Genomic DNA, 280,120 nt, shown 5'->3' with positions numbered 1-280,120 from the left:
GCAGGACACCATACTGCTCCACAGCCCCCCCAGAAATGGATCATCGGACCTACCCAATGCCAGAAGACCTGCATCAGGTCAGATAAATGGAACAAAAACAAAACATCATTAATTCCCCTCAAACAACATGTTTTTTAAGTATCTAAGATGAACCAGAAAGCAAGGTAGTTACTAAGAAAGATACAAGTTTAATCCTGTTCCCTGCCCTTAGGGTACTCACAATCTAGTTGGGGAAGCAAAACATTAACAAAATGATACATAATGAGTCCAGAGGCAACAGTTTGATAGAATAATGCAGGCGAGCTTTTAAAAACCATAGGGAGGGCCAGGCACGGTGGCTCACGCCTGTAATCCCAGCACTTTGGGAGGCCGAGGCAGGCGGATCACGAGGTCAGGAGAACGAGACCGTCTTTGCTAACACGGTGAAACCCCGTCTCTACTAAAAAATACAAAACATTAGCCGGGCATGGTGGTGGGCGCCTGTAGTCCCAGCTACTCAGGAGGCTGAGGCAGGAGAATGGCATGAACCCGGGAGGCGGAGCTTGCAGTGAGCCAAGATCACACCACTGCACTCCAGCCTGGGCGATGGTTGAGCAAGGCTCCATCTAAAAAAATAAAACCATACAGAGTTATTGAAGGTGGTTCTGGTGAAAGCACTCTGGTAGCTCAGAGGTAACACAGCTCTTTATGGGCAGGAAAACGTTAACTAGAAAGGGAATGAATGTCTTTTCTCCTCTCTCCAGGGCATTATTTACCTGGAGTTCTGTAACATGTCCCTGTGTTTGTTTTTTGTTTTCATTGGCTTGTCTTGATTCTAGGATAAGGTCAGAGGCACAGGACGTCCCCAAGAGCTGAGTTCTGTTTCAGGGAGACTGACAGACACCAGTGAGTGCTTTCTGCAAGGGTTGGGGCTGACCTAAGAAAGAGCTCCCAGGTCACAGCATTCTGCAATACATTGTCCAGTAACGTGTAGGGAAGATCTAGGAACACGCAAAAGGCAGTTTGAAAAAGGACCTGGTTGCCAAAATAGCATATTACCCATCAATGTCCTCTCCTACCCATTTCCCTTCTTCACACCCTCTAAATCTCTATAAGCAAATGAGGGGAATGCAAACTAAGCTTTGAACAGAATCAGATGAGTCCTTCTGGGACACTTGCAGAGGACTTATTTCTTCCGAAGGATGTGGCAGCAGCTTCTCCCAATAGTGGTAATGTTTGTTTCACTGTTAGACTGGAGCACAAGGAGCATGCAACATGTGGCTCTGTCCACACCACTGTGAGATTGTTGGTTCTGAGAAATTACTGGGGGAAGTGTTAAAACAAGATTGGCCTTATTTCTGGGGAGTCACCTGTTTAACCTGACAAGAATCCTACTCATTAACTCAATGTGTGAGACGCTAGGATGTGCCACATGGGTTCCCCTTCAGGAGTGAAATTTAATTCCCTAGGTGCAGGGAATGCTGACAGTAAGTGGCCCTCAGATAAAACCCCTTATAGGAATTGCCTTCACTGAAAGAAAATCAGCTTGGACAGCTCATATATTAATACAAAGACTGGGCATGGTGGCTCACACCTGTAATCCCAGCACTTTGGGAGACTCAGGCAGGCGGATTGCTTGAGGTCAAGAGTTCGAGACCAGCCTGGTCAACATGGTGAAACCCCATCTCTATTTCTATTAAAAATACGAAGAAAAAAAAAAAAGCCAGGTGTCATGGCACACACTTACAATCCCAGCTACTTGGGAGGCTGAAGCAGGGGAATCGCCTGAACCCAGGAGGTAGAGGTTGCAGTGAGCCAAGATTGTGCCACTGCACTCCAGCCTGGGCGACAGCAAAACTCTGTCTCAAAAAACGAACCAAAAAACAAATTCAAAGACTAATTGATGTAAAGTCTATACTGACCCTCTTGTCCCAAATTAGGAGAACTCCGAAGGTTCATCTTAGCTTCAAAACCACCTGAAGAGTTGCCTAAGACCTTTATTGAGACTATATTGCAGATTATCTTCTCCCTCTGCCCAATCCTGCTTCCATTCCCTAGGTGTGGATCCCGAGGGCATTCCCAAGTAAGCCGCCTCCATCATAATCTCCATCTCAGTCTACTCTGTTCCTTTGGTCATGATGAAGTCCTCTAAAGAAGGGAGGACACATTTTCTGAGTATTTATATAGTGCCAAGCTCTCAATCAGATATTTTACACGTTACTTCATTTAATCAACAACTACTAAAAGAGGCAGATAATCCCTATTTCACAGGTGTGATCATTAACCCCTACTGAGACACAGTAAATTGCCCAAGGTCCTACAGCAAAGCAGAGCTGAGATTCAGTGTTAGCTGGGATTCCAATCGTTGAAACCCTATTTGGCTTTCAAGTCCACTCTCTTTCTGCTGGCCACACTATAGTATCAAAACAGTAATGATACATTTGGGGAGTTTTGAATATTAGCTTTTTGTCAGTCAAATACCCAAGTATAAGCACACTGATCAGCTAGCTTTCTTTGAGACCTTCAGCTAGAAACAAGATACTGAAGGAACTGGGTTTTGGTGCAGAGAAAGGAAAAGGATGATTTCCCTACACACATGGAGTCATGAGATGTTAGAGCTAGAGGTAATCTTAGAGACCCTTAATTCTAGCTCCCTCATAATCTAGATGAGGAAAATGAGCCCTAGAAAGGCCAGGGGACAGGCCCAATTGTACATGTCTAGTTCACAGCAAGGCCCGGCCTGTAGAGAAAGTCTGGCTCCCTCATCCTGCCTCAGCCAACTGCTCCTCCCTGAGCTGACCTGAAACCAGCAGTTCCTAGCCCAGCCCTGGCTGCTCCCTGGAGCACTCCTTCCCTCTCACCTGCTCTACCATGTCTGGCTTTGATCTTGTTCACCTGGGCTGCCCCTTGTTCCAGGCCTAGCCCTCTGCCTAGGGCTGTCTGCCTGCCACACTTGTTGCCACAAAAATCCTGTCCCCGTGTCTCTGAACAGGTTTGACGGCTGGGGCAAGGGTAGGAGCAGGGAGGGTGGTGGGGCTTCTCCTCCCACGCTGTGCCTCCATCTGTCTAGAACCAGCTCTGGGAAGCACTCATCAGGCATGTCTTGCTCCTCAGGTCAGGCATGGACAAGATGCCACCAAAGTCCTGAGCATCTAGCCCCTCCCTGCTCGGGAGTCTGACTTGCCACACCTGCCTGCAGAGGAGGGAACAACTGAGTGCTTGAGGGGAAACTCCTCCTCCTCCTCCTCCTCCTCCTCTTCCTCTGAGGCCTTCCGCACCTGAACTCAAACATACAGCTCTGCTGGGAAGGAGCTTTTGTCTTTTGTGTCTTCAAAGGACTTATCCATTTCCCTTCTCTGTAGTGCCTACCCTCCTACTCCCCCTCTCCCTCAGCCCACCCAACCCAAATCAAAGCCTTCTAGGGCGGTTTGTGCCTCTGAGCAGACAGGGTGTCCTCAAGAAGACCCTGATCCAAAGGGATTCAGGGTGGTGGGGCAGTTTAGGGGTGGCGACCAAAGCACACAGGCCCCTTCTTCATCTCTAGCGTGTTTTCCTTCTCCTGAGTCTTGGTGAGTCAGAGCCACAGGGCCATGCACAAGGCTCCTATTCAGGGCTCGTTTTCCTTTCCCTCTACTCAGATCTTGGCATCTCTCACTCCTTCATTCTCTGTGTGGGCCTTATTCTCACCATGGGAAAGCTCTGCTCCCTGCCCTGTGCCGCCTCACTTTCCCCCAGCAACCCCCCCCAACCACACACACACACACACACACACACGCACACCCCTCATCCTTGCCTTTTGAGAGTTTGCAGGCCCAACTGGATACAAATATATAGGAGGTAGAACAAAATAGAAATGTTACGCTAATAAATCCTTATTCACATATTCACCCGGTTTTATTGCTTCTGGCTCCGTGCGGACCTCACCCAGGTTGAAAAGGGGATTCACACCACACACTCGCTGTGCTTGCCCTTCATCTATTCAGTATATCGTTATCAAGCACTGACTCTGTGTCAAGCAAGCATCATGCTAAGGGCTGGCATTTACACTCTGGTGGAGGAACATGTCTCAAAGAGGTGACTCTCAGGGTTGTGCAGGGCGGGATATTACAAGTGCTCCAAATGAGGGCTGGGGCCCCTAAGATTCAGGAGAACTGGAAATCCCTGGGTCTAGAGACTTAAGAAGCACCTGCTCTAAATAAAAGAGAGAAGGAGATCAGTTTGCATTGATAGGGTTCTGGGTACACTACAGCAAGGAGTCTGAGCAAGAAAAGCAGTTCAGAACAGGAGGTCTGTCGCTCTGTGCGCAACTTTGGACAAGTGATTGAACCTCTGCCAGCCTCCATCTCAGCATCAGTAAAATAAAGATGAGAACCTCCCTCTCAGGGTTTTGTGAGAATTCCGTGAGATAAAGCAGGCACGTGCCCAGCACACAGTAAGAATTGCGTGGGTTTGCTGCTCCCTTTGCGGAGCGGCACTACGGGTGAAGGCGCGGCGATAGAAGTTGCTTGTCTAGATTGGAAGCCATGTGGTTCTGACGCCAAGGCCCTGCTGCAACGTGCCCGACGGGCTACTCCGGGCTGGCAGCCCCGCCCTTCTTCGGAAAGCTGACTTACTCGCGCCCCCTGGTGTTCCGCATGCTGTGACTCTCGCGACCGAGGTCTGGGCGCGCGCTACCTCTCTGAGGAAAGGACGGGGTCAGCCGCCAGGAAGGGGCCCACTTCAGACGCCGGTGCAAACAAGGATGTGCCTCCTCTCGTCCGCGTGCTCAGCCGCCTCTCTGGTGTCTAAGTTCGGAGCACAGCAGCTTACCCTGCCTGAAAAGCGGAACGAAGCCTAGACTGCGTAAAAAAACAGAGGAGAACAGAAACCACCACCTCACAGGATTGTTGTGAGCCTTAAATGAGCAAATTTAAGACTTAAAACAGGTCATTGACATAAGAAAACCTTCAAAAAGTGATAGCTATTAGTATCATGTAGCTTCTAGAACAGTGGCTGACTTATAGTAGACGCGCATAACTGTTAAAAAGGGGCCAGGAGGACTCTATTTATGCATTCATCCATTTAATTATGCTTCGGAAATGTCTTGCTCTTTTCATACTGTCGATGCTGTAAACTACAAAACCCATAATAAGCCAAGTAAGTAAGCAAGAGCCAGCACTCTGGGAGGAAAACAAAGAGATTTCCTTTATTGAAATATCCATGCCACAGTTCCTACTAGGTGCCAGGCACTGGGAGAGGCACTAGGATAGAGAAATAAATAAGTTACAGGCCTTTAGGGATTTTAGGTGCTGGTGGGAGAGACAAACACGAAACGCAGTGTTATGTGGATCATAATAAATAGAGGAACAAGCTGTGGCTGCACGGTTAACCCCCAGTGGAGTCAGGAAAGGTCTCACAGAGGAAGGAACAATTGTCTTGGTCTTGAAGGAGAGGTAGATGCTCCCAGGTGAAGAAGAGAACGAAGGACATTCCAAGGAATGAGGATAGCATATACAATGCACCAAGTTGCCAGCAGGCACCATGTTTCTGGTGAGAAGCCTGGGATGGAAGTCTAGATCAGGAGAAGTAAGCAGGAACTCGACAGGAAAGGGCGTGGTCTGCCCCGGCAAAGAAGTTAGGCCGTTATTTGGTGGGCCGCTGGAAGCCTGAATTGAGGAGCACCATGAGCACAGGCACATTTACCAAGAAGCTAATGAGGTTTAAGCTTCGAGGCCCATCACTGGCATGGCCTCTTCCAAACCCTGAAGAGCCCAAGCAATGTGGTTGTAAAATTTGCAAAATAAGATAAATCTTAACTGCAATCAGTTAACACTGCTGTCTCTTTTCACTCTTTCTCCTGTATCACATTTTCCCCCATGTTGGATGGCCTTGGAGTGGTAGCCATAAGCATTTTTGGAATTCACCTAAAAGTAAGTTGAGTGAAACACTACTTTGTTTAATACTTGTACTTAATTTTCCCCTTTTCTTCTTGATACATAATATTTTACATATTTATGGGGTATATATCATATACATACTATGTGTAATGATCAAGTTTGTTATATATGTGGTATGTATAATGGTCAAGTCTGTTATATACGTGGTATGTATAATGATCAAGTTTGTTATATACGTAGTATGTATAATGGTCAAGTCAGGATATTTGGGATATCCATCACCTTGAGTATTTATCACTTCCATGTGTTGGTATCATTTCAAGTCCTCTCTTCCAGTTACTTTGAAACATACAAAGTATTGTTGCCAAGTATAGTCACCGTATTCTGTTATCAAACATTAGAACTTACTTCTTCTATCTAACTGTATGTTTGTACCCATTAATCAACTTATCTTGGTTCCCCTCCCACCAACCACCCTTCCCAGACTCTGGTTTCTATCTTTCTCTTCTCTACGGCCGTGAGGTCAACTTTTTTAGCTCCCACATATGAGTAAGAACATGCAGCATTTGTCTTTCTGTGCCTGGCTAATTTCATTTAACATAATGACTTCCAGCACCATCCTTATGGCTGCAAATGAGTTGATTTCATTCTTTTTATAACCGATAATATTCCATTGTGTATCTATACCAAGTTTTCCCTATTCATTTATCTGTTGATGGACACTTAGGTTTATATCTTTGCTATTGTGAATCATGCTGTAACACACATCTGAATGCAGGCATCCCTTTGATATACTATTTATTTTCCTTTAGCTAGATACCTAGTAGTAGGATTCCTGGATTATAGTAGTTCTATTTTTAGTTTTTAATAAATCTTCGTATTATTTTCCATAGTGGTACTAATTTACATTCCCATCAATGGTGTATAAGAGTTCCCTTTTCTCTGCGCCCTCATCAGCCTCTGTTATTTTTTTCTTCTTTATAATAGTCATTCTAACTGGGGTAAGATGATATATCATTTTGGTTTTGTTTTGCACGTCCCTAATGATTCATGACATTGAGCATTTTTTCATGTGTCCATCGGCCATTTGTCGGTCTTCTTTTGAGAAATATCTATTCATGCCCTTCTCCCATTTTTAATGGGGTTATTATTATTATTATTTACTGTTTAGTTGTTTGAGTTCCTTGTATATTCTGGAATTAGTCACCTGTTGCATGAGTAGTTAGCAAATATTTTCTCCCATTCAAGAGGCTGTCTCTTTACTCTGTTGATTGTTTCTTCTGCTGCATAGACGTTTTTCAGTTTAATACAGTCCTATTTGTCTATTTTTTGTTTTGTTTTGTTGCCTGTGCTTTTGAGGTCTTGGCCATAAAATCTTTGCCTAGACCAATGCCTTGAAGAATTTTCCCTGTGTTTTATTTTACTAGTTTTATAGTTTTGCGTCTTACATTGAAGTTCTTAATCCATCTTGAGTTGTCTGTATCTAGTGAAAGATAGGAATCCAGTTGCATTCTTCTGCATATGATTATTCAGTTTTCCCAGCACCATTTATTGAAGAGGGTGTTCTTTCCCCATTGTATGTCCTTGGTGATTTGTTGAAGATGAGTTGGCTGTAAATATGTGGATTTATTTCTGAGTTTTCAATTCTGTTCCATCAGTCTATGTGTCTGCTTTTATACCAATACCATCGTATTTTTGTTACTAAAGCCATGTAATCCATTTTGAAGTGAGTCAAGAAGTGACTCTGAAGTCACATCTGAAGATAGTGTGATATCTCCAGCTTTATTGTTTTTGCTCAGGATTACATTGGCTATTCTGGCTCTTTTTTGGTTCCATACAAATTTTAGTATTTTTTTTTCTATTCTGCGGAAAATGGCATTGGTATTTTGATGGGGATTGCATTGAATATGTAGATTGCGGCAAGCAGTATGGTCATTTTAATAATATTAATTATTCCAGTCCAAGAGCATGGAATGCCTTTCCATTTGTTTATGTCATCCTGAATTTTGTTCATCAGTTTTTTGTAGTATACCTTGTAGAGCCCTTTCACCTACTTGGTTAAATTTATTCCTAGGTTTTTGTTTGTTTGTTTGTTTTTGTAGCTATTGTAAATCAGATTTCTTTCCTTTTTTGTTTTGTTTTTGTTTTTTGTTTTTTGTTTTGAGAGGGAGCTCTGTCACCCAGGCTGGAGTGCAGTGGTGTCATCTCGGCTCACTGCAACCTCTGCCTCCCAGGTTCCAGCAATTCTCCTGCCTCAGCCTCCCGAGTAGCTGGGATGACAGGCACATGCCACCACGCCTGGCTAATTCTTGTATTTTTAGTAGAGGTGGGTTTTCACCATGTTAGCCAGGCTGGTCTCAAACTCCCAACCTCAGGTGATTACTATTTCGGTCTCCCAGAGTACTGGGATTACAGGTGTGAGTCACCGTGCCTGGCCTATTTCTATCTTCTTGTACTACATCTTCCAAAATTGTTGTGATTATTATTTCTGATTGGCTTATCTTTTAGTCATTCTACTCCAGATATGAGTAGTTTACACACCACAATTACAGTGCTGAGATATTCTGTGTTTTGCTGTGTACTTCCTATTACCAGTGAGTTTTGTACCTTCAGATAATTTTTGATTGCTCATTAATGACCTTTTCTTTCAGATTGAAGAACTCTTTTTAGCATTTCTTGTAGGACAGGTCTGGTGTTGATGAAATTCCTCAGCTTTTGTTTTCCTGGGAAAGTCTTTATTTCTCCTTCATGTTTGAAGGATGTTTTCACCAGATATAATTTTCTAGGGTATAAGTTTTTTCTTTCAGCACTTTAAATATATCATGCCACTCTCAGCAGGGCGCAGTGGCTCACACTTGTAATTCCAGCACTTTGGGAGGCTGAGGTGGGTGGGTCACCTCAGGACAGGAGTTTGAGACCAGCCTGTGGCTTCTTACAGGGTCTGGCCAATACGGTGAAAGCCCATTTTTGCTGAAAATACAAAAATTAGCCAGGTGTGGTGGTGCACACTTGTAGTCCCAGCTACTTGGCAGGCTGAGGTGTGAGGATCACTTGAGCCCAGGAGGCAGAGGTTGCAGTGAGTCAAGATCACTCCATTGCACTCCAGCATGGGTGACAGAGTGAGACTCTGTCTCTAAATAAATAAATAATAAATCGTGCTGCTGTGGTGTACACATGGGGGAAAGGCATCCGCTCTCTATGCACGAACCTAAGCACTGAGGCTGCTCCACCAGTGGGGTTAGGGTCACTGCCCCAGGCCCCAGACAGTCAGCTCTCAGGCTCGCCCACTTGGACTCCTGGTGGCAACAACCGCTGCATTTGTGTGGGTGGTGGGGAGGAAGGGGAGGCGGTGGGATGGGTGGAAGGAATTCCACTCTCCGATTATGAGCCCCAGAATAGAGTCTGTGCCTCTGCTGGGGGCAAGGTCGCTTCTCACAGGGTCTGGAAAGTGTGTGCTCTGGTTTACTGTGACTGTGTCCCGGGGGTTGCCTCCTTGGTGTGCGGCACCATCCTTTCCCTGAGGAGTAGCAGTTAATGTGGGCCAGGTACTGGGGACCCTGTAGCACCTTTGGGTCCAGCCAGTGCTGTGCCACTGTAACCCTCTGAGTGGACACTAAAGGATATCAGTGGGGGATCCGGAAATGCGGACATAGGAGGGTGCTTTCACAATGGTGCTGTGCTGCAGTCAAGTATGTCTTGCAGAAGCATGTGACCCTGGTTCGATGCCCTGACAGGGCCTCCAGACCACCACCCACACTAGTCTCAGAGTTTGTAGGGTAGAGGAGCTCTCTCACGGTTAGGACTGCAGCAGTCTGCAGCAGGGATGTGTATAGCAGAGGGATTCTCACGGCCAACCTCGACTGAGTTGGCCACTCACTTCCTGTTCCATCTGTGCCTCAGGTATTTCCCATAACTTCTCTGTTGAACTCCAGTGTTCTCTCCTAGATGTTCTATTGGAGGTATAATTATCTATTCACAATTATTGATTCCTTCTGTAAAGAGTGAGTGTCCAATGTCTCTAGTCAGCCATTTCGAACCCCATCTCAGTTTTTTGAGAGAAATGTATTTCTGTGGTTTGCCGTCACTTCCATGAGTTTATGCTATCCATGCCAATAGGAATAGCTTCTAGGAATACTACCATCAATTAATGTGCTGCCTGACCTGACATAATGACATGAAGCAGCAGTGCCAAAGGTTGTGTTCAAGGAATATACCCTTTAGTATCTGGCACTAAAAGTAAAGTGGGAAGCGAAGGAGAAACCAGTTTGGAATATGTGGAGCCAGGACACATCTATAGAAAATTCATCTAGTTCTCAGCTGTGTAAAATTGTAAGTGGGCAATTAATTTTTCATTAATGCCCAGCCAAAACAAAATTTATCTCTTGCCAAGGAAACTGCTCAGTGATGCAGTGTATGTAATTATAAATACATCATACATATGAAGATGTAATCAAGGAGTATGAAGTCAAAAGATATATATATGTATTTTTTTATTTTCAAGAATTCTGCTTCTGACTTCAAATAGAGTAACAGGAATTGGATTTATTCTCACACCTAAAAAAAAAAAAAACTAAACATTAAACCAAATATATATTAAAGACATTGACTATCAGACAACAAAGGACAAAGATGGGAAAAAAAGTGAGTCTTATAATTGCCCCCCAACAGGAAGGAGAAATCCAGGCATGGCCACGTGATCTCCTTAAGTTGAGGAGGTAAAGCTGGGAGTCTTGGGAGGGAAGAGTATTAGAGGTAAGACAGCTTCAATAAGAGAGATCGTCAAAGGATGTCAGACGCCTCCCCTGGAGTCTTTGACTAAGTGCTAATCAGCAAATGTATGAGGAAACTACCCAAGGCCAATGAGAGAACCACCCAAAAGGATTAGAAGAAACTACTCAGAGATCTCATGGGACTGGGAGTAGTTTCTGTTCTCATTAGCGAACAATGAAAAATCTCATAATTTGCAGCACATTCATAGAGTCATCAGAGTTTTGTCTCTATAGTGGGCCAAAATAAGCCCTAGAATAAATGATGCTCTGTTCCCACCATCCCCAACCCCTGACAAAAAAAAAAAGAAAAAAATTCAAAAGGATAAAACTGTTTATAAATACCTATGTCTCAGAACAAAGCTCAAGAATATGTATAGGAAAGCAAAAATATCCAGCAGTCAAAAGGTAAAAATCACAATGTCTGGCATCCAATAAAAAATTACAAAGCATACAGAAAAGTAGAAAAATATGGCAAATAGTTAGAAGAAAACTCAATCCTTGAAAATTACTCCAGCCTGGGCAACATAGAGAAACCTTATCTCTACAAAAAATACAAACTTTAGCTGGGTGTGGTAGTGTATGCCAGGAATCCTAGATACTCAGGAGGCTGAGGTGGGAGGATCACTTGAGCTTGGGAGATTGAGGCTGCAGTGAGCTGTGATCATGCCACTGCACTCTAGCCTGGGCAACAAAGCAATACTAAAAAAGAAAAGAAGGAGAGAAAGAGAGAGGGAGAGAGAGAGGAAAGAAAGAAAGAAAGAAAGAAAAAGAAAGAGAGAGAAAGAAAGAAAGAAAGAAAGAAAGAAAGAAAGAAAGAAAGAAAGAAAGAAAGAAAGAAAGAAAGAAAGAAAGAAAGAAAGAAAGAAAGAAAAGGAAGGAAGGAAGGAAGGAAGAAAGGAAGGAAGGAAGGAAGGAAGGAAGGAAGGAAGGAAGAAAGAGAAAGAAAGAAAGAGAAAGGAAGTAAGGAAGGAGAAAGAAGAGAGAGAGGGAGGGAGGAAGGGAAAAGAGAAAGAGAGAAGGAGCAAGAGAGGGCAGGAGGGACAGAAGGAGAGGAGGAAGGAGGGAGGGAGAGGGAAGGAAGGAAGGAAGGAAGGAAGGGAGGGAGGGAGGGAGGGAAGGGAAGGGAAGGGAAGGGAAGGAAGCAAAGGAAGGAAGGAAGGAAGGAAGGAAGGGAAGGAAAAGAGGGAGGGAGAGAGGGAAGGCAGGCTGCCCAAAATAACACAATGACAGAAATAGCAATTACATTAAAACAGCTATTATAACTGTACTGTATATTCAAGGAGATAGGGAAAGGATTGAGTTTGTTAACTAGAGACATGAAAGATGCAGAAAAACTAAAACCAAAATTCTAGAGATGAAAATCACAATATCTGAGATTAAAAAAAAAATTGGATGGGATTAACAACAGATTACACATTGTGGAAGAAATGAGTATTAAATATGAAGAAATATTAATAAAAGCAATCCATAATAAAACACAGAACATAAGAAAATATTTTTTTAATGACCAAAGTATTAGTGAGCTTTGGGTTACATTCAAGTGACCTAATATAAGTTTAATCGGCATCCCCAAAGAAAAATATTTGAACAAACAATAGCCAAGATTTCCAAATTTGATGAAAACAATAAATTCACAGACACAAAAAAGCCAATAAATATAAGCATAAGAAACATGAAGGAAACTGCAACAAGAAACATCATAATCAGCTGGGCGTGGTGGCTCACACTTGTAATCCCAGCACTTTGAGAGGCTGAGGCAGGCAGACCACGAGGTCAGGAGACTGAGACCATCCTGGCTAACATGGTGAAACCCCGTCTCTACTAAAAATACAAAAAAAAAAAAGAAAAAAAATTAGCGAGGCATGGTGGCGGGCGCCTGTAGTCCCAGCTACTCGGGAGGCTGAGGCAGGAGAATGGCATGAACCTGGAAGGCAGAGGTTACAGTGAGTGAGCTGAGATCAGGCTGCTGCACTCCAGCCTGGGCGACAGAGCGAGACTCTGTCTCAAAAAAAAAAAAAAAAAAAAAAAAGAACGCTTTTTTTTTTTGAGACAGAGTCTTGCTCTGTCGCCCAGCTTGGAGTGCGGTAGCACAATCTTGGATCACTGCAACTTCCGCCTCCCAGGTTCAAGCGATTCTCCTGCCTCAGCCTCCCGAGTAGCTGGGACTACAAGTGTATGCCACCACACCTGGCTAATTTTTTTTTTGTATTTTTAGTAGAGATGGGGTTTCACCGCGTTAGCGAGGATGGTCTCAATCTCCTGACCTAGTGATCTGCCTGCCTCCGCCTCCCAAAGTGCTGGGATTACAGGCATGAGCCACCATGCCTGGCCAAGAGAACACTTTTAAAACAACCAGAGGGAAAAAAGTTATTACATACAGATGAACAAACATAAAAGAACAGGAGATTTATCATTAATAATGACACAACCCTGAAGACAGTGGAGCAGTAGTGGTAGACTACTGAGGAAAGAAACTGTCAACCTAGAATTCTAAACCCAGTGAAAATACCTTTCAAAAACAATGGCAATAGTCACCTTTTAAAATATGAAACACTGTTCAGAAAAATGAGGATTGTGATATGGTTTCAATCTATATCCCCACCGAAATCTCATGTCGAATTGTGATCTCCAGTGTTGGAGATGGGGTCTGGTGGGAGGTGATCAGATCATGAGCATGGATCCTTCATGAATAGTTTAGCACCCTTGGTGCTGTTCTCATGATAATGAGTAAGTTCTTGAGAGATCTGGTTGTTTAAAAGTGTGTAGCAATCCCCCCAACACACACCCCCAGCTCTCTCTCTCTTGCTCCTGCTTTGGCCATGTGATGTGCCTGCTACCCCTTCACTTGCCACCATGGTTGTAAGTTTCCTGAGGCCTCCCCAGAAATGAAGCAGATGCCAGCATCATGCTTCCTGTACAGCCAACAGAACCATAAGACAATTAAACCTCTTTTCATTATAAATTACCCAGTCTCAGGTACTGCTGTATAGCAATACAAGAATGGACCAATACAGATTGCTTTCCTTGATGTGTGAGAGTCATCAATTCTCCTGTTGGTTCATTATTGAGTGTGCTGTAAATGAAATCATTTGCAATTAAAGTGAGATTTGCTTCCCCAGACAAAAAGCAAAATAAACATATTTCTCAAACATGCACATGATGAAAGAATTCCTCATCAGCAGAACTGCAGTACAAGAAATACTAAAGGAAGTAGTTCAGGCAAAATAAAAATAATAATAAATCCGCATCTTTGCAAAGGAATGATGAGCATCAAAAAATGGTAGGCATATGGGTAAATGTGAAAGACCCATTTTAAAGAGATTTAAAAAACAAGAACTTTTCTTTAAATCTTTAAATCTCTTTAAAGAGTTATTACAGTGTATTGTGGGGTTTTTCACATATGTAGAAATAAAATGTATGACAACAATAGCACAAAGGCTGAGGGAAGAGAAGTGGAAATATACTGTAGTAAGATTCTTATTCTGTAAATGCATCAATATAATATCACATGAAGCTAGACCACAATAAGTTAAAGATGTACACAATGAGCCATAAAGCAACCATTAAACAAAGCAAAACAAATTAATAAGGCAACAAAGAAGATAAAAGTAGAATCATAAAAATAATCTATGAGAAGGAAAGAAGAACAAAGAACAGATGACAGAAAAATAATAAGATTATTGATTTAAGCTAACTATATGAATAATCACTTACAATTTAAATAGTCTAAACAACTCCATTAAAGGCAGAGATTGTCCGATTGTATTTTAAAGAAAAACACACAAATATATGCTGCCCACAAGAAATCCACTCTAAATATAAAGACATATGTAGGGTAAATTATTATTGACTACCCTACCCAAATGCAAAAGAACACATACTATTTTTTAATGCACACACAGAACATTCACAATGATAGATAATATTTTTGGCTACTGAAAAGCCTCAATAAATTTTAAAAGTTCTAAATCTTACAAATTATGTTCTCTGGCCACAGTGGAATTGTGGAATAAATAAAATGTAGAGTAAATAAAATGCAGGTCTCTGGGATATCCCTAAATGTCTGGAAAATAACACACTTCCAAATAACCCATGGGTCAAAGGAAATTAAAGGCGAAATTAGAAAATAATTTCAACTGAATGAAAAGGAAAATGTAACATATCAAAATTTATGGGACACAGATTGAGTACTTAAAAAGAAATTTATAACACTAAATGCCTATATTAAAAAAGAAGAAAGATATAAAATCAGTTAAGAAAATAGAAGTCCAAATGACATCACCAAGATGGTGGATGAGAAGGTAATGCTCATCCCCCACTGAGAAAAATAATGAATAAACAACTACATACCAACCAAAATAGCTCTGGGAGAGCTTCAGAGTACAATGAAAAACTTACAGCAACCCAGAGGAGCACACAAACCAAGATAGCCATATTAAAAAATACAGAAAGTATCTTACCTACTCCACCCCATCCCACAGTCCATCACAACTTTGCACCAAGAGGCATCTCCTTGACACAACCCACAACCTCCACCTGTGGGAGAAAAGGAGCTGGAGCTGATGCTGTGGCTTCCCAGAGCTAGAACCACCACACCCAACTCAAATAGCATCTTCACACTCACTTATAAATGGTGTTTCCCTATTGAAGTGAGTCCATAAAATCTGGAAGAGGTGGCTATTACTTCCAACATGCAGGCATCACTACAAGGCTAAAGAAACATAAAAAATCAAGGAAATATTACACCACCAAGGGAACACAATAATTTTTCAGTAATTGACCCCAAAGAAATAGAGATCTATGAACTACTAAAGAATAATTCAAAATAATTGTTTAAGGAACCTTGGTGGCTACAAGAAAACACTGGCTATTCAGTGAAACCAGAAAAACAGTACAAGAACAGATTAAAAGTTCAAGAAAGAGATAGAAATCGTTTAAAAATAACCAAACAAATTCTGGAGCTGAAGAATATAATAAATGAAATTGAAAATGCAATAGGGAATTTCAACAGCAGACTTGATCAAGCAAAATAATAATAAAAAATCTGTGAACCTGAAGACACATCATTTGAAATTATCCAGTCAGCAGACAAAAGAGAAAAAAGAATGAAGAACAGTAAAGAAAGCCTATGGGATTTATGGAATACCATAACTGAAATCAATATATGTATTTGGGAATTCCAAAACCAGAAGAGTGGCTGAGCACTGTAGCTCATGCCTATAATCCTAGCACATTGGGAGGCCAAGGCAGGAGGATCACTTGAGCCCAGGAGTTCAAGACCAGTCTGGGCAACATAGTGAGACCTGTTCTCTATAAAAAATGTAAAAATTAGCTGGGTGTGATGGTGCATGCCTGTGGTCTCCACAACTCAGGAGGCTGAGTTAAGAGGATCACTTGCACCCAGGAGGCCAAGGCTGCAGTGAGCTGTGATTGCACCACTGCACTCCAGCCTGGGCAACAAAGCAAGACGCTGTCTCAAAAAGAGAGAGAGAAAAGAAAAAAGAAAAGTAGGAGAGAGGACAGAAAGCTTTTTAAAAAATAATAGTAATAAAGGCTGAAATTTCCCAAATCTTGACAGAGATATAGACATCCAGATTCATGATACCAAACAGTCCCCAAATAGAATCAACCCAAAGAAGGCTACATCAAGGCATATTATACTCAAATTACCAAAAGTTAAGGACAAAGAGAATTTTGAAAGCAGCAAGAGAAAAGTAACTGATCACATATAAGGGAGACTTCATGGGACTATTGGAAGATTTCTCAGAAGAAAACTTGCTGACCAGGAGGAAATAGGATGATATAACCCAAGTACTGAAGAAGAAAAAAAAAATGCCATTTAAGAATACTATTCTTAGAAAAATTTTCCTTTAAAAATGAAGGAGAGGTAGGGCATGGTGGCTCACACCTGTAACCCCAGCACTTTGGAAGGCTGAGATGAAGGATCACTTAAGCCTAGGAGTTTGAGACCAGCCTGGGCAACATGGCAAAACCTCATCTCCACAAAAAATAAAAATAAAAATTAACCAGGTGTGGTGACACACTCCTGTAGTCCCAGATACCAGGGAGGCTGAGACAGGAGGCTTGCTTGAGCACAGGTGTTTGAAGTTGCAGTGAGGCATGATCACACCACAGCACTCTAGCTTGGGCAATGGAACAAGACTCTGTCTATAACAATAAAATTAAAGAGCTGAGTGTAGTGGCTCATGCCTGTAATCCCAGTACTTTGGGAGGCTGAGGTGGGCAGATCCCCTCAGGTCAGAAGTTTGAGACCAGCCAGACCAACATGATGAAACCCCATCTCTACTAAAAACACAAAAATTACTTGGGTGTAGTGGTACATGCCTGTAATCCCAGCTACTCAGGAGGCTGAGGCAGGAGAATCACTTGAACAGAGGAGGTAGAGGTTGTAACGAGCTGAAATTGCACCATTGCACTCCAGCCTAGGTGACAAGAGTGAAACTCTGTCTCAAAAAAATAAAAAATAATATAATAAAAATTAAACTACAAATAAGATAAAATAAAACATAAGACAAAAATTTGTAGGGGCTGGGCGTGGTGGCTCACGCCTGTAATCTCAGCATTTTGGGAGACCAAGACGGGTGGATCACCTGAGGTCAGGAGTTCGAGACCAGCCTGGCCAACATGGTGAAACCCCATCTCTACTACAAATACAAAAATGAGCTAGGCATGGTGGCAGGCACCTGTAATCCCAGCTACTTGGGAGGCTGAGGCAGGAGAATCACTGGAACCCAGGAGGCAGAAGTTGCAGTGAGCCAAGATCACAGCACTGCACTCTGGCGTGGGAGACAGAGTGAGACTCTGTTTCACACACACACACACACACACACACACACACACACACACACACACAATTGCTAATGGATATACAATATAAAAACAAGCCAACAGCCAACAAGATCACAAAGTGTGCAGGGGTACAGTGATGGAGAGTAAAAGTCTAGTGTTTTTGTAAGCAATTGAAGTTGTTATGAACTAAAAATGAGTTATAACTCCAAGCTAACCATAAACAAAAGACATATGGCTGGGCACAGTGGCTCATGCCTGTAATCCCAGCACTTCAGGAGGCCAAGATGGGCAGATCACTTGAGGTCTGAGGTCAGGAGTTCAAGACCAGCCTTGCCAACATGGTGAAATCCTGTCTCTACTAAAATACAAAAATTAGCCAGGGGTGGTGGCAGGCACCTATAATCCTAGTTACTTGGGAAACTGAGGCAGGTGAACTTGAGAGGTGGAAGTTGCAGCATGCCGATATCACACCACTGAACTCAGCCTGGATGACAGAGTAAGACTCCATCTCGGAAAAAAAAAAAAAAAGAGAAGACAGTACAACTGATATCACAGAAACAAAAAGATTTATAAGGGACTATTATGAACAATTATATGCCAACAAACAGGATAACCTAGAAGAAATGGATAAATTTCTAGAAACATACAACTTACCAAAACTGAAGCAAAACATAGAAAGCCTGAACAGACCAATAACAAATAAGGCAATTGAATCAGTACTCAAAAAATCTCCCAAAAAAGAAAGCCCAGAACCAGATGGCTTCATAGGTGAATTCTACAAGCATTTTGAAAAGAATGAACACCTAATCCTTCTTAAACTCTTCTGAAAAATACAAGAAAAGATAACACTTCAGAAGTTATTCTGTGAGGCCAAAATTACCCTGATACCAAAACCAGACAAAGATACTCCAAGAAAAGAAAACCTCAGGCCAATATCCCTGATGAACTTAGATGTAAAAACCCTCAATGAAATACTAGCAAAACTAATTCAACAGCACATTATAAAAATTATACACCATGGGCCAGGCATGGTAGCTCACACCTGCAATCCCAGCACTTTGGGAGGCTGAGGTGGGTGGATCACCTGAGGTCAGGAGATCGAGATCAGCCTGACCAACATGGAGAAACCCTGTCTCTACTAAAAATACAAAATTTAGCTGGGCATGTTGGCAGGTGCCTGTAATCGAAGCTACTCGAGGCTGAGGCAGGAGAATTGCTTGAACCTGGGAGGCAGAGGTTGTGGTGAGCCGAGATCCCGCCACTGCACTCCAGCCTGGGCAACAAGAGCAAAACTTCGTCTCAAAAAAAAAAAAAAAAAAAAAAAAAATTATACACCCTGAGCAAGTGCAATTTGCTTATTTATTTGTTCATTTGTTTTATTATCACTGGAATGCAAGTATGGTTCAACATATGAAAATCAATCAATGTGATACAACATATTAGCTAAAGAAAAAATGTGATTATCTCAATAGATGCAGAAAAGAGTTTGGCAAAGTTCAATATCTATTCATGACTAAAACTCGCAGCAAAAGAGGTACAGAAGAAACTTACCCTAATATAATAAAGGCCATTATGAAAAGTTCACAGCTGATATCATAACCAATGGGGAAAAACTACAAGCTTTCCTTCTAAGATCTGGTACAAGGCAAGGATGCCCACTTTCACCACTTCTTTTCAACATAGTCCTAGCCAGAGCAATGAGACAAGAAAAAGCCATCCAAACAAAAAAGAAGTAAACTTATCCTTGTTTACTTGCAGATGGTGTGATCATATACATAGAAAACACAAAAGACTCAATGAAAAAACTGTTAGAACTCATAAATGAATTCAGTAAATTTGCAGGGTATGAAAATCAACATAAAAAAAATAATCAGGCCAGGCATGGTGGCTCATGCCCATAAGCCTAGCACTTTGGGAGACCAGGTCAAAAGAATTGCTTGAGTCCAGGAGTTCAAGACCAGCCTGGGCAACATAAGGAGACCCCCATATCTACAAAACATTTTTAAAATTGATTGGGCATGGTGGCTCATGCCTGTAATCCCAGTACTTTGGGAGGCAGAGGCAGGCAGATCACTTGAGGTCAGGAGTTAGAAACCAGCCTGACTAACATGGTGAAACCCCATCTCTACTAAATACAAAAGATTAACCAGGTATGGTGATGCATGTCCTGTAATCCCAGTTACTTGGGAGTCTGAGGCAGGAGAATCGCTTGAACCTGGGAGGCAGAAGTTGCAGTGAGCTGAGATGTGCCATTGCACTCCAGCCTGGGCAATGAGAGTGAAAACTCCATCTAAAAAAAAAAAAAAAAAAAAAAAAAAATTAAATTAGCCAGGCATGGTGGTGTATGCCTGTGGTTCCAGCTATTTGGGAGGCTGATGTGGGAGAATAGTTTGAACCCAAGAGGTCAAGGCTGCAGTGAGTCGTGATTGTGCTACTACACTCCAACCTGGATGACAGAACAAGACCCTGTGTCAAAAAAAATAATAATAATCACAAAAAAATATTTTGAGACAGAACTTTGCTCTGTCATCCAAGCTGGAGTGCAGTGGTGTTATCATAGCTCACTGTAGTCTTAAACTTCTGGACTCAAGCAATCGTCCCACCTCAGCCTACTGATAATCTGGGACTACAGGCACATGCCACCAGCCCCACTAATTTTTTATTTTTTATTTTGTAGAGACAGGGTCTTGCTATGTTGCCTAGGCTAGTCTCAAACTCCTGGCCTCAAGCAATCCTCCTGCCTCAGCCCCCCAAAGCACTGGAATTACAGGCATAAGCCGTCATGCCCACCCCTAGTCACATTTCTAGACACAAACAGCAAACTATTCAGAAAGAAAATTAAGAAAACAATCCCATTCCCATTAGCAACAAAAAGAATAAAATATTTAGGAATAAACTTAGCCAAAAAGACTTGTACACTAAAATTATAAAACATTGAAGGAAATTAAATACATTATATATAAATGAAAAGACATCCCATGTTCATAGATTGAAAGAATATTGGTAAAATGTTCATACTACCCAAAGTGATCTACAGATTTAACACCCTCCCTATCAAAATCCCAATGGTATTCTTTACAGAAATAGACAAAGAATCCTAAAATTCACATGGGATGACAAAAGACCTAGAATATCCAAAGCAATCTTAAGCGAGAACAAAGCTGGAGGAATCACACTTCCCAATTTTGAAATATATTATAGCCAGATATGGGGTAGTCCCAGCTACTTGGGAGTGGAGTCTGAGGCAGGAGGATGTCAGCCCAGGAGTTTGAGGCTGCAGTGTACTATGATTGCACTGTGAATAGCCACTGCACTCCAGCCTGGGCAACATAGATACATACACACACACACACACACACACACACACACACACACACACACATAAATTATAGTAATCAAAACAGTATGGTACTGGCATAAAAACAATATATAGAACAAAGGAACAGAATAGAGCTCCCAGAAACAAATCCATGCATCTATAGTCAACTGATCTTCAACAAGGGTGCCAAGAACACACAATTGGAAAAGGATCATCTCCTCAGTAAATAGTATTGGGAAAACTGGATATACAAATGCAGAAGGATGAAATTGGATCCATGTCTCACACCATATACAAAAATCAACTCAAAAAGGATTAAAGATCTAAGCTTAAAAGCTAAAACCATAAAACTCCTAGAAAAAAACATAGGGGAACATTTTCTTGATATTGGTCTGGGAAATGATTTTTTTGATATGACACCAAAAGCACAAGCAACAGAAGCAAAAATAGACAAATGGGACTGCATCAAACTAAAAAGCTTCTGCACAGCAAAGGAAACAGAGAAAAACGGCAGTCTGAAGAACAGGAGAAAATATTTTGAAACCATGTATCTGATAAGGGGTTAACATTTAAATTGTATAAGGAACTCATACAACTGAATAGCAAGAAAGAAAAGAAAAGAAAAGAAAGAAGGAAGGAAGGAAGGAAGGAAGGAAGGAAAAAATAAATAAATAAATAAATAAATAAATAAATAACCCTATTTTAAAATGAGCAAAGGACCTGAATAGACATTTCTCAAAAGAAGGCATACAGATGGTCAACAAGTATACGAAAAGGTGTTCAACTTCACTAATCATCAGAGAAATGCAAATCAAATGAAATGTTACCTCACACCAGTTAGAATTAGTATTACCAAAAAGACAAAAGCCAGGTATGGTGGCTTGCACTTATAATTTCAGCTATTCAGGAGACTGAGGTGGGAGGATCACTTGAGCCCTGGAGTTCAAGACCAACCTGGGCAACATAGTGAGACTTTGTCTCCAAAAATTATATATATATATATAGAGAGAGAGAGAGAGAGAGAGTGCAAGAGAGAGAGAGAGAGAGAAGAGGGTCTCACTCTGTTACCCAGGCTGGAGTTTGGTGGTACAATCTCAGCTCACTGCAACCTCTGCTTCCCAGGGTCAAATGATCCTCCTGCCTCAGCCTCCTGAGTCGCTAATTTTGTTTTTGTTTTTGTAGAGACAGGGTTTCACTACATTGCCTAGGCTGGTCTCAAACTCCTGGACTCAAGTGATTCACCTATCTCAGCCTCCCAAAGTGCTGGGATTACAGGTGTGAGCCCCTGTGCCTGGCTGCCAAAATTTTTAAAATTTAAATTTAAATTTTTTAAATCACCAAACTCTGTGCCTGGCATGTGCCTGTAGTCCCAGCTACTCAGAAGACTGAGGTGGCAGGATTGCTTCAGACCAAGAGTTCCAGGCTGCAGCAGTGAGCTTTGGTCGTGCCACTGCACTCCAGCCTGGGTGATAGAGTGAGATCCCATTCCCAGTCTTAAAAAAAAAAAAAAGACATGATAACAAATGTTGGTGAGGACATAGGAGAAGAAAGAACTCTTATACACTGTTGGTGGGAACATAAATTGGTACAATCATTATAGAAAACAGTATGGAGGTTCCTCAAAAAAATAAAAATAGAATACTTTATGATCCAGCAATTCCATTTCTGGGCATACATCCAGAGGAAAGAAATCAAGACCTTAAAGAGATACCTGCATTCCCATGTTCATTTCAAGCATTATTTGCAATAGTCAAGATATGGAAACAACCTGAATATTCATTAATGGATGAATGAATAAAGAAAATGTGATACACACACATATACAATGGAATATTACTCAGCTTTAAAAAAGAAGGGAATTATGCCGTTTGTACAACAAGGATGAACCTGGAGGACATTTTGCTAAGTGAAATAAGCCAGATGCAGAAAGACAAATACTGTATGAACTCCCTTATATGTGAAATTGAAAATCATCAAACTTTTAGAAACAGAAAGTAGAATGATTGTTACCAGGGGCCAAGGGGAGGAGGAAATGGGGAGATGTTGGTCAAGGGGTACAAAGTTTCAGTTATGCATGATGAATAAGTTCCAGAGACCTAATGTACAACACTGTGAGTATAGTTAACAATACTGTAATACTCAAACTTTGCTAAGAGGGTAGATCTTAAGTGTTTTTCACACACACACACACACACAGAAAATAGAAACGATATGAGGTGATGAATGTGTTAATTAGCTTGTAAATATTTCACAATGTATATGGATATCAAATCATCAAGTTATCCACCTTAAATATATACAATTTTTAATTATCAACTACACCTCAATAAAGCTGTGGAGTGGTGGAGAAAATAGAAAAAGAATAGCAAATTAAACCCAAAGTAAACAGAAGAAATAACACAATAAAGATCAGATCAGAAATATAGGAAATGGAAAACAGAAAAACAATAGGGAAAAATCAGTGAAACTAAAAGCTAGTTCTTTGAGATCAATAAGACTGATAAACCTCCAGCTAGACTGATTAGGAATAAAAGATAAAATGATCAATGTCAGGAAAGAGATGTGTCATCACTACAGATTGTGCAGATATTAAAGAAAAATAAGGAAATATGAAAAATTTTATGCCGGTAAATTCAACAACTTATATCAAATGAAAAAAAATCCTGTGAAAGACACAAAACACCAAAACTCAGCCAAGAAGAAACAGGTAATCTGACTAGTCCTGTACCTATTAAAGAAATTGACTTCTTAGTTTAAAATGTTCCCACAAAGGAACCTCTCACCCAGATGGTTTCATTGGTGAATCCTGCAAACTCTTTTTTTTTTTTTTTTTTTTTTATGGAACTTCTCTCTGTCACCCAAGCAGGAGTGCAGTGGCACAATCTTGGCTCACTGCAACCTCCACCTTCTGGGTTCAAGCAATTCTGCTGCCTCAGCCTCCCAAATAGCTGGGATTACAGGCACCCACTACCACACCTGGCTAATTTTTAGATGTTTAATAGTGAGCCACTGTGCCCAGCTGACCCGTATGTTTTTTTAAACATTCTACAAAAAGTCTTCCAGAATTTTGAAGAGTTGGAAAACTTCCAAACTCATTGTTGGGAACAAGTCACCCAAAATCTGGCCATAAACTGGCCCCAAAACTGGCCATAAGCAAAATCTCTGCAGCACTGTGACATGTTCATGATGGCCATAATGCCCACGCTGGAAGGTTGTGGGTTTACGGGAATAAGGGCAAGGAACACCTGGCCTGCCCAAGGTGGAAAACTGCTTAAAGGCATTCTTAAGCCACAAACAATAGCATGAGCGATCTGTGCCTTAAGGACATGCTCCTGCTGCAGTTAACTAGCCCAACCTATTCTTTTAATTCAGCCCATCCCTTCATTTCCCATAAGGTATACTTTTAGTTAATCAAATATCTATAGAAACAATTCTAATGACTGACTTGCTGTTAATAAATATGTGGGTAAATCTGTCTTCAGGGTTCTCAGCTCTGAAGGCTGTGAGACCCCTGATTTCCCACTTTACACCTCTGTATTTCTGTGTGTGTGTCTTTAATTCCTCTAGCACCGCTGGGTTAGGGTCTCCCCAACCGAGCTGGTCTCTGCAAGTGGCGCCCATTCATGGAGGCTCAAATCCAGGTCAAAGGGTCACCAGAGCAACGGTTGGAGAATGTGGAACTAGCTGGAGGACACCTGAGTACTCTTAAAGCAAGCCCCGTGGTGAGTAAGAAGGGGAGCTCAGAAGCGTCAGGGTAACAATGGGACAAGTGTGGGGTCTGGTTCGTTCCACCTTGGAACTTTTTCACACTGATGAGGAGGAGGAAGGAGAGTATAATGAAGTAACAGAAGAGGTTACAAAGCAGGTTTATTTGCCAGCTAAAGCTAAAGCAGCAAAGGAGGGAGAGGTTGATCCCTACCCTTCTGCACTACCTCATTATTATTTTGAAGAAAAAGACCCTCCAGATCTTTCCTTTCCGGAGGACACTGGGCGAAAAGTAGTTGCCCCAGTGACTGTTTGAGCAGCACCTCGAGCGACTGCTCTTAGTTCTATTCAGGCAGGAATTCAGCAAGCCAGACGAGGGTGATTTAGAGGCTTGGCAGTTCCCTGTTAGAATACACCTCCCAGATCAACAGGGAAATATTATAGCTACATTTGAGCCTTTTCCTTTTAAATTACTCAAAGAATTTAAACAAGCTATAAATCAGTATGGACTAGGTTCCCCTTTTATAATGGAACTGTTAAAGAATGTTGCTAGTTCCAGTCGGATGATTCCTACTGACTGGGGCACTCTTACTCGAGCTTGTCTAACTCCTGCTTAGTTCTTACAATTTAAAACTTGGTGGGCAGATGAAGCTTCCATTCAGGCTGCTTGCAATGCCCAGGCCCAACCTCAAATTAATATAACTGCAGACCAACTTTTGGGGGTTGGCAGCTGGGCTGGTTTAAATGCATAACTGGTCATGCAGGATGATGCTATAGAACAGCTTAGAGGAGTGTGCATTAGAGCTTGGGAAAAAATCACTTCAAGTGGAGAACAATACCCTTCCTTTAGTGCTATAAAACAGGGACCCAAAGAACCACACATTGATTTTATAGCTTGGTTATAGGAGTCTCTTGAAAAGATGATTGCAGATTTGGCTGCTCAGGATATAGTGTTGCAGTTATTAGCTTTTGATAATGCTAATCCCGATTGCCAGGCTGCTCTGTGACCTATCAGAGGGAAAGCACATTTAACTGATTATATCAAGGCCTGTGATGGTATCGGAGGTAATCTGCATAAAGCTACTTTGTTGGCACAGGCAATGGCAGGACTGAGAGTGAATAAAGGAAATACTCCATTTCCTGGAGCTTGTTTTAACTGTGGGAAGTATGGTCATACTAAAAAAGAATGTAGAAAAAAATCAGCAAGTCAGGCCGCCAGATAGGGGAAAAAAGAAAACTGCTGAGCCTGAAATATATCCAAAATGTAAAAAAGGAAAACATTGGGCTAATCAGTGTCACTCTAAGTTTGATAAAGAAGGGAACCCGATTTTGTGAAATGCCATGAGGGGCCGTCCCAGGCCCTGTTCTAAACCAGGCATTTCCAGTTCAGGCCATTCCCTCACCCCTATACAATGTCTGTCCCCCGCCACAGCCGGTAGTGCCACAGTAGATTTATGCTGCACAAAAGCTGTGAGCCTTCTGCCTGGGGAACCCCTGCCAAAGGTCCCAACAGGAGTCTGTGGACCCTTGTCAGCAGGGACAATAGGATTACTTTTAGGAAGGTCTAGTTTAAGTTCAAAAGAGGTACAAATACATACAGGAGTCATTGATTCAGATTACAATGGGGAAGTTCAAATTGTTATATGTACTTCTGTTCTCTGGAAAGCAGAGCCAGGAGAGCGTGTAGCGTAGCTCCTGATTGTGCCGTATGTGGAAATGGGAAAAAGTGAAATTAAACGAACAGGAGGAATTGGAAGCACAAATAAACAAGGCAAAGCAGCTTATTGGGTAAATCAAATTACTGATAAACGTCCTACCTGTGAAATAACTATTCAGGGAAAGAAATTTAAAGGTTTGGTAGATACAGGAGCAGACATTTCAATCATTTCTCTACAGCACTGGCTGCCCGCACAGTCAACTCAACCTGCTCAATTTAACACAGTTGGAGTTGGTAAAGCCCCTGAAGTATATCGAAGTAGTTATATTTTGCATTGTGAAGGGCCCAATGGACAACCTGGGACTATTCAACCAATTATAACTTCTGTACCTATATATTTATGGGGAAGAGATTTATTATAACAATGGGGAGCACAAATTCTAAATCCAGAACAATTATAAAGCCCTCAAAGTCAACATATGATGCATGAAATAGGGTTTGTCCTTGGTATGGGACTAGAAAAAAATTTGCAAGGTTTGAAAGAACCGCTTCAAACGGAAAGACAGAATTCCCGCCAAAGATTAGGATATCATTTTTGATGGCAGCCATTGTTAAGCCTCCAGAACCTATACCTTTAAAATGGTTAACAGATAAGCCATTTGGATAGAACAATGGCCGTTAAGTAAAGAGAAACTGGGGGCTTTAGAGAAATTAGTTACTGAGCAATTAGAAAATGGGCACATAGCTCCAACATTTTTCCCTTGGAATTCTCCAGTTTTCCTAATTAAGAAAAAAATCAGGTAAATGGAGAATGTCAACTGACTTATGAGCCATCAATTCAGTTATACAACCTATGGGAGCATTACAGCCAGGATTGCCTTCTCCTGCTATAATTCCAAAACATTGGCCTTTAATAGTCAAAGATTTATAAGACTGTTTCTTTACTATCCCTTTAGCTGAGCAAGACTGTGAATGGTTTGCATTTACAATTCCTGCAGTAAACAACCTGCAGCCTGCTAAGCATTTTCATTTTTTTATAGATGGGTCTAGTAATGGTAAAGCTTCTTACTCTGGATCAAAAAGTGACGTTTTCCAGACGTCCTATACTTCAGCTCAAAAAGTGGAGCTTGCCGGGCGCGGTGGCTCACGCCTGTAATCCCAGCACTTTGGGAGGCCGAGGCGGGCGGATCACAAGGTCAGGAGATCGAGACCACGGTGAAACCCCGTCTCTACTAAAAATACAAAAAATTAGCCGGGCGCGGTTGTGGGCGCCTGTAGTCCCAGCTACTCGGGAGGCTGAGGCAGGAGAATGGCGTGAACCTGGGAGGCGGAGCTTGCAGTGAGCCGAGATCGCGCCACTGCACTCCAGCCTGGGCGACAGAGCGAGACTCCGTCTCAAAAAAAAAAAAAAAAAAAGTGGAGCTTGTAGCTGTAATTGAGGGATTGACTGCTTTTGATATGCCTATTACTGTGATTTCTGATTCTTCATACGTGGTTCATTCCACACAGTTAATTGAAAATGCTCAGTTATGAATTCACACAGATGAACAACTGATGACTTTATTTACTCAATTGCCAACAGCATTTAGAAGTACAATGCACCGTTTTTACATTACTCACATTAGGGCTCATACAACTCTTCCAGGACCTTTGACTGAAGGGAATCAAATGGCCGATCGCCCAGTTGCTAATGCAATACCTAATGCTAGGCACTTTCACAATTTAACCCATGTTAATGCCTCTGGTCTCAAATGCAGATACAACATTACCTGGAAAGAAGCTAAAAATATTATCCAATGATTCCTAACTTGCCAAATGGTACATTCCTCATCTTTTACAGGAGGAGTTAATGCTCGAGGATTGGAACCTAACTCTCTTTGGCAAATGGATGTCACACATATTCCCTCGTTTGGGAGACTATGTACATGTATGTGTGGACACCTTTTCTCACTTTGTCTGGGCTACATGCCAATCAAGAGAGTCTTCTGCCTGTGTTAAACATCACCTTTTGCAGTGTTTTGCGGTGATGGGCATTCCTGCTTCTATTAAAACAGATAATGCCCCAAGCTATACTAGCCAAGCTCTAGCTATATTTTTCTCTAAGTGGAGTATTAAAACACATTACTGGTATCCCATACAATTCTCAAAGACAAGCCATAGTGGAAAGAATGAATCGCTCCCTAAAACAGCAGTTGCAGAAGCAGAAAGGGGGAGACAGAGAATATGGAACACCATAGATACAAATGAATCTAGCATCATTAACTTTAAATTTTTTGAGCCTGCCCAAAGGCCAGATGTTATCAGCACCTGAATAGCATCTACAGAAACCAGCTGCAAAGACAGAAGCAGAACAATTGGTTTTGTGGAGAGATCCAATAACAAAAAGTTGGGAAATAGGTAAAATAATAACTTGGGGTAGAGGTTATGCTTGTGTTTATCCAGGCCAAAATCAACAGCCGATCTGGATACCATCAAGACATGTGAAACCTTATCATGAGCCAGATGCTGAGGAAGAGATTCTGGGAGGATCCCAAGGACCCCCCAGTTGCAACCATGTCGAGGCTGACACTGAGGAGGACCCCAACTGTCACAAGCAACACCTGTCAAACACAGCCACCCAGCTGGGGACAGATCAAGAAGCTGTCACAGATGGTGGAAGAAAACCTGAGGAAAGTGGGACAACCAGTCACAACGAGTAATTTAATTGTAGCTATGATAGCGGTGATCACGACTGTCATGAGTGTTCCTTCAATAAGGGCTGACACAGAGAACAATTTATACTTATTGGGCATATTTATCAATCCTGGCTGGTAATAATGCCTGGATATAATCACTCTATGGCACAGTTACACATACTTTCTGATCTTGGTATTTACCATAATAAATCTGCTCCTATAATTGAGGCATACTGCCCTCAAAAACCTATTTGTGAACAAAATTGAACCTGGCCAGAAAAAATGAACATACTTGTTTGGGAAGATTGCATTGCAGAACAGGCAGAGGTGCTGCACAATGATTCCTATGGAATCACTATTGATTGGTCCCCTAAGGGATGTTTAGCTTAAATTGCACCTCTCAGTCTGCATGCCATGGTCACACTATGTTCAGCTGGTCTGAACAAAACAGTCAGATGGTAGAAATGGCAAGAAGCATGGCAAGAGTTCCTATTATCTGGAACCATGGTGGTATAGTGGCACCTCCACCTCAAATGATATGGCCCACTCTAGGAGCTTAATATAAGGATTTGTGGAAACTATTAAATGCTCTTAATAAGATCAAAATTGGGGAAAGAATAAAAAAGTATCTAGAAGGACACTCTACAAACTTCTTTTTGTATATAGCAAAATTAAAAGAACAAATATTTAAAGCATCCCAGGCACAACTGACCTTAATGCCAGGAACTGGAGTGCTTAAAGGAGGTGCAGACAAATTAGCAGATAGTAACCCATTAAAATGGATAAAAACACTTGGAAGCTCTGTAATTTCAATGATGATTATGCTTTTAATCTGTGTTGTTTGTCTTTGTACAGTCTGCAGATGTGGATCCTGACTCCTGCGAGAAGTAGCTCACTGTGACAAAGCTGCCTTTGCTTTTATCGATTTGCAAATCAAAGAAGGGGGACATGTTGGGAACAAGCCCCCCCCCAAAATCTGGCCCTAAACTGGCCCCAAAACTGGCCATAAACAACATCTCTGCAGCACTGTGACATGTTCATGATGGCCATAACGCCCACACTGAAAGGTTGTGGGTTTACGGGAATGAGGGCAAGGAACACTTGGCCTGCCCAGGGCGGAAAACCACTTAAAGGCATTCTTAAGCCACAAATAATAGAATGAGTGATCTGTGCCTTAAGGACATGCTCCTGCTGCAGTTAACTAGCCCAACCTATTCCTTTAAATTGGCCCATCCCTTCGTTTTCCATAAGGGATACTTTTAGTTAACTGAATATCTATAGAAACAATGGTAATGACTGGCTTACTGTTAATAAAAACGTGGGTAAATCTCTGGGGCTGTCAGCTCTGAAGACTGTGAGACCCCCTGATTTCCCACTCTACACCTCTGTATTTCTATGTGTGTGTCTTTAATTCCTCTAGCGCTGCTGGGTTAGGGTCTTCCCGACCTAGCTGGTCTCAGCACTCATTAAATGAGTCCAAGCAATAATAATATGGCAAGAAAACTACAAATCAAAATCCATCATGCAAAAAATCTTAACAAAATTTTATCAAATCAAACCCAACAATATAAAAAGATAATACATAAATGACTAACTTGGGCTTATGTCAGGAATGCAAGGTCGGTTTAAAATTTGAAAATCAATTGATGTATTTTGCCATATTAACAATTCAAAAAAGAAAAACTATATGATCATGTCAATAAATTCATCAAAAGCATTTGGCAAAATCCTACATTCATTTCAGATAAAAACTCAGCAAGCCAGAAATAGAAAGGAACTTCCTCAATCTGATAATGGACATCAGGGAAAAACCTACAGCTTACATCAAATCTAATAATGAAAGATTAAGTGCTTTCTCCAAGATTAGAAATAAAATAAGAATATTCACTTTCAGGCCAGGCGTGGTGGCTCACGTCTGTAATCCCAGCACTTTGGGAGGCCGAGGCAGGTGGATCACCTGAGGTCAGGAGTTCAAGACCAGCCTGGCCAACATGGTGAAACTCCGTCTCTACTAAAAATACAAAAGTTAGCAGATGTGGTGGCAGGCGCCTGTAATCCCAGTTACTGGGAGACTGAGGCAGGAGAACTGCTTGAACCTGGGAGGTGGAGGTTGCAGTGAGCCGAGATCATGCCACTGCACTCCAGCCTGGGCGACAGGGCAAGACTCCCTCTCAAAAAAAAAAAAAAGAATATTCACTTTCACTACTTTTATTACTGTGGAAGTACTAGCCAATGCAATGCAGTAAAACAAGGAAAAGAAATAAGAGGCATCCATATTGGAAAGGGAGAAGTAAAACTGTCTTTATTTGCAGACAACATATTTAAGTAGAAAATCTGGTGGGTTCTATTTTTTAAAAAGCTACTAAACTAAAAAGTGAGTTTAGCAAGGTTATAGAACAGAATATAAATGTATAAAAATTGGTTGCAGTGAGCCGAGATCGCACCACTGCACTCCAGCCTGGGTGACAGAGCAAGATTCCCTCTCAAAACCTCTCAAAAAAATAATGTTTTATTTCTTTATATTAGCAATGGAAGTACAAATTAATAAACAATACTGTTTATAATAGCATAAAAAGTACTAAATGTAAAGATATCTGACAAGAGATGTGCAAGACATACACAAAAACTACAAGTCATTACTAAGACAAATTGAAGATCTAAACAAATGGAGAGATATACTGTGTTTATAAATCAGAAGACAATATGGTTATGATGTCAGTTCTCCCCAAATAATTCATATATAGATTTAATGCAATCCCAGTGAAAATTCCAACAGGTTTTTTGTAGAAATTGACAAGTTAACTCTAAAATTTTTATGGAAATGCAAAGGACCTAACATAACCAGAACAACTTTGAATAATAGAAACAAATTAGAAAATGTCACTATCTAACTTCAAAGCTTTTTATAAAGTTATAGTCATCAAGCTGGGGAGCATGGTGGCTCATGCCTGTAATCCCAGCACTTTGGGAGGCCAAGGCTGGCAGATCACCTGAAGTCAGGAATTTGAGACCAGCCTGCCCAACATGGCAAAACCCCATGTCTACTAAAAATACAAAAATTAGCTGGGCATGGTGCAGGTGCCTGTAATCCCAGGTACTCAGGAGGCTGAGGCACGAGAATTGCTTGAACCCAGGAAGCAGAGGTTGCAATGAGCTGAGATTGTGCCACTGCACTCCAGCCTGGGTGACAAAGTGAGACTCTGTCTCAAAAAAAAAAAAAAAAGTTATAGTCATCAAGACTGTGTTTTATTGGCATAGAAATAAAGAACTATATCACCATATCAATCAAACAGAATAGAGAGTCCAGAAACAGTCTCTCAAATATGTGCTTAGTTTATTTTTTGACAAAGGTGCAAAAGCAATTGAATGAAGAAAGCATAATCTTTTCAATAAATGGTGCTGAAACAACTGGATATCTATATGCAAAAACTAAGCTTTGATCCATACATCACACCATACACAAAAATTAACTAAAGATATATTTTCGAACAAAATGTAAAACCTAAAAAACTGTAAAACTTCTAGAAGAAAATGTAACAGAAAATCTTTGTAACCTTGGGTTAGGTAAAGATTTCTCTTAATATACCTAAAGCAGCCAGGCCCAGTGGCATATGCCTGTGATCCCAGCTACTTTTTCTGAATTCATTGATACGATCATATGAGATTTTTTGACTTGTTAATATGGTGAAATGTATTGATTGATTTTCAAATATTAAACCAATTATGCATTCCTGCCATAAACCCAGTTGATCATTTATATATTATCTTTTTATATATTGTTGGGTGTTATGATAAAACCCCAGCCTACTGGGAGGCTGGGAGGATGGCTTCAGCCCAGGAGTTCAAGACCAGCCTAGGCAACATAATGAGTTTTTTTTTTGTTTTTTTTTGTTTTTTTTTTTTTTGAGACGGAGTCTCACGCTGTTGCCCAGGCTGGAGTGCAGTGGCGCAATCTCGGCTCACTGCAGGCTCCGCCTCCTGGGTTCACGCCATTCTCCTGCCTCAGCCTCCTGAGTAGCTAGGACTACAGGCGCCCGCCACCGCGCCCGGCTAATTATTTGTATTTTTAGTAGAGATGGGGTTTCACTGTGGTCTCGATCTCCTGACCTTGTGATCCGCCCGCCTCGGCCTCCCAAAGTGCTGGGATTACAGGCTTGAGCCACCGCGCCCGGCCCATAATGAGTTTTTAACACACATACACACACACACACACACACACACACACACACACACACACCAGGCTGGGCGCTGTGGCTCATGCCTATAATCCTAGCACTTTGGGAGGCCAAGGCACGTGGATCCCTTGAGCTCAGGAGTTCAAGACCAGCGTGGGCAATATAGCAAGACCCCATCCTACAAAAAAAATTTTAATTAGTTAGACATGGCGGTAAGTGCCTGTAGTCCCAGTTATTCAGGAGGCTGATGTGGGAGGTTGGCTTGAGCTTCAGAGGCAGTGGTTGCAATGAGCCAAGGTCACACCACTGCACTCCATCCTGGGCAACAGAGCCAGACCCTGTCTCAAAAACAAAACAAAACAAAACAAAAAGAACACACCCAAAAGCACTACCATAAAGAACCAATTGATAAATTGGACTTTACCAAAATTTAAAACTTATGCTGTTCAAAAAAAATTATTAAAAGAATGAAAAGACAAGCCATTAACTAGGAGAATATACTTTCAAATCACACATTTAATAAAAGACTTATGTCCCAAACATATAAAGAGCTTTCTAAAGTTAATAAGAAAAAAAAACAATAAAAATAGAGGAAATATTTTACTAGAAACTTCAAAAAAGACATACAGTAGGCAAATGAAAAGATCATTAGTCATTAGGGAAATGCAAATTAAAACTACAATGAGATAGCAATAGATACATACTAGAATGCCTAAAATTAAAAGAACTTTTTACATTATGTGTTGACTAGACTGTAGAGCAACTAGAACTGCAAATGGGAGTATAAATGATACAACGAGTTTGGAACATATTTCAATAGTTTCTTTAGAAAACATACATTAACCTGCCACATGATTCAGTTATCTCATGCCTAGGTATTTACTCAAAAGAAATGAAGGTATATTCCATGCAAAGTTTGTAAAATAATGTTCATAACAGTTTTACATGTCACAGCCAAAAACTTGCAATTACCCAAATAGCCATCAACAAGTGAATAGATCAATAAACTGTGATATATCCATAAATGGAATGCTATTCAACAATAAAAAGAATGTAGCTACATGAATGAATCTCAATTATGCTAGTGAAAGAAGACATTTAAAATCAGTACACACTATATGATTCTATTTGTTTAAAATTCTATAAATGCAAGATAAGATACAGTAAATAAAAGATTTGTGGTTGCCTGGGGATTGGGGGAGGGAGCAAAGAGAATAGAAACGGGATTACAAAGATGTGATATAATAAGAAATATATACAGATGTTTCTCAATTTATGATAGGGTTACCTCCTAATCAACCTATCATAAATTTAAAATAACCAGATCAAAAATGTATTTAAGACACCTAATCTACTGAACATCTCATTGCTTAGTGTAGCCTACCTTAAATGTGCTCAGAACACATTAGCCTACAGTTGGACAAAATCATCTAACACAATCCCTGTTTTTTGTTGTTGTTGTTGTTGTTTTTTTTTTTGAGATGGAGTCTCGCTCTGTCGCCCAGGCTAGAATGCAGTGGCCGGATCTCAGCTCACTGCAAGCTCTGCCTCCCGGGTTCACGCCATTCTCCTGCCTCAGCCTACCGAGTAGCTGGGACTACAGGCGCCCGCCACCATGCCCGGCTAATTTTTTGTATTTTTAGTAGAGACGGGGTTTCACTGTGTTAGCCAGGATGGTCTCGATCTCCTGACCTCGTGATCCGCCCGTCTCGGCCTCCCAAAGTGCTGGGATTACAGGCTTGAGCCACCGCGCCCAGCCTACACAATCCCTATTTTATAAAAAAGTGTTGAATATTCCATGTAATTTATTGAATACTGAAGTGAAAAACAATGTAAGTATTGAAGCAGTTTGTGGAAATAAGTAATTCAAAATCTAAACTGGGCTGGGCGTGGTGGCTCACGCCTATAATCGCAGCACTTTGAGAGGCTGAGGCGGGTGGATTGCTTGAGGCCAGGAGTTCAAGACCAGCCTGGCCAACATGGTGAAACCCTGTCTCTACTAAAATTACAAAAATTAGCCGGGTATGGTGGCACATGCCTGTAATCCCAGCTGTGTCAGGAGGCTGAGGCACAAGAATTTCTTGAACCCAGGAGACAGAGGTTGCAATGAGCCGAGATTGTGCCACTGCACTCCAGCCTGGGTGACACAGAGAGACTCTGTCTCAACAACAACAACAAAAAAAATCTAAGCTGTTGGTAGACGACTCATACACAAACTTTTTTAAAGAAACAAAATCTGGCCAGGCGCGGTAGTTCACGCCCATAATCCCACCCATTTGGGAGGCCGAGGCGGGCAAATCTCTTGAGCTCAGAAGTTCGAGGCCAGCCTGGCCAACATGGTGGAACTCCATCTCTATCAAAAATTTAAAAATTAGCTGGGCAGGGTGGTGCACGCCTGTAATCCCAGCTACTTGGGAGGCCCAGGCTGGAGAATCATTTGAACTAGGGAGGTAGAGGTTGTAGTGAGCCGAGATCACACCACTGCATTCCAGCCTTGTCGACAGAGCGACTGTCTCAAAAAAACAAACAAAACAAACAAACAACAACAACAAAAAAAAACCACACACAAAAAAACCTCTAAAATACTTTGAGCCTTAAGGGAACACAATTATGGCACCTGAGTCACATGACAGGCAGCTATAACCTTTGTTTCTCTGATTAGACGGGCCTTCTTCCTTATCTGCCTTGTTTCGTAAATGTTGTAAATAACTAAAGAGTGTTTAGTGACATTGCACTATGGAAAGGAAGACTCCTTCCTTCTTTATTTACTTACTGTATTTTTTATTATTTATTTATTTATTTATTTATTTATTTATTTAAGACAGAGTCTCGCTCTGTCGCCCAGGCTGGAGTGCAGTGGTGCAATCTTGGCTCACTGCCAGCTCTGCCTCTCAGGTTCACACCATTCTCCTGGCTCAGCCTCCCGAATAGCTGGGACTACAGGCGCCCGCCACCACGCCCAGCTAATTTTTTTTGTATTTTTAGTAAAGACGGGGTTTCACCATGTTAGCCAGGATGGTCTGATGGTCTCAATCTCCTGACCTCGTGATCCGCCTGCCTCGGCCTCCCAAAGTGCTGGGATTACAAGCGTGAGCCACCGTGCCCACCCTTTATTTACCTTTTTTTTTTTTTTAGAGACAGGGTTTTCCTGTGTCACCCAGGCTGGTCTCCAACTTCTGGGCTCAAGCAATCCTCCCACCTCGGCCTCCCAAATGGGAATTCTCATTCACTGTTGTGAAAGTGTAAATTGCGGTGAAATTAAGCATCTGTGCCTCCTAAAACCAAGCAGTCCCAGATAAATTTGCACTCTTAAAGGTCAGGTATGAAGATGTGTGCGGAGGCATTTTTTGATAGCATGGGTTCAAGGTACTTAGTGTTCATCACTGGAAGAACAGGTCAGTAAATTGTGGAGGCCATCACTACAGAATACAGTGCAACACTTTGAAGGAATGAACTATGCATATCTATATAGTAACAAGGACAGATTTTTTTTTTTTTTAACATGAGAGTGTAAAAAAAAAAAAAGAAAAGAAAAGAAAAAGAAAAAAAAGGCCAGGCGCGTTGGCTCACTCCTATAATCCCAGTACTTTGGGAGGCTGAGGCGGGCAGATTACAAGAGGTCAGGAGTTCAAGACCAGCATGGCCAACATGGTGAAAGCCCATCTCTACTAAAAATACAAAAAAAAATTAGCCGGGCGTGGTGGCAGGCACCTGTAATCCCAGCTACTGAGGAGACTGAGGCAGGAGAATCACTTGAACCCAGGAGGTGGAGGCTGCAGTGAGCCAAGATCACACCATTGCACTCCAGGCTTGGCAACAGAGGAAGACTGTCTCAAAAACAAACAAACAAACAAAAAACCCAAAGAGGTCTAAAGTCCATTGTATTATTCTCAGCAATTTACTCCCTTCTATCTGTTGCCATAAAACTTGCAATGCCAATACTGCCAATGGATATATTTCCTCATCCCATTGTTGGGTTTAGATAGCATTTGTGGGAGCAGATGTGACACATGCCAATTCAAGTTGAAGTTTTAAGAAGCATCACGAATACTGCCAATTTTTTTTTTTTACTCTTCTTTTTGCAAGAAAATATAGCATGTCCCTCATGAGTATGCTCCTTCAGCCCAGATCCTAAAGTGAGAAGATGGCGGAAGAGAACTTCAATCTCCAACCACAATTACTGGTTTTTAGGATTTTATATTTTAGGATTTTTTTCTTACAGATGGAAATCTAACACAAGCTTTATATCAGAATATCATTTATAAAACTTAAAAATGAGAAATTCACATGCAAAGAACATAAAAGAATACATATATATCCAGGGGCATATTTTAGTTACATTAGAGTGGATGCCTATTACCAGGGGCAGGAATAAGAGTGGGAAATGGGATACAGGAAATAAAGAAACAAACAAGAGAGACACCTCACACAGGTTGATGATGATCCTGTGTTAAGAACTAAGCAGTAGCATTAACTCAACTCTCTGCATGTGATGTCCAAAGACAACAAAAACCTCTGGAGTGACAAGTAACTGTTGGAGGAAGGTCCTGGGGGACTTGGAAGAGGAGGGAATTCACTATCCACGTAGAGAAAATCAGCCTTGGGATCACCTCCTTATTCTGAGAGAGAAGCTGAGAGGAAGGATTCTTAGAGATTCTATTTTCAATGTAACCTGTACCAAAGGTGTTCTTCCAAGTGTGAGTGAGAAAGGGGCTCAAAGAGAGAGAGGTAACAGAATAATAAATTACTTTTTTCTCAAATAACTCATATTCTTAATGAAAAAACTAAAATGCCCATTTTTGTATTTCAAATCCTACTCATCTATCAAGGTCTAGGCCAAAATCTACCTCATCCAGAAAGATCTCCCCCGGATTCCCAATAGCTCTCCCCTAAATAAATCTACAAATCACTCCTCTTTCTGCTGAAAATCCATAGCATTTATTATGTTAAGTTGTACCTGTGTTTTCTTTTCTGACCAGACTGAAGGATCCTTGAGGATGGCAGTACCTGGCATACCTACACACAGTCGGCCTTCGACAAGTGTTTGCAAAGGTACATGATAATTAAAATGTCAGACAACCAATTATAAAAAATAAATTGGCCAACACGATGGCTCACACCTATAATCCCAGCACTTTGGGAGGCCGAGGCAGGCAGATCATGAGGTCAGGAGTTCGAGACCAGCCTGGCCAACATGGTGAAACTCTGTCTCTGCTAAAAATACAAATATTAGCTGTGTGTGGTGGCGGGCACCTGTAATCCCAGCTACTTGGGAGGCTGAGGCAGAAGAATCACTTGAACCTGAGAGGCAGTGGTTGCAGTGAGCCAGCCAAGATTGCACCACTGCACTCCAGCCTGGGCAACAGAGCAAGACTCCATCTCAATAAATAAATAAATAAATAAATAAATAAATAAATAATTCAAATAACAGATCAGATAGCATTTCAGAAGAGGCTAAGAACATGTTGAGCTGTTCAGGAAAGACTACATGGAAAAGGCCTTTAAAGAAGGGCAGGAATCAGCTAATTAGAGATAGGAAGAGCATTTCAGGCCAAGGGAAAATACTAAATAAACATGAAGAGTTAGAAGGATTGGAGGGAGGGCTGGGCGTAGTGGCTCATACCTGTAATCCTAGCACTTTGGGAGGCCAAGGCGGGTAGATCACCTGAACTCAGGGGTTCAAGACCAGCCTGCGCAACATAGACCACATCTCTATAGAAAATTTTTAAAATAAAAAAATCAGCTGGGTATGGAGGCCCACACCTGTGGTCCTAACTACTCAGGAGGCTAAGGTGGGAGGATCACTTGAGCCTGGGAATTTGAGGCTACAGTGAGCCATGATTGTGCCACTGTACTCCTGCCTGGGTGACAGAGCAAGATCCTGTCTCAAAAAAACAAATTCCAATAAACTAATTTTATTTATGTTCATAAATGTATTAGGGAAAATTGAGGATATGAGTTTCATAAACATGGGAGTGAGAACAACTTCCTAAGTAAGATAGTAACCTGGAAGCCATAAACATATATGTACGACAAGTCACATAAATAAAATAAAAAGAAAAAGTAACAGAATGGGAAAAGACATTTTAAAAATATATACAAAGGACTTATTTTCCACAAGATATAAAGAAACTATTACAAATCAATATAAAAAAGACACTCAAGATTTAACAGTTTCCTATCTGGCATGTAAAAAGCTTGGAAGTCATCACTCCATCCTAACAATAAGTAAAAACCTGAACAAACTGAAAAATCAACACTCTTCTTACATCCACCAGAGTAGTGAGGCCACAGGACAAATCACTGCCTCCTAAATTGCAGAGACAGGCAGGCAAATGCAGGGAATCACAACTTACCAGAGCAGAAACCCATGAGCAGGAACCAGTACCAGGACACCGAAACCTGAGCTGTAATTGATGAATTGCTGGAGACTCAGTATGGATAACTCTGAGAATTAAAAACTCCAGGGGGAAGCCAGTCATGGGAGGACCCCACATATTGTGAGTTTTACCTCCTAAAGCTCACCAGGTTCTCACAGTAAATATCAGAAAAATATCCCCTGTGCTCCTGGCTGGGGGAAGGAAAAGTAACCATTTCTTTCTTTCTTTTTTTTTTTTTTTGAAACGGAGTCTCCCTCTGTCGCCCAGGCTGGAGTGCAGTGGTGCGATATCTGCTCTCTGCAAGCTCCGCCTCCCGGGTTCACGCCATTCTCCTGCCTCAGCCTCCGGAGTAGCTGGGACTACAGGCGCCCGCCACCTCGCCCGGCTAGTTTTTTGTATTTTTTGGTAGAGACGGGGTTTCACCGTGTTAGCCAGGATGGTCTCGATCTCCTGACCTCGCGATCCACCCGTCTCAGCCTCCCAAAGTGCTGGGATTACAGGCTTGAGCCACCGCACCCGGCCTGGTTCTAAATACACTTAAGCATTCTGTTCTTCTTAACAAGTCCTGTTCTCTTAAGAGAAACTATTTTGCCAGAACCTAAGCTTTTTTTTTTTTTTTTTTTTTTCCCCCCAGAGTCTATTCAAACTATGGGAAGGAAAATATCCAATTTCAGCTCCCTGTGGCCTTTACATTGGGGAAGGGAATACTAAATTCCAGCCCACTCTAACCATCTTATCCTACCTAAGGGGTAGAAGGATTGAGAAGCTTTTGTAAGGTGCACAGTCCAGAGGCACAGTCTCAGTAAATGACAGAGACCTAGCATAGAACTACAGAATGCTGCCTCACGTCTTAACACCTTAACATATTACTAAACGCCTATTCACAGCATTTCTTTTTGTCCAATACATCGTGCCTGGCTATCAAAAAAAAACCTACAAGGCACACCAAAATGCAAAGAAGACAGTTTGAAAAGCCAAAACAGGTACCAGAACCAGACTCAGATATGGCAGGGATATTGGAATTATCAGATTGGGAATTTTTAAAAACTATGATTAATATGTTAAGAGCTCTCTCTAATGGGTAGACAGCATGCAAAAACAAACTGGCAATGTTAACAAAGAGATGGAAATTCAAAGAAAGGAGAAACAAGAAATGCTAGAGATCCTGCTCCATCAATAGCACTGTGACAAAAGGAAGAATGCCTTTGATGGGTTCGTTAGTGGACTGGGTCCAGCTGAGGAAAGAGGCTCTGCGCATAAGGCTACCTCAATAGAAACTTCCAAAACTGAAAAGCAGCCAGACATGATGGCTCACACCTGTAATCCCAGCACTTTGGGAGGCTTGCTTGAGCCCAGGAGTTCAAGACCAGCCTGGGCAACATAGTGAGACCCTGCCTTTACAAAAAAATGCATTTTAAATCAGCCAGGCATGGTGGCACATGCTTGTGGTCCCAGCTACTCAAGAGGCTGAGATGGGAGGTTCACTTGAGCCTAGAAGACTGAGGCTGCAATGAGCTGTGATCACACCCCTACACTCCAGTCTGGGCAATGGAGCAAGACCCTATCTCAAAAATAAAATGAAACCAAAACTGAAAAGCAAAGAGAAAAAAGACTAGAAAGAAGAAAAAGAATAACCAAGAATGGTGGGACAACTATAAAAGGTATAACATGTGTAATGAGAATACCATAAAGAGGAAAAAATAGAGAAAGGAACAGAAATATTTGAAGCAATGAGTGTGAATTTTCCCCAAATTAATGTTGGCCACCAAACCACAGGTCCAAGAAGTTCAATGAACACCAAGCAGGATAAACAACAAAAATGAAACCAACAACAACAAAAACACTACACCTAGGTATATCATATTTAAAACTGCAAAAAATCTAAGGCAAAAAAAGAAAAGATATTGAAAGAAGCCAGAGATGAGAAAAAAAACTCTTACTTATAGAGAAGCAAAGATAAAAATTATATCTACCAGCTGGGTGCGATGGCTTATGCCTGTAATCCCAGTACTTTGGGAGGCTGAGGCAGGTGGATTACTTGAGGTCAGGAGTTCTAGACCATCCTGACCAATATGGTGAAACCCCGTCTCTACTAAAAATACAAAAATTAGCCAGGCATGGTGGCGTGCACCTGTAGTCCCAGCTACTTGGGAGACTGAGGCAGTAGAATCATTTGAACCCAAGAAGCAGACGTTGCAGTGAACAGAGATGGTGCCACTGTACTCTAGCCTGGGCAACAGAGAGACACTCCGTCTCAAAAAAAAAAAAAAAAAAAAAGATATCTACCTTCTCCTTAGGAACCAGGCAAGCAAGAAGAGAGTGGAATAAAATATATATATTTTAAGACAGGGTATTGCTCTATCGCCCAGGCTAGAGTACACTGGCACAATAATGGCTCACTGCAACCATGACCTCCTGGGCTCCAGCAATCATCCTGCCTCAGCCTTCTGAGTAGCTAGAACCACAGGCACACACCACCACACCTGGCTAATTATTTTATCTTATTTTTGTAGAGACAAAGTCTTTCTTTTGTAGAGAAGGGCCCAGGCTGGAGTAAAATATTTAAAGTGTTGAGAGATAAAAACCACTACTTTAGAAATCTGTGCCATGTGAAATTATCCTTTAAAAATGAAGGTGAAGTAAAGACTGTCTCAGACAAACAAAAAATAAGAGAATTTGTTGCCATTGGACTGGCCTTGCCAGAAATGTTAAAATAAATTCTTTAGAGAGAAGCAAAATAATAGGTCAGAAACTTGGATCTACTTAAAAGAAGAAAGAACATCAGAGAAGGAACAAGTAAAGGTGAAACAAAAACTTTTCTTTTCATACTCTTAATTGTTCTAACAGATAACAGTTTCTTCAAAATAAAAATAGCAACAGTATATTTGATTATGTATACTTATATATATTCATATGCTTATGTACAAGTGAAATAAATGACAGAAATAATACAAGGGGTTAGAGGGAAGAGCTGGTATTATTTTGTTATTACAGGTACTCACCCTACTGATGAAGCAGTATAGTATTATTTGAAAGTGGATTTGGGTTAGTTATAAATGTTTATTCTGACCACTAAGCAATGTAAAAAAATAAGTATAACTAATATGCTAAGAAAGGAGGGAAAATTGAATCATATGAAATGTTTATTTAAAACCACAAAAGGCAGATAAAAGAGCAGAAGACAAAAATAGGTACAAAGAACAAAAACAACAACAGAAAACAGTAACAAATATGTTAGATATAAATCCAGCTGTATCAATAATCACTTTAAACCACAATGGTCTGAATACACCAATTTGATGACAGAGATTGTCAGAGTGATCAAATAACAAGACCCAACAATACTTGTTGTCTATAAGAAATCAAATATAAACAAAAACACTATCTTCATCTGTTTTGCTTCCATAATAAAATAGCACAGATTGGGCAGTTTATAAAGAACAGAAATTTATGTCTCACAGTTCTGCAGGTTGGGAAGTCCAAGATCAAGGTGCTGGTAGGTTCCCTGTCTGGTGAGGGCCAGGTGCCTTGAACGCCGAATCCTCCAGAGTGGAGGACTGCTGGATCTTCACATGGCAGAAGGGCAAAAAGGATAAACTCCCTCTGTCAAGCCCTTATATAAGGGCATCTAATCTGTTTCATGAGGACTCCACCCTCATAACTTAATGACTTCCCGAAGGCCCCACCTTTCATGGTGTCATACTAATAGTGCCATTAAGTTTCAACATGAATTCCATGGAGGATGGGGGGTGTTTGTTTTTGTGTTTTAGAGACAGGGTCCCCCTCTGTCGTCCAGGCTAGAGTACGGGGGTGTAATCATAGCTCACTGCAAGCCTCGTCCTCCTGGGCTCGAGGAATCATCCTGCTTTAGCCTCCCGAGTAGCTAGGACTACAGACATTTGCCAGCACTCCTGGCTAAGTTTCAACATGACTTTTAGAAGGTACACATTCAAATTTTAGAAGGGACGCATTCTGCCTCTGGCCCCCACAAAGTCATGTCCTTCCCATGTGCAAAACATTCATTCCATTCCAACAACCCCCAAAGTCTTAACTCATTCCAGCATCAACTCAAAAGTCTAAGGTCCACGGTCTCATCTAAATCACATATGAGTGAGACTCAATGCATTATCCATCCTGAGGCAAATTTCCCTCCAGCTGTGACCCTACGAAACCAAACAACTTACGTGTTTCCAAAATACAACAGTGGGACAGGTGTAGGACAGACATTCCTTATTTTTTTTTCTTTTTTTAAAACAGAGTTTCATTCTTGTTGCCCAGGCTGGAGTGCAATGGTGCGATCTCAGATCACCACAACCTCTTCCTCCTGGGTTCAAGCAATTCTCTTGCCTCAGCCTCCCAAGTAACTGGGATTACAGGCGTGTACCACTACGCCCAGCTACTTTTGTAATTTTAGTAGAGACAGGGCTTCTCCATGTTGGTCAGGCTGGTCTCCAACTCCCGATCTCAGGTGATCTACCTGCCTCGGCCTCCCAAAGTGCTGGATTACAGGCGTAAGACACTGTGCTCAGCCCAGGACTGACATTTCTAGTCCAAACTGGAGCAATAAGAAAGAAGGAGTAACAGGTCCCAAGTAAGTCTAAAACCCAAGGCAAACAACATTAAATCCTAAGACTGGAGAATAATCTTTGACTCCATGTCCTCCCTTCCAGACACACTTCCCACAGGAGTTGGGCTCCCGAGCCCCTGAGCAGCCCCACTCCCACAGTTTTGCTGGGCCCAGCCTACACAGCAGCTCCTATGGGTTGGAATAGGGTACCTGTGGCTTTCCCAAGGCTGGCATTGCAAGTCCATGACTCAATGGGTCTGAGGTCTCAGGGGTGGTCCTGCCCCCACAATTCCACTAGGTATTGCCTTCGTGCGGGATCTCTGTGGCAGCCCTGTTCCTGCAGCAAGTCTTTGCCCGGGCCCTGGGTTGTCTGAGGCATCCTTTCAAATCTAGATGGAGGTAGCCATGCCTCCACAGCTCTTGCACTGTGCACCCTGCAGAATTAGCACTACGTGGACGCTGCCAAGGTTTATGGCTTGTGTCTTCCAGCTGCACCCAGGCTCGCATAGCAAAGATTTTAAATGGCCCTGGGCAGGAAATCCTGAGGTCCCACAGGTGCCCTAGGCACTCCCCCAATACCATTCTGCTTCTAAGGCCCTACCACTCAAAGCCTGTGATGGGCACAGCAGCCACAAAGACCTCCAAAATGCCTTTGGGTCATTCGCCCATTGTCTTGATGAATACCACCTGACTTCCTTCTATCCTTATTAATCTTATCAAACAGTCACTTGGCCACACCTTTGGTTTTCTCTCTAAACATGCTTTTTTATTCTTTACATGGCGAGGCTGAGAATTTTCCAAATCTCTACATTTTGCTTCTCTTTTTTATTAAGAAATTCCATCTTAAAATCGTTTCTCGGTTTGCATTTTACTATAAGCAGGTAGCACCCTGAGCACTTTGCTGCTTAGAGATTCCTTCCACCAAATATCCTAGTTCACCACTCTTTTTTTTGTTTGTTTGTTTGTTTTAAGTTCTGGGATACATGTGCAGAATGTGCAGGTTTGTTATATAGGTATACATGTGCCATGGTGGTTTGCTGCACCTGTCAACCCATCATCTAGATTTTAAGCCCCTCATGCGTTAGATATTTGTCCTAATGCTCTCCTTCCCCTTTCCCTCCCAGCCCCCAATAGGCCCCGGTGTGTGTTGTTCCCCTCCTTGTGTCCAACTCCCACTTATGAGTGAGAACACGCAGTGTTTATTTTTCTGTTCCTGTGTTAGTTTGCAGAGAATGGTGGCTTCCAGCTCCATCCCATGTCCCTGTAAAGGACATGATCTTGTTCCTTTTTTTTGTTTTTGTTTTTGTTTTTGAGGCAGAGTCTCACTCTGTCACCCAGGCTGGAGTGCAGTGGTGCCATCTCGGCTCACTGCAACCTCCACCTCCTGGGCTCAAGTGATTCTCCTGCCTCAGCCTCCTGAGTAGCTGGGATTACAGGCTAATTTTTGTATTTTTAGTAGAGACAGGGTTTCACCATGTTGGCCAGGCTGGTCTCAAACTCCTGACCTCAGGTGATCCACCCACCTCCGCCTCCCAAAGTGCTGGGATTACAGACCTGAGCCACCACACCCGGCCAATCTCATTTTTTTATGGCTGCACTAGTTCACCGCTCTTAAGTTTTGCCTTCCACTGAGTTCTAGGACACGGACATAACACCGCCAAGTTCTTTGCCACTTTGTAACAAAAATGGCCTTTCCTCCAGTTTCCAATTGGAAATTGGCAAATGTTTCTCATTTCCATCTGAGGCCTCATCAGAATAGTCTTCACTGTCCATATTTGCACCAGCATTCTGATCATGATCACTTAGGTAATCATTAAGAGAGAAGCTTTCCCTACATAGCTCTTCTTTTCTGAGCCTTTAGTGTAATAGAATCACCCTTAATCCTCCATTCACACCAATGTAAGTTTTTCCATCATTCACGTCAAAACCATTCCAGCCTCTATCCATTACCCAGTTTCAAAGCTGCTTTCCAGCTGGGCGCGGTGGCTCACACCTGTAATCCCAGCACTTTGGGAGGCCGAGGCAGGTGGATCACGAGGTCAGGAGTTTGAGACCAGCCTGACCAATATGGTGAAACCCCGTCTCTACTAAAAATACAAAAATTAGCCAGGCATGGTGGCGCACGCCTGTAATCCCAGTTACTAAGGAGGCTGAGGCAGGAGAATGGCTTGAACCCGGGAGGTGGAGGTTGCAGTGAGCCGAGATCGCGCCACTGCACTCCAGCCTGGACGACAGAGCAAGACTCTGTCTCAAAAAAAAAAAAAAAAAAAAAAAAAAGCCACTTCCACTAAGACCAAAACAATGCACCTCTCCACAATCTCTTCCAGAAGACAGAAGCAGAGGAAATACTTCCTAACTTATTCTATAAGTCCAGCATTACTGTAATACCAAAACCAGACAATGACATTATAAGAAAACTACAGACTGGCCCGGAACCCGGCGATATGGCTGCAGCTGTGTCCCGCGCCGCGTCTCTCTCCCCGCTGCTTCCCCTTCTCCTGGGCTTCCTGCTCCTCTCCGCTCCGCATGGCGGCAGCGGCCTGCACACTAAGGGCGCCCTTCCCCTGGATACGGTCACTTTCTACAAGGTCATTACCAAAAGCAAGTTCGTCTTGGTGAAGTTCGACACCCAGTACCCCTACGGTGAGAAGCAGGATGAGTTCAAGCGTCTTGCTGAAAATTCGGCTTCCAGCGATGATCTCTTGGTGGCAGAGGTGGGGATCTCAGATTATGGTGACAAACTGAACATGGAACTGAGTGAGAAATACAAGCTGGACAAAGAGAGCTACCCAGTCTTCTACCTCTTCCGGGATGGGGACTTTGAGAACCCAGTCCCATACACTGGGGCAGTTAAGGTTGGAGCCATCCAGCGCTGGCTGAAGGGGCAAGGGGTCTACCTAGGTATGCCTGGTTGCCTGCCTGTATATGACGCTCTCGCCGGGGAGTTCATCAGGGCCTCTGGTGTGGAGGGCCGCCAGGCCCTCTTGAAGCGGGGGCAGGACAACCTCTCAAGTGTGAAGGAGACTGAGAAGAAGTGGGCCGAGCAATACCTGAAGATCATGGGGAAGATCTTAGACCAAGGGGAGGACTTCCCAGCATCAGAGATGACTCGGATTGCCAGGCTGATTGAGAAGAACAAGATGAGTGATGGGAAGAAGGAGGAGCTCCAGAAGAGCTTAAACATCCTGACTGCCTTCCAGAAGAAGGGGGCCGAGAAAGAGGAGCTTTAAAAGGCCGTCTGTGGTTTTCCAGGGTTTGGTGGGGATAGGGAGGGGAGAGTTAACCTGCTGGCTGTGAGTCCCTTGTGGAATATAAGGGGGTAGTGGGAAAAGTGGTACTAACCCACGATTCTGAGCCCTGAGTATGCCTGGACATTGATGCTGATGTGACCATGCTTGGGATGTCTCTAGCTGGTCTGGGGATAGCTGGAGCACTTACTCAGGTGGCTGGTGAAATGACCCCTCAGAAGGAATTAGTGCTATAGAGGAGAGAGGAGTATACGGCCCAGGTCTTTGACAGGTATAATTCTCATTCAATTAAAGTTTCAGTGTTTTGGTTAAGTGGAAAAAAAAAAAGAAAACTACAGACTAATATCTCTCATGAACACAGATGCAAAAATCCACAAAATATAAGCAAATCAAGTCCAATAATGTATGAAAAGAATTCACCAACTGGGATTTATCCCAGATATGCAAGGCTGATTCAACATTTGAAAATCAATTAATATACCCTATCACATTAACAGTCTAAAAAGGAAAAATCACATGTTCATATCAATAAACGCAAAAAAAAATTCAGCAAAACCCAACACCCATTCATGATACTCTCATCAACTAGGAATAGTGGTAAACTTCCTCAACTTGATTAAAAAAACATGTACAAAAACCCTATAGCTAACATATTTAATGTCAAACGTACTTACTAAATCAGAGTGTTATCATTGCATAGTGGAAACTCAGGTTGCTATGCAGGGGTGAAGATATTTCATCAGAAGGAAAAATAACACAGACTCCAGAATCGTTTCTAGTCATCCAACAATCATTTATTGTTCACTATTCTAGGAGTTGTAACACTTCTCAATATGTTCCGGAGAAATAAGAGGAGTAACTGTCTCATTACTAAATAATTGTGCACAGTGGGAGTAGAATGTCTTGACCATTAACTGCACAAAGCTGCTATGAGCAGAGGCACGATGGTCATGTTGACATGAACCAGGAAGTCTTAAAAGGGTAGATGGTTGGGGAAAAAGTGAGTGTATGACGACAGGCATAATCAGAGAACTCACAAGAGATGTCAAATTTAGGAACTTTGAATTGAGGATCTCAAATCACAGTAATGGATAAGATTGCTAAGGTAGTGGCTCTCAAAGAGGTTCATAGTAATATTAAGCTGTTATTTGTTCTTGCTTCCCTCATTCTCTCATGGGTGTACAATGGAGTTTTCCAGAGGGTACATTATCACACCAGACTGAATGTAGAAGCACATAAGAGAATTCTGCTATTAAGCCAGACATTAAAGATAGAGTATTTGCAAAAATGTTAAATAATGCCACTCTTTTCACTCTTTTTGTTTTGGAAATTATAGGTATTTTCCCATAAAAATATGGTATTAATATTAACAAGTATTAGGGTTATTATTGCTAATAAACAAATTAAAATTAAAATAAATATTTTTAAATGTTTCCATTTTGATATTATAAAATACATTTAAAGCCAGGTGCAGTGGCTCATGCCTATAATCCCAGAACGTTGGGAGGTTGAAGCAGGAGGATTGCTTTAGCCCAGGAGTTCAAGACCAGCCTGGGCAACATAGTGAGACCTCGTCTCTAAAAAAAAAAAAATTTTTTTAATTAGTTAGGCATGGTGGTGCATACCTGTAGTCCCTGCTAATCAGGAGACTAAGGAGGGAGGGTGGCTTGAGCCCAGGAGTTCAGGGCAAGCCATGATCGTGCCACTACACTCCAGCTTGGGCGAGAGAGCAAGGCCCTGTCTCAAAAAATAAAAATAAAATAAAATCTTATATTTTAGTCTTTAGATTTACAGAAAAATTGCAAGGATAGTACAAAGTGCCCTTATATCCCAGTTTTCCTGATTATAAACATCTTTCTTACACTACAAATGTATGGCACAGTTGTCACAATCCTGGACCAATACTAATACATTATTATTAACTAAAGTCCATACTTTGTTCAGAACTCCTCAGTTTTTCCCCAATGTCCTTTGCCTTTTGCAGGATCCTATCCAAGATATAATATTACATTTACTTGTCATGTCTCCTTAGGCGCCTCTTGGCTGTGTAAGTTTCTCAGACTTTCCTTGTTTTTGATGACCTTGACAATTTTGGGGAGTGCTAGTCAGGTATTTTATAGAATGTCCTCCTGGTGGAATTTACCAGGTGTTTTTCTCATGATTAGACCGGGGTTATGGGGAGGAGGACCACAGAGGGAAAGTGTTGTTTTATAGTATCATTTCAAGGGTACATACTACCAACCTGACACTGGTATGTTGACCTTGATCACGCAGTGAGGTTGTATTTGTCAGCTTTCTCCACTGTGAAGTTGCTTTTCCCCTCCACACTCCCCGTCTGTACTATACGCTTGGAAAGAGGTCACAATGCATAGCCCGCACTTAAGTGGTAGGGAGTTGTATTTCACCTCCTTCAGGGCAGAATACCCACATACATTATTTGGAAGTCTGTATGGGAAATTTGTCTCTTCTCTTCCATTTGTTTATTCATTCAATCATTTATTTGTATCAGCATGGACTTATGTATATTTAATGTTATGCTTTGGGTTACAATCGAAAACTATTTTATTTTGTTGCCCAAATTGTCCAGTTTTGGCCACTGGGAACTTTTCAGTTGGCTCTTCCTTATGTTAATTTTTAACATGGATAGCTATTACCCACATAAACAAAAGCTCTTTGGGGTCCTCGATAATGTGTGAGTGTAAAGAGCTCCTAAGACCAAAATGTTTGAGAACCACCGCTCTAGGGATCCTCTGGCTGACCCAAATCCCCGGTGTGTGTGCGCGCCTCGTCTGCAGGCGGGAGCTGTGGTCTGGTAGAAGCAAAGTAGGCCACACTCGCCTGCCCTTGGGAACCCCCACTTCTCCATGCCACGCCCGCTCCTAAGGTTTTCTCCCGGTCTGAAACGCTGGGGTCCCCAAGAAGACGAAGCTCAGGCTGCCATGCCTTTCCCGCGAACGCCACGGCGCGGCGCCCGGCTCACAGGGCGAGTCGCCCACCCGCGAGTCGGGAAGGGCCCGGCATCTTGGCTAAAGCTCAGCGTTCTCCTCTGGGGCTGGGGCCCTGGCCAGGCCTGGCCTGAGCGGTCTCCGCTCACTCTGCGGCTCGCTCTCCTGGGCTACTCCGGCGCGCAGGTGCTGCGCCCGCGGGAGAGAGCGATCCTGCGGCCGTCGCGGACACCAGGAGGAGCCGCCCAGCTCTCCTCTCGGGAGCGCGTCTCGGTGCCCTCCAGCTGCCGGTCCCTGCTGAAAGCATCCGGACAGCTCCCCGGGCCGCGGCCCTGGGGCCCGCCAGAGCCCTGCCCTGCACCCCACTCTTCCCTCTCTGGCCCGGAGGGCTGCGCCGGGCAGACCCTTTCCTCTGCAAGACAGAGACGAGCAGCGATAAACGGCTAAAGCTGGAGACCCGGCTAATTGATACAATAAGTTCTCTAATTGCCTCGAAAATAAGGTAATGATTTGACAGAGGGAATGCTTTGATCTTATCAGGCAAGAGAGACCTCTCCAAAGGAAACCTCAGAGAAGGGCTGGAGGCCTCGGACTTGGGGGTGTAAAGCCCAGTGCTTTCCCCACCCTCCCCCAACCCTGCGTGTCCACGGTCCCCAGCCTCACCCTCCGGCTTTTCACAGAAAGACCCTTCTCCTGTGATGACTGGAGGAGAGTATACACACATAACACATGGGTTAGGAGAGGAGGAGGGGGTGGGTTCTGGGTTTTTCAGGAACAGGAGGACGGCTGAAATGATTGGTCCAGTTTTAGAGAGGCTATAGAGAAGGAAATTGGGGGAGAGGGGATTACAGACAGGGACTATGGAAAACCTGACTTGGCTCAAGTCTGATGATGTTTCTTACACAGTGAGGGCTGCTGATTTGAGCTTTTCAGGCAGGAGGGAGTAACAAAGGGAGGAGAACTTTGAGTGTCCTGCCTTCTCCAAGAATCTGCACACACACTCACACACACACCATTGCTCTGCGCTGTGGGTGTCCCTGCCTGGCAGAGGCCCCAGCACAAAGAGGATTAGAGAGATGAGCTAATCTGGTTTGTATCCCAGACATGGCCCCAGAAAGGGACCTTGTCCACCCTGATATGTAAGGATGTGAAGGAGTGAGGAGTCTTTCTATGGGGGCCTGCTGGCTGACAGTACCAGAGACCCCACTCCACTGGAGTCCCTAGGATACTGCAGTCCTGACTTCAGGGTCACATTTAGGAAGCAGAAAGACGGTCCCACAGACGGAACTAGATCTCTACCCTACTTGTTTCACCAGTGGGGAAACTGAGGCCTGAACCGGGAAAGTGATTTACAGAGTCATGCCAATAGTGCATGGCTGAGTTGGGTGAAAAAACCCTCAGGTTTATCTGACTTTTTCTGGTCCAGTGCTCCCTGTACCATGTTGCAGGAGCTGCAAGGGGGAGGTATGAGACAGAGAGAGGGCAAGAGAAAGAAAGAGACAAAGACAAAAGCAAAGATTCACACCAAGGAAAATAAGGGGCGCGCACCCACACACACATTCACAGAGAGACGGAGAAAGACACAGAGAGTCAGAAAAGACATGGAGAGACAGGTGGAGAGAATGAAGAAAGAGCAAGACAAACGGTCATACAGATTCATACAGAGAGATACACACGGAGAGACAGGGAGTGACACAATCTGACAGGGAGACAGGCAAGAGACAGGGATTCAGAAAGAGAAGGACAGAGACATTCAGACAGGGAGGGGGAGGCAGGCCAACTGAGACACAGAGAGACAAATGAAGACAGGGAGATAAACACAAGAGACAGATGCAAATAGAAGCAGAATGACAGAAACATGAGCCAGAGAGAGACCCAGTGAGATGGAGACTCAGAGAAGAGACACGGGGAGAGTATGAGAACAAGAGGCAGAGTGAACTGAGGAAGGCAGAGTGGGAGGGAGGCAGGCCATGCCCTCTGCAGATATTTGTCCAATAGAAACAACTCTCACTTCCAGATCATTCTAGGGCCCGGAACAGGTGGTAGGGAGAGAAAGAGAGCTCAGTGCTTAGCCTGTGTGATACAGGCAGATTGGGAACCCTCCCTTGGGGAGAGGCTGGTCAGTGACCACCCAGGATCCCAGCAGCACACCCACTGGCCTCACACAGAACCTGGGCCACCCGCCCAGAATGGCCGTCAGCCCGCCCACCGCCTGGCTCCAGTCTGATTACAGCCAAAGTGCCAAAAGGCTCCAGACACCCCCATTCCCTGCCCCCATCATCTCACCTCCCCAAGCCTCCTCTCTTCCTTCCCCTTTAGATCCCTCTCTTCCTTTCTTCCTGGTCCCCAGGGGAGCAGTTTGTGCCCCTGTTTAGCCACTAGCTGTGAGGAAAGGGGTCCTCGTCCATCAAGCCCCCTTTCCTGGTTTGGGGCTGGATGCTCCTTCCCTCCAAAGCCCTCTTGGTCTGGCCTCTTTGAGACACGTTCCACGCCTCACCTAAGAGCTCATAAATACCAAGGAGAGGCCAGCCAGGCTGTGTACAAAGCGTGGATCCCCACTCTCCCCCCGCCCCCCCCCCCCCCAGCCCTTTAACAGCTCCTGGGTTCCTCCCAAGCTTCCTTTACTTCCCCAGACACCTGCATGGGGTGGCAGGGCAAGAGGTGAGGCATTAGTTACCTGTGTGAACCTGGCCCTATTTCAAATAAGACCTGCCTCGGTTTGCAAAGAAATCTCAGGAAAGGCGTCTCAGAGCCCCTTGTGCAAGCAGCAGGCTCAGGAATTCCTTGACTCCCATCCAAACCTCCCCCCAGCCCCTTCTTGGCCTTTCTCTCTGCTCATTACCATCCACACCACCTCCCACCCACCGGGAAAAAGAGAAGGTCATCGCCAAAGGGGCCCAGGGAAGGGGAGCCTTCTGGAGGATAGAGCAGGGCGGGGTAAGAGCTGTTTACCCACACCCCAGCTCCCCTTAGCTCATCTCCCCTCCCATCCAAGGGCCAGCAAAAATTCAAAATCATTCAGCCACGCATAGCTGAGAACAGAGTGAAGAGAAATCTTAACTCTGCCCCACGAGAGAGCAGAGCATAAGGTGATATCAAAGGTGAGAGTGGACCCTTCTTCTTTGGTCACCCACTTTCGAAAGGACAGAAGGAGGCTCTAGTGCCACTATGAGGAAGAGGGTGGACCCGACTCTGCTGGCTGGGTAGACCTGGCAGCCTTGAGGGGACCTGGGATTCTTCCTCAGGTCTCTGCTGATACAGTTCACCGTGTCTGCAGCACGACCCTTGAACCTCAGCAGAGCCTAGTGTGCCACCAGCAGACAGTTTTATTATATTTCCATGAAAATGCCTTGGGCGTAATGCCTTTTGCTCCTTGTTATTTAGGATACCCTGGCCAGTGTTGGGCACACAGCAGGTGCTCAGTAAGTGCTGACTTGACTCCATGCAGGGTTCTACAGACCAGAACTTAACTCTCAGACCAGTGACTCCTCCCTCTGGCTCCCAGAACTGAGAATGACAGTGTGGAATAAAATGAAGATGCAGGTCAGGAGCTAGCTTGAGCCTCTGGCCTTGACCCTCTGCCTGGCAGCCCCACAACAGGCCTTTGCGTGAGGAGCTGAGCTCTCCAGTAGTGTCTAGGACCTTGAGACTGGAAGTTTATTTTGAGATTTGAAGCTCCAAAGAGGCAGATCCCAGAAAACCTCTTCTCTGGCTCCATATTTGTTCTCTAGTTAAGTGGTTGAGTGCAGCTCTTGCAGTCAGCTGGCTCCTGCAGCCTGGAATTCCTCCTGGGGAGCGGGGGACTCAGAGGAGAGGGGACGAAGCAGCAGCAGGAGCCAAGCCCCAGCCTAGGTTGTCCACTCTGGGGGCAGAGGTGACTTGTAAACCTTAGAGAGAAATCTAGTCCCCTCACCCACTTCCTTCCCTCTCAGAGCTGCTGATGTTTCTGGCCACCCCCTGCCCCTGGCCCCCACCGCCCTTCAGCTCAGAAACATGCTTTTAATTTTTTTTAAATTTCTATTTATTTATTTTGAGACAGGGTCTCACTCTGTTGCCCAGGATGGAGTGCAGTGGTGCATTCATGCCTCACTGCAGCCTTGACCTCCTGGGCGTAAACTATCCTGTTGCCTCAGTCTCTCAAGTAGCTGGGACCACAGGTGTGCGTGACCACACCTGAGTAATTTAAAAATTTTGGGGGGGTCTCACCGTATTGAATAGGCTAGTCTCTAACTCCTGTGCTCCAGCCATCCTCCCACCTCGGCCTCCCAATGTGCTGGGATTATAGGCGTAAGTCACCAAGCCTGGGCCTCAAAAACATGCTTTAATACTTGAGCATCTGTGTTGTGCCAAGACACAGTCCCACTTGACTATAAAGACAGCTCAGGCCAAAGAAGGGGCCTCTGAAGTGATTTGGGGGCTCATGTGGGCGAGTCCACTCTAGGTTAGGGCTGATGTGATCATATTCAGCCAACTTTCTCTCTCCCCGCTCTTCCCACCAACCCCAGGCCCATATGTAGAAATAAACACAGGGCCAGAGTCACACCCAGGTTTAAACACACAGGGGAGTCTGGGAGAGGCTGCTGGAGCTCCAAGACTGCCCTGTGTCGGGATGGGGCCGGGCTGGGAGGAGGTGAAAGAGTGGTCCAAGGAAAGGGGCCCAGCCAAGAATGAGCCTGGGCTCATTCCTCTCCCACCTGCCCCTCTCAGGAAAACTAGGCACAGCGTCTGTGCCTTTCTAAGGAAATAGACGGGCCAACTGGAGCCCGCCTGACAAAAAGAAAGGGAGAGAAGGGGAAGAAAACAAGTTAGCTGGTTGGTCACAAAGGATATAGTCCCAGTTTCTGTGCCAGGAAGTCGGCCCTGAGAGGTCTCTGTATTCAGTCCACTCCAGCTCCCATCCAACTCCAGCCCAGCCCCCACTTTCCACCCAAGTGGGGAGCACTGCCTCCCATTCATGACTTGGAGCACCTCAGGGACTCATCTGAATTCTCTTCCTCCGTGGCACACTCCGCTCCAGCTGGGTGGCCTTTTCGATAGCCCTCATACACCAGCCCACTCCTGCCTTTGGGTCCCTGTACCGGCTCTGCACTCGGCTTGGGATGCTCTTCACCAGGAAGCTGCCTGGCTCATTTCCTCACCTCCTTCAAATCTCTGCTTGAATGTCACCTTAATGAGGCCTACCCTGATCATCCTAGTTGCAACTGTAACCATCCCCTTGATTGTGCTCTCTTTACCACTGCACTTACTACTTTCTAACATGCTCTGTTTTACTTCTGATGTTTATTGTTTACGGTCTATCCTCCTGCAATAGAATGCAAACTCCATGAGGGCATAGATTGTTCACCAATGTGCCCCTAATGCCTAGCACAGTCCCAGCATGTGATAGGAAATAAGTATTTGTTGAATCAATGAATGCACTCAGCACCTTACCACAGAAAGTGGGGGTAAAGGAGTGTCACTGTAGGTTGGGGACAGGAGAGAAGTGCTTGCAGCTCCTTCCCGCTCTGCCCGCCTGGCCATCACCCACAGAAGATGGGGCTGCAGAGTGAGGGGCGCTAGGACTAGGAGGCGGTGGGAGATAGGATAAAAGTTCCTCTGAAACCATCTCCACTATCTCTGTCTCTGAGATGTCTGCCCTGTGTCGGGAGGGGGCCGGGCAGGAAGGAGGTGAAAGAGTGGTCCAAGGAAAGGGGCCCAACCAATAATGAGCCTGGGCTCATTCCTCTCCCACCTGCCCCTCTCGAGAAAACTTTAGGTTCCTCTGAACCTAAGCCAGCTGCACCCCATCTGCTTACACTCGGGAGGCACCTCTAAGGCCACCACCGCCCCCAACCCCCAGCCAAGGACTGACAGTGAATTTGGGGTTGGGGAGCGTCGGCAGTAACTAGTTGTTTACACCAGGACTTTAAAATCACATGAGGAGGCAGGAAAGACACCTGCGAGGTGGGAGAAACTGAGGCTGAAGAAGGGACTGGAGCGGGACCCCAGGTGAACTCGGAACTCTCGAAGTTGGAAGGCCAAGGATTTTAAAAAGAATTTTAGTTCCAAGGGCCACTGTGCCCGCAGGGGCTGTACCTGCTATCCTGGGAGGTTTGAGGGTTGGGGTAGTGGGGAGAGGAGAGTCACTTACGGCAGACTGCACCTCCCCACCCCTTCCCGATTTACCACGCCCCCAGGCGATCTGCGGGCGGAGGGAGGGTGAGAGAGCAGTGGGGAGGAGGCACGATGGGAAGGCGAAGGAGGGAAAAAGCTCCAGGGCTTCCACCCTCTCAGCAGGACCCCCACCCTGGCCTCTGGTGCGGGAAAACCTCCCAGCTGTTTCTGATTCTTTCATACTCTCAGCCCCGCCCGAGAGGGTGGAGGACCGAGGCACAGAGGGGGAGCGGGGAGAGACTGAGCTCCGCCGAGCCCGGGCGTAAGGGGCGGGGAGTCCGCAGGTGCCCCCTTAACGTCGGCAGTCGATTCCCGGTCCGTAAAGAAAAGCACCCGGGCCGCGCAGGCCGGGCAGGCAGGAGCCAGGTCTAAACGTGATGCGTTGGGGGTGGGGGGTGCAGTGGGTTGGAGGAAGCAGGGCGATGAGCTCTAGCTGAAAGCATCCCCTGCCCGAAGCCGACTGCCCACGGCGCCCCTGTAGGCAGTGTTGAAAAGGTAGTCAAGACCCCCAACTCCCGGTGGCGGGGACTCCACCCATTTCACAGAAGCGCACGGATGGAGGAAATGAGTGCATCCTTCGTGCTCAGCGCCAGTGTCACTGTAGGTTGGGGACAGGAGGGAAGTGCCCGCATCCCCTTGTTCCGCCAGCCTGGCCGTCACCCACAGAAGTGGGGCTGCCGATTGAAGGGCGCTAGGACCCGGTGGCGCGGTGTCGGCAGGGACTGGGCGCTCCGGGCGCAGGAGGGAGCCGCGGCGCCCCGTCGCAGCGCGCGGGAGCAGGTGGGGGAGCGGTGCGGTGGCGCGCTGGAGCCCCGAGGGGCGGAGGCGGCCGCTACACCTAGGGCGCCGCGGAGCGCCCCGGGCTTGGCGCGGGCGGAGCCGCCCTAAGGGCCGCGCGTGTCCCCGGCCTCGGCCCCGCCCCGCCCCGTCCAATGAGAGCCCGCGGCCGAAGGGGCTGTCCGCACACTAGGCCCGCAGCTCCCTTCTGCGCCGCAGACCCCCTGACATCGCACCCGGTGCTCAGGCAGCGGGCCCCAGATCCCGGGTTCGGCGCGCCGTCGTCGGCTTCCGGACACTACAACTTGCGCCCCTCTCTGGGACCCTGCTCCCGGGCTCTGGACCCCAGGTGACCCTAGGTCCCCAGCCGCCGGCGAACCCCATGGCCCCCCAGGGGGGTGAGGTAGGAGCAGCGTGAGTACCCCTAGAAGGTGCCCCGTCCACGCCCCTCCGGGCTGCGCGGCGGGAGTCTTCGGGGAGCTATGCTGAGACCGGGTGGTGCGGAGGAAGCTGCGCAGCTCCCGCTTCGGCGCGCCCGCGCCCCGGTCCCTGTGCCCTCGCCTGCGGCCCCCGACGGCTCCCGGGCTTCGGCCCGCCTAGGTCTTGCCTGCCTTCTGCTCCTGCTGCTGCTGACGCTGCCGGCCCGCGTAGACACGTCCTGGTGGTAAGTGGGGCTCTTAGGCTGGGCGGGTGAGGCGCTTGGTAGGAGAGGCCCGGAGGCGCCTGGAGGGATTGGCTGCTCACTGGACCAGGCTGTCGCTTCGACAGAGTTGGAGAACATTCGGGCAGGACTGTCACTGAAATCTGAAGTCCCGGGGTGGCGGGAGGGTGAGGCGCCGCGTCTTACACGCCTGGTGAGAAAGGCGCGGGGCATTTGGAGCCAGGACGCCCGGTGGTCGCGGCTCCTTAGGCCTCCGTGTGCTGTACCCCCTCTATTTCAGCTCAAGCTCCTTAGGGCAGAAGCTACCTTCCGAGTTTCCCTCAGGGTGAGTTCAAGGAACCAATGACCTTCCAGGGGCCGCAGTAGCTTCGCCGGGTCCCCAAACGTCTAAGGTCGCCCTCTGAGAGGTGGAGAAAGGGGCAGCTCGCTAGTCTAGCCCACCCATACCACAGGAAGGCTTTGGTGAGGCAGCAGCACCCAGCCGAGGCTTAGAAATGGAATCGAGGCAAAATTTACCCCATTAGCTCCCACAATTAAAACAAAATGCATGGGTTTGCATTATCTAGGCGTTTGTCTTTGGCCACCGTTTTGAGGCTGTCACTTGGAAAATTTGTCTCCCTCCCTTCTTCCTATTCTTTCCTATCTCCCATTTCTCCCCTCCAAGAGCCAGAGGGCTGCGGAGTCCAAAGGTACTAAGAGAACCCCTCCCCAGATTTCTTGCAGGCCCTAGACTCCAGACACTTCACAAGAGGGCAGATGAGGCAAAAAGGCGTTACAGATCCACTGGATGTCTGGTGTCTGTTCTTTTTAGAATCCTCCCTGCCCACTATTCCTTGGATGGCACTCATCACCTTCCCGTAGGAGAAGGAGCTGCTTTCTCTTCTTCCCCACCCTGGGGAGAGGGCAAGGCAGGGAGAGTTGAACCTAGAAAAGACTCAGTCTTTCCTCTTCACCCCGCAATCAAACTGGCCTGTTGGAGTGGGCTATTGCCCCTCTCCACCATGCAGTGCCCCCCTTCCTTTCCTAACTCCGTTCTTTTTCCCGTGTAAGCCCCCCTCCCCCAAGTGTAGTCTCTTCTCCCCTTGCACCCTGTGGCTTTTCTTCTCTTGACTTGGAATCTTGGCTGAAGGGTGAGGGGTAGCCGGCCGAGGGGCCGCCAGCTTGGGCTGCAGATTCCTATCATTTCAAGATGCGTCTCTCCTCATCCCAACCCCCACTCCCTGTTTTCCTGTTTCAGAAAAATCGCTCTTTTGGATTTTTTTTTTTTTTAATCTCTGTAGTGTTGGGGAAGGCTGGGAGGGGGGGTTCTGGATGGGGGAACAGAGAGGCCTATATCTTACATCTGGCTTGAAACATTCTTTTAGAAAGGGAAAGGGGAGAAGGGGGATGAGAAAAACCTTTCAAAGTTTTGAGTGAGATCAAAGCCACCTTTTGCCTTTATGAGCTTGGTCTGGCTGGGGACTTGGCATCTTTAGGGTCTTTGTTGAGATAACGTGAAGTGACCACTGCCCATCTTTATCTGGCCCAGATGGCAGTTTGCTTTTTGGGACTCTTGATCGCTTCTTACCAGTTTGGGATGTAGTCTGGGGGACCAATTGGTGTTTGGGTGAGGAAGTGTCACTCTGGTAATTTCAGCATCCTGGCAGCGGTTCCTAAAGACCCAAATGGGGGTCTTCCCAGTCCCCATTTTGTACCCTTGACTACTCCTTCTCCCTTTTCCTTTCTCCCTCTACTACCGTCCCCTGATGTGGTTCACATTAAAGATTCTGGAAAAAATTCCTGGGTGAAAGAGCTAGGGAGGGAGGGAGGTGACACACAGAGTGACTTAGCAGCCCTTGTGAAAAGGAGGAAGGCTGCAACAGGGCCAGGTTGGGAAGTGCGTACAGAGGTTGTTTCAGCCTCCTTGCTCTACACCTGTCATACTTACAGGCCCAGATGCCTGCCTCAGTGATCACCACTTGTGGGATAAGGTGAAAAGCTACCTTCTAAAGGCAGGCTAAGCCCCCAAGCTTTTCTCTTAGGAAAAAACCAGCAAGACTGATGTTCGTACAACCCGTGGAAGAGAAATGCGTGTTGACTCTGGTGCGTCCATGTTCCACTCTGGAGCAGAAGGCCATCATTTTCACCAGTTAATAGTTGGATTTTTCTTATAGCTTGAGATTCTTCCCGTTACTCTCTAACCACTGCCCTCCCTCTATCTATCCTAAACAGACCAAGAAATAGGGGGGTCCGGCATGGGCTTTCCTGTTCCATTTTGCATTCTGTAGGGTGTTGGATGTAGGGAATCACGAGAACAGGATTGTGTTCATAAGCTCACAAAGGGAGAGAAACACAAAGTGGTGTCATATTGTTAGCATTACTGTTAGCAACAGCAGTTGCTTTTAATAAGCCCTTACTGAGCTTCAGGTACTATGGCCAAACACCTTATGAGCATGATCTTTGTCAATCTGAAATAATCCAGTGAGATAAGTTCTATAATTATCATCCTTATTTCACAAATGAAAGTGACGCATTAAGAGCAGATTCATGGAGGCTAACAGTGTTATCCCTTTGCTCAAAGTCCTATATGTGTTGGGCTGAACCATGTACACTAGGGGCTGTACACAAAAGGAGGAAAGAAAAAAGAAGTGGATCCTTGGCCCATTTGTGTCTTTAATATACAAACATAAAACATGTGCAGATAGGCTGGCAACTGTTGACAAGTAAAGCTGTGATGGAAATGGGAGTTGATGGCTGACTAGAGGGAGAAGGGAGTTGGGGATAAATCACAACAGTTAGGTGTTTATTATAGTGATTGCATACCTACTATGTGTCAGGCACTGTTCTCAGTACTGGGGATACTGAAGTGAACAAAACTGACAAAAAGCCCTGCCTTTGTGGAGCAGTGCATCCAAACCATGTGGGGATCTTGGTGAAATGCAGATTCTGATATGGTAGGATTCTGATACTGTATAGATACAGTATCTGTATCTATAATACAGATACTGCTGTTCTGGGGACCACGCTTTGAGTAGCAAGGGGCTAGAGTAGTGTATGCTTCACTTTGTCAAATGAAGGGATGTGAATTGTCCAAAAGCAGGTGAAGAGAAGCATTCTGGGGCAGGAAGCTGGGAAGGAAGTGAAGAACTTCCAGAAGGAAAAAACAAAGCTAGAGTCGGGGCATCTAACACTCTACCAGACCATGAGGTGGGAGATGCCTTAAATATCTTTGTATCCCTAACATCTGAGCTCAGTGCTTGGCACATGGTAGGCATTTTGCAGTCTGGTGTTGAACTGAGAGGAAGATGGGGTTAGCCTCAGGCTCAGCTTTATTGGAGGCCTCCTACACTAACTACAAGGGGCTGACTGCTGGAGAGCAAGCAAGCGCCTTGCTCTGTGGCGTCTTGAGGCCATTACATAGTGGAGTAAGGGTGGTAATAGAGACACTTAATTATCTTCCCATCTTAGATACTGAACAGATGTTCCCACACTCAGTGAGGATGTAATAAAAAGGACCTATGTGGGCTGCAGCAGAATGGACTTAAGTCAGACCACAAGAAGGACTTTTTGCCCGAGTTTGGCCTGCCCCACTCCAGACTGTCTCACGAGGGCTGGGTTATTGGTCTATCATTCCCATCCAACCCTCCTCACCCAAGCCCCAGTAGGAAAAAAAAAAAAACAAAACAACAAACACCCATTGCCTAGAGCAGTACTTGGGCTGAATTAGGGAAGCTGAACAGTGGTGAGACAGGGACAAGCTCCAACTCCAACGGTCTTGATTCTCCAAACAAAGCACCACAGCAGTGGGTGTAACTCTGGGCTGTGCGTCAGGCAGCCCTTTCCGGCCTGGCCCTGTCTGGGGTGTTTATTTTGTTTGTTCCTGGAAGCTGTTGCCCTGATGGACAGTGCTGGGGATGCTGATTCCATGGGATTTGTTAGGGGAGGGCCAGCCCTCTCACCCCTTCCCCGGGACAGATGGGCCCCATCAGCCCTGCTGAGTTCCCGAAGAGGCAAGTATCAGCCCTCCTTGTGTTTGTTTGAGTTGGTGTCACCAGTGGTGATCCAGTCTGTGGGTGAGGGCCGGCTGTGGGAATGCGGGGGGGCAGTAGGGGGGGACACAGAGCCCAGGGCAGTCTAGCTTTTCCCCTCCCCACACCAGCTGCCCTCCCTTCTCCTCACCCACTTCTAGGCCCATTTTGGGGCTGTTCCCAAACCACAGGCTCATTCATAGCTCAAACCAAGTCTTTTCTGTCTGCAGTAGCAGTTGCTCTCCATGGCCCCCACCTGTTCAAAAAAGGGAGGGAGGACAGCCCTTTGATGCGTTCTGGACAGGAGAATAGAAAGTTCCCAGCAAATCAAGGAAGGTGCTATGGGGTTAAAGGGAGAGAAAGAGAATGAGAATGGAGCTGGGCTGTTGAGCTGAAGGAAGTGGGCGAATGGGTCAGATCTCATTTGGTGGCCTTTTGGGGAAAATGGGTGATATACTCCTGTTTTCTCTCTGAAATATTCTTCCTGAGGCTTGTGGTGGGATCCAGGGTTAAAACTTAGTGAAGAGAAAATATTGCCTTGAGAAACAATAATAACTCTGGCAACCCACCTATTCTTTAGTAGCCCATCTGAATTGACCTTCTTTTAATTGTTCATATTGGACAGACTGGAGACTGGAGTGTGGGGAGAGTCACCCTCTTACTTATCTTGGCCTTTGGCTTCCCACTGCAAACAGCCTGTGCAGTTCCATCCAGGTTGGGGAAGATGGTTTTAAAGGTTCATTAGTTAAGAAAGGTCCTAGCCGGGCGCGGTGGCTCAAGCCTGTAATCCCAGCACGTTGGGAGGCTGAGACGGGCGGATCACAAGGTCAGGAGATCGAGACCATCCTGGCTAACACGGTGAAACCCCGTCTCTACTAAAAAATACAAAAAACTAGCCGGGCGAGGTGGCGGGCGCCTGTGGTCCCAGCTACTCCGGAGGCTGAGGCAGGAGAATGGCGTAAACACGGGAGGCGGAGCTTGCAGTGAGCTGAGATCCGGCCACTGCACTCCAGCCTGGGCGACAGAGCCAGACTCAGTCTCAAAAAAAAAAAAAAAAAAAAAAAAAAAAGAAAGGTCCTGGGGCCTGGAAATAAAGGGTTTGAGGAGGAGAGTAGAGGGTGGGATCTTCCTCCCCAGACCTCACAATTGGGAATGAGGATTTTTTTTAGCTCCACGGGTCTGACTAGAGCTGTAAACATTACTCAGATTGCTCACTATGTCTCTTCCCACGAGCCCCTCCCTGTCACCGTTCCCCTGCTGTCAAACCATATCTTCGTGGACCAGCCATGCAGGACACCCCTGTTAATGGGAGCATAAGAGTGTTGTCTCAGATCCTTATTTTGTTAGTTTATGTTTCCATGAAGCTCTTAATGTTTATTAAATAAACAATGAGTTTGTGTGACATGCCCACAGCTTCTGTGTATGTGACACATGCCTAGCCTGTGTGCTGGGAGTGTGTGTCACTTTGGCCTTTGGCTGGGGAACTGGTGATGGTGGGAGGCCACTCAATTACTCTCTCTGCAACTGTATAACTGTACTTCTTCCGAACTGTGGGAAATGGTTCTACTCATCAGCTTTATGGAATGTGGGTTAGGGAGAGGGGACAGAATCTCTTCAAGGTCTGGATGCTAAACGTACCCCTTCCTTATTCCCTTCCAATGCAGAAAAAGGGCTGGGATGTTCTGACAGGGCCATCTCCGCCTTGCAGGTACATTGGGGCACTGGGGGCACGAGTGATCTGTGACAATATCCCTGGTTTGGTGAGCCGGCAGCGGCAGCTGTGCCAGCGTTACCCAGACATCATGCGTTCAGTGGGCGAGGGTGCCCGAGAGTGGATCCGAGAGTGTCAGCACCAATTCCGCCACCACCGCTGGAACTGTACCACCCTGGACCGGGACCACACCGTCTTTGGCCGTGTCATGCTCAGAAGTAGGGGCCTCTTCCATTCTGTGTCAACTCCTTCCCTTTCTGTGCTGGGGGTGGTGAGTGGAAAGGGTAGGAAAGATCTCCCCTCTCCTCTCCCACACACTGTTTCATAATCAGAGGAAGAATTGTGGGCACAGCCCAGGATATAATTGGGAACAGACTCTTAGCACCTTAGATTTGTAGACAGGGGCTCCTCTAAATCCTAGTGCTCTGGGACAAGACCAAGGTAAAGCATTCCCTAGAACCTCCATCTTTCTCCCTCATTTTCCTTGTCCTCTCCAATCCCCAGCTTGGGAGGCTACCATGTACTGTAAGGCTGAGGTCTACCATAGGCCCTCTGTTCTTAACACCACCATCACTATCATCACCCCAACACTCCCAGCACTACAGTAATGGGAACAAGAGATAAACAGAAAGGTGATATGTAAATATTTGGAGTCAGTGGCTTGGCCTCAGCTCAGCAAAAAAGATAAATAGAGCTAGACAGTAAACTAGGAGAAAGGGAACAAAATGGGAATCTGGAGGTGTCAGGCATACAGGGGCGATCATTCATCAGTCTCCAAGAGCAGGGAGGGAGAGCAAGCAGGCAAGGGAAGGTAGCATGGATCTCTAAACAGGCTGACCCCTGGGCTGGGGTCTCCATTGTGGGGGAACTGTCCAGCAGAGTGGGCCTGAAAAGGCCTGGAATGTGGACTAAGGCAGGCTTAGCTGAGCCAGGGCTAGCACTCAGTGGGAGGGGATGATTCACCAGGAGACTTTTCAATGGATGGACACAGGGAATTTGGCAGGAAACAAGAGTATAGGTCAGCTCAGAAGGTCAGATACACAAAGAAGTGGATGGAGAGTAGTGAAGGCTGAGGGGAAGAGGTCAGATACTCTGGGGAATGCTCTTGGAAATGAAAGGCACCTTGAATAAAGGGGGTGTAGGGGTGACTCTGGGAAAGAAAAGGAGGGAAGAGGTTTCAGAGTCAGAGGTTGTATGGGCTGAAGAAGGGGACAGACATGGGCCTCCTTCCTGAAGCACACCTCTACAATTCTCTCTCTAGGTAGCCGAGAAGCAGCTTTTGTATATGCCATCTCATCGGCAGGGGTAGTCCATGCTATTACTCGTGCCTGTAGCCAGGGTGAACTGAGTGTGTGCAGCTGTGACCCCTACACCCGTGGCCGACACCATGACCAGCGTGGGGACTTTGACTGGGGTGGCTGCAGTGACAACATCCACTATGGTGTCCGTTTTGCCAAGGCCTTCGTGGATGCCAAGGAGAAGAGGCTTAAGGATGCCCGGGCCCTCATGAACTTACATAATAACCGCTGTGGTCGCACGGTCAGTACTCATGTCTGTGTAAGTACACTCATATTTGCTGGGGGTGACCAGTATGTGTGACCATGGACTAAATAAATGTGAAAGTGGAAGAGCTGAAGGCTTTTGGGTCACTTCCAAAAGCCCCAACATCCTGGGACAGGAGCACTAAATGCAAGGGAGATTGGGAATGCCTAGGGTCAACCAGGTGCCTGAAGAGTCTTCACACATGTGGAAAGTAGGAAAAGGTGGAGAAAAGAAGTAACTTTTTAAGAAGGGAAAGAACTGCTTTCATAAAGACTGAGAGGATAAGAGGTTGTTCTAGTCAGTTCCCTGCTATTTGAATGCCTTCTATGTGCCTAGTACTATGCTGGAAAATGGCATACTACTAAAGTAGAAGGCATGGTACCTGGCATTCTAAAACGTGAAAAGTAGAGGATATGCAAGCAAACTGTTATCGTGAACAGAATCCTGTGGCTCTAAAGTTCAGTGGGCTGTCTGTCATGAAAAGGAAAGCACTGTTGGTCCAGGAAGATTTACTGGAAAAAGAGTTTCTTGAACTTGATCAGGAAGAATGGGTGGGATCTGATGTGGGAGAGAACAACCAAGAGCTCAATCAGCCAGCCAGGGCCAGCCTATCTCAGAGCACTCATCCTTTTGGCCCTAGAGATGACTAAAATGTGCCCTGACCAGCTACCTCTCCCTTAACTGCCTTCCCCCTCCTCCAGGCTGTGCGGCGGTTTCTGAAGCTGGAGTGTAAGTGCCATGGCGTGAGTGGTTCCTGTACTCTGCGCACCTGCTGGCGTGCGCTCTCAGATTTCCGCCGCACAGGTGATTACCTGCGGCGGCGCTATGATGGGGCTGTGCAGGTGATGGCCACGCAGGATGGTGCCAACTTCACTGCAGCCCGCCAAGGCTATCGCCGTGCCACCCGGACTGATCTTGTCTACTTTGACAACTCCCCAGATTACTGTGTCTTGGACAAGGCTGCAGGTGAGTAAGGAAGGCAGGCAGGGACATGGAGTCCCAGTTCTTAGTGCAGGCACCCCTGGTTAATCATGGTCTGTTCAGTCTCAGGAGTTAGGGAAGGGGGTGCTGTGGGAGGAGGCAGTTTCCTCCCCACATGAACACCTGGTCATGAGATTGTTGACTTATGCCTCAGTCTACCAGGCCCAGTGCTGCCCAAGTAGAGAGGAGGTCACTCAGCTCCTTGGGGCCTGAGGTCATGCATCACTCCTTTGTATCCCAGCATCTGGGATACAGTAGGCATTATTCAGGGAATGTTTAATTTAGTTACCTGTTTTCAGTTTTAAGCAATGTGTGGGCTACACAGAAACATAAGATGCAGCCCTAACCCTTTGGCTCTTTGCAATCTACTTAAAGAAATGAGACATAATGGGTAGACAAATGCAAAGAGAGTTGATTGGAGAAATCAATAAAAGTTTATTTGAGGCCGGGCGCGGTGGCTCAAGCCTGTAATCCCAGCACTTTGGGAGGCCGAGACGGGCGGATCACGAGGTCAGGAGATCGAGACCATCCTGGCTAACACGGTGAAACCCCGTCTCTACTAAAAAATACAAAAAACTAGCCGGGCGAGGTGACGGGCGCCTGTAGTCCCAGCTACTCGGGAGGCTGAGGCAGGAGAATGGCGTGAACCCGGGAGGCGGAGCTTGCAGTAAGCTGAGATCCGGCCATTGCACTCCAGCCTGGGCGGCAGAGCGAGACTCTGTCTCAAAAAAAAAAAAAAAAAAAAAAAAAAAAAAAAGTTTATTTGAAAATGTAGGGAAAAAAAAAGAAACTGTAGAATTTAAGCTGCTCCTTGAAGCATAGGGAGTATCTGGATAGCTTGAGAGAAGAGTGGGCAATTTCTTATCAGAGTAGTAGGTGGGAAAGCACATGACCTGTTCCAGGGACAGCGAACAGACCAATCTGCTGGGTAAAAGTTCCCTGTAAGGGAGATTAAAGCTAGAAAGATGTCCTTGAAAGGTTTTATCCAGTGTCCTGCCATTGAAGATTCTGAAACAGAGCTGAAAAAGAAACGAAGGAGAGATCCCTACCAAAGGCAGGTAAAGCTGCAAATGGTTGTTTTTCAGTCTGTTCGAGGTATTTGTGGTGGGATTCTTGGAGGTGCTGGAAGGTGATATGGTTTTTCCCCAAGGGAATGAAAGTTACCATCCTGGCTCACATTTCGGGTTCAGATAGGTTAAACTAGGAATATGCAATGCAGCAGAACTCTTCTCCTCTGGTTATTGTCATGGGGCTCCCAGGCTCTTTTCTACAGGCTCAGCAGTCAGGACTTGGGTGAAGTGGAGCCAAAAAACCTCAGTTATCTTCGGTACTGTTTGTTTTCACCCATCACTGTCATTCCTGGAAGAGTCAAGTGGCTTGGAGTAAAATTGGGCATAGAAACAGGAAGGGGCTCTACGCAATTAATGAAGAAAGTAGTCTGTATACCTTGTAGGGTGCTAGAAGAAAAAAAGTCGGAATCCTCCTGATTTTCCCAGTGATTTCCTGCCACTAAGTATACTTTCCTCCCAGTTGGTCTAATTCAGAGGGTTACTCTCTGGATACCTAGAAATAATTCCATAATATCTGAGGTGTAAGCCTACCCTGCCATACTGAAAATACACCTTTAGGGAAGGAACTTTGGAGTCAGGAGGGAGGATAAGTCAAATGTGTGTTGGTTTTTCTCACAGGCATAAAATTAGGCCTCCTAAAACCCAAAGCGGGGCCTGGAATTCAAAGAATATAAGTCATCCCAGAAAGAATATGGAGCCAGGAATTCCCTCCAAAGCAGTAGAGTCCAGTTGAAGTTTCTGTGGTGATAGAAATGTTTTCCTATCTGTGTTGTCCAATACAGTAGCAACTAGCCACATGTGATTACTGAGAACTTGGAATATAGCTAGTGTGACTGAGGAGCTACATTTTTTAGTTTACTTAATTTTCATTAATTTAGATGTAAAAGACCATATGTGACTAGTGGCTGCTACCCTGGACAGCACAGCTCCACAGTGTAGAAGGGGCTTTTGGTGCCCAAGAGGACTTAAGACCCAGCCCTTGGAGTTAGGAGACTAACATACATAGTAGACCTAGTCAGCCCACATTCCAGAGCAGTGGTCTCCTGACATTCTGCATCCTTTACTCCTATCATTAAAACAATTTGAGCATATATCTCCATTATATGTATATTTATTTATATCTGTGTTCCCCTATATGAATATGTATGTTAGAAAACATACATCAATATTTTAAATTGATGAGATAAAAAAACATAGAAGTTCTAACATTTTCCTCCCCTATCCCAGTGGCATGTGGAGACTAATGCTGTAGAAATCAGTTAATCTATTCTCCGTTTTGAACCTAGGCTAGTTACTTTCCTATCTCTGGATCCTTATTAACCATGGAAAAGGTTGGAGTAGATGCTCTGATGGGCCCAACTCATCCAAAAGTCTATTGATTTTATGATCTGTTGGCAGGATCTCTTTTGCTAAAATCAGTCAGAATGAGGTTCTAAGCATTCCCTATGCATGGGGAAAACATGATCCCTATCCTAGAGTTTCCACTGTAAGGGGAAGGGATAATGCTTAGGGATAATAATAATAATAATAATAATAATAATAATACAAGGGATATTACTTAGGAATATGCCTGCAGCCAGTCATGGTAATCAGTTCACCTCTTCAGATGAACAGAGATTATATCTAACAATCTATTATTGTGCTTATTTTCATATGAGAAACTAAGTTAATGTTTCATTTTGACTAAATCACACAACTAAGAGTGGTAGAACTGGGATTTGAATCCAGACAATATGATGTCAGAGCCCATGCTTTTTTTTTTTTTTTTTTTGGAGACAGAGTTTCACTGTCACCTGGGCTAGAGTGCAGTGGTGCAATCTCGGCTCACTGCAGCCTCGACCTCCCAGCCTCAAGTGTTACTCCCACCTCAGCCTCCTAAGTAGCTGGGACTACAGGCTCATGCCCACGGCACCTGGCTAATTTTTTAAGTTTTTGTAGAGGCAGGGCTTGCTATGTTTCCCAGGCTGGTCTTGAACTCCTGGACTCAAGCATTCCTCCTGCCTCAGCCTTCCAAAGTGCTGGGATTACAGGCATGAGTGAGCCACTGTGCTCAGCCCAAAAAAGCGATTCTTTATGTCTTCCTTCTGAGAATGTGGGTAAGGGTATCCAGGGCAGCTGAAGAGATAACTTTGTTCTCACTCCCTCTCTTTCCCAACCCAGGTTCCCTAGGCACTGCAGGCCGTGTCTGCAGCAAGACATCAAAAGGAACAGACGGTTGTGAAATCATGTGCTGTGGCCGAGGGTATGACACAACTCGAGTCACCCGTGTTACCCAGTGTGAGTGCAAATTCCACTGGTGCTGTGCTGTACGGTGCAAGGAATGCAGAAATACTGTGGACGTCCATACTTGCAAGGCCCCCAAGAAGGCAGAGTGGCTGGACCAGACCTGAACACAGATACCTCACGCATCCCTCCAATTCAAGCCTCTCAACTCAAAAGCACAAGATCCTTGCATGCACACCTTCCTCCACCCTCCACCCTGGGCTGCTACAGCTTCTGTTTAAGGATGTAGAGAGTAATCCATAGGGACCATGGTGTCCTGGCTGGTTCCTTAGCCCTGGGAAGGAGTTGTCAGGGGATATAAGAAACTGAGCAAGCTCCCTGATTTCCCACTCTGGAGATTTGAAGGGAGAGTAGAAGAGATAGAGGGTCTTTAGAGTGAAATGAGTTGCACTAAAGTATGTAGTTGAGGCTCCTTTTTTCTTTCCTTTGCACCAGCTTCCTGATACTTCCTTGGTGTGCAAGAGGAAGGGTACCTGTAGAGAGCTTCTTTTTGTTTCTACCTGGCCAAAGTTAGATGGGACAAAGATGAATGACATGCCTGTTCTCTGAAGTCAGTTTGAGCAGAACTACCTGGTACCCCAAAAGAAAATCTTAGGCTACCACATTCTATTATTGAGAGCCTGAGATGTTAGCCATAGTGGACAAGGTTCCATTCACATGCTCATATGTTTATAAACTGCTGTGTTTTGTAGAAGAAAAAGAATCATAACTATACAAACACATATTCATTCTGTCTTTTTCTCTCTACCATTCTCAACCTATATTGGACAGCACTGCCTCTTTTGCTTACTTGCTGCCTGTTCAAACTGAGGTGGAATGCAGTGGTTCCCATGCTTAACAGATCATTAGAACACCCGAGAACACTCCTAGGATAGAGTAATATAGTAAGTCTGGCCAGGCCTTGTGTTTGTTTGTTTGTTTGTTTTTCCATGCATTACTCTGTAGGTTAGCCAGATTTGGGGAAACACGGAGTAAAAGATAGGCAACTCATGGATGGTGGGAGAGCAGGAAAGCAGGTCTGATCTCAAGGGCCCACATGAGGCAAAAGTACATATTAGGAAGGTAGGGATCTCTGGCTTTGGTAATTCTTTATGAGAGGATCCTAGCCTTTGAAGCTGGGAGCAGGAGTCAGTGGCTACAGTGGGAAGGAGTGCTACGGGTTGGGGCCAAAATGATACACAGAAGGCAGCCTTCCTCCATTTACTCAACAAATCTTTATTTAGTGACTCTCCAAGTCCTGATGATTATTATTGTTCAGTCCACATTCAGCTTAAATAGAGGAGGGTTTCTTCTATGCTATTACCCATTGCCTAACTAGGTTTGCAAGAGTGGAATCTCCAGAGATAGCAGGCTTAGTAAGCTGGAGGGTAGGACATGAAGTCCCCAAAACCTTGAAGTCCTTTTTTTATGTGATTTGGGCAGTGGTTATCTTTTGCCTGTTGATATCTTAAAGCAGCAGAGTGGTATAGAAATTTGCAGTTATGACAGACCTGGGTTAAAAATCACAGCTGTGGCCGGGCGCGGTGGCTCAAGCCTGTAATCCCAGCACTTTGGGAGGCCGAGACGGGCGGATCACGAGGTCAGGAGATCGAGACCAGCCTGGATAACACGGTGAAACCCCGTCTCTACTAAAAATACAAAAAACTAGCCGGGCGAGGTGGCGGGCGCCTGTAGTCCCAGCTGCTCGGGAGGCTGAGACAGGAGAATGGCGGGAACCCGGGAGGCGGAGCTTGCAGTGAGCTGAGATCCGGCCACTGCACTCCAGCCTGGGTGACAGAGCGAGACTCTGTCTCAAAAAAAAAAAAAAAAAAAATCACAGCTGTGCCACTTGCTTTTGATATTTTGAGCAAGGTAGCTAAATTTTCTGAGCTTCTATTTTCTCGTCTGTAAAATGAGGATACGTACCTGTTCTTTTTTTTCTTTTTATTTATTTATTTCTTTTTTTTTTTCTTTTAGAGATAGGGTTTTGCTTTGTTGCCCAGGCTGGAGTGCACTAGCATGATCATGGCTCACTGCAGCCTCAAATTCCCAAGCTCAAGCAATCCTCTCACCTCAGCCTCCCCATTAGCTGGGACTACAGGGACATGCCATCATGCCCAGCTAGTTTAAACAGTTATCAGAGATGGAGCTATGTTGCCTAGGCTGGTCTTGAATTCTTGGTCTCAAGCAATCCTCCCACTGCAGCCTTCCAAAGTGCTGAGCATATAAGCGCAAACCACTGTGCCCAGCTGTCAGATACTGAGTTTTAATTATGCCCCAAACTCCAGCCCACAGATCCTCTTCACCAAAGCTCCTGGCTGGTCTAGCCCATCATGACTTCTCTAGGAACAGTCCTTCTTTAGGACTATAAAGTATTAATAAAAGTCTGTAGATTAAGGGGCCTGCATAAAGAATTCTGGATATAGGCCCCTGTCTTTCCCAAGTTCCTCTCCAACATCCCTTGGGGTCCTCATATGTTTTTGAAGCAGCTTTACTCTGCACAGGCAGCAGGAGGCTGGGGGAGCCATGGCTCTGGGCCACAGGGGCAGATTTATTTGGATGATAGGACTAATATTTGTGTAACCTGCTGAGACCTGTGTGGGAGAGTTTAGGGTGGTTTTTCTTTTGGTGAGGGGATTTGCTCCGGTTTCACATCCATTAACACAAAACATGAGCTAGTTAGGGCCCTTGTGGTCTGCGGTAAGGGGATGCCTGTGGAGAAATGGGCCTGAGTGAGTCAGGCCAAGAGAATGTCTTCCTTCAGAGTGGAGTCAACTGGATAACTGATGAGCCAATGGTAGGATTAAGGAGGGGGAAATGGGAGGGGAAGAGAAGAGCTGACATCTTGAGGAAAGCTTTGGGGTAGTGGAGAGGTAAGGGGGTCATGGTTAGTCTGAACTCAACGATAGGGCTGAATGAATTTACCACAGGAGGCTGCCTTATATTATATGCCAAGCTGCTGGGGAAAGACTCAGGTCCTAGCCAGCCCCTGTTCTCACAAGAACATGCAGGTTACCACATAAACAATGGCATAGGCCTTCCATGGGAAGTCAACGTGACTTAAATCTACCTATGCCCTATTATCTATTTTTTGGTTTTTGGTTCTCTTTCCTGTGGAAGGAAATGGGCCTCTTCTGGCATCTCATGCTACTCTGTGCTTTTCCTTGGGCTCCAGATTCTAGCTCATAAAGATGCAAGTTTTGCAATTTCCTATAAATGGTTAAGAAAAGAGCAAGCTGTCCAGAGAGTGAGAAGTTTGAAAAGCGAAGTGGATAAGTGAGAGAAATGGTGTCCATTTGAGCCCCACTACAGAGGTTATGTGGCCCAAAAAGGAATGATGGCCAAGCAATTAATTTTTCCTCCTAGTTCTTAGCTTGCTTCTGCATTCTGATTGGCTTTAGACAACTGGCATTTAGTCTGCATTACACAAACAGACACTGATTTATTTGGAACAAGCAGCAAAATGAGAACTTTATTTGGTGCAGTCAGGGCTCCATTTAGTTCCCTCACTCTGCTTCTAATCACTACTTCTCCCAGCCCTCTATTTGATAGAGGTCTGTCCCTCAGATCAGCAATGTCTTAGCCCGTCTCCTCTCTTCCATTCCTTCCTGTTGGTACTCATTTCTTCTAACTTTTAATAAACGTTTAGGTATAATACATTACAGTAAGTGCTATTTAGATACAAACTTAAAAAGATACTATATATTTTAAGGATCTAAGAATCCTTTAGAGAAGGCACATGACTGAAGTACCTCAGCTGCACAGCCTGTAGCCAGTTTTTTTATGTAAAAGTAAGAATGCCAGCCTTAACCTAGCCCTGCAGATAAAAGCTAACTTTTATTATTACCAGCCCTGAATAATGGCAGTAATCCACACTCTTCCTTAGAGTGATGCTGTAAAAATAAAATCAAGGGCTTCAGATTAAAAAAAAAAAAACAAAAACAAACATTGCCTGGCCCTGAGGGTCTGTCTGCAAAACTTCTTGTAGATCTAACTTCTGAACACTCACTGCTTCATTTCTATTCCTCCCTGTTGCAGGGAGTAATTTCTTCTCCTTTCTCTCACTTCCCTTATCAAGAACACCAACCACTAAGTCTTTGCCAAATTCTCAGACCCACTCAGGACACGAGTCTCTACATGGCTTAATAGAAGAGAGATAATTAGGATTTTTTTTCCTCAGTCTTTCTGAGGTTTTTATTTAAACGCACTCAGTGGTCACAGGGCAGAAGCTCAAGCTAGCTGGGGCGAAGGGAGGACGCCAGGGAGAGTATGTTTCTCATCCCTGGGAGGCATTCAGCCTAGCTCCTGCAGCCAAATTACAGCACCAGAGAACAATGTGATGCATTCCTGGGCAGGTCGGTGGGACCCTGGGCGCCTGGGCCTTGCGGAGAGAGGTGCCAGACACAGAGCTCTCCGTAAGCAATCCTGCAGAGCCGCCCCCTGGGTGCAGAAATGAAATACGGGAAAGCTTCACATTACACAGAGACCTGTAGCTCACACCTGGTTATTGATGGCCTTGGTGGAGGCCTCTGCCCCGACCCTCCACTTGGGAACTGCCTGCTACTACGGGGGTTGGGCATCTTTGAAGCAATGTTGGAAAACAAGAAAGAGATGGTTCCTTTTCACTCTTTGCCCTCCCTGTCAGCCTGAGCACAACCATGAGGTTACACACACACACACGTGTACATAGACAGACACATACAGAACTTCTCTCAGGCTGCATAGGAGTTCTGCTCATCCTCCTCTCCTCAACAATTAAAAAAAAAAAACAATTAGATTTCGATCCAGTAATTCAAAAAGGATACCAATAGGGTTTAGCTGTAATCAAGGAATATCTACAAAGTTACATTACCAACCTGCAGGCAACTCTTTGGTTTGGGGACCAGAACTCCGCTGGTGGGTGGTTGGGGGAAGGATGCAGAAAGGGCATGGCGAGGAGAGATCAGTAGTGAAGAATTATCACCAAAGGAGAGTGGCTGAGACTGTACACATTCACAAGGCTGGTTCATGCTGGAGAGAGTGAGATGTGCACCCTATGTGCTGAGAATGATGAGACAGTCTCCTATGACTGCATAAGGTATAACTGCCAAGCCTACTGCTTATGACCTGTGGTTGTTTTAAACTCTTAACTGGGTTAGAAAACTGGATAGCTTTGGATTCCAGGGATGACCTCCGTAAGAGAGAAGCACTGGAAAAGACCAAGTGGTGGCTTTATTAGGGTAAATATATCACAGTTGCTACAGTGAATTGAGCTTTCTCAGAAGCTATTATTTTCTTTGGGTGATTGGTAGGTATAGGGCAATAGCCAGTGGGCTGTATGCCTGTCCCTGACCTCAAAGGTAAAGGGATAGAAAAGAGAGGAGTTTACAAACTCATTTTCCCACTTCCCACTCATGGCTTATATTATCTCTGAGCATCTTTGTGGCTATTCCTCATTTACTTAAGATGTTTTAGTCATTCTGGATTTGCAAATGCAAGGCAAGCATTCTCCCATTGGCCCCCTAACTGTTAACTATCCTGGCTTAAAATTTTCCTTTACTCACTTCCATTCTATGGGTATATGGATGGAGCAGCTGGACATTAGAGTTCTTTCTCTTTGACCAAAGGAGCCAAAATGTGGTGGCTTTACTTCAACCCTAACAGCTCCTGTAAGCAGCCCTGGCCAAACAGAAAGGCTAAGCTGAATGAAGAAAAAAGGAAGACAACTTCATCTACAGTTGTCCTTTTTGACAGCTTCCAAGGTGGGGTTTCCCCAGGAATAACAATAATGTTCATAAGAAGCTTTTTCATATACAGAATGCTTTAGCATATACGTAATCCTCACAACAACCCTGTGAGGTAGGGGTTACTGTCACTTTACAGATGCTGTTCAGAAGAATTTGGTGATTGGTCCAAGGTCAAATGAACTGTGCGTGGCTCAGCCAGAACTCAAACCTAGGTCTTCTGACTTCAAATCTTGTGTATTCTCCTCAAATCCTGAGGATGCCCAGGGTTGGGGGCGCCAGAGTCCCAGCACCTTCAAAACAGAAATTGATACAAAATGTTCAAGCCTTATAGGAGTCCCAGGACTGCCAGGAGAGTATATCTGAGCACGGTTTACAAAGGAACAGCCTAGGCCCTCCTGAACCTTATCAACCAATGGCTCTTTTGCCATTTCTGCCACTATTACCACCGGTACCATGTGACCACTATACAAAGTATTCCACATTTAAACAACTCTGGCTCCTAATTCTATTCCTTTTTTCCCCTTCAGATTAACATTAAAATTTTGTTTTATCTAGTCCTTTGGAAATTATGCTAAGTGTATAGACACAGTAGAAGCAGTCATGACAGAAAATTATTAAGGCTTTGGGCTTTGAAAGTATGTGTTAGAGGCTGGGAGCGGCAGCTCACGCTTGTAATCCCAGCACTTCGGGAGGCCGAGTGGGCAGATCACGAGGTCAGGAAATCAAGACCGTCCTGGCTAACATGGTGAAACCCCGTCTGTATTAAAAATACAAAAAAATTAGCCGGGCGTGGTGGCGGGCGCCTGTAGTCCCAGCTTCTCAGGAGGCTGAGGCAGGAGAATGGTGTGAACCCGGGAAGTGGAGCTTGCAGTGAGCTGAGATCGCGCCACTGCACTCCAGCCTGGGTGACAGAGCAAGACTCCGTCTCAAAAAAAAAAAAGTATGTATTAGAATTTTCTTTGAGATTTCACTCCTTTTAAAAATGCTGTCAACTCCTGGGTTAGGAAAGCAAGATCAGGGAATAAGTATCCTAAGAAACTCCCATGCCAAGCCAGATAGATGCCTACCCATGGCCTGGTAAAGGTCCTGGGATCTCAAGCTGATGCAAACAACTTGTGTACACCAAGGCAAGGGGTCTCAATCCTGCAGAGAAACCCCTGTGAGATGAGGCAGACAGCAGATTTTCACTTGATCAAACACTTGCTGCTCTCAACCCCTCTTTGTTCTCCCATCCAAAATTTGGACCTCTGTTTAGGCGCAAGACAGTGAGTAAGAGCAGCTCCAAAAGATGATGTACGCAAGGGGAACTCTTCTGTTCAATTCTGGAATGTTTTCTGTTAGAGACAGCGTAGGCTACCTATCCCACTCCTGCACCCCAACTGTTAAGACAGAAGGGAAAAGTACAATGTTCATCAATCATACACCTGGGATGCTGCAGCTCCCTCACCTGGGCCCCTGCTTGAGCTAGGGGAAGAACACCTCATGAAAACAGTCTACCTATAGTCAGGACTTCCCCAAAACAGACTTTACTTTTTGGTCCATCGATCTTGGCTCTCACTGTTCTCCCTGCTTCCCACCCCCAACTGCCTCTGCATGTGGGCTCAGAAGTCATCATCTAAAGAATTCCATTGCTCACCTCCTGCATAGCAGCACAGCCCCATGAGGCCACACACCAGATGGAGGGGATAAAAGTACGAGGTCATGGCTTCTAGCAAGAGGCTTTTTCTTAAACTAACCCTGACTCCTGGAAAAGAGGCAGAGCAGGAGAGTGTTGAATGAGCTGCTGATGACAGCAGCTTCATAGGTCTTGTGTATAAAGGAAGGAAAAAGCCAACTTGGCTTTCTGTGGAAATTTACCTACTCCCATTTTCAGGTCTACTCCTGGCCTCACATCTACTTCTTGAAGGTGTCCAAGTAGAATGCAGAGATTGTCAAACTAGAGGGTTAACTCCTTCCCAATTGTAGGGATCTATTCAGCAGGCTGCCACACACATGCTGAGGTGGAGGCCAACCCTGAACACATGCGCTGCTTCTTTAGGAATGTAACCATGAAGTAAAAGGAAACAGTAAGGAAGGTGAACTGGAACTCTGGGGAAACTGAAAAGGTCATCGATAGGCCTTCAAAATATTTGTGTGTAATAAGTAGACACAAGAGGCTGGAGGAAGATGATCATTCCTAGAATAATTATGCTTATTGGGTGACAATATACAGAAGCAACAATTACAAGAAAATGAAACAGTTTAATGGACTAGGAAGCAGAAGTCTGAGAATAAAGGAATTAGGTTAATGAGATTAATCAGAGATGGCATTCCACAGGAGGTGACTTTTGAGTTGAATTTTTAAAAGATAGCTTTATGTGTTTTATGAACTGATTGAAGGCAGTCAGAAGAAGGCATTCTAAATCGAAGAAACTGGTATGTGCTGAAACTTAGAAGCAGGAATGTACAAGCAATATATAAGGAATTTCAAGCAAGTACACATTATATACACTGGGGAATACAGAGAAATTAGAATGCTGAGATCAGGGCTTAAATAATGTGAGGTGACTGTGTGCACCTAGACTGTCAAATGGTTCAGCATCCCCTATAGAGCCACATAGTATCTTGATTTATGTCAGTAAACATCAGGGCACCTATGGAAAAGCACAAGGATGAGTCCATTTGTTACAGACACGGGGACTAAATGAGAACTACACTGTAAAGTTCAACAAAATGCTACATATCATTAACTACAGCTCCTTATCATTTGAGATTCTGGGCTAAGTAAGAGATATCAAATATCCTATCCAGTACTGTGATGCATTAATGTAGGCTTACAGGCCCAGAACCTGGCATAAATCAAGCCAAACCCTTAAGAAATTAGAATGTGAAAAGAAAATAATTTAAAATAGAAAATACATGCTGCTTTTCCTCACTCCCAAACTTAAAACTTGACTGGTCCTATATATTCTACTTGGTATATTGAATTTTTGCAGCTAGCAGATTTATCGTATCTGAGGCCATAGTGAATAGAAGAGCTGCAAAAGAGCTTTAGAGACTGCAAAACCAACTCACTAATAAATGACGAACTTTATTCTAATTTACTACCGGGTGCTGAAGTAGCAGCCAAAGGAGGAGACAAATTCTAACTTCATGATCTCTAGTTAGGTGTCTAGCTTCCCGTATTTGCTACAGGTAAAAATGGCTACTTATGGGGCTTTTGTCATACTTCTTAACCAAATTTCCCTAACTTCTGAGGACAAAAACCATAAGGGCAATCTTGTTCTTCCAAAGCAGTTGCCTGGTGCCACTTTCAGAAACAGAGTATTGAACTGTGGGTCTGACCCAGTGTGGCACTGAGTGTGTGTGTGCACATTGAATAAGCCAAAATGTGTGCCATATTCTAGGTTTCTGCTTTACTTAACTGGCAAAATTTGGTGCTGGAAGGGAGGCAGCCACAAAACAGTGATAGCATTTGTTAGTATCATCTTAGTTCTCTTCCCTCCCCTAGGTAGTTTAGAAAGGGTGATTTCTGAAACCCTTCACAAAAGCTCAAGGGTTTACATTCAACTGTGACAGCACTATGAATTCATTAAGAAGCATGTTTCAGGTTGCACTATAATTTCCCTATGTAACATAAACCCATGGAATCTGACATAAGCTGATTGCTCATGCTGGTTGTTTTATTTACATTTCTGAATGGAAAGGATTTCAATACTCATAAAATATCTAACTGGCTTATTTTTCATCTCTTCTCCCAGAGAAGCTATTATAAAATAGGCATAGAGACAGAAGTCTCAACTTGTATAACTGGTTAAGCAAACCAGGGAAATGTTATTGCTCAAAATGCAATTTTAAAAAATTCAATATGGAACTTGAGGCCAAAAAAACAGATGGTTACTCTCAATGCCATCTGAAAGATAAAAGTTCAAAAAAAAAAAAAAAAAAAAGGTAACTATGCTCATTATCTTCAACCAAGTCCTATGGTAGGTAGTAGGTGGTACCTTCATAGGAGCTCAGTGGAACTGGGGTTTACTCACATCTTTTTTCTGGCAACCTAATGTTAGCAGACACACTTGCTAGTTTGAACAGGAATGCAGATGAATGGATGAAAGTGGGCTCCCTACCACCCAGAAATATGAATGTGCCTCCTTACCAATATGTTACATATTAGACCTCTGAATTAGAAGATGCCAACATGCAACTAACTTACTATCTGGAGATATATATTTTGTTAACCTAGGCAAAGAATAATAATTTCTACTTTTTCCAGTAGGTGTGACAAGCTCAGAGAAGTGAGTGACAAGCTAGAGAAGTAACAGTCACCAATAAAGTAAATTCCAAAGCTGGATCCCCAGTTTTCTGCCTCCAAGTTGTTCAAATAGTTTTTCTTCCTTTCTTCTACTGCAACACTGAGTTAAATCAGTATAATCTACAACTCTCTAGTATTATTATAATGTTTACATGAGTAGTTTAGAATTTAGCCTTGGGCCTGCTCTTCTACTGTGTATACTTTCATCATTTTACCATATTTACTGATTACATGCCTAATTTGTATAAATTGAAGGAGAGGTTCTGTGCCTGTTTATTTTTTGAGATGGAGTCTTGCTCTGTCACTAGGGCTGGAGTGCAGTGGCATGATCTCGAATCACTGCAGACTTCGCCTCCCGGGTTCAAGCAATTCTCCTGCCTCAGCCTCCTGAGTAGCTGGGATTACAGGTACCTGCCACCACACCAGGCTAATTTTTGTATGTTTAGTAGAGATGGGGTTTCACCATGTTGGCCAGGCTGGTCTCAAACTCCTGACCTCAGATGATCCATCCACCTAGGCCTCCCAAAGTATTGAGATTACAGGCATCAGCCACTGCACTCAGCCTCTGTGCCTATTTTAAAACATATATCCCAAAGTCATATCCCCAGTGATCCAGCTAGTCTGTTACTGTAATGAGACAGCTCAATAAACATAAGAAATATTTTTTCAGTTACTTAAAGAGAAAATAATACTGGTGGTTCTCCCTGTAAAGAGGGAGAATTGTCAAAAATGCAGAATTGATCAGCAAAACCCAGCTATAAAGAAAGGGCAAAGGCCGGGCGCGGTGGCTCAAGCCTGTAATCCCAGCACTTTGGGAGGCCGAGACGGGTGGATCACGAGATCAGGAGATTGAGACCATCCTGGCTAACACGGTGAAACCCCGTCTCTAGTAAGAAATACAAAAAACTAGCCGGGCGAGGTGACGGGCGCCTGTAGTCCCGGCTACACGGGAGGCTGAGGCCGGAGAATGGCATGAACCCGGGAGGCGGAGCTTGCAGTGAGCTGAGATCGTGCCACTGCACTCCAGCCTGGGCGACAGAGCGAAACTCCGTCTCACAAAAAAAAAAAAAAAAAAAAAAAAAAAAAGAAAGAAAGGGCAAAAAGAACCTTATTTTAGTGCCTTATCCCAATATCCTTTTATTTAATTTTTTAATTAACATGATGTGTGCCTATTTTCAGAATCAGTGACTGCCAGCTGCAGCTCTTGACATTATCAAGTGAGCTCTGGAAAATTCGGGGTAGCTCTTTCCTATTCTCTCACATGCCCAAAGAACTAAGTAATTTTGGTCCTAATTCTTACTATTCTATTCTGCTTCACGTGAAATCACATTGTTTCATATTGAAAACCATGATGGCTATTAGTTCTTATTAATCTGTCATTATTAGGAATGAGAGGATATAAAAGAGGAATATAAAATGTATGAGTGTAAAGCTTTACACTCATACACTCATACATTCATAATGCCATAAGACATTATGGCAATTACTCTGTGAATCTGAGGTGAGACATTTCTTAAAGTTTGAATTGTGGAGCTCTCCAGTTTTTGATAAATTCTATTTTATAAACATTATAATAAATACCGCTGCTTATAAAAAGATGAATTCCAGCTGCTGGGTATAAAGATGAAAGTACTCCACATCACATATTTGAAAAAGAATAAAGAGATCTCTTTCTATATGTTCTTGCTTGACCTAACCAAATAAATTCTTCTGAAAGGAAGCACATACTCTATTAGTCTAGATTGACCTTTTGGGTCACTATATCTTATGGGAGGCATGTGAAAATAACTCACCAGTCCCTTCCACTCAAATAAATGAATATTCAAGAATGAACTAATCTATTGTGGCAACAGCTTCTACCTTATACTAACACATCTTCATGCCCATCTCAAACCCCCTACCACTAGACTATGAGTTACTTATGAACAGGGATTATATTTTTTACTTCATAGGTACCCAATGAATTTGAAACGCAAAGACCTGTTATATGTTATAAAACAATCATTACCATATTTTAGCATGTTACAGAACAATGAAAACCATGTTTTAAAATGCTGAGGCTCTTTAAAAATCTAAACTTTGAAAACAAATCAAGACAGGCCCTATTGGAGTCCTTCCATTCAATAAGCCAACATTCAAAGAAGACTCTTTTCAGGTTATCCAGGACTCTCTGAACTGCATGTTCTACTGCAGTTTTTGTTTTTTGTTTTTTAAAGGTGGTATTACAAGAGCTAAAATTCACCAAGGGCAAATTAGAAAAGTCTTCACAGCTAGGGCTTAGCCGAATTAGAATCCCTGGCCTCCCAATAAGGGTTAAACCCCTAAAGGGATCAGAGTCTAATAAATAAAAAACATCCAGCTGAATTTTATCAGAGGGCAAAGTTTCAACTTTGCCCCAGCAACCAAGGATGAATTATGCATAAGATTAGTAAAGTGCTTTCGTCCACACCCTAGACAGAGAACATTTTTCTATCTCACTGTGACTGAAGGAAAACCAGCAATGTATTTGCCTGCCAAGAACAGCTGTGGCTGTACTCTTGATAGGAGTCTAACAACACTGTCGGATTAAAATTTAATTGTAAAGCTGCTGCTACCTGAGAGTAAAAGCATGAACTCTGGCTTCAGAAAGAAGCTGGGACTCCAGCATATTGAATAAATGAAGACAAGAGCTGGCATGTTCCTAACAAAAAGTGTGAGAATGTGCTCCTTTCTCCAATTGTCCCCTAAGCTGCATCTTTCTCTCTATGTCACATTGGTAATCTGCACGGGTGCCTAAAGGAAGCACAGCCCTTTTCTACACTTTGAACAGTACATACACGTTTTATTTCAAGAATGCTTGAAATTACAGAGTGAGGTCAGAAGGTGATTATGTGCTCTGCATTCTCTGAATATCCTACTCTTAATTTTGTTGAGTATTATCGAATCCCAAATAATTTCTCTCCTTGAAGCTGGCTACTGTCAAGAAGGACCTAAGACAATCTTAATGTTATTACAGAAGAAAGATAATTTTATGATTTCATCAAATTCAGATAGAACACCCAATTAAAACCCAATATTTTATTGAGGCCTCATGAGCATTAAGGAACACACCCAAGTTTCCTACCTATTGATACAATTACTAGAAGTACCTGGGCTACCCAAAATTCCTACTTTAGCGAAAAAACTTATAGGTTATGGTATTTTAGACCAAAAGTTTATTATGTTCAGTTTATCTTTCCCCTATAATCCTTCACAAACTTGCCTTTTGATTTTGAAAGAAGACTGATATTGAAACATAAGGTATACATTTATACTTCATATTAAAACTTTAAAAAAGTAACTTAAGATCAAATTCCCTCTGAATCATTACAAACCAGGGCTTACTGTTTCTTTAGTATTATCGTACATTTTAAGCACTTAGAGAGGCTGAAGTCCTTTATGCAGTAACGTGAGTATGCAATGTAAATGACCAAGCAGCATTCTTTCTTAAGTAGCTAACTAGTAAGAGGAATGACATTGGAATGAACCAGTTTGAAAGAAAAGCATATGTGTGTTCTTTATTTTATTTTATTTTTTGAGATGGAGTCTTGCTCTGTGGCCAGGCTGGAGTGCAGTGGCGTGATCTTGGCTCACGGCAACCTCCACCTCCCGGGTTCAAGCGATTCTCCTGCCTCAGCCTCCCGAGTAGCTGGGACTACAGGCGTGTGCCACCACGCCCGGCTAATTTTTGTATTTTTAGTAGAGATGAGGTTTCACCATGTTGGCCAGGATGGTCTCGATCTCTTAACTCATGATCCGCTTGCCTCGGCCTCCCAACGTGCTGGGATTACAGGCGTGAACCACCGGCTGTGTTATTTTTAAGTAATTAATTAATGTATATATGTATGTATGTACCTATTTATTTAAGACAAGGTCTTGCTCTGTGTCCCAGGCTGGAATATGGTGTTGCTATCATGGCTTACCGTAACCTCCAACTCCTGGGCTCAGACGATTCTCCTGAATAAACCTTCCAAGTAGCTGAAACTACAGGGGTGCACCATCATGCCTGGCTAATTTGTTTTTATTTTTACTTTTCATTTTTAAGAGCTCTTGCTGTGTTGCTCAGGCTGGTCTCGAACTCCTGGGTTCAAGCAATCCTCCCACATCAGTCTCCCAAACTGCTGGGATTACAGGTGTCAGCCACCATGCACAGCTTTCATTCTTTAAAGCATTGGAGTTCATCAAACAGACTTAAACTGTGAAGAGCTGTGAAGTGATATATTATTGAAATCAAAAGTATGTATCATGACTAAAAGTAATAAGCTATCTTATCAATTGTGTAATTTTAGGCACATCACTTAACTTTGATGACTCAAACTTTACATCTATAATGTTCCCATGGTTTCAGTAAGTCTATGTTCCAATGGCTCCAGTAAGAATAAATGAGAATATAAGTATAATCTCTTTAAAAAAATAAATAACTAACTGAAGTCTGAGTTACTCTTGGTTTAGAATTGTAATATATTATGTAGTCTTACTAATTCAGTTCATTTGATTGGTAGGGGAAGGGAGCCAAACTCTACCAAGAAAAAAGCCAAAAACTATTCTTCGATATTATAATTTTCTTCTGTACGCCATGATTCTCCCTATTTAGAGGACTATGCTGGGTCTGCAAGACAGAGATGTTTTCTAAAACAAAGATCGGTGTTTCCTATTGTGAATTATAATACCACTAGGAGAATGGGTTTCAAATGAGTGATTTATATCAATATCTAAGCACAGCTCTTCTAAAAGCTGCTAAGCACTCCACGTGTCCCAAGTGCTAATGATTAAGCAATAAATATATCAGTAGCAGTTAGTGACAAGATGTCCTAAACTTTAGCAATGAGATTTTCTTTTTCTTTTTTTTTTTTTTTTGAGACTGAGTCTGGCTCTGTCGCTCAGGCTGGAGTGCAGTGGCCGGATCTCAGCTCACTGCAAGCTCCGCCTCCCGGGTTTACGCCATTCTCCTGCCTCAGCCTCCCGAGTAGCTGGGACCACAGGCGCCCGCCACTTCGCCCGGCTAGTTTTTTTTTGTATTTTTTAGTAGAGATGGGGTTTCACCGTGTTAGCCAGGATGGTCTCGATCTCCTGACCTCGTGATCCGCCCGTCTCGGCCTCCCAAAGTGCTGGGATTACAGGCTTGAGCCACCGCGCCCGGCCAGCAATGAGATTTTCACTTTGAGGGGGAGAAAGATGATTAAACATATGTGAACCTCATACTTGACACATGTTAATGGGAACAAAAGGATGCTTTCTACAAACTTTAAAACTGAATTCAACTGTGGGGAAAGGATATACACATGCGTTAAAAAGTATATTGTCAGCCAGGCACAGTGGCTCACACCTGTAATCCCAGCACTTTGGGAGGCCCAGGTGGGTGGATCACTTGAGTTCAGGAGTTGGAGACTAGCCTGGGCAACATGGTGAAATCCTGTCTCTACCAAAAATACAAAAATTAGTCAGGCATGGTGGTACATATTGTAGTCCCAACTACCTGGGAGGCTGAGGTGGGCATATGGTTTGAGCCAGGAAAGTGGAGATTGCAGTGAGCCCAGATCGTGCCACTGCACTCCATCCTGGGCAACAGAGGCAGACTCTGTCTCAATAATCATCATCATCATCATCATCATCATAAAATAAAAAGTACATTGACATGGCTGGGCACGGTGGCTCAAACCTGTAATCCCAGCATTTTGGTAGGCTGATGTGGACAGATTGCTTGAGCTCAGGAGTTGGAGACCAGCCTGGGCAACAAAGTGAGACCCCATCTCTATAAAAAAATTTTAAAAATTGGCCTAGCATAGAGGCACACACCTGTAGTTCCAGCTACTTGGGAGGCTGAGATGGGAGGATCACTTGAGCCTAGGTTGCAGTGAGCCAAGATGGAATACTGCACTCCTGCCTGGGTGAGAGAGTGAGACCCTGTCCTAAAAAAAAAAAAAAAAAAAAAAAAAAAAAAAAAAAGAAAGTACATTGTCCTAACTTTTATTATTTTCTTTCTTTCCCTCTTAGAAGAGTTCAGTGCTTAGAAAATCTGGATGAATAACAATACCAGCGATTTCACAAATTTCTTAGTTTGGTTCTTTTTGAAGGAGAAAAACAAGGATGAAACATGAGAAATACCCTTCTAGGAGGTAGAGAACATCTTTTCTCTTGATCCAAAATCCCAGTTAGTAAAGAAAATTAAAATTGAATATGCCAGACTGCCCAAATAGTTTAGAGGCACCAACAATGGAACAAATATGTAAACATTTAAAAATTTTGACCTGTCACACAATAAATTTATTTTATTATCTGTATTATCTCTGGGAAACAACTCAGATTTATAACTGTGGAAATAGCATGGTTATAGAATATTTTACAGAAATATAAGTTTAGTTATATTTCAAAATGTTTTTAAAACTGTATCAGTTCTTTTGAACTAAAAAAGTCTCATAGCTTTGAAAATAATCCACTTTCAAACAAAGTGAAGAAATTTATTTCAATCATTAATTTAATTTCTGAATGTGGCCCTAGGTATTTAATAAAGAAGTATACAACTATCATGTCACAGGTTATAATAACAGAAAACTCAGAACCTTTAAAAAAATCATATATTTTTCAATTGGTATACATTAATATCTAGTTATAATTGTTTATTAACTCCCCCAGTTCTGAAGATCAATCTTTCTTTTCCCTGAAAAAAATGGTAAGAATAGTGGACAAATCTTCCCAAAAGTTTTGTTCACTTTTCAGTGAAAGCCACTTGGCATTTTTATCTGCTTATTCTTTTAAAAATGTAATTTGGGAAGAAAAATTTTAATTATTTTTGAGAAGGGGCTGAAGAAACCCCAGTGAGACATTCTGTAGAGAGGTTCTTTGTTAGTGTAACATCTGACCTTCTATATCTTTGGAAATCATGCAACTTGGCTAATGTAGTCCTTAAAGAATTAATCAAGCAGATTGTAAGGCCCTAGTTACAGTGGAGCCAGCCAATTATGAGTTGCTCAGAAATTCATCATTGGCATGTCCAACCACATTTTCCCACATAAAGATTAGTAGAAGTATGTGGAAACAAAGCCCATTCCCACTGCAGCACAGCTACAATATGCGTTCAGTAAAACAGACTTCAACAAAGTTTTGCTGTACTAAAACAGATAATTTATTTGCGAATCTCTGATTCCTACCTTTACCTGTAACACCCTTTTTTGCCAAAACTGCAAAGACTACCCTGTTTAGTTAAAACCAAACTAGGGACTTCTTTTTTTTTTTGAGATGGAGTCTCGCTCTGTTACCCAGAATGGAGCACAGTGATGCGATCTTGGCTCACTGCAACCTCTGCCTCCCAGGTTCAAGCAATTCTCCTGCCTCAGCCTCCAAAGTAGCTGGGATTACAGGCAAGCGCCACCAGGCCCAGCTAATTTTTTTTGTATTTTATTTTATTTTATTTTTTCTGAGACAGAGTCTCGCTCTGTTGCCCAGGCTGGAGTGCAGTGGTGTGATCTCGGCTCACCGCAAGCTTCTCCCAGGTTCACGCCATTCTCCTGCCTCAGCCTCCCGAGTAGCTGGGACTACAGGCGCCTGCCACCTCACCCGGCTAGTTTTTTTTTTTTTTTTTTTTTTTTGTATTTCTTAGTAGAGACAGGGTTTCACCGTGTTAGCCAGGATGGTCTCGATCTCCCGACCTCGTGATCTGCCCGTCTAGGCCTCCCAAAGTGCTGGGATTACAGGCTTGAGCCACCGCGCCCGGCCTTTTTTTTTTGTATTTTTAATAGAGACGGGGTTTCACCATGTTGGCCAGGCTGGTCTCTAACTCCTGACCTCAAGTGATCCCCAGGCCTCGGTCTCCCAAAGTGCTGAGATTACAGGCGTGAGCCACCATGCCTGGCCCCAACTAGGGACTTTTATATTTAAACACACTTCTGAATTCAAAACACTAAAGTCACATACCACAAGCCTGAGTTTATCAATAAGTTAGTGAAACCCCCAAGACCATCTTTAAGTCTTTTCACGGTTGTGATAACACCCTCCCAAGCCTTGCTAAGAAGAACACTTTTCTTGCAAGAGAGAAATGAAAGGGGCCAGAGTAGAAGATTGGTTCTCTAAGGAGAGGGCAGTGCTGTTCTTAAATAAAGAAGCTCCTTTCAGATAAGCAGAATCAGATTCCAGTTCAGTTGGTTTGCTGGCTACCCTTACTTTGAACTCTCATATTTAATCCAGCAGGCTTCAAAGCAGGTGAGAAAATGACCTACCACTTAAAAGCAATTTTTCCTTTTTCAGGAATTCTGGCCTTAGAGAATATCAGCTCTGATATAAGCACATTCCACATCTCCAGGGATTTATGCAACACTTTTTCATTGCTCTGTGTCTAATGTCAGACTAGGTTTTCATCTCAGCCAGGAGAAAAATCAGGGGGAAAAAATCCTAACTTGCTAAAAATGAAGTCTTATTCCACATAGCCTTATACCATGCAAAAGAAGAGGCATTAAAACCATTAGCCATTCTAGTTAATTCCCTTTCATTTCTCTAAATCTGATGTACAGTGAGAATTATTTAAATTCAGTCTCCACTGCCTGGCCTCACAATAACGCAATTTTTGTAACAAATGCATTTTAAGAAATTCAAATTCAATTTGCTCTGGCATGTGAGCTATTACGAAAAGATATTAGATAAGAAAGAGACAATGGTAACAATAAAGAAATTTAGGAAAATTTTTAAAAGTCTGTCTTCTGAAATACAGCAAGTATGTCTCAAAGATACTTCATCAATTTCTACTTTATTTGGCCATCAAATATCTGAGTTAACTGGAAATGCTAACACAGACAGTTTGTAACTTACCAACAGGTTCTGTTCTACAAGGTAGTTGCTTAGAACCTGAAACATTTCTTCACTTTCTACATTCATATACACATAATGTGCCAAAAGCATAGTAGTAACTATATATATATATATTTTTGAGACAGGGTCTTGCTCTGTTGCCCAGGCTGTAGTGCAGTAGTGAAATCTTGGCTCACTGCAGCCTCCACCTCCCAGGCTCAAGCGATCCTCCCATTTCAGCCTCCTGAATAGCTGGGACCACAGGTACACACCACCACACCTGGCAAACTTTTCTGTATATTTGATAGAGATGGGGTTTCACCATGTTACCCAGGCTAGTCATGATCTCCTGAGCTCAAGCAATCCACCTGCCTTGGCCTCCCAAAGTGCTGGGATTACAGGCAGGAGAGCCATTGCACCTGGCCTACTAATAGTGTTTTTAAAATTATACCCAACCACCATTTATACTACAGTTTCTATGGAAAAATGCATTTTGAGCTGACTGTTAGGACATGTCTCCTTTAAACAAGAAGGAGGTAGGGTTTCCCACTATTGTTGCACTTTGGTGATGATGATGACAATGAAGGTAGCAACAACAGCTAACATTCACCTAGTTTTCACTGTGGGTAGACATAGTCCTTCCTAACACTTGAATCTTTTAAAGTCATTTAACGCTCACCAAAACCCATGAGAGGTAGTATTATTCTCCTTTTACAACTAAGGCTAGAAAAGGTTAAGTAACTTACCTGACGTTGTACAGCAGTGTTTCAGGGCTAGAATTCAAAGCGCCTCCAGAGTCTATTTCATAACCACTCTGCAATGCTGCCTCTTTTCCACCTTGACAAGGCAGCACTATTGAGCTGTTCTAAATTCCTCTTATTAGGCGTAGAGTACAGCAAGTTTCCCCAAGTTTTAAATGTATATATAGGATCACCTGGGGATCTTGTTAAAATGCAGATTCTGATTCAGAAGGTCTGGAGTGGTGCCTGAAGTTATGCATTTTTAATGAGCTCCTGGGTGATGGTGATGCTCCTACTGCAGAGAGCACACTCTATGAAGTGGCGAAGAAGTGTAATTTAAGCCTCTAGTTCCCTTGCTGTTTGTCTGTCTATAAAGGTATAAACACATTGTGTTTATAAGCTGGAAACTGGCCGGGCATGGTGGCTCACGCCTGTAGTCCCAGCACTTTGGGAGGCCAAGGTGGGTTGATCACCTGAGGTCAGAAGTTCGAGACCAGCCTGGCCAACATGGCAAAACCCCATCTCTACTAAAAATAAAAAAGTTAGCCAGGTGTTGTGGCACGTGCCTATAGTCCCAGCTACGCAGGAGGCTGAGGCAGGAGAACTGCTTGAACCCAGAAGGCGGAGGTTGCAGTGAGCTGAGATCACATGGTTGCACTCCAGCCTGGGTGACAGAGCGAGACTCTGTCTCAAAAAGAAAAAGAAAAAAAAAGCTGGAAACTGCCCATACCACAGTCATTTCCCATTAACTCTTAATGGAACCTGACTTTGGAAATCCTGCACAAATACTGGTTTGCAGGAACTTTCAGTAAATACTTAGCCTTTAGGGTTTTAAAATGTACATGTAAGGGCCACAGGGATAAAAATGGGGCTCTAAAAGTTTTACCATTAGGCACATTCTTAACACTATATACCATCACCTATACAGACACCAAAATAAATGCTTGTTCATTATCCATCAACTGGAAAAGCAGTATATCAATAACTTTTGGTCTGCAAAAGAAGCTTCCACTTTAAAACATGTAATTATTCATTCTCAGTCTCTGCTAGAGGAGTGCTAAGGAACTTACGCTATGTAATCATAAAGGTTCTTCTGGTGCCATTAGTGACTGCCTAGGTAAAGGCAGACACTATATACATTAATTGTAGCTAGTACCCCATGGAAATATACTACTAACAGTTGGTATAGATCTATTTCAGATTCTAGATCTCCCTCCTTGCTCTATTTCACTTCCTTCCCACTCCACTTGCCTGAGACAAATCCAAGAATCATCTCTCCCATTGCTTGCCTGTGATCTCACATACACAGTTGCACATTTTCTTTCCAGCTATTAAATGGATGGAATTCTCTTTCTAGGCCATTTTTATTCCATGCCAGATTACATAGTAAGGTTATTTAAGTTTGAGATGCACTCACTCAACTATTAGCACTATTGCAAACAACAGTTACGAGTGTGATCACTGAGTGTTCATTTTACACTAAAAAGAAATAGAATAGTCAGTTTCCAAACCAAATAGCTATACTCCCTGAACAACAGTGGAAAGTCATTCTTCTTGAAGTTTGACCCAGAATCAAGTGCAGACTCAGACTCCTAGGCCTACAGCCAGTGGCAACTTAACACATTATATGGCTGACCTTCAGGGAAAAAGGGAAACCACTGCTCTTACCACTGGTGCCAGAAAAAAAGCCAACTAATCTTTAAGGCACAAAATAAACTATTCTTAAGGCAGAAAAAGAAACTGTGAGGAAACAAGTTAGAATGGAGGCATATAGAGAAAAATACAGAAAATATATTACCAAGTAAGGACTAGTTTTTCCATGGTTCTCAGTGTTTTTATTTTGGGGAATATAATTAATCAGCATTTTCTTTTTGGGTTTTAACTCTTATTACCTGGTAGAAATGCAAAGATGTACAAGAAAGATGCATTTTTTAAAAGGCTTGGAGGCTGGGCATGGTGACTCACGCCTGTAACCCCAGCACTTTGGGAAGCCGAGGCGGGTGGATCATAAGGTCAGGAGACTGAGACCATCCTGGCTAACATGGTGGAACCCTGTCTCTACTAAAAATACAAAAAAATTAGCTGGGCATGGTGGCAGGCGCCTGTAGTCCCAGCTACTCGGGAGGCTGAGGCAGGAGAATGGCGTGAAGCCGGGAGGTGGAGCTTGCAGTGAGCCGAGATCATGCCACTGCACTCCAGCCTGGGCAACTGGGTAAGACTCTATCTCAAAAAAAAAAGAAGAAGGCTTGGAGACTTAAAGGCAATTATCTTTGCTAATTTTACTTTGAGCCAGTGACATTAATTAACAAGTTTATATAGAAGAGTAAATAGTTGCTGGGCATGGCGGCTCATGCCTGTAATCCCAGCACGTTGGGAGGCCGAGGCGGGCAGATCACTTGAGCCCAGGAGTTCAAGACCAGCCTGGGCAACGTGGCAAAACCCTGCCTCTACAAAAAATACAAACATTAGCTGGGCATGGTGGCATATGCCTATAGTCCTAGGTACTCGGGGGGCTGAAGCAGGACGACTGTTGAACGCAGGAGGCAGAGGCGGCAGTGAGCTGAGATCGTACCACTACACTCCAGCCTGGGTGACAGAGTGAGACCTTATCTCAAAAAAAAAAAAAAGAGTCAATAGTGATGGGATACCCACTCTAATATCAGTCCTCAAGTATTAACTGGTTCAGGAATTGGGGAAGCAGTTCAAAACTAAAGGGTAAAAATGAAAATAAAGATCTACACATGGTTCTATATCCAAGCCTGGAGAAGGTCAGTAAGAACAAGCAGACACAATAACTTGGAGAATCTTTGAGACATAGGCACATTCTGTACCTAGGGACCAATGTCTCATCTGTCCCCCTGCCTTATGTACTTATTATCCATCCTAGTTGTGCTCTTGAGTTTAAAGTTCAACAAATCCTGAGAACGAATGATTCCATTTAAATGAAAAAAATCAAAGGGTTTGTTTACAAAATAGGGTATTTTTTAAAATACCAAAGATAGTAACAAATGCTATGTTTATCATCAAAAGTGATCCATAAGAGCAAACTTTATAATGTTATACTGTTATAATCTTACATTGTATTCTTTAAACTTTTAAGCAACAGAAGTAGCTCAGATCACCAAAAATTTATGTTTGACATATTTATGGCAGCAGCTATACAAATCAATTCCTTTAATTTACAACAAATATCTTCCACTGTTCAGCTGAGTTAGCACAGGCAGATCAGAGATGGTTTCTTGTGTGTTTTACAAATAATCCACACAAGTCCTTGAGATCATACTTACAGCTTTAGCAAAAATACCCATGATTTCAGGAAACTGGTGTGTGAGAATGGCTATCATTGCTGTAGAAGAGCAAAATCCTGCTGTGAAATGGATGAACAAAGGAAGCTCCTTCTTTGGGTAAACAGAAACATGATGAAAGGCTGCAAGGGAGAATAGGTAAGAATCAATTTTATTTCAGAATAACATGTAAGTAAGTCTTAATCTTTTCAAATGAAATCTGCTTTTAAAAACAAAAAAGAAAAAAAAATTTAAAAACCAAGTCTCTGGCTAAGCAAGGTAGAAGACAGTTATCCATTACTTATCCCAGCATCAACAGCATATCTAAATAGACAGACAACTGTGCTGGGCGTGGGAACAGGATGGCATCATGGGAAAGAACATTGATTACAAAGTCATGCTGAGGTGACTTTGAAAAAAAAAGCTTTGTCACTTATTAGCTATGTGATCTTGAATAAGTTGCTAAACCCTCTAGAAGCTGCTATGGAGAGTTGTAATGATGAACATTTTAAGTGCTTAATAAATGTGAGTTGCAGCCACTGGTGGCGGCTCATGTCTGTAATCCCAGCACTTTGGTGGTGCTGAAGAGGAGGATTGCTTAAAGCCAGGCATTTGACACTAGTCTAAGCAAAATAGTGAGACCCCCATCTCTTAAAAATTTTTAAAAATTAGCCCAGCATGGTGGTGTGTGCCTGTAGTCCCAGCTACGCAGGAGGATGAGGTGGGAAAATCACTGGAGCTCAGGAGTTTGAGGTTGCAGTGAGCTATGATCATTCTACTGCACTCCAGCCTGGGTGACAGATCTGTCTCCAAATAAATACATAAATCTGAGTTGCTACTTTTTTTTTTTTTTGAAGAAGAGTCTCGCTCTGTTGCCCAGGCTAAAGTGCAGTGACACGATCTTGGCTCACTGCAACCTCTGCCGCCCAGGTTTAAGTGACTCTTGTGCCTTAGCCTCCCAAGTAGCTGGGATTACAGGCACAGGCCACCACGCCCAGTTACTTTTTTGTATTTTTAGTAGAGAGGGGTTTTGCCACGTTGGCCAGGCAGGTCTCAAACTCCTGGCCAAAAGTGATCTGTCCACCTTGGCCTCCCAAAGTGCTGGGATTACAGGTGTGAGCCACCACACCTGGCCTTGAGTTGTTATTAATTATTGTTCTTTGGGAGCTCAAAAACTAGTATGGAGAAAGAGGCAGACATGTCATTGGTGATTTCCTAGAACTATCAGTTAATAATTTTATCCAGTTATTAATGTGTTTATATATGTGGCATTTCATTAGGCACTGTAAAAACTAAAGTAGGTAAGCTGGGAGCAGTGGCTCACGCCTGTAATCCCAGCAATCCCAGCACTTTGGGAGGTCAAGGCAGGAGAATCACAAGCTTAAGAGATCGAGACCATCCTGGCCAACATGGTGAAACCCCGTCTCTGCTAAAAATATAAAAATTAGGTGGGCGTGGTGGCATGCACCTGTAGTCCTAGCTACTCAGGAAGGCGGAGGCAGGAGAATCACCTAAACCCGGGAGGCAGAGGCTGCAGTGAGCCAAGATCACGCCACTGCACTCCAGCCTGGCAACAGAGCAAGACTCTGTCTCAAAAATAAATAAATAGATAAATAAATAAATAAAGTAGGTAGGCCAGGCATGGTTGTTCATGTCTGTAATTCCAGCACTTTGGGAGGCCAAGGCGGGTGAATCACTTGAGGTCAGGGGTTTGAGACCAGGTTGGCCAACATAGTGAAACCCCATCTCTACTAAAAATAGAAAGATTAGCCAGGCATGGTGATGTGCACCTGTAGTCACAGCTACTTGGGAGGCTGAGGCAGGAGGATGGCTAGAACCTGAGAGGCGGAGGTTGCAGTGAGCCAAGATCATGCCACTGTACTCTAGCCTGGGCAACAGAGCAAGACGCTATCTCAAAACAAAACAAAACAAAACAAAACCTAAACTAGCAAACCAAAGGCCTAGGATTCTGACCATAAATAAAGTCCCTTATCTTATTTTACCATATTTACACATTTACTCAGCTATTATTATTCTAGTGATTGGATATTTCATTATCAATTATACTCAAGTATTTATATTTTATTTGAAATTTGAAAATACTTGAATAATAATACTGAGATGAGCCTATTAGAGTACTTAACATGCAGTAGGTGCTCAATAAATGTCTGCTAAACTGAGAGCTATTCTGGGACTTCATTAGGCCAGGAAGTTGACCGCTTAGGGCTGGATACTAACCCAGGAATTTCTGATGTAATATCCTGCATTAGTAAGGGATGACTAATTTTGTGCTGAACCAAGGTCAGCTATAAATTTCACTTTTAAAACATAATGATTCACAGAGATTACACCTAAGCTTCCTTCAACAGCTATATTTTAATTTTTATTTTACTATATTCAGAAAGTATATACCAAAACACAAACTCATTAAAAATCCAGAAAATTTCCAGAACCTTGAGCCTTGTTTAAAGTAAAAGCACATCAAAATGGAAGTTTTAAAAGGTAGAAACATTAGAAACTGTAGAGAACATTGTGTTTTCAGCACCCAGAGAATCAGTCAGCAATCCCCTTTGCCCTGTCCCTCAGCTGTGAGAGGCCAACTTCTTCTTCTTCCCAACTTCAAATCAAGAGAAACAAACCCTGGTATTCAAGAAGGTGGGAAACACATACAATACAGCAAAGTTAATAATATTAGCTAACCTATATAGCATTTTATGGTTTATAAAGAACTTTAATTTATATTAACTCATTTAATTCTTTTCAGTAACCGTAAGAGATAGTAGTATTATTCTCAGTTTATAAGGTAGAAAACCGCATAGCTTTAGTAAGGAAATTTCCTGAAATATGAGATTTTTATACTGTAGGAGAGACCTAATTATTTCTTTCTGGATTGCTTTCTGTAGATTCATTTGTCAGTCAATGTTTGGCTAACACATCAAAATAATAGATGACTGACTATTACAGAAACACTCCCTTGGAACGAAAGTTCAAATTTCATCACTGGCTTGTAGAGAAAAATTTATCAGAAGGCATAAAAGACGACTAAATAGCTATGTGAACTAGGGGAATAGTTCAACTCTGAACTTATGAGGTCCATAAGCAAATTCCAGAATGCGGTAAGTCATATCAAGGTTGAAGGAAAATTAAAAACAAAAAACATTAAGTACTCCTGGGTATTAAAACTCCATATTGTTAACAATTTGTTCATTCTACCATAGCCACAGACAGAAAAAATACTCTAAGAACATAAAATATAATCAAACAAAACCCCCCAGCATATTACCCCTCTCCTACCTTCTGGAGTTTGCACCCTATATGGAGTTGGAATTTATAAAGTCTTGCCAAAAATAAACTGGTCTTATAGCTTATGGCTTTGACAACATGATAATAACCCTGATTTTATTCATATTACTATGTAAAATTGGCCTTATATTAGACAACCTTTGTAATAATTTACAAAGGAGGGCATTATTTTAGGCTAAATGTATTAGCTTAATATAATACACTCTTGCATACATCATGACGTTCCATAATTTAAGGTCCATTCTTTTGCCTTAAATATACTTGTTCCCGTTAAAATGGAAAGACAATAAGAACAACTACCACTACCACCACTTCAGGAAGAAAAATAAAATTTCTCTCATTAATGACATCTTAATTGCTAGAGTCAATGAATTCTTCTTAGTATTTACTTTACCTATTATCTCAGATATTCCTCCTCACTTGGAAATTTCTTCTTCCTTTTAGTTCTAGGATATCTAGTTTTAGTTATTGTCCTGTCTCTCCGACAACCTCTTCACTGAATCTTCAACTCTTTCTGCCACTCATTCCTTAGACATTTTTAAGGAATGCACCCATGGTTCCACCTTCAGTTCAATTGTCACTGCATACAGTTTTCCTTAGTGATTTCATTTATGCCTAGGACTTCTTTTGCTACTTAGAAAATGATGACTCCCAAGTCTGTTTTTTGAGATGTACAGAGGAAGATATATGAGGACCACTGGCAATTTTATTTACACAACCTAATCTTGTCTTAGGCCACAGCTGACTGGACAAGGAGTAAACACCTGGATAAATTTCATTCTCTCTCTCCCAGAAGTTTTAGAAGTGGGATTGAGGCTGGTTGCAGTGGCTTACACCTGTAATCCCAACACTTGTTGAGGCAGGCAGATCACTTGAGCTCAGGAGTTCAAGACCAGGCTGGGCAACATGGTGAAACCTCATCTCTACCAAAAATACAAAAATTAGCCAGGCATGGTGGCACATGCCTGTGGTCCCAACTACTTAGGAGGCAGAGTGGGGAGGATCTTTTGAGCCTGAGAAGTCGAGGCTGCAGTGAGCCGTGAATGTGCCACTGCATTCCAGCCTGACAGTGAAATCCTGTCTCAAAAAAAAAAAAAAAAGGAAAAAAAAAAGAAAAGAAAAGAAAAAGTGAGATTGAGATACTATTCATTCTGTATTGTTTGCCTGAACTCATGACATGTAAACAGAGGGCTGTAGGGGCCTCAAGTTTGGCCACATGGTCTATGAAGAAAGCCAAACTGTAAAGAGAAAAGATGTAAGAATGAAGTGGATACACTGAGAGAAACAGCAATGACAGATCACAGAAAGAGAAAATGGGGCTGGGGAGGGAGGAAAGGAAAGTAAGAATAGGAAAGACTGAAAAAAGCATCTAGGGACAGAGATATTCAAATAATTGATTCCTGGAAATCCTAATGACTTTCTAGTCCCCAGTTCTAGTCCCTTACGAAGTTCAAATATAATTGTTGATTTTGAGTTCTCTGATAACCCGGTGTTCTTCCAACAAATCACTATGTATGTTTAAGCTAGTTCAAAGTTGCTCTCTATTACTTACGCCTATAACATTCACTAATTATAAATATTATATGTTTACTTTATAATCTATATTATATATATAACTTAAAAATACATCTATACCTATATATTACTTAGAGAGATAAAATATAGACTTGTATGTATATGTGTTAAGTAGATTATACAAGAAAATATTTAAGCATATAAATTTCTGTGGCCGGGCGCGGTGGCTCAAGCCTGTAATCCCAGCACTTTGGGAGGCCGAGACGGGCGGATCGCGAGGTCAGGAGATCGAGACCATCCTGGCTAACACGGTGAAACCCCGTCTCTACTGAAAAATACGAAAAACTAGCCGGGCGAGGTGGCGGGCGCCTGTAGTCCCAGCTACTCGGGAGGCTGAGGCAGGAGAATGGCGTGAACCCGGAGGCGGAGCTTGCAGTGAGCTGAGATCCAGTCACTGCACTCCAGCCTGGGCGGCAGAGCGAGACTCCATCTCAAAAAAAAAAAAAAAAAATTTCTATATATGTACATATATATATACACATATACAGGTATGCATGTATATATGGATGAGATGTTACACAGGAAACACAGTCAAAGCTTGAACTTATTTATTTCCCCAACCCCTATTCCCAAACTGGCTCCTCCTTCTATAGGATAGATTTACCATTCTCCAAGTCACCCAAGTCAGAAAATTGAGAATCATTCTTGACCTCCTAGAGAGCTAGGCTCGCTCTCTCTCTCTCTCTCTCTCTCTCTCTCTCTCTCTCTCTCTCTCTCTGTGTCTTTCTTTGACAGAGTCTTGCTTTGTCACCCAGGCTGGAGTGCAATGGCACGATCTCGGCTCACTGCAACCTCTACCTCCTGAGTTCAAGCAATTCTCCTGCCTCAGCCTCCTGAGTAGCTGGGATTACAGGCGTGAGCCACCATACCTGGTTAACTTTTGTATTTTTAGTAGAGATGGGGTTTTGCCATGTTGGCCAGGCTGGTCTCGAACTCCTGACCTCAAGTGATCTGCCCAGCTCAGCCTCCCAAAGAGCTGGGATTACAGGCGTGAGCCCCATACCTGGTTAACTTTTGTATTTTTAGTAGAGATGGGGTTTTGCCATGTTGGCCAGGCTGGTCTCGAACTCCTGACCTCAAGTGATCTGCCTAGCTCAGCCTCCCAAAGAGCTGGGATTACAGGCATGAGTCCCTGTGCCCAGCCCTTCTCAAGCTTTCTTATAATATATTCTATACATGTAGCATTTAACACATTGTTCATCATCTTTTTTTTTTTTTTTTTTTTCGAGACAGAGTCTTACTCTGTTGCCCAGGCTGGTGTGCAGTGGCGCAATCTCAGCTCACTGCGACCTCCATCTCCCAGGTTCAAGCGATTCTCCTGCCGCAGCCTTCCGAGTAGTTGGTATCACTGGCACGCACCACCATGCTGGGCTAATTTTTTGTATTTTTAGTAGAAATGGGGTTTCACCATGTTGGCCAGGCTGGTCTCGGACTCCTGACCTCAGGTGATCTGCTCGCCTCAACCTCCCAAAGTGCTGGGATTACAAATGTGAACCACTGTGCCTGGCCTGTCCATCATCTTTTTATCAACCTTATCAGCAGCCTAGGAGTTCAGAATAGGGTGAGAGGGAGAAGGCACTAATATTTAGCATTTTAGTTAAGTACTTACAATGTGCCAGCCATGTTTATAAGAATACATTAATGAATTTGATTAATTCAACCAATATTTATTGAATAACAATTTTTATGGCAACCATTACAAGAGATACAGGAACAATGGCCAGGTGCAGTGGCTCACACTTGTAATCCTAGCACTTTGGGAGGCCAAGGTGGGTGGATCACTTGAGGCCAGGAGTTCCAGACCAGCCTGGCCACCATGGTGAAACCTTGTCTGTACTAAAAATACAAAAAAATTAGCTGGGTGTGGTGGTGGGCGCCTGTAATCCCAGCTACTCTGGAGGTTGAGGCAGGAGAATCACTTGATCCTGGGAGGCAGAGGTTGCAGTAAGCCGAGATGAGGCCATTGCACTCCAGTCAGGGCAACAAGGGAGGAAACTCCATCTAAAAAAAAAAAGAAAAAAGAAGAGAATCCTGGCCTTCAAGGAGTTTACAGTCTAAAAGGGGAGATTAAGAAGTACATAAAGCACTCTGAGAATTCAGAGAAGGAAGAGATCACTTAGCAGATAAAGGAAAATAAAAAACACTAGGAGAAAAACACCAGCATACTCAGGTTGCCATAATCTCTCCTAAATTTTCATTTATCAGTTTAAACTTATCAACTAATTAAGTTTGACAGTTGTAAACCTGCAACTTTCCTTCCTAGACTTCAGTTCTAATGGCTCAGTATTGTGAAAACTGTAGCACAGGTTTATATCATATAAGAAAACATGGTCCTAGTGTTTACAGCCTTCGGCAAGGTTGCTTCTCAGCTAAATCATAAAAAGAGAAGTTAAACAGAAATGTACTAGTTTACAGAGAAAAGAACAGATGATAAGGCAGCTGAGACACAAAGTGTAGATTGTTCTTTTGAGAAGCCTGGCTTCCTAAAGGCAGGAACTAGACTGAAACACTATCAGCAATCATAATCCTACATATTTCTGGTTCTCCTTCTAGTTCTTTGGCTGCTCTTTTTCAAATCGTTCTTCATAATGATTGTTTGGGTCCTTTGCCTTTCTATATACATTTTAGAATAAGCTTGTTACTTTGTGTGTGTGTGTGTGTGTGTGTGTGCGCGCGCGCGTGCAAAATCCCTCCTGGGATTTTGATAGGGATTGTATTGAATCTATAGATCAATTTGGAGAGAACTGTCATCTAAATAATATTGGGGCCAGGTACGGTGGCTCATGCCTGTAGGCTTAGCACTTTAGGATGCTGAGGCAGGTGGATTTCTTGACCCCAGGAGTTCGCAACCAGCCTGGGCAACAGGGCGAAACTCTCTTTCTACCAAAAATACAAAAATTAGCCAGGCGTGGTGGCACGCACCTGTAATCTCAGCTACTCGGGAGGCTGAGGCACGAGAATCACCTGAACCCAGGAGGCGGAGGTTGTAGTGAGCTGAGATCTTGCCACTGCACTCCAGCCTGGGCGAGAGTAAGAGTTGGTCTCAAATAAATAAATAAGTAAATATAATTGGGTCTTCCAATCCATCAATATGGAATGTCTCTCCATTTATTTAGTTTTTCTTTAATTTCTCTCAGCAATATTTTAGTGTACATGTCTTAAATTTGTTAAATTTATTCCTAAGTAGTTTTTGTTGTTATTATGATTGCTACTCTTTTCTAAATTCAAGTTTCAGATTGTTCATTACTAATACATAGATATATAATTAATATTAGTATATTTATCTTATATTCTACAACCCTGTTGAACTCATTTATTAGTTCTAAGAGTATTTTCATTTTTATGGATTTCTTAGGATTTCCTATATAGAAGATCATGTCACCTTTGAATAAGGAGAGTTTTACTTCCTCCTTGCCAATACGAATGCCTCTTATTTCTTTTTCTTGCCTGGTAACACCAGCTAGAACCTCTAGTAGAATATTGAATAGAAGTGGTGACAACAGATATCCTTGTCTTATTCCCGATCTTAGGGGGAAAGCATTCAGTCTTTTACCATTAAGTATAATGTTAATTGTGGGTTTTTCAGGGATTTTTTTTTAAATCAGGTTGAGGAAGTCCCCTTCAATTTGTAGTTTGTTGAGATTTTTTCTTTTTATCTTGAATGAGAGCCAGATTTTGTCAAATGCTTTTTCTGCATCTATTGTGCTTTATTCTATTAACCATGGTACACTACATTTTCAGATGTTAAACCAAACTTGCATTTGTGAGGTAAATCCCACTTGGTATATAAGCCTTTCTATATGTTGCTAGATTCAGTTTCCTAATATTTTGTTGAAGATGTTTGTGTCTATATTCATAAGGGCTGTTGTTTTATAGTCTTTTTATATCATATTATCTTTGGTTTTGGTATCAGGAAGATACTGCTCTCATCAAATGATTTGGGGAGTATTCTTTCCTCATTTATTTTCTGAGTTTGTGAAGGATTGGCATTATTTCTTTTCTAAATGTTTGTAAGATGACAGTTCTTGTTAATATCTTTAATCTTGGTGTCCTTTGTTGCATTTAGCACAGGGTTTTGCTTAATAATTATTTGGAAATAAATTGAATTAGACAACTACATCCCAGAAGTAGCTAAAATAGTATTTAAACAGTGTCCTGAATTTCAACCAAAGGCACTTTTAAAATGGAGAATACTATGACAAACAATCTAAACTTAAAACTACTTGTAAGTTTAAGAAAACCAAAATATTTACTTACTAGGTAATAGCTCTCTATCAGCCATCTCTGTGCAGCTGGGATAAGGGTAAAATAGATGTCCTTTCTCTAACGGGTGTGGAATCATTCTAAAAGCTGAGAAAAAAAAGCTTGTGTTGATACTCAATTCTGTCTCATTTACCATCCTATACTATAGATCAAAGCTATTTTGGAGACAAATTTATATAAAAATTTCACATAGTATTTTATTTTCTTTTTTAGTGAGACATTTAGATACAAGAAACAAAGTAAGCAAAAGAATGAATAAGGGGAAGGATAAGATTTATTTAGATAATAGTGAACGGTCTAGTCTGGCTGGAGTAAAACTATAGGGAGTGGTAGATGAGACTGGCTGGGTCCTTCTTTGCTTCAGTCTCCTCATTACAAACACAATTGATAATTCCAAAGAAGAATTGATAATTCTGCTTCTTACAGAAATCTTCATATAACTGGGATGTATATAACTGTTGTGGCCATTACTACTGGCAACCTAAAATAGTTTTCAATGGCTCCTAACCTCACATGTGGGTTTCACCAAAGCTTTCTATGAGCAGATTTTTTTTTTTTTTTTTTTTTTTTTTTTGAGACAGAGTCTTGCTCTGTCGCCCAGGCTGGAGTGCAGTGGCGCGATCTCAGCTCACTGCAAGCTCTGCCTCCCAGGTTCCCGCCATTCTCCTGCCTCAGCATGCCGAATAGCTGGGACTACAGGTGCCTGCCACCACGCCTGGTTAATTTTTTGTATTTTTAGTAGAGACGGGGTTTCACCATGTTAGCCAGGATGGTTTCGATCTCCTGACCTTGTGATCTGCCCACCTTGGCCTCCCAAAGTGCTGGGATTACAAGCGTGAGCCACCGCGCCCAGCCTATGAGCAGATCTTAATCTAGATCACGGGTCACCAAAGTATGGCCCTTTGGCCAGGTCTGGCCCACTAGGTTTTTGTAAATAAAACTTTATTGGAACATAGTTATGCCATTCATTTACATATTGGCTAAGGCTGTTTTCATGTTACAAGAATCAAGTAGCTGTGAAAATGTATGGCCCACAAAATCTAAAATATTTACTATTTAGCACCTTACAGGAAAAGTTTGCCCACCCCGATCTAGATTATCACCAACTACTGTAGATTTATTAAAGAAGAAATCTTTATTGATCTATTCCATTAGCTAAGTACATAAATCTTTAACACTGTCAATAGGTTCTTGGAAACTGTGACTTTAAGTGAAATGTCATATAATAAATGACAATTTTACCATAGGCTAAATGATATAAACAAGAGTTAAGTTCCTTGGTCACAAAACATCACCAAACTTCTACATAAAGATTCAAAACACTTCTTATATTAAACATTGAAATAAATGTGAGCTATATATACATTTAAGATTCATAAAAACAGGATCATTATTTACCCAATTATTTTAGTTCAGGGTCAAGCATGGCCAGAGCCTATCATGGCAGCCCAGGGTACAAGGCAGAAACCCACCCTGGACAAGACACCATTCCAGTATACCACTCGCGCACACCCCCACACTCACTCATACTGAGACAATTTCGATACACCAATTAAGCTAATGTGCACATCTTTGGGATGTAAGGGGAAACCCACACAGGCATGGGAATATCTTGCAAACTTCACACAGACAATGGTCCTGGCTGGAAATCTGTTTTTTGGGTTTTTTTCCCTCATCAACATTATAATAAATAATGTTGAATGAAACAATATTATTTAAGGGCCTGCTGTAGTCATCAAAATTGTGATAAGATTTTTGTTTTTCCTTTCGTGTTTGGCTCTATAAACTTTTGTCACAATTTAGATTTTATTTATTTATTTATTTATTTATTTATTTATTTATTTATTTATTTATTGAGACAGAGTTTTGCACATGTTGCCCAGGCTAGAGTGCAATGGTACGATCTCGGCTCACCGCAACCTCCGCCTCCCAGGTTCAAGTGATTCTCCTGCCTCAGCCTCCCAAGTAGCATGTGCCACCACGCCCAGCTAATTTTGTATTTTTAGTAGAGACAGGGTTTCTCCATGTTGGTCAGGCTGGTTTCAAACTCCCGACCTCAGGTGATCCGCCCGCCTCAGCCTCCCAAAGTTCTGGGATTATAGGTGTGAGTCACCAGGCCCAGTCTAGACTTTATTTTACCACAATAAAAAGTAGTTATTTGTCCAAAGTCGTAGACCAAATTAGTAAATTAGTGATAACACTAATAAATCATTGATCATGATTCATGAAATACAGTATAAATCATAAGTGGTTGGGCACGATGGCTCATGCCTGTAAACTCAGCTCCTTTGGGAGGCCAAGGTGGAAAGATTGCCTGAGGCCAGGAGTTCAAGACCAGCCTGGGCAACATAGCAAGACCTCATCTCCACATACAAAGTAATAAATTAAATAAAATCATACACTTATTGAAAACCTATTTGCCAAGCAGAATGTCAGGCAGTGAGGACACATACAAAATGAATGAGATAGAATATCTGCTTTTGAGGAGCTTATGGACTACTGGAGAAAAAGCAAAAGTAAGTTGAATTACTCAAAGACATTCAGTTTCTCAAGTACATAATCCCAGTTTTATTAATCTTTTCTTTAAAAACATACACACACACACACATATATATATATTAGAGAGAGTCTTGCTATGTTGCCCAGGTTGGTCTCGAATTTCTGGCCTCAAGTGATCCTTCCGCCTCAGCCTCCCTAGTAGCTGGAACTACAGGTATAAGTCACCACACTTGACTCATCAATTGTATTTATATTGTTATTGTCAAGCCACAGTATCTGGCCTTTAGCAAATGGTTAATGCAGAGGTTCCCAAATTGGTTCAAGATAATTTCACTTGTTAATAGTGAGTCCAAACAACTTTAAAAATTTATGTCCTAATAATTTAGCAGCAATTTGGAAAAAAATACACATAAAGTTAAAAAACAGAATCAATAAATCAATTTTCTTATTTCATTTTTAAATGACCATAATTTCTTACTAATGAGATATAGGTATAAGCCTGTTAGACACCGTACGACTTCTCGAAACTTGGAATCACATTGGACACTACCATCTTCATTTCCTATTTCACACTGATTTTTGTGTGGTACTTCTTTTAATCACAGCAACTAACAAAACTCCAGCTTGCAAAGATGTAATGATATTGAAAGGAATGGAGAGTGATCTAATGTTGAAACTGTGAACTGTCTGGAGCTAATAGTTTAAGTAATATCTGACAGATGTCGAATTATTATTATTTTTGAGATAAGGTCTCACTCTGTCATTCAAGCTGGAGTATAGTAGTGCCATCTCGGCTCACTACAGCCTCGACCTTTTGGGAGGCCTCAGCCTCCCAAAGTGCTGAAATTACAGGCATGAGCCACCGTACCTAGACTTGAATATTGTATTTTTGTGTTTCCATTGAAAATTTAAAATGTTCTACAGCACTCCTGTGAATTGCTGCAACATCCAAGGTGCCTCAGAGTAGTTTGGGAACTGAGGGGGGTTAACCAATTTTAGTGAATAAGCGTTGAATTTATTTTTGAATTTTTATTAATAGCTGTGGTGTACTTTTCAAAAGAATTATGTGAATCCTACAGGTAAAATGTTTTAATTAAGCTTCTTTACTTTCTTGGTGGTTATAAGAAGCAACGATTAAGAGATCGGGTAGTTAGTTTAAAACAGTCCAATTTGTTCTCCAAAGAAGATACATAAATGGCCAATAAACACATGAAAAGACCTTCAGCATCACTAATCAGGGAAATGCAAAACACCACCACAATGAGATTCCACTTCACATCCATTAGGAGAGCTATTATTTAAATAAAGAAAAAAACCCAGAAAATAACAAGTGTTGGCAAGGATGTGAAGAAATTGGAACTTTTTTTTTTTTTTTTTTTGAGACGGAGTCTCGCTCTGTAGCCCAGGCTGGAGTGCAGTGGCCGGATCTCAGCTCACTGCAAGCTCCGCCTCCCGGGTTCTCGCCATTCTCTGGCCTCAGCCTCCCGAGTAGCTGGGACTACAGGCGCCCGCCACCTCGCCCGGCTAGTTTTTTGTATTTCTTAGTAGAGACGGGGTTTCACCGTGTTATCCAGGATGGTCTCGATCTCCTGACCTCGTGATCCACCCATCTCGGCCTCCCAAAGTGCTGGGATTACAGGCTTGAGCCACCGCGCCCGGCCTAGAAATTGGAACTTTTGTGCCTTGCTGGTGGGAATGTAAAATGGTGCAGCTGCTATGGAAAAAAACACCACTGAGCTTCCTTAAAAAAGTAAACATAGAATTTTATGATCCAGCAATTCCATTTCTGGGTATATACCCAAAAGAACTGAAAGCAGGAACTCGAACAGGTATCTGTACACCAATATTTGTAGCAGCATTATTCACAATAGCCAAAAGGTAAAAACAACCCAAGTTGAATGGGTATCTGTTCATTAACAGATGAATGGATAAACAAAATGTGGTATATACATACAATGAATTATTCAGACTTAAAAATGAAATTCTGACACGTATTACCAATATAAACGATTTTCGAAGATATTATACTAAGTGAAAAAGGCCAGACAAAACAGAACAAAAATTACATAATACCACTTACATGAGGTACCTAGAGTAGTCAAACTCATAGAGACAAAGTAGAATGGTGGCTGCCATGGGCTTGAGGGAGGCAAGACTGGGGAGTTATTATTTAATGGGTACAGAATTTCAGTTTGGGATAATGAAAAAGTTCTCTAGATGGATGATGGTGATGTTTGTACAACACTAGGAACGTACATAATGCCACTGAACTATATGCTTAAAATAGTTAAAACTAAATTTTATGTTGTATGTATTTTACAATAAAGAATAGGTTGATATCAGTTATGAAGAAAATAGCTCCATGTTGTATACATCTGAAAACAAAATAAAACAAAAAGAGACCAATTTTTAAAATATTAGAATAGCTCAACCACATTAAAAAAGCTGTAAGTCAAAGGGCCAAGTTTTCATTCTCTTTCCTTACAAATATGTAACTTAAATGAACATATGGCAGAACACCATAACAGTTTCTCACTCTGCTTTTGTGGGATCAATATAACATTATGCATTTCTACCAATAAACCAAATATCTCATCACTGATTACCGTTTGAAACCAATCTGAACAACAAATCCTTATGGAAACCCAGACAATCTCATTTAAAAAGACTGCCTGTGAATGCAATGAATAGTTAGATTAGTGTTCCTTTTGGAAAAGAATACTTACTGCCTTCCCATGTACACTGTAACAGATTAAGAGCACCTTCTATTCGTTTCCAGTGCTGAAGATGAAAGAAAGCATAGGCAATTGCTTCACTATCACCCCGTTTCAGAATGTGTTCTGGAGGTAAAATTAAACTTTTCATCTCTAATAAATACTGAAAAAGTAAAACACACACACATACACACAACAGAAAAAAGAAAAATTAAACTGTGTTAAATTCAAACACCCATAAAACTGTAGATTCGAAGTGTTAGAAAGTCAACCTGATTTTTTAAAAACTAATTGAAATGACATGAAGATTCTACTGATAACTTGTATAAAATGCTTATATATGCAAATTATGAAAACCAGAATATTTCTGTAGGTAAAAATAAGGTGATAAATGGCATATGTGTGGCCTGGCTAAATACAAAATGGAAACTCGAGCTGAGGAGGTAATATGAGAGCAACTATTTATTTTTCCAAAAATGAATTAAATGTAAAAATTACACTTTTTTTTTTTTTTTTTTTTTGAGACGGAGTCTCGCTCTGTCACCCAGGTTGGAGTGCAGTGGCCGGATCTCAGCTCACTGCAAGCTCTGCCTCCTGGGTTTATGCCATTCTCCTGCCTCAGCTTCCCCTAGTAGCTGGGACTACAGGCGCCCGCCACCTCGCCCGGCTAGTTTTTTGTATTTTTAGTAGAGACAGGGTTTCACCGTGTTAGCCAGGATGGTCTAGATCTCTTGACCTCGTGATCCGCCTGTCTCGGCCTCCCAAAGTGCTGGGATTACAGGCTTGAGCCACCGCGCCCAGCCCATATTTTTTATTTTTAAAATTTATTTATTTTTTATTTTTAATTAAGCCATTTCCTACTGAAAAGAAGAATATAAAAGTTATGAAATCCAATTTTGGAACAATATTTGTGGCAACATTCAATTCTTTTTTCTCTTATTTACATTTTATAGGTGAAAGAACTTAATTGTGGAAAAGTTCAATTAAATTCATATTTACTAAGTTCAAAGCACTATGGTTGTTAGGGAATACCAAAGAACACTCTGCCTGTTCTCTGGAGCTACATAATGCAATGGAAAAGACAGATTTCTTAAGTGACTAATTATAACAAGACTCTGGTGAGTACTTTATTTGAGGTAGAAACAACGTACAAGGCCAAGCGCAGTGGCTCATGCCTATAATCCCAACACTTTGGGAGGCTGCGGTGAGCGGATCATGAGGTCAGGAGATGGAGATCATCCTGACCAACATGGTGAAACCCCATCTCTACTAAAAGTACAAAAATTAACTGAGTGTGGTGGTGCCTGCCTATAGTCCCAGCTACTCAGGAGGCTGAGGCAGGAAAATCGCTTGAACCTGGGAGGCGGAGGTTGCAGTGAGCCAAGATTGAGCCACTGCACTCCAGTCTGGCGACAGAGAGACTCTGTCTCAAAAAAAAAAAAAAAAAAAAGAAAAGAAAAAAAAAAAGTGCAATATATGGGAATACAGATAGAGGTATTAATTCTTTAAATTTAGTTTTTAAATAACAGCCTTTATTGAGATGTAATTCACATACCTTAGAATTCACCCATTTAAAGTATACAATTCAAGGATTTTTAATATATTCAGAGATATGTGCAACTATCGCCAAAGTCAATTTTAGAACATTTTCATCACTTCAAAAGAAAATCCTGTACCCTTTAGTCACAACTCACTTCTTCCCTACTCCCCCAACCCCCTTAAGCAACTACCAATCTATCTTATATCTCTATAGATTTGCCTATTCTGAATATTTCATACAAATGGAATCATTTTGTGACTGGTTTCTTTCACTTAGCATAATGTTTTCAAGGTTTACCCTTGTAGCATGCATGGTACTTGTGCCTCATTTCTTCTAATGGCTGAATAATACTGCATTTTATGTATGGCATATATGTTCTGTTTATCCATTCATCAACTGACAGATATTTGGTTGTTTTTAGCTTTTGGCTATTATGAATAATGTTGTTATAAACACTTGTGTATAAGTTTCACAATGAACATATGTTTTTCTTTCTCTTGAGTAAGTACCATGGAGTAGAATTGCTGAGTCATATGATAACTCTATGTTTAGGAAGTATTATGATTTAGGGGCTAGAAATAAACCACTTGATGGGATTTGACCTGATATTTACAGATAGGTAGAATGTGGATGAGCGGACTGGGGAGTGAGGAGAACAGCAGGAGGACATAAACAAAGCACAGGGCCATCTTGAGTAAAGGCACTGAACCAAGAGAGCACAGTGCAGGATGCATTTAATGTGCCTGTTAAAGAAGTTGTAGTCTACCAATTCTTCTTCAGTTATGAATCTAAATTCTATCTTAAACTCCTAATGAGAATACTTGTACTAATATTATCATTTATAACAAAAGCAGTGTAATCACAGTTGCTATACCAATCAAATGTACTTGTTATATGTAGAAAGATACAAAGTTAACTATTTGTACAGCATCTTTACTATTAGTCAACTTAAAACCTTTAAAAACTTATTTAGTTAGCTAAATACTATCTCCAAAGACTGAGACCAGAATGCACTTGCCCTTCTAGAATAGGTTTGAAATTACCTCTTTGGTTCTAAACAATTTGATATCAAATTATGTGTCATAAGATACAAATTATGTTAACTTCTCTTATAAAATATAAAAAGAGAAACATTCCAGAGGTGTCTCAAAAGATACATTCTCAGATTTCAAATTCTAGTTCCTCAGGTTGTTATACAAACTAATGGGATAACATAAAGAGCTGAATTTGTGAAACACTTTGTAAAACTGCTACAAGCAATAAGACTCTAGGAAGACTCTTAAAAACAAAAAGCTGTAGTTGTTTCAAAATTTAAGCCTTAATTTATTTAATCAATATACATGTACTCCTCATATTGTATCTAAAATAATTTTTTGGTTTATGAAATGTACCTTTCCAACAATTACTAAGTTTAATGCCCATCTTTAATTACTCTTACTTTTGATGTCTTTGGCTCTCTTCTCAAAGTGTAAGAATGTAGTCTGCTCATCAATTTATTTTAGCAGATGTCACAAACTATGAGATTATTTACTAATCCAGTTTGGGGACTTAACATTTCCCATTCAGTTTCTTAAAGGAATGCAGCAGAGGTTGTGTCCTGGTCAAGCAAAGCCCATTTGATGCCTGGTTGGGTTCTCTCCCCTTAGTGCTTTGGGCCTATATTCAGGAGGGTAATATTCTTTCTAATCCCCTCTAATCCTTGCCCATTTTTTTAAAACACAGTAAAAGATCACTCGCACCAGGCGGCTGTGGGAAAATGGACTCAAATAGCTGACCTCTGACATGACTCCTTATGTTCTTTGCAAGCGCACTAAGAGCTTCTTCAGTAGGAAGCAAAGAAAATGTGGTAATCACAGTGGAATTGTCATCATAAAAAGAATACTGAGTTTTCAGAAGAAAACTGCATAATACTTAAACCAGGTTCTTTCTATTAAAATTCTGTTTCATTTCACAGACAAGAGACAAAATATCCCAAATCATTTTCAGTGAATTTTAGAACTCAGAAGCCTTAAACTCCAACATGTTAAGTATTTAGTATATTCGTAACCATTTAGCAAATGTAAGCAAAGATATTCAGTTAACAACTATTCAGTAAAACTTATATTACAAAAAATATCAATTTGATGTGAAAAAACACTTTTATTTATTTTTTTTGAGATGGAGTCTTGCTCTGTTGTCCAGGCTGGAGTGCAGTGGCTCAATCTTGGCTCACCACAACTTCTGCCTCCCGGGTTCCAGTCTTCTCCTGCCTCAGCCTCCCAAGTAGCTGGGACTACAGGCACGAGCCACGATGCCAGGCTAATTTTTGTATTTTTAGTAGAGACGGGGTTTCACTATGTTGGCCAGGCTGGTCTCAAACTCCTGACCTCTGGTGATCCACCCGCCTCGGCCTCCCAAAGTGCTGGGATTACAGGCATTGAGCCACTGTGCCTGGCGAAAAAAAAAAACTTTTTAAAACAGCAACTATATACCTAAATTTTTACTGTTTAATAATCTAAGTGATAATTCAGGTGGTAAACACACATGGCAAACTTATTAATAAATTATACTTCAAGATTTTATATTAAAAATATTTTCTATTTAATCATTTTAAAAATCTTCCTTGGTTGGGCACAGTGGCTCACGTCTGTAATCCCAGCACTTTGGGATGCCAAGGCAGGTGGATCATGAGGTCAAGAGTTCAAGACCAGCCTGGCCAAGATGGTGAAACCCCGTCTCTACCAATGATACAAAAATTAGCCAGGCATGGTGCTGGATGCCTGTAATCCCAGCTACTCGGGAAGCTGAGGCAGAGAATTGCTTGAACCCGGGAGGTGGCAGTTACAGTAAGCCAAGATTGTGCCACTGCACTCCAGCCTAGGCAACAGAGCAAGACTCTGTTTCAAAAAGGAAAAAAAAAATATTCCTTATGCTAGCTTATTTTTTATTAAAAATAATTATTTGTTATTTATTATTATTGGTGGTCCTACCCACCAGCAAATATCCTTTCCAATTTGACTTTAAAACAAAGCAATTTTTCGGGCCGGGTGCGGTGGCTCACGCCTATAATCCCAGCACTTTGGGAGGTTGAGGCAGGCAGATCACTAGGTCAGGAGATCAAGACCATCCTGGCTAACACGGTGAAACCTTGTCTCTACCAAAAATACAAAAAATTAGCTGGGCGTGCTGGCGGGCGCCTGTAGCTACTTGGGAGGCTGAGGCAGGAGAATGGTGTGAGCCCGGGAGGTGGAGTTTGCAGTGAGCTGAGATCGTGCCACTGCACTCCAGCCTGGGCGACAGAGCAAGACTCTGTCTCAAAACAAAAACAAAAACAAAAACAAAAACAGAAAAGCAATTTTTCAATTCCTGATTAGACACTGAAATAAAAGTTGACCCCCAAAATATAAGAGAAAAATTTCAATTTAAGGAAAAGGTGTATAAATTATAAGATTATTATTTTATCTCCTTCACAAACTGCTACTCAGGAATTTCCGCTACCCAGCATAGGCTGTAACTTATTACACTATAAAAACCGTATCCTTAAAATTGTACTACCACGCCTAGCATATTACACGAAAAGCAAGTATTAAAATACTTATTGGCCAGGCATGGTGGCTCACACCTGTAATCCCAGCACTTTGGGAGGCTGAGACAGGCAGATCACCTGAGGTCAGGAGTTCGAGATCAGCCTGGCCAACATGGTAAAACCCCGTCTCTACTAAAAATACAAACAATTAGCCAGGCGTGGTGGTGGGCACCTATAATCTCAGCTACCTGGGAGGCTGAGGCAGGAGAATTGCTTGAACCCAGGAGGTGGGGGTGGCAGTAAGCCGAAATCGTGCCATTGCACTCCAGCCTGGGTGACAAGAGCGAAACTACATCTCAAAAAAAGAAAAAAAAAAAACTTATTAACTGAATTAATCTGATAAATACAGCTGAAATGTCTTCAAATTCAAATTTATATTTTAGTTTTTACCAAAGATATATTTTAATTCTCCGGGAAAACTAAAACCAAATATAAAAACAAAAAACTCTACTACCCAGACTTTAATTTTCTAAGAAGAATATAAAAGATTAAAAACTGACCGATGATTTTTTTTTTTTTTCCTGCTTAGTAAAGTATATGCTCAGTCTACAGAAATGGAAACATAACAAAGCTAAGTAGTAGAAAATAATATGTTTGGAGAATAAAAAAATAGAGAAACTAAAGACAGGGCATGGTGGCACATGCCTGTAGTCCCAGCTACTCAGGAGGCTAAGGCAGGAGGATAGCTGGACCTCAGAAGTTTGAGGTCCCTGCCTAAAACAACAACAACAACAACAACAAAACACAATAATCTGATTTATGTTTGTCTGGATTTCTTTTTTTATGCATAATACATTTTGTACCTCCCTTCCTGTCTCTATACAGATCTAACTTTTTTTTTTTTTTTGGAGATGGAATTTTGCTCTTGTCCAGACTGGAGTGCAATGGCATGATCTCGGCTCATCGCAACCTCTGCCTCCTGGGTTCAAGTGATTCTCCTGCCTCAGCCTCCCGAGTCGCTGGGATTACAGGCATGCACCACTGCACCTGGCTAATTTTGTATTTTTAGTAGAGATGGGGTTTCACCATGTTGGTCAGGCTGGTATCGAACTCCTGACCTCAGGTGATACGTCTGCCTCAGCCTCCCAAAGTGCTGGGATTACAGGCGTGAGCCGCCCGGCCAATCTAACATTTTTAATTGTTGTATGGTATCACATTTAAAGCTGAGTTATTTCATAATATAGTAAATACGGTCATGGTAAAATCATACTGTCATCTTTAAAAGGTAAAAAATGGTATTATTAAGCAAAACTTGTAAAATAGTTATGTAAACTGGCTTAAAAATTTCAAGAAATGATGGTTCTAAAATTTTACTTTTTTTTTTTTTTTTTGAGACAGGGACTCACTCTGTCACTCAGGCTGGAGTGCAGTGGTACGATCATAGCTCACTGCAGCCTCGACCTCCTGGGCTCAAGCAATCCTCCTGCCTCAGCATTCTTAGTAACTGGGACTACAGGCACACACCACCACATTTGGCTAACTTTTTTATTTTTTATTTTTGTAGAGACAGGGTTTCACTATGTTGCCCAGGCTGGTTTCTAACTCCTGGGCTCAAGTGATCCTCTCACCTTGGCCTCTTGAAGTGCTGGGATTACAGGTGTGAGCTGCTGTGCCCAGCCTACTTTCTTTAACTTAGATAGACTTTTAAAGCAATGCAGTTCTAAACTACAAACATGTCTGTTTCCCAGTGTTTACTGAGTGTCTATATAGACTAGGAAGAGTATTCGACATTAAACGATAAGACAAGCGCCCTGCTTTTGTTCACAGGGAACTAAGGGAGAAACATATAAACAGACCAGTTAGAAAAAAAAAATATGATTGAGGTACTGAAGAAACAGAGAAGAGAAAGCCGTTATCTCTTCTTGGGAAAACTAGACAAAAACTCCTTATAAAGGAGACAACAGATGAGCAGGGTCTTAAAGAATGAGTAGAAATTTGCCAGGTAGAGAAGACAATGGCAGTGGGATATGTTGAGGCATGACCAATCCAGGGAACAGTGACAATGGACATAATGAGCAAAGCAGAACTGGCAAAGAGTAAGGCTGGAGACAGATACTGGCCCAGAATATGAAGGACTTTTATAGGTGTAATACTAAGAGGTTGGTCCTTATCCTGTAGGCAACTGGGACCAAGCAGAGGTCTTTTAAGACTTGCTATTTAGGTAGATAACTCTGGCAATAGCTGGAATGGAGAAGGGCTGATGGCAGAAAGATGAGTGAGGAATCTGTTCTAATAGTCCACACAAGAGATGGTAAAGTATTTGAGATTCTTTCTATATCTATCTCTATATGTTTAGAAATGCATAGAAAATGTCTGCCAATATATACACCAAACAGTAGCAGGTGGTTACTTCAGAGAAGTAGAATTGGGAGGGAGAGAACAGGAGGTTTCCACTCTGTAAACGTCTGAAGAGTCTGAATTTTTTAAAAGTACCTATTACTTTTGTTATAATAATAATAATAATAACATATTTTAAAAGTACAGGTAATGAAGGCAAACAAGGGTCAGTGACGGGGGGATGAGATAGATGGCTAGATCTGAAAAACATTTCAAAGGTTATAATATGAGTTGGTAATTTGGAAATGGCAGAGGTAAGGGTTAATGAAGAGGATAATGAAGCCATAAATCAAAATATAGAAATAAGCGAGAGGCAGTTTGGCAGTTTGAAGAAAAGACTTAACAAATTTTTAAAATTCTGTTTGAGACACATTAAAGTGTTTGAGGTACCTATCATGTGATTTCCACAACTAGATGAAAATGCTAAGTCAACGGACAATGAAAGAAGCCAGAGATAAAAGACACAGATTTGGAAATTATCAGCAAATAAAATATAGCTGATGACACAAACCAAAGCTGGGACCTACTATGTGCTATCGGACCTTCCATATTACCTCTGAATCAGCCTATTGTGTCTGTAATGAGAAATTGCTTGGGACAATTTTAACTAACAATCAACTATGAACAATACATTCAAATGAGTAAAACAAGAGCGTTTAGCCTCTTGCTTTTCACTAAAAATAAAATTATTAAGGCTCCTTTGGAAGCTATGGTTAAAAAGACATAATGATGTATGGTCTAGTGGTTTCTTTTATGACTCTAAAGCCCTATCTATGCTTACACTCAAATTTACTTTAATTTTGAACTGCTTTGATCTTTATAATTTATCTTTAGATTACTTTTTGCTATTACTTTGTAAATCTTACAACAGCTTTTGACCAAAAGCAATATAATTCTGACCTGAAGTAATGATAATGCTTTATAATCTTCGTCTTAAAAGCAGAGGTTAAAGAAAAATCTCTCTGAAGGCATCTGAAATTAAGGTACTTTGCTCTTGATCAGTCATGCACACAAAAAACCAATTTATCTCTGCAATTAGTTTTCTCAGTGCACATTCTATGAGATTGGACAGGCAGGGCGAATGCAGAGTCCACATTGGTATGTATTGGGGGAGACTAAAGACAGTTCTCATATAGAAAACAAACAGAACTGCTATGTGAATAAACTGAAAGAAAACATAATACTACCTAACAGTTTCAGGAGCAAAGTAAAGTGACTTATACTGAAGGGAAAAGGAAAGGAGGCTGGAGAGGGCATTTGCTACAAGAAACCTCCTTTCCACATCATCCTACAGAGCCACACCTCAAGACATAAGCATTTCATATCTCAACTCTTCTACTTAGGCCACAGTACAACACAAGGGAAAAGCAAAGGTTTCATTGTGCTCTAAGTCTGGGTCACAGACTTCAACACCACTTCTCCTTTGCTCTCTTTACTCCTGCTATGCCACTCGGAATGTCAACTGAGCACCTGTTTCCCTTTTATCTTTTATATATGCAGGCGCTATGATATAAGTAGTTTAGCCAATGAAATGCAAGCCTGCTGCTAAAGAGCTACTATCAGCCGGGCGCAGTGGCTCAGCACTTTGGGAGGCCAAGGAGGGTGGATGACCTGAGGTCAGGAGTTCAAGACCAGACTGGCCAACATGGTGAAACCCCATCTCTACTAAACATACAAAAATTGGCCAGGTGTGGTGGTGGGCACCTATAATCCCAGCTACTTGGGAGGCTGAGGCAGGAGAATTGTTTGAACCCAGGAGGCAGAGGTTGCAGTGAGCTGAGATGGTGCCACTGCACTCTAGCCTGGGCAACAAGGCAAAACTCCATCTCAAAAAAAAAAAAAAAAAAAAAAAAAGAGCTACTATCTTCTAGGGTGGATAAGACTTGTAACATTCTATGGGCTTCCATTTCTGATCAACCAGAACAGATTTTACTTTCTACGCATCAATTTATTTTTAAAACTTCCCCTGCAAGTAAAAGTCTCCAGGTATAGTCTACTTTCTTGGCAGCACAACACTAAAAACAGTTTTATTGTAAAAAAGAAATAGTAATTTTTATTTAATTATTATTATTGAGACGGAGCTTTGCTCTTGTTACCCAGGCTGGAGTGCAATGGTGCGATCTCGGCTCACTGCAACCTCTGCCTCCCAGGTTCAAATGATTCTCTTGCCTCAGTCTCCCAAGTAGCTGGGACTACAGGCGCCCACCACCATGTCTGGCTCATTTTTTTAAAAAATATTTTTAGTAGAGACAGGGTTTCACCATGTTGGCCAGGCTGGTCTCAAACGCCTAACCTCAAATGATCCACCCATCTCAGCCTCCCAAAGTGCTGGGACTGCAGGTGTGAGCCACCAAGTCCAGCCAAAATAGTAACTTTTAAATGTTACAGATAACCTATTCCTAAATATGTACTCCAGTTGCAGGGATTTACTAAACATACTTTTGTTATTGTTTTGTTTCTTACTGCTCTACTTTACTCTTGCCCGAAGGGCTTCTTCTGTAAGACACAAATAAACTGTTTTCAGGGTATTGTAACTAATTTAAATTAGTTATTACCTAACTATGATTATGTTATTAGCTAATTCAAATTAGTTAATTCCTAACTGTTTTCAATATCTTCACCATTACCTCATCTCAACAGAGGAATCCCCCAAACCTTATACATTCCAAGGCTACAAGCACTAAAATAACATCCACAAAGAAGCAAACACTGGAACAACTCAAAGAAGATGGGCCAGGCACAATGGCTCATGCCTGTAATCCCAGCACTTTGGGAGGCCAAGGCGGGTGAACTGCTTGGGCCCAGGAGTTCGAGACCAGCCTGGGCAAATGGCAAAACCCCATCTCTACAAAAAATACAAAAATTAGCTGGGTGGCATGCACCTGTAGTCCCAGCTACTCAGAAGGCTTAGGTGGGAGGATAACTTGAGCCCACCAGGCTGAGGCTGCAGTGAGTCATGATCATGCTACTGCACTCCAGCCTGGATGACAGAACAAAACCCTGTCTCAAAAAAAAAAAAAAAAAAAAGGCAACAGAAATAAAGTGACAACCACCATGATAATCAATAATATTGCCTGACACTCAGACACCGTGTTAAGCACTTCACATACATTATCTAATTTAATCAGAAGGCATTATATTTTTACAATGCTTTCCATGCTAAGTCAAATTCTTTTTTCTTTATTGAGGTATAATTTTAAATACATAGATCTTAAATATGCAGCTTGATGAGTTTTGACAAATGTAGAAAAGTAATGCCCAAATCAAGACATATTTTCTTTTATTTTTTTTTCTTTTTTTTTTTTTTTTTTTGAGACAGAGTCTTGCTCCGTCACCCAGGCTGGAGTGCAGTGGCGTGATACAGGCTAACTGCAACCTCTGCCTCCTGGGTTCAAGTGATTCTCCTGCTGCAGCCTCCTGAGTAGCTGGGACTACAGGTGCATCCCACCATGCCCAGCTAATTTTTTGTATTTTTAGTAGAGATGGGGTTTCACCATGCTGGCCAGGCTGGTCTCAAACTCCTGACCTTGTGATCCGCCCGCCTCAGCCTCCCAAAGTGCTGGGATTACAGGCGTGAGACACTGCACCTGGCCATCGAGATATCTTCTTTCACTCCAGGGAGTCCTCCTTTCCAGTTAATGTCTCACCTGACCACCTGAGGCAAACAGTGTTTGCATTTCTACCACCACAGATCACTTTTTGCCTTTTCTTGAACTTCACATAAATGAAAACATTTAGTATGTACTTGTTTATATGTCATATTTTTGGTTTTATTCATGTTTTGCTTGTATCAGTAGGTCTTTTTATTGCTGAATACCACTGTATTGTAACTTATTTATCTATTTACCTGTTGAAGGACATTGGGACTGTTTCTAGTTTGGGGCTATTATAAATAAAACTGCTATGATATTCATGTTCAACTCTTCTTATGGACATATGATTTCATTTCTCTTGGGTATATACCTTGGAGTAGGATTGCTGGATCACAGGTTGAAGGATATGTTTAATTGTATCAGAAATTGCCAGTTTTCCAAAGTGGTTGTACCATTTTGTAATCTTAGCAGCAATGTATGACAGTTCTGACTTCCACATTCTTACTGATATTTTATCAGTCTTTTAAATTTTAGTCATTCTGAGAGATGTGAAAGAATTACTTCATGATTTTATATTGCATTTCTCTGATAACTAATGATGTTTAACACCTTTTCTTTTTTTGCCTGCTTCATTTTACCTTCATATAAACATCTCTTTATGTGTTACTGGACATACCAATATTTTCTTTTGTAGTATCTGTTCAAGGCTTTTGCTCATTTTTTAATGTTGTGTTTTTTTATATGTATATATTTTAGATGAGTCCTTTGTCAGATAAACATATTACAAATATTTTTTTCCTGTCCGTGGCTTGCCTTTTTGTCTTCTTAACACTAAGATGAGCAGACTTTTAAAATTTTGATAAAGTTCAATTTATAATTGTCTTTTCTTATAATTGCCTTCTATGTCCTAAGAAATCTTTCTTTACCCCCAGCTTTCAAAGCTAGTCTTAGATGTTTTGGTCTAGATGTTGTATAGTTTTAGTTTTTAAATTTAGATCAACGACACATTTCAAATTAATTTTTCTGTATGCTATGTGAAAAAATTCATGATTTCCCCTACCACATTTAGATATCCAGATGTTCTAGTACCATTTGTTGAAGAAGTTCCATTTCCCCATTGAATTGCATTGGTGCTTTTGTCAAAAATCAATTGACCGTATATATGTGGATTTTTGTCACATATATGACAGTATATATGTGGATCCATTCTGTGATTTTTATAGTAATTATTTTACATTTGAACATAAAATAAAATTTAGAAGAATTCAACTGTAGTATGCTTACTTTAAAAATCTTCAACAAAATATTACAGCAAGCTATTGTTAGATCTTAAAGTTGGACAACATTATTCTAACTGATATGTGAAGTGTCATACCAAGAATAGTTACATCTATAGTAGATCACTGACACTCATGGATCTAACATTTACAATTTCTACTCTTTGTGGGAGCTCTAAATACCCATGATTTATAGCAGCCATCATTTTGCTAAGGCACAAATTTGAATAATGTGCTTTGAGGCTTGTGCACACATGTGAATGATGTACCTAATGAATACATCTAGCAGACTCTTCAGTATCCGTATCTCAGCAAGGTTTGTGACCCATTCTCATGTTTACATTTCATAGGTGAAAATAAACGTAATAGTGGCATTTTCAAATATGGATATTCACAATGGTTCTGGATCACATTAATCAAGAGTGTCAATGGTCTATGTAATAATAATGTTAAAGAATACCGTATAATAAAAAGATAAATAGAATACCTTTAATTTAAAAAACAACAACAACAAATTTAGGCCAGGCACAGTGACTTAAGCCTGTAATCCTAGCACTTCAGGAGGCTGAGGCAGGAGGATCCCTTGAGCCCACGAGTTTGAGATCAGCCTGGGCAACAAAGGGAGACCCTGTCTCTTATAAATAAATAAATAAATAAATATATAAATTAAATAAAAATTTAAAAATATGCAACTTGAACATATATCTGTCCAAAGAAAAATACAAACAGCCAATAAACATATTAAAGTGATGCTCAAATATCATTAGTCATTAGGGAAATACAAAACAAAACTACAATGAAATGTCATTTCATACCCATTGGGATAACTATAATAAAAAAGACAGATAATAATAAGTGTTTAGACAAATGTAGAGAAACTGGAACTCACACATTGCTGAGGAAATGTAAAATAATGCAGTTACTCTGCAAAACAGTTTGGCAGTCTCTCAAAAAATTAAACAGAATTACTTACGATCTATCAGTTCCACTTCTAGGTGTATACTCGAGAGAAGTGAAAAATCTATGTCCACACAAAAACTTGTACATGAATATTCACAACAGCATTATTCATGCTAGTCAAAAAGTGAAACCAACCCAAATGTCCATCAGTTGAATGTATAAACAAAATGTGGTACGATGGAATAGTATTCAGCCATAAAATGAAGGAAGTACTGACACATGCTACATTATGCTAAGTGAAAGAAGTCTGACACAAAAGGCCACCATCATATGATTCAATTCATATGAAAACTCTAGAATAGGCAAATGCATAAAGACAGAAAGTAGATTAGTGGTTGCGAGGGAATGGGGGGTGACTACTAACAGGTACTTCTTTCTGGAAAAGATTCCAGAATTAAATAGTGGTAATGATTTTACAACCTTGTTAATATACTAAAAAGCACTGAATTATATCCTTTAAAAGTCAATTTTATAGTATGTAAATTATCTCAATAAAAAAGACAGTATTGGCCGGGTGCAGTGGCTCACGCCTGTAATCCCAGCACTATGGAAGGCCGAGGCGGGCGGATCACGAGGTCAGGAGATTGAGACCATCCTGGCTAACACGGTGAAATCCCGTCTCTACTAAAAATACAAAAAATTAGCCAGGCATGTGGCACGCGCCTGTAGTCCCAGCTACTCAGGAGGCTGAGGCAAGAGAATCGCTTGAACTTGGGAGGTGGAAGTTGCAGTGAGCCGAGATCGCACCACTGCACTCCAGCCTGTGTGACAGAGGAAGACTCCATCTCCAAAAAAAAAAAAAAAGACAGTATCTATAAAACCATTTGATGGTTGGATAAAAAACGTATGAGATACCAGAATGAATGAAACAGAATGCTATGGAATATTTAGAATATATGAAACATTTTCTACTGAAAATAAAACTGACAATTCATGTAGTAGCTGAAAGATACACAACCTTTTTCGAGTTTGGCAACTAAAAAAAAAGTTTACTGAGCCAAAGCCATAGCTCAATAATGAAAAATAAGTCAAAAACCATGAACACACGCTGTTCTAATTTTTTTACTGTGGTACTATCAGTTACTATACACTGAAATTCATTTAGTAGGATAAAAAAAACTATACAAGCTATCAATATTAATGAAATACCTAAAAGCAAATTCATTGCCTGAAGAAATGTAGATGATATTTCTCTATTGCACTTCTAATAGTTTCCAGCTTTAACAAATTGCATAGCTCTAGACCTACAGCCATTTCTGTTGTAGTTATGTGGAAAGTTGCCAAAAATATTTCCTGCTAAAACAGCTATATCCTTTGTCATTTTACTGCTAAGATGCATACAACCATTTGCATAATAAATTTGAGAGAATAAAATATGTATATATACACATATATTTGAAATGTCACTGTTACTTAGGTTGAATAAGTTATCATGACTCACAATTGAACTGTGAAGAAGAAAACCCCTAAATCCCTTTATGTTTGCTTGCTTCCAGCTGACAGTCAGGAATAGAGACCATTAACAGGAGAAAAAGAGGGGTCTGTACATACTTCATCAATTGTAAAACCCTAGCAAAAACAGCCAACCACAAATTCCAGAGCTCTCCCAGTTCATATAACATCAATGTTATTTAAGTGAGATATTATTCAGGTTGGTGAAGCTTAAAATTTCTCCAAAAATCTGGCCGGGCATGGTGGCTCATGCCTGTAATCCCAGCACTTAGGGGGGCCAAGGTGGGTGGGCCACTTGAGGTCAGGAGTTCGAGACCAGCCTGGCCAACACGGTGAAACCCCATCTCTACTAAAAATACAAAAATTAGCTGGGCGTGGTGGCGCATGCCTGTGGTCCCAGCTACTCAGGAGGCTCAGGCAGGAGAACTGCTTGAACCCGGGAGGTGAAGGTTGCAGTGAGCCGAGATCACCCCATTGCACTCCAGCCTGGGTGACAGAGCGAGACTGTCTCAAAGAAAAACAAATTCTCCAAAAACCTTAATAATTATGTTTGATGACACTCGGCTTAAAGGGTCTATCTACAAACAATAATATCAGTTTATAGCATCACTCTACTTAGCTGGATATTTTGAAATAGCTGAATTGTCAAGTGCTTTGATATTTAATTGAGGGGAAAATGGGTAAATTTCTACCTATAAATAAAAATGATGCTAAAATGTTAAAGTGTATATGTGTGTATGTATATCTATATGTATATATATATCTATATAGTTTTATTTATTTATTTGAGACAGAGTTTCACTCTTGTTGCCCAGGTTGAAGTGCAATGGTGCGATCTCGGCTCACTGCAATCCCCACCTCCCAGGTTCAAGTGATTCTCCTGCCTCAGTCTCCCGAGTAGCTGGGGTTACAGGCATGCGCCACCACGCCTGGCTAATTTTGTATTTTTAGTAGAGACGGGGTTTCTCCATGTTGGTCAGGCTGGTCTCGAACTCCTGACCTCAGGTGATCCACCCGCTTCGGCCTTCCAAAGGGCTGGGATTACAGGTGTGAGCCACCACGCCCAGTCTCTATAGTTTTATTGAAGCATATTTTATATATCCCAAAATTCATGTTTGTAACCATAGACACATCTTGGACGTACTGCAAGTTCACTTCCAGACCACTGCAATAAAGCGAATATCAAAATAAAGCAAGTCACACAAATTTTTCGGTTTCCCATGGCATATAAAAGTTACTTTGCCCAGATCCACCAGAGGAATCACTATATATGGGACCTATGGCCTTACTAAATGTATTTCTAAAATAATAGGACTTCCAAGTCAAAATGACTCCTTGATCTGTGGGTTGCAGAATGGCTGTTGTGTTATCGGTTATTAAAACATTAATCTCCTTGTACATCTCCTTCAGAGCTCTTGGGTGACTAGGTATATTGTCAGTGAGCAGTAATATTTTAAAAGCAATCATGTCTGAGCAGTAGTCTCAACAGTAGGCCTAAAATGGTGTGTAAACCATGCTACAAACAGATATGCTGTCATCCAGGCTTTATTGTTCCATTTATAGAGCACAGACAGAGAAGATTTAGCATAATTCTTAAAGGCCCTAGGATGTTTGGAATGTTAAGTAAGCACTGGCTTCAACTTAAAGTCTCCAGCTGCATTAGCCTCTAAGAAGAGAGTCAGCTTGTCCTTTGAAGCTCTGAAGCCAGGACAACTTCTCCTCTCTAGCTATGAAAGTCTTAGCTGACATCTTCTTCCAATAGAAGGCTGTTTCATCTACTTTGGAAATCTATTGTTTCTCAACACGAGCAAAGCAGAAAAAAGAAAAAGAGGAAAAAAAATTTAAAGAAAATCTTTTGTTTATTATATCTACCTTCATGGAATAAATATAACTCTAAATCAAAGAGGAAATTATAAACAAATTATAAAATATTTTGGGCCAAAGGAGGTGGCTCACACCTGTAATCCCAGCACTTTGGGAGGCTGAGGAGGGAGGATGCTTGAGGCCAGGAGTTCAAGACCAGTCTGGGCAACATGTGGAGATCCTCTATTTTTTTTTTTAAAGAAAATATTTTGAACTAAATTATGTAAAAAATGTTGCTATAGTATGCAGTTAAAATTGTTTTTAAAGAATTTAAATTTTTTTAAAGAAAATATTCTGAACTAAATTATGTAAAAAATGTTGCTATAGTATGCAGTTAAAATTGTGTTGAGAGAAGTTTCTAGATTTAACTGGGTATATCAGAAGAAAGTCGGAAAATTACATATTTAAGTACCTATGTGAGAAGATACAGGAAATTAAAATAAAATAAACTCAAATTAACTTGAAGGAAGGCAATAAAGAGCAGAAATGAATGAAACAGAAAATAAATAGTAGGAAAAAAATCAACAAAGCCAAAGCTAAGTTCTTGGCAAAAACAAGTAAGATTGACAAAACCCTAAGGAATTTGATCAAGAAAAATAAAACTAGCCAATGTTAGGAATTAAAAAGTGGGGCCAGGTGCTGTGGCTCATGCCTGTAATCTCAGCACTTTGGGAGGCCGAGGCAGGCTGATCACCTGAGGTTGGGAGTCCAAGACCAGCCTGACCAATATGGAGAAATCCCGTCTCAACTAAAATTATAAAATTAGCTGGGTGTGGTGGCGCATGCCTGTAATACCAGCTACTCAGGAGGCTGAGGCAAGAGAATCGCTTGACCCAGGGAGATGGAGGTTGCAGTCAGCCAAGATCGCACCATTGCATTCTAGCCTGGGCAAAAAGAGCAAAATTCCATCTCAAAAAAAAAAAAAAAAAAGACATTAAAAATTGGGTATTACAACTAATCCTGCAAATACTAATATGGCAATAAAAGGATTTTATGAATACTTTATGTCAATTCATTTGAAAATTTTGATGAAATAAATTTTTAGAAAAATACAACTTACCAAAAACTAACATAAGAAACAAAAAATTTCAATAGTTATGATATGCTTAGAAATTGAATTTGTAATTAAACTATTAAAGAAATGAAATTTGTAACTCAAAGTCTTCTCACAAAGAAAACTGAAGAATCAGATGGGTTGAATAACAAATTTACTAATCATTTAGGGCAGAAATAATTCTAATTTTATACAAATTATTCCAGAGAATAAATAAACAGGGACCACTCTTTAACTCATTTATAAATCCAGAGCCAGGCACGCGTTTGCTCACACCTGTAATCCCAGCTCTTTGGGAGGCTGAGGCAGGCAGATCGCTTAAGCCTAGGAGGCGGAGGTTGCAGTGGGCCAAGAAGGCGCCACTGCACTCCAGCCTGGGCATGAGAGCAAGACGCTGTCTTTTTTTTTTTTTTTTTTTTGAGACGGAGACTCACTGTAGCCCAAGCTGGAGTGCAGTGGGGGCGATCTCGGCTCACTGCAACCTTCGTCTCTAGGACTCAAGCGATTCTCCTGCTTCAGCCTCCCAAGCAGCTGGGACTAGAGGTGCACCCCACCACACCCAGTTAATTTTTTTGTATTTTTAGTAGAGACGGGGTTTCACCATGTTGCCCTGGGTGGTCTCGAACTCCTGACCTCAGGCTATCCACCCACTTTGGCCTCCCAAAGTGCTGGGATTACAGGCGTGAGCCACTGCGCCCGCATTTTTTTTTTTTTAATGGGACAGAGTCTCACTGTCACTCAGGCTGGAGTGTACTGGAACGATCTCGGCTCACTGCAACCTCCACCTCCTGGGTTCAAGCAATTCTTCTGCCTCAGCCTCGCAAATAATTGAAGAGTCTGTCTTAAAAAGAAAAAAAAGGCCGGGTGCACTGGCTCACGTCTATAATCCCAGCACTTTGGGAGGCTGAGGCGGGCAGATCACAAGGTCAGGAGATCGAGACCATCCTGGCTAACACGGTGAAACCCTGTCTCTACTAAAAACACAAAAAGCCAGGTGTGGTGGCGGGCTCCTGTAGTCCCAGCTACTCGGGAGGCTGAGGCAGGAGAAAGGCGTGAACCCGGGAGGCACAGCTTGCAGTGAGTGGAGATCGCACTCCAGTCTGGGCAACAGAGCAAGACTCCATCTCAAAAAAAAAAAAAAAGAAAGAAAAAAATCCAGAAATAAAGAAAAAGTACAGATCAAAAACATAAAGGGAGGAAATGAAGATAATTAATAAATAAGAATATGAATGAATAAGAATAGTGGTTACCTTCAGGTAGGAAAGGAGGTTGTAATGGGAAAGGGCAGTCAGGTAGGCTTCTGTGGGTTGATAATGTTCTGTTTCTTGACCTCAGTAGTTTTCAAGCATTTACTTTGTAATAAATCATTAAGATACACATTTCTGTCTCATACACTTTGCTGCATGTATAGTAGAACTCATAATAAAAAGTTTACAAGGCCGGGCGCAGTGGTTCACGCCTGTAATCCCAGCACTTTGGGAGGCTGAGGCAGGCAGATCACAAGGTCAGGAGATCAAGACCATACTAGCTAACATGGTGAAACCCCATCTCTACTAAAAATACAAAAAATTAGCCGGGCCTGGCAGCACACACTGGTAGTCCCAGCTACTTGAGACTTGAGAGGCTGAGGCAGAAGACTCGCCTGAACCCTGGAGTCAGCAGTTGCAGTGAGCCGAGATTCTGCCACTGCACTCCAGCCTGGGAGAGAGCGAAACTCTGTCTAAAAAAAAAAAAAAAAGTTTACAGTACTCGCTCCTTATCCTCAGGCCATATGTTTTAAGACTCCCAGTGGATATCTGAAACCACAAATAGTACCAAACCCTACGTACATCATGTTTTTTCCTCTAAATATATGCCCATGATAGAATTTAATTTATAATTTAGGCACGGTAAGACACTAATAACTAATAATAAAACAGAACAGTTATAACAATATGTTGATCTTGCATTTGGGGTCACTATTAACTAAAATAAAGGTTACCTGAGCACAAGCACTGTGACAGTTGATCTGATAACCGAGTTGGCTACTAAGTGACTAAGAGGTGGGTAGCATAGACAGTGTTGGATATGCTGGACAAGCGGATGAGTCATGTACTAGGCTGGATGGAAGGGGATGGTGTAAGATTTCATCAAGCTACTCAGAACGGCATGCAACTTAAAACTTATGAATTGTTTATTTCCAGAATTTTCCATGTAATATTTTCAGACAGAGGCTGACTGTGGGTAACTGTCACAAAACATGGAATACAAAACTGTGGATATGGGTGAACCGCTATCTTTAAATTTATGGAACCAGTGTCACTTAATGAGAGAATGGTATAAATATTTGTTGACTCTGTTTCTTGGACTTAAGTACTTTTCTTCAGCATATCTTTACTTACTCTAACAGGCTTACAACATCCTTTTCATGGAAATTATCTTTTAGTGATTAATCCCTTTACTGTAACTCTTTAGCTTCCAAACTCTATTAACAGCCTTTCACTGGAATCAATAGCTATAATTACTTTCTGTAGTAAGGGCATCTATTCTTGAATTGTCTATATTTCCTAACATGGGGCATTGTTTGTGGAACCCCAATTTTTTTTTTTTTTTTTTTGAGATAGGATTTCACTCTGTCACCCAAGGCTTCAGTGCAGTGGTGTGATCACAGCTCACTGCAGTCTCGACCTCCTGGACTCAAGCAATCTTCTCTCCTTGGTCTCCCAAGTAGCTGAGACAACAGGAGCATCACCACGCCCAGATAATTTTTGTATTTTTCGCAGAAATGAGGTCTCACCACATTGCCCAGCCACTAGTCCCAAACTCCTGGGCTCAAGTAATCCTCCCACCTCGGCCTCCCAAAGTGTTGAGATATAGGCATGAGCCACTGTGTCCAGCCTAAAACCCAAAATTTAATTTTATGCTATAACACACAAAGATTAAGCAATAATTTGTATAACTGCAAGGTGTACAATATAAAGACAATCAAAGCAAGTATATAGATTCATCGGGGACTAAATAAGCATCAGCCAGTTTTTCTGGGAATTTCCACATCTGCTTCCTATCATTGATTATTTTAATCTGTTTGTCTTCAGACCCTAGTCTGAAGGGTCTACCCAACCCTAGTTCAAAACCCAGGCATCTGTCTAGAAAAAGCTTTGATAGTAACAGGAAATTCCATTTAGTGATATGAAACATGAATACTCTTTTATTAAGACCAAGCCATTATTTATTCTCTACAACTATACTAAAAGAACAGCTAAGTGAACACCGTTCAAATTATATGTTGACAGTAATTACAAAGCATATAGCTAACTATTGCTCCTATCTACCTTTCTAAATGCCTAAATGTTTCAACATCCCCTGTAAGGTGAATAATAAGCATCAAAATAGAGCAGACTAAAACAATTCTGCACCAAATTATGGTGACCCAGACTTTGGTCTACAAAATGTCATCAATTTGATAAACTTAAATAAAAGTAGTATTTTTATCATAAAATTTCTCACTTTTGGAACATGAGGATTAAATTCCACAGCTCTATGAATTGCTTCCACAGCATTAATTTCTGCTGTGCTTAATCCTCTTCTGGAGGCTGTTTCTGGAGAGAATCTACAAGAAAACCACAAAATGAAAAAATAAATATGCTAAAAAAAAGAAAAAAGTATGAATTTAGATAATAATGCAGCCCCTTGAATCAAAGTTTCTGGAGATGGCCAAAAACAAAGCCAGAGGACTACCAGAAACTAACTAAATAAAAAATAAATAAAGCTGGCCGGACGTAGTAGCTCATGCTTGTAATCCCAGCACTTTGGGAGGCTGAGATGAGCGGATCACCTGAGGTCAGGAGTTTGAGAGCAGCCTGACCAACATGGAGAAACCCCATCTCTACTAAAAACACAAAATTAGCTGGGCATGGTGGTGTGCGCCTGTAGTCCCAGCTACTCGGGAGGCTGAGGCAGGAGAATCACTTGAACCCAGGAGGCAGAGGTTGCAGTGAGTCGAGATTGTGCCATTGCACTCCAGCCTGGGCAACAAAAGTGAAACTCCGTCTCAAAAAAAACAAGTAAAGTCTTGTGGGTTCAACATATAAAATAAGAAATGAAGATCTTCAAACTTAGGTAAAGAAGGCCATTAGGAGAAGTCCACTGAAGGTACACTTTAGGAAAGGTAATAAAGTAATAAATGCTACACAGTGATATCCAGAGAATCTCATGAATCTAAGTACATTCTTACCAAATTCTTATTTCAGAGGACACAAATGGAACATTCCATTCTAATTCATACCAAAGCATAAAAATCTAAGGTGAAAGAAAACGGTCACCATTTGGTTGGTTTCTGAGTATCTTATCTGCACAATAAAGAAAATTCACTAAGAGTAGCCAAAAACACAAGAAAAGCAGAACTCAGAATTATACTCTAAGAAGAGATAACATAAGCCTATTTCCCTACTACACACTTTATCATCATCATCATAGTTACTATTTACTGTGTGGACTTTCTTTCTAGATATCGCTTTAGGCACTTACCACACATAATCCTCCTACAACCCTCCTGCAATATTAGTCTCATTTTACAGATGAAGAAGAGACTCAAAACGATTAACCTGCCTACAGTCCTATAGCTAGAATGTGGTAGAGTTTGAATTTGAGCTCAGGTTAGCTCTAAAAACTTTGCTCTTTCCACTATACACAGCAAGAAGCCTAAAAGCCCAAGAAGATCCAGGGCTATTCAGAAGGAAGTACAGTGGAAAACAGCATTGTTTAAAGTCAGTAGAAGACAAACATAACATTGAGCTTAGCAGTCTTTCCAAATCATTGTAGTTTTTATAACACTTACTTTTCTGAAACAGTCCTTGTCTTCAACAGTGCTGCTGTGTAACAGATTGCTGCTGACTTTGGAAGGCTTATATCTGTAATGATAATTTTCAATTTAGGTAGGAATTACAAAAAAATGTATTGAGACAATTTTTTAATAAGAATAATTCACGGCCGGGTGCAGTGGCTCACACCTGTAATCCCAGCACTTTGGGAGGCTGAGGTGGGTGGATCATGAGGTCAGGAGTTCGAGACCAGCCTGACCAACATGAAGAAACCCCGTCTCTACTAAAAATACAAAAATTAGCCAGGTGTGGTGGCACATGCCTGTAATCCCAGCTACTCAGGAGGCTGAGGCAGGAGAATCGCTTGAACCTAGGAGGCAGAGGTTGCAATGAGCCAAGATCGTACCACTGCACTCCAGCCTGGGCAACAAGAGTGAAACTCTGTCTCAAAAATAAATAAATAAAAGAATAATTCACAGTGCAATACAAATTCAATAGTTATATAGGAAAAACCTGGACATAATGTTGAACAATCTATAATATAGTAGGAAAAACCCATATATGAAGTTGAAAAAGCTGAATCTGAATCTTTATCTAATTATTTACCAGCTAAGCATCTTTGAGCTAGTAGCAACTTGTTTGACCTCAGTTTTCACCTCTCAAAATAATGATATTTTCTGACTGAGATGAAATTATGTCTATGAAAGCCCTCTCTGCACGACAGCAAAATGCGCTCAACAAATGTTTATAATAACCTGCTTATGGATGGGCACGGTGGTTCATGCCTGTGATCCCAGCACTTTGGAAGGATGAGGTGGGTGGATCACAAGGTCAGGAGTTTGAGACCAATCTGGCCAACACAGTGAAACCCTATCTCTACTAAAAATACAAAAAATTAGCCAGGCATGGTGGCAGGTGCCTATAATCCCAGCTACTCAGGAGGCTGAGGCAGGAGAATCACTTGAACCTGTAAAGTGGAGGTTGCAGTGAGCTGAGATCGTGCCATTGCACTCCAGCCTGGGTGACAGTACGAGACTCTGTCTAAAAAAAAAATAATAATAATAATAAATAACCTGCTTATAATAAGTTCAGGGAAAAAGGCATGGTATAATTAGAACTATGTAAAACCTTCACCTATTCATAGAGAAAAACTAATATTAGAAAAAAAATTAAAATATTAACAGTAGTTAAATCCAGGTTGATTCAACCAAGGATGATATTTTTGTTCTTCTTAGATTTTTGTATTTTCTTAAATTATTATTTTTTAGAAAATAAAAATTTCACCTGGAACTGTAGGTAAATTAATTATACAAATCATTCTTAAAAGAATGTCCAAAATAAGGCTATCAGAAGATGTTTTTGATTCCAGAATCATACTAGTAAACGGAGAACTAAGGAAATAAATTTGCTTTCAACTTCCTCCGGATTCTGGAATGATAAAAACTGAGACTCATGAAAATAACTGAAAATATAGAAGCATATCAACTTAGATATGCTTTATTAGTTTCAGTTTTATTTTTAATGAATCAGGTCCTATTCCAATTTCTTATATTCAGTCCCTAAGCTTGCTCATCACAAGTATTATAAGCAGGCGATGTATCCAGTAAGTTACATATGGAAAGAATTTCTCACAAATTTCTCCATCAGCCTACACTATTCTGAAGCACTGCTTAAAGATTCCAGATGTTTAAAAGAAATAAACTTCTCTTTCCAAGTATAACACATTTCAAACTTCCCAAGTCATGGGGATTCCCAAGCGAATGGGTAGGAACCTATAATACGACAAATGTGAATAAACGACTTTTTTTTTTTTTGAGATAGGGTCTCACTCTGTCACCAGGCTGGAATACAGTGGCGCAATCTTGGCTCACTGAAACCTCTATCTGCCAGGCTCAAGCGATCCTCACACCTCAGCCTCCCAAGCAGCTGGGACTACAGGTGTATGCCACCACACCCAGTTACATTTTTAAAATATTTTTTGTAGAAATGGGTTCTCACCATGTTGCTCAAGCTGGTCTTGAACTTCTGAGCTCAAGTGATCCACGTGCCTCAGCCTCCCAAAGTGATGGAATTACAGGCGTGAGCCACTGTGCCCAGTCTTCAATGTGACTTACATGTGTTCTCTTATAGTGAAAGATATGACCAGAAGTATAGTAACCCCAAATTTTCAGCTTGAGGTTAAAAGCTGATGCCTCTCTCAGGATGAGAAGAGAGGCTTTATGTCTTTAAAATTCTCCAAACTTCATGTGTGGTAAACTGATATTGTTATAACATAATAATAAAAAATAGTCGCCAGGTACGGTGGCTCATGCCTGTAATCCCAGCACTTTGGGAGGCCAAGGCGGGCAGATCACGAAGTCAGGAGATCGAGAACATCCTGGCCAACACGGTGAAACCCTCTCTCTACTAAAAAAATACAAAAAAATTAGCCAGGCATGGTGGCAGGCACCTGTAGACCTAGCTACTTGGGAGGCTGAGGCAGGAGAATGGCGTGAACCTGGGAAGTGGAGCTTGCAGTGAGCCAAGATTGCACCACTGCACTTCTGCCTGGGCGACAGAGCAAGACTCCATCTCAAAAATAAAAAAATAAAAATAAAAATAACCAACAGATACTGAATTGTTACCATGGGAAGACTAGTGAACAAAGAAATCAAACACCTGGATTTGCCTTTTACTGGCTGGGAGACCTTACCCCAATACTTTAACCTTCTTAAACTCCAGTTTCCTTATTCAGTAATTGGAGACAGTAAAAATACTTGTCCCACCACATCATAAGACTACTACAAGGATCATATTATCATTGAACTTTGCAACTGAAAAGCATTGTAAAAATGTTATTCTGAATTGCTCTTATAGTATATACTGCTAAGCAACTTCTGTTAACCTTGCTTGACACTCCAAAACAAATGAGGTACCCCCACTATGTGCACAGCACCCATACTTCTCCAATTATCTCACCAAACACGCTGTCTCCAATGTAACTGCTGTTCATTTGTCTGTATGTTCCACTAAACTGTAAATAAACTGTAAATCCTATGAGGGCTCCCCTTCCTTTTTTTTTTTTTTTTTTTGAGACAGGGTCTTCCTCCGTCACCTAGGCTGGACTACAGTGGTGCAATCACAGCTCACTACAGACTTAACCTCCCTGGTTCAAGTGATCCTCCCACCTTAGCCTCCCAAGTAGCTGGGATTACAGGTACACACCACCATGACCAATATTTTTTTTTTTTTAATTTTTTGTAGAGACAGGGTCTTGCCATGTTACCCATGATGGTCTCAAACTCCTGGGCTCAAGCGATCCTCCCACCTCAGCCTCCAAAACAAAATGCTGGGATTACAGGTGTGAGCCACCATGCCTGGCCTCCCATGTTGTCTTGTTCACTATCATATTCTGAATGACTCACTCATATTAGAAACAAGCACTCAATAAACAAACAAATAAATCTTGACAGAAGAAAAGTTCTTCCTTGCAGGCTTTTACTAATAAAAGTCCTGATAAAGAAGATACTTAATAGCAACCTTTGGGTGCTACATACTGACTGGTAAGAACAGAAAGAGAAAATTAAATACTAGACTATAACCATATTTATAATTACATAATTGGAAAAGAATAACCATGCTATCAACTAAGGGAATACGACTCACCATCATATTTCGCTAGGACTGCCTGAACATCTGCATAGGCCTGTAATTCTAAAAGTGATTCTAAGAGATTTTCATGGATGTTCAACATGGTAAGAGGAGGAAATTCTTTCATCAACTGTATATTAAAAGGAAAAAAAAGATTAAAATCATAACAAAGGAACTCAATACAGCTGAGTCAGATTCATTAAAGTAGAAATTCTTGTTTCTTAACATAGCTGTGAAGAAGACCTAACCCTTAAGAAAGGCATATATTAAATAAATACCTTGTTCTTAAAACTACCAATTAAAATACAATGATTCTGCATTAAAATAATGGGCAACTTAACTACATTTTTAGTTTGTGGAGGAATAAATGTAATAATCCCATCATCAATTTACTTACATCTCTCATTATTTTTACTGCTTCTCTTATTCTTCCTAACTTTCTTGCACACATTGCCAATCTTCTTTTAATATATACCAGTACATTGGTATCTCTCCCTATTTAAAAAAACAAAAAATGATACAACTATCACTTTTGTATTATAGGTTGCTATTTCATTAACAAGTCCATTAATTTTATTTACTTCCCTTGGAAGATTCAATTAAAATTAAATTATGTCAAAATGGAAGAATATTAATGATGGCTACATTTGGGTGATAAATATTGAACAGGAGTGTTCTCTATTTTTGTGGATCTTTTAAGTTTTCTGTATTAAAACTTAAAATACACATTTAATTATTTTTGCCTCTAATAGTGACCTAAGTACAGTATATATAATTTGTGTATGATTGACAAGTTTATTTTAACATTAACAAAAAAGAAATACATTAATAGGAAGATACAACATTAAGTTAGTATTTAAACTTGTGCATAAATGATCTATTATTCTGATACTCTCTATTGTTTTAATTGAAAAACAAAAAATGTCCAAAACAAAATTTCCATGGCTAATGTAAACTTTTCTTAACAGTGAGTAATTGACAAACTATAAAACTACTTCTAGAAAGAGCTAACAAATATTTCTGTAACTATCTCATAACCGTATTTGAGATTATTCAAAGACAAATGGCATGACATTTTTAAAGATGTAGTTTCATCAGTTCCAAGCTACAAAATTATATATTCCCACAAATGTATGTTATAAAAATGTGCATTAATGAAACATACCATATATATCAGTATTTAGCTTAGGGAGAAAAACATTATCCAAATTTTAATTTACACACAAAAAAAGATTTAGAACTTAGCTGCCGGTAAATAATGCATTATATAAACATATTTCAATTTATTACCCACTATTTGCCAAAATCATGAAACTAAAACCCTCTGGCCATAAAAATAGCAGGAAGCAGCATCATCGCTGATTCTAACATCTTTGGTAAAATAAAATCTCAATCATAACTGGTAGAGCATATCTAAGAACAGAAAGGACCTCAGTTGCTATGGCTCATCTGATCTCAAGCACATCATGGAGAAAAATCAAAGAAAGAATCAATGCCAAGCATGAGGTTGGATTTTGGGCTAAGAATCAGATGGTGTGAAAGGGGCCACTCCCTAGCACTATATGCAGATACACAGTCTGAAGAGCAAACCAAATAATGTACCTTTATTGTTGCTTAGAGTAAGGGTGAGGATAAAGATAACAGCTGTTTATCATCACTAGAAGGCTCTCCTGAATGCTGAAAGTTATGTTTTTGCAATCACCAGCCTAATTCTCACATGAAATAAATTACTGTTAAGTCTCAGAGCAGCACATCTTCTCTCAATAACCCGAACAGATCTATTCCCTTCCACAAACGTTCTCTGGCTAATACACATTTCTGTCTTGCTGGTTTGTAGGTATTATGAATAGATTAGTTATTTCCAGTGAAAATTAACTAACCTGTATGTATTAAGTTTTGTATTATTGTTGTTTCGTGTTAAGACACAAGCAAATTACAGGTGCTAAAAGACAGTAATAATCAGTTCAAACTTGCTTACTCAGTTGAGCTTCATGCTGAGGACTTTGGTGCTGGCACTGCTGTGACTGCCTATAAATTGTTTCTCCTGCCTTGAGTGCCTGTTTAAATAACTTTTCAGCATCTACAATAGTTGTTGCTTCTTCCTCAGCCAGTAGAACGTATGCAGTGGCACAGCTATGAAGAAAGCAAGAAGGCAATTTTAAATAAAATGATAAAGCAAGCATTTTCTCTTGGTTATGTCTCTTTGTTGTATGTCATATTTACTTACATACACTTTTTCCATCTTTAGAAGAAAAAACAAAAAAAAAACTTCACTCAATATTTTACCTTAATAGGGGCACATTGGTATATTCTTTATATCTGATTCCACAATTTTTCCACTTTTTTATCTTTTCCTTCTGCTCTTTATTTTCTGGGTTTTTTTTTTTTGGGGGGGTAAAAAACAAAGTTTTTAAACTTCTATCTCATTCTCTGATCCATTGTCCTGTGTTTTCTTTTTGTGAAAGGGGGGAGAAAAGAAGATTTATAATTATCTGAATGATATACCTTCTACTGGTCATATCTGCTTTCTTTTTTTTTTTTTTGAGATGGAATTTTGCTTTTGTCGCCCAGGCTGGAGTGCAGTGGCCCAATCTCGGCTCACTAAAACCTCTGCCTCCTGGATTCAAGCAATTCTCCTGTCTCAGCCTCCCGAGTAGCTGGGATTATAGGCATGCGACACCACGCCCAGCTAATTTTTGTATTTTTAGTAGAGATGGGGTTTCAACATGTTGGCCAGGCTGGTCTAGAACTCCTGACCTCAGGCGATCCACCTGCCTCAGCTTTTCAAAGTGCTGGGATTACAGGCATGAGCCACCGCACCCAGTTAGTCATACCTGCTTTTAGTTGCTATATACTTTATGATATCCATTTCATGGGGCACGTATGGGGAGGGTGAGGATTGGGAAGATAGTCCCTTGACCAACTAGGCACCTTTAACATCTGACTCAGAAACATATTCCGGGACTAGACATTTTCCCCAAATCTGAGTTCTCCCCTCTGCATGCTGTCCTGTCTACCCATGGACTTATCCACAATACTATGCGGTATAACTACCCTTGTTCTGAATTCAGGTACTTCCTCCTACACTCCTATCCTCATTCCTCACAACTATGCTTATGCCAAGTTTGCTTTTCCTCACCCCACTAAAACACAGAGGCTTTTCTTTGTATCTTTTAAGTCAACACCTGGCTAATAAATTAATTCTTGTTTTGGGGCCACAAAGAGAAACAAAATGTTGTTATTCCATTCCCAGAAATAACAAATCCATCTCTTCTAGAGACAATGTCCTAGTTGTGATTATCTAAGCCTGCACTGTCCAGTATTCTAGGCATTAGCCACATGTGGCTATTGAGCACTTGAAATGTGATGAGTTCGAATTGAGATGTGATGCAAGTGTAAAAATGCACAACGAATTTTGAAGACTTAGAAGAATGTAAAGTTCCTCATTAATAGATTTTAGAAAAGTACTGACTATATGTTAAAATATTTTAATATTTTGGGCCGGACGTGGTGGCTCACGCCTGTAATCCCAGCACTTTGGGAGGCCAAGGTGGGCGGATCACGAGGTCAGGAGATCGAGACTACCGTGAAACCCTGTCTCTACTAAAAAAAATAAAAAGAATTAGCCGGGTGTGGCGGCGGGCACCTGTAGTGCCAGCTACTCGGGAGGCTGAGACATGAGAATGGTGTGAACCCAGGAGGCGGAGCTTGCAGCAAGCTGAGATCGCGCCACTGCACTCCAGCCTGGGCGACAGAGTGAGACTCCATCTCAAAAAAAAAAAAAAAAAAAAAAAATTAATATTTTGAATATAGCTAAATAAAACATTCAGATTAATTTCACCTATTTCTTTTTACTTTTTAAATGTGGCTACTAGAAAATTTAAAGTTACATATGTGGCTTGCGTTATATTTCTAATAACTTGTGCTTATCTAAGCAATAGGAGAGAAATTATTGATAAACGTACAAGACCAAGCATTAAACAAAAGTGATGGCAAGTAGCTATCATTAAGTGGGGACAAAAAACATTCTTCAGATATAGAAAATGCAAATCATACCATTTCATCATCCTTCAAATAAGAAGACCCTATGGTATATAACAATTTCACTAATCAACAAAGATTTCTCCATTACATTACACTAGATCCCTGTGAAGTGTTAGATATACTGCTGCTTTAAACACTGGCCTTCCTGCCCAGGCACAGTGGCTCATGGCTATAATCCCAGTACTTTGGGAGGTCAAGGCAGGAGGATCACTTGAGGCCAGTAGTTTGAGACTAGCCTGGGCAACACAATGAGACCTTTTCTCTATTAAAAAAATAATAATAATAAAAATTTAAAAATTGGCTAGGTGTGGCTGTGTGCACCTGTAGTCCTAGCTACTTTGGAGGCTGAGGTAAGAGGATTGTTTAAGGCCAGGAGTTTGAGGTTACAATGAAGCTATCATCTTACCACTGCACTCCAGTCTGGGCAACAGAGCAAGACCCTGTCTCTAAACAAAAACAAAAACCAAAAACACTAGGCTTCCTGACTGTCATTCCAAAAACCAATTGAAATGCTTTAAAATAACCATAATAGCCAGGCGCGGTGGCTCACGCTTGTAATCCCAGCACTTTGGGAGGCCGAGGCAGGCGGATCACGAGGTCAGGAGATCAAGACCATCCGGGCTAACACGATGAAAGCCCGTCTCTACTAAAAATACAAAAAATTAGCCAGGTGAGGTGGCGGGCGCCTGTAGTCCCAGCTACTCTGGAGGCTGAGGCGGGAGAATGGCGGGAACCCGGGAGGCAGAGATTGCAGTGAGCCGAGATCGCGCCACTGCACTCCAGCCTGAGTGACAGAGCGAGACTCCGTCTCAAAAAATAAAATAAAATAAAATAAAATAACCATAATAAAAACACTTTTTAAAAGACCTAGATGGGTATAAATCAAAATATAAACATAATTATATGCTTATATTTTGAATGTATGTACATATATATACACATACATATATATATATATATATATATTTTTTTTTTTTTTTTTTTTTGCAACAGAGTCTTGCTCTGTCACCCAGGCTACAGTGCGGTGGCGTGATCTCGGCTCACTGCAAACTCCGCCTCCCGGGGTTCACGCCATTCTCCCACCTCAGCCTCCCGAGTAGCAAGGACTACAGGGCCCGCCACCATGCCTGGCTAATTTTTTGTATTTTTAGTAGAGACGGGGTTTCACCGTGTAAGCCAGGATGGTCTTGATCTCCTGACCTCGTGATCCACCCGCCGTGGCCTCCCAAAGGGCCGGGATTACAAGCGTGAGCCACCGCACCTGGCCGAATGTATGTATATATTTTTAATGACTGTATGGCTGTAGGTGAAAAGATTTTTTCCCCCTTAAAGCATTCTTGGATTTGTTCAAAAGTATTTTATATGGATACTAATCCAGGAAATTATGTGAATATCTAATTAATCTTACATTGAAGAATGTTAGTTTTTTACATTGAGGTAAAATTCAAATAACAAGGTTCACAGTTTAAAGCATTTTGAAGTATACAATCCAATAATTTTTAATGTATTCACAAAGTTGTGCAACCATCGCCACAATGTAATTCCAGAACATTTTCATCATCCCCATAAGAAACCCCGTACCTATTAAGTAGCCACTCCCCATCTCCCTTGCCTCCTCAATCCCTGGCAATCCCAAATCTATTTCTGCCATTTCACAATGTCCTCTGATACACAAAATATTTTAATTTTGATTAAGTCCATTTGCCTGATTTTTCTTTTGCTGCTTGTGCTTTTGGTGATATAATTTATGAGACCCCTGCTAAATTCAAGGTGGTGATGATTTGTCCCTATGCTTTCTTCTAAGAGTTCTGCAGTTTTAACTCTTCCATTTAGGTCATTGATTGATTTTTAAATTAATTGGGATATATGGTATGAGGTAAGGGACCATCTTTATGCTTTTATATAGGTGGTTATCCAGTTGTTCCAACATCATTGTTGAAAAGACTATTCTTTCCTCCATTGAATGGTTTTGACACCCTTGTCAAAAATCATGACCTGGTGCGGTGGCTCACACCTATAATCTCAGCACTTTGGGAGGCCGAGGCAGGTGGATCACCTGAGGTCAGGAGTTCAAGACCAGCCTGGCCAACATGGTGAAACCTTTTCTCTACTAAAAATACAAAATTAGCCAGGTATGGTGGCGCATGCCTGTATTCCCAGCTATTTGGGAGGCGAAGGCAGGAGAATCACTTGAACCCAGGAGGTGGAGGTTGCAGTGAGCCGAGATTGTGCCATTGAACTCCAGCCTGGGCAAAAAGAATGAAACTCTGTCTCAAAACAAAACAAAACAAAACAATCAACTGACCATAGATATATGGGTTTATTTCTGGAATCTCAATTTGAATCCATTGATCTAGGTGTCTATCCTTATGATTTAACTACTGTAGCTTTGCAGTAAATTTTTAAATTGGGTAGTGTGAGTCTTCTAATTTTGTGCTTCTATTTCAAGATTGTTTTGGTATTCAGGGTCTCTTGCAGTTCTATATGAATTATAGGATCACCCTGTCCATTTCTGCAGAAATGATAATTAAAATTTTTACAGGGATTGCACTGAATCCATAGATCAATTTAGGGAGTACTGACATTCTAACAATAATGTCTCCCAATCCATGAACATGGGATGTCTTTTGATTTATTTATTTAACTTATGCTTTATAGTTTTCAGCATCCAAGTCTTGCACCTCCTTGATTAAATTTATTTCTAAGTATTTAAATCTTTCTGATGCTTTTGTAAATGGAATTGTTTTCTTAATTTCCTTTTCAGATTGTTCGTTGCTAGGATATAGACATACAACTGATTTTCATATGTTGATTTTGTTTCTCACAATTTTGTCAATACTTTCATTAGCTCTAATAGTTTCTTTGTGGATTAAGATTTTCTACAAACAAGATTATGCCATCTGTGAATGGAGACAGTTTTACTTCTTCCTTTCCAATTCAGATGCCATGTAAAATTTTTCTTCCCTAACTGCACTGACTAGAACCTCCAGTACACCATGTAACATAGAAGTACAAGGGCAGACATCCTGCCTTTTTTCTGATGGTGGAGGGAAACCTTTCAGTCTTTCATCAGTAAGTACGCATTTAGCTGTAGATTTTTCAGATGCAGATGTTCTTGAGGAAGTTTCCTTCCATTCCTAGTTTTTAAAGTTTTCATCATAAAATGCTGTTGGATTTTGTCAGATCTTTTTCTACATCAATTGAGATGGTCATGTAGTTCTTGTCTTTTGGTCTATTAATGTGGAGTATTACATTAATTGATTTCCATATATTTATCATGATGGGGAATTTTGTCAAATGTTTTTTCTACATCAGTTGGGATAATCATGTGGTTTCTTTCTTCATTCTGTTAATGTACTGTACTACATTGACTGATTTTCATATGTTGAACCATTCTTGCATGCATGAATAAATGCCACTTGGTCAGGGTGTATAACATTTTTAATATGTTGCTGTATTTGGGGGGCTATTATCTTGTTCTCAGCTATGATTTCTTCAAGTATTCTTTCTGCCCTTTCTCTCTCTTCTTTGGGACTCCTATAATGCATAGATTGATATGCTTGATAGCATCCTACAGTTCTCTCAGACTCTGGTCATATTTCTTTACTCCTTAATTTTTCCTGCTCCTTGAATTGGGTAATCTCAATTGACTTAAATGAAATTCACTGGTCTTGCTTCTGTCTGCTTAAATCTGCTTGCTGTTGAACCCCTATGATAAATTTTTCATTTTAGTTATGTTTTTCAATTCTGGAATTTCTATTTAGTTCCTTTTAATTATTTCTCCCTCTTTACTGATATTCTGTAATGGTGAGATACCATTATCATGGGTTCCTTTACCTCCTTGATCATATTTAAAATAGTTGATTTAAACTTTGTGTCTATTAATCCAAAGTCTAGGCTTCACAGGGGCAGTTTTTACTAATTTATTTTCTTTTTATTTTTTGAGACAGGGTGTCTTTGTTACCTAGGCTGGTCTCAAACTCCTGAGCTCAAGTGATCCTTCTGCCTTGGTCTCCCAAAGTTCTGGGACTACAGGTATAAGCTACCACACCAAGCCTAATTTCTTTTCTTTCCTATGTATGGGCCATATTTTCTTGTTTCTTTGCATGCCTTGTAATTTTTTGTTGAAAACTGGAAATTTTAAATATTATACTCTGACAACTCTAGAAATATAATTTTCTCTACTCCCTAGGATTTGTTGTTGCTGCTTTTGCAGTTGTTTGTTTAGTGACTTTTCTGAACCCATTTTATAAAATCTATATTACTTGTCATGTGTGACCAGTGACACGTGTGCTATTTTTTAGCCTTGTGGTCAGTTGGTGATTTGATAGAGATTTCCTTAAACACCTGGGACCAAAACCAAACAAAACACAAAAAGTAAAAACTTTGCAAATGGGCTCTGTGTGGGTGCTAGGGCACACCTTCACATTCAAACAGTTTACAACTCTGCCTTAGCTTTCACCTTCTACTTGTGCAGAACATGAAGGTTAGGCAGACTTGAGAGCTCAGGACTTTCTCAAGTCTTTTCTGAACATGTCCCCAGCTCTGGCTGTGTGTGGGGCCTTGATTCCCAGAAATGTGTGGGAGCTTTTCAGAGTCTTTATTCCTCAAAGTATCTAATTCCCCAGACTTTGCTCACAAGTTTTCTGGTTTGTCTACTGTTTGTCCTTCCTGTTATCCCTTGCCCCAGGCAGCAGCAGCTAATGCATTTGCCTTTAAATGTTTTTAACAAATGACCCAGAGTGTAGTTATGTCAGTTCTGGGAGAGTTTTGAAGTTGAGGACTCTCTTCTTTCAGTAAGCTGAAATAAAGCAAGCCCTTTGAGCTAGTGCTTCAGGGAGCCAACAGACAGGTCAAAACAAACGACCACAGTTCCTTGAAAATAAGGTCCATTCAACTTCCTCTGGTACTAGAAACCTATCCCTGGAACGTACTCTGTTGTCTTCAAGACTGCCACTGAGCTAGGGAGTGAGGGATGGGGCCAGGATAAATAAAACACTACAAAGCTTTCTTAGAGAGATTCGGGTGTTTTTTCGCCTTGATTAAGCATTCACTAGGTTACTGTAAACTTTTGATTAGTTTCCAGAGTTTTAATAAAGTTGATCCTTGGCCGGGCGCGGTGGCTCAAGCCTGTAATCCCAGCACTTTGGGAGGCCGAGACGGGCGGATCACGAGGTCAGGAGATCGAGACCATACTGGCTAACCCGGTGAAACCCCATCTCTACTAAAAAATACAAAAAACTAGCCGGGCGAGGTGGCAGGCGCCTATAGTCACAGCTACTCGGAGGCTGAGGCAGGAGAATGGCGTAAACCCGGGAGGCGGAGCTTGCAGTGAGCTGAGATCCCGCCACTGCACTCCAGCCTGGGCGACAGAGCCAGACTCCGTCTCAAAAAATAAAAAAAAAAAATAAAAATAAAACAAAGTTTATCCCGACAGTTTCTGCTAGTTTATTATTTTGGCATTCTTTACTCCGCCATTTTTGCTCCACCTTGGGAAGGTCTTCTTAATAAGGATAACATATATACTGGGGGGAGAAGGTTCAGGGAATAACTCTAAATTTACATTATTCAGGAAGCATTCCTTGATAAACCCCAACTGGAACCATATTTTCACTCTTGGTATTTATTTAGTCTGCATTAGATTAGTATTTATTGATCTGTTCCTTGTAAAGATTAAGTTGTCTTATGATTTCACATTTTGCCTTTTCAAAATATAAAAAGTTCAAAACTAAAAAATGCTACTAACATGGAAAAAAATAAACTTGATAGAGCTATGTTTTACTTATTTTTAATTCCCTTCTCATGGCTTCAAGTCCATTAACAACTAAAGTACTCAAGATTGAATGCTTCAAGTGAGTGATTCAAATGAAAAAATTAAAACAGGTGCATAAGTATATTAGTATTTTAATACCCTTTTAACTATAAAGTATTATCACCATTCTCCATGAGCATTCTCCACTTTGAAAAGTACTTCTAGCATAATTTCTATTCAAAAGCATATATAGATTTACAATTTCAGAAGCAAAATACAATGTTGGCAAACACTGAAATTTTTATTAAATATCTATAACATGCAAAAGGGAAATGACTAATGACTCCAAGTGTCTTAGGAACAGACAAAAGGAGATATAAAAATCATTTGTCTTGGTTTCCTTCAAAATAAATTTATTTTCCATATATTTCAAACTTACTCATTGTTCAATTCTAAAGCTTGATAGGCTGCTTTGATTCGAGCTGGAGGATTTCTTTCCCTCCAGGCCTTCTGCATAACTGTAGAAAAAATATGTCATAAAATGGATGAGATGGTAAACAAATAATCTGCAAAATGTATGAAGAATAAGCTAGTGGAGTAAACAAAGCTTTAAATAACATATTCTTAAACATACAAAACAACAAACTAGGTTATTAGTTCACTTTATCCATACGAGAAATTTATATTAAATTTGGAAGCTTCACATAAAATAAAAATATATTCTTTCTCTGATTTATTTGAACAATATATAGGGTACTTAAACAAGTTAATTATATCATTATTATACATGAACATTTATATATCTAAATGCATGTTAACATTGAGTTTAAGTGACATCACATTATAATCAATATGAAATATTACAGTTCTACTTTTATCATTCTGAAAAGGTTTTATGGAACTGCAAAAAACAAAAATATACAAAAACTTAAAAACAAAGTCTTTGTCTAATGAATGATTCACTCTACGAAGAATGTATGGGATTGCGTTTTGTGTAAAAGGGAAAAAAAATGAATTAATTAGAATATAGTACCGCTAGAAAATGTCAGCCTCTATCAGGATTCAACAAAGACCTGAGTTAGGATTTCTTTGGAATATTAATTTGGCTACCAATTTACTGTACCAAAATGAAGACTTCACAGTAAGTAAAGTTTTCTTTAATTAAATAAGCAAACAAATAAAGTAGACTCAGAAGACTAACTGGCCCATTTCAAGTTTGATAAGAAAAATAGAGAACCTATGAGTGTTGCTTTTGGAACAAAACCTGCAACTGTCCAGGAAGAATAATGTGAAAAATGTTTGAATTTTCCTTTGGAAATAAAATATTAGTCTTGGCTTAGCAAAGGAGTCAATATATTCCATTTGTATAACAAAAATACATTTCTTATATCAAACATGTCACCAGCTAGCTGACACCTAATGCTTCCTGAACTTGACAAACTGATGCAAGTCAGCACCCATTTGATACAGGCCAGTAAAAGAACATCATTCTGCTGCAGCACTAAATATTACATTAAAATAATGCATAATGTTAGACTTGTAATTTTTGATGATAGGCTGTCTTCTACGAGTTATATGATATTTACAAGTCAAATTTTAACACTGAATTTGTATTAACATTTTAAACTGTTATTTGGTACTCTAGTATATTAAATGCATATCCTAATTTATCTAACCAATTCCCTTTTGATGGACAATTAAGTATACTAAATTTTTTGGTAATACAAAACATTGTGATAACAATCTTTCAGTATGTGTCTTTTCATAACTAATTAAATACTTCCTTTCTAGTAGAATAGCTGGCTAAAATATGTATATTTTAAAAGATTCTGGATATGTAATAAGTTTGGGAAGTTAAGAAAAAAAAAAAAGATTCCAGATATACACCCCTCAAACTCCACAATAAGACTGTATTAATTTACACTTTTTCAGGCTGTATAACACAGTATAATCAATCTTTGCTAATTTAACAACTTAACACAGTATTACCAATCTTTGCTAATTTAATATCTGAAACTTATCTCATTTTCATTTGTGTTTTTTTAAATTTCTAGTGAGGTTGTCTAATTCACCTTTAAATATATTATCTTATTCTTTTGTTTCCAAATTCTCCACCTAGCCTTTCAAGAGTATTCTTCAAAACCAAAGCAGTCCTAAGCCTAAGCAGAAAGGAGAAATAAAGTTGACGGGGGGAAAATGTATATATTTTTTTCTAAAATAAGGCTTAGGAGTAATTTAAAACAAAATGCTGATTTGGTATTCAATTGTCCTGTTTAAGGGCTCTTGATATGCTGAATATAATTAACATAAGCAATTAGCAACTCACTCAAATTTATCTATTTTTCAAGTTAAATAACATTCCAATATGCTAACAAGCACAAAACAGATCAGCAGTTATCGTTAGGTCAGGGGTCATAAATGTAAATGCCTACAAATGCCAGGCATTAAACATAAATGAGTGGACTGAAAGCATATTCACTGTCTAAAGGAGAGAGCCACAACTCAGTTTCATCTTATTACTGCCAAGTGTAAATTCAGGTTCAATTTTGCCCCATTTTTCAACCTTCAAAAGGCACAAATTCAGATTTTAATGTAAAATCTCCTGATTTTTAAATGCTGAAGAAAAAAATCCAAAAACCAATACTGGGCCCTTCTGGATATGTTTTTTCTCTGCCCTAGATAAATTAATAGAAGAAGAACAAAATCTAATTTAGTTATTACTGATGACAGTAAGTCAAGAGAAATTTGCCACATCACATATATACACATTTGTATTTTTGAAAATAAAACTACTGATATAAATCATGACCTTTATGTGAGGGTCTGAAAAGATTAATATGGAATCAACAGTCTGTTTCTGAAGATCATTCTCAGACACACTCTGTCTGACTTGAGTTCAACCTTTAGCTGGGGTTAGACACACCTCTATAGAAGTACATAAAACTTAGAAAGGACCAAATGGGATACACGGTTTTAAGAAAATCAACTTCTAAAGCTTCAACTTGATCACTCTTTCCTATAACTGATCTACCAAAGAATGTTTCTCTGGTTTCCCTATCCTACCTAACCACAATTCCTATACCCGCTCCCCACGAAGATATGTTCCTTTCTCTTATTTTACAAAAAACACACAAACACACAAAAGGCTTACTTCTTACTCATCCTGAATCTGACAAGGTGTACTGCCCTATACTGTAAAAATCTCCAGGTGCCAAAGGGACAATTCAAAGTTTGGGTTGGGGGCAGCCATGTTTAATCAAGGCATCCTATAATAGTATTCCTGCCTTTTATTTATTTAACAGTGAAGCTTGGCATTGGAAAGAAAGTATTCTGGCCCTGTATTCAGGTATATTACAGAATGAAGAAGGGAAAGATAACAATTTTTAACAGTTCCATTAGTACCCCTCCCTACTTACTATCAAAGAACGGATTCTCCTAAGGGAAGGTCCCCTCACATCAAGGCAAAGCAGGCATTAGCAAGGAGTAATAAATGCAGTGAAGCCTTATTTTGGCCAAGTGGTAAGTTCTAGACACAGCTATCTTTCTATCTTAGAATCTGAATTCAGAAGATAGATAGTTGTCATGGGGAGGCATATTAATATGTTTATTTAAATTGAAAAGTGAAGTCAGACTTCTCTGTCAGAAAGTAAATATGATTTGGTTGATAGAACTGACAATGAGAACTCACCTAGTCAATTAGATTATATACAGAACCTTCCACAAAGTTTAAAGAGCTAAGTATGTAGCTCTAAGGATTTGACAGAAATATAATGAAAGCACATCATAACACTTAGAACCTTACAGTCAAATGCAATTCAAATTTTTAAAAATTACATTAGAATGTTTTATTGTAGAAAAGGATGGAAGTGTGATACCAGACTCTACAGCATGAAACAATGGTAATAAAATTACATAGGGATGTAAAACAGATATGTGTTCAAGAAGAAAAAAGACAAAATTTACTACTGTTAAAGAGCATTTGGTAAGCTAGGTGCGGTGGCTTACGCCTGTAATCTCAGCACTTTGGAAGACCAAGGGGGGGTGGATCACCTGAGGTTGGGAGTTCAAGACCATCCTGACCAACATGGAGAAACCCTGTCTCTCCTAAAAATACAAAATTAGCCAGGCATAGTGGCGCATGCCTGTAATCTCAGGTACTCAGGAAGATGAGGCAGGAGAATCGCTTCAACCCGGGAGGTGGAGGTTGTGGCGAGCCGAGATTGTGCCATTGCACTCCAGCCTAGGCAACAAAAGCGAAACTTGGTCTCCAAAAAAAAAAAAAAAAAAGGAGAGAGAGAGAATTTGTTTACATATTGTTTTGTTTGTTTGGCTGGTTTTTTTTTTTAGATAAAGGGTCTCTGTCCCTCAGGCTGCAGTGCAGGGGTGCCATCGTAGCTTACTGCAGCCTCAACCTTCTAGGCTTAAGAGATCCACCCACCTCAGCCTCTCAAGTATCTGGGACTACAGGCATGCACCATCACACCTGATTAATTTTAAAACTTTTTTGTAGAGATGGGGTCTTACTGTGTTGCCCAGGCTGACAAACTCCTAGACTCACGGGATGCTCCTACCTCGGCCTCCCAAAGTGCTGGGATTACAGGCATGAGCCACTGTCCTTGGCCTATTCATGTATTTTTCAGTGGATTGTAGTGGGCATTAAATCATTTGATTTCATAACACATATTGAAATATAGGGTATACTATTATTTTTAAATGTCTGTATTTTGCACTATGTCAAAAATTACATTCTCTATGATTATTTAACCTTATGATGTCAACTTAAAAATGTGTGAAGGGACACATTCTTTTTCAAAATTCTTTTAGGAGATATTCAAATAAAAATGTTTTAATACCACACCTTCAGTAGATAGCCATGATAGCTATTTTAAAAGCCTGCTGGTGTTTGCAATTCAGTGTCACTCTGTGAGAGGGGCTGTGAGAGAAAGGGTGGTGAGACCTAACTTCCAGAATCACTCAACCCTTAAAGTTAACATACAGCACTGATATTGTACTGCTGTTACTTCCCTAACACCTATCCTTTTGCCATTAATATAAACATTAAGCATATAAACATAAATCTATTCTTTTTACTCCTTTATCTGCAATTAAATCATTTTATATAACCATACCAAAGATCCTTGGCTTTCCTATCATCCACTCTTAACGGATTTAATCTAACAAAGATAAATCACTAGGAACTCATTTTAATGCAGGAAACTGGCTGTTTTTCAGACCCTTCAGTGATTTTGTGGTGGGTAGAAGCAGTAATAGTGTAGTGGTTAACAGCCAGTCTTGAGTTTGAAAAATGGTTTTATCATTATTAGCTGTGTGATTAAAGGCATATTACTTGATCCCCCTTTGCTTCGGTTACTTTATTGTTAAAATGGGGCTCATAATACTACCTATCTCATAAAGTGACTGGGAAGATTACATTTCTATAAATTGCTCAGAATAGTGCCTGGTACATAGTAAGCCTAGACGAGTATTGGCTATTATTAGTGAAATTGCTTAAGACTTCTGTGACATCTAGGCTATTCAATTCATACTTTTTTTTTTTTTTGAGACGGAGTCTCACTGTGTCGCCCAGGCTGGAGTGCAATGGCCCAATCTCGGCTCACTGCGAACTCCACCTCCGGGATTCAACTGATTCTCCCACCTCAGTCTCCCGAGTAGGTGGGATTACAGGCACCCACCATCATACCCACCTAATTTTTATATTTTTGTAGAGACGGGGTTTTACCATGTTGACCAGGCTGGTCTCGGACTCCTGACCTCAGGTGATCCACCCACCTTGGCCTCCCAAAGTGCTGGGATTAAAGGCGTGAGCCACCGTGCCCAGCCCATTCATACTTTCCTCAAAGAAAAAATATTAATATTTACATTACGCCAGGCAATGTGCTGGATAATAGAGATTCAAAGATGAAGAGAATATAGTCCCTGCTGTCCGAAAGTTCATACCCTAGTAGCAAAGACAAACATGAAAGCAATATAACATTAACAAATAAATGTTTGTGGCTGAATAAATTAAAGTTACTTCATAGAGGTTTGGACTAAGTAGTACAGAATTGCAGCAAACAAAATGTTTAATTCTGTGACAAGGGATCCCAGAGAGGGCTTTCCAGAAAATGTGACTTTTAATTTGGATAATGAAGGATAAAAAGTAACTCATCAGATGGATAAGGAGGGTGAGTTCATTCAAAGTAGAAGAAAAATTTTGATAAAGATCCCAGACCAGGGTATAGTGGCTCATGTCTGTAATCCTAATGTTTTGTAATGAGTTTGAGGTTACTTGGAGCTATCACTGCACCACTGCACTCCAGCCTGGACGACAGAGTGAAATCAATCAATCAACCAGCCCTTTTTTTTTTTTTTTTTGAGACAGAGTCTCGCTCTGTCACCCAGACTGGAGTGCAGCGGCCGGATCTCAGCTCACTGCAAGCTCCGCCTCCCGGGTTTAGCCATTCTCCTGCCTCAGCCTCCCAAGTAGCTGGGACTACAGGCGCCTGCCACTTCGCCTGGCTAGTTTTTTGTATTTTTTAGTAGAGACGGGGTTTCACCGTGTTAGCCAGGATGGTCTCGATCTCCTGACCTCGTGATCCGCCCGTCTCGGCCTCCCAAAGTGCCGGGATTACAGGCTTGAGCCACCGCGCCCGACCTGACCAGCCCTGTCTTTAAGCCATATAATTGAGAATCTCAATACTCTCTTCTATAGATAAGCACTTGGAGAAAACTAAACACATAAATTTCTATGATCTTCTACCACTTTATATGCATCTCTAACTCACAACTAAAACAAAATATATTCTGGTTTTCTCTACATGCCATTCTCCAATGTTTATACATTGACCTGTTATTTTATTTTATGTATAATTGCAGGTGTTCATTTCCCAGACGGAAACAGGGTACACTGTTTTCTGGAAAAGTAGTTGTCATATTTGATCTGAAAGGTTTTTGAAGTAGTAAAAGAAATATGAAATATTTTAAATTCTTTATAAGGAAAGCAGTGTATCAACCTAGCTTATAGTCATAATTTAATCTGAGTTTCTTATCAATAATATAAACAACTCAAAGCCAAATAACTAAATAACTCTGTATATTATAATAAACAACTCTAAAGAACTTTTAAAATCATCTTCATGATCACTGTTTATACTATGAACAGATATGATACATACCTGTGTCTGAAGGACGTAAAAAATCTGTGTCACAGGTGAAAAAGGTCTGATGGTCCTGAGCTGACAGGTTCATGTCATAGTATGTAAGTGGCTCTTTACCAGTCACCCAAGTGTATCTTTACCAAAACACGACAAAATATTTAAATTGAACATGAGACAGCATCTATCTGCTATAACAAACACTACTTAAATTCAAAAATATACTGCTACAATTTGGATGTTTTAAAATCTTACAATCAGTAAAACAAAAGATAACCTCACAAACTACTTAGAATGATAATAAAACATCAAAGACCAAATAGAAAAATAATATTCAATAAACAACTGCTTTTGAAAATTGAATTGGGCTGGGTGCCGTGGCTCATGACTGTAATCTCAGTGCTTTGGGAGGCTGAGGCTGGTAAATCACTTGAGACCTGGAGTTTGAGACCAGCCTGGGCAACATAGTGAGGCCTGTCTCTACCAGCTACTGGGGAGGCTGAAGCTGAAGGATCACTTGAGCCCAAGAGCTCAAGACCAGCCTGAGCAATATAGCGAGATCTTGTCTCTATTTTTTAACTTAAAAAAAAAAAAAAAAAAGAAGACTCAGTAAAACGAAAATTAAGGATTGGGAATTGGGACATAAAATGAAGCCTGAAATGGAGCTAACATATGAAATGTATACCCAGAAGTTATACTTTTACATTAAGAGAAAATAATCATTCAAAAGAAGCATAAGAATTCCTGATACTAATAAATTTATCCTAGGCCAGGCACAGTGGCTCACACCTTAATCCTTGGCACTTTGGGAGGCTGAGGCAGGGGGATCACTTGGGGTCAGGAGTTTGAGACCAGCCTGGCCAATATGGTAAAACCCTGTCTCTCCTAAAAATACAAAAATTAGCTGGATGTGGTATGGGCTGCCTGTGATCCCAGCTACTTGGGAGGGAGGCTGAGGCAGGAGAATCACTTGAACCCGGGAGGAGGAGATTGCAGTGAACCAAGATCATGCCACTGCACTCCAGCCTGGGTGACAGAGAGAGACTCAGTCTCAAGAAAAAAAATTTTATATATATACACACACACATTTCTTTTTAAGATCTTCAGGAAATGGAAACTGTATAATACAACAAATAGCCTCAAACTTTGATTAAACACAGTAAGAGATTCAAGGACCTGTTTCTTACAGGTATCCCTTAATACAGGCTAACGGCATCTTTCATAAAAGCCTAGCTTTCACTTCACAGGATGTCACTATCTTACACTATCAAGTCTTTAAGCACAGGAGCCATTGCTTAGTCATTTTTGTATCTCCATCATTTTGCCTGTACATGGTAGAAACATAATGTTTCTTATTCAGTAAGTTAAATAACATGCCCCATTCTACTTCTAGGTAAAATACAGCACTCCTCAAAATAAAAGTAAAGTATCTTTGCTCATAAGTTTCAAAAGATGTTTTCTCATTTAGAGTTAAAAACCAGAAGAGAAATGGACACAGTAGTGAAAATAGGAAGTGGCACTATGAAATCAATATAAAAATATAGTACCCTCTACTGTTGCACAATTTACATTCAGAGTGATGTTTTCTGATGCATCCTCAAATTTTGAAATTTAGCAATCATGCACAGGAATATGACGACACTGGTAATTTTTTCTTAATGCCACAAATTCTTTGAAAAAGGCTTTTTATAAACCAGGGGCCTAATATATACTTATACATATATAATATATACTTATACATATCACAACTACTTATATGTATGATAAACCAGGAGCCTAATATATACTTATACATATCACAAACATATGGTTTGATGCAATGTTTCTTATGATTATCAAATTAAACACAGGTTATGTGTGGTAGTTCATGCCTGTAATTTCAATGATTTGCAAGGCCAACGTAGGAGTATTACTTGAGCCCAGAAGTTTGGGATGAACCTGGGCAACATAGAAAGACCCCTGTCTACCAAAATTTTTTTTGAGATGGAGTTTTGTTCTTGTCACCTGGGCTGGAGCGCGATGGTGTCATCTCAGCTCACTGCAACTGTTACCTCCTGGGTTCAAGTGATTCTCCTGCCTCGGCCTCCCAAAGTGCTGGGATTACAGGCGTGAGCCACCGTACCCGGCCTCTACCAAAAATTTTTAAAAATTAGCTGGATGTGGGCTCTGCCTATGGAGTAGCCATTCTTTTATTCCTTTACTTTCTTAATAAACTTGTTTTCACTTAAAAAAAAAAAAAATTAGCTGGATGTGGTGGCATGTGCCTGTAGTCCCAACTACTTGGGAGACTGAGACAAGAGAATTGCTTGAGCCCAGGAGGTCAAGGCTGCAGCTAGCTATGATCGCGCTACTGCACTCCAGCCTGAGTGACAGAACAAGACTCTATCCCCAAAAAAATTTAATTAAAAGAAAAAAGTAAACACAGTCAAGATGCTGCCAAATAAACTGTGGACTAATCATTTTTACCTTATTATAGATCAGTATCTCCTACTAGAAGAGCTGTGATATATTTATAAAGACAAATGATTTTGTAAATACCTTCACTCTAGAACCAATGCCCTACTTATACTGAAAGCAAAATGTAATACCTCCTATATTCTGCTCCTCTGAAAAGATTTAGAGGGTTTCTCCATACCTTACATTCTGAAAAACAAAGGAGAAAAAGGGGGAAAAAGAGACACTTTAAAATCTTCACTTAACCAATATCTATTGTCTACCCACTGTAGGCTAAGTGTGGTGCTAGCCACAGATGATACAAAGAAGAATAAAGCATGCTTTCAAAAAACAGAATTAAATCTAATCATTTCCATATTTCTGTCTCCATAGCATTTAGTTCATAATTCAATTATAGTACTTACCATATTACAATATGATTATCTGCTTGGTTTTGTTTCCTCTTTAAAATATGAAGTCTTAAAACTTTGCTTATTTTTCTATTCCTATAACCAAGCACAGCCTCTGGAACTGACTTGCTTAACTGAATTAAACATAGTACGAGAGTAGTCATGTAAATGGCCTGAACTCCGATAACAGACATGTTTTGTTCTTTTTTTTGAGATGGAGTCTCACTCTGTCACCCAGGCTAGAGTGCAGTGGTGCAATCTCGGCTCACTGCAAGCTCCACCTCCTGGGTTCATGCCATTCTCCTGCCTCAGCCTCCCGAGTAGCTAGCTGGGACTACAGGCGCTCGCCTGGCTAATTTTTTGTATTTTTAGTAGAGACAGGGTTTCACCATGTTAGCCAGGATGGTCTCAATCTCCTGATCTCGTGATCCGCCTGCCTCAGCCTCCCAAAGTACTGGGATTACAGGCGTGAGCCACCGCGCCCGGCCAGACACATTTTGTTCTAAGAAAAAAAAAAAAAAGCATTAAATTTGTTTTGGGGAAATCAGGGAAGGCTTTAGAAAGGGGGTGACATTTGAACTGACGTTGAATCACTGTAAAAAATGAGAATAAGGTTGCAAAATGAAGAACATCTGAAGCAGAGGAAGTGTCATAAAACCATACAGCATGGTTAGGCTAGAGTACAGGGTAAGGAGTGGGAGGGAGAACTGTAAATGGGGTTAGAAAACAGATTGGAAAAGGCCAGGCACAGTGGCTCACGTCTGTAATCCCAGCACTTTGAGAGAGTGAGGTGGGCAGATGACCTGAGGTCAGTAGTTCAAGACCAGCCTAGCCAACATAATGAAATCCCAGTTCTACTAAAAATACAAAATTAGCTGGGCATGGTAGTGCCTGCCTCTAATCCCAGGTACTCAGGAGGCTGAGGCTGAGACTGAGACAGAAGAATTTCTTAAACCTGGGAGGTGGAGGTTGCAGTGGATGGAGATCGCACCACTGCACTCCAGCCTGGGTGATGAGAGCGAAACTCCATCTCAAAAAAAAAATAAAAGAAAATAGACTGGAAGAAATTGATGAAGGACCGTATGTACTATAGAAAAGAGTTTAGATATTATTCTTGGTCATCAAAGGTTTATAAGCAGAAAAATAACAAATACCAGATCTTTGTTTAGATCAGCAGTTCTCAAAGTATAATTCATGGAACTGTAAAGTAACAATTCTTCAAAATAAATTCTAAGACATTATTTGCCTTTCTAAATGTGTTTACTTGAACTCGGATGCATGACCCTGAGAGTAAGGGTGTCCTTAAATTTTGTACCCCAGGCACCTGCCTCACTTGTCTTACTTGTCCTGCAAAATTGAACTGGTGATGAAAAGTCAACGATGGGTAAAACTGCTAGTACATTAGCATGAGTCAAGACAATGACACCAAACTGTACTAGCAGTCATTGGATTCTTCACTTCCACATCCTTACAGTAAAAATAAGGCAAATTTCTTTTAAACATTATAGCAGGTATGATGGTTGTCTCTAGTAAAGCAATTTGTGAGAACTGGCCCCTTTTGTAATGAAACACCACTTTTACTTGAAAGAGCCACACACAAACTTACAGTTATTTAGATGGGTACCTGGCAGATATTTTCTTTAAAATGAACTGAGTCTGTCAAGATCAAGGAAGAAAATGAAAGTATTTGCTGCCAGTGATAAAATCTGAGCTTTCAAGTACATATTGAAATTTTTTTAAATGTGTGTCTGCTACTGTGAGCCTCGCAAATTTCACAATAAAGACTTTTCTATGAGAATGGTGGTGATATTAACAAATGAGTTTTTTCGTATTATGCAATAAAATGGATCATGATATGGATATGATATGCATAGCTCAGTGAACAAGTATTTTCCAAGCAACCAATGTACGATATAAAATTATGCATAAAAGATCCATTCAAAATGTTAAGATATACCAATAGATTTTCACATAACAGGGCATGCAAAGTTCAGATTTTACACCACAACTAAACTTTCAGAAAAGTACTCATAGAAAGTTTTAGTGTAGTATCAAAAAAAGGTATCCACAATTTTCTGAGAAGACTATTAAAATACTCCTCCCCTTTTCAATTACACATCTGTGTGAAGCCAGGTTTTCTTCATACACTTCAATCGAACAGAATTTCACAATAGACAACGGAGAATAAGCTGTCTTCTATTAACTGAACTTTTTCTTGTTGTGGGAAATATAATTATTTTTCACAAAGTATGTATTAGCTCAGGCTGCCATAACAAAATACCATTGACTGTGTGGCTTAACATAAATTTATTTTCTCACAATTCTGGAGGCTAGAAGTTTGAGATCAGGGTACCTGCAGGGTGCCAGCACGGCTGAGTACTGGTGAGGCTGAATTCTTGCTGTGTTCTCACAAGAAAGAGAGAGCTCTGGTATCTCTTATTATAAGGCCTTCCTGTCTTATCAGATCAGGTTTCTACTCATAGTTTATCTTAATTACTACCTGAAGCCCTATTTTCAATAGTCATATGGGGAATTAGGGGTTCAAACTTAGAAGGCGGAGGTTACAGTGAGCCGACATGGTGCCACTGCACTTCAGCCTGGCCAACAGAGCGAGACTCCATCTCAAAATAAGTAAGTAAAAATACATTAATTCTCCCCCAAAAGTCTTAACTCATTCCAGCATCAATTCTAAAATCTAAAGGCCAAAGTTTCTTCTGAATATTATCTGAATCAGACATGGGGAGGCTCAAGGTACAATTCATTCTTAGACTTCACTCTCCAGAAGTGAACCTATGGAACCAGACAAGTTATACGTTCCCAATATATTGTATGATGGTGGGCAGACATAGGATAGACATTCCCATTCTCAAATGAAAAAAATCAAAAGGAAGGAAGGGGTAATAGTTACCAAGTCCAAAACCTAGCAACGCAAATTCTATTACATCTTAAAGTTTGAATGCCAGGCACAGTGGCACATGCCTGTAATCCCAGCTACTCAGGAGGCTGTGGCAGGAGGATCACTTGAGCCCAGGAGTTCAAGACCCCAGCCTGGGGAATATAGTGAGGCCTTGTCTCTCTTTAAAAAAAAAAAAAAAACAAAAAACAAACAAACAAAAAAACCCAGGCAAGGTGGCTCACGCCTGTAATCCCAGCACTGTGGGAGGCCGAGGCAGGTGGATCACCTAAGGTCAGGTATTCAAGACCAGCCTGGCCAACATGGTGAAACTCCATCTCCACTAATAATAGAAAAAAATTAGCTGGGCGTGGTGGTGCATGCCTGTAATCCCCACTACTCGGAGGCTGAAGCAGGAGAATCACTTGAACCTAGGAGGCAGAGGTTGCAGTGAGTCAAGATCACGCCATTGCATTCCAGCCTGGGCAGCAAGAGTAAAACTCCGGCTCCAAAAAACAAACAAACAACAAAAAAAGGACGGGCGCGGTAGCTCACACCTATAATTCCAGCACTTTGGGAGACCAAGGCGGGTGGATCAAGAGATGAGGAGTTCAAGACTAGCCTGGCCAAGATAGTGAAACCTCATCTCTATTAAAAACTCCAAAAAGATTAGCTGGGTGCAGTGGCAGGTGCCTGTAATACCAGCTACTTGGGAGGCTGAGGCAGGAGAATCACCTGAATCCAGGCAGCAGAGGTTGCAGTGAGCCGAGATTGTGCTCCGGCACTCCAGCCTGGGCGACAGAATGAGACTCCCTCTCAGAAAAAAAAAAAAGAGGCCAGGTGCAGTGGCTCATGCCTGTAATCCCAGCACTTTTGGAGGCTGAGACAGGTAGATCACCTGAGGTTGGGAGTTCCAGACCAGCCTGACCAACATGGGGAAAACCCATCTCTACTAAAAATACAAAATTAGCCGGGTGTGGTGGCACACGCCTATAATCCCAGCTACTCGGGAGGCTGAGGTAGGAGAATCACTTGAACCTGGGAGGCAGAGGTTTCAGTGAGTCGAGATCGCGCCATTGCACTCCAGCCTGGGAAACAGAGCAAGACTCCATCTCAAAACAAAAACAAAAACAAAAACAAAAAAAGAGAGAAAAAGCGTGAGAATTATTTTTGATACTCTGCCCTCCAGGCCCACTGGGATGGCAGTGTCACCCCCATAGCTCTGTGGTACAGCCCCACCCATGCAGCTCTCTGTGAGGTTGGCCTGGCCCCAGAAACTGGAAAGGCAGCCTCACCCTTTGAAATCAAGGAGGAAATAGCCTTGCCCTCTGGGCCTGTATTAGGAATGGCAGTCCTGGGTTTGGTCATTCTTCCTTTTATTTGAAGTCAGTACATGTTCACAATTGAATAGCTCTATGGTTTGGTCCTGTAGAATCCAAAAAGTCTAACGGCCTTCCTTCATTCTGTCCCACCTTCCCTGTCCCTTTTAGTTCAAACTGGTAGTGTGTTTGCTCGTATAAACTCAACTCTGTTTCTGGTTTCTACTAAGATGACTAAGTCCATGAAGTGCACACATGATATCAAATAGTTGTTCAACCACACCCCTACTGTTGTCTTCAGAACAAGTTTTCTCATGTATTTATAAAATGGATAGGCTGAGAATTTCCAAATCTTCAAGTTGTGCTTCCTTTTTGCTTAACAAGTGCTTCTTCTGTTCATCTCTTTCCTTTCACATTTCACTATAAGTGGTCAGAAGAAACCAAGTTGTGCCACTTTGCTTAGACATCTCCTCAGCTAAATATCCAATGTCATTGCTCTGAAGTTCTACTCTCCCCAAAATGCTAGAATATAGTTCAGCCAGTTCTTTTCCACTTCATACAAGGACCACCTTTCCTCCAGTTCCCAACCACATATTCCTCATTTCCATTTGAGACCTCACCAAACTGTCCTTATCCATATTTCAAGCCTGCACCTCAAAACTCTTTCAGCCTCATTACCCAGCTCCAAAGCTGCTTCCACATATTTAGGTGTTTGTTATAGTGGCACCTCACTTCTTCATACCAAAATCTAAGTTAGTCAGCTCAGGTTGCCATAACAAAATATCATATGCTGAGTGGCTTAAACAACAGAAATTTATTTTCTCACAGTGTGAAGGCTGGAAGTCCAAGATCAAGGTACCAGAATGGTTGGGCTCTGGTGAGGGCTCTCCTCCTGGCCTTCAGAGAGCAGTCTTCTCACTGTGTCTTCGCATGGCAGAGAGACAGCAATCCCTCTCTTCCTCTTCGTACAAAGCCACCAATACTATCAGATTAGGATCCCCTCATTTAACCTTGATCATCTAAAAATCCTAGCTCCTAATACAGTTACATTAGAGGTTAGTTTCAACATATGAATTCCAGGGGACACATTTCAGTCTACAACATGTTAACATGTAATGGATTTACTGCTATTAAAAAGTATTTTTAAATTTCCTGCTTTAATTTCTAATATGATAAATATTGATGGATATAATCCACATTTAAACACAGGCTCTTTGAGGTCCTGGATAATTTTTTTTTTTTTTTGAGACAGAGTCTCGCTCCGTCGCCCAGGCTGGAGTGCAGTGGCGCAATCTCAGCTCACTGCAAGCTCCGCCTCCCGGGTTCATGCCATTCTCTTGCCTCAGCCTCCTGAGTAGCTGGGACTACAGGTACCTGCCACCACGTCCAGCTAATTTTTTGTATTTTTAGTAGAGATGGGGTTTCACCATGGTCTCAATCTCCTGACCTCATGATCTGCCCACCTTGGCCTCCCAAAGTGTTGGGATTACAGGCATGAGCCACCACGCCAGGCCTGGATAATTTTTTAAGAATGTAAAGAATTCCTTAGTCTAAAAAGTTTGAGAACCACTTTTTCTTTTTACATAGTTAAGGAGAGAGGATGTACTAGAAGGGGAAGTATAAGAGGAAGGGAAACCACTTAGGATACTACAGCAATAGCCCAGGGAAGAGATGTTTAAGGGCCTAGATATGGGGCTATGAATGTTGAAAGAAAAGATAGAATGGGCCGGGCCTGGTGGCTCATGCCTGTAATTCTAGCACTTTGGGAGGCCGAGGTGGATGAATCATCTGAGGTCAGGGGTTCGAGACCAGTCTGGCCGACAGTAGCGAAAACCCATTTCTACTAAAAATACAAAAATTACTCTGGCATGGTGGCAGGCACCTGTAATCCCAGCTACTCGGGAGGCTGGGGCAGGAGAATTGCTTGAACCCCGGAGGTGGAGGTTGCAGTGAGCCAAGATGACACCATTGCACGCCAGCCTGGGCAAGAAGAGTAAAACTTCATCTAAAAAAAAACAGAAGGCAGAATGGAGTCAAGATAATTTTTAAGGGGGAATTAATAAAATTTGGGGTTGATTGGAGAAAACGGGAAACATAAATGATATAAACTAAAAAGAAACCCGAAGATTTCTAAAATGGGAATTGGACGCCATTAAAAGATTTTAGAATTATAGAAGAAGAACTATGGAAGAAGACAATTAGTTTCATTTTGGACAGAGTGAGTTCAGGGTGGTTAGGGCCATTAAAGTTGGAAAATTCTAGCAAAGAGTTAGAAATGTAGGTCTAGAGTTTAAAAGAGAGCTTGGGGGTAAAAATTTTAAATTGGTTCCCCCCAGCATATATGTCTGTGGTAGCTAATATTATTGAATAAGATGAAGTTATCCAGGGAGAAAAATATTGAACAAAAGGATGCTTTAATTCACTTAAAAAAATTTTTTTCCCCCTTAGAGATAGGGTCTTGCTCTGTCACCCAGGCTGGAGTGCAGTGGCACAGTCATAGCTCACTGCAGTCTCAAACTCCTGGGCTCAAGTGATCCTCCTGCCTCAGCCTCCCAAGTAGCTGGAACTACACGTGCATATTACTGTGCCCAATTGATTTTTTAAATTTTTTGTAGAGATGGGGGTCTTGCTTTGCTGCCCAGGCTGGTATCAAACTCCTTGTCTCAAGTGATCTCCTTACCTCAGCCTCCTAAAGCACTGGAATTATAGGTTTGGGCCACCATGCCCAGCTTTTAACTCACTTTGAGATCCAACTCAAGTATTTCCTCTGCAAAATATTTTGCGGCCCTCCCTCCAAGAATAACTGACCACTCTTTCTTTTCTGTCACCATAGTATCTTGTATAAGATACCATGTATCTTTATAGAGTATCATATATAAGACACTCTATAAAAGCAGTTAACCATATTCTTTTACTGTCAATGTATTTATGTCTGTATCCTCTACCAAGATGAAATGTTCTTAAGGTTATCTTCACTCTCATTACTAATGGCATACTCAGTCTTACAGTGGAAAATAAAATCACATCATGTGCTATTGTTATAATTATATTGAACTCAGCTTCATGAGGACATATCTGTATCATATTCATCTTAATATGTCTTACTCTTAGGGGTTCTGTAACTATTTTACAAAAAAAAAAGAAGAGGAAAGGAAATGACTCTTCCTTCTTGTACTCTTGAATGGCTGCCAACCCCACCCCACTATACCTGTCAGGCTTCAGGACTCCACTTAAATGGTGCTTCCTCAGGGACTTTGACCAAATCTAAAAAGTGCCACCAAGTGCACTCAGGCAGTATTTTTCTACTAAACTATCGTAACTCTAGTGGTTAAGCTATTGAACAAATGAGATATTTGGAATATTATGGAATTAACTCATCTGTATTATTACTATATAGTTATTACCTATCCCAGTGAAAGGAACAATAATCCAAAAGTATTCATTTTGGCCAGGCGCGGTGGCTCACACCTGTAATCCCAACACTTTGGGAGGCTGAGGTGGGAGGATCACTTGAGCCCAGGAGTTCGAGCCCAGCCTGGGCAACATAGTGAGACTTCATCTCCATTAAAATAATAATAATAATAATTTTATTTGGCTTTATAAATTTTCCATTCCTAATACTCGCTTTCTAGCTGGCCAGTCTCGGTGGCTCACGCCTGTAATCCTAGCACTTTGGGAAGCCGAGGCAGGCAGATCACCTGAGGTCGTGAGTTTAAGACCAGCCTGGCCAACATGGTGAAACCCCATCTCTACTAAAAATACAAAAATTAGCTAGGTGCAGTGGCACATGCCTGTAATTTCAGCTACTTGGGAGGCTGAGGAAGCAGAATCGCTTGAACCCAGGAGGCAGAGGCTGCAGTGAGCTGAGATTGCACCACTGCACTCTAGTCTGGGCTACAGAGAGGCTTTGTCTCAAAAAAAAAAGGCCGGGTATGGTGGCTCCCGCCTGTAATCCCAGCACTTTAAGAGGCCAAGGTGGGTGGATCATGAGGTCACGAGATTGAGACCATCCTGGCCAATATGGTGAAACCCCATCTCTACTAAAAATACAAAATATCAGCCAGGCGTGGTGGTGCATGCCTGTAGTCCCAGCTACTCGGAAGGCTGAGGCAGGAGAATCGCTTGAACCTGGGAAGCAGAGGTTGCAGTGAGCTGAGATTGTGCCACTGCACTCCAGCCTGGCAACAGAGCAAGATTCTATCTCTAAATTAATTAATTAATTAATTAATTCACTAGTACTCGATACAAATAGAGGAACAGTCTACAGTAAAAGTATGACAATGGAATACCCATTCATGAAGAGCTGAGACTTTGATGCCTTTTTAGGTATATTGAAAAAAAATTTCTTTTCCTACTTTTCTCTCTTGGCAGAGATGGCTGTTTCTGTTCTCTCCTTTATTAGTCATAAGATTCCCTGATTTGCTGGGCACATATATATATATACACTGAGAAAATGTTGAAAATTTCTAGCCTTCCTTATAGCTAGTAATGGCCATATGAAACAGATCTGACCAGAAGTAAGTAAGGGGAAATAGTATGTAACATTTCTGAGAACAGTCCTTGGCTTTTGTGGGGTGGAGTAGAGGGAAGAAGTGACCTTACCCTGGATTTCTTTCCTTCCTGCTGATTGGAATGTGGACATGATGGCTGAAGCAAGAGCAACAGTCTTACACTACAAAGTAAAAACTACATTTGGAGATGGCATGCTAACAAAATAGAAGGGGTCTGGATATCTGATGCTTATTGTTTTCCATACTAGCCATGGACTGCCTATATTAACATAAAAGACAAATTTCTGTGTCTTAGTCCATTTGGACTGCTACAACAAAATATCACAAACTGGGTAGATTATAAAGAGCATAAATTTATTTTTCACAGTTCTGGAGGCTGGGAAGTCTATGACCAAGGTACCAACAGATTTGGTGTCTGATGAGGGTCTGCTTTCTGGTTTATAGATGGCGCCTTCTCATGGTGTCCTCACATGGTAGAAGTGGCAAGCAGCTCTCTGGGGTCTCTTCATAAGGGCATTAATCACATCCATGAGGACACTGCCCTCATGACCTGATCACGTCCCAAAGACCCTACCTCGTAACATCACATTGGTGATTAGAATTTTGGGGGAAACACAAACATGCATACCACAGCACTCAGCTGTTCTGAGTTTTCTATCTCCCAGAGCCAAACTCAATCTTAAATACACAGCTCTGAAAACACATCAGAAAAGCAGTCACCTGACAAATTCTGTCTGCTGGTTTCACTTTCTCTGTTCCTCGAAGGAGACCCTGGTTCTGAAATGCTGCTCTCTGTTCCTCCCATCAGTGGTTGCAAATGGCTTACAGATACTTGCTCAATAAAAGATGTGCCATGCTTATGGAAGTACCACCATTCAAATACCTATGACAAACAGAAAATATCCTCCACTTAGAATTGATCAGCAGACACACGAGCTCAAATTAAAACATTCTCTCAAGATGTCCTGTTCAATTCAGCATTTTAAATGCACTCTCCTTTCAAAAAGAAAAAAACATACAAACACAAGATTCAACAATAACACGTCATGTAAAAGTGAAATACCTTTTTTATAGTTTTGTCATAAAATTTAGACAAGCTTAAGCAAAACTAGGCATATGTAATAAAGCATTAAAAAACAGTAAGAAGCATTTTAATCTATAAGTAATTTAACTATGTTAAGTTACATTGTCATTTTATTCTATCTGCAGCATAAACAGTTTTCAAATGATAAGCATAGTGGATGAACAGACTAGACTAGGATCAGCATGCCCATGTTTGACTCCCAAATCAGTCATTTATTAGCTGTGTGCTGTGGGCAAGTCACTTAATCTCTAACATCTCAGAGCCTCAGCTAAATGTGGTTAACAAGAATTATAAGAAAGTGCTTTCTGAAGCAAAAAGTACTACTCTGGTATTTGGCAAAATTATTAATAAAGGTTAAGAGTCAGGTTGATTCTCATTTTGAACCATTTAAAAGTCAGGATATTCATTTATTTCTGTTTCCATGGTTTATCACTGTTATAAAAAGAGAAACCAGGCCAGACACGGTGGCTCACATCTGTAATTCCAGCACTTTGGGAGGCCGAGAAGTCCCAAAAGAGGGATCCTCAAGAAGGATCGCTTGAGCCCAAGAATTCTAGACTAGCCTGGACAAAACAGTGAGACCTCATCTCTACAGAAAAATGTAAAAATAAAATATTAGCTGGGTGAGGTAGTGCATGCCTATAGTTCTAGCTACTCAGAAAGTTGAAGTGGGAGGATCTCTTGAGCCTGGGGAGGTCGAGGTTGCAGTGAGCTGAGACTGCACCACAGAACTCCAGTCTGGGCAATAGACTGAGACCCTATCTCAAAAGAAAGAAAAGAAACAAAAAAAAAGTCAACTGACAGACTAGTCTTCTGCCAAATGTAGTGGATACATGTATTACTTTAAAGAATAAACAAAACACATCCACAACTAAGAGATTTTAATCTTTTTATTTCCTATTGTTTTAAAAAATTTTTTGAGATAGGATCCCACTCTGTCACCAGGCTGGAGTATAGTGGCATGATCACAGCTAACTGCAATCTTGACCTCCCTGGGCTCAGGTGATCATCCCACCTCAACATCCCAAGCAGCTAGGACTACAAGCATGTGCCACCATGCCCAGCTAATTTTTATATTTTTTGTAGAGACAAGGTGTCACCATGTTGCCCAGGCTGGTCTCAAACTCCTGGGCTCAAGCGCTCTGCCTTCCTCAGTCTCACAAAGTGTTAGGATTATAGGTGTGAGCTACCATGACCAGCCAGATTATAATATTTTTGAAAACTATTTTACGACAACCACAAACAGAACACATCACAAAAAAATCAGCTTTTTCAACTCTGTAGGAATGCTATTTTTTTGCTTCAGTAAATAACAGAACAAATATGCTACATAGGTGCCAAAAGTATAGTCCATGTTGTGGCCCACTGACTACATGCCACAACGTTTACAGGAAAGTGTGAGAAAATCAAGGTGCAGCATTTTTTTCTATCATGTCATTAATGTTTTCCGCTCAATCTAAAATGGCATCTCTTTCTGCTCACTCTTAGTAAGTTAGCAAGAATTACCACCAAATGAGGCCATGGTTTGACTTCTACTATATGTTTTACTAAGAAGTGAGATAAAACTTCTTTACACAAGCAGAAATTGTTCATGTGACAGAAAAGACAAGGTTTATATTGAATAAATCTTGGTTAGGAAAATTGGATAGGGCCAGGCATGGTGGCTCACGCCTATAATCCCAAAACTTTGGGAGGCCAAGGTGGGAGGATCACTTGAGGCTGGGAATTCAAGACTAACCTGGACAACATAGTGAGACCCCGTCTCTACAAAACATAAAAATATGAGCCAGGTGTGAGGGTGTGTGCCTGCAGTCCCAGCTACTTGGGAGGCTAAAGTGGGAGGATCGCTTGAGCTCAGCAGGTCGAGGCTGCAGTGAGCTGTGATTGTACCACTGCACTCCAGCCTGGGTGACAGAGTAAAACCCTGTTCAAAAAAAAAGAAAGATAAATACAATCAAGGGCAACAACAACACACTTTCCTTCACTATACAAAGTGCAGGTGGGTTTTCTAATGAATAAGTATGAAGTTAGTGGCTTTTTCAACTTTTAAGTCAACTTTTTAACACACATGAACAATGATAATAATAACTGCAAATACTTATTGAAAGCTTTCTATGAGCCTCGCATTATGCCAAGTCCTTGGCATGCATTATGTCATTTAATTTTTGTAACAACAGATTTTAGAGATGAGGACACATTCCAAATTTAAATAACAGTTCACCCCACCGGTAAGTGGCAGGGCTAGGTTTCTTATTCAGGTTTGCCTGACTTCGGAGCTTCCAACCATTACACTAGACAGTTTCATAAATATATCTCTTTATATATGTATATGTGATTATATGTATATACAAGTTTGTTAAGTCCAGGTGGTAAAAGAAATTATAAACACAACAACCTTTGCTAATAAAAACCCATCAATATTGCAAGGGTAATAATACAGTTTAATCTTTAAAATGTTACTTGAATTTCCTAATTTGTGTATATTTAAAACACTGCTTTATAAAGAATAACAAAAGGTTTTGTTGGGTTTTTGTTGTTGTTGTTATTGAGACAAGGTCCACTCTGTTGCCCGGGCTAGAGTGCAGTGGCATGATCACAGCTCACTGCAGCCTCGATTTCCTGGGCTCAAGCAATCCTGCCACCTCAGTCTCTGAAGTAGCTGGGACTACAGGAATGTGCCAACACAATGTGCTAATTTTTAAATTTTGTACAGAGACCAGATCTTGTTCATTTGTCCAGGCTAGTCTTGAACTCCTGGGTACAAGCAATCCTCCTGCCTCAGGCTCCCAAAGTGTTGGTAGTACAGACACGAGACACCATACCTGGCCACAAAAAGTTTTTTACAAGGTTTTAGACATCATGTATATAAGTAAGTTATCCCCCTCTTATAAATGAGGAAATTATAGCTTAGACTGTTTATGTAGCTTGCCCAAAATTATCAGCTAGTAAGTGGCAGAGTCAAGATTCAAATTTTATCTTCTGTTCCCAAACCAGTGCTTTTTCCACTACATCAGCTGTTTAATATTGGTAGTTTCTTTAAAACAAACAGACAAACAAAAAAACTACATTAAATAGAGACAGAGTCTTATTGTTGCCCAGGCTGGTCTCAAACTTCTGGCATTAAGGGATTCTCCCACTCCATCCGCCCAAAGTGTTGGGATTACAGGTGTAAACCACTGTGCCTGGCTTAAAGATAGTTTATTATCTTTACTTAGACTTTTGTATGCTATGGACTAAATATGCTAAAATATGTTTATGTTAAATTATGAGGCTTATATTAACATGTAGTTTTAATCCTGAATTCCTCAATAGTTTCTATTTTTTAAGCCAAGAGAAAAATCTCGTTCTTGTATGGCATTTCACTTTAACAAAATGGTCTGTATTAGTCCCTATTTAAAAAAACAGATCCAATACAAATGCTATTTCTACTACAGCTGGAGAGCACCACCTAGAGATAAAAAAAAAAGAACAGGCTGGGCATGGTGGTTCATGCCTGGAACCTTAGCACTTTGGGAGGCCAAGGAGAGTGGATCGTTTGTGCCCAGGGGTCTGAGACCACCATGAACAACACAGTGAGACTCCATCTCTACAAAAAATAAATAAAAATTTAAAGACAATAGAAAAATCTATTGGCTATGCATGGCATAAAACTTCTTAAGATTTTTATCTGCAGCAGTATTGTTGCAAAGTGTACACTAGGAAACATGACATCCTAGGGATGTTAATGTGAATTATAAAAAATATTTTAATTTTCTTAAATTAAAAATATCTTCTTCAAGGAAAAGTTGAATTAAAGCTGAACAGTTTTGTTGTTTTTGCTTTTGTTTTTTGAAACACAGTCTTGTTCTGTCACCCAGGTTAAAGTGCAGCGGCACCATCTTGGCTCACTGTAACCTCTCCCTCCAGGGTTCAAGTGATCCTCCCACCTTGGCCTCCCCAGTAGCTGGGACTATAGGTGCATGCTACACATGGCTAATTTTTGTATTTTTTTGATTTTGCCATGTTTCCCAGGCTGGTCTTGAACTCCATCAGCCCACCTCGGTCTCCCAAAGTGCTAGAATTATAGGCATGAACCCCTATGTCAGGTCAAACAGGTTTCTTAACTGTGAGAATTCTCAGAATAATAATAGCCAAAATTCATTAAGTGTACACTCTGAACCAGCTACCATGTTATAAACTTACAACATTATCTGATTTAGTCTTCATAATCCTATAAAGTTCATGCTGTTATTAACCTCAGTTAACAGATGAGGAAATGGGCTTGAAAAACCTATAGGTTGAATTTATGACACATAATTTTAGTCTTCCCAGTGTTGCCAATTTAAAATACTGTAGTCAGACATGGTGGCACATGCATGTAATCCCAGCTAGTAGGGAGGCTGGGATGGGAGGACGGCTTGAGCCCAGGAGTTAAGGCCACAGTGTGTTATAATGGTGCCTATGAATAGTGACTGCACTCTGGCCTGGGCAATGTAGTGAGACTCCATCTCAATTTTTTTTTTAATGGGCAAATTTTATATAAAAACTGTATATCCAGGTTCTATTTATTTATTTATTCATTCATTTTTGAGACAGGGTTTCTCTCTGTCATCCAGGTTGGAGTGCAGTGGCAAGATCTTGGTTCACTGCAACCTCCACTTCCCGAGTTCAAGAGATTCTTATGCCTCAGCCTCCCAAGTAGCTGGGACTACAGGCACGCACCACGATACTGTTACTTTTTATATTTTAGTAGATGGAGTTTCACCATGTTGGCCAGGCTGTTCATGAACTCCTGGCCTCAAGTGATCTGCCTGCTTCAGGCTTCCAAAGTGCTGGGATTATAGGCATGAGCCACCACGCCCGGTCTATCTGGGTTCTCTTTAAATCATTTGAAAAATTGAAAAACCTGGTAATACTAGTTGCAAGTCTATATGGCAACAATTAGTTTTAGCCTCTTTAATTTTTTTATTTTTCATTTTTTTTGAGACGGAGTTTCACTTTTGTTGCCCAGGCTGGAGTGCAATGGTGCAATCTTGGCTCAATGCAACCTCCGTCTCCTGGGTTCAAGCGATCCTCCTGCCTCAGCCTCCTGAGTAGCTGGGATTACAGGCATGCGCCACCACCCTGGCTAATTTTTTGCATTTTTAGTAGAGACGGGGTTTCTCCATGTTGGTTGGGCTGGTCTCGAACTCCCGACCTCAGGTGATCCACCCGCCTTGGCCTCCCGAAGTGCTGGGATTACGGGCTTGAGCCACCGCGCCCGGCCTTAGCCTCTTTTAGAAGGGGCATGCACTGTCCAGGCTACCCAGTCCTCAAAGAAATAAGAATTTAATTATTAAACTCTATCCATTTCACTCATTTTTGTTACCAACTTGGGCTCTGCAGGCATTTAATTTCCAGTACACCCCAAGCCCTCCCTGACTACAGTTTACAATAAGCCTTTAATATGTAAATAAATACTGTCAATCTCTAAAAGTAGATTGGGAGATGCAGTGTTCCCCAAACTTGTTTGAATAGGTAATCTTTTCAAATGCTGAATACATTTTAGAAATGCTGATCCATAGGTAATAATAATTTATAAATATTATAACCATATAAAGGATCTTTAGGCCAGGGTGGTGCCTGATGCCTGTAATCCCAGCACTTTCAGAGGCCAAGTCAGGCGGATCACCTGAGGTCAGGAGTTCGAGACCAGCCTGACCAATGTGGTGAAACACTGTCTCTACTAAAAATACAAAAATTATCTGAGCATGGTAGCCGGCACCTGTAATCCCAGCTACTCGGGAGGCTGAGACAGGAGAATTAGTTGAACCTGGGAGGTGGAGGTTGCATGAGCCAAGATCATGCCACCGTACTCTAGCCTGGGCGACGGAGCAAGACTCCGTCTCAAAAAAGGAAAAAAAAAAAAAAATCTTTAGATAAATACCAAAACATGAAGGAAGGAAATGGAAACTACTTACAAATATTAGTCCTGATATCAATGAAGATGTCCCTGTAAGTGCCACATAGAATTTGGGTGTCAATGAATTTAAAAATACAGTCACTGTCAAAAGAACAAGAATCAAAGTTTTAAAAAATGCAAATTTAATGTACTTAGGTTACAAATATGCGAGTATCTTTATGAGTGATGGGACTTAAGTCGTATTAATATCTAGTGTGAAATTCACTTGAAAAAGTTTTAATTTGTATACATAATATACATAATGGCTTATAACTATTTGCAACAAATCAAAATGAGGTAATTCAGCTTGCTTTAAAGAATAAAACTAAAGCACTTATAAGTCATAATTTAGACAAGAACGTTTGCAAGTCTGTAAGAATAAGAAGATAAACAAACATGCTTTTACAAAGGAGGTTCAAAACGACTCCATAATTATTTTGGTAGGATACAAAACCACTGTCTCAAATTAGAGGGAAGGAAACAGTGTATGTATTTGGCATATCAGCTAGAGAGGCAAAATGGCTCAAAGAGAAAAGCAACAAACAGAAATCTCCCTGACTTACTGAAATCCTGGAGCAGATTGTTCACTTCAAATAATTATCTCATAAGTACGGTGGGTTTTAGAAAGAAATAAAAATCTGGCCAGGTAGGATGGCTCACTCCCATAATCTTATAGTTTTGGGAAGCTAAGGCAGGAGGATCGCTGGTAGCCAGGAGTTCAAGACCAGCCTAGGCAAATAAAATAGACCCAGTCTCTATGCAAAATTTAAAACTCAGCTGGTCATGGTGGTGCACGCCTGTAGTTCCAGCTACTTGGAAGGCTGAGGCCAGAAGATCGCTTGAGCAAAAGAGTTCAAGGCTGCAGTGATCTTGCCACTGCACTCCAGCGTGGGTGACAGAGGGAGACTCTGTCTCACAAAAAATAAAAAAGAAAAAGTAAAAAAGCAAAATCTACAGTAATCAACTATTCTCATCTAAATGTATATGGTTAACATGTAGAAAAATAAATGACAAGTCGGCCGGGCGTGGTGGCTCACGCCTGTAATCCCACCACATTGGGAGGCCGAGGCAGGCGGATCACGAGGTCAGGAGATGGAGACCATTCTGGCTAACACGGTGAAACCCCATCTCTACTAAAAACACACACACACACAAATCAGCCAGGCGAGGTGGCGGCCGCCTGTAATCCCAGCTACTTGAGAGGCTGAGGCAGGAGAATGGCATGAACCCGGGAAGCGGACCTTGCAGTGAGCCGAGATCGCACCACTGCACTCCAGTCTGGGCGACAGAGCGAGACTCCGTCTCAAAAATAAATAAATAAATAAATAAATGACAAGTCAATCAGTAACACTGTGCATAGAAACCGCCGTTAAGCACTTCATTCACCTGTTACAGAGATGCCAAGTTAGCTCTTCAGTTTAGCTTATTTTAGTGTGCTAGTTATATTTGAACTTGATACCTTATCCTCCAAAAAAGCCAAAATATTTCCGAACTTTACCTCACAGTCTTTCATGTTATCTCTGAACAGGAAAGGGGACATTCGCTACCTTCTGCTACAGAAAAATCAACCACTGTACTGAATCATATAACAGAAATACTTCTTTCTTGTTCTGAGGTTGCTGCTCAGAGCTTGAGTGAAATATAATCACATGGTAAGGGGATCTGGGCCCTAAACACTTTATCCCGTCTACAACTAAAGAATAGTACAGTATATGAGAATCCATCAGGATCATCACTTCTTACATGTGTTAGTATTTTCAGCACAGACTACATAGCAAGTGTTCTACAGATGTCGAAAGAACTAGCAAACCGACAGTTGTTTGTGGCGCTCTCTCACTTCCTGTACTACATTACTCAAGATAAGCCTAAAAGAACAGACAAAAATATCACGACAACTATTTCTTAACAGAACTATTTTAAAACAAGAGAATCGTCAATTAAAATCATGCCATTTTCTTTCTCTGAAATCTTTAAATTACAGATGTGCTCATCTTTGTTGCCTGGATATGAGTTCTCTCAGCTGGGCGGCGAGACACTCAAAGCAGTGACTTTATGGGATCCTACCAGAGGCGGGGGAGCCAATATAAATTACGTATCCTAATCTGAGAATGCACCCTTCTGTCCTAATACCTGAAGCTTATAGCTTGTCAGGTGGCTTTTCCACGGAAAAACGAGGACATAAGAGAAAGGACGGACCTTAAGAGTTCTAGGGAGGAGCCGGTAGAGGCAGCAGGCTTGACAATCAATTGCAAGGTTGCAGTCCAAAAGAAAAAGAACCCACTTGATCGCTCATCATCGACTCCTCAGAGGCCCTCTAGGACTACCGAGAATCTCTTGCCCTTTGGCTCTTGCCCCCGACATCTCTCCTGGCCCCCCGCCCTGCCCCAGGAGGTCTGGTCCTCTCACCCGCTGCCAAATTCTCACACAGCCTCAAAGGGATCCTCAGAGCGTAAAGCAGCCCCAGCCCCGCCACTAACCACACCGAGACCCCAGTCCCCGCCAGCCCGGCTCGCAGTCGCTCCCTCCAGCCCAACGTCGGGTTTAGGCCGGGGACAGGTGCAGGAGACGCTCTAGCAGCCGCGGCTTCACCCGAGCCGCCACCGTCCGCCATCTTGCCGCTATCGCAGGAGCCAGGAGCTGGGAGGGGAGAAGGACAGGAAACCGGGAGTCGGGAATCCTGGGATAGTGGCGGACCTGAAGTTGGCCTCTCTGAAGGCTGAGTCCTGGGGAACCCGGACCGAGAAGATTTCGAAGGTGGAGGAGCGTGTCTCAAGATTGAGGATACCTATTCCTTTGTGGGGCAGGGAAGGGGCGGACAGCAGCGCCTGTTCTGGAGGAATTGGACTAAGATGTGACCCCAAAGTGAAGTATTACCGCTTCCAAACGAAATGAGGGTCACCTTTCACACCCCCGCCCCCCGGGGTTGGAAAAGCCACCGATCGTTCCAGCGGCCGAGCAGCTCTTAGAGCTTTGGATTCGGCTGTCGTGGAGATAACGGGTACCAGAAAAACTGCAAGAGCGACTTGGTCGGATGGAGGCCAGGAGCCAAGAATAATCGAAACACGCTGCCAGCACCCATTAGATGGATGGGAAATGAGTGTAACTCATTGGGAAAGATATTAGACTTTAAATCACCGAAGGCAAAGCCTACTTCCTGGGGCGCGGGCGCGGGCGCTGGCACTAGTAGACGTCACTCCCGCGCATAACTGACATGGCGCCCTCTTGGTCGGCGTTTCCGGGCGGGTCCTTCCGACGGCCCCCGCGGTGATTCCATCACTCGGCTTTCTTCCCGGCCTGCCTAGCGCCCACAGCCGGGCTGGGCCAGAACAGCCCAAGATGGCCGACTTCGATGATCGTGTGTCGGATGAGGAGAAGGTAAGGGGTCCGCCTCTCTCTCTTACCTCCTCCCCCGACAGGGAACTGGGGCTCGGCCCGGCTGCGTTGGGAGCCTCGCAGTGTCCCCAGGAAAAAGAAGCTTCTTTGTCAATGCTGACATACGCTCTCCGCAGTCGGGACGCTTCCCTCTTACGGGGCTTTCCTCTGCCTCACGGTGGCCCCAGTTCCTCGTTCCTCGACTCTCCTTTTCTCTCAGGCCTGAGGCACAGCCCAGGGGCCTCCCTGCGAGGGAACAGACGTTTCCTTTATTAGATCGTGACTGTGGACTTTTTTCCTGTAATTTTGAGAGTGGGTGGTGGTTATGTTGCTACATATCAAAAAGCAGTTATTTTACCGCCTTTAGCAGTTGGTGCTAACCCCCATCCCCCCATTTGTAGATATAATTGGGGTTAGTTTAGGGCGAGTCACTTCCTGGTCAGGATGGCCTCTTCCTTTTTGCTCCTCCTTCCTCAGGAAGTGATTTTGCTGTCACGACTCCTCGACAAGGAGAGGTCCCAAATGTTGTCCACCTCACTACACATGCAGTACTTTTCTCAAGTACTGTCGCCTGTCTGATTCGCTATAATAAATCTGTGAGCCTCAGGGCATGTGCTTCACAATTTGAGCACTAGTCTTTCCCTGTAGACACACCCTTTTAACGATAATTTTTGAAAATTTTGTTTCTTGTTAACAAATGTAGAATAACTGATGGATTTTCTTAACCTCAAGAAAGATTTTCTGTAACAGATAATAAACTGCATGTTAACACGTTCAAGACTTGACAAAGCGTCCTGCCTTCTCTGGTGCTCCACTGTGGAGTCTTTGATTAGCTGAATTTGTCAGTGTGCAGTTTGTATACTTATTTCTTGAAAAGCGTTTTAAATACAAGAGCACATTCTAAGGTGGAATAACTTTTCTTCTGACATTTGCACAGTTTCATAACAGTTTTGTCAGGCTTTTCAGTAAGTACATGATTTTAGGGCACGTGGAACTTAGAATGACCTCACGAGACAACTTACTTACAAGAATTATGACATTTGTCTCCTGCTGTGGCTATTGGAAAATGTGTCCCCTTGAGTGCTCTGTAAATCTACCAGGGTGTTTTTTTAAATAAGAAGTTGGGATGGGGAGGGGACTGTTATGATCCATAAGTCCTCTGCACCGAATAACTTGATACATCATACCTACATATGGCATGCCATTTTGAAATGCTTAACAAGCCATTGAACAACAGCATTAGATTTTCTCTTATTTGGAAACTGATCTTCATACATAAGATTTAGGACAAAAACAAAGACATATATGAGCTTATGCTGGAAATCAATCTATAATAAATTGTTCTAAGGCAAATAGTTACTATTCAAATAAAATTAAGCAAAAATCCTGTTATAATACAAATCCTGTTACAACTAAACAAATTTTTTTTTTTTTTTTTTGAAACGGAGTCTCGCTGGGCTCACTGCAACTTCCGCCTCCCGAGTTCAAATGATTCTCCTGCCTCAGCTTCCCAAGTAGCTGGGATTACAGGCACCCGCCAACACGTCAAGCTAATTTTTGTATTTCTTGTAGAGACTGAATTTCGTCTTGTTGCCCAGGCAGGTCTCAAACTCTTGGGCTCAAGTCCATCCGCCTCCGCCACTTAAGTGCTGGGTTTACAGGCGTAAGCCACCGCGCCCGGTCAAAATTCCACAAATAATTTAAATAATAAACTTTTAAGTTTATTGTGCCTACATGATACACATTGACCAGTGTTGTTGGATTTTTGTCTTCGATACCAGGTTAGAATGCCTTTAATTAAACTTGGGAAAGTATATTTTTTAAAATGCCAATTAAGATGTCTTTAAATACTGGCAGTGTTTTAATAACATTAACGTGTTGGGTTTTTTTTGTTTTGTTTTGTTTTGAGTTGGAGTTTCGCTCTGTCACCCCGGGTGATGTGCAGTGGTGCGATCGCTGCAACCTCTGCCTCTCTGGTTCCAGCGATTCTCCTGCCTCAGCCTCTCGAGTAGCTAGGATTACAGGCGCCTGTCACCACGCCTGGCTAATTTTTTTGTATTGTTAGTAGAGACAGGGTTTCACTATGTTGGCCAGGCTGGTCTCCAACTCCTGACCTCGTGATCTGCCCGCCTTGGCTTCCCAAAGTGCTGGGATAACAGGCGTGAGCCACTGCGCCCGGCCAGTCTTGGTTTTTTTAATAGCAGATCTGTGACCAGTTTCGTCTTCTAGCATAGTTTTTTTTGTTGCCAAATATATTTCAATATTGCTTTTTATCTTGGTTACATTTTCTAAAGGCAGTAAACCTTTAGAAAATTTGGTGATAATGAATGGACTCTAATTTCCTTATAAATATGTATGTAAAAGCTAGTAAAATCATCTGTTCTCATAACTGCTGAAGTTTTTTTAATCACTTTGTAAAAAGGAAGTTGGGTTTTGTTACCTGAAATGGTCATGATGAGCTATCTAAATAAAACAGGAAGTTGAAAGTGTAGTAACTTTTAGAAATAAACGTTTTAGTTGTAGCTTTGAGTTCACAGTTTCTGAGAATGAACCTGAGCTCTTTAGTTACATGCTTAGCAAGACAAAGATACCATAATTAGGAAGCCTGAAATATGAGATGAATTACTTCTTTGGGTTCTTTTCATTGTCTGTTTTTTTTATTTCATTCAACATTTGTAAAACATAAAAGCAAAGATAATTTTCTGGAAAAAAGTGTGATTAGCATATTTTTTCCCTTTAGCCTAACTAGAAGAATATTTGTGTACAATTTCAAAAGTATGGTAATTGAGAAGTTATGCTTTCAGTTTAGACTAATGCTTTCAGTAATAAGGTGACGTTTTCAGTATTAAGAAAAACTACATGCTTTCAGTTTAGACAACGGTAGTGGTTTTAAGGCATTTTTGAGAATCAAGTTTATCAGAATTATTTAGTAGAGCTGTAGAAAATGCTGTAAAGAGATGAAATATGAAGGCTCTGTTAGAGCATATGAAAAATATTTATACTTTTTTTTTAAACAGAGTCTCGCACTGTCTCCCAGCAGGTTGGAGTGCAATGGCACGATCTCGGCTCACTGCAACCTCCACCTCCCGGGTTCAAACGATTCTGCTGCCTCAGCCTCCCAAGTAGCTGGGATTACAGGCACCTGCTACCACACCCAGCTAATTTTTTGTATTTTTAGTAGAAACAGGGTTTCAGTATGTTGGCCAGGCTGGTCTCAAACTCCTGACCTCATTATCCGCCCTCCTCGGCCTCCCAAAGTGCTGAGATTACAGGCGTGAGCCACTGTACCCACCAAATATTTATACTTTTAAACTGGATCCTTGATTATGTATTACCTCCATAATTTGCTAGTTACCATTGTAGGATAAAGCAAGCCCTAAAGATTGTTTGGTGTGGCTGCTTTCTAACGAGTCATCAATTAATATTAAAACTGTCATTCTTCCATCTTCACTTTTCAGTTAGCTTTGCTGAGAGGTATTCATATAATCTGTTAAGAAATCCTAGGACAGGCTGGGCTCGGTGGCTCACGCCTGTAATCCCAACACTCTGGGAGGCCAAGGTGGGCGCATCACCTAAGATCGGGAGTTCGAGACCAGCCTGACCAACATGGAGAAACCCCGTCTTTACTAAAAATACAAAAATTAGCTGGGCACAGTCGCGCATGCCTGTAATCCCAGCTACTCGGGAGGCTGAGGCAGGAGAATTGCTGGAACCTGGGAAGCGGAGGTTGCGGTGAGCCGAGATGGCGCTATTGCACTCCAACCTGAGCAACAAGAGTGAAACTCCGTCTCAAAAAAAGAAAAGAAAAAGAAATCCTAGGACAGGAACATAAAGCCTAATAAGCAAGTGTAAACTCACATGTCCAGTCTTTTGTTAGTAGTATTGATTTATCATAATTTCTTCCAGAACACTTGGCTGTTTTATTATGACTAGGCTTAATGCTAAACAAAGTAGTGTAAATTTGTCAGAAAATTCAGATCCCAGGTTTTTCTGATTGTGTAGCCATGCTTTTTTCACTATACTGTTCTTTTCCATATAGCTATGAATGAAAAACTAGAGTAGAGGCTTCCATCTAATGGATTATAAACGAGGTAGTATGGGTCGGGGGTGATGGCTCACGTTTGTAATCCCAAACTTTGGGAGGCCAAGGCTGTCGGATCATCTGAGGTCAGGAGTTCGAGACCAGCCTGACCAACATGGTGAAACCCCGTCTCTACTAAAAATACAAAATTAGCCGGGCATGGTGGCACGCCAGCTACTCAGGAGGCTGAGGCAGGAGAATAGCTTGAACCCCGGAGGCGGAGGTTGCAGTGAGCCGAGATCATGCCATTGCATTCTAGCCTGGGCAACAGAGCAAAACTCCATCTGAAAAAAAAAGGGGGCGGGGGAGGTATTATGATGTAATGGAAAAGAGTGATTGTGAGTGTTAGATTTGGCCTTTCCCTGTCGTGCTTCTAGTCACCTTGTGACTGATTTTGGAAACATCACTTAACCTCTATGGGTGGGCCTTAATTTCCATCTAAAATAGAGAAGTAGGGGGGAATTGGATCAAACCAGCCCAAGAAAATTTAATTAACTATTTCAAACTCTAATGAAAAATCTCTATTTTAAAAATTGAAACACTAAAATGTTCCAAAAGGTTCTATTCATTGTCTGCTTTCCTACATTTGCCCTGATAAGAAGACTGAGTTGTTTGATGACTGAAAGCATGTGTCTTTATCTAGTGCCTATCATAGTGCCAAGCACACAGTGTAGGCACCGCCTATTGATATGAAAGAGAAAACAACTTCATTAATTCTCATATCTCCCCAGTTCACACCCCTTCATCTCCTATAAAACAACCCTTCCCCCACAATTGTTTCTGTTAGTCTCTAGGTGTTTCTTGTGGTCAAGAGTACGTCCACAGTTTGGGTGCCTCTGTGCATTCCTTGTATCTGAGCATCTACTGACATCATTGGTGCTCTGCTATGCCACTGCTGGGAACATTTGACCCCTCTAGGAGCATCTTCCTAATAGATCCCATAAACTGCAAAGCCTTATGGTTACCAAAATGATGGTGTGTATATATACACTGGAGCCTTGCAAAGCCCCTAATGAAAGTATTTCCTTCACCAGCTGGAAGTACTCTCCTTTAGCGAGCAGATTAAAACACACACCTGATGTGTGTTTTAAAGAAAAAGGACCGAAGAGAGAAAAAGTTTCCAAGGCATGAATGAATTAAGAGTGACAGATGCTACTGAGATAGAAAGATGAGGACAGAGAAAACAGCACTCACTCTGACAGTATTCTTTCCAACTGGATTTGGTAAATAAGAGTGAGAGGTACCTCGAGTGAGCAGTGGGAGAAGTCATACTGGAAGGGGTAAGCAGTGATTGACATAAGAAAGTAAAATAAATTCAGGTTCATCCAGACACCCCCCTAATCTTGCCTTGACCCAGAAACATTGTGGTCACAGGGCTTTCAGCCTCCCATTCCCATAAGAAAGCTTCCTAATTATGATATCTTGGTCTTGCCAAGCATTTAGAGGGCCTTCCTCTGTAGCCCTCCAGATAGTGATTTGAATTAAGTAAAGCTCTTTTTAGATAAGTGTTCTAGTCCAGTCTGAAATCAGCTTGTTGGTCTTTTTGGCACTGTCATTGCCCAGTACCAGCACGTTCTTGGCTCCTTGCCACATCTCTGGCCACAATGTGGGAGGCAAAGGCAGTGAGCATTTCCAGAGTGGTGAGATGAGGCGAGGTCCACACAGCATCTCTGAACAGCATGTCCACACAGGGCTCAGAGTCATCATGCTGCATGTCCACCTCATGTCCACAGTATCTGAGCAGTTGAGATTGGTGGAGTGGACCTTCTAGTTATTCATCACCTAGAGGAAGATCCTCATCAACTCCACTTCTCAAAGGGGTGGAATTGAACCTGAACCTGCTTGACAGATGAGAGCCCAAGCCTAGCCAAGGTGGCTGCCTTGGTGATCCTCGTCCTGAAAGCCATTTCCATTAATTTAAAAATTGTAGGTATATAGGAACTATAATAACAGGCTTAAAATTGAAATTTGCTCTGTGTGGTGGGTCACACCTGTAATCACAATACTTTGGGAGGCTAAGCCGGGACGATCACTTGAGCCCAGAAGTTTGAGACTAGCCTGAGCAACATAGTGAAATCCCTGGCTCTTCCAAAAAAAAAATTAAAATGATGGGAAAGGGCATGAGTAAAAAGTCCCCTCCTGCCCCTGTCTTCCACCCACCCAGTTTCCCTGACAAGTAGCCAATATTACCAATTCCTCTTGTATCTTTTCTAATTCTATGCATATACAAACACACTTTTCACTTAATAATATCTCTAACCTATCAACATTCCTTGTACCATTATTTTCATTCAGGACCTTTTTTTATGCTTGAATTATTTTTAACAACATGTTTAATTATCTCTCTGCCTCAGGCCTCTCCTTTCTTTCTTCATCCTTCCTGGTTTATCATAAATTCTTCACAGCTATAATGTATTATGAAATTTTGAGCAGTGTGTAAAATTAATCTTTGGTACAACTTCACATACAGATTGTTAAGGCAGTGTCGGTGAAATGGAACACTGATCGAACTCTGTTGAGTGTAGGTCATGGTATAACATACTGTTTAAACAAGAAAACAGCATAATGGCAGACTGTACCAAAGGAAGGTGGTGAGAGAATTTTACCTTGTGGATTCTTTGTTTTACATCTGGATAACATTTAAGTGCTTATTTTGTGGTAACTACTTTATATATTAACTATGTATTTATCTCACAACATCGTTATAGGACAGATACTTACGCCCATTTTATAGTAGAGTAAACTGAGACACAGGCACATTTGAGGTTAAAATATATGACCAGGTGTCCAGAACTAGTAAATGGCAGTGTGGATACAATGCTGTTGTCTACTGTCAGAGCCTATGCTCTTACCCGTTTTGATTCCTTTTAGTAGATAGTAAGATAGTAAGCAGTTTTGATGAAATAATGACATAGTCCTCAACAGCAATCAAGTTAATCATGTAGTAACCTGGATGCCTTTATAGACACTGAAACATTGGTGTTCTCTGGTCCTGACTGCATTATAATTGTTGCTGAATGGCCAAGTGCAGTGGTTCACACTTGTAATCCCAGCACTTTGGGAGGCCGAGGCAGGTCCATTGCTTGAACCCAGGAGTTCAAGACCAGCCTGAGCAATATAGTGAAACCCCATCTCTACAGAAAATACAAAAATTAGCCCGGCATGGTGGCACACGCCTGTAGTCCCAGCTACTTGGGAGAATCACTTGAACCTGAGATTAGGAGGTTGCATTGAGCTGAGATCAGGCCATTGCACTCCATCCTGGGCTGGGCGACAGTGCGAGACGCTGACTCAAAAAAAAAAAAAAAAGGAAGGGCCAGGTGTGGTGGCTCACGCCTGTAATCCCAGCACTTTGGGAGGCTGAGGTGGACGGATCACTTGAGACCAGGAGTTCAAGACCAACCTGACCAACATGGAGAAACCCCCGTCTCTGCTAAAAATACAAAATTAGCCCGGTGTGATGGCACATGCCTGTAATCCCAGCTACTCAGTAGGCTGAGGCAGGAGAATAGCTTGAACCTGAGAGGCAGATGTTGCAGTGAGCCGAGATCGTGCCATTGCACTCCAGCCTGGGCAACAAGAGCAAAACTCTGTCTCAAAAAAAAAAAAAAAAAAGTTGCTTAGTGCTCTTTGAACTTAAGTATACCATGAAGAATTCTAGTATTTATGCTGTGTTATTAAATGCATGTTGAAAAACATGGCTCTAGAAATTTAAAGATCATTAAAGTCCCCGCCCGTAACGAGGCCAAGGAGAAACTTTACAGTATGACAGTATCTTAGAACATCCTTGCCTACGGCAGAATCTGTGTTTCCTTCAAAAACAGATTTCTGAGTTCCATCCTAGGTATACCGAATCAGAATTTTTTGGAACCAGTGGTCAGGAATTATTTGTAATAAGCCTCCCAATAATTATTGGAATACTTGAGAACCATTATCTTAGCGAACTTACTGTGATTCAAATCTTAGTCCTCTGCTTATTTAGCTCAGAAGCTTGATTGATCAAGATGCTAAACCCAAGTCTCTCTCAGGGATAAACTCATTTTAGCTAGGCTTATGAAACTAATGTATAAAACTGGAATAACAATTTAATACATATAGAAGGAACTAAGTTCTTTTTTTCAGATAGGTCAGGAACATGGGAAATCAAGTTAGAATGTTTTAACGGAACATAGAATTAGAACAAAGGAAGTTAACTTGATAGTCCAAACTACTGATGGCATTTTCTTTCATAATAGGCATATGTACCCAACACCAAAACCAAGTCAGGTCTTTGTATAACAGCAGTGGACATTTTTCCTCTAGATAAGTTCATTTGTTGTCACATTACTAGCAGGAGAGTTTTTCAGGACTGGTTATGTGTCAAAATTTTGCATGCTGCAGCTTCTACAGTCTGCTCCCCTTAGTTAATGACACTTCCATTCTTTAGTTGCTCAGGTCAAAAACATTAATGTTATCTTTGACTGCTATTTCTCTCACAATCCACATGTAGTCCACTGGCAAATCCTGTAGGCTCTGTCTTTAAAATAAACCCAGAATTTGACTATTTCTTCCCACACCCTTATTCTAACCACTCTGGAAGAAGCCATTGTGACCTCTAGATTATTAAAATACTATTTTTTCTGGTGTCCCTGCTTCTGCTGTTGCTCCTCCCCAGCAGTCTGTCCTCAATGAAGCATCCAGAGTGATCTGGTTACAATGTAGGTTAGAACATGTCACTTTTCTGCTCAAAGCCCTCCAGTGGCTTCCCATCTTCTTCTAAGTCCCTATGTTCTGGGATGTTACCTCTTTGCCATTTATCTCTGACTTTATCTTCTACATGTTCTTCTTCTGGTCTTTGTTCCAATCACATATTCTCACTGAAGAATCTTTGCATTCTTTTCTCTGAAGTTCTCTTCCTTCTGTATCCCTCACTTCAGATACTTAACCAGAAGTCACCTCCTTAGTGAAGCTTTCTCTGGTTGTTCTGTCCAGTTCCAAATCCTAACATTTCATGTCCCTTTTCTTTGCCTTGTTTTTTCTCCATAGCATTTATCACTTGCTAGCTCGTATTTTACGTATTTACTCTTTGCTGTTGTCTTTACCCACTGGAATGTAAACTCCATGAGGACAGTATGCTAGTGAGTCACCATTGCCTAAAACATAGTGGGTCTTCTGATATTTGTTGAATGCATAACTCTTGCTTGGATAGCATCTGTCTTGATTTCATTGTTAACTCTCATAGGGCAGTCTGATTTCCAAGTTTTGTGAGACCATATTGAGGACTGCAGTACTTCTGTATTACTGATAGTTTTTTTATTAATGGAGCTTTGTCCTCAGAAAGCTTTAGCAAGTGACCATTGCCTATGATGTACAGAATAAAACCAGATTTGATATTACCATCATTACTGCTATCTGACTTATCTTACTTCATCCTTCTCTTTTATTATCTCCAAATCTTCTGTTCACCAAACAAGAGAGTGTTTTTCCACTACCTTTTTTGTTCTTCTTATTCCTTCACTCATAGTGCCCTCCCTTTCCTCCCTTCCACCCTACCTAAAGTACTTTGCAGAGCCCAGCTTCTCCTTTTCTTTATAGTTGTCTTTCACCAACCCAGCTCAATATCCAACTACTTACTCTTAAGTTCTGTGCCTTATGTTATCTGTACTACTGCTTTGGCAGTTTTGCTGCTGTGACTTAGAGTTGTTTTTAATTTTTTATTTTATTTTTGGGACAGGGTCTCACTCTGTCACCAAGACTAGAGGTCAGTGGTGGGATTTTGGCTTGCTGCAACCTCTGCCTCCTGGGCTCAAGTGATTCTCCCACCTCAGCCTGCCTCCTGAGTAGCTGGGACTGCAAGCACGCAACTAATTTTTAAATTTTTTTTGTAGAGACAGTCTCACTATATTGCCCAGACTGGTCTCAAACTCCTGGGATTATAGGCATGAGCCACTGCACTCGGCCCTGGCTAATTATTTTTAATTTTTTAATTTTTTATTTGTATTTATTTTTATTTTTTTAGAGACAGAGTCTCACTCTGTCGCCCAGGCTGGAGTGCAGTGGTGCCATCTCGGCTCACTGCAACCTCTGCCCCCTGGGTTCAAGCGATTCTCCTGTCTCAGCTTCCCGAGTAGCTGGGATTACAAGCGCCTACCACCGCACCTGACTGATTTGTTGCATTTTTAGTAGAGACAGGGTTTCACCATCTTGGCCAGGCTGACCTTGAACTTCTGACCTCATGATACACCTGCCTCGGCCTCCCAAAGTGCTGGGATTACAGACGTGAGCCACCGCATCTGACCGGATTTTTTATTTTTTGAGACGAGACATCATTGTGTGCCCACGCCGGTCTCAAACTCCTGGGCTCAAGCGATCCTCCTACCTTGGCCTCCCAAAGTGCTGGGATTACAGGCATGAGCTCACTGTGCCTAGCCTGAATTATAGTTATTTTTAAATGTTGGGCACATCTTTACTGAGGGCTATGGCTTGTATAAATTGTTTTATTAACAGTGGTAAAGTATACAGAGATTGGAAAGCTAAGGTGCTTACTGTATGTTATGTTCGTCTTATGTTGTTTGTATCTACTAGGATGATTTGCACTTTATATTACCTTAAGGTAGTGGCTGTCAACCCTGACAGCATGTTAGAATCACCTGAGGAAGCTTTTAAACTGATGCCCAAGCCCTACCCCAGCCTATTACATCAGAACTTCTGCAGGCAGAACCCATATATCAGTATATTTAAATCTTCCCAGGCGATTCTAATGTGTAGCCAAGGTCCAGAACCACTGATTTAAGGCAAAAGATAATTTGTTGGCTTACTTCTTTGACAGCCCTACTCTTTGTCTTTATCTTTAGTATTCACCTCAGTGCCTGAGACCAAATGAATTGTTTTGTGGTTTGTTTTGAGTGAGTGAACAAATTGTTAAACACAAAGAGCTGAACTTTTTAGAAGACAACATAACTCAGAGTTCAGTGATGTCTAGGTATTTGCTTAGGGAAAAAAATTAAGTATCTGCTGTATGGGAGTCTGTCTCATGTTACCTCATGGGTTCTTAAAACAGTCCTAGATATGAGTAGGTTTTATAATCACAAATGAAGAAACTAAGACCCAAGCAATTTAGCAGTAAAGCTGGCGTGTGAAACTGTATCTGACTTCCAGTGATTTTGAGAAAAAAAAAAAAATTGGTAAAAAGATATACTTTAAATTAGAATGCTGTAACATGCCAGATACATACCAGATCTTAAAGGCAAAATCGTTCTTGTTTCCCACTGCTGCTTTTTCCATCTAGCATGGGTTCTAACTGCCGAACTTTACCCTTTCGAACTTGACATCTGCATCATTGCTCACTAACACATGAATCTCAAGATACTTGGGGTGGTCATTTTTCCCTAATTTATTTTATTTTATTTATTCTTGGGCAACCTGTGGACCAGAATAGGTTCAAAGAGGCTTTTTCCTAATTTTTTAACCTTGTGGGTATTTTTTTTTAAGCACATTTAAGCTCCTAAACAAGTTGCTTATGGGATGTTTTCACTCATTTTAATTTTCTCTTCTGTATGTTGTAAATGTTATGCTTAAATATGTCAGTTTTAAACACTACTGAGTGATATGAAATACAGTGACTCCCAGTTAAAGTAAAAGTCATTCTAATGCGTGTTAAAACAGTAAAGAAGACTGTTCAGAACTATTATGGCCAGGTGTGGTGGCTCATGCCCGTAATCCCAGCACTTTGGGAAGTCAAGGCGAGCGGATCACCAGAGGTCAGGAGTTTGAGACCAGCCTGGCCAACATGGTGAAACCCCATCTCTACTAAAAATACAAAAATTGGCAGTGTGTGGTGTAATAATCCCAGCTATTTGGGAGGCTGAGGCAGGAGAATTGCTTGAACCCAGGAGGTGGAGGTTGCAGTGAGCTGAGATCACGCCACTGCACTCCATCCTGGATGACAGAGCAAGACTCCATCTCAAAAACAAACCAAAAAAAAAAAAAAAAAAAAAAAGGCTATTACAGTAGGGGAGAAAAATCAGGCTCAACTCCTAATACATTAAAGACAGCTGGGTATTTACGTATAGCCGATAAGCAGAGTTGGGGAGAAAATTATTAAGAGGAGACCATGAGGGTAGGGGGATTCATGCTGAAGGCAGTTCAAAGACTTATACATCAAAGGTAGGGGATGAAGAACTTGATCAGATATCAAGGGTGGGCAGATTCTTGCTAAAACTGGGCTAGACAGACCAAAGACGGGGATGTGGGCACGGAGGTGGGGTGGGGTGTCAAATCCTAGATCAAAAGAGGCCTTAGAGAGAAGCCTAAAGTTTGCCACTCCATGTGTATGTGAGATGTACATAATTGTTTTAGTAAATAGTGAAGTGTTTAAGACATACCAGAAAAGCAGTTATTCCCTAGAGTTTGTAGAATGTTTTAAAGTGAAATTGCTGTACTTAAAACTAACTTGCCTGACTTCACTACCTACTTGTGTCTAATAAAACTCAAAATTGGCTACTAATAGAGAAAACAATTTCTAAAGACTATTAAAATGACTTTTGAAAGAGTGAATGTGAGGCAAATTATTTGGAAGTGCCAGCATCTATTTTTTATAATGTTGATCCTGATTTAAGACATATCTTTATGCTTTTCAAGTCTTAACCTCTTGCTTGATAATGATAAAATAAACTATATACATCTACAATTTTATTTCTAAGTGCATTCTATGTTATCTCCAGGTCTAAACTGGGAAAATAATATTTAGCTTATTTGGAATTTTAAGAAACACAGATAACAGTAACTTTTATTTAGTGAAACCAGTATTGTATCATTATCATTATCATTATTACTAACTGTGGTCACCATGCAGTGCAGTAGAGCACTATAACTTATTCTTCCAGTCTCACTGTAACTTTGTACCCTCTGATTGCTATCTTTGATGTCTTTCCTTTCCCCATCCCTTCCCTGACCTGTCAGCCTCTGGTAACCACCATTCTATTCTCTGTTTCTCTGAGATAGACTTTTTTAGATTCCACATATCTTGTAGTGAGATCATGAAGTATTCATCTTTCTGTGTCTGGCTTATTTCACTTAGCATAATATCTTTCAGGTCCATCCTTGTTGTTGCGAAAGACAGAACTACCTTCTTTTTAAAGGCTGTGTAGTATTCCATTGTGTGTATATAACACATTTTCTTTATCCATTCATCTGTTGAGTTGATTGATACTTAGGTTACTTTTGTATCTTGATTATTGTGACCATTGCTGAAATGAACATGGGGGTGCAGATATCTCTCTGACATACCAATTTTAGTTCCTTTGGCTATCTATCCAGAAGTGAATTTCTGAATCATATGGTAATTTTGGTATATTGTGGAATTTCCATGCTATTAGTATTTTCCAAAATGGCTATACTAATTTACATTCCCACCAACAGAAGGGTTCCTTTTTCTCCTTATCCTGGCCCAAGACTTGTTATCATTTGTCTTTTTGATAATAGCCATTCTAACAGGCATGGGGTGATATCTCATTGTGGTTTTAATTTGCATTTCCCTGATTAGAGATGTTGAGCATTTTTTCATATATCAGTTGCCCATTTGTATCTCTTTGAGAAATGTCTCTTCACACCCTTTGCCCATCTTAAAATTGGGTTATTTGTTTTCTTGCTATTGAGTTGTTTTGAGTTCCTTATATATTTTCGGTATTAGCCCTTTATCAGATGTATGGTTTGCAAGTATTTCCTCCCAATCACTTAGTTGTCTCCTTATACTGTTAATTTTCTCCTTTGCCATACAGAAGCTTTTCAGTTTGATGCAACATCCGAAAGATCTTCAAATGGGAAAAACTCCCTTAGGAAATAGCATTGAATTCTATGCAAGCAGAGCTTACCAGGATAAGAATAACGTCCTGTATATATCTCTTTCAGGAAAATAAATGCAACTATTTATTCTTGAATACTTTGAATATTCTCGAATATTTATTCTTGAACTCTTGAATGGGTTAGAGTAAAAACAAGTACAATAAATATTTACAGAGGCACAATTTACTACTATTATACTTTCTTTAAGTATACCCTATTTGGAAAACTTTAAAAACTTTGAAATATGTGTTATTACTTTAAAGGGAAATTGGAACGGACATTTTCATAAAGCTTTTTTGGTCAATAAAAAGTTGCTACTGTTTGTAGTTATTGGTGGGGATTATTATGATGGTAATGATAGAGAATATAAAGTGGCTAGGACCCAAAGGATTTCTAGAAAAAGAAGATTATTTTCTTCGAAGTAGTAATTTGATAGTAATTTGAAGGGTTTGCTCAGTTTGTAAAGTAACAGTTACCCTGCTGTGACCAGTTAAGATAGCAGTAGCTGACATTTATTGAGCCTCTCCTATTATATTTTAAGTATTCTGCTAAAGATTTGACCATATATTATCTCATTTAATCTTCACAACAATTTTTTAAAATTTAATATGGGTAAGTTGGTTTCCGGTGAAAACCAGAAAACCTGCTACACAAATTCTAAAAGAGCTGTAACAATTCACAACAATTTTTAAGGAGTACTTACTATCCCACTTTAGGGAGAGGATGTGGTTCAAAGAGATTTTTAAGTGACTGAAATTCAAAACCAGGTCTGTCCAATCCAGAGCCTATATCTTTCCATTTGGCCGTAGTACCTCATAATAATCTTTAAAACTGAGAACATTTCCTTTACATCTTTTTATTCAGAAGGGATTTTGTAAACATTTACTCATTGCCTGCTATATGTAATTTAATTTGCTAGATCCTGTAATGTATAGAAGAGGAAAGCAAGGCAGTTTCCCTCCCAAAAAAGCTTGAGTCTTTGGAGGCAGACTAGTATCTATAGAATTAATTGTCAATAGCAGTTGTATTTTAGGTGCTATGCTAAGCATTCAAATATACTTTGAACACTTTTTAAGGTTGGGTTGGAAGAACCCAACCTTAAAAAGATGGGAAGGATTTAGACAGACCAAGATGGAGAGAAAGGCACAACTTCCAAGGAGAGTATGAGTCAAGGCCAAGAGGTGAAGTCTTTAATACATTCAGTAGACTAATGAAGGAGGTAAAGGTTTTTGTTGACACCAGGGAGACATGTTGGCAGAGATTTGGCTCCTAAAGTATACAAAACTGGGGTGGTATAAACTGACCAGGCCTTTGCTAATAAGTGGAATGTGGATATTATCTAGCAAAAGAATTCTCCCTTTTCTATCTAGAATTATCCACCAGTGCCCACAAAGAGTTGCAGTTGTTAAATATTTAACTAACTTGAAGTTCTTTTGTATGTGATTGTCAAGGACTTTTTTTTTTTTTTTTTTGAGACGGGAGGAGCTGGGATTACAACGCCCAGCTAATTTTTGCATTTTTAGTAGAGACAGGGTTTCCACATGTTAGCCAGGCTGGTCTCGAACTCCTGACCTGCCCCGTCCTCTAAAGTGCTGGGATTATAGATGTGAGCCACCGTACCCAGCCCAAGGAAATAATTTTAAAAGCTAGTGATGGCCGGGCATAGTGGCTCGCCTGTAATCCCAGCACTTTGGGAGACCGAAGCAGGCAGAACATGAGGTCGGGATCTACCCTTTAGTGTAGATACTATCTGATGAATACAGTGTGTAGTGAAACTATTACTTTATGAAATAGGAACAGTTTTTTTAAAGGTTTTTTTTTTTTAAGCTCAGTTTAAGTTCAGTTTTTGTTCAACTAAAACCTTCATATTAGTGATTCTCAAGTTAGGGGAGCTGGCATACCTCCCCTTTATGGGAGGTAACTGCCTTCTTTCTTTCCCTCTCCCACCTTTGAGAATGATTGACTAAATCACTGTTAATGAAAATGTCAGCCCTCATCTGTATTGTAGCAAAGATATTTTTTCAATCACTAACTGCTTAGTCATTTCCCTCTCCCTTTTTGCGCTATTAATTTCATCTTAGCTTTGACCCAGTTTTGAAGTTGGATAAAATGTTAACTTTTAAACTTATTATTTATCATTTTATCTATTCCTCTCAACTTTGTGACAACCGCATCTTTCACAAGCATAGCTTTGGCTCAATTCTTGGTTAAAATAGTCTAAAAGGACAACGCCAAATTCATGTGACACACTAAAGGTAATCCTCCAGACTTTTACTTCCTTTTAATACTGCATGGTATAGTTGAATGTCTAAGTTATAATTCCTGCTCCACCCATTTATTATAAGCATGCAGTCTTAGACAAGGCACTTATACTCCCTGAACCTATTTCTTGATTTATAAATGGGGATAATAGTCTCTCCCCTGCCTGCTTTAACAAGCTGTTTTAAAGATCAATAAAAGAAACAGATTATGTAAGAGTTTTATAAACAATAAAATCGTATTCATTCGTTCACATTCCTAGCATGTTCTAGGTCTCAGTCCTGGGTATACTGCAGTGAACAAACACAACAAGTTCTTTTGTTCTATGTCAGGGGTTGACAAACTATGGCCAGTGGGCCAAATCCAGTCCCCCATCTGTTTTTGTTTTGTTTTGTTGTTTATTGAGACAGGCTTTTGCTCTGTTGCCGAGGCTGGAGTGCAGTGGCACAATCATAGCTCACTGCAGCCTTGACCTCCCAGGCTCAAGTGATCCTCCTGCCTCAGCCTCCTGAGTAGCTTGGACTACAGGCATGTGCCACCATGCCCGGCTAAATTGTTTTGTTATTTTTAATAGAAATAAGATCTTACTATGTTGCCTAGGCTGGGTCTCTGAGCTCAGGCAATCCTCCTGCTTTGGCCTCCTAAAGTGTTGGTATTACGGGTGTGAGCTGCTGTGCTGGGCCCACTGCCTGTTTTTATAGGATCTATAAACTAATGCTTTTGGAATGGTTGAAAACAAACAAAAAAAGAATAATCATATTTAATGATGTGAAAATTACATGAAATACAATTTGAGGGTACAAAATAAAGTTTTATTGGAACACAATCATGCTTAACAGTTGGTACAGAAACTGTGACTCACAAAGCCCATCTGCCCTTTACATTAGCAGTTTACTGACTCTTGCTCTATGATCTTGGACTTCTTTGGGAGATGTTGGACAGTAAACATGTAAGTATATGTTCAGTGGTGGCAAATTCCTTGAAGAAAAATAAAGCAGTAAAGGGGCTAGAATTGTGAAGGTTGAAAGGGTACAACAGCTACTTTATATATGGGAGTTAGGGAAGGGTAATTTATTTGGCAGGTAACATTTGAACAGAGACTGGATAAAGATTGGAGTGAATCATCCAAAAGAGCATTTCTGGCCAAAGGAACAAGAAATATGCCCTGAGGCATGAGTGTAGCTGTAAGTCTAGGAGCTAAGTGGTAGGAGTTGGAGGAATTAGGGAAGAAGGAGCCGTGGAACAGACTTTAGATTTTGTTTGTTGTTTTTGTTTTTTTTTTTTGAGACAGAGTCTCACTCTGTCACCAAGGCTGGAGTGCAGTGGCACCGTGTTGGCTCACTGCAACCTCCGTCTCCTGGGTTCAAGCAGTTCTCCTGCCTCCGCCTCCTGAGTAGCTGGGATTACAGGCGCCCACCACTACGCCTGGCTAGTTTTTATATTTTTAGTAGAGACGGGGTTTCACCATGTTGGCCAGGTTGGTCTCAAACTCCTGACCTCAGGTGATCCACCCACCTTGGCCTCCCAAAGTGCTGGGTTTAAAGGCGTGAGCCACTGCACCCAGCCCAGACTTTAGATTTTATAATGAGTTTGTAAATATATTGGGCCGGGCACAGTGGCTCACATCTGTAATCCCAGCACTTTGGGAGGCTGAAGCAGGTGGATCACCTGAGGTCAGGAGTTCGAGACCAGCCTAGCCAACATGGTGAAACCCCATCCCTACTAAAAATACAAACATTAGCCAGGTGTGGTAGCACGTGCCTGTAATCCCAGCTACTCAGGAGGCTGAGGCAGGAGAATCGCTTGAACCCAGGAGGCAGAGGTTGCAGTGAGCTGAGATCATATAATTATATATAATTATATATTATATATTATATATTATATAATTTTAATATAATTATATGTATTATGTTTACTGCTACGTCAAGGTATTTTTGTGGTATTGTGTTCAAATAGTGAAAAAATCAACACTTCAGAAACTATCAAATATCTAATAACCATCCACCATTTCAGTAACTGTCAGGAAATAACATAGGATTCCTTGCCATGACAATGTGTTTTAGGATCCCATGTTGACATCTAATGATAGCTACATTCTTTTTAACCACTCATTAAGTATTTCACCCTTGCCATTGCATATACTTTCAAATTTCCTCACTTTCATTTAAAAAATGGGAGATGTTTTGGTTCCTCTGATTGGATATTTCTCCTGTTCTTGGTATTCTCAGGTAAACAGGGAATATTAAGTTTTTTCAGCACTTGAACCTGGATTCAAATAATACTACTAGATTTTCTTTCCTCACCCTGCTTTTTAACTTAGAAAATGGAAGTGAGCTTTTAGTTAACCTTTATCTTTCATATAATCCCCTTGTTTAACCAATTAATCAATTTTTTAAGCATGAGGTACTATCGGGATATTAAGTGAAGTCAAAGGTCTTGGTCAAGTACTAACTTTAAAAAGCCTTCTTTACTGCCTTTAGGATTTGGACATCCTCACCTCAGTCGTTTGGCTTCCTTGACCTGGTTCTTTCAGTTTTCACGTCACTCAGTAGCCTTTACCTTTCTTTATTTCCCTTTTCATCTTAAAAAAAAAAAAAAAAAAAATTAAAGGATGATGGATGTTGACATGCTCCTTTTTTTATTAAAAAAATTTTAATTTGCTTTATCATACTAGTAACATTATATTTCTTATATAACTTTTTGAACACAGAGGAAAGCCAAAAAAAAAGAAAAAAAAATTATTTTGTACTAGAGATAGTCCTAGTTAAAATTTAGTAGCGGCCGGGCGCGGTGGCTCAAGCCTGTAATCCCAGCACTTTGGGAGGCCGAAACGGGTGGATCACGAGGTCAGGAGATCGAGACCATCCTGGCTAACACGGTGAAACCCTGTCTCTACTAAAAAAATATTTAAAAATAGCCGGGCGAGGTGGTGGGCGCCTGTAGTCCCAGCTACTCGGGAGACTGAGGCAGGAGAATGGCGTGAACCCGGGAGGCGGAGCTTGCAGTGAGCTGAGATCCGGCCACTGCACTCCAGCCTGGGCGACAGAGTGTGACTCCGTCTCAAAAAAAAAAAAAAAAAATTTAGTAGCTATACGTAGGTGTAAATATATATAATCTCTAAAAGACCAGAAAAGGAGTAAAGGCCCTTTTCATTCAACAACACGTTATAAACATATATAAACAGCATATTATAAACCCATGTCAACAAATGGAGCACTTCTCAAATTTTTTTTATTGTCAGGACCCCTTTACATACTTAAAAACTGAATTTTTATTTATGTGACTTATATCTGTTACATTAGATATTAAAACTGAGGCGCCCGGCGCAGTGGCTCACACCTGTAGTCCCAGCACTTTGGGAGGTGAGGCAGGTGGATCATTTGAGATCAGGAGTTCAAGACGAGCCTAGCCAACATGGTGAAACCCCGTCTCTACTAAAAACATAAAAATTGGCCAGACGATATGGCACGTGCCTGTAATCCCAGCTACTCAAGAGGCTGAGGCCAGAGAATCGCTTGAACCTGGGAGGTGGAGGTTGCAGTGAGCTAAGATTGTGCTACCGTACTCCAGCCTGGGTGACAGACTGAGACTCTGTCCCAAAAAAAATACTAAAACTGATTTTTAAAATAACTTGTTTTAAAATTATAAACCTATTACATTAAACATAGTTATTTGTTGTTTTAAAAAAAAAAACAAACAAACTTTATTTTCCAAAACAGAAAAGGAATTAGTGTGACAAGTAACATTGTTTTACATTTTGCAAGTCGTTTAAATGCCTACATTCAGTTTGTTACGACATATTGTCTTAGTTTGTGTATATTGTTTCCTCTACTTGGAATGCCCTCCCTGGTCTTAACTACTCATCCTCCAGTCCATCTCAAACATCACTACCTTTGAAGACTACCTTTTTTTTTTTTTTTTTTTTTTTTTTTTGAGGCAGAATCTCACTCTTATCGCCCAGGCTGAAGTGCAGTGGCACAATCTTGGCTCACTACGACCTCCGCTACCTGGGTTCAAGCGATTCTCCTGCCTCAGCCTCCCGAGTAGCTGTGATTACAGTTGCCTGCCACTGTGCCTGGCTAATTTTTGTATTTTTTTTTAGTAGAGATGGGATTTCACCATCTTGGCCAGGCTGGTCTTGAACTCCTGACCTCGTGATCCGCCCACCTCGGCCTCCCAAAGTGCTGGGATTATAGGCGTGAGCCACCACGCCTGGCCGACCACCCCCTTTTTAATGTAGGTATACAGAGTTGATTGCATCTTCCTTTGTGCCTCAGTCTGCATTTAATACCTGCTTGCTACATTACTATCTAGGCGTCAGGTCCTTGAGGATAGTGACAATGTCTTATCTAGTCTTCAGTCTTTATTTATTGATACTTCTCTTCCTAGTTTGCTGAATGGGTGAATTATTACTTTTTTATATGCTGTATCAGTTCATCTTCTATCCAAACAAACTGCTGTTCTTTCACTTGTACCAATTCCATCAGATTTTGTAACTTCTGAAAATTTGGTTGGGACTTCAGGAATATTAATATCTTAAATTTTCAGTTTGGTAATTTTATTATACATTCAAATATTATGTTATATAAGTAGTATGTAAAATATCACTGTGCCTTTATTCCTTTTTCCTTTCAGGGAAGGTACTTTTTTGATAGTATATGAATATGTATATACTTATTTTTTGGATTACATACACTTTACTTGACTGAGGAGTTTCATACTTATGTAAAGATTATGGGAAATGCACCTTGACAGAAAGGGGATAGACCATAGCTCACTCCACCGATTTGTCACAAATAGACCAAAAAAAAAAAAAAAGGTTTATTATTAAAAGTAGGATTACTGATTTTTTAAATAAGAGATTGATACCAACAGTTGAGAAGTACAGAAATGTGATTAAGTGTACATGCCAAAGAAAATATAGATAGTTAGAAATCTATATTGTAATGGTTAGTCCTATGTAGCATAATTTTCATGAGTTGAGCAGGATTTCTTCCTGATTAGAATCCCTCTTTTTATTGTTTTTTTCTCAGTTAATATAAGGAGCCTTATGGAGCATTTCCCCTCCACCAGTTTTCATCCCAGAAAAAATAATATACTATCTGTAATTACCCTGTCAAGTCAGGGTTCTAACACTTTATGTACCTAAGAATATTCTGACATGTATTTTGTGGCATAAATTCCTGATGCCTGTTTCCAGGTAGTCCACATACCAACTTTTGTCCTCCAAGTCTTAAAAACTTTGTAGGATTTTGCAGCTAAAAGAAATTTTGCAGATCTTCTAATATGACTCTATGAGGAGTTGGGTTATAATGACAAAACTCAGGACCAAAAACAGTAATGTTTCTAGGATCACAAATCTAGTTAGCTGATGGACCAACAGAGACAGTTATTGGAACCCAAATTTTCCATTCTACCTTGCTCCATCAATCAATAGGCCTTTCTTGACTAATGGTTTCATCACAGAGCAGCTTTTCTTTGTCCTTTTCAGAATAAGAGTGAACTTACAGTAAGATTATTTGTATAAGCCTAGGGATACTAAAGTTGTAAAGCATTTCTGTTTTGTTTATTTTCTTTTTTGAGACAGTCTCACTCTGTCGCCCAAGCTGGAGTGCAGTGGCAGGATCTCGGCTCACTGCAAACTCCGCCTCCTGGATTCAAGAGATTGTCCTGCCTCAACCTCTCAGGTAGCTGGGATTACAGGTGTGCGCCACCATGCCAGCTAAGTTTTGTATTTTTAGTAGAAACAGGGTTTCACCATGTTGGCCAGGTTAGTCTCAAACTCCTGACCTCAAATGATCTGCCTGCCTCAGCCTCCCAAATTGCTGGGATTACAGGCATGAACTACCGCACCCAACCCAAATTTCTGGGTTTTTTTTCTAATTCTCTTCTCACTCCCAGCTTTCTTTCTTTTCTTCCTTTTTTTTTTTTTTTTTTTTTGTTTTTAAGACAGAGTCTCCTACAGTTGCCCAGGCTGGAGTACAATCTTAGTTTACTACAACCTCCACCTTCCGGGTTCAGGTGATTCTCCTGCCTCAGCTTCCCAAGTAGCTGGGATTACAGGCACCCACCACCACATCCAGCTAATTCTTGTATTTTTGGTAGAGATGGGGTTTCACCATGTTGTCCAGACTGGTCTTGAACTCCTGACCTCAAGTGATCCACCCACCTCAGCCTCCCAAAGTGCTGGGATTACAGTCAGGAGCCACCACACCTGGCCCCAGCTTTATTTTCAAGAGACTCTGGAAAGTTTTTTTTTTTGTTTTTTGTTTTTTATGCTGAAGAATGGTTTGAATTTGATGGGGTCATCAATAACTTAAAATTGTTTGAAGGAAATAAAGAAGTCAACAGAGGATGCCTATCTAGAAATAAGGCTTAGTTTATTGTTAGATATACCATGTTCTTCTTTGCCCTACATTAGGGAGTTGAATCATCTTCCTATTCGTTATCACATCAAATATTAGGGAATTTTCATCCTTTCTTTCATAGTATGTTAGAACTATACTGAGAGACTCATTTGTGGTGAGCCCTATTTATTATCATTACTAGCATTATTACTATGTATAGATACTGCCAAATATCTATATATTGGTATTGCCAAATGCCAGATAGATAGGAACCATTCTGGAGGATCTTACATCAGTTTAAGAATCAAGAAGGAAGGGACCCAGAACAGTCTTAGAGTAGGTTAACTGGAGAATTGCTGTCTAGTTAGTTGGACCACTTAGCTCCTCCCTTCTCTCCTCTTTGGGCTAAGCTGAAGACAAAAAGAGCATTTGTCCTCAGAATATAGCACTGAGTATGAGCACTGGGACCATAGACACACAGCAGTGTCCCACCTAGCCTGTGGACCTTAGGCTCACTCAGAAGATAAACTGCTCACACACCCTGATGAGCAGAAGCAAATCTACTCTTTCCCTCCCCTGTAGTCACTAGAGACAAGCTACCAGCAAACAGAATGGCAAACTAAATTAAATTCAGAGCACCATTTATGGAAAACCAGTACCACGAAAGGGAAGAATCAAATTCAATGAAGAGAGGATCTAAATTTTTAGGAAACAGTCAATAGAACAAGACTTTAAAATGGGTAGTTATACTGGCACACTGGCTCACACCTGTAATTTCAGTGCTTTGGGAGGCTGAGTTGAGAGGATCACTTGAGGCCAGGAGTTTGAGAACAGCCTGGGCAACATAGTGAGACCCTCTCTCTGCAGGAAATTAAAATTTTAAAAAAATTAGCCAGGCATGGTGAGGCACACCTGTAGTCTTAGCTACTTGAGAACTTGAGGCAGGAGGATCACTTGAGCCCAGGAGTTTAAGGTTACAGTGAACTGTGATCACACTGCTGCACTCTAGCCTGAGCAACCAAGTGAGACCCTGTCTCTGAGAAAAAACACCTAAAAAATTAAATAAGGAGTTAATGTCCTAATACAGATGATTGTATACACACTAAAAGAAATTGCTTTGCTCTACATACTTGCCAGTACCCAAAAAAAAAAAAAAAAAAAATGACAAAAGAAATTACCAAAAGTCTTAGAAATTAAAAATTGAACAGTCAAAATAATTGTTATGCTGGGCCTGGTGATGAGTGCCCGTACTCCCGGCTACTCAGGAGGCTGATTTGGAAAGATTCCTGAGGTCAGGAGTTGGAGGCTGCAGTGAGCTATGATCACGCCACTGTACTCCAACCTGGGCGATATAGCAAGACCCTGTCTCTTAAAAAAAAAAAATTGGGCAGGAAAATGGGCACAGATGAAGAGCATATTAGTGGATTGGAGTCAAGCATTTTCCCCAGACAAAGCATAAAATGACAAAAAAGATACAATCTAGAGAAAAACAATTAGATAAGCAGGTTAGAACCTAACATTTTATCATCCATTTATAATAGTATATCTAAAAAGGGAGAATGGCAACAGGAGGCAGAGGACAGAGACTAGGTTGAGTAACAGAAGAAATATTTTCCATAGCATTCCTTATGCCCTTTAATACAGTGGTGAATAGTAGAGGTGATAGGAGTCATCTTTGTCTTGTATTAAAGTTGATGACTTAGGGCAGGCACAGTGGCTCACACCTATAACCCCAACACTTTGGAAGGCCGAGGCCAGAGGATCACTTGAACCTAGGAGTTTGAGACCAGCCTGGGCATGGTGAGACTTGTCTCTACAAAAATAAAAATTACAAAATTAGGTGTGGTGGCACATGCCTGTGGCCCCAGCTACTCAGGAGGCTGAGGCAGGAAGATCGCTTGAGCCCAGGAGGTTGAGGCTGCAGTAAACCTTGATCATGCCACTGCACTCCAGCCTGGACAACAGCCAAGACCCTATCTCAAAATAAATTAATTAGTTAATAAAGTTAGTGACATTGCTTATGTTTCATTATTAAGGTTTTTGTAAAATTTTGGTAGATAGCCCTTTATTAAGTTAAAGGCATTTATTTTATATCTACCAAAAACTAATAGTTTTGGTTTTTTATGATATTGGAGTAGGTGTTAATTTTTTTTCAGCATGAGTTGAGATGATCACATGGTTTTGGTCTTTTAATTTGTAAGTTACAGTAACTTATTATATTGAACCATCCTTGTATTGGGAGAATTGGTATTGGTATGCTATAATTTGCTAATATTTTATTTAGTTTTGCTTAAATGTTCATAATCTAGATCATAGCTTTCTCTTTTTGTGAATGTGATGTATTTGGTCAAAAACTATTATCCTGTTTTAGAAAGACAAATTCAGATTTATCAAAACACATATATTCCCAAATCAGAATGTACCTATATTGATAGTAACAGCTTTGGGGTGCTTTATGAAAAGAAAATTTGAAGGCTGCTAAACAGTAAATGTTTAAACAGGACATTTTTTTCAAGGGATGTGATGAAAATTTTGTAATTTGTTAATTGTTTCTCCTTTTATATGTTACTCTTCATAATTCTAAGTGTAAATTTTGTTTCTCTTTAGGTACGCATAGCTGCTAAATTCATCACTCATGCACCCCCAGGGGAATTTAATGAAGTATTCAATGGTGAGTAAAGATTAGTATTTTAATCCCTCCTTAATTACTATTATTTATTGAGTACTTGCTATCTGTTTTAATTCTTATGACTTGTTGTAGCTATAGCTAAGTAAACCAAGATTCGAAGAAATTAAAATAACTTGTCCAAGGTCCTCCAGTTAGTAAATGTCAAAGCAAGAATTCAAACCCAGGTCTGAGTCAAAGTAAAGCTCCTAACCCATAAATTAGGATGCCTGTCTTATGTGAGAAAAGATTTTAAGGCAGATTAGTATCAATAAATGTAGAAAATATTAAATTATTTTCATAGTTTTATTTTTTCCTTATAGATCATAGCTTAATTTTCTTTAGTGCTTTGCCTTAGGAAGTCACATGTTATGGAATACTTTTTTGGGACAGTGGGGCTGAACTGACTATATCTGGGGAGCTTGTTAAATATGCAGATTCAGCTTTATCTTCCCCTCAAGATTCGCATTCATTAGATCTGAGGTGGAACTGGTTAATCTGTATTTCATCAAGTTCTTTACCAGGTGATTCTGAATCGCAGCAGGTTGGGGAACCACAGTTAAATACATTTACAACTTTCCATACTATCTGCTGTCTTAATACATTTTACAAGATGGAAAATGTGATGGAGCATCTTAAACTTCATGATGAAATAACCATAATCCCATTTTAAGTTATTAAGTTCATCTTAAAGATTCCTTAAGTAAAATAATAATTGTTGTACATCTTGGTTCAGTTTAGCAAACATTTATTTTGAGATTCTAATTTTATATTAGAAAGTTAGCTACTCGAGAGTAACTGTATGATATTCCTCTGTACCTGGTCCAGATGGTAGAACAGTCAATAATAATCTTGATTGCTAAAATTGGGAAAAGTGACTGGGAGAAACATAAACATTTGCTTCAAGGAGTATAAGATATAACAGAAGTAAATCAAGATATTTTTTATAAAACCGTTTGTGGCTTTTGAGCACCAACAGCAAAGGAAACAAATGCAGCCTTTTTCTAGTCTTTTACATTGACTAAATTCTTAGTAACATTTTAAATAAATTTTCCTGTTGAAATTTTCTTTTTATTTTTATTATTATTATTATTATTTTGACAGAGTCTTGCTCTGTCGCCAGTCTGGAGTGCAGTGGCGTGATCTCGGCTCACTGGAACCCCTGCCTCCCAAGTAGCTGGAACTACAGGTGCTCGCCCCCACGCTCCACTAAATTTTTGTATTTTTAGAAGAGATGGGGTTTCACCATGTTGGCCAGAATGGTCTCAATCTCTTGACCTCGTGATCCGCCCGCCTCAGCTTCCCAAAGTGCTAGGATTACAGGCGTGAGCCACCGCGCCCAGCCGAAATTTTCGATTTTCAGTAGAAAATTCTTCTTGAACTTTAGCTCAGATAAATTCTTGACTAACAGGCCAGGTGTGGTGGCTGACACCTGGAATCCCAGCACTTTGGGAGGCTGAGGTGGGCAGATCGCCTTAGGTCAGGAGTTCAAGACCAACCTGACCAACATGATGAAGTCCCGTCTCTACTAAAAATACAAAAGTTAGCTGAGCGTGGTGGCAGGCGCCTGTAATCCCAGCTACTCAGGAGGCTGAGGCGGGAGAATCTCTTGAACCGGGGAGGTGGAGGTTGGAGTGAGCTGAGATTGCGCCATTGCACTCCAGCCTGGGCGACAAGAGCAAGACTTCGTCTCCAAAAAAAAAGTGACTAGACTTCTGACACACAGCTTTTTAAAAAGGTTGTAGACCTCACATTAGATTCTCCAATGAAAAATGTGTTTTAAGAATTTCACTGTCACTGGCTGAATTGTGCCTAGCTTTCTTGATATGATATTGTAGAAGAGCCTGCAATTCTTAATCTATGCTCATATTAAAGGATTCATTTAAATACAGAATTAGCACTCTTTAACTGTGGCTTTCTATAAACCATGTTACTCATTTGCTATGAAGTTCCTTGAGACTATATAGCACACATAATTGTACACAAATCTGTGAACATTAGCATCTTTATATTTGCATGTTTAGAATTTCTACTCATATAGTACACCTGAAGAGTAATCTTACAAAGCCTGAATTTTAAAAGTTGCATCTAGAAATCTGCTAAAATTTCTCAAATTTATCCTCCACTGAACATTGTAACATTTTTCTTCCTCAGATGTTCGGCTACTACTTAATAATGACAATCTCCTCAGGGAAGGGGCAGCACAGTAAGTATCTTTCCAAATCCACTTAGAATGTTATTCTAACATTGGATAAACTATGTTGACAGTGAACTAGCACCCTGAAAACAAAGTTTAAAATACTTCAAAGTAAAGCAATTGGGTTTAGCAATTTTCGTTGTTTTTTTTAATTGGAAAAAACATGTTCCCCCAATTGTTATTTACTTCCTCAAAGCTTATTATAATATATGAACTAGTTTTTATTTCTGCCCACATTTGCCCCATTAAAGCAGAGTTTAATGTTAGCTGTTAGGTTTTCCTTTATAGTTGTTCTAGTTCATGTTGAGTTTTTTTAAACAGCTAGCTATACATAGGAATGATCTGCCAGTGAGGAATGATAATGTTTAAGAATAGCAAATATTAATAAAGTGCCTTAATAGTGAGAATTAACCATAGGATAAAAGCATGATTAGGTTACCTAATCATTGACTCCTTATCACTCTGAAGCTAATTAATCTTTCTAAAATATTTCCATTGTGTCCTTGCCTTCAAAACTACTACAATGGTGCCTCTTTTTTTTTTTTTTTTTTTTTTTTTTTTTTTTTTTTGATACCTTCTATAATAAAATCTAAACTTGCTGTAGCTTTCAACGCTCCCTGTTTCTGGCTTTATCACTACTCTACTCTTCAACACAAAGTTCTGTTTCAGTTGCTGTCTACCCAACTGGCTCAGAGTTCCTTTGTAAAGAGTTGGATAATGGCTAGGTGGGGTAGGGATGGGGAGACAGAACAAGGACATGTTGATGCAGAGCAACAAATAATTATCATAAAGTCATTGGGTATGATATATAATTGGTTTAGATTTTAGCCATAGAAAACTGTTGTAAGAGCTGCTGCCTGGGAAACAATCTGCCCTGTCCATACTGCTTTTTTGGAACTCATTTTGGGGCTAGATTCTGCAAACAGAATTTGCATAGCTTTACTGTAATTGTCATCATGAATGATACCCTAATTATACATTGATTTAAGGAAGCTAGGCTCACATCAGATATACTGTAATGATGGTTTCTCTTAGATTCATAGAATCTGCCATACAAAAGGACATTCATCATTTGCTAGTTTAACTCCTCTCTGCTTTCTTTCGCTGAAAGAATTTCATCAACATCTGTCAATAGACAGTTATCTAATCTGAATGCTTCTAGTAATAAGGAATTCACAATCTCACAAGGCAAGTTCTTCAGTTTGCCTGCCATACTGGTCCCAGTTTTATCCTTGAGAGCTACCCACAATAAATCTGCTCTGTACATCACTTGATAAGCTGAAAGGGGTGGATGTTGAATATCACCCGAGTGTGATTGCAAACTAAAGCCTGTTATCCTATTTCCAATTAGAACCAAAGAGAAGCTGGTATGTAGCTTCTCCGCCTTTTGGCTAAGATTAAGAGAAGTTGGTATGTAGTTCAGATACTTCATTTGCTTTAATTGCACTGACACTAAAGCTTTGTATTTATAAATATTCTGGTTCTTATAGACTATAGGTTCTTGGGGAACCCTCTTGTTAAGAGAATTTTAAATATTTGATTTTCCATAGAGAAGACCCAAATATTTGATTTTCCATAGAGAAGAAAAATTCAGTCTTATTTCTGTATTAAAGCATTTCAGTCCCTTGGCCATAGTCCTCATAGTAACTGCTCAATTAATGTTTTCATAATCATTATCATAATTATTGCCTTCAGTGTTTATAAAATGAAGGTCTTGAAGTAGCTAAGATTTGCCATCTTTCCCGGATGTGCTCCTGTTTCTGGCCACCAGAACCATCCCCAGATAATTCCAGAGCTTCTGGAATGAGTAGGGTGTTGTAAGTTACATTAAAGAGTGAATTTCATTCTGACAGAGATAGTGAGATTGTTTTGAGCAGAGAATAACATAATGAGACTTATATTTTAGAATAATCACTAGCTCCTGTGTAGAGGGGCAAAAGCTGAGGTAAGATGAGTAATTGCAAGACTATTAGAATAGTTCAGGAATAGATGCTAGTGGTTGGACTAGAGTGGTAGCAGTGGGGGTGGTGGGAAGGAGTCAGATTCTGAATATGTACTTAAGTAGGGCCTACAAGATTTACTGATGGACTGGATGTGAAGTGTGAGAGAAAGAGAAGAATCAAAGATCACCCCAAGTTTTTGGCTTAGGCAGCTGATAAAATGGAGATCCTGTTTACTTGAGATGGAATTAAAGGTAAGGACATTTTCGTGTTAGTGTTTGTAATCCATAGTCTTAGGACATATACTAGAATAAAATATTTACTTCCTACTCGTTTTTTTTTTAAAACTAATATTTATTCTACTTTTTATGAATAATTTATATCCTTTCGGAAGAGCCAATATGTTTGGGATTAATTTTGCTACATGGGGATGTAGTGCTTTAAGAAGTAAAACACAGTAATAACTTTTGAGGCTGAGGCAGGAGAATCACTTGAATCTGAAAGGTGGTGGTTGCAGTGAGCCAAGATTGCACCACAGCACTCTAGCCTGGGCAACAGTGAAACTCCGTCCCCCGCCCCAAAAAAAAATAAATAAATAAACAAAATAGACAGTAATAACTTTTAACAAAATAAGATTGAAAATTAGCTTTAGAGGCTGGGCACGGTGACTCACTCCTATAATCCCAGCACTTTGGGAGGCTGAGGCAGGTGGATCACCTGAGGTTGGGAGTTTGAGACCAGCCTGACTAACATGGAGAAACCCTGTTTCTACTAAATATACAGAAATTAGCCGGGCGTGATGGCACATGCCTGTAATCCCAGCTACTCAGGATTAGCTGAGTAGATGATCCAGCTGAGGCAGGAGAATCACTTGAACCCGGGAAGTGGAGGTTGCAATGAACCAAGATCACGCTGTTGCACTCCAGCCTGGCATCTGAAAAAAAAAAAAAAAGCTTTAAATATTTGAAGAAGTTGACATTTTGTTATTTTGCTTTATCTTGAAAAGCCTAGGGAAAGTTTAACGCTCTGCTTGAAACTAGTGGTCTCCATCCTTTTGTAGTTCATAAGTGTGATGGTTGAGTTTTCACATGCATGTGAGATGTGCCTCCCTCAAACCTTGTTATGTTGGCACATTACCTGTCTGACATGGGAAAAAAATACTAGCCGTCTATTTTAATAGGTTAAAATTGGGAATGCTGTGAGAAGACAGATACTTTTCAAGAATATAAGTATAACTCTTATTTCCATCTTTCTTTTATCTTGTTTTTTGCTTTAGCTTTGTAAAATGTATTAGAGAGCCATTAAAAATGCAGAATTTCAAAAATCAAGCTTTGGACAAATAAACAGTAATATTAGGCATGTACTTTGATTATTTATGCATTCCTCTTTTAAAAATAACTACTCTGCGCCTGAGGCTCTGCTTTTATACTTGACTCATGCTCAACTCTCACTTCACCTTCTTCACATGTCAGATGCCTTCTGACATTTAATTATAGTTTCTCGTGACTTTGAGAGCCAAGAAAAAAATCATTTCCAAAATAGTGTATCAATGGAAAATTCTTTTGAATTACTGAAAGCTTCTGCCCAAACGATTAAAATTGTTGGCAGTTCACAATAATCAGATTGCTTCAAACTTTGGAATTAGCTGAGTGTGGTGGTGCGCACCTGTAGTCCCAGCTACTCAGGAAACAGATGGGAAAATCTCTTGAGCCTGGGTGTTTGAGGCCAGCCTGGCAACATAGTGAGACTATCTCAAAACAAACCAACTTTGGAATTGTCTAAGTAGAGGATCTTTTGGAGCTTAGGAGCAAAGAGGAAAAGGTAATTTCAGAGTTTAAGGAGCTTCCAAGATCTCCGTGGAGAGGAGTCCCTTCAGAAAGCTGGAAGGCATTATGTTAACACTGGATGTCTGGGGAGAAAGGGGAAAAGTACCGGGTACAGTTTTCACATTTCCTTTAACTATTCTGTGAACCACCTTTGTGTTTATTTACACATAATTCTTTTCTCTCTCTCCTTTTTTTAAAAAAAAAAAAAAAAAAAAACTTTTTAAAAAAACAGTGCATTTGCCCAGTATAACATGGATCAGTTCACGCCTGTGAAGATAGAAGGATATGAAGATCAGGTAATAATTGCCTTTTAGAAGGCTATGCCTGGGAGATAGTAGAAATCTTATTAATAGAAACCAAAGCAGATGTCTGAACCAGGTGCTGAGTAAATTTGTCTTAGTTTTTTTAGTTTTTGTACGTACTCTACATGTTATGATATTTTTCCTCTTTCTGATAACACTAGCAGTTTCTTTGACAAGAAAGGAGAGCAGCCTCTAACAAGAACAGTGAAAATGGAAGTATTTAAGTCGTACAGGTTTTCCAGCTGTCTTTAATTCTCCTTGATAAGAGTAACAGCAGACATATTTAATGGAAAAACAGAGGCACTCCTGAAATTTAGACTACTTATTTATTACTTTAGGATTTTGGTGGTTGGAAAATGGGGTGAGAAAACAGTTTACTTTATGTATTTTTTCATTTTTGAACCATGTGAATGTGTTACCTATTATAAATGCTAAGTGTAATGGCCCTAAAGTTTCATAATGACTCTGGAAAAAATCTGTGAAAAAAATACAAAAGTGTACATAAAAGTTATCACAGCTATGTATAAAATAACTATATAGATAATATATTAGAAACCAAGAAATGAAGTTTATTATTAATATGGGGGATATTTTGTAGTTTAAAGTTGACTTATTCATAAATGTAATATTCTTAATAATATGGGACTTGGTTGAAAAATTATGAAAGAGAAGTCTGACGAAATGAAAAGTTAACTGCCTCAGAATTTTTATTGATGTGTTTCACAAAAGGCAGTAAGAATTGTCTTTTTTACAAAGTTACTCATATGTTTAATCATTCTTTGGAAGGTCTTAATTACAGAGCACGGTGACCTGGGTAATAGCAGATTTTTAGATCCAAGAAACAAAATTTCCTTTAAATTTGACCACTTACGGAAAGAAGCAAGTGACCCTCAGCCAGAAGAAGTAGATGGAGGTCTGAAGTCTTGGAGAGAATCCTGTGACAGTGCTTTAAGAGCCTATGTGAAAGACCATTATTCCAACGGCTTCTGTACTGTTAAGTATCTGCTTCATTATCAAAGAGTGTTTTCTTATATTTACCTTATCCTTTGGAGACTTTGGCCTACCAAACATTCCTTCTTTCTTCTTAGTCATGCTCTCTTCTCCTCTGCATTTTATTCCCTAAATCATTTTGGAAAGGGGTATAAATAAATGGAAATTTTTATATGGAAAAGTTCTTTTTAAAATCCCAATGCGCCAGGCGCGGTGGCTCAAGCCTGTAATCCCAGCACTTTGGGAGGCCGAGACAGGCAGATCACGAGGTCAGGAGATCGAGACCATCCTGGCTAACATGGTGAAACCCCGTCTCTACTAAAAAATACAAAAAATCTAGCCGGGCGAGGTGGCGGGCACCTGTAGTCCCAGCTACTCGGGAGGCTGAGGCAGGAGAATGGCGTGAACCCGGGAGGCGGAGCTTGCAGTGAGCTGAGATCCGGCCACTGCACTCCAGCCTGGGCGACAGAGCGAGACTCTGTCTCAAAAAAAAAAAAAAAATCCCAATGCACAAAAAATTTAGATATCGGTGTATTCTGTTTTCACATTTGACTTATGAGAAATGCCTTACACCCATCAGGAAAAGGTCTTTTGTTTTTTTTTTCTTTCTTTTTTAAAATTAACCTTTTAAATTAATTTTTTTCTTGTTTGTATTTTTACCCAGATCTAAAAGGTCTTTGGTTTGGACACAGAGAAAAAATGGTATACTAAGATTGTTTAGAGAGCTATTGCTCATATTTATGACTTTTTGATATAGGCATTTTTACACAAAGCTACTTCTACATAGTTTAAATATTTATATTAGGTAATCAAAACTATTAGAACTAAACAATTGGCTGGGTACGGTGGCTCATGCCTGTAATCCCAGCACTTTGGGAGGCCAAGGTGGGCAGATCACTTGAGGCCAGGAGTTCGAGACCAGCCTGGCCAACATGGTGAAACTTTGTCTCTACTTAAAACATACAAAAAGTAATTGGATGTGGTGGTGCACACCTGTAGTCTCAGCTACTCAGGATGCTGAGGCACAAGAATCACTTGAACAAGGGAGGTGGAGGTTGCAGTGAGCTGAGACCACCCCACTACACTCCAGCCTGGGCAACAGAGTGAGACTGTCTCAAAAAAACAAAAAACAAAAAAACCAAACGATTTTTTAAAAATCAGGAATGATTTTCTTTTTGTTGTTGTTGTTTTGTTTTTTGAGACAAAGTCTCACTCTGTCACCCAGGCTAGAATGCAGGGGCACCTTGTCGGCTCACTGTAACCTCCGTCTCCTGGGTTCAAGCAATTCTTCTGCCTCAGCCTCCTGAGTAGCTGGGATTACAAGTGCCCACCAACACACCTGGCTAATTTTTATATTTTTAGTTACAGACACTAGAGACGGGTCTTCACTGTGTTGGCCAGGCTGGTCTCGAACTCCTGATATCAGGTGATCTGGCTGCCTTGGCCTCCCAAAGTGCTGGGGTTACAGGCGTGAGCTGCTGCGCCTGGCCTGATTTTCTTTTACTACCTCTTGACTGTAAAAATAGATAAATTTGACTTTATCATGATTTTTCCTTTATAAAATTATGGCATGTTAAGAAAAATATTGATTCGAATATTTTTTATTTTTAAATTGACAAAAATATGGTATGTACAACATGATGTTTTCAATATGTATGCATTGTGGAATGGCTGTATTGAACTGATAACATGGATTATTAGTACACATATTTATCATTTTTTTGTTGTGGGAAAATCTCTTTTAGCAATTTTCACTAGAATATTTTAAATATGCAATGATGAATTACATGGCAGTCTAGAATACAGTTAGGAGCACTTACTTTGAAGCCTAACTAACTAGTTTGAATCCTGGCCCTGCCAATTAATTAGTTGTACGACCTTAGGTAAATTACTTAACATCTCTGTGCTTCAATTATTTGACTGTAAAATGGAAATAATTGTTTTTACCTCATAGAGTTGTTGTGAAGATTTAATGAATTAGTAATATATGTAATATATGCCTGGAACAGTGCCTGGCACAAAGTAAGCTCTACATAAATGTTAGATAAATGTTAGGCTAGGTGTCATTGTTTGATTTTTTTTTTTTTTTTTTTTTTTTTTTAAATGAGAATACCCATTATGGTGGACTGAACAAGTATAGAATTCCTGTTGGGAAGCCAGTATTGCAAAGGGGAGACATGATAGACTCCCATTTAGAAATTGACTGTTTAATCCTAAATATACTTTGAATTTATTGTCTGTTACGCATTCAAAGTTTGTCACTACCCATTCTTAATTTGGAGAGCTCCAGCACCAGATAACCCTACTGTGTCCTTAGCTATCAAATGAGCTACAGAAAGTCATGGAATTGTTCTGATGGTGTCTGCTGTATGTAAGTGTCCTATGACTATGTCTTCAGCTCACCTGCTTAGTAGTCCGTAATTTCCTCTCATTATTCCCTATCACATTTTCTACATAGTGTGTTGCAAACATTTTTCGTTGTCCTCTGACAGGCATCTAATCCCCCATGTTTTGTAAGGATTGAAACTGACAGAAAACCTTTTTTTTTTTTTTTTTTTTGAGACAATCTAACTCTGTCTCCCAAGCTGGAGTGCAATGGTGTGGTCTAGGCTCCCTGCAACCTCCCTTTCCTGGGCTCAAGCGATTCTCCTGCCTCAGCCTCCCGAGTAGCTGGAATTACAGGCGCCTGCCACTACACCTGGCTAATTTTTATATTTTTAGTAGAGACGGGGTTTCACTATATTGGCCAGACTGATCTTGAACTCCTGACCTCATGATCCGTTCGCCTCAGCCTCCCAAGTAGCTAGGACCACAGGTGCATGCCACCATACCTAGCTAATGTGTGTGTGTGTGTGTGTGTGTGTGTGTGTGTGTGTGTGTGTCTACTACAAGGCATGAGCACCATGCCTGGCTTATTTCTCCTTCTTTGTCTGCCCTTTCCACTTTGCCCTTTCTCCCTCTTCTCCACTTTTTCCCTTCTCTCATCTCTCTCTGCATCACCACCAAATCAGTACACATTCTTCCCCTGCTAATGCCATTTCCTCTCTCTACTTCTGAACCCTTTGATTTTTTACTTTAGTCCCCATTGTACAGAAACTGCTCTGAGTTTACTAATGCTTCGTGAGTTACCTAGTCCAATGTCCTTTTCCTTGTCTATGACTTCCGAATGGCATTTCACACTGAAGCCAATCAACTTCTTCTAGAAATTATCTTTTACTTAGGCTGGAGTTTTGCTCTTTTTGCCCAGGCTGCAGTACAGTGGCATGATCTCAGCTCACTGCAACCTCCGCCTCTCAGGTTCATGCAATTTTCCTGCCTCAGCCTCCCGAGTAGGTGGGATTACAGGCACCCACCACCACACCTGGCTAATTTTTGTATTTTTAGTAGAGACGGGGTTCCACCGTGTTGGCCAGGCTGGTCTTGAACTCCTGACCTCAGGTGATCCCCCTTCCACGGCCTCTCAGAGTGCTAGGATTACAGGTGTGAGCCATTGCACCCAGCCCCCTAATTACTCTTACTCTGTTTGTACTAAGTTCTTTTTTTCCCCTACCTTTGTAAATGTAGGCATTCCCCAAAGTTCATAGTTGATTTAATGCAGGTAAAGTAACATAGACTTCGGTGTCACAAAAACAGTGGGGATTCTACCTTTGGATTCTAGCTTTACCACTTTCTGAGTCACCTTAGGCAAGAAGCTTTGTGAACTTCAACTTCTCATCTGTAGCTGATAACAATATATTTCATCAGATTTATTGGAGGAAAAAGAAAATACATGTAGAAACATATTTTGTGGACTATAAAGCACTATTTTTTTTCTTACTTTCCCTTGGTGATTGCATTTCTATTCACCTCTCCCACACTAAGGAAGAGTTAGTGTTTCTAACTACTAACTAGATATCTCCATCTGTAGTTCCCAGTTTGTTAATGACACCACTATCTTTTTAGTCACCCTTTAGTTCCTTCTTTCCTTTGCCTGTCATTTGCAATATTCTGCTAGACTTTGATTGTTCTTCTGCATTCTGTATGCAGCTCTTCCTTTCCATTCCCTTTAATACAACCCTGGCTTGTTGCCTAGATTAATCCTGTGGCCTCCTAACCAAGCTTCAGCTTTTCTTCGTTTTATCTTGAATACCAGTATTGATTATTCTCCCACAATATTAGTTCTAGTCATGTTTTGCTGTCTCTCTATTGCCTATAGAATAAAGTCTTAAACTTCTTACTTTACATCTACTATTACATGACCTAAATCCACCATCCTGTTTTGTCTTTCATTAGTTCACTTCACACACACCCTCCAAACATGACAGAACTATCAGCCTTTCACTGAACAAGTCCTTAGTTTCCTGTCTCGCCTTTATTTTCAGTCTCCACTTATCAGAATCTCATCTGTCTTGTATGACCCCGCCTAAATGGCACCCGCCTTGTACCCCAAACCAAGAGCAGTATTTCCCTCTGTTTTCGTTGTATCACTGTCTCTGGTAGAACCTAACATGTTCTGCTTTGTTTTCATATCCCATGTGCACTATTGTGTTGTAAGCTCATTTTATCTGATTCTTTGTCTCCCCCAAGGATTTAACACGCCACTTTTGTACAATGCGTGTTGTTTAAATTAAATGTGTTTGGAGTCTATTTAACTATTTTTGTTTTCCCAATGATAGGTTTATGCTAAAACTATCGATGGGCAACAGACTATTATTGCATGTATTGAAAGCCACCAGTTTCAGCCTAAAAACTTCTGGTAAGAAATAGATATTCTCTTCTATTTGTATCTAATTTATATCTGAAAGAAACCAGCAGTTGAGACTTGGTTTTTAATCCAACTAGCTTGGAATAATTATTTAACTTACAGACTTCAGTTTTCTATCTGTAAATGAGAGATTAAGATTCCTTACAGTTCTGGGTTTTATAATTATATTTTCCTTTAAAAGTTACTCTTACTTTGAGTGAGAACAAGTGATTAGTAAAGTGCCCTGTTGAAAATCTGAGTTTTACTTGGCTTAGGGTTAATGCTACTTGAGTTAATTGCATAACTCAGCAGCCTATTCATCTGATTTTGGAAGAGCCTCCCATGAGCAGAATAGGCATGGTTTTCCATTTCGAGGGAAAAAAGGAAAAATGAAAGTCAAAATAACTTAGAAAAGGCTTATGGTCAGGCCACTTAGATTCAGACTTTTATTTGAGTAGACAGAGCTTTGGGTTTGCCAAACTGGAAATGACAGTTTCTCTCTCTTTTTTTTTTTTTTCTTTTTTTGCACCCCTCTTTCCCAACGTCTGTACCTCAGTGGCAAATCACTTCTTTCTTGTGCTTATTGCTAATTCTGCAATGTTGTGTGTGTGTGTTTTAATAGGAATGGTCGTTGGAGATCAGAGTGGAAGTTCACCATCACACCACCTACAGCCCAGGTGGTTGGAGTGCTTAAGATTCAGGTGAGATTCCAACATATTTATAGACTTAAAACTTCACATCTTTAAAACATGTGCAAGTTGCTCTGGTATTAAATAAGGACCAAGTATATGTAGATGCAAAGGGAGACTGATGGTAGTGAATAGAAATAGAAGCCTCCTTCTTGGGGTAGTAAACAGAGAGAGCTATTCTGAGTTGATAAAGGATAGTATGTAGAGTATATGGCAACATGGTTATTGTTATTTTTCCTTTAAAGGTAACATGAGATATATCTAGGAATTATCAAACAGCAGTTTTAGGAAAGAATTAAAATTAATAATAATAATAATAATTTTTATTTTTTGGGATGGTCTCCATCACCCAGACTGGAGTGCAGTCACATGATCTCAGCTAACTGCAACCTCCACTTCTCAGCCCAGGCTGGGTTAATTTCTAAAAATTATAACTAGAGAGAATGGCAGGTGTTTTGGAATATAAATAGCCAAGCAGAAGTAGATTGATTGATTGATTGATTGATTGATTGATTGATTGATTTTTGAGACGGAGTTTTGCTCTTATTGCCCAGGCTAGAGGTGCAATGGCGTGATCTCGGCTCTTTGCAACCTCTGGCTCCTGGGTTCAAGTGATTCTCCTGCCTTGGCCTCCCAAGTAGCTGGGATTACAGGCATGTGCCACCACGCCCGGCTAATTCTCTATTTTTAGTGCAGGCGGGGTTTCTTCATGTTGGTCAGGCTGGTCTCAATCTCCTGACCTCAGGTGATCCACCCGCCTCGGCCTCCCAAATTTCTGGGATTACAGGCGTGAGCCACTGCATCTTGCCCAGAAGTAGATTTCTAATGCTGATGTCAGGGTAGACAGGCAGCTGAATAAGATAGCTGTTAACTCATTTGATGCCTATCTGGGTTGAAGTTTAATATCCTAGCAGAGGTTTGACTTTCTAAATTTAGGGTGATTTAATATTTAAGCTTCACTAACTCTAAGGTCAGAATAGGTACAGGTGACTGAGAAGATCAGTACCTAATTGTACCTGTATTATATTGTGTTAAGCTGTGCTTCAACAACAATTACCAAGAGTTGTCTTTTTTTTTTTTTTTTTTTTTTTTTTTTTGAGGAGGAGGAGGAGTCTCGCTCTGTCACCCAGCCTAGAGTGCAGTGTACGATCTTGGCTGACTGCAACCTCTACCTCCTGGGTTTAAGCAATTCTCCTGCCTCAGCCTCCCAAGTAGCTGGGATTACAGGCACGCACCACCATGCCCAGCTAATTTTTGTATTTTTAGTAGAGGCAGGATTTCACTATGTTGGCCAGGCTGGTCTTGAACTCCTGACTTCAGGTGAGCCACTGCGCCCAGCCAAGGGTTGTCTTTTTTAATGCTCTAATTTAATCAAGTGCATAGGTAATAAATTCTGTAAAAGTAAATCTCCTCTTTTTATATATACCTATAGCTTCCTGCAACAAGTAGCTCCTGGCCATAGGAGCTTGCCCAACTCAGGTGAGACAGGCTGGTGTTGAGTTCACAGCTCTGGGAGCAGCCCTCAGTGATGTGTAAGAGTTGGTAGATAAATATGACAGCTTCCTCAAGTAGGACAACTCTGAAGCATGTTCTATTTAGTCTTCCAGAGCCCAGTACCCACAGCTGTAACCTGCTCATAAATGTACCTGTAAGGCTTCCTTCCCTTCTGTGTCTCACTTCTTCTGTCCCCTACTATAGCTTTGTGAGATTTGCTCCCAAATAAACTACTTTTCCTCTAATCTTTGTCTTGGGGTCTGCTTCTGGGAAGGTGCAGCCTAAGGCAGCATACTGTTCTGTTTCTGTTAACCAAATATCTTAGTAGCCTAACGCTCTAGACCTCTTGTAACTGTGGCATCAGCATTAACTTCCTGGAACCATGGTATCAGCATTGTAGAAGCTTACTGTAAATTTTGTGTAAATAAATTTTACTTTGTTTCTAGATGGAAACAGCCATTTGTATTTTAACTTTGCCAGTGCAAACCTATAAAATAAGAGCACACATCACAAAGGGTGATAATTTATGGTAAGATTCAAAATACAGCCCAGTGTACAGACCCACATTTAAACCTTTTTAAGCACAAATTGATCACACTTTCGGGGAAGGCTTATTTCATTTACATATCTTTTAAATTTTGGAGTGAGAATTACTTGGAAAAGTCATGAAGATATTTAGCCTTTCAGGCTAGTCTATAGGCAAAAGCATCGTTCTGAGAAGGCAATAATTTCTGAGGATTTATGTTGATGACAGTCATGTTGAAATATGTATTAGTTAATTGAACCATTTTCATGTTAGCAGATGAGACCTAGAAAAGGTCTTAGAACACGTAAGTTTTGAGCTTAATTTCTTTCTTGAAACGGTGTGTCTCGCTGTATCACCTAGGCTGGAGTGCAGTGGTGCTTTCCTAGCTCACTGCAACCTCGAATTCCTCAACTGAATGATCCTCCCACCTCATCCTCCCAAGTACCTGGTGCTACAAGCACACGCCACTGCACCTGGCCAACTGTTTTTATTTTTTGTAGAGTCGGGGTCTCACTGTATTGCCCAGGCTGGGTTAATTTCTAAAAATTATAATATCATTAGTGTATTAGGTAATGAAATTAATATTTTTTAGAATTTTTCTTTTTTCCTTTTTTTTTTTTTTTTTTAAAGACGGAGTCTCGCTCTGTCGCCCAAGCAAGAGTGCAGTGGTGGGATCTCGGCTCACTGCAAGCTCCGCCTCCTGGGTTCACGCCATTCTCCTGCCTCAGCCTCCTGAGTAGCTGGTACCACAGGTGCCCGCCACCACGCCTGGCTAATTTTTTGTATTTTTAGTAGAGACGGGGTTTTACTGTGTTAGCCAGGCTGGTCTTGAACTCCTTACCTCGTGATCTGCCTGTCTTGGCTTCCCAAAGTGCTGGGATTACAGGTGTGAGCCACCACGCCCAGCCCTAGAATTTTTCATTGAGATCATAGCAGTGAGGCTTATTGACCTTACCCTATATTCCTTTCCATGTCCTAATTAAGAAATATAACAGAAGTTCAGACTAATTGTATAGTTTTTATTCTTGAACAAAAAGAATGTGCTCTGCATACCTCCTCTCTTTAGACAAGTTCTGAGAAATAGAAGTTCTTGTTTCTTCTATGGCCAGATCTCTGATTTTTTTTTTTTAAATATCTCCCATCCTGTTTGTACTCATCCCCCACCCTGCCCCCTTTTTGTTTTCGTTTTGTTTTGTTTGAGATGGAGTCTTGCTCTGTCGCCAGGCTGGAGTGCAGTGGCGCGATCTTGGCTCATTGCAACCTCCACCCCCTGGGTTCAAGCAATTCTCCTGCCTCAGTCACCCAAGTAGTGGGGAGTACAGGCGCATGTCACCACGCCGGGCTAATTTTTTGTATTTTTAGTAGAGACCGGGTTTCACTGTGTTAGCCAGGATGATCTTGATCTCCTGACCTCGTGATCTGCCCACCTTGGCCTCCCAAAGTGCTGGGATTACATTTGTGAGCCACTGCACCCGGCTCATTCCCCTTCTGAATGTTCTTTTCAGTCCCTGAACCTCTAGTTTTTTAATGAAAAAAAACAAAACTGATATTTGATTGTGACCTACTTGTATTTTAATATTCTTATCTATTGGGATTTTAACCTTTATATGTCATCATCATTGAGCCCAGTCTTTTTGCCCACATCTTTGCTATTCTGATTTTACATGTAAGTATTAGTGGTTCTTATTATCACCCTTCTTTTCCAGTGGATTTTCATCTTGTCTCCAGTGGATTCTAGTCTAGCTCTGTTGCCCAGGCTGGAGTGCAGTGGCGCAGTCTCAGCTCACTGCAGCCTCTGCCTCCTGGGTTCAAGTGATTCTCCTGCCTCAGCCTCCCAAGTAGCTGGGATTACAGGCACCCGCCACCATACCCGCCTAATTTTTTTGTGTATTTTTAGTAGAGAAGGGATTTCACCATGTTGGTCAGGCTGGTCTCGAACTCCTGACCTCAAGTGATCTGCCCTCCTCGACCTCCCAAAGTGCTGGGATTAAATATGTGAGCCACCATGCCTGTTCTCAGTGGATTCTTATATTGTCTTTTCTTCTTTAACCTCTTAGAAAGCCAAAAGGTAAAATTTCAGGGTTTAGAGAGGGTATGGAAAGTCTAGCTTCTCTTGCCCATCTGGATAGAGCCAGCTGTTTGTCCTCATTAAAGAAGATATTTGCCAGGCACGGTGGCTCACGCCTGTAATCCCAGCACTTTGGGAAGCAAAGGCATGGGGATCATGAGGTCAAGAGATTGAGACCATCCTGGCCAACACGGTGAAACCCCATCTCTATTAAAACTGCAAAAATTAGCTGGCCATGGTGGCATGCGCCTGTAGACCCAGCTATGCAGGAGGCTGAGGCAGGAGAATTGCTTTAACCCAGGAGGCGGAGGTTGCAGTGAGCCGAGATCGGCCACTGTGCTCCAGCCTGGGTGACAGAGCACGACGCTGTCTCAAAAAAAAAAAAAAAGATACTTGTTTTTGTCCTTTAAACAAGGATATGTAGGGGGTTTATGTTGTCCAGGGAAGTCTTTTTGTTGCAAATAGGTTTCTGCCTAGATGAAGCTTGGCTGTTAGTTATGCCCTTCTAATGATATCCACAAAGAGTAAGCCCCTGCTGAGACACTATTTCTCCCCAGATCAAGGAATTTCTAACTTTTTGACAAAACATAGCATTGGGAAGTACTACATATGTTGTATAGCTCTGGAATTGGACCTAATTCAAATCCTAGCTTCTCCTCTTATTAGGTGTGTGAACATGAATAAGTTATTGTTTAATAACCGCTTCAAGGCAAGTTTCAGTTTCCTCAGCTATAAAATAGGGTTAGTTGTAGTCCTCATCTCATGAGAGTTTCTGTAAAGATTAAATGAGGTGGCCTAGCTCAGTGGCTCATGACTGTAATCCCAGCACTTTTGGGAGGCCGAGGTGGGCGGATCACGAGGTCAAGAGTTCAAGACCAACCTGGCCAACATGGTGAAACCCAGTCTCTACTAAAATTACAAAAGTTAGCCAGGCTTGGTTGCGGGTGCCTGTAATCCCAGCTACTCGGGAGCCTGTAATCCCAGCTACTCAGGAGAATCACTTAAACCTGGGAGACGGAGGTTGCAGTGAGCCGAGATCGTGCCATTGCACTCCAGCCTGGGTGACAAGAACAAGACTCTCAAAAAGAAAAAAAAGATTGAATGAGGGAATATAAGTAATAGTGAAGTCTTTACGCAGCTGAAGTCTTTATGCAGCTGAAATTTTTACTACTTTTCTAACTGTCAAATTTCTTATTCATGATAGCCATTTCAGTATGGTTAGTGCACTCCAGCCTGGCACTTCACTTTACCTTACATATTCAGAACTACTTCTATCTTTTTAAAAATATCTGATTTACCAATAAAATATTTGTTTTTCTGTCCTGTCTTTAACACCTCAATGAGACTTTTCCTGTACCTGGTCAGTTCTGCTTACCAATATTGATGATAATGTATATGGAGAAATGTGCCAAATATTAGGTATTAGGATCCATTGAAACTCCTTGGTTTTCACAGAGAAAAACTAATGTTTAATGACTTTAATTATTTTAATATTGTTAAGAGTGGGATCTTATTTACCTTTGTATTCACAATGCCTAGCACAGTGCTTAGAATGTGAAAAGCATGTAATAAATGTTTGTTGAACTTAATAATCAGTTTTCCCTGCTAAGGAAAAAGCATTCTTAAACTTAAGTGTTCTGTGAATTAATTAACCACCATTGTGAATTACCATTGCTTATATTAATTATTTGTTCAGAATTGGTAAAAAGGCTCATCAACTTAAAGATAGCTTAAAGCATGGATTTGTGTCCTAAGTAGCAGGTTTCTCTATGAACTTCCCCTAAAAAGATTCATACATTGTCTCACACAGGTTCACTATTATGAAGATGGCAATGTTCAGTTGGTTAGTCATAAAGATGTACAGGATTCACTAACTGTTTCAGTGAGTATGGAATATTTAGTGTCTGTCTTACTCATGTCTCATCTTTCTTTAAAAAATTAGTTTTGATCCTGAGTGCTGATTCTGCCAGTAGAAATTCAGTTTGCTTTTAATGTTTTGATTTTGGCCACGTCTGTTAGTGCCTCTTACCACCAACCAGCATATATTAGTTCACAGTTTTTGACTCAAAATATTGATTATGGCTTTAGACAAATGTCCTTCTTAGTCTCTGTCTCTCAATTGTAATAGTCACTCAAGGACAGCAATACCTTCAATCAATAAATACCAAGAGCAAGGAAAGTTTACCAAACCGCATCCTATAGGGCTGCATTTATATCATTAGAGAAAAACATTTTTAGGAGTATTCAATTAGAATGTTTTGTGGTTTGGTGTTGTCATTTTACTTGAGATGGGAACTCACTCTGTTGCCCAGGCTGGAGTGCAAGGAAGGACATGATCACAGCTCACTGCAGCCTCAAGCTCCCAGGCTCAAGCGATCCTCCCACCTCAGCCTCCCAAGTAGCTGGGAGCACAGGTGTATGCCACCATGCCCAGCTAATTTCTCTATTTTTGGTAGAGATGAGGTCTCTATGTTGCCCAGGCTGGTCTCAAACTCCTAGACTGAAGTGATCCTCCTGCCTCAGCCTCCCAAAGTACTGGGATTATAGGTGTGAGCCACCGTGCCTGGCCACTATTGTGTTCTATACCTTGAAAGAAGAGACATGATTTGTTCTTGTATTTCTTTGATAGTCTCATTACTTCTTTAAGTTCTTAGAAGTTATTGAGTACCCCCAAAGAGTTTTTGTTTATGTGTTATATCTATCAATGTTTACCTCACTAAAAATTAAAGCTGAGAAGTGTTGGCCGGGAGTGGTGGCTCACACCTATAATCCCAGCCCTTTGGGAGGCCGAGGCAGGTGAAAGCTTGAGCCCAGGAGTTCAAGACCAGCCTGAGCAATACGGTGAAACCCCGTCTCTACAAAAAAATGTAAAACTCAGCTGAGTGCCTGTAGTCCCAGCTACTTGGGAGGCTGTGGTGGGAGGATCACCTGAGCCCAGGAAGGTTGAGGGTGCAGTAAGCCAAGATCGTGCCACTACACTCCAGCCTGGGTGACAGAGTGAAACCCTGTCTCAGAAAGAAAGAAAGAAAACTAAGAAGTGTTAAAAATATTACTTAATTAAAACTAATGATAACAAACCCATTACTTGTTAATAAGTAACATCTCTGTGAATATATTTTCCAAATCAAAAGAAAAAAAAATAGTGGGAAGAATGGCATTAGTCTTTGTCTTCACAAATTGTGTAATGTCTGGTTTATTAAAAGATGGCTGATTTTATTGTGATATTAGTTGTTTTTTATTTGTTTGTTTTTTGAGATGAAGTTTCACTCTTGTTGCCCAAGCTGGAGCGCTATCTTGGCTCACTGCAGCCACCACCTCCCAGGTTCAAGTGATTCTCCTGCCTCAGGCTCCTGAGTAGCTGGGATTACAGGCATCTGCCACCACGCCCAGCTAATTTTTGTATTTTTAGTAGAGACAGGGTTTCACCATGTTGACCAGGCTTGTCTTGAACTACTGACCTCACCTGCCTCGGCCTCCCAAAGTGCTGGGATTACAGACATGAGCCACTGCACCCGGCCTCTGCTTCATACCTTTCATTATCCCTCACAGTGATAAAGTCATCACACATCATGTAGTTTCTAGGAAATTACATCATACACACATTGCAGAGTGAAAGTGAAACAGGCAAATAACTTTGTGTTAGTATTATTATGAAAGTAGAAAATAGTTTTGACCTCATCGTCTGTCTCAGGACTGCTGCTCTAGACATTAAATCCTACCCTCTTCCCTTTAATTCTGTTGTACTTAATGGTAACAGGAAGAGGGAGATTCATTTCATTTTATACTTGAACCACGTAGTACAAAATGTGATTGGCTAGTTTAACATCATAAGTGGCAAATAAAGGCATATGTGAGCTTATGTATATGACTGATGTGTCCAAGGGCATTGTTCATACCATTTTAAACCAGAAATATTTTCAAGGCGTCAAGGTTTCAAGACTTGATGATGTCTTTTGGGCATACTGTGGTAGAGTGGAAAGAGCATGGGTTTTTTTGGTGAAGACCTAATTTCAGATCCCATCTTTATCATTCAAAAGCTGTATAATTCTGGTCAAGTTGCTTAAGAGGATTCTGTTTTCTCATCTGCAAAATGGGGGTTAAGATTATAACATAGTCTCCCGTAGAGTTGTGAGAATCAAAGGAGGGTAGTGGGCATGGGAATGCTTGGTAAACTAGAAATTGTTATACAAATGTTAGTTAAAATGGACTTACTTTTCAGGATCTTACTGCTTACACATTAAAAAAAATCTGATTTTCCCCCTCTTCCTTCTTCCATTAGAATGAAGCCCAAACTGCCAAGGAGTTTATTAAAATCATAGAGAATGCAGAAAATGAGTATCAGGTAAGAAGATTTGGAGCTAATTTTCCTAGTTCTACTATCTTATTATTTTGCTGTTAACATATTTTGTTAGGCCTGTGTCCTTTAATATAAATATATATGCTCTTTAGTTTTACTAAATGTGGAGACTTTGCAGACCTTCCAAGTTGGCATTCTGCTTACAGTCAGGGTTTGAGGATTGCTTGGGACTGTAGCTCTCACTTAAGAAATAATATAGGTGAACTTGACCAAATTCAGAGATTGGAGAGGAGCTCACTGAAAATAATATATCCTGTCTGTCCTTCATAGGGGACTCAAGCATATCCTTTGACTATAGCATTACTTTTCTGTTCACAACCAGCTCCATTTCTGTTCAAGCAACTCATCTTCAATTATCTGTTGCAGACAGCAATTAGTGAAAACTATCAAACAATGTCAGATACCACATTCAAGGCCTTGCGCCGGCAGCTTCCAGTTACCCGCACCAAAATCGACTGGAACAAGATACTCAGCTACAAGATTGGCAAAGAAATGCAGAATGCTTAAAGGCTGAATGTAGGATTCTTCAGTATGTGGAAAGACAAGGATTCAACGTGTGGTCCTATGATAAATAAGTGATTTATAAACAAGAGTGATATTTTGCTAGGGCTTTCAAAGTTAACCGGTTTTCTAGCCTCATGAAATACTGTTGAACCTGTAGCGTTATCTTGATTCTTTTGTGTTTTCTGCCTTGTAATTTTCTGTTATTGCTATATCTACGTGTAAATCTTTTTTTTTTCCTTTTTTTTTTTTTTTTTTTTTTTTTTTTTTTTTTTTTGGTTAATTCTACCACATTTAATGTTGGTGAGAGAGCGATCTATCCTAATAACATTTTACTAAAGTTTCCTAGCCATGAAGCCTGCTACTGATTTAGACAAGGTATTATGGTCATTACTTTCTACCCCTATCCTTCCAAGCACTTCTGGTACTTCAGTGGTTTTTACTGATCCACCAACACCTAAAGAGGCTATGCTACAATCTCTAGCTAAATGGAAGACACATTCATCCTTCTCCCTCTGACTGCTTTGATCATCATTTACTGCATCTCATAACTGTAATTTTCCAAAGTTTGGATTGGGACTTTTCAGGTCCTTTTTGGAGGGCAAAGGAAGTGCCAGCTTCTCTGGGGAACTTGTTTTTAAATCCAAAGACTTGAACCACATTCCCTGCACATGAACATGTTGCTTTTATCCCTTCTCTCATTGTCTCCCTCCCATCTTAGTACCATTGTAGTTATAGACATCTGCATTTTTAGAAGCATTTTACCCATTTATTTTTTTAAACATTCAAGAACTGCTGACGTACTGTGGATGTAGAGTATAAAACTTGAAAAATGCAGATGTTGAAGGAATAATAGGTATCTTGTGCTTTAATACTTTATGGCAGGATTGTACTATAAGCAAATGAATTAAACAGCTATGTAAATCATAAACAAAAACTAAAAATGAACCAAAGTGAAAAGGATAACTTCCAGGCAGTATCTTTCTATTGTAACCTGTTATTTAAGGAAATACTAGTGATTTCTTCTAAATAGGATGTAAAACTTATTTCAAATTACTCTTCCTCAGTCCTGCCTGCCAAGAACTCAAGTGTAACTGTGATAAAATAACCTTTCCCAGGTATATTGGCAGGTATGTGTGTAATCTCAGAATACACAGGTGACATAGATATGATATGACAACTGGTAATGGTGGATTCATTTACATTGTTTACACTTCTATGACCAGGCCTTAAGGGAAGGTCAGTTTTTTAAAAAACCAAGTAGTGTCTTCCTACCTATCTCCAGATACATGTCAAAAAAGAAAGGTGTTTGTGCTTCTGTTTTGTTTCTGCTCAGTAATACAGTCAAGCAACAGTTTGTTTCCAGGTGACCCATTGAGCTGTGTATGCATTTTTGTTTATTTCAAATAAAATATATTTGTATTATTTGTCATTCATACTATCCATCCATACCACACTATCTTCTGTATCAGGTAGTCTAATAGAAATATACCTGTTTTGTTCTAAAATTGTCTGAGTCTCTCCTTTTTGATTCATCGCTTCAGCCTTGGTTCTCAAGGTAAGATATTCAGCTGTATTTGAGCTTATGTTGAGAATGTTTAGGGTTTCTGAAATTGGTTTCTGCTTTCAACTATTATAGACTTAGTGAATATCCACAGATTTGCAAAGAACAGGTTTTTAAAGCATAAGCAATGTCTATGGATCATACTGCTCTTCACTCAAAGACTACCCATGTTTCAAAGGGAAAAATGTAGTTGTCTTCTGTACCTGTCATTCAGAAAGCAAGGCCCCAAGTATGGTTGTAGTCACTAGGCCAAAGGAGAAATGAAAGAATCCCTGCCATAAACTTGGTAATATTTCACATTGCGTTATCTTGAAATGCTGCTTTCCTCTCCTTAGTTGGCCTAGCTACAGACTTGTGGGAGAGGCTTTTATCCTGGTTCCCAAAAGAGAACCAGAGGGAGTTTTTGTGCTTCAAGTACTCCATCCAAGGCCAGGTCAAATTCCCACCTTTTTGAGGAATATTTAGCTGCATTCCGTTCTATTTGTAATGCAAATAGATTGAAACATTCTTGCTTTTAATTTATTAACTCTCTCATCCTGCCCCTGCTATCCCATTGATTCTTTAGCTTAGACTTTTTTTAAAAAATTCTTAACCCCTTAACTATCTAAAGACCTTGGTTGGGAGGAAGTCAACCCTCCTTACCAAGTCTGGCAGACACTCCCTCTCCTCCTCCCGCCCCCTTCTCAACCTCCCTTAGTAGAATATTTGCTTGAATTGTATCTATTTTATCACCACAAGCTGCTGAAATCAGCCTGTTGTACCCCAGGGCAAAGATTTCCCAGCCATCTGGAAAAGAGTTTTTTGTGAGGCCTCCCTCCTATATTTGGGTTTGAAATGACACTGCTGAAGACTGTTTCATCTGAGCCTCAGTGGTTATTCCTCTATTGCTTGCCTAGTTCCAATGCCTGTTGTCTTTTATAATCTAAGACTTTGGTGCTGGACCCATCTAGGTTCATAGGATACTTGGCAAACTTGGCATATTCTCTTCAAACTCAAAGAATGATTAATATTTGAATGCCAACTTATGAATTTACAAGTTTCTATAAAACTACCAAGTAAACCAAATGCTTGTGACCATTGTCTCGTTTTTCAGCTACCTACTATGTGAAAAATCAAAGGAAGATTGGTAAATACAGAACAAAGCTGGATTGTCCTATAGGTTAAGTTGAGCTAACTTAAATTTCTGCTTTGAACAGATAGGGTATGTATAAATGCACGGAGTATATACAGGCTCTGAGCACAGAAACAAATCTCACATCTGACGACCAGAGGTCAGTCTCCTCACCATCTTGGTTTTGGTGGGTTTTAGTTGCTTTACTGCAACCTGTTTTATCAGCAAAGTCTTTATGGCATGTATCTTGTGCTGACCTCCTGTCCTATCCTGTGACTTAGAATGCCTAACCTCCTGGGAATGCAGTCCAGTAGGTCTCAGTCTCATTTTACCCAGCCCCTGTTCAAGATGAAGTTGCTCTGGTTCAAACAGCTCTGACAATAACAATTAGAACCCTATGTGAAGTAGATTTTTCCTGATGAAACTTGTTTAGAGAAGTTCCATTGTAAACAAAGCCACATAGCATCACACTTTTACCCAAGTTTTTACTATACTGTAGCCTTTTGTGTACGTTTTGAGAACATCCAAGAGATAAACCTGACCACAGAAGAGGGGAGATTGTATCCAAGAATAATATGGATTTAGATTTGCTGGTCAGAATGGAGCCCAGGCATTCAGTTTGAGTATGGTTGATGGTAGGTTTTTGAGATGGTAAGTAACAAGGCAGTTTTGAGGAGTTCACCCTCTCTACTCTTCTGGAACCTCATCAGGACATTGAGGGAGAAAAAAAGGTAAAATCTTTGGCTGCTTTTCTAGTTTCTTCCTCTACTTTGCAATGATAAGTTTCTAAGATGTTTTCCTCTGCTCTATTTTCCCTATCCCTTAGCTTTGGTTCCCACTGACATTGCATTTCCTGTTGCTAAAGCCTGTTATTCCTGGCTTCATTTGGTTGTTGGCCTGAGAGAAGGTACAAGGGTAGCCCAGCTGGAGTATGACCTGGGTTCTGGACTTTTCTTCAATTCCTTAGATTGAGTGTGTGGCTTCCTGCTGGTAACTACTATGGAGAACAACGCTAGCTTTGATTTATTTGAAAGTGATGTATTTGATTTAAAACTTTGTCGTATAACTTAAGCTTGTCCCATTCTAGTGTGTGTGTTATTTCATTCTGCAGGAAAAAATAGATGCAAAGGTTTGTTATTGTAGCCCCACCTCCTTAAATTTGTTTATACAGTCTTCTGAAGCACACCAAGTTCTCTTCTTGGTACTGATGCTGTCACTATTAACCACTTATTATTGCCTAACAGTCCCTTATGCCCAAGATGCTAGTATTTTGATAAATATAAGAGGCCACCTTATATACTAGTAAAAATTGAAGAACAATACAGACTGGAATGCAATGAAGCGCCCAAATTTATGTGGCTCAGGGCTAAGGGTCACCAGCCTTTCCACGTAATGAAGCCGGTGTGGCAGAGAAAAGCAATGACTGTTTATCCTAGCAGAGCCCCTTGTCCCTCCCTCCCACACACGTACACACCTTTATCTCAGAGACTCTGGGTTCTTTTCCCCAAACTTCTTTGACCCTTATGCCAACTACGTGCGTCTGAAAGCCCAAGAAGGGAAAATGGGGGAGGGGGCGTGTCGCCTGCTTCCACGGGTTTATGCCCCTGGAAGGCTGGGGGAGGCGCTGGATGAGCTTTCCCAGTCCGGCTGCTGCCGACCTAGGTCCCAGTCCTGCCCTTTGCTCTCCTGCTTTTCACTGAGTCCCGAGGCTCTAGAGGGTGGGCGTGAGGGTAGCCCTAGCTGAGGCTCGTAGGTCCTCCCGGGCTGTTCAGAAGGCCCCAAGCGGTAGCCACGTTCTGATACTGGCTAGAAGCCAGGGGAGGGAGCTTGGGGTAAGGGGAGGGCCCTGAGGGAGGGGTCAGACGCTTTAGGAAAGAGTTAATGCGAAGAGGGGGAGGGGATAGGACGAAGAAACCGAAGGGAAAGCTCAGGTAAGAAAAGAACGGAGGAGAGAAGCCTTGCGGGGAGAAGGGAACCCGCAGGATCAGGGGTCAGAGTTAGGGGGCTTCCCCCCTGCTGCACCCTCATCTCAGGGCCGCCAACTTCCAGCTGCAGCGGCGACTTTCAGTTTCATTTCCACGGACCCTCCTGCCTGGGCCGCAGCCGCCGCCGCGATGCCCAGTAAGTTCAGCTGCCGGCAGCTCCGGGAGGCGGGCCAGTGTTTCGAGAGTTTCCTGGTCGTTCGGGGACTGGACATGGAGACAGATCGCGAGCGGCTGCGGACCATTTATAACCGCGACTTCAAGATCAGGTACGGGCCGGCCCACTCCCGGCCCCGAATCGCGGGCCCAGCTTGCTGCCACGACCCCTGCGCGGGGGCCACATTTCCCGCCCCGGGGCGCAGAGGGACTCAGCTCCCCCAGCGGCTCAGGCCAGTCCTGGGGCGGCGCAGACCTCCCCTCCCGCGCCTCGCCCACGCCCCACCAGCGCCGCCCGGAGCCCGCCCGTTCTGCCCGAGCTGGGCCCCTGCGCCAAGTCCCCGCGCAGAGCCTCCCGCGCTGCCCGCGCCCCAGGCGGCCGGAACCCGGGGCTGGGAGCTGGGTCCCGCGTTCACGCGCCGCTCGCGGGGGCTGAGGGACAGCGCTCGCGGTGGGGGAGGGGAGCCTCCAGAGGGGTCCCAGGCATCGCGGGAGCGCGGGGAAGAGGCTGCCTGTTGGGGGCTGCGAGCCCGGGCGCGGGCTTTACGGGGACCTCTACCACCTTGTTGAGGCGCTGCTGCCTCGGGGGTCCGCTATCTGGGAGACCTGAAGAGGCCCAGGGTAGAAGGGAGAAGCTCAGGAAGCTCTGGAAAGAAGAAAAGGGCACAAACTACGTAGGTACCAAACCTCCATTAGCACCTGTGGCTTCTCCATGGAGAGCCAGGGGCAGGGCCAGCCTTCTGGAGGCTCCCTTTCACCCTGTGGCTGAAGGCTGTTTGGTCTCCTTTTCCTGTTACCACCCAAGTGAAAATCAAAGAGTCTTCTGTCAGACCACAGAATTGTGCTTCAAAAACACGTTTATCAACAGGCTGCTGCCTTGCATGGAAAACCAAGAAACAGTTTAACAAGGGTAAACGTAAAGGCTTGTACAAATAAACATAAGGTAGTGGGAATCTGGGCTTAATAACAGACCTCCCGAAAAAGACCTTGGGTTTTAACAGACCAGTGGGCCAGTATGGGTGAGATATTTCTGCTAAAACAGCTGAAGTCTAAGATTGAGCTAATAAAAGTGTGATTTGGGGTCGGGGGGAGAGGGTAGAGACTCTATATATTGGTCAAATCGTGTCTGGAATATCGTTTTCACTAATGGATATCACATTTTGAGAGGGATATTAACAGGCTTGAACAACATCTGAGAAGGGGCAAAGATGATGAGGCCCTATTTTATGTCACCATGCTGGACACTATGGGGACTCTTAAGATGAAAAACACAGTCCCCGAGGAGCATCAGAAGCTATGATGTGCATGCAATATACATGTACACAATATACGATAGTACATGGTAAATGGAGGATTATACTAGGGATGATAAGAAAAATGCTGGAGGAAAGAGCGAGCATTTGCGTCACATGGTATCAGCCCTTCAGGTATGTGAATTCACCTACGTCCGCAGAGTACAACATGGCTGTGAAACAAGTCACCTACTTCTTTTGGCTCTGTTAAGGAAAAAGTAATTGGTTAAAGCAGTAAGGAAGACTTGACTCAAGGCTATGGTAATAGGGCTATTGCAATAGGGAAGAGAGTTGGAGCTCAATTCCGAATACAGCAAAGACAGCTGGGGATTTATGACCAGTGAACAGAGTAAGGGGATCAATATATAGAAAATTACTAAGAGGAGCCATAAAGACTGGGAGGATTTTTGCTCACCTGACCTAACAAGACTCTTGTGAAAGGCAGACCAAGGACTTGTACATCCAAGGCGGGAATGAGGAACTTTATCAGATATCAAGCATGGTCATGCATCAAGGATGAGGAGTCTCACTAAAATGACTTCAGATTCTTGCTAAAACTGAACTAGATGGGCCTAAGACTGAAGGGTTTGGGGAGGCAAGGTCAAGGGCTAGTCAAAAAGAGGGCTCAGGGGAGCCTAACAAAAGTTGGATCAAGGAGAGTCTTTGTCAGCTCTAAACCAAAGGTACATAGTTTGTTTTAGTACCGGGGAAAAACTAGTTGTGTTGGATTACATACAGAAAGCCAGATATATTGTATATTATGGGTGAATGTAGGTGTTTTCAAAAGTAATTTTTACTGTATGCACTTGTGTTTATGCAGATAAGATACCACTCCTCTGTAATCATTAGGGGATGTGATGGAGAAGGTGGCATTGACCTTGGCCTTGAAAGAGATAAAATTTTAGTACATGGAGGGAGGAGGAAAGGCCTTCTATGTGGGTTCATATTCTATCCTGAGACCCAGTGAAAGAAACAGAAATATTTGCCTCAAAAATAGAAAAATCAGACAGAACAAGGTAACTATCCTTGACTATTTTGGACTGTTAAGATGGAGAGGATTGCACTGCTGTGTCCCTCCAGAAGGCAGAAGTGGGTTTCATCAACTGTCCCCACTCTGTACCCTCACCATGTTGGGGAAATATATGTTCAGATTAAATAACTTGCCTACACATCCTTTAAAAAGCCAGGCTGGAATGCTGTGAAGTCAACCTTCATTTCCTAGTAGGAATTACTTGCTTTTTCTCTGGGCTCTCATGGCTCATTCTTTACACCTTGGGTATAGCCTCGTATTATGGCCATGTTACACTCTGCTTTATGGCACGTGGCCATCTCCTCCTGGTACCAAATCAGTGTAATATACTAAAGCCAGTGTAATATGCTAGCCACGCAAATGCTAGCTCCTCTACCTCTAGTTAGGTTTACATATATCTTCAATCCCCAGCATAGAGCTTTGCATGTAGTAGATGCTTAATAAATGCTTGCAGAATCTAATTGAACTAGCAACTAGAGTTAACTAACAAGAGAATGGGCCATATAGCAGGGGGTATAGCAAATCACACTCTTTAGGAATTCTAGGAGATTCCTATACTGGAAGGGGATAGGTCTCTCCAGCTAGGTTATTTTATGATGTTATAAAGTGCTCTGCTCTGAACTCTTGCCTTTTCCCACCTACCTTTATTCATTTAGCAAGTATATTTAATGAGGCTCTACTATGTGCCTGTGCCTTGGTCCTTACCTCTAAAGAACATAATCTAGTAGAGAGCAGCAGATATGTGTAGACAAACAAATGCAATACAGTAGTATAGGTGCTAGTAATGGTGTTCAGATAGCCCTGCCATTTAGTGGTTGCATTTAACTTCGAACAACTCTCTAAATCTTCCATTTCGCCAACTGTAAGAGTATGGAAAATAATACATTTTTCTCGGGGTTGTGAGAGACCAAAATGAGCTGTCCTAGGCAAAGCATTTGCATGGCTAGCATATTACACTGGCTTTGTACATGGTACCCCTCATTAGTGCAATGATGATTAGGAGTCCATTGTATGGGGTAAGGACTGATGTCACGAAAGGTTTCTGAGAGAAGATGATTCTTGCTTTGGACAGGAGACTCATTCTTCTACTGGCTGAGTGCTTCCTATGAAGCTGAGTGTACTGGCTGAGTGCTTCCTATGAATGGCAAAGCAAAAGTGAGTTGCTAGAAAAACACAAAAGGAACCCAACTGACTAAGGAAGGAGGCAGCAGTTAGATAATTATTTAATTGTGGTTGTGATGAGTGCTCGTACGGAAAAGTCCAGGATGCATTGAGAGTATATAATTTGGAGATCTGACCTAGTCTAGCAACCTAGACTAGATCAAGAAACCTAGGCAGAGGTTTCTTGGGGAAAGTGATATTTGAGCAGAATCTTGAAGGATTAATGAGACTTAGAAGATGTAAAGGACAAGGGGAGAGTGTACAGACAGAAGGAACAGCACCTTCAAAGGCTTGGGATGACCTCAGAAGAACGGGAGGCCAGCAGGGCCCTGGGTAGGCATTGTGAGGTGTTTTGTTTTGTCTTTAATCTTAACGGAAATAGGAAAACACAGAAAATTTCAAAGTAAGAGGCTGACATAATCAGATTTAGAAAGATCATTGTGGCTTCTGGCATGGAGTGTGGCTTGGTGGTTGGACCTCTACCCACCGTAAAAAACACATTTTACTTTGGGACCTGGTATACACAACCTTCACAAAACAATGCCTGCCCTTGAAACAATACATAGTTTCACTCCCTGCTCTCTGATATTTTTTGTTCTATTTTATTTCAGTTTTATAAAAATCCTGGCTTTGAACCGCTCATGAGAATTGGAATCCACAGTCTGTAGATTATGAAACTAGATGTCTCTTTAAGATCACTTCCAAATCTGATCATATGTTTTGAAATACAGTTCCTCTAGCTTTTGGCCTTTCCTGAACTGGGTCTAAAAAGATTAGCCATTGTTCACCTAACAAACAGAAGGGACGGCCTAAGGCAGGGCAGTGCAGGCTAAGGATGTCCACAGCGCAGAAGTCTGCAGAGGGGCACAGTGATACAAGCAGTTGGGAATGGCTGAAATAAGGATGGATTGACAAGACACCAAGTGTGGGTGATGATGTGTACCTCAATTTCTTTTTCTCTAAAATGGGATGATAATAATTACTACCTTAAAGGGTTGTTTTGAGGATTGAATGAGATAATGCATTCAGGAAATGTTTTCTGTTGATGTTACTGTATTTGCATTATCGTTGTTACTGTGGAGGATCTTGAAGGTGCCATGTAAAAGACTTAATTTTGTGGACTATGGAGTTGTAAATTGGGGGAACAAGATCAGATTTGTGTTTGATGACAATTCTGCAGATATAGGCGGTGGCCTAGGGTAGCGGTATGAAGCCAGAGGTAGGGAGAACGGTTAATTGGGTCCTAGGAAATTGAGCAAAGGGTATATAATCAGGCAGCTCACAAAAGAAATACAAATGACTAATAGAGGAAGGACAGATCCTTGACTATACTGGTGATCAGAGAAATGCACAGGTAAAAAAGATAATATTTTTCGTAATCAAATTGTCAAAAATTTAAAACATTGAACGTTTCTGATGTTAGAGCCTTGGGAAAGGGGCATTTTCAAACTCTTGTTAGTGAAAACATAAATTTATACAACCTGTTTAAAGGACAATTTGGCAGAACTTATCAAAGTTGTAAAGGTTCATTCTCTTTGACCCAGGAGTTCTACTTTAAGGAATTTATCCCATTAGACTTGCCTACAAGTACAAGGGTTTGTGTGCAAGGATAATTATTGTAACATTTGGAGTAGCCAGAAATTTCAGGGAGCTTGTCTATCACTAGAGAAAAAAACACACCATGATGCATTCATACGTGCTATCTTTTGTAGCCATTCCAAAGGGCATGGTGGCTCTGTAAAGCATTGTTACGGGAGAACATCCATGGTGATGAAAACGCCTGCTGCAGAATAGTATATGTAGCATATATGATCTCATTATTGTGTTTTATATGCATAGAAAAAAGTCAGGAAAAACATACATCAAATAGCAGGTTTAATTAATTGTTCCTAATTAAGCAAGTAGTTGGGAGCAAGGGAATTAAGGGCTTTAATGTTTTATGTTAGATACTTGTTTAAATGTTTTAAAAATACTTTTGGTGACCACCTTTTCATTTATCTCTTTTTTTTTTTTTTTTTTTTTTAATCTCTCTCTGTCCCTTAGGCTGGAGTGCAGTGTAATGATCTCAGCTCACTGCAACCTCCGCCTCCTGGGTTCAAGCAATTCTCCTGCCTCAGCCTCCCAAGTAGCTGGGATTACAGGCATGAACCACCATGTCTGGCTAATTTTTGTATTTTTGGTAGAGATGGGGTTTCACCGTATTGGTCAGGCTTGTCTTAAATTCCTAACCTCAGGTGATCCATCTACCTTGGCCTCCCAAAGTGCTGGGCTTACAGGCGTGAGCTACTGCACGTGGCTCATTTATCACTTTATGCGGGCATGCTTATATCACACCTACATAAGTTTACACACGTGGGATCATTATCACATATCATTTTTATTGTGGACCCCTCCCCTTATGGGCATCCCACCTCTGTTTCCACATTCTGCCCTATACTCAGGTAACTCTTGATATCAATCAGGGTATTTTTTTAGTCATTGTTTTATTTAAAAAGAATCATGTTTGGCCGGGCTCAGTGGGTCAAACCTGTAATCCCAGCACTTTGGGAGGCCAAGGCGGGTGGATCACCAGAGGTCAGGAGTTTGAAACCAGCCTGGCCAACATGGAGAAACCCCGTCTCTACTAAAAATACAAAAAATTAGCTGGGCATGGTTGCAGGCGCCTGTAATCCCAGCTACTCGGAAGGCTGAGGCAGGAGAATTGCTTGAACCCCGGAGGCAGAGGTTGCAGTGAGCCAAGATGGCGCCATTGCACTCTAGCCTGGGTGACGGACCAAGATTCTTTCAAAAGAATCATGTTATTCACATCATCCATGTCCTACTCTCTCAACTACATGATGGGAATCACTCCTAGGCATCTGGCATGGACCTCTAATGCATTGTTGGGACTTTTTCCCCAATATTTTGCTATAATAAATTTTAAACATAAAGAAAAGTTGAAATGATTGTACAGTGAACATCCACATACCCTTACCTAGAATTCTTTTAACATTTTGCACGTATCTGCCCATAGATCCATCCCTCTGTTTATTTAGCAAGTCATCTTAATTTTCCTGATGCATTTCAGAATGTTACAGACATCAGTGCACTTTGCTCCAACAAATTACTATTATTAATTATTCAGCATGATTATTATCAGCTAGAGTTCAAAATTTATGTTATGTTTACCTAGAAATGAAAAAAAAAATTGTTTATGGGTTTGTTTGTTTGTTTGTTTGTTTGTTTAGACAGAGTTTTGCTCTTATTGCCCAGGCTGGAGCACAATGGCGCAATCTTGGCTCACTGCAACCTCTGCCTCCCAGGTTCAAGCAGTTCTGCCTCAGCCTCCCAAGTAGCTGGGACTACAGGCATGCACCACCATGCCCAGCTAATTTTTTTTGTATTTAGTAGAGACGGGGTTTCACCATGTTGGTCAGGCTTGTCTCGAACTGCTGACCTCGGGTGATCTACCTGCCTTGGCCTCCCAAAGTGCTGGGATTACAGGCGTGAGCCACCGCGCCCGGCCATGGGTTTTTTTTGTTGTTGTTGCTGCTGTTGTTGTTGTTGTTGTTTGGGTTTTGGTTTTTTGTTTTTTTAAGTCAAGGTCTTGTTCTGTTGTCAAGACTGGAATACAGTGGCATGATCACAGCTCACTGCAGCCTCAACCTCCCAGACTCAGGCTATCCTCCCACCTCAGCCTCCTGAGTAGCTGGGACCATAGGCGTGTGCCACTATGCCCAGCTAATTTTTCATTTCTTGTGGAGATGGGGTCTCTCTATATTGTGCAGGGTGGTCTCAAACTTTTGGGATTACAGGTATGAGCCACTGTGCCCGGCCTTTAAGCAAAATTTGCAAATAGCAAAATGTTCAAATTGTAAGTGTACTGTTCTGTGAGGTTTAACAAATGCATATATCTGTGTGCAAGCCCCTGTTGAGGTACAGAACATCACATTACTCCAGAAAGGTCCCTCCTGCCCTTTCCTAGTCAGTCCTCACTCTTACTCACCCAGAAGCAACCACTGCTCTGATATTTTTCGTGGTAGTACCTGTTCTAGAACTTCATTTAATGGAATCATATAGTATGTACTGTTGTATAAGGCAGCTTTCACTTAGCTTAATGTTTTTGAGATTCATCCACAATGTATCAGTAGTTTCTTTTTTAGCACTTAGTGGTATTCCATTGTATGAATCCAAATCACAGTTTGTATATTTATTCCCCTGTTTATGGACAGTGTTTTTAGTTTGGGGATCTTCTGAATGAAGCTGCTAGGAACAACTTTTTTTTTTTTTTTTTTTTTTTGAGACAGAGTCTTGCTCTGTTGCCCAGGCTAGAGTGCAATGGCACAATCTTGGCTTACTGCAACCTGCGCCTCCCAGGTTCAAGTGATTCTCCCGCCTCAGCCTCCTGAGTAGCTGGGATTACAGGTGCCTGCCACAACACTTGGCTAATTTTTTTGTATTTTTAATAGAGACGGGGTTTCACTGTGTTTGCCAGGCTGGTCTCGAACTCCTGACCTCAAGTGATCTGCCTGCCTTGGCTTCCCAAAGTGCTGGGATTACAGGTGTGAGCCTCCGTGCCCAGCCAGGAACATCTTATACAAGTCATTTTGTGGACTTACATTTTAATTTCTCTTGGGGAATGTATCTAGGAGTGGAATTTTTGGGTCATAGGATAGGCATATGTTTAGTTTCACAAAGAACTCTTAGACCTTTTCTTAAAGTGCTTAAACCATTTTACAGACCAGCAAACGAATGCATGAGAGTTTTGGTTGTTCTATTTTTTATTTTTTTGAGACAGAATCTAATTTTGTCACCCAGGATGGAGTGCAGTGGCACAATCGTGGCAGACTGCAGCCTCATGCCCAGCTAATTTCTTAAATTTTTTTGTAGAAACAGGGTCTTGCTATGTTGCCCAGGGTGGTCTTGAACTTCTCAGTTTAAGTGATCCTCCTACCTCAGCCTCCCAAAGTGCTAGGATTACAGGCATGACCCCATGTGCCTGGCCTGGTTGTTTGGTATCCTTACCAGTATTTGGTATTGTCAGCCTTTTAAATGTTAGCCATTTGAGTGGGTGTGATACATTTTTTCAATGACTGCATAATATCCCATGGTATGAGTGCTTACGATTTGTTCACCTATCACTCTGTTGATGGGCATTTGTTTAATTTTCAATTCTTGACCACTGTGAGTGATTCTGCAGTAAGTATCCTTGCACATATGTCTTTATACATTGGTACTTTCTTCCCATGGGACACATTTCAGGAACAGGGTTACTGGGTTTTGTGGGGTTTTATCTTTTAAATTTAAATTTTTTTTATTTTATTTTTTGAGTCAGGGTCTTGCTCTGTTGCCCAGGCTGGAGTGGAGTTCTGCAAAAATAACTCTGCATAACCTCAAAGGCCTGGGCTCAAGCAGTCCTCCCACCTCAGCCTCCTGAGTAGCTGGGGCTACAGGGGCGTGCCACCACACCTGGCTAATTTTTTTAAAAATTTTTTCTAGAGACAGGGACCTGCTATGTTTCTCAGGCTGATCTTAAACTCCTGGGCTCAAGTGATCCTCCCACCTCAGCCTCCTAAAGTGCTAGGATTAGAGGCATGAGCCACCATGCCCAGTCCCTGGGATTTTTTTTCTTTTTTTTTTTTTTTAAGATAGAGTTTCATTCTTGTTGCCCAGGCTGGAGTGCAATGGCGCGATCTTGGCTCACTGCAACCTCCCCCTCCTGAATTCAAGCAATTCTCCTGCCTCAGCCTCCCGAGTAGCTGGGATTACAGGCACCCGCCACCATGCCCAGCTAATTTTTTCTATTTTTAGTAGACATGGGGTTTCTCCATGTTGGTCAGGCTGGTCTCAAACTCCTGACCTCAGGTGATCCACCTGCCTCAGCCTCCCAAAGTGCTGGGATTATAGGCGTGAGCCACCGCGCCTGGACAGTCTCTGGGTTTTAAAGTACACCTGTATTTTAAATATTTGTAGATGTTGCCAGATTGTTTTCCCAAAAGATGGCAATACTTGACTCTTCTGCTAGTAATTTATGAGTTCACTTTTCCACATACCCATTGTAGCCATCATTTTTGTCATATTTCCACATACCCATCATTTTTGTCAGTCTAATGGGAATAAAATGATATCTCATTTATACTTTAATTTGCATTTCTCTACATTTGGAGCAGTCTTTCATACTCTTTTGGCCATCTGTATCAGTTCTTTTAATTGAATATTCAATTTTTCTGTTGAATTGTTCATCTTGTCAATTTTTAAGAAAATTTATGTATTATAAAAATTAGCCCTTTGCCTGTCATCTGCATAAGTATTTATCTGTTAAATTTGTTTATATTACCTTTTGCCAGACAAAATATTTTTTAGTAGTCAAAAATGTTTGTTTTCTTTTTTAGAGACAGGGTTACCCAAGCTCTGTTAACTAAGCTGTAGTGCAGTGGCGTGATCACAGCTCACTGCAGCCTTGATCTCCTGGGCTCAAGTGATCCTTCTGCCTCAGCCTTCCGAGTAGCTGGGACTACAGGCGAGCACCACCACGCCTGGGTTTGCTTTTTTTTTTTTCACTGTATTGCCCAGGCTGGTCTCAAACTCCTGGGTTCAAATGGTCCTCCCACCTCAGCTTCCCAAAGTGTTGGGATTACAAGCATGAGCCACCACACTTGACTTTGTTTTATTTTATAGCTGCAGGTTTCCAGTCTTGGTTAGAAAGTTTTTCTCAGAAATATAGGGGATTACAGCCGGGCACAGTAGTTCACACCTGTAATCCCAGCACTTTGGGAGGCCGAGGCGGGCAGATCATGAGGTCAAGAGATTGAGAACATCCTGGCTAATGTGGTGAAACCCCGTCTCTACTAAAAATACAAAAATTACCTGGTAGTGGTGGCATGCACCTGTAGTCCCAGCTACTCGGGAGGCTGAGGCAGGAGACTCGCTTGAACCTGGGAGGCGGAGGTTGCAGTGAGCCGAGATCGCACTGCTGCGCTCCAGCCAGGCAACAGAGCGAGACTCCATCTCAAAAAAAATAAATAAATAAATATAGGGGATTACATGTATAATACAAGGATTGGGGCTTTTTTTTGACAAAAATATAGTAAGTTTGTGATTTTTTTTTGTTTTGTTTTTGTTTTTTGTTTTTGTTTTTTTTTTTTGTTTTTTGAGACGGAGTCTCGCTCTGTCGCCCAGGCTGGAGTGCAGTGGCGCGATCTCGGCTCACTGCAAGCTCCGCCTCCTGGGTTTACGCCATTCTCCTGCCTCAGCCTCCTGAGTAGCTGGGACTACAGGCGCCCGCCACCGCGCCCGGCTAATTTTTTGTATTTTTAGTAGAGACGTGGTTTCACCGTGGTCTCGATCTCCTGACCTTGTGATCCGCCTGCCTCGGCCTCCCAAAGTGCTGGGATTACAGGCGTGAGCCACCGCGCTCGGCCAAGTTTGTGATTTTTTAAAAATAATTTTTGAATGACTGTCACCTAGACCAATGTTATGTGAATTTGGGTAGTAGTAAGAGACATAGAGAATAATTTGAGAAATATTTAGGGACAGCTTCCGCAGTAGAATTTGAAAAATTTGCAGAGATGAGTTCTGTCTGCCCTTGTGCCATGCAGGTTTCCAAAAATAGAAGGTTTCAGGTTAAAATTTTGATTTTGTCTTTTCTTGAAAGTCAGATCTGGCCATCTGGGGCCTGCATTCCCTACTGGCCCGGTTCAGAGATGAGCAGTTACCCCCTTCAGACAGGGCATGCACTTCCTAGTTTGTTCAGTCCCCACAAAGCCCTCTTTCTGCCCAGCATTGATCTGGGAGCCTGGAGCCACTTTTCTTGGAGGCTGCACTGTTGTTTTCTTAGCGTTGTGAGGGATATGCATGCAGTATTCTTACACTAGTGACTCAAAAATGGGACTGAACAGGTGTCCGAGAGGGCTGCAAGGATTAAGATACCTGTGGAGGGTAGCTGCTGTAGGCATTAGTTTGTGCCTCACTCCGTGGGACTTTGATGGACTCTAAGAGGCCCTTGTGAAAGTTACTGATGATCTCCTGATTTCAGTCCCTGTATTACTGGACCCTTCAGCAGCTTTTGATCCTGATACCTGGTTTTGAGACTTTGCTGATTCTCCTTTCTCCCTTGAGGGTTTCTTGTTTTTCCTTCTTCCCCGGGTTGTCCTAGTAGCTGCTCTCGACTACTCACACTCCCTGGGGAGATTCCTACGCTTCCTTGATTATAACCACTACCTGAGGACTCCCTAATACTAGGCTGACTTTGGCCTGAGTTCTCAGCTTCTGACTCGTGGAGCTGGTTGCCTCTGGACCACAGGAATCTCAAACGCAGCATATCCAAATCCAAGTGTCATGGTCAGTCCCTCCAATCCCTCCTCCTCTTGTCTTACATCCTATCTCAGAGATAGTCCTAGAAGCCAGGCCATTGATTTGGGGATCCTAGACTCCCCCATCTTCCCAGCCTTCATTCCCCCTTCTGTCAGTCACCAAATTCTGCTAATTTTACATTCTAAGTATTAGCAAATCTTGCCGCTCTCCTTCTATCTCTACCCACTGCCTTGCTCAGGCCTTTGTTATCTTTTAACTGGACAGTTGCAAGGGCCTTCTTCTAACTGGTCTCCCTGCCTACAGTCTTGCCTCCAGCAAATCCATCCTCCAATCCTGATGCCAGAGTGATCTGAAATGCAAATATGATCTTGCCACTCCCCTGCTTAAAACCCACCAACCGCAGTGGTTCTGTAACCACAGTGTAGCCTCTGACGTGGGCTGAAAGTAAGTTGTTACTACTCCTACTACTACTGCTACTATTAGTACTACTATTTCTACTAATATAAATACTAATAATAGTAGCTAACATTTACTGAGCATTTTCTATTATGCTTTCGAATGATTTATTACCTTTTTAAAACAAATCATAGCCAATTCAATGTTTTCCAAATTGTACCGGTCTCATTTGCTTGGGGTGAAGGAGAGGGGCAGAGTTACAGGCAGGGGGCACCTGAAAAATATTCATAACCATAAATGATCTTATCATATACCCTAGTGAGTGACCATGACGATTTAGCCTTAAGAGTTAAATAGGGATTACCGTAGTTCTCATAAACAAAGATTTGCTTTTAAGGGAGGGTGTCAGTCATCTAGATCTTGAATATGTCCCTGAAGTATGTGGCACGTGGGAATGTCCTCAGGCTCCTGGGTATCAGTAGAGCGGGAAAAAGGACTGCAGACATTCAGGGTCAAGTCCAGGCTTGGCCTGGTGTGCAAAACTGTCTATGATCTGGTCCCTGCCCACCTCTGCTCCTCCTGCCACTCCCTTCCTTATGCATTTCACTCTAGCACAATGAAACTGTATGTGATACTAATCATGGCTCACCCTTACTGAGGTCTCCTATGTGCCAAGCACTGGGCTAAGTGGTTCTCTGCCGTGTCAAAATCTCGTGTAAACCTCACAGCAACCCTACGAGGTAAGTCTCGCTTTCCTCCAATTTTATAGAGGAGGAAAGCGAGGCTCTGAGAGGTGAGGTCACCTGAGCTGACCTGGCTAGAGTTGTCAAGTGGGCAGCCCCCCTCCGCCCCTCTCAGCACATGTTCTTGCGTACCCCTCACATCTGCTCACACTTCACGCTCCCTCTTGTGCCCAGGTAATGCCCACTCATCCTCAGGACTCAGTTCTTATGCTGCCTCCTGGGAAAGCCTTCATGGATACCTCCTCTGCACCCAGACTGGGCTTGGTGTCCCTCTGTGGCACCGAGCCCCTCTGTGGCCGATGAGCTGCCCTCCAAGCACCACACTGGAACGTATGTGTTCAGTCTGTGTGCGCCTCGAGGCAAGCACTGAGTTTCTTGCATCTTTGAATCCCCAGCATCCAGCACAGTGTCTGGCACATAACGGGCCTCTGTAAGTGTTTGTTGAATTGACTGAACTGAACTCCAGGCACTGAGCCTTGAGGTTATTGTCCTTCTGACCAGTTTTCCCTGTCTTCACCTTCTCTAGGCACAAAGCCAGGCTATTTGATCTCTGGAGAAGGATCCTTTCCCTTCCTGCTTGGGGTCCACCTGCACCCTATGACTTCGGGTGGAAACTGCTGTCTGATCAGCCACCTTGCCCACACACTTGGACATCTGTACTGTCTCTGATCCCTTCTCTCCTCACCAACAGGCTGGACCCCACTTCCACCCCTCTGAATCAAATCATTCCGCTTCCCCTTAGCCTCAGCTCTTTCTTCTGGGTTGTTTGTATTTCTTCTCTGTCCCAATCAGTTTCCCCCACAAAAAGAACTTTATGCCTTTCTCTGTCTTCCCTTAGTCCTTCCAGTCAGCTGCCTGTGATTGGGCTTTTCCCCTCAGAAACGAACAATCCAGAACCCACTGTTTAAAACAACTGTATTTTGCCTTGGGAAGTCCCATTTGCCTTCCCTGAAAACATTAAACATTCCTCCGATCCCCAGCCTGAGTCTCTCTGTCTCTGGGCCCCATCCTGCTCCACAGCAGGGCTGGTGCGTCCAGCACAGAGTGACCCTCCAGTGCCCTTCCCCACCCGCCGCCCTGCCTCCCGCAAGCCCTGCCTTCCCTCATTTCCCAGTCTCCTCTGCTTCTGGCAGCTTTGGGACCCCCGCCCCTGGCTTCTCCTCCATGCTGTATGGAATGAAGATTGCAAATCTGGCCTACGTCACCAAGACTCGGGTCAGGTTCTTCAGACTCGACCGCTGGGCCGACGTGCGGTTCCCAGAAAAGAGGAGAATGAAGCTGGGGTCAGATATCAGCAAACACCACAAGTCACTGCTAGCCAAGATCTTTTATGACAGGTGTGTGTATGTTGTGTGTTGTGTGTACAGGGAGGCCCGCAGGGTGTGAAGGAAGGGGGCTGTCTGTGTGAGGAAAGAGTGAGTTACACAAGTGGGAGTAAGTCCCCCTCCTTTAGAGAATGGGGGAAGGGCAGGGGACTGGTCTGCTGGGAGGGGGTGAGTTTCCCAAGCACAGCTGGCACTTTGCCTGCCTCCCAAGCCTAAAGCTTTCCCCAGGGTAACTCCCAGTGAGACCGCTCCCACCCAGCCCCACCTTGACTCCCGTTCTGCCCAGGGCTGAGTATCTTCACGGGAAACATGGAGTGGATGTGGAAGTCCAGGGGCCCCATGAAGCCCGAGATGGGCAGCTCCTTATCCGCCTGGATTTGAACCGCAAAGAGGTGCTGACCCTGAGGCTTCGGAATGGCGGAACCCAGTCTGTTACCCTCACTCACCTCTTCCCACTTTGCCGGACACCCCAGTTTGCTTTCTACAATGAAGACCAGGAGTTGCCCTGTCCACTGGGCCCTGGTGAGTGGGTTTCCAAAGGAAAGAGCTGGTGGACAGGGGCTTGCCCCAGGCAGTGCTGGTGCTTTGGGAAGCACACTGTCACTGTCCAGTGGACTCTTGCCTTGGGATGGGGCTTCCTGGGAGAGTGTCCAGGATAAGGATATGGGTGGGAGGGTCCCTGCCCTACCCCTATTCACTCATCCATCCTCCTCCAGGTGAATGCTATGAACTCCATGTCCATTGTAAGACCAGCTTTGTGGGCTACTTCCCAGCCACTGTGCTCTGGGAGCTGCTGGGACCTGGGGAGTCGGGTTCGGAAGGAGCCGGCACATTCTACATTGCCCGCTTCTTGGCTGCCGTCGCCCACAGCCCCCTGGCTGCACAGCTGAAGCCCATGACTCCCTTCAAGCGGACCCGGATCACTGGAAACCCTGTGGTGACCAATCGGATAGAGGAAGGAGAGAGACCTGACCGGTAACTCCTCGCTCCAACTCAGCCTTTGCTGGGCTCGTATCTCAACCACATAGGCTAGGGCTTTGGGAGGAGCACAGAACTGGGAGCCAGAGCCCCTTTTCCTGCAGGCTCTTCACTCTTCTGGGTCTGAGAGAATTTTTCTGTCAAGGAAGAAAGTTGCAGATGAACTGCAGATCTGAGGACAGAGTGAAAAAAGTTTTAGGCATTGTCCCTGTGTGATGGATTATCAGGCAGATCATTGTAGACATCTCTGGGTTTTTTGTTTTGTTTTTTGTTTTTGTTTTGAGATGGAGTCTTGCTCTGTCGCCCAGACTGGAGTGCAGTAGTGTGATCTCAGCTCACTGCAACCTCCGCCTCCTGGGCTCAAGCAATTCTTTCCTGCCTCAGCCTCCTAAGTAACTGGGATTACAGGGATGCACCACCACACCCGGCTAATTTTTGTATTTTTAGTAGAGATGGGGTTTCACCATGTTGGCCAGGCTGGTCTCGAACTCCTGACCTCAAGTGATCCGCCCGTCTCGGCCTCCCAAAGTGCTGGGATTAAAGGCGTAAGCCACTGTGCCCAGCCAACATCTCTGTTTTTTTAAACAGCTTTATTGAGATAATTCACATACCATATGATTCACCCATTTAAATTACAGTTCAGTAATTTTTTTAGTATATTCACAAATATGTGAGACCATCACTACCATTGGTTTTAGAACATTTCATTACCCCAAAAAGCTATCACCCTTTTATCCTCCACCACTTCATTCAGCCCTAAGAAACTGCTCATCTACTTCCTGTCTCCGTAGATTTCTCTGTGCTGGACACTTCATGTGGATGGAAGCAAAGGATATGTGTAGACATCTCTTTTTGTTTTTTCTAGATGTTCACAAAATACTGAGTTATAAAAGCAAACTAGTTAGGCGCAGTGGCTCATACCTGTAATCCCAGTATTTTGGGAGGCTGAGGCGGGCCGATCACTTGAGGTCAAGAGTTCGAGATCAGCCTGGCCAACATGGTGAAACCCCATTTCTATTAAAAATACAAAAAAATAGCCGGGTGTGGTGGCACATACCTATAGTCCCAGCTACTCTGCTCAGGGGGCTGAGGCAGGAGAATCGCTTGAACCCGGGAAGTGGAGGTTGCAGTGAGCCGAGATCGCGCCATTGCACTCCAGCCTGGGCAACAGAGTGAGACTCCATCTCGAAAAAGAAAAAAAAAGCAAACGATGTAATAGGACCTTCACAGACCATTGTGCTCTTTTTGTTGACTATATAACAGAAATTTACAGGGAAGAAACTCTGGAAGTTAACATTGGTTATTCCTGGATGGTAAGAATGATATTTATTTATTACCTATTACCTGATTTTTTTCTCTAATGAACATGTATTACTTATATAATAAAGGTTTCCAAGTATGGCGCTTTCCAAAAATGAGAATAGTCCAACCTTGGAGCGAGGCTTCCGACTTCCTTTCAGCAGTAGGACTGCAGGAGGGCTTTGTGCATCCACCTGAGAGGGGCGTTCTCAGGGTCTTGGAGGGTGAGGGGTTTTCAGTGTTTTCTTCCCTCAATTCTGCAGCGCAAAGGGCTATGACCTGGAGTTAAGTATGGCGCTGGGGACATACTACCCACCTCCCCGCCTCAGGCAGCTGCTCCCCATGCTTCTTCAGGGAACAAGTATCTTCACTGCCCCTAAGGAGATCGCTGAGATCAAGTAAGTACTACCCCTCTGCACTCCACACTCTCCCCTGTCTTTTCCCTACTGGCTTCTTTGCATTGCCATGGCACGTCTGTCCTCAGCCTCTCGGGCTGTATTCATTCATTCCCTTGCTGAGCACGCACCATAAACCAAGCACCATTCAAGGTGAACCAGTCAAATGAAGGCCTGGCTCATTTAATTGGGGACCATGAGCATTTTTGTTACAATTTCATGGAGTGATGAGTGCTATGAAGAACTAAACAGGTCAGGTGCAAGTGGCTCATGCCTGTAATCTCAGCACTTTGGGAGGCTGAGCTGCAGGTGGATTATTTAAGCCCAAGAGTTCAAGACCAGCCTGGGGCAACATAGGGAGAGCCTGTCTCTAAAAAAAAAAAAAAAAAAATTTTAATTAGCCAAGTGTGGTGGCACATGTCTGTAGTCCCAGCTACTTGTGAGGCTGAGGTGGGAGAATTCCTTGAGCCCAGGAGGTCGAGAACACAGTGAGTGAGCCAGGATCATGCCACTGCACTCCAGCATGGGTGACAGCAAGATCTTGTCTCTAAAAAAGATAAAAAGAACTACACTGAAACTAAAGCAGGGTTAGGGGATGGGTTGGTGCTGCTTGGCAGAGGGCCAGTTAGTCCTGGCCTGTTTGAGGTGGTGATGTTTGACCAGAGAAGGACATTTGAATGAGGTGAGGGTGGGAGTCATGAGAGGAGGATCAGGGGAGAATGTTCTGGCCATAAGAGCCACCATGCAAATGCAAGTCAGGTGAGGTGGGGGCAGGGGCATCCAAGGAAGCAAGAGCCAAGGCTTCCTTCTTCAGGGCCTCTGACTCTGCATCCACTTCTGTATCCCTCTAGTCTTCTCTGCTTTTTGATGCTTAGTTCCAGAGCTTCGGGTGGGAAAAGTGGATACTCCTGGGCATAGGGGTTGTCTGGCCCATCCCGTTCCTGCCCCCACTCACCCCTCCCAACCATCATTTCCAGGGCCCAGCTGGAGACAACCCTGAAGTGGAGGAACTATGAGGTGAAGCTGCGGCTGCTGCTGCACCTGGAAGAGTTGCAGATGGAGCATGATATCCGGCACTATGACCTGGAGTCAGTGCCCATGACCTGGGACCCCGTGGACCAGAACCCCAGGCTGCTCACGCTGGAGGTCAGGGCTCAGATTGAGTGTGAGGAGGGTGGGCTCACATCAGCCAAGCTAGAGGCTGTGGGCAGAACTATTCCTGACAGCAGGGCAGAACAAGAGAAAGGCTGAAGTGGTTCCCAGGGCTCCGCAAGCAGCAGGGTGGGCATCCTGTGCCTGAAGACGGAGCAGGGGAATGGGGAAGATCTGGGTTCTAGTCCAGGCTTTGCTACCACCTTGGGTAAGTCCCTGGCTTTCTCTGAGCTTTAGTTCCCTTATCTGAAAAGCACAGAGCTGGACTGGATAATTCTTAAAGCAGCTCTTTCTGGCTCTTGGATTTTGAATGTCTGCATATAAGCCCATATTACACACGAGACTGGATTTCTACATACAAGTGCAGGTGAGAATTAGAGGGTGAGTTTGGTCAAGGAAAGATTACTGCAGGAAGTGAGTTTTGAACAAGTTTTTGTTTTTGTTTTTTTTGAGACAGGGTCTCACCATGGTGCTCAGGCTGGAGTACAATGGCATGATCTTGGCTCACTTAATCCCTGCTCCCAGGCTCAAGTGATCCTCTCACCTCAGCCTTCCGACTGAGTAGCTGGGACCACAGGCATGCCCCACTATGCCCAGCTAATTTTTGTATTTTTTGTAGAGATGGGGTTTTGCCACATTGGCCAGGCTGGTCTCACAACACCCGGACTCAAGTGATCCGCCTGCCGTAGCCTCCCAGAATGCTGGGATTACAGGTGTGAGCCACCATGCCTGGTCCAGTTTTTTGTTTGTTTTTTTTTTTTTTTTTTTTTTTTGAGACGGAGTCTTGCTCTGCCGCCCAGGCTGGAGTGCAGTGGCCGGATCTCGGCTCACTGCAAGCTCCGCCTCCCGGGTTCACGCCATTCTCCTGCCTCAGCCTCCCGAGTAGCTGGGACTACAGGCGCCCGCCACCTCGCCCGGCTAGTTTTTTGTATTTTTTAGTAGAGACGGGGTTTCACCGTGTTAGCCAGGATGGTCTTGATCTCCTGACCTCGTGATCCGCCCATCTCGGCCTCCCAAAGTGCTGGGATTACAGGCTTGAGCCACCGCGCCCGGCTGTTTTTTTTTAAAAATTTTTTTTTTAGCAACCCGATTAACTGATGAACAGGATTTTTTACAGGCAGAGCAGGAACTGAGCTGGCCAAGAGGGCAGCTGCACTGGAGGCTCTGGGTTCCTGGGCTCGGCATCTCTGTGCAGCTTCGGAAGATTTGTCTTCTTCCTCTTCCCCTGGCTCCTGCTGGTATGAAAGGAAAGAGGGGTGCAGGGATAGCATAGCTCCCTGAGTCTTAGGTTAGAAGGCCAGTCTCAGTCCTTGTTCCTTAAAGGTCTGGAGAACCTGGGGGCTGGGCCCTCCAGCGTCCATCCCTGGGACAGAAGCTTGCTTGTGTTCACACCCCATAGGTTCCTGGGGTGACCGAGAGCCGCCCCTCAGTGCTGCGGGGCGACCACCTGTTTGCCCTTTTGTCCTCGGAGACACACCAGGAGGACCCCGTCACATATAAGGGCTTTGTGCACAAGGTGGAATTGGACCGTGTCAAGCTAAGCTTTTCCATGAGGTGGGTGCTGGGGGAACCCGGAGCTGCTGGAAGGGTCTGCAGACTTCTGACCCCAGGGGAGGAGGAATGTTTCTCCCTGAGATAAATGAGGCCCCAGGGGCAGAACAGGAGACTTTTCCTCAGCGGTACCCTGCGATGCTACGGCAGCTTCCTCTTCTAGAGAGCTTCCGTCAAGGTCTTGGAAAGAGGGGTTAAGACTGCGGTTGGTGGAGAAGGTTGTGGCCCATTATTGCCTACTCCCCTGCCCCAACAAACTCTTCCCCCCTCTCTCTGCCCAAAGCCTCCTGAGCCGCTTTGTGGATGGGCTGACCTTCAAGGTGAACTTTACCTTCAACCGCCAGCCCCTGCGAGTCCAGCACCGTGCCCTGGAGCTGACGGGGCGCTGGCTGCTGTGGCCCATGCTCTTTCCTGTGGCACCTCGGGACATCCCGCTGCTGCCCTCAGATGTGAAACTCAAGTGAGACTGTGGGCAGGGAGCCTCTGGAACCACTCGGAGTGTGGGCACAGGGGATGGAGTCAGGGAGGCCTCTGGGTCACCAGATGACTTCAAGTTCACATTCCTGGTCCCTCTGCCAGGCTGTATGACCGGAGTCTGGAGTCAAACCCAGAGCAGCTGCAGGCCATGAGGCACATTGTCATGGGCACCACCCGTCCAGCCCCCTACATCATCTTTGGGCCTCCAGGCACCGGCAAGACCGTCACGTTAGTGGAGGCCATTAAGCAGGTGGGGTCTGAGCACAAACCTGGGGCCTGCACTCTGACTCCCCCAGCATCAAGCACTTGTCCTCAGATTCTAGTTCCTTCCCACTCCCGAAATGCTCCTGCATCTGAGCAGCCATCAGAAAGAGAGGTAGGGGCCAGGTGCAGTGGCTCATGCCTGTAATCTCAGCACTTGGGAAGGCCTAGCCTAAGGAGTTTGAGAGCAGCCTGAACAATATTGCAAGACCCTGTCTCTATGAAAAAATATAAAAAAATAGCTGGGCATTTGAGGCTGCAGTGCACTGTGATCATGCCACTGTACTCCATCCTGGGTGACAGAGTGAGACTCTGTCTCAAAAAACAGGGTGGGGATTGGGGAAGTAGGGAGTTAGGGTAAATGTGGCTGTGGAACACTGTTGTACGGGTAGGGCACGGCATGACCCTTGGAGTCACCATTCACATTTCAGTCATCGTAGACTTGCGCTGCCCCAGACTGAGTACGGCCGCGTCTCAGGAACCTGCCTCCCACACTGTGCTTATCTGCATCTCAGGTGGTGAAGCACTTGCCCAAAGCCCACATCCTAGCCTGCGCTCCATCCAACTCAGGGGCTGACCTCCTCTGTCAAAGGCTCCGGGTCCACCTTCCCAGCTCCATCTACCGCCTCCTGGCCCCCAGCAGGGACATCCGCATGGTACCTGAGGACATCAAGGTACTAGGGAAGTGCAGAGGGCCAAAGAATGGCAAATGCCGGGGAGACTCTCAGGGCAGACACTCAGGCAAGGAAGCTAGGAGACCTGGATTCTGATACTTGCTATGTGACCAGGCAGGACCCCTCTCTGGGCCTCAGTTTGTAAGTGAGGGGGGTGGATAAAACGTTTGGGGGACTGGGCGCAGTGGCTTACACTTGTAATCCCAGCACTTTGGGGGGTGAGGCACGTGGATTACCTGAGGTCAGGAGATTGAGACTATCCTGGCTAACATGGTGACACCCTGTCTCTACTAAAAATACAAAAAATTAGTAGGGCGTGGTGGCAGACACCTGTAGTCCCAGCTACTCGGGAGGCTGAGGCAGGAGAATGGTATGAACCCAGGAGGGGGAGCTTGCAGTGAGTCGAGGTCGCACCACTGCACTCCAACCTGGGCGACAGAGCAAGACTCCGTCTCAAAAATAAAAATTATGATAATAATAATAAAAACAATTATTTGGGGGGCCTACAACCAGAATCACGGTGGGAATGAGTGGAGCCAAGCTGATTCCTCTGGTCCCTTCACAATCCACAGCCCTGCTGCAACTGGGACGCAAAGAAGGGGGAGTATGTATTTCCCGCCAAGAAGAAGCTGCAGGAATACCGGGTCTTAATTACCACCCTCATCACTGCTGGCAGGTGGGGAGTGTGTGTGGGTGTCTCTCTGAATCGTAAGTGTAATCAAAGGGGTAACGGGCTGGGGAAATGGGGAAGAATGGTTTCTGGGGCTGGGTGCGGGGGTGGTGAGGAGCCAGCCTGGGAAAGCATTCAGGTTTGGTAGTTGGGTGCCTGGATATGACCCCTGCCTGGCCTGACACCTCCCAGGTTGGTCTCGGCCCAGTTTCCCATTGATCACTTCACACACATCTTCATCGATGAGGCTGGCCACTGCATGGAGCCTGAGAGTCTGGTAGCTATAGCAGGTGAGGGACTCAGGTGGGGCTGCAGGTATACACCCTGTGTGGGTCAGAGAGGTTGCACCACTTACCTTTCTCCCCACACCTCTTCTGCTTCCCAGGGCTGATGGAAGTAAAGGAAACAGGCGATCCAGGAGGGCAGCTGGTGCTGGCAGGAGACCCTCGGCAGCTGGGGCCTGTGCTGCGTTCCCCACTGACCCAGAAGCATGGGCTGGGATACTCACTGCTGGAGCGGCTGCTCACCTACAACTCCCTGTACAAGAAGGGCCCTGAAGGCTATGACCCCCAGTTCATAACCAAGCTGCTCCGCAACTACAGGTATTCCCACGCCCTTGCCTCCCCTGCCATATCCTGTGCCTTCACATCCTGTGTGCAGCCCCTGCTGGAGAGTCTGGCTTGCAGTCCTGTTGCTCAGAGGTTGTGTGATACAGAAAGACTAAACCGGAAGGTAGGAGGTTTTTCTAGCCCCAGCACTGCTGCTTGTTGTCTGTGTGACTTAGCCAGTGGTTTCACACGACAGCAGTCAGCTTATCTGCATCTTAGCGGGTGGGCAGTGGTTCCTAGAGGCTCGGGTGTGTCTGGTACCAATCCCAGATGAAGTTTTCAGGCAATCCAAGGAGAAATAAGAAAAACAGGGAGGAAGCCAGGCACAGTGACTCATGGCTGTAATCCCAGCACTTTGGGAGGCCAAGGTAGGTCAGGCTCCCACCCCTGATCACTTGAGGTCAGGAGTTTGAGACCAGCCTGGCCAACATGGTGAAACCCCATGTCTACTAAAAATACAAAAATTAGCCAGGCATAGTGACGGGCACCTGTAATTCCAGCTACTTGGGAGGCTGAGGCAGGATAATCGCTTGTACCTGGGAGGCGGAGGTTGCAGTGAGCTGAGATCTCGTTACTGCACTCTAGCCTGGGTGACAGAGCGAGACTCCATCTCAAAAAAGAAAGAAAGAAAGAAAAATAGGGAAGATACAGTTTTTTCATAAACCTATTGTTATTCAAATTAAAGAGCTGTATACTTTTAGTGAATGAGTTAAGCCATCTAAAATGCTTAGATGAGTTTTATGCTATCACTAAGAGCTCAATAAATGTTAGCTATTGTGTCATCACTACTTATATTTTTGGATTTAACACACTGTCTCATCAAATAACATGATAGTCAAGGATAATTTGGTTTCGTACTGTCCTTGGTAAATTTGAAACCTGAAAATGGGCCCCTAATTTTTTAGTTTTAAATGTCATGGGTCTGTGGAGTCCCTGGACTAGATGCTCTCTGGACCAGAAAGCAGGACTCTGGTTCTGCTTTCTGTGGTTTACAGTGCCTGGCAGCAGATACTATGGATGAGTGTCCTGCTATCCAGGGAGCCAGGGGGGCAGCAGGCTAACGTGTGGGGGCCCAGAGTGGGTAGAGCGGAGCCCCTGTGGGGCAGAGGGAATCTGACCCTCGGTCTTGCTCTTCCTCCTCCGGCCTCCCAGGTCTCATCCCACCATCCTGGACATTCCTAACCAGCTCTATTATGAAGGGGAGCTGCAGGCCTGTGCTGATGTCGTGGATCGAGAACGCTTCTGCCGCTGGGCAGGCCTGCCTCGACAGGTGAGGCTAAGCAGGGCAGGGGCACAGGCTCCCACCCCTGTACCCTGACTTCCCTCCCACTGAAGGTGCAGCCCCTCCCTTTGTCACCTTGGCCTGGGATCTCTTACTCTCTGGAAGGGTTTGGGAAGGGAGGAAATTGAGGGAGGGTGGTCTGGCTGAGGGTTTCCCTTGACCCCATGTCCAGGGCTTTCCCATCATCTTTCACGGCGTAATGGGCAAAGATGAGCGTGAGGGCAACAGCCCATCCTTCTTCAACCCTGAAGAGGCTGCCACAGTGACTTCTTACCTGAAGCTGCTCCTGGCCCCCTCCTCCAAGAAGGGCAAAGCCCGCCTGAGCCCCCGAAGCGTGGGCGTCATCTCCCCGTACCGGAAACAGGTCAGGTCCTCAGTTACCAGCAAGGGTGGGGCCCCTCCCCCAGATGGTACCTCCTTAATATCCAGACCACTAGGCAGAGGCTTCAGGAGCTTAGGCCTCTGCTGGCTCCGTATCTCAGAAGAGCACCGAGGTCAGCCGTCCCCTCCCTTTGTTCCCCAGCTCTCTGGCCTCCTGCCAGGCTCCCTCGTGCATGAGGTTAATGGCAGGAGAGAAAGGCACCTGTCCCCCTCCTTCCAGGTGGAGAAAATCCGTTACTGCATCACCAAACTTGACAGGGAGCTTCGAGGACTGGATGACATCAAGGACTTGAAGGTGACACGCTGTTCCACACTCACTCCCTCCCCTCCGTGTGCTCCCACTTGCCCACTTCCAAAGACTTTCTCAAGCTTCCACTCCAGTCCAGCCCACATCCCCGTCCCACCCCTGTTGCCTTGAATAGAGCTGGAGCTCTCCCCAAGCCTCTCACTCCTGGAGATTCCAACTTAATGGTCTGGGATGGGATCAGGAAGCCTGGATGTTTAACAAGCACCTCCTGTCATTCTTAGACTCAGGCAGGTTTGAGGCCTCTGCCCTACGGATAAAGTCCAAATTCCGTGGCCTGTCATGTGATGCTCCCACCCCCACCCCCACCCCCAGTAGCCTCTGTAAGGTTGTGGTCTCAACACTGGCTGCAGATAACAATCACCTGGAGAGCTTTTAATACCCCCCGTGCCAGGGCCCCGCCCACCAGCTCATACAGCTATGGGGCAGAGCCAGGGCACTGGTAGTTTTTATAGCTTCTCAGGTGATTCCAATGTGCAGCCAGGGTTGAAAACACTGCTCTAAGACTTACAGGCCTCTCTCTCGGAAATTCTGATGGGGGGGTCTGGGTTAGGGCCCAGGGTTGTATATTCTTAACAGATACTTGGTGATTATTTTCCGGAAAGTGTGAAAGTCACTGCTCTGAGTTCCAGTGTGCTTTGCAATGCTGTTTTCTTTCCTTAGAACACTTTGCAGGCCCCACCCCTCAACAGGATTCACCCTTCAGGTTTCAGCTTCCATTGCCTACCTCCTGTGCCCTTTCCCTGGGCCGTGTCGCAGCACTCACTTGTTCACTCCACTGGTCTACAATTGCCCAGTGACCTCTCTGTACCCTCCTTGGATGGCAGGCTTGCTGGGGTAGGGCACCCCTTTGACACGCCTGGCTGGTCTCAGGCCCTGCCTCTTTCCCCGATAGGTGGGTTCAGTGGAAGAATTCCAAGGCCAAGAACGAAGCGTCATCCTCATCTCCACTGTGCGAAGCAGCCAGAGTTTTGTGCAGCTGGATCTGGACTTTAATCTGGGTTTCCTTAAGAACCCCAAGGTTTGAGGGCTGGTCGGGGTGGCAGGAATTCTTCCATCTTGGGGCCCTTCCCTCCCATGACCACACTTCTTCCTTCCAGAGGTTCAATGTAGCTGTGACCCGGGCCAAGGCCCTGCTCATCGTCGTGGGGAACCCCCTTCTCCTGGGCCATGATCCCGACTGGAAAGTGTGAGCATTCCCACCCCATTCTCCCTCTTGGTGGCCACAGCCCCTGCCTAAGGCAGGTGGATCTTTTTTAAGCGCTTGCTTATCGCTCAGTTAATCCTCAGATGTGTCCATTTTCACAGCACCCCTATTATATTTACAAGTTAAATGACATCCAGAGGTTGAGCAAGTACAGCTCAGATGTGACAGGACCGTGGCTTAGCCTCCAGTCTCTGCTGGCACTCCTCTGTACCCCACAGATTCCTGGAGTTCTGTAAAGAAAACGGAGGGTATACCGGGTGTCCCTTCCCTGCCAAACTGGACCTGCAACAGGGACAGAATTTACTGCAAGGTCTGAGCAAGCTCAGCCCCTCTACCTCAGGTATGGCTGGGCCAGGGTGGGCCAGGTTGGGGACAGTGCCAGAGGAGGTGGTAAGGAAGACAAAGTGTACTTTATTTCTTTCCAGGGTCCCATGGTCATGACTGCCTCCCCCAGGAGCAGGAGGGTGAAGGGGGCCTGTCTCTGCAAGTGGAGCCAGAGTGGAGGAATGAGCTCTGAAGACACAGCACCCAGCCTTCTCGCACCAGCCAAGCCTTAACTGCCTGCCTGACCCTGAACCAGAACCCAGCTGAGCTGCCCCTTCAAGGGACAGGAAGGCTGGGGGAGGGAGTTTACAACCCAAGCCATTCCACCCCCTCCCCTGCTGGGGAGAATGACACATCAAGCTGCTAACAATTGGGGGAAGGGGGAGGAAGAAAACTCTGAAAACAAAATCTTGTTCTATGCAAAAGCCTTGATAATGTCTCCTCTGCCTGGCCCCAGCTTCCTGAGCCCCCAAGTTGACCCAGTAGGGAAGGGTGGGACTTTCAGCCCTGCTCTGGGACACACCCCCTCCCAGCTGGAGAGGAAACCCAGTGGGAGGTGGCAGGGAAGCCACCCACAGGTTTCTAAGTTTAGCCCCCTGCTACAGACCACTCCCTTCACCCGCCTCCTTGGCCCAGAGCCAGGCATGACCTCATCCTTTGCTCTAAGACTCCACCCTGCCGGCCGCTGGCCTGCCTTGTAGGCAGTGGGCCAGGCTGGCAAGCAACTTGGACATGAAAAGAGATGGGACACTAAGCACCCAGAGGGAAAGACCAGAAGCTGCCACACACGTTGGAGCCTGTAGCCTTTATTCATGCCCCCCTGACCAAATGCAGTGAGAGACAAGGCCCCTGCCAAAAACAACTCCAGGGGCCTGGGACTCTGGGTCCCCTACTGCAGATACTTTCCTGTGAGCCAGAATTGTATAAAGTGCTGGTGTGTGACCATCCTTTGGGAAAGGTCAAAGGGGCAAGAGCCCCAGGGGCCCTGAGGAAGGGCAGGGCATAGGCCTGGTTCCCAGAGCACTGGGAGGGAGGGCCCGCACCACCCCACCACCTCAGGGCTAGGAAACCTCAATGCAGTCCTGGGCAGGAGGGAACGGAAAAGGGGAGCCTTCAGCATGGAGCCCTAAGGAGGCTGGGGTTGTAGGGGGATAATTTCTGTACCCCTGTTGAAGGGAGGGGGCATGTTTGGAAAGGCCTTGGGGATCTCAGATAATGGGACAGCCCCTCCGGCGCTTGTTCTTGCGGACCTGGAGGCCAGCCCGAGTGGCCATCTCAAACACCTCCCGCACTCCCTCTTTGGTCTTGGCTGAGCACTCAAGGTAGCCAAAGGCGCTGATCCGGTTCGCCATGTCCCGGCCTTCCTCAGACCTAACGGGCTCCTGAGAAGACAGAAGATGAGGGGTCAAAGGAAGCTGGTGACTACATGAACCTCTCCTGCCTCACCCATAAGTGTAGCAGCTGGAACAAATGCCGCCGCCTCCAGTCCTGACCCAAAAAAAGCACCCAGGCCCCAGCTACCCTGGGCAGCTTCTGGGCCAGGGATCCAAAAATCCCTCCGGTCCCTCCCTCCATTCCCATTCAGCCCCACCTCCTCCCACACACAGCCCCCAGTTCTCTTGTCTGAATGAGCGCCTCCCACCTCCTGACTGCTCTGCCTCCATCCTCACTCTTCCAGTCAGAATTATTTTTCTAACACACAGACCTAACATCTCCCCACTTTGAAACTTTGCCTTAATTATCTGCATTTCTTACCCTGACAGCTTTCTCTAATGAAGTCTAGTGCTCTGGCTAGAGAGCCACTTAGGTCCCTGAATAAGCCAGCTCTCTCATCCCTTCTTCCAGCCATTTACACAATGCTTGCCCTCGTTCCCACATCCACATCACCCTACACCTCCCCCAGGGGCACTGTGATGGCACAGCCTGGGTACCCGAACATAAGCTGTCTCCCCGAGGGCAGATTTTCTTAATCATCTTAATAGTCCCAATTCTAAACAGAATGGACAATTAACTGGAATAAATAAAAATGCCAAGTGACTTTGGACAAGTCACTTCATTCTCTGATGCCTCATCAGACACAACCCTACGGGTCCTCCCTCACCAGGAGATATTACCATCTCCCCTAACACATGGCAGTAGCTGGAAAGAAGCTCCCTTTGCCCGTCTGCAACCCCGCAGAGGGTGCCTTCTTCCCCAGGGGCTCCAGCCTGGCAGCCGCACCCACCTGCTTCATCTTGGCCAGCTCTCTCCTGGTGTGCTCATCTTGCCTCAGGTCCTTCTTATTCCCCACCAGGATGATGGGCACGTTGGGGCAGAAGTGCTTCACCTCTGGGGTCCACTTCTCAGGAATGTTTTCTGTGCAGACATGCCCCAACAGGTGTCGGTGCCTCCACTTAAGCTAGAAAGCTCCCCTGGGGGACCCTCATCTTCCCACAGCAGAATCTTAGAAGCCATTCAGCATGATGGTCCCTTTCACAGCTCAAAACCTCAAGAGCAGTATGCCTTCAGAGGGCCAGTTACCACAGTAAAGGAGACCAGCAGGGCCTGAGTGCTCCCCTGCATCCCCACCCCCCATCTCTGAAGATGACTGAAGACAGGCCAAGGCACGACACCTCTGGCTGATTCCGAGGGGTTCTCAGTCCCCTCCCTCCAATCTCCTCACCCAGGCTGTCGGGGCTGTCGATGGAGAAGCACATGAGGATGACGTCAGTGTCCGGGTAGGAGAGAGGCCGCAGTCGATCATAGTCTTCCTGCCCTGCTGTGTCCCACAGAGCCAGCTCCACCTGACACACAAGGCCAGTGAGTAGCTGGCCTGAGGGCCCCAACCCTGCCACCCAAAGGTCCTCTGAAACCACTGTTCTTTGGGCTCACTGAACTTCTTTATTGAGTACCTGCTATGTGCCAGGCATTGTATTAATCACTGTCCCACAACATAAATCAGGTCAGTTTGTTAAAGAAAGCTAAGACACGTGTTTGACCCTTGAGTTGCCACTGTGAGCACCATTATTTTGGTTAATTCTCACGACAACCCTTTGAGGGAGGTCTTACCATCATCCCCATTTTGCAGGTGGGGGAGCTTAAACCCAGAGGCAAAGGGACTCGGCCCAGGTTACAGAGCCAGTCTGTGGGAGAACCAGAAAGTATATCCAGGTTTTTTAAGACTGCAGATATACTTCCTAACTTTTACTGGTTCCAGCAGGGAGAATGACACAAGGACAGGGGTAGGAGTGGGGAAGGACATACTAGGTCATTCAGTGACTGGGGGCGGGGATCAGGGTCGGGTGGGAAGGGCATCTCTGCCTTCACCTGCTTGCCGTCCACCTCAATATCCGCAATATAGTTCTCAAAGACAGTAGGGACGTAGACCTCCGGAAACTGATCCTTGCTGAAGACGATGAGGAGGCAGGTCTTCCCACAGGCACCATCCCCAACGATCACCAGCTTCTTTCGGATTGCAGCCATGGTGGGGCTGCCAGGAAAGAGGTATTGAGGATTTGAGGAAAAGCCATTAAAGTCCAAAAACACTTCTCTAGGGCCCTCAAACCTTCCTGGAAACCGAGGCCTCTAGCAAAGGGACAGGGGGCTTGCTCAGGCATCTTCTGGCCAAACACCAATTGTGCAACAACAGAGCTCGAAATTCCTAATCTCTGGGTCAGGGACAGGTCTCCCTCGATGGGTTAGAATACAGTGGTGGGAGGTGGATGATGACCCCACTTGGGAGCTGGAAAACATGAGTTTCAATCTAATCCACTTGCCAACTTGGGGACTCCAGGTAGCTAAAGAGCTGCTCAGGGATGCGGGACGTCCAGGGAGCAAGCTTCTATCTACTTCACACATCAGGGTTTCAAGTCAGACTTCATTGGTTACCAGGATTTTGATGCATTTACAGTTTAATAATCTCTAAGGTCCAATCTAGAACAGATTGTCCCTCAGCACAAGTCATACCTGTCCAGTCACAAATAAGGAGTCCCTCTCTAGGACCAGAGTAGCAGAACCAGCTACCAGGTGGTAGGTGGGTAAAGGAAGAATAGTTATAGAGTCCCTAGGTGCCAGGCACTCTGTCGGGCATTTTGGCAGGAATTATCTCCTTTGGTCCCCAGATGCCTGGGAGGTAGATGGTGTACTTTCCATTTTGACAAACTAGGAAACTAAGGCTCAATGAGGTTAAGACAGATTCAGAGCTGTGGCTTATAAGCGGCAGGGATAGCATCCATAGCAGGACTGTGTGACTCAAAGCCGTGCCTCTTCGACATGTCACCTCAGCGGTAGGAAGGAGAGCAGAAGCAGGGAAACCCAGAGGACAGGGGCAGCAGCCAGCCAGCTTCCCTGGTCCACCCCACCCGGTCCCCAAAGCCCCAAGTCATACAAAGGAGGCTCAGTCCCAGCAGTGCCCACAGCTCGAGTTTGGGCAGGCTGCCTTCCTCCCCCCTTCCTCCTGGGCCTGCCAGCAACACTGGGTCACTCAGCCCCTGGCAGGGGACAATGACCACACTGTAGGGAGCCACACATCCACCACAGCACAGTGACTGAGAAGAATCCACCAGGGAATCACCTCCACCCACTCTGGAACAGTCCCTTCCTCCCTTGGTCCAGCTCACCCACAGGCCCTGCCCACCCCTCCCTGTGACTCAGGGCAAGGAGTCAGCTTCCCGGGCTTCCAAGTGTCCCCCACCCCCAGCACACACGGCGAGCATCTGCACAGTTCATCACACCTTCGCAGCTTCCCTCACTTCCTCCTTCCCTGGGGAGGGGAACCGGCCTCCAGCCGGCTGAAGTTCCCAGGCTGCAGGAAGAGAGGGCGGGCTCTGGAGCTGAGATGAAGTCAAGGCTGTTGGGAAGAGGGAGGGGGCTAGAGTCTGGGTTGGGAGGAGTCCCAAAAGAAGAGACAAATGAGGGCCAGTCCCAGCACCAACCAGGCAGGGAGCAGTTAAGAAAGCGACGGTAACCTGATCTCGGCTTCAAACCTAGCTTTTTCTCTCAGTCCCACATCCTGTCAAACTGGGCTGACTGAAGGCCTCTACTCCCCACACCCCGCCACCACCTCACACTGCCCTTTAGGAAACGAATCCTCCAGTCCCAGGCCTGTTCCCTTCAACAGCAGATCCTAGGTGGCCCTTCCCTTGCCTCCACACACATTCACAAAACTGTCGGTTTTGTGGACGTGAGTCAGAGAATTTACAGGAGTTCAAAGTACACAGCCACACTCTTCCCACCAGAAAATGGACTCTCTCTGATTCCCCAGAAGACAAGCAAGAAGGCTTTCACCCTGCCGGCAGATAGCCTCCAGAAATGGAAACCACCCTCCAAAAAGAGGGTTCCTCGGGAATTCTATCCAGGTGACTGACGCTAGGATTTCTTCCAACTCCTCCACCCACTCCATTAGTTCACCTTGCCCTGTTTTGTAAAGATGGGCTGGGGTAGCCCCACCCTGGGGTGGGCAGTGTTGATGGAGGGCAATCACTACTGGGGTGAAAGCCAGTCACTTAGGCATGAGTATGTCACTGCTGTCCCCCCAGCAGGGTAATTCAGATGGCACCAGAGTGGTAGGAGGCAGAGGACAGAAGCCCGGGGTTGAGGCATGTGTTAAGGGACCTGGAGCCTCCAGCTCAATTAGAAGACCTTCCCTCCAGGCTATGGTTGGGCCGGAACAGCAGGCAGCCCAGGCCAGGCCAGGACACTAGGCCCAAGGCCAAGATGGCATGGATAACTCCCTATGGGAGGCAGCCCCAGAGGGACTGTCCCACTGACCCCTTAAGAGGGGCAACTGAGCCCCACACAGGTCCTGGAATGGAGCCTGGAACTTCTGGGGCCTTCCCCAAGACAAGACAGTGTGGATACACCAGATCTCTCTCCAACCGCTCTCTTGAATTCCCAGATGATCCAGAGCGGCCGGTTGACTTTGCTGACCCACCCTACACCTAGGGAAGGAATCCGTTCTGGAGATACCAGGAGATACCTCATTCTCAACTTTAAAACCAGAGTGAGGGTGGGACTCGGCCTCAGGATCCCAGCCCCAAAACCCCAGGATACTCCTTGTTGGTTCGAGTATGAAGAAGGAGAAGGATTCTCATTCTCATTTTCTCTCTGTCTACACACACACACACACACACACACACACACCCCCCACAGACACACACACACACACACCCCCCACAGACACACACACACACACACACCCCACAGACACACACACACACACACACACACACACACACACACCCACCCACAGAGTTGGATCCTTCCCCATCTCCCTTATCCTCAACACAAGCGGGCTCCAGGAACCGTCTAGGGCGGCGTCCAGACCCTGCCGAACAGTGGCAGGTCCCAATGGTCACATCCCGCCCCTATTCCCGCCATGCCTCCCTCCTGGCCTGGAGGAATTCCCACCCCATCCCACTCTAGGTCCCCTGCGGCCGCCCGCCCTGGGGGCTGGAGCGTCTGAGTTGAGGCTCCCTCGCCCCTCACCCGGCGGGGCAGGTTCCAGGAAGCTGGAAGGAGAGGGGAAGGGGCTCCGACTCGGACCTCAGGAGGCGAGAGCCCCTGCCAGCAAGTCCGGGCCCCCTCGCTGCAGCCCGGGGAGGTGCCGACGCGGCCGACCCCCGCCCAGCCCGGATGCCGACTCCGCAGGGAGGGAACGGGGTCCAAGCCCAGGCCGAAGCCCCCTCCCTGCACGGGCCTCGATCTCCGGCCCAGAGAGGAAGGCAAAGTGCTCTCCCGGGGACGAGTTCCCAAGACGCCCCGCTGCCCGCAGACCCGGCCCAGGGTACCTTCGGTTCCGCCGCCTCCAGCTGCGCGGCCGGTGCCTGAGGCTCAGACTGACCCCAGGGCCCCGCCCCGCCCTCCTCCAGCTCCGCGGCGGGGAGGGCGGGCCCGGCAGGGGGAGGGTCGGCTGGGGGCGGCCCTTGGCTCGGCCCGCCCCGGCCCCGCGCAGGGCGGCCGCCGCTTCCCTGGTCCGCAGGCCTGGGGCCGGGGGCGTCCACTCCGCCAGGTAGGGGAGGGCCACGGGGTTATTCCGGGACTGCGGAGGAGCCGGGCGAGCGGGGCCAGCACTACCTGAGTGAACTCACTCTGCCCAACCTTCCAGCCCCTAGGGGAGGACCGGCGTCGGGAAAGTTAAGAGTGCTAGGGGTGGGGTCAGGAAGGGCCGCTGCTGCCCTCCTGTGGCCAAGCAGCCACCCGCTCTTGCTGCACCTGGGACCTCTCCGGAGGCGGGACTGGGAAAGGGCAGCCCCCGGCACGTCCCAGGGCCCGGCGTGGGTGTGTTGGTTGGGGGAGATGTTCACTCTCTTGTTCCTAGGATCGTACAGCCCAACGTCATCCCCCAAACTTGAAGACCTCTCAGAGCCGTTCAGACCCAGACCAGCGTTCCTCCTCACAATTCGCTTTCCTCCCTGGGCCTGGAATTTCCAGGAGTCCAATTCCTACCTACTCCTCAAAGGGTGCTCCTAGAAATGCTTCCGGATCCCAGCTGGGAATTCTGTTCCCACTTCTAGTTCTGACTTGGTGTATAGGATACTTACCTACACGCGTATCTCCTTTTCCTGTAAGGAAGCTGAGGAGGTGGGAGTAGAATGAGGACGTCCACCAACATTTCATTGGCTTGTGCTTGGGACACTACACAGCTTAACCCTTTCAATATTCATCACAGATCTTTGGGGAAAATATACCCATCCCTTTTTGCCCATAGGGAAGCTGAGGCTCAGAGAAATCAAGTGGCTTACACAAATGTTTTTGACTTGTGACAGCAAGAATTCACACAGCCGGGCCTGTCTGGCTCCAAACTGGTGGTCTGGCCCTGCTACTTCCCAGGCTCCTCCAGCCTGTCCCTTCCCCCGTTGTCTAGCACAGTGAGTGGCACGTAATAGGTTGCCAACAAATATTTGATGAATGAATGAATGTTAGGAGTCATACAGACTTTATCTGAAGTGCAATCCAGACATTTGACAAATGTGAAAACTGAGGTCCGCAGCAGTTTGGCCCCAGGCCTCTTAACTGGCTCAGTAAACATTTCTTGAGGGTGAACTGAGAGCTATGTTTGGAAGATCCATTTCTGCCTTCAAACAACTTAAGAGTCTAAATGAGGAATGCAGACAATTTCAAGATGGCTAACATTTATTGAATCCATATTACATGGACCTGGGTCCACATACATTAACTACAAAAATCTCATGAGGTAGCTATCTTCATTTTACTGAGAAGCAAATTGAGGTTCAGAGAGGTTACAAAGCTAGTGCTGGGTCTGACACTAGAACCCAAACAACTGAACTCTAGAGCCCCTGTTCTTAATTGCTACTCCCTACTGACTCCTAATGTAGACAGTTATAATACAGGAGGTCATTGCTGTAGTGTGGGCCTGTGTGGCTGTGGGATACCCAGTCCTGAACAGCAGGTGAAGTTTTCAAGATAAGGTGATGTGTAGATTTCTTTAATTAAAAAATTTTAATTTTTTCTTTTTTTTTTTTTTTTTTTGAGACGGAGTCTCGCTCTGTGGCCCAGGCTGGAGTGCAGTGGCCGAATCTCAGCTCACTGCAAGCTCCGCCTTCCGGGTTTACGCCTCAGCCTAATTCTCCTGCCTCAGCCTCCCGAGTAGCTGGGACTACAGGTGCCCGCCACCTCGCCCGGCTAGTTTTTTGTATTTTTTAGTAGAGACGGGGTTTCACCGTGTTAGCCAGGATGGTCTCAATCTCCTGACCTCGTGATCCGCCCGTCTCGGCCTCCCAAAGTGCTGGGATTAAAGGCTTGAGCCACCGCGCCCGGCCTTTTTTTTTTTTTTTTGAGACAAGATCTCTGTTGTCCAAGTGTGCAGGGCAAAATCTCAGCTCACTGCAGCCTCAACTTTCTGGGCTCAAGTGATTCTCCCACTTCAGCTTCCCCAGTAGCTGGGACTAGAGGCGTGTACCACCACACCTAATTTTTGTATTTTTTGTACAGATGGGGTCTTGCTATATTGCCCAGGCTGGTGACAGGCCTTTTCTAATTATTTTGCTCATCTTTATTTTTGCTTACTTAGCTTACTTTGGGTTTAATTTGCTGTTCTTTTTCTAGCCTCTTAAGGTGGAAACAGATCACTGATTTGAGATCTTTATTCTTTTCTACTATAAGCAATACTCTTAATTTCCTTGGATGCTTAACTGCTTCCCACAGGCACTCACCACTACATTCAGCTATTTTTTTATTTTTCTGTAGAGATGGGGTCTCACTATTGCCCAAGGTGGTCTTAAACTCCTGGGCTTAAGCAGTCCTCTCACCTCTGCCTCCCAAAGTGTTGGGATTACAGGTGTGAACCACCATGCCCGGCAGTAGATGTTGGATAAGTTGGAGCTACTAAAAGCCCACAGTTATGCAAACCCCAGGAAGGTGGTGGTGGTGGTGAAAAATGAGGCTGGAGAAGGAAGCAGTGGCTGGATCATGAAGGTCCTTATATGCCATGCACAGGAGTTGAGTGTTGATTTTGTTCTAGGCGCAGTAAGGAGCCACTAAATGTAGGAGGCCAATATAGTAAAAGGTGGTGGTGACTGAAGGCAGAGAGAGGTGGAGACAAGTAGAGAAATATTTTTAAAGGTCTATAGTCAACAATACTTAGTGATCAATTACCTTGATGGGAAAGAAATGAAAGCAAAGGGTGACCAACTCCAGGATTTCTAACTGGAGCAGCAGAGCTGGTGCACATTGAGGGGATATACCAGGAGAAGGAACATGTTATGGAGGGCAGTGGTGAATTTAGTTTGAGGTATTTGAATTGAAGTGCCAGTGGGCTGTCCAGGAGATGACTGGAATGTGTGGATCTAAAGCTCAGGAAGGGTCTGGGCAGATGGGTGAAGCCACAGAAGTGGCCAGTGACACTCACAGCAAATGCGTGGAGTGGAAAGAGTGGCGGGCGGAATAAAGAACCTGGGGAATACCACATTTCTAGAACTGTTCTGGTGCTCTTTCCACCACCCCACAGAGCTTTCTTCTTATCTTTCAGTTTCTAGTCAAAGCAAATAAAGACACACACCTTTATCCATCTGGTTTATTTGCCAATAGCTATAATTTTGGATATAGTGGGCATCCCTTCTTCAGTTAAGCTGCCACTAAAGAAGGGTCAGGGAGACAACTTCAGAATTTGGGCTGTGAGAAGAGTAAGTATGGAGAGGCTGGGATGGTGGTGGGAGGGATGATGTTCAGCCCCTCAGGAGTAACTGCCTGGCCCTCCCAGGGGGATGACGAAGACAGAGATGTCATCCCCGGAACCCAGCTTGTTGTTGGGGAGACGCCAGCCACGGTCCCGGGGGGTACCCCGGGCCCCCAGGACCAGAGCTTGGGCCAGAGCTGTATACCTGCCAGAAGCACACATGCACATTCATGTACCAACATGTATGTGGGAAGACAGATACACAGGCCCACATGTGGGGTCCCAAGCATTGCTTCCCTTTGACCCTTCCTTTACCAGTGCCATCCCCTTACCACCATGCCATGCAGCCCCTACCTGCTATGGTCATTGGGCTCATAGGCCGACAGCACCCTGTCCACAGTGGCAGCCACCTCATAGTCAGTAGTGACATCCCACAGGCCATCTGTTCCCAGGACTAGTACATCATCTGGGCAATGCTCATATTGCGTCAGGTCATATACTCGTACCTGGTGGGAGAAAAGGGCGGAGAGGATTGAGGTGTGGGGTTTGCTGGACAGGGAGCCTGGGGATAAAGGGACTGCAGATGAAAGCTGGCCTGAGACCCCCAGAGAAGGCAAGAGGTGGTTTAAGGGGGACCACCGTATGGCTCACCTCAGGGAAGCAGGAGAGAAAAGGCTTGATGGGCAGGGTGGAACTGCAGACCTTAAGATTGTGGTCTCCCAAGCCTCGGGTCACCCCAATGGTGGCCATCACCCGAGCCTGAAAGAAATGAGGAGGGAGTGCCACTCTAGTCCTCTGCCAGATTCTCTGAAACCAAAGATCCCTTCCACCCCTACCCTCAGATAGAACCTCCACCTCCCTAGACAAGTTGTGACAGGTCCTCCTGCCCTCTCCCACCTCTACCATGGAGTTTACCTTTTTGCCCTCCCCACAGACCAGAGGAAACCTGAGATCCTCCAGCTCGATCTTTTTGTAGGCCCTGGGGAGGGGGGAGTAGAGGAGGCATCACCCAGGCATCAAAGTCCCTCTCCCCTAGGAGCTGCGCACCCTCACACAAACCCCTTATAGAAAGGCCACATCCTCCCAACTCCCAGCCTCCAGCTTCCACCTTGCTGCGGGCGAGGGGCTGGTTGTGTTGCCATGGGAACGGGCCCCAGCTCTGAGGGAAGTGTTACCAGCCGGTCATGTTCTGGTCCCGGTACAACATCCTCTGCCCCAGCTCCTTGGGCAGAACTCTGCGGGGGAACTCAAGGTGGGTGAATTCACTGCCTAGCAGCTCTGGTTTCAGGAAGCCCTAGAGTTAGGGATGATCAGAATAGAGAGCCAGGGAGCATTATGCTCACAGCACACGCTGGTATATAGATGACATTAACTACAGCAGACCCTTAAATAGAGTTTACCATGTGCCACACATTATTCTAATATTAGCAGTATTAACTCATTTACTCCTCACAATAGCCCTTAAGGCAGGAACTATTGATGCACAGAGGTTAAGGGAGGGAATTGCTGAGGTCACACAATTAGCAAAGCACTCAGACCAGGATGCATCCTGGGCTTCCAGCTCCACAGCCACCTACGTTTAGGCACTAAGCCGTACTGCCTCTCAGGGGCCTTTGCTGTTCCCTTCCCCCACCTCAGTCTCTACTTCCAGCCTCAGCTGGGGCCACAGTGGGAGCACTGGATCAACCCAGTACTGCAGCCTCCCACCGGCTCAGCCCCGCACTCCATAGTCCACACAGCGGCCTTCCCAGTAAGGTGCTTTCTGTGCCTGTGGTGGGGGTGTGAGAGTTCTCAGGTCCATGGGGTGCAGGGAGGCACAAGACCCGACAAAGAATGAGGGTAGGGAGTTTGGTTCCTACTTACAAGCAGCTGAAGACGCTGGCGCTCAGTCTCCGGGGTAAACTCTCGGGACATTGGAATGATTTCACCATTCCGGACAATGATGGCCCTGCCCAAAGAAAGAAAAGGAATTGGGACCTGGTTCTCTTCAGACCCATTCATGAAAAATTCCAGAAAGATCAGACTATCTCCATAATGACCTTTCAGATTCCTTACCCAGACCCCCATATCTGCCCCCGACCCCACCCAATGGCTATTTCAGGCCACTCCTTATGTCTGTCACCCCTCTTGACTCCCTCCAGTCTTGATTTTTAGCCCCTGCCACCTCACTCTCCTGTATTCCCCCATCCCAGAGAGTGTGGCCCTCTGTAGCCACTCTCAGAGCCCCCTCCCCCATACCTGCTATCGCCTGCATTGGCCACGTACACCTTGCCTAGCAGGTAGACCACAACCAGTGCACAGCAGCCCCCCTCCACTTGGTGGCCACGCCGCTCCCGGGCCATCTGCTCATCCTGCCACACAAGGAAGGGTCAGAGGTGGGTAGAAGGAGAGGTTCCAGGCATACAGTCACCCTCCCCCTACCCCCTCCACCTGTAGGAATCAACGGGCCCAGCCAGGCTACACTGGAAGACAGGAGGGAAGACTGGGGCATAACTGCCCCTTCTCCCTCCCCTCTGAACCAAGCTCTCAAAGGTGTTGTGGGTTCTCAGCGTAACCCCCTTAGGCCACCTGGCTTCCACACAGAGTTGGCCAGAGTGGTTGCCTAGCAGACCCTTGGCCCAGGTCACCCACTCACCATGAGCTGGAAGGCATTCTCAATGGCCCCCACTACCAGGCTCTCGTGGGTCACTTCCTTCTGTGAAGACCAGCAGGACTGAGGGCCAAGCAAGTGAGAGGGATCGGAGGAATCTGGGGTCCCCGGGGTGGTCGGGAGGCAGAGGGGTGGTGGCGAAGGGTCCTGAAGTATCTCTACCAGGTCCTTTAGCTGCTCTCGGATATGGCGATGCAGGAGCCGTGAGGCCATTTCAGCAGCTCCACCCCCTGCGTGACCATCAAATAGGCCCCAGTAGTAGAAGCAGAGTCCCTGGTGGAGGAAAAGTTGGAGGTGAGTTGTGTTTGTTTGTTTTGTGTGTGTGTGTGTGTGTGTGTGTGTGTGTGTGTGTGATGCCAGGAGAAGAACGAGACTCTGGGCATCCATACAAACATCTGAGAAGTCAGTATTTGCTACTGAAGGCAAATTAGGTTTATTCACTTATTCACATAAGGCTTCCTATGTATCAAGAGAAAGCAAAGGCTCAAAAAGCCAAACTCAGAGGATAACAGATCCAAAACTCAGCAGTGGCAATTAAATCATCCATAAATATGTGAGCCTCTACATTTTAGGTGGGAAAGTAACATGCATGCTTACATGGTGGAATCTAACTGATGAATGCCAGGTAAAGGTTCTGTGCCAGAAGGTAGAAAGCCAGTGATTTAGTCAGGTCTTCCACATGGCTCAGATTTAAAACCAGAGGCCTGAGTCCCTGGGGAGAGGTGTCACTGTGTCTCTGGAGTCTGGGAAAGGGGATCCGGGCTTACCTGGCCTCGGCTAAGCTCCCTAGGTGCCCCTGTAACACTCCTCCGACCTTCCACATACACCACTTCACAGCAAGCCTGGTCCTCATTGTGCCGACTCTTGCCAGCATTGATGACCCTGCCAGGCCAGAATGACCACATCAGGTTGGAAACCAGACCAGGTCCTGGAATAACCCCCACCTTAGACACACACCGTCTCCTGTGCCTGCTGGCCAAGCTGAGAAAGGTCACAGCCACCTGGGATCCAGGCCAGAGGGAGGAGGAGAAGGGAGGGCTGGCAAGGTGCAAGGAGTACTGTTTGGGTGGCCGGCCCTACCACCTCACAGAAAGGCCAGCAGGAGCTTCTGGCCAACCCCTATGTCCCCTGCCTGCCTCACTTCCCCCATCCCTGGCAAAAAAGAAAAAAGAAAATGAAAGGCATTCCTAGTGGTGCTTCTGGGGGAGGGGCTAGATGGTAGCAGAAGTTTTATTTCCCTGCTAGCTACACCCTACATCTCACCCTCAACCACTATCAACTCTGCCAGTGCCTTGTCCCCAGCACCTCATCCTCATGGGCACACCCACCCTTATCCTAAAACCATCCAGCGAAAGTTTCTGCTGCCTTGACAATGAGGAAGTTCTCCAGCCCAGATCGGGAAAGAGGAATTGAAATAGAGTAGAAGTGGAAGCCCACCTGGACTGGGCAGAAACCACATACCCACAAGCTCCTCCCACACCGGAGGCTAAGGGAGGTGGTGGTGGGTCCATGGGCCACCAGCCACCTTCCTCAGCGAACTCAGCGCCCCCAGCTCCCTCGGTGCTCTGCGTTCCCGACAGATGCATTAAAAATACACACAGCCTGGGGGCAAGCCGGCCGGTCCGGCCAGGGGGTCCGCTTCTTTGCCAGGCTAGCACGAGTTGGCAGGCTGAGAGGCATCTAAATGGGACCCTCCTCTACCCCGGGCGTCCCCTCCCCGCTTCCCCAGTTCCCCGCCCCTGGGGAAGCTGACGGCCTGCTGGTGTCGCGGGCTATTTCTGGGCGTGGAGGGGGAGGGGAACTACGGTAAGAGGGACAGGGAACTGGGGCGCTGGAGCCGGGAGGCGGGTGAGCGAATCTTCCCAACCGCTATGTCCCCTAATAAAAAGAACCCCGCTCCTTCGTGAAACCCCTTCTCCCCTAGCCTTTAAGCTGCCGGGCCGCCACTGGGAACTGGCCAACTCATCCTTCGCAGGGCCCTCCGCCCTCCGGGCTCTGGGGGAGAACAGGTCCTGAGGCAGCGTGAGCGAGGGCAGTCAATGAGCGGGAAGGACCTGAAGAAGGTGACATAGGCTGCGCCCGACTGGAAAGTGGGCTGGGAGGGGGTGCGGCACGAAGACCAGAGGATAGCAAAGGTCCTGGGAAAAGGGAGCTCCTGGCCTGGACGCGGCGTGGGGAACGCGTCCTAGCGCCGGGGATGCAGAGCTGGGGAGAGGGGTGGGAGTCCCATCCTGGTTTGGGTGCCCCAGGGGGCGCTCACTCGGCGTAGCCTGTGCTCCAGGGCAGGCGGCGGCCCGTGTCCGGGGGGCTTTGCACAGCCCGGCCCGCGTGGTCATCCGCGCGTCGCAGCCCCCCGGGGCTCAGCTGCAGAAAGGTCGGTCTGGAGAAGCTCGCTCGAGTCTCAACAGCCTTCGCGGGCGTCGCGCTCCCGCTCCCAGCCTTCGCAGGAGGGCTCCTGGGCGCTTCTGGAGCGGCAGCGGGCGGCGCCGAGGCGGCGTTGGGCAGGTCCGGGGATTTGGGGCGCGGAGGCGGAGCGCCCCCAGAGCTCACCAGGTGCGCCACGGCCGAGCGCACCCGGTTTAGCATGCTGCCTCCCTGCCCCGCCCTCGGCCGCGGCCCCGCCCCCGCCCAGGCCCCGCCCCCAGGACTCGGGGTGGGCGGTGCTCGCGCCAGCCGGCCCTTCCCGGCTACTGGCTCCCGGCCAGTTGGGCGGGTCCCGGGCGAAACTTGCCCTTGCTCTGGGCCACCCCAGGAACGGGCGCACGGACTCCCGGCCTCTGCCCCGCCCCATTTCGGCTTGGCCCCGCCTCCGTTTCTTAGGGGTAGGTTCTGTTGCTGTGGGAAGGGGGCGGAGAGAAGGAAACCTTATTTCAGCCGTGCGCTAGATTAGACATCAGCTAGAACGTCTCCATTGTGACAGGGGCTGAGGGACAAGGGGGTGCGGTCTCCTCGCTCTTGGTTCGGTGTGGCCAGCCTGCCCAGAGAGCCATGGAGCTAATGACCTCAGAGCAAAATAGGAGCTTCGGAGCCGCTGGTATGAGGCGCCAGGTGTGACACCACCTCTGGATGGGGCTGCTGGAGCGAGAGCGGGCAAGCTGGTACCGGGTGGGGGTGCGGGGATAATAACCAGGCTGCAGCCGACCACCCCGGAATCAGGAGCCGGGGTAGATTCCTGGGCTCCTGATGCGCTGTTCCCCATGAAGACCACCTCTAGATCCCTCTAGAGGGATCTAGAGGGTGCTACTCCTACCCTCCTTTCTCTCTCAGAACCCAGGTCTTTCCCACAATGTAGACCTTCCCTGATCACAGCAGGACTAGCTATTAATAGGATAAAAACAACATAACAAATACTATTTGTTGAAGACGTACTGCCTACTAGGCTCTTTATAAAGCACGTTCCATACATTATTAGGTTATTTATCCTGCACACCAATCCTTCAAGGTGGGTTTTTTTCTATCAGTTTCATGGATGAGGCAGGACCGGACGCTTCTTGTCATTTTACCGTGACTTGCCCCAAGAGGTCACACAGTCAGTGAAAGATTCACACCTATGTCTGCCTCCTGCCATTCAAACCTGCTCTGTCTTAAGAAACAAGCTTAGTTCTCCGGATCAGGGAGGAAGGGCTAGAAAAGAGATCAATGGCAGAGAGAGGAGTGGGGGTTCCTCCCCTCCCATCCTTCTCTTAGGGCCAGGGCTGAGAGCTGTCCGGGAATGCTAAGCAAGTTCTATGTCTGCCGCCAGGGGGAGACAGAGGCCAGGCTAAGCCTTTGTCTAAGAAGAGTAAAAGCCCACTCGCTGCAAGACCAGGACCGAGCCCAGCGACTGGTTGGCTGCCTGTTCTTCCTAATTTCTCCCCTCTAGGAGAGGGTGATACTGACCTGATGCCACAAGAGCTCTGTCTCTAAATCTCCTATCAGAAAGTTGATCACTGGGTATCCACAGACACCACCCACCCACACATCTCAAATGGGGACAAGGCTGTTGTGGCCATCGTGAAAGTTGGAGGTAGCCATTAGGGACTACTACATCCAGTTCACGGCTGGAACTTTTCTGGGCTCTGTCGGCCATGTGTTTCCTGACCACATCCCACTCTGTTCCCCAGGCTAAACTGTGTTCCCAGAAGGGATGACTTTCTTGGCATCTTCCAAATAAAGATCCCACAGTGGTCATTCAGGTTGGTAGACTTACTGTGCCTGCTATGTTGCACCTGAGCTTTGGGCAGACAGCCAGAGGAAAAGAAGTCACAGGAGAGAAAAAAAAAAACAAAAAACAGACCCCAAGGCAAACAGAGCAGCAAAGGCAGACAAGGACAAAGAACAACCTGCTTCTATAGGTTTTCCCCTGCTATTTGAGAAAAACTGAAACCAACTCTCAGATAAATAACAGCAGCAGCAAGCCAGCAACTGAAGAAACAAATATAACTCCTGGTTGTTTTTTATTATTCAGTGTTTCTGGGACAGTTTACTTACCGCTTCTTGGTGTCACCCAGCTTCCTATTCCCTGCCCTTTCTAGCACCATGGTGTGGCTGCAAGAGGTCCGCAGAGGTAAGCCCAGAGACCCCCCAGCCCCAGCACCAGATGACCAGCAGGGGATGACAGCTCCCTGCAGCTCCAGAACAGCCCCCAGCCATGGCCTCATCCTAAGGCTCCCCTCTCTCTGAACCTCTCACCTCCTATTCCTGACATCATTATGCCTCCTCCATCCTCAGACTGTCCCAGAACCTGGTGAGGTTATCACCTCTACTCATCCCTCAGGCAGCGGAAAGTGAGAGGGAAAAGGGGGTGGGGTACGAAGAAGCAGACTTGTGGGATGTTTTTCTCTGTGAAGAGCGAGACTCTGCTCAGTGACTGGCCCTGCCGGGGGAGCGTGAAGCTTGAGCCAAGGAGGGGGACTGGACAGCCTCAAGACAGGCCCCTTTATCTCAGGCCACGTTGGTGGCTCAGGGCCCAGAACTGGTCATCTTCTGTCTTGTCTCTCCCCTTCACATCACCCCAAACCCAAAGGCCTCTTAAACTAAGAGGAAAGTTCCTTCCAATTCACAGAACACAACTCCCTCTCATTTGTCTAATACTTTCGCATCCAGAATAGATCCCTGTAAAGAATTATTCAGTTGCAATTAATTACATTACAATTTTTCTGATAAAGAAACTGGGTCTCAGGCCAGGAGTCGTGGCTCACGCCTGTAATCCCAGCACTTTGGGAGGCCATGGTGGATGGATCAGTTGAGTCCAGGAGTTCAAGACCAGCCTGGGCAACATAGCAAAACCCTGTCTCTACAAAAAATACAAAAAATAAACCCTGGCTTGGTAGTGCACTACAGACTACGCCTATAGTCCCAGCTACTCAGTAGGATGACATGGGAGAATCATTTGAGCCCAGGAGGTGGAGATTACAATGAACCAAGATCTGGGTGACAGAGTGATGAGACCCTGGCCCCCCACAAAAAATAAAAATAAAAAAGAAAGGAAAAAGAATGAAAGAAGGAAGGAAGGAAAGAAGGAAGGAAAGAAGGAAAGTAGGAAGGAAGGAAGGAAGAAAGGAAGGAAGGGAAACAAGAAACTAGGTCTCAGAGTTTAGTTCCCATGTTGGTATTCACAGTTATCATCCATAGGGACCATTCATAGCCTACTACTGTCCTCCTGCCTAATGCCCACGCCCTTATACTTCCTCTAGCCCTCCCAGCCCCTGAGAGCACCACTCCTGGGAGAGGAAGAGATATTCACTATCCCTCCTAAATATCAATCTAGAAGAGTGCTGTCGAACAGAACTTTGCGCATTGACGGGAATGTTCTACATCTGCTCTGTCCAATACAGCAGTCCCTATCTTCGTGTGGCTATTGAGCATTTGAAATATGGTGCATGCTAATGAGGAACTGAATTTTGAGTTTTATTTAATTAATTTAGATTTAAATTTAAATATCAATATGCCACTAGTGGCTACAGTCTTGGACAATGCAGTTCTGCAATCTTCAAAGCTCAAAAACCCTGAGGGTATAGTCAATCACTGGTCACTCCCAGCTCCTTTTCCCCCAGCACCTCCAGCTCCCCTGAGCCAGGGCACTGAGGGCCACGAGACCTTGAGGGTTTTGAGGGACCTCCTCTGAGTTGCCTGGCCTGCACCAGGGAGGTGTCCAACCGCACTGAACTTGCGGGGGCCGGATGTCCTCTCTCCCTTCCTCTTGCCCTCGGCCGCCAGGGGCCGCTGCGTCCCGGCTGTGCCCATCCGCTCAGCCGAGCGCCTGGCGCTGTCCCGAAGGAGGCGGCGGCGCCCACGCCGGGCTGGAGGAGCCGGGATAGCCCGGGGCGAGGCGGCGGTTGCGGCGGCGGCTGCGCGCTCCCCAGCCTGCCGGCAGGAACCTTGGAAAAAACCCGGCTGAGTTCTGCAGAGCTGGCGGGCCGGGCCCGGAGCTCCCCTGTGCCCAGAGCCGGGCCCGCCCTGCGGATGATGCCAACCTGCCTGACCAGAACCCCGCTGTCCCGGGGCGCAGCAACTTGGTGAAGGGGACGGGGCTCCAGACTAGACAGCACCCAAGCTGGCCGCTCCCTCCCAAAGTCTGTCTTTCGGAGTGTTGGTCCCTGGCTCAGGGGCAAGGAAGACTTCAGGCCAGCAGGTCGAACCAGTGGCCACCACCGTGGAGCAGGTAGGTCCCAGGTGTGGGGCTCAGAATATGGAGGAATGAGTAGGTGTTAGGGGGGTTTGTGGGGAGAGAAGGTGAAGAAAGGTTGAAGGTTCTTGTGGTTCACATCCTCAAACCCTTATAATGCAGGCTGTTAACTCGGCCTCACTAAACCCCTGGATTGGGGTTTAGGAAAAATAGGCTAGGAAACTGAGGCAGGAGCATGGAAGTCGAAAAACAAATCCCAGAAGCTTCTATGTCCGGCAGTTTCCAGGGTGGGGGGAGGGAATAGAATGCCAGGGATGAGAGCCCAAATGAACACCCCCCACCCCTCTGCTGCCCATCCCACCGAGGTCTTTGGGGCCTTGGGGCTCCTAGGGGAGATGCCTGAGTTGGACTGGAGGATGTTGCAGCTCAGAGGAAAATAGGATCACCTGAGAGAAGACAAAGCTGCATTTGTGATGGTCAAAAGGAGGGTTCCTAGAGGGCAGGGAGAAGAGATGCCTACTCAGAAAAGAGGCACATCTAGAAGGGTGGGAAGCTCAGCCCACGGAGCACACCCATCCCCTGGGAGTTGGCACCTCTTCCTCTGTCTTCCTCCAGATCCCTCTTATGCTGTCACTCCTGGGAGCTAGGACTCAGGGGTCTCTGTCCTTATGGGACCCCACCATCCTATATATTTCAGTTCTGCCTCCCTTTAGAGCGGTGAGGGAAGAGAGGTTCTTAGGGAGACATGGAAAGCTATTGGAGGCTGCGGCCTTCAAAGGCTCAGGGACCTGAAGTGTCCCCATTCTAGTCCTCTGGAGTGGGAATGGGGGCGAGGATGGCTAAGCCAAGCCAGCTCCATGTGAGTCCAGGAAGCAGGGGCCATAGTGGGTAGGAGGTGGAAGCAGAGAGGATCAGGGCCTCAGGACTCTTTCCCACGTGCCTCTTCCAGCAGGAATCTGTCAGATTCTGCTCCTTCCTTGACCCTCAGCTCCCTCCCAAGGCCAGAGAGATGACAGCCGTGATTCTTAGACTCCTTCCTACCATCACCCTGCTTCACTCTTGGGATAGAGAAACTCCCTCAGGCCACCCTTCTCAGGTTCACCACCCTGTGTGATCCCAGAGTCTGCAAGGTCCCCTCCAGATTCCCAGGCTAGAAGAGACTGTCCCTGCCCTGGCACCTGAGAACAGCTTCAGAATTGGGCTGAACTTCAGTGCCCAGCCCACCCCCTTACCCTCTCCCAGGTTCTCCTTCACCCCCTGCAGAGCCATGGGCTCCCTCTATCCTTTGCAACCCCCTAAGAATCTTTCCTACTTGTCCAGGTGGAGTGAGTCTGAGGCCAGCAGATGAACAGACAGAAACTGAAAGATCCCCAAAAAGGTGAGTGAGGAGACATTGAAGATGGAGAGTAGCGGGGGTGGACAGAGATCAAGTACCCTATCCATCGAGCAACTGGGTCCTGGCAGTTGGTTTGGCCTCTGGTATTCCCAAAGCTGCACTGGCACTAGTGGGGGCCCAGTAGTGCTCCAGGCCCACCCCTGAGCTTGTGGCCTTGCTGCCTCCTGGTACTGTTCCCACCCCCTTCTGTGACTGGGCAGCTCCTAGCTACTCTGTGCCTCTTGCTTCCTTAGGATTCCCTCCATTTCCAGCCTGCCCTTCGGGGTAGCTTTGGGAGGCCCAAACCATCAACGATGAAAGAGGAAAAGGAAAGGGGAAGCGAGCAGAGGCAAGGTGGTACAGTGGGCAGAGGGCAGGCTTCTAGGCTCTGGACTCTTCCACCCACATGCTGCCTGGCCTTGGGCAAGTCATTTAACTTCTATTAGCCTTGGTTTCATCTCTTCCTTTTTAAATTTAAATTCTGTTTAAATTGAAGTGCTACTGCATTCTCGTGGTTGGAAGCTCAAAAAGCAAGAAATAAATCAGGAGAAAAATGCCTCTCTTCTACCTCCATCTCCCAGCCAACCAGTTTCCCTTTTTGATGGCAAATAATTTTTTTTTTTTTTTTTTTTTGAGACGGAGTCTCGCTCTGTCGCCCAGGCTGGAGTGCAGTGGCCGGATCTCAGCTCACTGCAAGCTCCTCCTCCCAGGTTTACGCCATTCTCCTGCCTCAGCCTCCTGAGTAGCTGGGACTACAGGCGCCCGCCACCTTGCCCGGCTAGTTTTTTTGTATTTTTTAGTAGAGACGGGGTTTCACCGTATTAGCCAGGATGGTCTCGATCTCCTGACCTCGTGATCCGCCCGTCTCGGCCTCCCAAAGTGCTGGGATTACAGGCTTGAGCCACCGTGCCCGGCCACTAGTTTTAAAACACATTTTTGAAAGCTAGTTTATGCATATCTGAGCAACATAGATAATCCTTCCTTTATACACATTTTATTATATTTATTTTTGAGCTGGGGTCTCACTCTGTTGCCCAGGCTGGATTGCAGTATCTCAGACATAGATCACTGCAGCCTCAAACTCCTGGGCTCAAGCAATCCTCTCACTTCAGCCTCTGGAGTAGCTGGGACAATAGGTGTGCACCACCATGCCTGACTAATTTTTAAATTTTTTGTAGAGATGGGGTCTTGCTATGTTGCCTAGGCTGGTCTCGAACTTCTGGCCTCAAGTGATCCTCCTGCCCTGGCCTCCTAAAGTGCTGGAATTAGAGGCGTGAACCACCACTCCTGGCCTGTCTTATACACATTGTATACACACCATTCTACACTTTGCTTTTTTTTCCCCCCTTAACAGTGGATTATCACTGGAGATCATTGCATGTGTCAGGACATAAAGCATTTCCCCATTGGTTTTTTTACAGCTATCTGGATGGGACTGCATTTGTACAGACTCTTTATGATGTATTCAGCCAGTCTTTTAATGATGGTTGTTTAGGTTATGTCCCAGCTTTTTGAGCTTTGGTTTGCTCATCTGTAAAACAGGTAATAATAATCTTACTTTGTAGGACAGTTGTGAAGAATTCAAGAGTGTGCATGTGAAGTGCTGGAACCAAGCACTCAAAGAGTAGGAGTCAGCATGATAGTCCCTCCCATGTCACAGCCCTCCATGGGCCCATATCTAGTTCATCCTCCAAGATGCGTCTTAAATGTCGTCTCCTCCAAAGGCTCTCCTTTTCTTCCTGTAGCACTCATTACTGCCTGCATGACTCTGCGCCAGGTTGAAAGATGCCTGGGGACAAGGTGTGCCTCCTCCCCATCTTTGTGCCTCCCAGAGTGTGTGGCACAGAGAAGGTGCCCAGGCTGGGCACAGGGGAGCTTCTGCCTGGAGCTGAGCAGAATGTGTGCTTCTCTCCACAGGATGAGTGAGAGGGTTGCGCGGAACTGGAGCACAGGCGGCTGGCTGCTGGCACTGTGCCTGACCTGGCTGTGGACCCGCCTGACCTTGGCTGCCTTGCAGCCTCCCACTGCTACAGGTTTGGAGGAGGTGGCAGGGCCCAGGGAGGGAGTTTCCCAGGACACCTGGGGAGCTGGACACCACTCCACCGTATTCCATAGCAGGCAGGTCTCCGAGGCAGAGTAAAATCCAGAGATTCTAGGGGTTCCTGTTCCTCCTCTGCTCTTTACCCAGGGAACTCTGCCCATCCCTGCTGTCCTGCCCCAGAGAAGGTCTGGGCAGACCCTTTGCTCACCTCTCCTTCCAGGCTGGAAGGTGTTCTGTAGTGAGAGAGGCCCTCGGGCGGGGGCTTAACTCTAGCCTCCTGGCCTAATTCTGTGGTTTTCCTTCTGGGATGGCTAAAGCCTGTGTAAGCGGATGATCCTCCCCACGCATTGTAAGCCCTGGGGCCCTTGCCCTCACCCTGAGGAAGCTGGGGAGGCGGGGCTGGTGCGGGACTCTGTCTTCTGCCCAGAGGCCGTGCTCTGCCAAAGGGTGAAGAGCACGGTCTCACCGGGGAGGGAGGAAGAGTAGGAGCTCTGTGAAGCGGCCGGAAGATTTCATCCACTTCCTCCTCCCCCGCCACTGGCCATCTCTTCCATTCTTCCATAGCCCTCCTTGAAGCAGGAAAGAGGGGCTGGAGGCCAGCCCGGGTGGCGGGAGGGAGCGGGTCGGGTGTGTTGGGCGTCTGATCCTGGGCGGCTCCCCTCAGTGCTTGTGCAGCAGGGCACCTGCGAGGTGATTGCGGCTCACCGCTGCTGCAACCGAAACCGCATCGAGGAGCGCTCCCAGACGGTGAAATGCTCCTGTTTTTCTGGCCAGGTGGCCGGCACCACGCGGGCAAAGCCCTCCTGCGTGGACGGTGAGTGAGAGGCCAGGACCCGGGCAGGGCCCTGAGCCGAGCCATAAGGAGGCCTGTTCAGGCCTCGCCATCTGCTGGGGATACAATTTCATACCCGTCTCAGGGCTTTCATGATTAGTCTCAAATGGTGGGGCCCCCTCTGGGAGAAGAGGGCAGATGTGGCCATCCCTGTGTCATAGATGAGAAAAACTCTATGCGCGCAGCCTCCCACACTCGCGTGCCCTCTGCCTGGTGCACACACAGGCGCGTTCCCTCACACAGCCCCACTCCTCTCTCCACACACTTCCTCCAGCTCCTTCCCCTGCTGCTCCTTTCCCTGGCCACCTCCGTGTACCCTCATCTCCTTCTCAGCCCTCCTCTCACACTTTCCTGTGTGGACACATGTGATCCTTCACACCCACACTCATACGCTCACACTCATTTGGCACCCCATACACGTGCCCACTGTGTCATGCGCATACCAGCTATGCCAGCTATGCACTCCTGGTCTGTAGACCCCTCCAGACGACTCACACCCTTGCTCACACACCACAGAGGGAGTATACTGGTTGTGCATCTATGGTAGTGACATGGTCACCTTAGAGTCACTTTCGCCTGCCTTCGCCCCTCACTGTCTGGGGAGATTCAGGGATTGGTGGGATTAAAGTTGGGGTTTATGTCCCCAGACCTCAGCCTGAGTACTGCCTCTCTAGGCAGCCTGGAGTAGGGGAAAGACGAGGGAAATGCATGCCTCAAGGCCAGGGGTGTGTGGAAACGTGCACCTCATTCGCAGACCTGCTCTTGGCTGCCCACTGTGCTCAGAGAGACCCTAGAGCTGCACTCCGCCTCCTGCTCCCACAGCCTCCATCGTCCTGCAGAGATGGTGGTGTCAGATGGAGCCCTGCCTGCCGGGGGAGGAGTGTAAGGTGCTCCCGGACCTGTCGGGATGGAGCTGCAGCAGTGGACACAAAGTCAAAACCACCAAGGTACCCTGGGTGGGCACCTCATCCCACCCTCCCCTTCCCCCTCTACCAGGGGCAGAAAAGGGGGCACAGGAGCCTTGGAGGTCTAGGATGTCAGTGTCCCAAGGTGAGATCGTGAACCATGAAATTCACAGACAGTCCTCCTAGGTCTGTTCTCACTGGGACTGGAGTTAAGGGGGTCAGGACTTGAAATCCAGTGTGTGCTGGGAAGATTCTTGATGTGCATATACCCTGGTTTCCTCTTCTCTGCCTGGAATTAGTTTGCCTCCAGAAAATATCAGGCCTATAAAAGCATAATAGAGAATGGGAAAAATTTTCTAGATAATTGAGGGAGGAATTGCTACTTCTACCTGAACTCCAGGTACAGTAGCCACTCTGCCACTCACCTCTGCCATGACCGTCCCCCACCTCCACCCCATTCTCACTGTTGTTGACTCCCTACAGTTCATACCTACCCTCCTCTAGTCAGATTTCTCTGTCTACTCTCACAGCACCCAAGAGGATTATTACTCTCATGGTTTGCTGCCTGCCCCACAGAACAAGGGGTAATTAAATTTTTATCAAACTCGTTAGCAGCTCCATGTGTGTCATGGTTAATCAGCTGCATTGCTCTGTCATCACCATTGGTACAGAAGAGTGACACTACGGAGCGAGCCAGGGCTCTGCCTTTGGCTTTCCCTCCCTGCCACCACACGCAGCAAACAAGCAAACACAGAAGAAAATAGAGAAGGAGGGCCGGGTGCAGTGGCTCACGCCTGTAATCCCAGCACTTTGGGAGGCTAAGGTGGGTGAATCAAGAAGTCAGGAGTTCAAGACCAACCTGGCCAACATGGTGAAACCCCCGTCTCTACTAAAAATACAAAAATTAGCTGGGCATGGTGCCACGTGCCTGTAATCCCAGCTACTTGGGAGGCTGAGGCAGGAGAATCACTGGAACCTGGGAGGCAGAGGTTGTGGTAAGCAGAGATCATGCCACTGCACTCCAGCCTGGGCGACAGAGTGAGACTCCTTCTCAAAAAAAAAAAAAAAAAAGACAACTTTCAGCTTCTGAAGACAGCAACCATTTTCACAGAGCACAGAACAAAAGGAGCTACAGCAAGAAAAAGTTTGACTGGCTCTAAAGTAGAGCATCTTCTTTCTGTCTGTAGGCAGGGATGAGGGACAGCCATTCTGAGTATATTTAACATCAGAAGACAATGAGACCCACTACAGAGCTTGTGACATTTGTCACCGTGTTATAAGTGTGGGTTTGGAGCCTGTAAGGAAGTGCTTGCAATTTGGGTAGCTACTCTGAAGCAAACAGTGGGGAGGCTTGTGTGATGTATGTTTGCATCGGTCACCAGGCCATGCTTTCCCAGTCCGGCCTGCTTTAGGGCGAGAGGATCAGCAGCAGTGGCCTCTAAGTGACCTGCATATTCTGGGTAGTCTCTGGCATGCTGGAATGGAATAGGCATTCGCTTCTCTAACCTTACCTTATCGCTTCTTCACCAGGTCACACGATAGCTCTTGGGGGTCACGGCCTGGACAAGAAAGGCTTGATTGAGCCATGGACTGAAGATTGGTATCCAGTCATCAGCCAGGAAAGATGGGGATTCACTTACATGCCTCATGCCAAATGCAGCATCAGTCTTTCCGGGGCATTTCAGTTAAGCCGCTCAGCAGATATGGATGGATCTGCAACCACATACCTGGTGTGGAGCTGGGCTTCTCTGGAGATACGAAGGTCAACACACAATTCCTGCCCTTAAGGAATGTCCAGTTGAATTGGAGAGTTGATGACAGACAATTTAGATAATTTAGGTTAAAGTACTTGATACCAGACCGTGGCTTCTGGGCCACATGCTATGGCATGATGGGGGTTTGGGAATGAGATTCCCACAGTTCTTCAGATACCCCGTGGCCACAGGGCATAGAGACAAGAGGTCACATTCAGCACCCACCACCTCCCTCTTTCGCATCAGTTCTGTCCCCAGCAAGCTGCTAACATGTTGCAGGAAAACATTCTCCCCTTATCCCAGACCAGCGGTATCTCATTTGGATGGGATTGGATTGACTTGGGGAAGGAAAGTAAAAATAAAGCCAAATAACTTCCCAGCAAATCTTCGGCACAGATATGGCCTGGTTTGGGCCATTCATTAGGTATGGGATGGACAGGACTTTCAAATCACCTCCATCCAAGCACCTCAGATTTTTTGTTTGTTTGTTTGCTTATTTTGACAGATGAGGAAACAGCCCCAGAGAGGTGAGGCAGTTTGCCCAAGATCTCATAGCCTGGGCTCCCAAACCTCTAAGACTGATGATTTTCCACTAGCCTGAATAATAGGATTCCAACATAGGCCTCCCGTGTTAATTTTATCTCAAGTTACTGGAACCAGCAAAGTACAGGCTAGACAGCAGCAACATTTTTCTTGGGAGATGCTAGAGCAGGGACTTTTACTAAGGTCACTGTTCTCCTGTATGAAATAACCCAGAATATCCACACATAGGGATGTGGGACCATCTGGTTTCCACTCTACTCTCATCCTCCAAAATATCAAGCAGGTCTTATGACACCCAGAGGTCACTCAACCCAGTTACAGCTGGGGCTCAGCTGGCATCTCCATTGCCACTCTGACCCATCTCTTCTGGGGTCTTTGGGCTATAATTCTCAAAGACTCTGGCTCCAGGAGAGATTCTAGGTGGGACGTAGAACTGGTTAGAGTCTTCTCTTTTCAAAGGGCCCTGCCGGGCAGCAGGGGTGAAAGGCTAGAACCTCTGTTTAGAATTAAAGGTCAGTGCAGTCAGGCTGACACTCTAAATGGCTCAGGGATGATACACAGGCTTCAGGGCCTCAGAGGCATGGGCTACTTAGATATCTCATCAGTAAGAGAATTGCAGCCTCTGAGACTGTGGGCATTGAGATCACCAAGGCCCTAGGGAGGGGAGTGTCAGTAGAGACCAACCTGGACAATGCTGAATTCTGAGCCTCAGAGAAACAAATCAGATTATAGTTTGTGGCTGAGTCTCAGCTTCTCCCTTCCTCCCCGCACAGTAGAACCAAGACTGATATTCCCCCTTTCTCGCCCTACTCCAGTTTATTTTCTTGTTTTTGGCAATGGGGTGAACAATGGTGCCAGCTTCTTACTAGACTGTAAATACCAGAATTCACAACTCAGAATCTCTGCAGATGGTGGGCTCATGGGGTAGGGTAGTCAGGGAGTTGATCAAAGATCATCATTGCCTCCTTTAAGGTTGGAGAATGGAGGGTGGGGATGGATTAAGGGATTGGCAAGCTTTTTCTGGAAAAGGCCAGATAGTAAATATTTCAAGCTTTGCAGTTCACATACAGTCTCTGTTGCATATTCTTTGTTTTTGTTGTTGTTGTTGTTGTTTGTTTTATTTTGTTTTAAAATGTCTTTAAAATGCAAAAGCTAGTCTTATTAATAGCTCAAGTCTTAGCTGCACAGAAACAGACTCTGGGTCTTTTTTCAGAAGGGTGCCAACCCCATGAACCTTTGAAGGCAGGCCATCTCTGCAGTGCGGGACTGCCTCCCAGCCTCCTGGCCTGCCTTCTGTGCAATGGGAACCTGAGCATGAGGGCTGGGTCAGGTTTTGTTTTTCTCCTAATGCTTCTTGAGAGATTGGTGAGTGAATTATTTAGGCTACAAATGAGACAGCTTTAGCAGAGTCAGATAATAACAACCTGTTCTTCCGGAGGCCAGAAGGGGGGCTTATCTCTACTCATGCTGCACCCTCAAGACTGTGTCCAGGAGGGAGGGAGAGGGCTCGAGCCCCCTGCCCATCTGCTGCATCCACAAGCTGGTAGGCTCTGAGCTGGGGATTGGGCCTGATAGCGGGGATGATGCTATGCAAACTCTCTCCTGAGTTGCCAACCACTGCCAGCCTTTGCCTCAGCCAAAGTCTGGGTTCTCCAACCTTCCCTGACCTCGCCCATCCCTGCTACAGAGAAGACCTCTTTCCTTTGACACATGCTGGAATTTGCTAACTCCTAATTCATTTTTTTAGCTCCTCAAAGCCTTCATTTCCTCCTTACCTTTTCATATATTTTTTTGGTGGGATTTGAGGGGTATGTATCTTTTAGGTAGCCAGACGACCCCTACGTAGGAGGGTCTGACGGAGAAGGGAGAGTGTCCCACCTCCCCGACAATAGCATCCTAGGGTCCAGTTTCCAACTGAATCAATATTTGTGTGCATTTTGTAGCTACAGTTTAAAAATGCAAATGAATTTTCCTGGAACATAAGGTTCCTGGAGTCATTTATCTTCCTCTTCTCCCCTTACTGGATTGGAATCTCAGTCTGAAGTTAGCCGTGCCCACACTGCCCTCAGCTGTGAAGGCCTTAGGAAGGTTACCAACCACAGGAGATCATGTGGCTAATTTCTGTTGGCATCCTAGCAGTTTCGTTAAGGTCTATGAGTGACATCCTAATTAATGGCCTCAGACAGTTGCCTGGATTGAGGCTGCAACTTCCTAAAATCACAAGCTTACAGCTACAAGGGATTTTAAAGTCTTTCTTTTCTTTCTTTCCTTCTTTCCCTCCCTCCCTCCCTCCTTTCCTTCCTTCCTTCCTTCCTTCCTTCCTTCCTTCCTTCCTTCCTTCCCTTCCTTCCCTTCCTTCCCTCCCTTCCCTTTCTTTTTCTCTCTTTCTCTCCTTCTTTCCTTCTTTCCTTCCTTCCTTCCCTCTTTCTTCCTTTCTTTCTTTCTCTCTCTCTCTTTCTTTCTTTCTTTCTTTCTTTCTTTCTTTCTTTCTTTCTTTCTTTCTTTCTTTCTTTCTTTCTTTCTTTCTTTCTTTCTTTCCTTTCTCTTTTTTTTATTGAGACAGGGTCTCCCTCTGTTGCCCAGGCTGGAGTACAGTAGCATAATCATGGCTTACTGCAGCCTTGGCCTCTTGGGCTCAAGTGATCCTCTCACCTCAGCTTCCTGAATAGCTGGCCCTAATGGCATGTGCTGCCACACCCTTTTTTTTTTAAAAAAAAAATAGAGACAGGGTCTTCCTATGTTGCCCAGACTGGTCTTGTCTTGAGTGTCCTCAAGACAGCCTCGAGCAATTCTCCTGCCTCGGCCTCCCAAAGTGCTGAGATTACAAGTGTGAGGCAACACACCCAGCTTGCAAGGGATTTTAGAGACCAGTTAGCCAACTCCCTCATTTGACAGATGATGAAGGGGAGGCTCAGAGAGGCTAGGTGGTTTGTCACATAGCAAGCTGTTGGTGTGTCCTGTCCAGTGATCCAGACAAGTGTTCTTTCTACTACTGCACATCAAGTATAGATGAGGAACCGGAAAAGAAGCCAGGATTTTAGCAAGGATGAATGTGAAAGTGTCCCATTCTAAAGTCACTCAACCCTGCGAGTGCAAGGGAACAGAATGAAGAATGGGAAACACGTAGAGATATATACACAGGAAGAGGGAAGGAGGAGCAAAAAAGAGGGATTGAGATCACTCATTCAGAAGAACACAATGCACAGCACAAAATAATAAGAACAGAACTGATGCCGCATCCAAAACAATTGATTTTTATCCTTTCTCAAGGAGACAGAATGGAGCCCCATTAACCTTGGAGATCAGTGAAGCCACTTGGATAGCTTCCGGGTTCTTCAGGCTGCATATTAAAGCCCACGGGCTAAATCTGGCCTGCTTCCTTTTTTGTAAATAAAGTTATATTGAAACATAACTATGCTTATTTGTGTCTTCTTGTCTATGGCTATTTTTATGCTAAATAGCAGAGTTGAGTCATTTTGAAGAACCCATATGGATCACAAATTCTAAAATATTTATCTAATCCTTTTTTTTTTTTTTTTTTTTTTTGTGAGACCGAGTTTTGCTTTTGTCGCCCAGGCTGGAGTGCAATGGTGCAATCTTGGCTCACTGCAACCTCCACCTCCTGGGTTCAAGCAATTCTCCTGTCTCAGCCTCCCAAGTAGCAGGGATTACAGGTGCATGCTACCATACCTGGCTAATTTTTATATTTTTAGTAGAGACGGCATTTCATCATATTGTCAGGCTAGCCTTGAACTCCTGACCTCAGGTGATCCGCCTGCCTTGGCCTCCCAAAATGATGGGATTACAGGCATGAGCCACCGCGCCAAGCCCATTATCTGATCCTTTGTACAAAAATTTTGCCAACTGAAGCCTTAGTGTTTTAGTTGAATCTTTCTCAATATACTTTTGCAATCTGGAAACGATGACTTTGCACTGTATTCCTGAGTTTGGGGATATATATACATATATGTATTTGAGGCTGTGCCTCTGCCTGCTTTAATCCCTTCCGGTGCCACCTGTGATATCTAACAAAGAAATGAAGACGTAAAGATTAAGAGGCCAAGAGAAAGACTTCAGGGCAGATGCTTTCCTAACATGTTGTCACACCCTAGATCAGTTCAGTTCATATTTTCCAGGTTCATGAAACTTCTGCTTTTAAGCTTAAGGAAAATAACTGCATGTGCACCCGTGTGTGAAGATGTAATTGTTTATGCATGTACACTGCTGGTGTTTCTTTCTTTCTTTCTTTGGGGACAGAATCTCGCTCTGTTACCCAGGCTGCAGTGCAGTGGTGCGATCTCAGCTAACTGCAAGCTCCGCCTCCCGGGTTCACACCATTCTCCTGCCTCAGCCTCCTGAGTAGCTAGGACTATGGGCGCCTGCCACCACGCCCGGCTAATGTTTTGTATTTTTAGTAGAGACAGGGTTCCACCATGTTAGCCAGGATGGTCTCGACCTCTTGACCTTGTGATCCA

At 43.2% G+C, this 280,120-nt stretch overlaps 8 protein-coding genes and 2 non-coding genes across 78 annotated transcripts; 6 read left to right on the top strand and 4 right to left on the bottom strand.

The window, feature by feature from the left end:
- Positions 1-46,336: 46,336 nt before the first annotated feature.
- LOC135964444 (endoplasmic reticulum resident protein 29) lies at positions 46,337-47,492 on the top strand. Of its 2 annotated transcripts, XM_065547598.1 has the most exons (2): positions 46,337-46,500; positions 46,640-47,492. In XM_065547598.1, exons 1-2 carry the CDS (start codon positions 46,357-46,359, stop codon positions 46,655-46,657), a joined length of 162 nt encoding a protein of 53 aa, XP_065403670.1. In that variant the 5' UTR covers positions 46,337-46,356; the 3' UTR covers positions 46,658-47,492. The 2 variants fall into 2 exon arrangements, with proteins under 2 accessions (XP_065403670.1, XP_065403667.1); XM_065547595.1 differs by having other exon boundaries at positions 46,337-47,492.
- A 9,727-nt stretch (positions 47,493-57,219) lies between these two features.
- WNT2B (Wnt family member 2B) lies at positions 57,220-70,012 on the top strand. The gene is made up of 5 exons (XM_005542309.4): positions 57,220-57,699; positions 63,412-63,632; positions 64,676-64,953; positions 65,658-65,922; positions 69,168-70,012. The coding sequence occupies exons 1-5, from the start codon at positions 57,518-57,520 to the stop codon at positions 69,395-69,397; spliced, it is 1,176 nt and encodes a 391-aa protein (XP_005542366.1). The 5' UTR covers positions 57,220-57,517; the 3' UTR covers positions 69,398-70,012.
- A 2,698-nt stretch (positions 70,013-72,710) lies between these two features.
- Positions 72,711-171,815, bottom strand: ST7L (suppression of tumorigenicity 7 like). 50 transcript variants are annotated; one of them, XM_065547620.2, is made up of 17 exons: positions 170,528-170,682; positions 168,614-168,779; positions 168,070-168,152; positions 163,869-164,054; positions 161,767-161,929; positions 152,069-152,123; positions 149,502-149,617; positions 142,766-142,844; positions 134,509-134,663; positions 132,928-133,025; positions 132,546-132,660; positions 128,918-128,990; positions 127,588-127,690; positions 106,473-106,623; positions 101,242-101,334; positions 92,110-92,249; positions 72,711-75,285 (listed from the first exon to the last, which is right to left on the bottom strand). In XM_065547620.2, coding segments are annotated over exons 2-17 (1,710 nt in total). In that variant the 5' UTR covers positions 168,615-168,779; positions 170,528-170,682; the 3' UTR covers positions 72,711-75,186. The 50 variants fall into 50 exon arrangements, 40 of the variants coding, with proteins under 40 accessions (XP_065403692.1, XP_065403799.1, XP_065403694.1 ...); XM_065547727.2 differs by lacking the exon at positions 168,614-168,779 and adding an exon at positions 169,292-169,352 and having other exon boundaries at positions 170,528-170,569; XR_012416395.1 differs by lacking the exon at positions 168,614-168,779 and adding an exon at positions 148,207-148,285 and having other exon boundaries at positions 74,463-75,285; positions 170,457-170,682.
- CAPZA1 (capping actin protein of muscle Z-line subunit alpha 1) lies at positions 170,714-219,717 on the top strand. Of its 3 annotated transcripts, XM_065547747.2 has the most exons (11): positions 171,358-171,425; positions 188,472-188,533; positions 196,539-196,602; positions 198,751-198,802; positions 202,792-202,855; positions 203,648-203,854; positions 208,507-208,586; positions 209,197-209,275; positions 215,162-215,233; positions 217,631-217,693; positions 218,075-219,717. In XM_065547747.2, the coding sequence occupies exons 2-11, from the start codon at positions 188,516-188,518 to the stop codon at positions 218,213-218,215; spliced, it is 840 nt and encodes a 279-aa protein (XP_065403819.1). In that variant the 5' UTR covers positions 171,358-171,425; positions 188,472-188,515; the 3' UTR covers positions 218,216-219,717. The 3 variants fall into 3 exon arrangements, with proteins under 3 accessions (XP_005542393.1, XP_045241131.1, XP_065403819.1); XM_005542336.5 differs by lacking the exon at positions 188,472-188,533 and having other exon boundaries at positions 170,714-171,425; XM_045385196.3 differs by lacking the exons at positions 188,472-188,533; positions 215,162-215,233 and having other exon boundaries at positions 170,714-171,425.
- LOC123571046 (U7 small nuclear RNA) lies at positions 185,942-186,002 on the bottom strand. The gene has a single exon (XR_006695221.1). It is a non-coding gene; the product is annotated as a U7 small nuclear RNA (small nuclear RNA).
- On the top strand, positions 201,782-201,880 carry LOC123571200 (small nucleolar RNA U13). Its single transcript, XR_006695379.1, has one exon. It is a non-coding gene; the product is annotated as a small nucleolar RNA U13 (small nucleolar RNA).
- Positions 219,718-222,759: 3,042 nt separating the features above from the next.
- MOV10 (Mov10 RNA helicase) lies at positions 222,760-249,249 on the top strand. 10 transcript variants are annotated; one of them, XR_012416350.1, is made up of 22 exons: positions 222,760-222,815; positions 222,934-223,135; positions 235,101-235,241; positions 236,463-237,273; positions 237,548-237,783; positions 237,978-238,236; positions 239,802-239,936; positions 240,911-241,079; positions 242,485-242,639; positions 242,920-243,096; positions 243,216-243,363; positions 243,890-244,048; positions 244,621-244,724; positions 244,911-245,008; positions 245,104-245,320; positions 246,479-246,596; positions 246,781-246,972; positions 247,210-247,284; positions 248,189-248,314; positions 248,394-248,482; positions 248,602-248,840; positions 248,926-249,249. XR_012416350.1 is itself a non-coding variant. In XM_065547604.1 (22 exons), the coding sequence occupies exons 4-22, from the start codon at positions 237,101-237,103 to the stop codon at positions 249,015-249,017; spliced, it is 2,844 nt and encodes a 947-aa protein (XP_065403676.1). In that variant the 5' UTR covers positions 222,760-222,815; positions 222,934-223,135; positions 235,101-235,241; positions 237,070-237,100; the 3' UTR covers positions 249,018-249,249. The 10 variants fall into 10 exon arrangements, 8 of the variants coding, with proteins under 8 accessions (XP_065403676.1, XP_065403674.1, XP_073854664.1 ...); XM_065547604.1 differs by having other exon boundaries at positions 237,070-237,273; positions 248,719-248,840; XM_065547602.1 differs by having other exon boundaries at positions 248,719-248,840.
- Positions 249,250-249,614: 365 nt separating this feature from the next.
- On the bottom strand, positions 249,615-255,641 carry RHOC (ras homolog family member C). Of its 2 annotated transcripts, none has more exons than XM_005542303.4 (5): positions 255,592-255,641; positions 252,131-252,293; positions 251,487-251,607; positions 251,049-251,179; positions 249,615-250,206 (listed from the first exon to the last, which is right to left on the bottom strand). In XM_005542303.4, the coding sequence occupies exons 2-5, from the start codon at positions 252,284-252,286 to the stop codon at positions 250,033-250,035; spliced, it is 582 nt and encodes a 193-aa protein (XP_005542360.1). In that variant the 5' UTR covers positions 252,287-252,293; positions 255,592-255,641; the 3' UTR covers positions 249,615-250,032. The 2 variants fall into 2 exon arrangements, with proteins under 2 accessions (XP_005542360.1, XP_005542361.1); XM_005542304.5 differs by lacking the exon at positions 255,592-255,641 and adding an exon at positions 253,537-253,621.
- A 3,181-nt stretch (positions 255,642-258,822) lies between these two features.
- PPM1J (protein phosphatase, Mg2+/Mn2+ dependent 1J) lies at positions 258,823-264,202 on the bottom strand. Of its 5 annotated transcripts, XM_045385037.2 has the most exons (11): positions 263,849-264,202; positions 262,546-262,626; positions 262,356-262,470; positions 261,574-261,861; positions 261,177-261,289; positions 260,802-260,886; positions 260,114-260,232; positions 259,854-259,917; positions 259,590-259,697; positions 259,293-259,444; positions 258,823-259,143 (listed from the first exon to the last, which is right to left on the bottom strand). In XM_045385037.2, exons 1-11 carry the CDS (start codon positions 264,172-264,174, stop codon positions 258,996-258,998), a joined length of 1,599 nt encoding a protein of 532 aa, XP_045240972.2. In that variant the 5' UTR covers positions 264,175-264,202; the 3' UTR covers positions 258,823-258,995. The 5 variants fall into 5 exon arrangements, 3 of the variants coding, with proteins under 3 accessions (XP_045240972.2, XP_005542357.3, XP_073854822.1); XR_012416396.1 differs by lacking the exon at positions 259,854-259,917; XM_005542300.4 differs by lacking the exon at positions 262,546-262,626.
- A 3,669-nt stretch (positions 264,203-267,871) lies between these two features.
- On the top strand, positions 267,872-279,057 carry TAFA3 (TAFA chemokine like family member 3). 3 transcript variants are annotated; one of them, XM_005542297.5, is made up of 6 exons: positions 267,872-268,231; positions 269,516-269,573; positions 271,488-271,603; positions 272,276-272,425; positions 273,198-273,390; positions 274,879-279,057. In XM_005542297.5, the coding sequence occupies exons 3-6, from the start codon at positions 271,489-271,491 to the stop codon at positions 274,928-274,930; spliced, it is 510 nt and encodes a 169-aa protein (XP_005542354.3). In that variant the 5' UTR covers positions 267,872-268,231; positions 269,516-269,573; position 271,488; the 3' UTR covers positions 274,931-279,057. The 3 variants fall into 3 exon arrangements, with proteins under 3 accessions (XP_005542354.3, XP_045240966.1, XP_065403656.1); XM_045385031.3 differs by having other exon boundaries at positions 273,266-273,390; positions 274,879-276,836; XM_065547584.2 differs by lacking the exon at positions 274,879-279,057 and adding an exon at positions 273,879-274,252 and having other exon boundaries at positions 273,266-273,390.
- Positions 279,058-280,120: the final 1,063 nt, after the last annotated feature.

The sequence above is a fragment of the Macaca fascicularis genome, chromosome 1 (genome assembly GCF_037993035.2).
Source record: "Macaca fascicularis isolate 582-1 chromosome 1, T2T-MFA8v1.1".
Lineage (NCBI taxonomy): Eukaryota > Metazoa > Chordata > Mammalia > Primates > Cercopithecidae > Macaca > Macaca fascicularis.
This window is presented reverse-complemented; position numbering and strand designations above follow the sequence as displayed.

Coding starts and splice junctions, on each gene's coding strand:
- LOC135964444 (XM_065547595.1), top strand. CDS start 46,357: ATGGCTGCAGCTGTGTCCCGCGCCGCGTCTCTCTCCCCGCTGCTTCCC.
- WNT2B (XM_005542309.4), top strand. CDS start 57,518: ATGCTGAGACCGGGTGGTGCGGAGGAAGCTGCGCAGCTCCCGCTTCGG. Junction 57,700..63,411: donor CGCGTAGACACGTCCTGGTG/GTAAGTGGGGCT, acceptor TCCGCCTTGCAG/GTACATTGGGGCACTGGGGG. Junction 65,923..69,167: donor TGTCTTGGACAAGGCTGCAG/GTGAGTAAGGAA, acceptor TTCCCAACCCAG/GTTCCCTAGGCACTGCAGGC.
- ST7L (XM_065547607.2), bottom strand. CDS start 170,661: ATGGCGGACGGTGGCGGCTCGGGTGAAGCCGCGGCTGCTAGAGCGTCT. Junction 142,845..149,501: donor TTTACGTCCTTCAGACACAG/GTATGTATCATA, acceptor TTTTTTCTACAG/TTATGCAGAAGGCCTGGAGG. Junction 127,691..128,917: donor ACAAGGACTGTTTCAGAAAA/GTAAGTGTTATA, acceptor GTTTTCTTGTAG/ATTCTCTCCAGAAACAGCCT.
- CAPZA1 (XM_005542336.5), top strand. CDS start 171,387: ATGGCCGACTTCGATGATCGTGTGTCGGATGAGGAGAAG. Junction 171,426..196,538: donor GTGTGTCGGATGAGGAGAAG/GTAAGGGGTCCG, acceptor GTTTCTCTTTAG/GTACGCATAGCTGCTAAATT. Junction 203,855..208,506: donor ATTCCAACGGCTTCTGTACT/GTTAAGTATCTG, acceptor TCCCAATGATAG/GTTTATGCTAAAACTATCGA.
- MOV10 (XM_005542305.4), top strand. CDS start 222,999: ATGCCCAGTAAGTTCAGCTGCCGGCAGCTCCGGGAGGCGGGCCAGTGT. Junction 243,097..243,215: donor CCCTCAGATGTGAAACTCAA/GTGAGACTGTGG, acceptor TCCCTCTGCCAG/GCTGTATGACCGGAGTCTGG. Junction 244,725..244,910: donor ACCCTCATCACTGCTGGCAG/GTGGGGAGTGTG, acceptor GACACCTCCCAG/GTTGGTCTCGGCCCAGTTTC.
- RHOC (XM_005542303.4), bottom strand. CDS start 252,286: ATGGCTGCAATCCGAAAGAAGCTGGTGATCGTTGGGGATGGTGCCTGT. Junction 251,608..252,130: donor TTGAGGTGGACGGCAAGCAG/GTGAAGGCAGAG, acceptor CTTGTGTGTCAG/GTGGAGCTGGCTCTGTGGGA. Junction 250,207..251,048: donor AGCTGGCCAAGATGAAGCAG/GTGGGTGCGGCT, acceptor CTGTCTTCTCAG/GAGCCCGTTAGGTCTGAGGA.
- PPM1J (XM_045385037.2), bottom strand. CDS start 264,174: ATGCTAAACCGGGTGCGCTCGGCCGTGGCGCACCTGGTGAGCTCTGGG. Junction 261,862..262,355: donor GGGAGCTTAGCCGAGGCCAG/GTAAGCCCGGAT, acceptor TTCCTCCACCAG/GGACTCTGCTTCTACTACTG. Junction 261,290..261,573: donor AGAATGCCTTCCAGCTCATG/GTGAGTGGGTGA, acceptor CTTGTGTGGCAG/GATGAGCAGATGGCCCGGGA.
- TAFA3 (XM_065547584.2), top strand. CDS start 271,489: ATGAGTGAGAGGGTTGCGCGGAACTGGAGCACAGGCGGCTGGCTGCTG. Junction 271,604..272,275: donor GCAGCCTCCCACTGCTACAG/GTTTGGAGGAGG, acceptor GGCTCCCCTCAG/TGCTTGTGCAGCAGGGCACC. Junction 272,426..273,265: donor AAAGCCCTCCTGCGTGGACG/GTGAGTGAGAGG, acceptor CTGCTCCCACAG/CCTCCATCGTCCTGCAGAGA.